Source organism: Daucus carota, chromosome 2 (genome assembly GCF_001625215.2).
Source record: "Daucus carota subsp. sativus chromosome 2, DH1 v3.0, whole genome shotgun sequence".
In the NCBI taxonomy this organism is placed as follows: Eukaryota; Viridiplantae; Streptophyta; class Magnoliopsida; order Apiales; family Apiaceae; genus Daucus; species Daucus carota.
The window spans coordinates 43,916,515-44,196,937 of NC_030382.2; the positions used below are offsets into that span (position 1 = coordinate 43,916,515).

At 34.1% G+C, this 280,423-nt stretch overlaps 34 protein-coding genes, 2 long non-coding RNA genes, 1 other non-coding gene and 1 pseudogene across 73 annotated transcripts; 22 read left to right on the forward strand and 16 right to left on the reverse strand.

Moving 5' to 3' along the window:
- Positions 1–7,479: 7,479 nt before the first annotated feature.
- LOC108205947 (uncharacterized) lies at positions 7,480–10,703 on the forward strand. The gene is made up of 6 exons (XM_017376082.2): positions 7,480–8,127; positions 8,561–8,811; positions 8,937–9,312; positions 9,391–9,522; positions 9,726–9,901; positions 10,378–10,703. Exons 1-6 carry the CDS (start codon positions 7,582–7,584, stop codon positions 10,499–10,501), a joined length of 1,605 nt encoding a protein of 534 aa, XP_017231571.1. The 5' UTR covers positions 7,480–7,581; the 3' UTR covers positions 10,502–10,703.
- A 657-nt stretch (positions 10,704–11,360) lies between these two features.
- TRNAV-CAC (transfer RNA valine (anticodon CAC)) lies at positions 11,361–11,434 on the forward strand. The gene has a single exon. It is a non-coding gene; the product is annotated as a tRNA-Val (tRNA).
- Positions 11,435–11,925: 491 nt separating this feature from the next.
- Positions 11,926–17,285, forward strand: LOC108210265 (uncharacterized). 5 transcript variants are annotated; one of them, XR_010288949.1, is made up of 9 exons: positions 11,926–12,161; positions 13,072–14,385; positions 14,495–14,613; positions 14,829–14,927; positions 15,538–15,637; positions 15,767–15,844; positions 16,052–16,135; positions 16,314–16,399; positions 16,818–17,285. XR_010288949.1 is itself a non-coding variant. In XM_017381577.2 (9 exons), the coding sequence occupies exons 2-8, from the start codon at positions 13,137–13,139 to the stop codon at positions 16,384–16,386; spliced, it is 1,815 nt and encodes a 604-aa protein (XP_017237066.1). In that variant the 5' UTR covers positions 11,927–12,161; positions 13,072–13,136; the 3' UTR covers positions 16,387–16,399; positions 16,818–16,957. The 5 variants fall into 5 exon arrangements, 4 of the variants coding, with proteins under 4 accessions (XP_017237066.1, XP_017237065.1, XP_063943781.1 ...); XM_017381577.2 differs by having other exon boundaries at positions 11,927–12,161; positions 14,829–14,953; positions 16,052–16,122; positions 16,818–16,957; XM_017381576.2 differs by having other exon boundaries at positions 11,931–12,161; positions 14,829–14,953.
- A 667-nt stretch (positions 17,286–17,952) lies between these two features.
- LOC108208932 (heat stress transcription factor C-1-like) lies at positions 17,953–22,843 on the reverse strand. 4 transcript variants are annotated; one of them, XR_010288951.1, is made up of 6 exons: positions 22,503–22,842; positions 21,577–22,280; positions 21,202–21,336; positions 20,763–21,029; positions 18,584–20,362; positions 17,953–18,501 (listed from the first exon to the last, which is right to left on the reverse strand). XR_010288951.1 is itself a non-coding variant. In XM_017379570.2 (2 exons), exons 1-2 carry the CDS (start codon positions 22,704–22,706, stop codon positions 21,576–21,578), a joined length of 909 nt encoding a protein of 302 aa, XP_017235059.1. In that variant the 5' UTR covers positions 22,707–22,843; the 3' UTR covers positions 21,474–21,575. The 4 variants fall into 4 exon arrangements, 1 of the variants encoding a protein (XP_017235059.1); XR_010288952.1 differs by having other exon boundaries at positions 20,771–21,336; XR_010288950.1 differs by having other exon boundaries at positions 20,763–21,336.
- A 1,033-nt stretch (positions 22,844–23,876) lies between these two features.
- On the reverse strand, positions 23,877–27,969 carry LOC108208930 (uncharacterized). Of its 3 annotated transcripts, XM_017379563.2 has the most exons (4): positions 27,837–27,911; positions 27,609–27,727; positions 24,852–26,768; positions 23,877–24,671 (listed from the first exon to the last, which is right to left on the reverse strand). In XM_017379563.2, exons 3-4 carry the CDS (start codon positions 26,742–26,744, stop codon positions 24,366–24,368), a joined length of 2,199 nt encoding a protein of 732 aa, XP_017235052.1. In that variant the 5' UTR covers positions 26,745–26,768; positions 27,609–27,727; positions 27,837–27,911; the 3' UTR covers positions 23,877–24,365. The 3 variants fall into 3 exon arrangements, with proteins under 3 accessions (XP_017235052.1, XP_017235051.1, XP_017235053.1); XM_017379562.2 differs by having other exon boundaries at positions 27,609–27,969; XM_017379564.2 differs by lacking the exons at positions 27,609–27,727; positions 27,837–27,911 and adding an exon at positions 27,077–27,382.
- A 24,069-nt stretch (positions 27,970–52,038) lies between these two features.
- On the forward strand, positions 52,039–54,231 carry LOC108209244 (tubulin beta chain-like). The gene is made up of 3 exons (XM_017380047.2): positions 52,039–52,546; positions 52,634–52,903; positions 53,401–54,231. The coding sequence occupies exons 1-3, from the start codon at positions 52,153–52,155 to the stop codon at positions 54,072–54,074; spliced, it is 1,338 nt and encodes a 445-aa protein (XP_017235536.1). The 5' UTR covers positions 52,039–52,152; the 3' UTR covers positions 54,075–54,231.
- Positions 54,232–58,627: 4,396 nt separating this feature from the next.
- On the reverse strand, positions 58,628–60,790 carry LOC108207615 (uncharacterized). Its single transcript, XM_064086903.1, has one exon. The coding sequence runs from the start codon at positions 60,743–60,745 to the stop codon at positions 58,628–58,630; it is 2,118 nt and encodes a 705-aa protein (XP_063942973.1). The 5' UTR covers positions 60,746–60,790.
- Positions 60,791–66,156: 5,366 nt separating this feature from the next.
- LOC108208906 (lysine-specific demethylase JMJ17) lies at positions 66,157–89,554 on the forward strand. 3 transcript variants are annotated; one of them, XM_017379504.2, is made up of 34 exons: positions 66,157–66,295; positions 66,389–67,716; positions 67,890–67,947; positions 68,978–69,100; positions 70,667–70,724; positions 70,838–70,974; positions 71,399–71,557; positions 71,658–71,744; positions 71,928–72,113; positions 73,154–73,306; positions 73,397–73,588; positions 73,708–73,779; positions 73,953–74,048; positions 74,590–74,676; positions 74,763–74,879; positions 74,972–75,179; positions 75,289–75,353; positions 82,872–82,930; positions 83,046–83,177; positions 83,266–83,425; positions 83,500–83,832; positions 84,204–84,383; positions 84,539–84,600; positions 84,831–84,909; positions 85,096–85,242; positions 85,340–85,470; positions 85,847–85,970; positions 86,071–86,144; positions 87,100–87,244; positions 88,023–88,172; positions 88,334–88,429; positions 88,512–88,607; positions 88,684–88,883; positions 89,263–89,554. In XM_017379504.2, the coding sequence occupies exons 2-34, from the start codon at positions 66,395–66,397 to the stop codon at positions 89,507–89,509; spliced, it is 5,535 nt and encodes a 1,844-aa protein (XP_017234993.1). In that variant the 5' UTR covers positions 66,157–66,295; positions 66,389–66,394; the 3' UTR covers positions 89,510–89,554. The 3 variants fall into 3 exon arrangements, with proteins under 3 accessions (XP_017234993.1, XP_017234994.1, XP_063943782.1); XM_017379505.2 differs by having other exon boundaries at positions 66,185–66,304; XM_064087712.1 differs by lacking the exons at positions 66,157–66,295; positions 67,890–67,947 and having other exon boundaries at positions 67,584–67,716.
- A 753-nt stretch (positions 89,555–90,307) lies between these two features.
- LOC108210006 (AT-hook motif nuclear-localized protein 5) lies at positions 90,308–94,127 on the forward strand. Its single transcript, XM_017381236.2, has 5 exons — positions 90,308–91,231; positions 91,536–91,603; positions 92,006–92,137; positions 93,436–93,597; positions 93,709–94,127. The coding sequence occupies exons 1-5, from the start codon at positions 90,781–90,783 to the stop codon at positions 93,937–93,939; spliced, it is 1,044 nt and encodes a 347-aa protein (XP_017236725.1). The 5' UTR covers positions 90,308–90,780; the 3' UTR covers positions 93,940–94,127.
- A 332-nt stretch (positions 94,128–94,459) lies between these two features.
- LOC108210007 (probable phospholipid hydroperoxide glutathione peroxidase 6, mitochondrial) lies at positions 94,460–96,776 on the reverse strand. The gene is made up of 6 exons (XM_017381237.2): positions 96,466–96,776; positions 95,960–96,036; positions 95,620–95,681; positions 95,349–95,467; positions 94,807–94,974; positions 94,460–94,713 (listed from the first exon to the last, which is right to left on the reverse strand). Exons 1-6 carry the CDS (start codon positions 96,514–96,516, stop codon positions 94,681–94,683), a joined length of 510 nt encoding a protein of 169 aa, XP_017236726.1. The 5' UTR covers positions 96,517–96,776; the 3' UTR covers positions 94,460–94,680.
- A 3,470-nt stretch (positions 96,777–100,246) lies between these two features.
- On the forward strand, positions 100,247–101,529 carry LOC108208220 (protein LURP-one-related 11). The gene is made up of 3 exons (XM_017378729.2): positions 100,247–100,680; positions 100,775–101,020; positions 101,124–101,529. The coding sequence occupies exons 1-3, from the start codon at positions 100,435–100,437 to the stop codon at positions 101,262–101,264; spliced, it is 633 nt and encodes a 210-aa protein (XP_017234218.1). The 5' UTR covers positions 100,247–100,434; the 3' UTR covers positions 101,265–101,529.
- Positions 101,530–102,950: 1,421 nt separating this feature from the next.
- Positions 102,951–105,494, forward strand: LOC108206693 (fumarate hydratase 1, mitochondrial-like; annotated as a pseudogene).
- Positions 105,495–106,851: 1,357 nt separating this feature from the next.
- Positions 106,852–112,780, reverse strand: LOC108209400 (uncharacterized). 2 transcript variants are annotated; one of them, XM_017380276.2, is made up of 9 exons: positions 112,259–112,780; positions 111,567–111,767; positions 111,347–111,469; positions 111,138–111,175; positions 110,943–111,051; positions 108,453–110,846; positions 108,074–108,229; positions 107,537–107,664; positions 106,852–107,385 (listed from the first exon to the last, which is right to left on the reverse strand). In XM_017380276.2, the coding sequence occupies exons 1-9, from the start codon at positions 112,334–112,336 to the stop codon at positions 107,133–107,135; spliced, it is 3,480 nt and encodes a 1,159-aa protein (XP_017235765.1). In that variant the 5' UTR covers positions 112,337–112,780; the 3' UTR covers positions 106,852–107,132. The 2 variants fall into 2 exon arrangements, with proteins under 2 accessions (XP_017235765.1, XP_063943784.1); XM_064087714.1 differs by having other exon boundaries at positions 111,558–111,767; positions 112,259–112,486.
- An 8,026-nt stretch (positions 112,781–120,806) lies between these two features.
- LOC108208586 (remorin-like) lies at positions 120,807–122,561 on the forward strand. 2 transcript variants are annotated; one of them, XM_017379116.2, is made up of 5 exons: positions 120,807–121,095; positions 121,672–121,740; positions 121,834–121,921; positions 121,994–122,075; positions 122,215–122,561. In XM_017379116.2, the coding sequence occupies exons 1-5, from the start codon at positions 121,014–121,016 to the stop codon at positions 122,395–122,397; spliced, it is 504 nt and encodes a 167-aa protein (XP_017234605.1). In that variant the 5' UTR covers positions 120,807–121,013; the 3' UTR covers positions 122,398–122,561. The 2 variants fall into 2 exon arrangements, with proteins under 2 accessions (XP_017234605.1, XP_017234606.1); XM_017379117.2 differs by having other exon boundaries at positions 120,808–121,095; positions 121,690–121,740.
- Positions 122,562–122,570: 9 nt separating this feature from the next.
- On the reverse strand, positions 122,571–125,275 carry LOC108207616 ((+)-neomenthol dehydrogenase). Of its 2 annotated transcripts, XM_064087715.1 has the most exons (6): positions 124,318–125,275; positions 124,055–124,112; positions 123,720–123,963; positions 123,559–123,630; positions 123,162–123,350; positions 122,571–123,089 (listed from the first exon to the last, which is right to left on the reverse strand). In XM_064087715.1, the coding sequence occupies exons 2-6, from the start codon at positions 124,066–124,068 to the stop codon at positions 122,709–122,711; spliced, it is 900 nt and encodes a 299-aa protein (XP_063943785.1). In that variant the 5' UTR covers positions 124,069–124,112; positions 124,318–125,275; the 3' UTR covers positions 122,571–122,708. The 2 variants fall into 2 exon arrangements, with proteins under 2 accessions (XP_063943785.1, XP_017233541.1); XM_017378052.2 differs by lacking the exon at positions 124,318–125,275 and having other exon boundaries at positions 124,055–124,311.
- Positions 125,276–126,491: 1,216 nt separating this feature from the next.
- LOC108207617 (uncharacterized) lies at positions 126,492–128,069 on the reverse strand. Of its 3 annotated transcripts, none has more exons than XM_064086345.1 (5): positions 127,851–128,069; positions 127,472–127,534; positions 127,195–127,381; positions 126,924–127,102; positions 126,492–126,805 (listed from the first exon to the last, which is right to left on the reverse strand). In XM_064086345.1, exons 1-5 carry the CDS (start codon positions 128,000–128,002, stop codon positions 126,790–126,792), a joined length of 597 nt encoding a protein of 198 aa, XP_063942415.1. In that variant the 5' UTR covers positions 128,003–128,069; the 3' UTR covers positions 126,492–126,789. The 3 variants fall into 3 exon arrangements, with proteins under 3 accessions (XP_063942415.1, XP_063942413.1, XP_063942414.1); XM_064086343.1 differs by having other exon boundaries at positions 126,498–126,805; positions 126,892–127,102; positions 127,851–128,063; XM_064086344.1 differs by having other exon boundaries at positions 126,499–126,805; positions 126,892–127,102; positions 127,195–127,378; positions 127,851–128,062.
- A 364-nt stretch (positions 128,070–128,433) lies between these two features.
- On the reverse strand, positions 128,434–131,787 carry LOC108210157 (uncharacterized). The gene is made up of 5 exons (XM_017381435.2): positions 131,602–131,787; positions 130,489–130,737; positions 129,840–129,971; positions 129,531–129,647; positions 128,434–129,134 (listed from the first exon to the last, which is right to left on the reverse strand). The coding sequence occupies exons 2-5, from the start codon at positions 130,735–130,737 to the stop codon at positions 128,799–128,801; spliced, it is 834 nt and encodes a 277-aa protein (XP_017236924.2). The 5' UTR covers positions 131,602–131,787; the 3' UTR covers positions 128,434–128,798.
- Positions 131,788–134,734: 2,947 nt separating this feature from the next.
- LOC108208633 (elicitor-responsive protein 3) lies at positions 134,735–136,222 on the reverse strand. Its single transcript, XM_017379167.1, has 5 exons — positions 136,111–136,222; positions 135,636–135,701; positions 135,304–135,430; positions 135,056–135,170; positions 134,735–134,846 (listed from the first exon to the last, which is right to left on the reverse strand). Exons 1-5 carry the CDS (start codon positions 136,175–136,177, stop codon positions 134,784–134,786), a joined length of 438 nt encoding a protein of 145 aa, XP_017234656.1. The 5' UTR covers positions 136,178–136,222; the 3' UTR covers positions 134,735–134,783.
- A 795-nt stretch (positions 136,223–137,017) lies between these two features.
- On the forward strand, positions 137,018–142,429 carry LOC108209897 (probable NOT transcription complex subunit VIP2). Of its 3 annotated transcripts, none has more exons than XM_017381099.2 (15): positions 137,018–137,155; positions 137,855–137,963; positions 138,238–138,313; positions 138,386–138,564; positions 138,726–138,774; positions 138,893–139,033; positions 139,451–139,648; positions 139,729–139,821; positions 140,374–140,468; positions 140,557–140,700; positions 140,833–141,246; positions 141,369–141,421; positions 141,506–141,547; positions 141,742–141,886; positions 141,973–142,429. In XM_017381099.2, the coding sequence occupies exons 2-15, from the start codon at positions 137,946–137,948 to the stop codon at positions 142,030–142,032; spliced, it is 1,707 nt and encodes a 568-aa protein (XP_017236588.1). In that variant the 5' UTR covers positions 137,018–137,155; positions 137,855–137,945; the 3' UTR covers positions 142,033–142,429. The 3 variants fall into 3 exon arrangements, with proteins under 3 accessions (XP_017236588.1, XP_017236590.1, XP_063943787.1); XM_017381101.2 differs by having other exon boundaries at positions 138,398–138,564; XM_064087717.1 differs by lacking the exon at positions 137,018–137,155 and adding an exon at positions 137,157–137,226.
- Positions 142,430–144,057: 1,628 nt separating this feature from the next.
- Positions 144,058–159,025, forward strand: LOC108206485 (protein HAPLESS 2). Of its 2 annotated transcripts, none has more exons than XM_064087718.1 (18): positions 144,058–144,514; positions 144,615–144,767; positions 145,437–145,525; positions 146,179–146,218; positions 152,479–152,536; positions 152,634–152,694; positions 153,199–153,277; positions 153,497–153,631; positions 153,956–154,150; positions 154,428–154,508; positions 154,648–154,748; positions 155,294–155,411; positions 156,622–156,654; positions 156,747–156,840; positions 156,932–157,020; positions 157,298–157,410; positions 158,205–158,305; positions 158,379–158,534. In XM_064087718.1, the coding sequence occupies exons 1-18, from the start codon at positions 144,332–144,334 to the stop codon at positions 158,393–158,395; spliced, it is 1,740 nt and encodes a 579-aa protein (XP_063943788.1). In that variant the 5' UTR covers positions 144,058–144,331; the 3' UTR covers positions 158,396–158,534. The 2 variants fall into 2 exon arrangements, with proteins under 2 accessions (XP_063943788.1, XP_017232289.1); XM_017376800.2 differs by having other exon boundaries at positions 144,067–144,514; positions 158,384–159,025.
- On the reverse strand, positions 158,645–163,751 carry LOC108206486 (cytochrome P450 87A3). 2 transcript variants are annotated; one of them, XM_064087719.1, is made up of 9 exons: positions 161,775–163,751; positions 161,291–161,612; positions 161,052–161,201; positions 160,649–160,900; positions 160,466–160,555; positions 160,288–160,366; positions 160,071–160,177; positions 159,791–159,918; positions 158,645–158,778 (listed from the first exon to the last, which is right to left on the reverse strand). In XM_064087719.1, the coding sequence occupies exons 1-9, from the start codon at positions 161,972–161,974 to the stop codon at positions 158,742–158,744; spliced, it is 1,365 nt and encodes a 454-aa protein (XP_063943789.1). In that variant the 5' UTR covers positions 161,975–163,751; the 3' UTR covers positions 158,645–158,741. The 2 variants fall into 2 exon arrangements, with proteins under 2 accessions (XP_063943789.1, XP_017232291.1); XM_017376802.2 differs by lacking the exon at positions 158,645–158,778 and adding an exon at positions 159,026–159,437 and having other exon boundaries at positions 161,775–163,749.
- A 1,391-nt stretch (positions 163,752–165,142) lies between these two features.
- On the reverse strand, positions 165,143–168,159 carry LOC108206844 (uncharacterized). 3 transcript variants are annotated; one of them, XR_001804178.2, is made up of 4 exons: positions 167,756–168,159; positions 167,008–167,096; positions 166,068–166,145; positions 165,143–165,990 (listed from the first exon to the last, which is right to left on the reverse strand). It is a non-coding gene; the product is annotated as an uncharacterized LOC108206844 (long non-coding RNA). The 3 variants fall into 3 exon arrangements; XR_001804179.2 differs by having other exon boundaries at positions 165,143–165,984; positions 167,756–168,158; XR_001804177.2 differs by having other exon boundaries at positions 165,143–166,145; positions 167,756–168,155.
- Positions 168,160–169,061: 902 nt separating this feature from the next.
- LOC108209967 (plant UBX domain-containing protein 8) lies at positions 169,062–175,064 on the forward strand. 2 transcript variants are annotated; one of them, XM_017381189.2, is made up of 10 exons: positions 169,062–169,353; positions 170,938–170,999; positions 171,147–171,762; positions 171,836–171,948; positions 172,078–172,288; positions 172,383–172,595; positions 172,694–172,858; positions 173,319–173,462; positions 173,547–173,603; positions 174,821–175,064. In XM_017381189.2, the coding sequence occupies exons 1-10, from the start codon at positions 169,270–169,272 to the stop codon at positions 174,926–174,928; spliced, it is 1,773 nt and encodes a 590-aa protein (XP_017236678.1). In that variant the 5' UTR covers positions 169,062–169,269; the 3' UTR covers positions 174,929–175,064. The 2 variants fall into 2 exon arrangements, with proteins under 2 accessions (XP_017236678.1, XP_017236679.1); XM_017381190.2 differs by lacking the exon at positions 174,821–175,064 and adding an exon at positions 174,476–174,565 and having other exon boundaries at positions 169,079–169,353.
- Positions 175,065–176,730: 1,666 nt separating this feature from the next.
- Positions 176,731–179,394, forward strand: LOC135150742 (uncharacterized). Its single transcript, XM_064087720.1, has one exon. The coding sequence runs from the start codon at positions 177,622–177,624 to the stop codon at positions 179,377–179,379; it is 1,758 nt and encodes a 585-aa protein (XP_063943790.1). The 5' UTR covers positions 176,731–177,621; the 3' UTR covers positions 179,380–179,394.
- Positions 179,395–179,449: 55 nt separating this feature from the next.
- Positions 179,450–180,915, forward strand: LOC135150743 (uncharacterized). The gene is made up of 3 exons (XM_064087721.1): positions 179,450–179,694; positions 179,789–180,261; positions 180,335–180,915. Exons 2-3 carry the CDS (start codon positions 179,875–179,877, stop codon positions 180,689–180,691), a joined length of 744 nt encoding a protein of 247 aa, XP_063943791.1. The 5' UTR covers positions 179,450–179,694; positions 179,789–179,874; the 3' UTR covers positions 180,692–180,915.
- An 8,652-nt stretch (positions 180,916–189,567) lies between these two features.
- Positions 189,568–192,441, forward strand: LOC108209691 (F-box protein PP2-A12). The gene is made up of 3 exons (XM_017380737.2): positions 189,568–190,093; positions 190,561–190,679; positions 191,743–192,441. The coding sequence occupies exons 1-3, from the start codon at positions 189,779–189,781 to the stop codon at positions 192,161–192,163; spliced, it is 855 nt and encodes a 284-aa protein (XP_017236226.1). The 5' UTR covers positions 189,568–189,778; the 3' UTR covers positions 192,164–192,441.
- Positions 192,442–194,777: 2,336 nt separating this feature from the next.
- LOC108209690 (BAG family molecular chaperone regulator 2) lies at positions 194,778–196,614 on the forward strand. The gene is made up of 4 exons (XM_017380736.2): positions 194,778–195,381; positions 195,575–195,831; positions 195,921–196,067; positions 196,154–196,614. Exons 1-4 carry the CDS (start codon positions 195,162–195,164, stop codon positions 196,493–196,495), a joined length of 966 nt encoding a protein of 321 aa, XP_017236225.1. The 5' UTR covers positions 194,778–195,161; the 3' UTR covers positions 196,496–196,614.
- A 3,983-nt stretch (positions 196,615–200,597) lies between these two features.
- LOC108208252 (ethylene-responsive transcription factor ERF027) lies at positions 200,598–201,669 on the reverse strand. The gene has a single exon (XM_017378772.2). It carries the CDS (start codon positions 201,582–201,584, stop codon positions 200,889–200,891), a length of 696 nt encoding a protein of 231 aa, XP_017234261.1. The 5' UTR covers positions 201,585–201,669; the 3' UTR covers positions 200,598–200,888.
- A 3,029-nt stretch (positions 201,670–204,698) lies between these two features.
- On the forward strand, positions 204,699–206,727 carry LOC135150199 (uncharacterized). The gene is made up of 3 exons (XR_010288480.1): positions 204,699–204,941; positions 205,620–206,056; positions 206,152–206,727. It is a non-coding gene; the product is annotated as an uncharacterized LOC135150199 (long non-coding RNA).
- A 3,276-nt stretch (positions 206,728–210,003) lies between these two features.
- On the reverse strand, positions 210,004–214,289 carry LOC108208175 (uncharacterized). Its single transcript, XM_017378678.2, has 3 exons — positions 213,225–214,289; positions 211,118–211,259; positions 210,004–210,737 (listed from the first exon to the last, which is right to left on the reverse strand). Exons 1-3 carry the CDS (start codon positions 213,924–213,926, stop codon positions 210,208–210,210), a joined length of 1,374 nt encoding a protein of 457 aa, XP_017234167.1. The 5' UTR covers positions 213,927–214,289; the 3' UTR covers positions 210,004–210,207.
- Positions 214,290–220,582: 6,293 nt separating this feature from the next.
- Positions 220,583–223,818, forward strand: LOC108206225 (UDP-galactose/UDP-glucose transporter 2). Its single transcript, XM_017376453.2, has 7 exons — positions 220,583–221,125; positions 221,363–221,391; positions 221,469–221,670; positions 221,803–222,045; positions 222,144–222,245; positions 222,927–223,034; positions 223,360–223,818. Exons 1-7 carry the CDS (start codon positions 220,997–220,999, stop codon positions 223,618–223,620), a joined length of 1,074 nt encoding a protein of 357 aa, XP_017231942.1. The 5' UTR covers positions 220,583–220,996; the 3' UTR covers positions 223,621–223,818.
- A 681-nt stretch (positions 223,819–224,499) lies between these two features.
- LOC108205754 (uncharacterized) lies at positions 224,500–230,480 on the forward strand. 4 transcript variants are annotated; one of them, XM_064087723.1, is made up of 9 exons: positions 224,502–224,700; positions 225,048–225,136; positions 225,574–225,661; positions 225,805–226,357; positions 227,490–227,546; positions 228,562–228,659; positions 229,179–229,304; positions 229,762–229,851; positions 230,001–230,480. In XM_064087723.1, exons 1-9 carry the CDS (start codon positions 224,641–224,643, stop codon positions 230,112–230,114), a joined length of 1,275 nt encoding a protein of 424 aa, XP_063943793.1. In that variant the 5' UTR covers positions 224,502–224,640; the 3' UTR covers positions 230,115–230,480. The 4 variants fall into 4 exon arrangements, with proteins under 4 accessions (XP_063943795.1, XP_063943794.1, XP_063943793.1 ...); XM_017375811.2 differs by having other exon boundaries at positions 224,509–224,700; positions 225,037–225,136; XM_064087725.1 differs by lacking the exon at positions 229,762–229,851 and having other exon boundaries at positions 224,500–224,700.
- Positions 230,481–234,865: 4,385 nt separating this feature from the next.
- LOC108209566 (DNA-directed RNA polymerase IV subunit 1) lies at positions 234,866–249,627 on the forward strand. 5 transcript variants are annotated; one of them, XM_017380541.2, is made up of 20 exons: positions 234,866–235,001; positions 235,215–235,272; positions 236,332–236,444; positions 236,974–237,097; positions 237,182–237,300; positions 238,692–238,757; positions 238,840–239,040; positions 239,793–239,933; positions 240,037–240,132; positions 240,222–242,159; positions 242,562–242,725; positions 242,885–242,951; positions 243,052–243,170; positions 243,844–243,977; positions 244,174–244,433; positions 244,611–244,784; positions 244,905–245,042; positions 245,734–245,936; positions 247,752–247,863; positions 249,153–249,627. In XM_017380541.2, exons 3-20 carry the CDS (start codon positions 236,361–236,363, stop codon positions 249,318–249,320), a joined length of 4,308 nt encoding a protein of 1,435 aa, XP_017236030.1. In that variant the 5' UTR covers positions 234,866–235,001; positions 235,215–235,272; positions 236,332–236,360; the 3' UTR covers positions 249,321–249,627. The 5 variants fall into 5 exon arrangements, with proteins under 5 accessions (XP_017236030.1, XP_063943796.1, XP_017236032.1 ...); XM_064087726.1 differs by having other exon boundaries at positions 236,313–236,444; positions 249,153–249,463; XM_017380543.2 differs by lacking the exon at positions 234,866–235,001 and adding an exon at positions 235,028–235,107 and having other exon boundaries at positions 249,153–249,463.
- Positions 249,628–251,970: 2,343 nt separating this feature from the next.
- Positions 251,971–258,471, forward strand: LOC108209781 (SPX domain-containing membrane protein At4g22990). 7 transcript variants are annotated; one of them, XM_017380878.2, is made up of 12 exons: positions 251,971–252,185; positions 252,360–252,419; positions 253,176–253,234; positions 253,540–253,660; positions 254,372–254,683; positions 254,894–254,998; positions 255,108–255,565; positions 255,891–256,192; positions 256,429–256,622; positions 256,925–257,115; positions 257,676–257,809; positions 258,006–258,471. In XM_017380878.2, the coding sequence occupies exons 3-12, from the start codon at positions 253,182–253,184 to the stop codon at positions 258,242–258,244; spliced, it is 2,109 nt and encodes a 702-aa protein (XP_017236367.1). In that variant the 5' UTR covers positions 251,971–252,185; positions 252,360–252,419; positions 253,176–253,181; the 3' UTR covers positions 258,245–258,471. The 7 variants fall into 7 exon arrangements, with proteins under 7 accessions (XP_017236367.1, XP_063943797.1, XP_017236369.1 ...); XM_064087727.1 differs by having other exon boundaries at positions 252,012–252,185; positions 256,435–256,622; XM_017380880.2 differs by having other exon boundaries at positions 252,014–252,280.
- Positions 258,472–259,787: 1,316 nt separating this feature from the next.
- LOC108209548 (uncharacterized) lies at positions 259,788–262,253 on the forward strand. The gene has a single exon (XM_017380508.2). The coding sequence runs from the start codon at positions 260,257–260,259 to the stop codon at positions 262,189–262,191; it is 1,935 nt and encodes a 644-aa protein (XP_017235997.1). The 5' UTR covers positions 259,788–260,256; the 3' UTR covers positions 262,192–262,253.
- An 811-nt stretch (positions 262,254–263,064) lies between these two features.
- On the reverse strand, positions 263,065–264,968 carry LOC108209549 (bifunctional dTDP-4-dehydrorhamnose 3,5-epimerase/dTDP-4-dehydrorhamnose reductase). Its single transcript, XM_017380509.2, has 2 exons — positions 264,412–264,968; positions 263,065–263,691 (listed from the first exon to the last, which is right to left on the reverse strand). Exons 1-2 carry the CDS (start codon positions 264,850–264,852, stop codon positions 263,239–263,241), a joined length of 894 nt encoding a protein of 297 aa, XP_017235998.1. The 5' UTR covers positions 264,853–264,968; the 3' UTR covers positions 263,065–263,238.
- A 1,080-nt stretch (positions 264,969–266,048) lies between these two features.
- LOC108206578 (phospholipase D beta 1) lies at positions 266,049–272,249 on the reverse strand. Its single transcript, XM_064087728.1, has 10 exons — positions 271,017–272,249; positions 269,801–269,917; positions 268,762–268,956; positions 268,257–268,505; positions 268,121–268,189; positions 267,899–268,046; positions 267,510–267,658; positions 267,082–267,252; positions 266,787–266,984; positions 266,049–266,530 (listed from the first exon to the last, which is right to left on the reverse strand). The coding sequence occupies exons 1-10, from the start codon at positions 271,920–271,922 to the stop codon at positions 266,237–266,239; spliced, it is 2,496 nt and encodes an 831-aa protein (XP_063943798.1). The 5' UTR covers positions 271,923–272,249; the 3' UTR covers positions 266,049–266,236.
- Positions 272,250–274,240: 1,991 nt separating this feature from the next.
- LOC108205890 (homeobox protein knotted-1-like 7) lies at positions 274,241–279,445 on the reverse strand. Its single transcript, XM_017376010.2, has 5 exons — positions 278,666–279,445; positions 278,308–278,428; positions 274,946–275,136; positions 274,673–274,804; positions 274,241–274,557 (listed from the first exon to the last, which is right to left on the reverse strand). Exons 1-5 carry the CDS (start codon positions 279,020–279,022, stop codon positions 274,417–274,419), a joined length of 942 nt encoding a protein of 313 aa, XP_017231499.1. The 5' UTR covers positions 279,023–279,445; the 3' UTR covers positions 274,241–274,416.
- Between the last annotated feature and the right edge of the window lie 978 nt (positions 279,446–280,423).

Consider the following 280,423-nt stretch of genomic DNA (forward strand, 5'->3'; position numbering starts at 1 on the left):
TTTATTCCACCACTCAACCAAACACCTGATATCAGAAATGATACTTCAAACCCATATCATTTTAACCTAATTCCTCATTCCAACCCATACCCCCTCTGTAACCAAACGACCCCTTAAGAGTTGTTATCAGCTTTTTTCTTTGGAAAAAATTCCATTTCAATTACACAAAAGAAACTATATTACAATTAAGATGTCCATATAAACTCTTTTTCCATAAGCCTTTTGTGTTTTGTCTATTTGATAGATTTTCTTTTACTTGTTTGTGCAAGTCTTCGTTTTGACATTTTTTCCATAAGATCCGGAAAAATTCAGCTAGCTTGTCCTCCTAGATTCAAAGCAAAACCAAGAAACTGCTGCCACAATGAATCAGGTCCTCGTCGGCCATCCATTGCTATAAAAAAATAATTACTAATCTATAAAAAGATTGTACATAAAATATGTATACACCTTAATTAATTATCATTCAGGATGGGTTCCAATGAGGATCTTATGTGTCCTCTAGGGGTGGTTTCCTCAGATGTTGTGTGTGATCTTCAGTCATTGTGCAGCTGGTCGTTGAGAAAATAGCTGAAAGCTTTACCCATTTGATTAGGGTCTGCTAGGGTTACTCTCAACGAAAGCACAAAATACACCAAATTTTAGATAGAACGGTTTGAGGATTCCATTGATTATCTCTACGACTCTACCTCCTGGTAAAATTGTATAACTAGGGGTATACTCACTAAGCCATATAACCCACCTCAACTATATATGTTTCATATAGGGAAATATAGAATAAGACAATTTAGGTGAATAAACAGTTATATATCTTGCTTCCCATTTTCTCTCAAACCGTCATAAAATCCTTCATCCATGCTGGCTCCTTGATGGTCCTTCGCGACATTCTTCGACCCTTCACTGAAGACAGATCTTCTATCCCAGCATCTTCCATTTCTTTCTCATTCTCGCCTTCATTTTTTGAACAAATCGAGCCATTTTCCTGGCGTTCAGCTTCTAAATCATTATCCACTACAACTATTGCTGAGCCGGCTCTCACATCATTCACTGGCATAATGCAGTTCCTCGAAGATGAATCAGTCTCGTGCTGTGGCCCTGAGGACAGATAGAGGGTTAATATATACGAATACAGGGAGAAAACGAAATGAAAAAACTGAAGAAATTAGTATAATAATTTTGCATATATATTATATATACCTGATTGAGTGCTTCTCTCATTTTGTGCTTGACCTGCAGTCTTAGGCATACGCGCAGCCTTCTTTATTCGCTTCTTGGCAGAATCTTCAGCTGCCAATTCTTTCACTTGTTTTATCATCTGTTCCAACATTTCCTCAGTTTCAAATTTAAATAATTCTAGTTGGTCATCCATGAATTTCTTCAAATCTTCTATTGCAGCTGAAGTAGTACTGCTGCTGCACCCTCTTCTCTTCATGGCTACTCTTTTGAAAGGAATTTGTTTATTCTTTTGTGGAGCACTCTCTGTGAGGTAACTGGAGAGATTTGCAAGAGAATGCGGCGAAAACGTTATAGGCAGCTGCTAAATTTATAGCAAGAGAAATAACGGGCCGGGCCTCTGATTTTACTACTAATAGGAAAAATATTATAATATCACGAAATAGTCAAGTATAGATATTAGGTATATTATATTCTTTTGATAATTACTTTTTATCAATATATAGTAAAAAAATTTTAGTAATATCTTATCTAAAGATTCGATTTTCCTGATTACATCAAAATTTTACAATTTAATAATACAAAAGGCATATATAATATCTTTTAAGAGTTGTTATCAACTTTTTCTTGTAGAATCTGTCAAAAAAATAACTTTTTCCTTTAGAAAAAATTCCATTTCAATTACACAAAAGAAATTATATTACAATTAAGATGTTCTTATAAACTCTTTTTCCTCGAGCCTTTTTTCTATTTGATAGATTTTCTTTACTTGTTTGTTCAAGTCTTCTTTTTGACATTTTTAGGTTATTGTAAGAATATTTAGGCACAAGGCACCGTTTGTGGTTGATTTTGCTGAAAAATAAATGAAACCAGTTTTTCCAAATAAAAGCTGAAAAGCTGATTTTAGAACAAAGCAGGTCCTTTAACGATTTTGGAAAAAGCTGCTTTCCAGCTTTTTTAAGAATATGTCACAAATTTCACTATCAAACTTCACCAAAAACATTATTTTTTTATATTATAACTCAAAATAAACTCATCTATACTATACTATTAAACCGAAACATTAAAAATTTGATCGGTCGGTACTTGGGCCAAAGTACGGGCCTATCAATATAACCCATTATTTTTTCTAGATTATACTATTAAAGCCGAAACATTAAAAGTTTGTCGGTACTTGGGCCAAAGTACGGGCCTATTGATATAACCAATTATTTTTTTAATTGAAATATATTACCCTTTTTATATTTTTAATTAAAAAAATTCAATCTTTTAAAATAACATTAAGAAAAATGGTAATTACCTTTTTACTCCCTCCGTCCCTTTGATTTCTATACACTTTCCTTTTCGGGATGTCCCATTCAATTCTATACATTTCAAAACTTTCCCAAAATAGTAAACTTTTATAATATAAAAATCCCACCCACCCACTACTTCAATTTACTTTTTCAAATCTATCAATTAAATATGCATTGGTCCCACCACTTTACCTAATTTTTTTCTCTTTCTCATTACTTTACACTACTTTATACACTTTTCTTAGTCTCCGTGTCCATTCCAAACGTATACATCCCAGAGGGACGGAGGTAGTAACTAAATATATTATCTTTTCATAAATTTTCTAACTAAAAAATCGATGTTTTACAATTAATACGTACACGGGCGACACATCTATAAAAAAAATAATATTATTATATTGGTCGGGCGGTCTGTACTTGGGCCGAAGTACGGGCCTATCTTTATAATCAATTATTATTTTAACTAAAATATATTATCTTTTATATATTTTTAGCTAAAAAACTCAATCTTTTAAAATAACATCGAATAAGATAGTAATTACCTTTTTAACCACAACACATTATCTTTTTAGATTTTCTAACTAAAAAAACCGAGATTTTACAATTAACACGGGCGACATATATATAAAAATATAATAATATTATATATAATTATTAATAAATAACATGTGATTTATTCAACAAAAATACATTAATAACATTATTTTTAAATACTCTAATGATCTTGCATTAAAAGTAATATTACAAATCTATAATATATTATATATTACACTATTAAAGCCGAAATATAAAAAGTTAAGTTGGTTGGTTGGTTAGTTGAGTTTAGTGAACCGGTTGGTATTCGACCCATGGATCTCTTGAATTTATAACATATTATAGTATATCTTTTTATTATGTATTAAACCAAAATATTAAATTTAGGTTGTATGATGGGTCGGTATTTGGTTTCATGCGTCTCTTTAAGTTATAATATATTTTGTACCATATTAATTATTAATGACGAAATATTAAAAACTTGATTGGTTAGTTTATATCTGAGTTTATAAGTCTCCTTAAATAGGTAAAAAACTATAATTTAACATTATCATTAAAATATATATGTTCGACTTCATTTTTAACTTCCTATTTGACGGACTTAACTATGAAAAATTTATCCAACCGTTAAATAAAACATTTATTTAAACACATTATACTATCACAATTTCATTTTGACAATAAAATTAATTAAATTTAAAATATATACGATAAATAACAAATATGCTAACCACCCGTGCATTGCACGGGTTTTAAGATAGTATCAATAAATACCAAACAGTTATTTGATTTTTACAACACTTTTTTTACTAGGCACAACAAATTCTAACTTTTATTTTAAGCAGGACACACATAATATACATATTGAAAATACAAATAGTGATTAGTAATAATAACAAATCAATATATATATATATATATAAATATATATATATATATATATATATATATATATATATATATATATATAAAGGAAGATGCGGACGTCTCTAGAATTGCTCGATTCAGTCTTCTGATTTTTCTTAAATTTCGGAGAGAAAATCATATAATTATAATATAATTCAAAAAAATCAGATTCAAGAATTCTAAAAATAATACAAGTGTTTTATTTATCCTATTCTAAAGATAATACCCTACCAAAGAATCATAAAGGTGATACAATTCTTATTTTTAACTACATATTAATATAATATTGTACAAGTAACGACATTAATTAATGAGACATCCAAGATACAGCAATAGAAGTACAAGTATATTCCTGAAGCAGGATAAAAAAAGACCAAGCTGGTCACAGCTTCAAATCTAAAATACTATTCACCATCATTTTTATATGTCCGGCTCTTCTGTATTTTTACAGCGAGGTAAATAAAGCCTTCACTTTTCCCCGAATTTGCTTGCTTAGATCTTCCTGTATATTGAGTCAAAGTAGTTGTTTATTTTTGCAGTTGGTTTTTGTCTCGAGTTTGTTTCCTTTTGTCTGAGTCCCTGTTTGTTAGGGTTTTGTAGTTTGAATATTTTTTCCTCAATCAATATCTAGGTGAGCAAAATCAAGTGTCGACTTCAATGTATTTGTGTAATTGTCTAGGTTAAAACTACCTAAAGGAATTAGTTGCTAAGTAACAGAGCATAAAAACTACAGTCTTCTAATTTTTCTTGAATTTCGGATTTAAAAAAAATGAAGCTTAATATAGTTCTAAAGATAATATAATTCTTTTTTTTATTAGATTTTAAAGATAATAGTCTCCGATCTAGAAAAGTCTAATAGATTTTGCATGGATGCTAATAACTTGCAACTTCTTTTTCGATTTTATTGCGGCCAACTTGTAACAATTAGCATAAACATTTACATGGCTCTCGGTTTTTGTTATGATATTTTTATGTTACTGTATAAATTGGAAAATTAATATACATTCTTTATGTTGTGTTCTTCAAATTTAGAGCTTGGGCCATCGGTTTAAATTCATTGTTGATTTTAAGTCAAAAAATAATTGTTTGTATGATAAATTAGTTTCTAGAATTGTTTAAGTTTGAATATTTTTTTTTCTCAATCAATGTCTAGACGAGCGAAATCAAGTGTCGGATTTCAATGTATTTGTGTAATTGTCTAGCCTAGCAATATAGTGTCGACTTCAACCATTTTAGAAAACCAATCATCAAACTGAACATTGAAAGATTTCTGGCAGGAAAAAAACTTAAACAACCAATAGCAAAATATCCAAGAGTTTTTGTTTCGCGCAACCCATTGTATCTAGAATTATTCGATTCAGTCTTATAATTTTTTTAAATTTCGGATGGAAAATAAAATTATAATCTAAAAACCAGGTTCAAGTATTGTATCAATTAAAGGATTGTAAAAACCAGATTTAAGTATAAGGATTGCAAAGACAGTACAATTCTTTTACTTATTTTGGAATCATAAAAGAGTAGGATTCTATTTATTTAAAATAATAATTATCGAACAAATATAATTAAAAAATACAATTTTTATTTTCAAAAGTTATAAAAAATTTCTTTCAAAACAAGGTTAAAAAATTTATAATCTTATTTTATTAATTTTTTCCAAATTATATATCTAAAAAATAAAAACCAGATTCCAGAATCTCAAATTGTCTAAACAGGTCCGTAGCGCTAAACTCACGTCGTTCCATAATTATCAAGAAGAAAATAACATCTCTATTATGAAAACATCTTTGACATCTTCGTAACCTCATTGAAATAATATGCATGGACTTACGACCAATCTTAACAATAGTTCGATTCAGTCTTATAATTTTCTTCAATTTCGAATAAAAAATAAAATTATAATTAAAAAAATCAAATTCAAAGATCTTCTTATTTAGGAAATTTAAAGAAATAGGATTATATTTATTTAAACTAACAATCATAGATAAAATACAATTTATATTTAAGATTTGTAAACTAATACGTACAATTCTTACTTTCGATTTAATTTTATAATTTTCTTAAATTTCGAGTAGAAAATTAAGGATTGTAAAGATAATAATCATTAAAAAAAACTAATAGCACAAAAATTAGAATCATAAAAGAATAATATTTTTTAACTAATAAATAGGAGTCATTAAATAAAAATATTTAATAAAATAAATAGAATATATAAAATAGGAATCATATATTGATTTTATGATAATGTAATTTTTTTTTGATTAGTATTGTGTTTGACGGGCAGGAGGCGGCCCAAACTAATTTTTATTTAAATGATAATAATTTTTCTATTAGTATTATGTTTGACAGGAAAGTGGCTAAAATTATTTTTTTTATCTATGTTATAATATTTTTTTTGTTAAAACAGGACCACGGTTCAAAATAATTTTTATTCAATTATAATTTTAATTTTATCATGATTAGAATAATTTTTATATTCATTTAAACTAACAATCGTAGATAAAATACAATTTATATTAAAGATTTGTAAGGTAATAGTACAATTTTTATTTTCAACTGAGTCTTATAATTTTCTTAAATTTCGAATAAAAAATAAAGGATTGTAAAGATAATAATCATTAAAATAACTAATAGCAAAAAAAAATTAGAACCATAAAATAATAATTTTAACTAATAAATGTGGACCATAAAATGAAAATAATTAATAAAATAAAATAGAATATATAAAATAGGAATCATATATTGATTTTATGATAATGTAAATGATTCTTGATTAGTATTGTGTTTGACGGGCACGGGAGGCGGCCCAAACTAATTTTTATCTAAATAATAATAATTTTTTTATTAATATTATGTTTGACGAGAAAGTAGCTAAAATAATTTTTTATCTATGTTATAATATAATTATTTTAAAACGGGACTACGGTTCAAAATAAATTTAATCCACTAATTTTGATCTAAATCACAATACTTAATTTTATCATAAAAATAATAATTTTGGATTAATATTGTCTTTGACGGGAGGGCCGTTCGAACTAATTTTATTATTAGTATTGTGTTTGAAAGGATGACCACTCAAACAAATTTTTATACTAATTATAATTTTTTTTATTAGTGATATGTTTAACTGGAAAATGACTCAAAATAATTTTTATGCTATTATAATATTAATTTATATCAAAATTTACACAAAATTTATAACGCTGCCGCGAAGCGCGGCTTTATTCACTAATTTTCATGATAAAATTGTTATCTTCCATTCCGACAATTTATTTATATTTTCTAAATGTTCTTTCCAATTTTATATTTCATAACTAATTAAGAATAATAAAATTTATAATATAAATTTAACTAAACTTAATACTTTCCGAATATTTTAAACATATCAATCACACTATTTTCTCATACTTTCTCTCTTATAATTTTATTACTCTCCATTACAACATATCCTTAGAATAAATAGAAAAGACCGAGTAGTCGGCAAAAAGAAATTAAAGACAAATATAAATTCAAATATCGAAAAAAAAACAAACAAAGTAATGGTAATGAAATACAGCCGTGCGATGCAATACAGAGATCAGATAACAGTGGGCCCTGCTTCCCGCCAACCCCAAAACCCTAATCTCCATATTCGTTATACTCCTAAACCCCCTTTTCTGAGCTGCTCAATACCCCATCTATGGAAGCTCAGGCCGTCAAATCAAACCTAGTTTTAATTCTAGATTTTGGTTCCCAGTATACTCACTTAATCACTCGCCGCATTCGTAGCTTATCTGTCTTCTCTCTTTGCATTTCCGGCACTTCCTCTCTCAAATCCATCACCGACTTGAACCCATCTGTAATCATCCTTTCTGGTGGCCCCCACTCGGTCCACGCGCCGAACGCGCCGTCGTTTCCCGATGGGTTCGTTGAGTATGTTGAGAGTAGTGGTGTGTTTGTGTTGGGGATATGTTATGGGTTGCAATTGCTTGTGGAGAAGCTTGGTGGGGAAGTGAGAGTTGGGGAGAAGCAAGAGTATGGGAGGATGGAGATTGAGGTTTTGAAGGATAGTGGGTTGTTTGATTGTAGGAAGACTGGGGGTAAGCAGGTTGTTTGGATGAGTCATGGCGATGAGGCGGTGAGGTTGCCTAATGGGTTTCAAGTGGTGGCTAGGAGTCAGCAAGGGGCTGTGGCCGCGGTGGAGAACCCGGAAAGGAGGTTTTATGGGCTGCAATATCATCCAGAGGTATAATTGTTTATTGGATTGTGTTAATTGTACAAGGATAAGTGTGATTCTTTGATACTCTGTTATATGGATTGGTGCTTTTGCATTGTTCTTGTTAATGATATGCCTTGCTTAGAAATAAGCGGGTATGACTTGCGTAGAAATGAAGTTTGTTTTTGCTATAAATGTTAATGGTGTATGCTGATGTTATGAAAATAGTAAAAGCCTTATTTCGATAACCAAACTACGTGAATGTGATGCATATCGAATTTGTATCCTGTAGCTCAACTAGCATATTTAAAGAATCTCGAATAATGCTCAAGGTCAGTGTGTTCCGGTCTGGTTATTTAACTTAATAACCAACTTTGTAACTGTACACTTGTTATAGGCTTTCTGGATTTAATTTCTAAAAAACAGACAATGTCGTTTTCTAACCGTGGGAAGCTATATGAAGGTGACACATTCACCAGAAGGAATGGAAACATTGAGACAATTTCTCTTCAATGTTTGTGGAGTCACTGCTGGATGGACAATGACTGATGTTATGGAAGAAGAAATAAAGGTTATTAAAGAAATGGTTGGGGCTGAAGATCATGTCATTTGTGCCTTATCTGGTGGTGTTGATTCCACTGTTGCAGCTACTCTTGTACACAAAGCGATAGGAGACAGGCTTCACTGTGTTTTCGTTGATAATGGCTTACTAAGGTGTGTTTTGAGTGAATTCTTGGAATAAAAAACTTACAAAAAGGATGTTTATTCATTATATATATCAATGATAATTAACAATATCCTCAGAAACTAATTAATATTTTTGGTATTTATATTTGTAGATTCAAGGAGAGAGAGCGGGTAATGGAAACATTCGAGAAGGATCTTCATTTACCTGTTACTTGTGTTGATGCTGTTGAGCAATTTCTTAGCAAGCTAAAGGGCGTGGTAGATCCTGAAGCAAAGAGAAAAATTATTGGAAAGGAGTTTATCTGCATTTTTGATGCATTTGCTCATGATATGGAGCAGAAAACTGGAAAAAAACCAGCATACTTGGTCCAAGGAACATTATATCCTGATGTGATTGAATCTTGTCCACCGCCTGGTAGTGGCAGGACCCACTCACACACAATCAAGAGTCATCATAATGTTGGAGGGCTTCCAAAGGACATGAAACTAAAGCTCATTGAACCCCTCAAGCTTTTATTTAAGGATGAGGTTCACTTCTCTAATTTTAAATCTTTACACATTCTTAGTTTTGCTTGGTCTTTTCTCTTAGATGCTCATTTGATTCAGGTTCGTGAATTGGGAAGAATATTGAATGTTCCTGTGCCATTTTTAAAGCGCCATCCTTTCCCCGGACCTGGCCTTGCTGTACGAGTCTTGGGTGATGTGACTGAAGGAAATGCCTTGGATATCCTCCGCCAGGTACTTGAAATCTGGTTGAAAGTGTAGCTTCTGTGGTCCTTTTAAAAGTTAAAGGTTATATACGTGGTCTAAGTGGAATAATATCTAATAGACACAACCTTTTTGTCATAGTTGTCTTTCCTAAATTATTTGCATATTTACTTTTCTATATTTTGGTGACTAATAATTGAATTTAAATATGAATTGGTTCATATTTACTTCAGGTAGATGAAATTTTCATTCAGTCGATCAAAGATGCTGGCCTATATGATTCCATTTGGCAAGCTTTCGCTGTGTTTCTACCTATAAGATCAGTTGGAGTTCAAGGAGATCAAAGAACACATTCACATGTTGTTGCACTGAGAGCTGTAACAAGTCAAGATGGGATGACAGCAGACTGGTGAGCGAAGTCATCTCTTGTCCATATCTTTACATATTTCTTTATATATTAGAGTTGTATCTTCATATCTTAACGAGCATAGGAGGCTTCATAATTCTTCAGCTTAGCAATATGACTTTGTAGCCTTTTGTTTTAGAGCACCAGTTAAGTGATGGTCAAAGGTTGGTGATATCAATTTGTATAACTGACATGAACATGACATAAATAAAGAAAATTATATCCTGTTTATCCAACACGTACAACAGTCAAACAAATTTTTGACATATTTGAGGATATTATAAGATACAACATGCTCGAGTCTCCTTGATGAAGTAGAATGGTTTGACGCCCCAGTCTCCTTGCAGAAAAGGTGAACACAAGGTGGTGGTAACCATTGAGGCTCCTTCAAATTTGTCTTGTCTTAACTAGTTATGTAATTTGTGATTTGCTTCTTTAAGTTAGAGTTATGCATTTTTCTCCTTGTTTGTAAATTTCAGGTACAATTTTGAACACAAGTTCCTTGATGATGTGGCAAGAAAGATCTGCAACAGTGTTAGAGGTGTGAATCGAGTTGTGCAAGATATTACATCCAAGCCGCCATCAACTATCGAGTGGGAATGATTATTTGTAAGTGCATATCGGGTGCGCGAGGATTTCTACGGTGTTATACATTGTTCGGGTTTTATCTAAAGCGTCATAGTGAATTTGGCACAATGATCTAGATCCTAGGATGCCATTATTCTAAATGTAGTTTATCTGCATTTGTGATTCTTTGTATGAGAAGTGCATTTATTTATATAAGAAATCATCCAATTCTGTCTTATCTCATCAAGAATATGTTTGAATATTAAAACCATACTCCCTAATCACTATTTCATTCTTCTCAGCCAAGTTCTCCTCTGTTTACTACTGTAGTTTAATTGGCAACTGCTAAATTGTGTTCCTCTCAGAAATAAGAGCTCAAAAAGCCCCGAACTTCGGAGTAATAACCAAACATACTCAATGTTCTACTTCGGAGTATATGAGTATCCTGCTTGTCTACTTGGAAGCAGGATCTCATAGAAATTCAGGAGCTCCGACTGGGATCTGGGAAGGAGAGTCATAATAATCTCTTTTAATAGCCCGGAAGATTAGAAATTGTCTTTGTTACATACAACAAAAGGCACAAAATGGGATTAATAATAACAGAGTACCCACAACATGAAAGGACACTTGATTCAGATAAACAAAAATAAGTAAAGCCTACCAGCAGCTCAAAGAGTACTTCAAACTTTGATAGCTGGACAGGTTTAACTTTTGCTAACACTATGGTATAGTATCCTATTACACGCAGTATCAAATTTCAAGCCAGAAAAAAAAAAAAAAAAAAACTTATAACCCTATGATGACAAAAAGGATGCTACTGCTCTGCAAGAAGGCCCATGGGATTCGTTTCCATGAAAATAACTAGGACTGTGTTCTTGTAGGATACCAACACATCGTCTGGGTGGTGTAGTTGGTTATCACGTTAGTCTCACACACTAAAGGTCCCCGGTTCGAACCCGGGCTCAGACAACTGTTTTTCTAAATGGTATTTTGAACTAGTATATTTTACTGTATCTACATGTATTCCCTACGATTTTATTGTTTTGGTGCTGCAAATGACAAATCAACGCCTTTTCTTCCTCAGCCCCCATCTCTCTCTCTCTTTCTCGCTAAAATTTCAAACTTACGGGGGTGTATTCGATTGGGATTTTAATGCATTGTTTTTAGTATATGGATTTTAATGGATTGTATGGGATTTTGATTTTTTGCGGATTCTTGATGAAATGTCGCAGAGTTGATAGGATTTAGGTACAATGCTTCAAAATCCCATTGAATTTGGTGGGATTTCAAAAAACTTAAAATACACTGAAGAATGTCACAAAATCCATCATTTTATGAAATGAAAAAAAATCCATCAGCATTTGAATACCATCAGATTTTAATGGATTTTAAACAATCCCAATTGAATACCATCGGATTTTAAAGTATAATTTAAAATCCCAATTGAATACCACTAGATTTTGTAGCATAGTTTAAAATCCCAATTGAATACCTCAAGATTTTAATGGATTTCAAACAATCCCAATCGAATACCCTCGGATTTCATGAATGCAAAAAAATGCTTTAAAATCCCAATCCAATACACCCCTCTTAGTCAGCATAAGAGTTGTGGGAACAGGGGGTACTTACGTGGAGCCAACAATCAACATAATCCGGGTTTTTGTTCTTTAACAATTCTCATCTCCAGCAAGTGTCTGTACGTATTAATTCTATCACTCCTTCATCCTGTTTATTGAATGTTTTATTTTACTAAAGCAACATTTTTTTCACATAAAGTTTGAAAATTGTGTTTATATATCTTAATTTTCTGCTTAAATCAACCGCATTCATGTTTAATTTTGTTTGCTGCTTGTGGGGTTTTATGTTTGATTCATATGTATGCAGCAGCTTGTTATATCTCTGGAGACTAGTGGTCGATTCGTGTGTTTTATACACATGGCCACCACTTGATTGGTGTGTGGACTTTGTTCAATAGATGTGTGTGTACTGTGTAGTTATTAGCTTATGCTCTATCGTGGGCTTTGATTGTACCGAAAAGAAAATAACCTAAATCGAAGTTCTTTTTCACTAGGTAATTCTTTTTGGTTTTTACTCGTTAGCTGCACTGAATTGATGAGCTTGTATGTTATTGGATCATCTTCTTTCAAACTAAGGTTTGAATTGATGAAATGGGAAGGTATATAGTGGAATGGGAATATGGGATGAAACCTGGTAGTACCATTTACGCTGTTTGGAAGAGAGTTTTTATTGGAGGGGGCGGTAATAGAATGTTATGGTTTACTTCTACTTACCTCCGGTTCGGATGTTAGGGGAAGTAACTGAAATTTATCTGCACACCTGTATCTATAAAATTCACATTTAGGACAGTAAAAGGAAAGGAGTGAATTTTTCAATTTTTATATATTTTTGTTCCTTTGCATTATGTTAATTAGCCAAACAAGTTAAGTGAGTTAAAGGCTCTTTACTTCCATTTACATTACATTCCATAATTAAAAGAAACCTTGTATCCAACCAGACCAATGACTACAATACATCATTAATGTGTTAGAGATGAATCATTAGGTTCTTGAGCTACTAGTTGATTGGTGCTGGTTTTTGTATTGCAGTTGGTTCTGCTATCTATGATCTTCTTTCTTGACACTTGACAGTGTCTTAGACAACAAATCAGGAAATGGCCGGTAGTGGTCAATTACCTGAAAGCCAAAAACCTTCAATTACATACAAGCACAATCAAACTGGCGGGGCATTCTTTAAGCTCGTGGAATCTAATCACGAGGATTGTACCCCCAGCTCTTCTGCTATTAATCAGCACAATGGTAACAGGATCGAATCCAAGTCAGCTGAAATAGTAAGAACTTCTGATCTCATTGCAGCAATTAGTCATCTATGGGATCGTGCCATTCTTCCTCCTGCATTAAAAGCGGATTCAGATCATGACGCAAAGAACCTTAAGAAAGCAAATACATTCTGCTATTCGGCTGAGGAAGGCCATATTGATGCATCAACTTCTGCAGAGGGTCAAGATTTCTCAGTTAATGTAGTACCTGATTACTCCTCACCCTTAGTGCAGGCAACCATAGAATGCCTAAAGGTGACCCAGAAAATCTCCTTCTTTGAACCTGGTACTATTAGTGGTAGCAGTGGTTATGCAAATTCTCTTATTTGGGGACTTATAAAAAGTGGTTCCAGCAATCCAATGGAGTCCTTCAAGGATACAGGGCATGCAAGAGGAAACTTACATAACGCAAAGGATGCACAGCAGTTGTTGAGTGAAACTACGATCTCTAGATCGATGCATCTTGTCAACTCTAATGTTTCGGACAAAGTGAAGAATCAAGATTGTTGCAATACTGGACAAAGAAACTCAACTTGCATTAATTCTTGTGATAATGCCAGTAATTCAACCAAGAACACAAGTACTGTTAACACTGATTGCCTCCCAGAAACGGCTGAAACAATAGATATATTGTCAGGTCCAAGCCCGATCATGGATAAACACCTATCTGTTACCTCTCTATTCACAGATCACCTTCTTCAGGCCGTTGAAGACACAAATGAAAACATTAGTTTGACCTCAATTTCGCGACTTCATGTGGAACACAGTGCCAATCCTTTAGCTACCGATACAGGTGCTCACAGTGAAAGCGAGAGCAATCCCAAAGAGAGTCATCTGCTTGAAGGTGAGAGTTTTCAGCAACAAGTTTGTTTCACTGAGAGCAAGTCCAATTTAAAAATCAGCTCATCAAATCATGATAAACCGGGTTTTGCACGGCAGGAGCATGCTTTTGCTGGAGCATTTGCTGGTATCTTTGTAAGCCTTTGTCTACATCCTGTGGATACAATTAAGACCGTGACTCAGTCATGTCGCAGTGACCCAAAGAGTCTTCTTGATATAAGCCGATCTATTATTGCTGACAGAGGTTTGTTGTTTAAGTTAATTAGTGACTTCACTGAAGTATATCTAATTTTCCTTATTCTTCTTAAAGCTCATTTTGATGCCGTTTGGAAATTGTTCTGGACTCTGGTCAGGTCTAATCGGACTCTACCGTGGAATTGCTAGCAATATTGCTACTTCAGCACCAATTTCTGCTGTCTATACTTTCACTTATGAATCAGTTAAAGGGGCCTTGCTTCCTTATTTTTCTAAGGTGATATTCCTACCATGCTTTGTTTCTTTCCCATTTAATTCAATGGATTGTGTAAAACCCCTTGTTCTTGTTGGAGGTAAAGCAAAAATCAAATTGGTCCAAAGCAGATCATTACATAATTCCCAAGTCTAAACTGTGTCAAATGCAAATTCGTTACCACGAGGATGCGGTCTTCTCTGGCTTAAATTTAAATGTGCTTGCATAATTTCTTGCAGGAGTGTCATTCTTTGGCGCATTGTGTAGCAGGAGGTTCTGCGAGTATTGCAACTTCTGTTATTTTCACTCCAAGTGAACGTATAAAGCAGCAGATGCAAGTCAGTTCTCACTATAAAAGCAGTTGGTAAACCTTTAGGATCCTTTGTTTTGATCTTATTCAATCTCACAAATCAGATTCCCTGCTCTTTATAATGCATTTCACTTTATCTTGTCATTCCCTACTGATACCAAGGGCTCAGATTTGCCTCACTTGTATATGTAGTCTATGCTAGTACTTCTGCACTGTTTTTGTGCATAAGATTTTTGTAATTTTAATTTGATTTATTTTAGGAACTTTTCAAATTATTGGCTTGATAAGCATTTTAATACTAGAGGGTTACAAAATGCGTGCTTCTGCTCAAATGAAATTTAGTTGTTCAGTACAAAGATATGGAGAGAACTTCTGATAAGAGATCAGGCTAGTGGAGGATTATACGAAACTTTAATATTTAGTTGAAACGTGTTTCATTGATAGTTTTAGACGAATGTATCGCTTTAAAGTTGAGAAACTGAACTTTCAAGAGTTGTCTTATAGTGAAATAGAAACTTGTGTTTACTCTATACCTTGCCCATTAAATTTGCTCGTCCTTTGTGCAAAGATGCACCAGTTTATAATCAGTATGGTTGTCCAGTCCATTGTGCTTCGTATATAAATGTATATTGCTACAGGAATGCGTTACTTGGAATTGTCGGAAAGGGTGGTTTGTCTTCATTATATGCTGGGTGGGGAGCTGTACTGTGCAGAAATGTTCCGCACTCAATCATCAAGGTTAGATAATGGTTTTATATGGCAAATTTGTATATTGGATTAGTAGTATATTTTGTTTTTTGTTTTTACCTGTCTACCATCAAACAATAGCAAGTAGTAGATTATAAGTATCTCTTGATGTATTCACAGTTCTACACCTATGAAAGGCTAAAGAAGTTAATGTCATCCTCACTTCAACCAAATGGACAAAGAGAAATGCTGCGAACGGTTTGTGATTTCATCAGTTCATTAACCCATTATTACTTGTATATACTTTTGTATTTGTAATATAAGTAAAGATATAGCTATTCTCAAACATTGGTTTATGTTCATCATCATCATCGTGAAAAGGGCTTAGAATCACATATCCGCATCATACATCCTGTATACAAACTAGTTTGACGTGATTAATATAATACTAGTTCCTCCTTACAGCTCATCTGTGGAGGATTAGCTGGATCTACTGCTGCTCTTTTTACAACTCCTTTTGATGTGGTGAAGACAAGGTTGCAGACTCAGGTTTCCATTTGTTTGATAATACTGTTTTCTCCTTCTGACATGCCATGGAATTGTTTGTTGGTTAATTTCATCTTTTTCATGAATGATATGTTACAGCTACTACATCTCTGTGTTGTCTTGTAGGTTCACTCATTTATTACTCATTCTCTTACACTTCGATGTGGTGATTGGTTTACAGATTCCTGGTTCAAGAAATCAATTTGATGGTGTGTTTAATACCCTGGTGGAGACAGCTAAGCATGAAGGTTTGAAGGGTCTCTATAGGTTAGAAATTTCAAACATGCTTTAACTTATTATTTTTCCAGCCAAGTAATTTCAGTGGCTTCTGTTAGTTTCGTTGGTCCTGCCAATAGGTGGAACCTATGCTACTCGGACTCCGTTGCAAGGGTCCGAGATGGATACATGTCCAAATATCAGACTCGGCAACATGCATTAATGTTTTTGGCCTATAATAAGTGTCCAAGTCCGAGTGTCTAGTGTCCGACACCGGTACTCGAAGGTAAAATGAAGAGCCTGAGTAACACAGGATGGAACTAATGGCACTGGTTGTGCCATCTGATCCAGTTCTCCAGAATCGGATTCAACTTTATGTAGTGTTTTTGATTCATGTTGTCAAGTTGTGTGATAGTTTTTAGCCTTGGTAAGTATGATCAAACTTTTCTTTATCTTGTTTGGTATTTAGGGGCTTGACTCCAAGGTTAGTCATGTATATGACACAAGGAGCACTGTTCTTTGCATCATATGAATCTTTCAAGAGATTGTTATCTTTGGAGGCAGTACACGATAGTGCTCAACATCTGATATGAATCAAGACTGAAAAAGGATTCAAACTCTCTGCCTGAAAGCTGCATAATTGCAATCACTACAAGTCCAGTAAGTGTTGAAATTTTCCTACTGGGTCGCCAAAGGGAACTGATACACGGAAGCTCGATAAATTGTAATTCTTGTCTCTCTGAAGCTTCCCTTGATAGAATAGAAACTAGGTATATCTGAGTAACCATGGACGGCAGATATAGAAAAATGTTATTCATTTGTCTGTTGTTAGAACAATGCAGGCCAATTTTTTGTAAGTAGGGTGATTACAGATAAGTTGAAAATTGAAACACCTTGTACAGACTACTTAAAATATATTAAAGTTCAGAGTTCAATATATCGTGGGGCCGTTTGGGTTAGCTTAAAAGAAGTGACTTCTTGATTAAATTAAAGAAGTGGAGTAGAAGCGAAAAGTAAAAGAGTTAATAAAGTGTTTGGAAAAGAAATAGAAGCTCTGAGAGAGAAGCTAGCATTCTCAGTTTCTTAAAAGTGCTTCTACTTATTTACACAAACGAGTCAAGAAAAAAAGAAACCAGAAGTAGAAGCCACTTCCGCTGCACAAACAGGCCCGTATATATCTTTGCATGACTCGTGAGACAATGAGTTACGGTTACTCTTTATCGCTTTCTTACAGCTTTCAACTTCATTTTTGTTTTAACAGTAAAACACAAGATAAGGGATCAATTTTCTCGCGAGTGTGGCCAGAATTTCAAATCTATAGATCGGTGATCATACATTGTTTTTATGTTTCAAACAAATAGATAACTGCCATTTTTCAACCAAAAAAATGGATAAATAAAAACAATATATAGGTCATTATTACAAATTTGATATTCTGTCGACCAACATGAAAATAGAAAAATGGATACTCATGCACTGCTCACTGCTCACTAATTAGGGGCCGTTTGAGGAAGCTTAAAAAAAGTGACTTCTTGCTTAAACTAGAGAAGTGAAGCAGAAGTGAGATGTAAATAAGTTAATAAAATGTTTGGAAAAGAAAGATAAGTTGTGAGAGAGAAGCTATTATTCTCAGATTTTTAAAAGTGCTTCTACTTTTTTACACAAACGGGTCAAGAGAAACAGAAGCCAGAAGCAGCTTCTGTCGAACAAAGGCTATGTACTTATGATTACAACTCCTTAGCTAATGATTATATGCAAAGTATGGTGCCTTCTATATATTTCTATATATATACTACTATAAAAAATGCCCAGACGTCATTGCTTCATCACGAAGAGCCTATGCTGAGACTATACTCAAGAAATCAGAGAAAAAGGTGGATCGAGTACGAATGATACCGGAGCTTTCTTTTTTCTGTCTTGGACATTTTCAAATTTATGTTTACCATCGTCATCTAAAAGCCCGCTCTGAGAATCACATTGTAGTAACTTGTCATCTCTCGACCCCTTAACTGCATCAGTAGCCTCTGTTCTACACAGGATAAAGAACCAGATTGAGAAAGCCTGTAATGTACTTGATTGTGCATGAAAATCAACTTCATACTCTCCCTCCTTAGTTACTGGCATTTTTAATGCTGGTGATTTCTCTTTCCTCCCTGTTTACAGTAGTAAATGAATATCAGAAGACAAAAAACTTATTGCAAGCCACTGCCGTTTGTCAAATGTTGGCAATCTTACCTGTATATAAAGTTTCCAAGGCTGCCGGTTGCTTATGGGGGAATGGTCTTCAGGACATCGGTTGAATTTGTCAAAAGTAACAAGGGGGCAGCCCATATCCCAGCCGCCACAGTCACAGCCTCCGCCAAATTTCCATCTATCTAGTAGTCGTCAAGGGCCAGGACATTCTGCAGTTGGCAAACCATGATTTCCGGAAGAGGTTACAACATTCACCTTTGTCTGGGACAAGCAGTTTGTTCTCTGATCCATTCCTTGAAATCATGCCAGTTGATGTTCAAGCTTTCCCACTTCTCTAGTGGAACTTGAATAAAGATTACCGCAATTTCATGGTTTGAATGTAAATCTGCTGGCTCCCACAGAGAGTGACCACCATTAAAGACATTTTTTGGTCGATCACAAAATTTTCTCAGATCAGAAGTCTCGTGCAACTTGCATGTTTCCTCAGCTGAGTTTGCAGCTATATCTTTTCTAGCCTGCTTAATATCATAGTCACCATGGAGTTCTCTAAAGCTCCAGCATCTTTGAGATCTGAACGCAATAAACAAGATACTTGCATCTGTCCCCATACCCGATTCTTTATTGCTCTCATTTATCCCTCAACCAGTAGATTTAGCGCTACTTTTCATTTGACTGGTGTGAAAGGTGTATAGCCAGTTCAAAGCATTTCCAACTTTCCATGTCTTGACTATAATTTTTTCTTCTGGACTCTTTACCAAAAACTCAAAATATGGCATCCCATGTTTAATTTTAAACTTGGGATGGCCATGTAAATGAGCTGGTCAACAAGGCAGTGGAGGCTTACTGTTTTCCTTGACAATTTGAGACTCGCATGTGTTCCCGATGTTTTCAAAAAATCAAGCAAGAGCGATCTCTGTAATCTCTTGTTTCTTTTGATGCCAACTTTTGCACCAGGAATATGCTCATGAACAGAGCCCAAAGTACTTCTCTGTGATTTAGACTCAAGAAGTGGTTCGGACATCCCTCTCGTGGGGCTTAAGCCAGAAAATAGAGTGCTTGGTGTGGAGCAACTGCTTTGCAATCAAGGATGCGAATAGGAAAGGACTGGTTGAGCAGAACATGATTTCTGCATGACAGAACCAGTATCCTTCTTTTCAAGTCCACTGTCATCTCTTGGAAGACTAAAAGTTGAATTGTTACTGCACATGGATGCCCTAACTTGTTTTCTCTCTGCAGATTTAGGTGATTGATTTTTTCCGTCCTCTGATTTCAAGGAAATCTGTAATAACGATACCTCTCTCTTTCAAAATAGGTCGCCGGGAGCTACTGAAAACCTCCTCAGAGGTACATGGTTTGCAAATTACTGATTTGCTTGATTCTGAGTTGAGAGACATCGCTGATGATCTAAACTATACTGATGAGCTATCTTCATCTGAATCACACAGCGAATCTACTACCCCAATTGATAAGGCATTCACACTGCCTTGTGGAAATTCATTTTTTCTCCCATCACCTAAATCCTTCATTGTTACTTATTGAGAACTCTGATATACAGAACTTCTTTTTAGAACTTTATTTCCTTCCAGGACAGTAATCCTAGATTGAGATCGTTTACAGGATGCCCTACGATAATGATGAAACCTTATATCTGAAAACCCTTGTTTTTGGCTCAACGCATCATGAGGTTTTACCATTGGTCTTTTCCCTTTCAACTCTGGAACATTGCCGCGGACAAGGAAGGACAGTATTAGGACTTCCATCTACTACAGAGATCTTCTCGAATTCCAAGTCCATTATCAAGCCATTTTATAGAATGCAAATCTACAAGAAAGAAGGGAACACGGAGCATATGTTAATCACCTTCTGATATTACAGAATCAAAAAAATAAAGGACCGATAAGAATGAAGAATAACTAGGCTCTTAAACTTTTTACATTCACCAAAGATTCATTACGTCAATTCACAACCAACTCAATCTGAATGAATTTAAAACATCACATAGATTACTGGAAACAAATTAATCAAACAAAACAATGACAAACATTCATGTGAACAGATCAATCACCTCCAATCTATTCAAAGGAAGAACAAATCAGTTCTGCAAATAGTCATTTTGCAAAATGTATTCTACAAGATTCAAAATAATAGGAGAAACAAACAAGATATCATATTAAACCAAACCAGAAATAATACAGCAGCTAAAAGCAAGTTTGTAGCTAACCTTACTACCTTAGATTGCTGTCAAGTCTCTTCCTTTCCTTATTTCTTTCACATGAGAGATAATTGAGAGACAAACAGCTGCAAGATTTCTGAGCATGCCCACTTAAAAAAATCACTATATGTTTCTGGGCCTGCTTTGTTTTTGCATATAAAATATGATCCAACAACAATCGATTATAAGCACCATATGTTCATCGGAAAAAAATAGCTAGATGTTAAAAACTCTAGAATGAGTGATTTTTCCGCTCAAAGATACAGTAGTAGTCTCCTGCATTTTCATCAAAAATCTAGATTAATGCCATCCACCGGGAAAAAACCGCTTATAATATGCTGCATCATACATATGTCAAGTACCCGAACCCAAAAAAATATATAATACAATAGTTCCATTATCATAAATCGTCAAGCCTTCTTGTTCTATTCCATGTTTGCAACTTTACCTTTCAGTGTGTTGAGAAAGGGTATTGGTCCAGGACAATCGATTATTGATAATATATGTCCAGTGAAAAAAAATATGTTGGATGACAGAATTCCTAAATTGGATCATTTTTCCGCTCGGTGACACTGTCGCACACCTGTAAATGCATAAAAATAAGATTAATCCATCCAGCCTTTTCTGTATTCCCTTATCAACAATCTAATTTATTTTTTTATATTCTATCAACTTGTCAACTTGTAGACAGGTACAAACGAAAGCAGTTGGCACAACTAATGCTTGTAGTGTTTCTAAAATATTTGCAGAGCACTAAAATTCAAAATTCATCAGAGAATCTAGTAATTAAAAGACAGAGACAGTAAAAAAAACATATACATACTAAAATTCACCCCCCAACAGTGAGAAAGGATAGGGCAGTGGACTCGAATTTCCGGCAAAGAAACTCATATCATCACCGCCGCCACCGCCATCAACATGCGGACATACCACGGAGTATCCTCCTCCGTCATATCCGCCTTGCGCAACCACAGCCTGCGTTTCCATCACTCGTCCTGTTTGACTCATCAACCAAGCCGGTACCTTTGTTTCGGATGATGAACAATGACCGTCAAAGTTCCCTTCCGAAGAGAGTGACCCCACCGTAACCTCCTCTTCACTCTTGAACGAAGTAGTTGCCATCATTTCCAACGAAGAATGCGAAGAATTCGAAGACGAAGAAACCGTCATCAGCCTTCTTTTCTTCTCTCCAATTCTTCGCGTACGATCTTTATCGAGCATCATTCGTGAAATTATTTCGGGATCTTCAACGACTTTATACAAAAACGCCATCATTTGCTGCGGCCTCCTCTCGGTAGCTTCTAATCTCTTCGTCATTCCTTCGACTTCAAGGTCTAGTTCTTTTTGCTCAAGCTTTAATCTCGCAATCTCCGTTACCAAATCCTCGTCTTCCTCATCATCATCGTCCTTATTTAATCCGCTTTTACCGTGTCGTTTCCGTGCTATGTTCTTCAATATTTGCGTTTGCCCCCGTAGAAACCACTCGTTCGCAAATTCCCACCGATCCGGATCCACCTTCTTAAAACCCTAAAAATCAAAATAAAAAAAATTATAAAACAGTGACAGAAAGTCAGCGAAGCTAAAACGAGAAAATTATTGAGCACGATTGGATAGCCCGTGGTCAAGGGCTTATCCTCTGTTGGCCAGGTCCTGGGTTCGACTCTGGCTCATCTCGAGAATATCTTAGAACAGATATTCAAATTGTAAAGCTATAAGGCATATTAGTCAAGAAACGAGAAAATTATTTACATATGTGTTGAGTTGACGGATGAAGCTAGAGAAGTTGTTGTGCTTGAAGAAAACAGGCAAGATTCGTTGCGAGAATTCGAGAGGGTTAACAACGATGAAGCTATTGTTCGCTCGGCCCCACGTGATGAGATCATCGGTGGTCGGATCATTAACCATCTGATAAGTCTTGACAACGAACGGCGCGATTACGTTGCAGTCATCCATTCAATCCGGTGTGTCTCACCGTAGCTGACCTGAGCTGCTCTGATTGCAAGACTGAGACGAGAAATGTTTGTTGTGATAATTTAGGCATAGGATAGGATTATTTTACTGATATTACTGTAAATGACAGAGCATCTGTGACAAATGTTATTTTAATATAGGTTGATACGTGGTGGTTATAGAGCAGGGATTAGTGGTCACGCAGGGGACCACTTCTCGCCTCCTCATCTGCTGCAAGAGTTCCTCCTTCCCAAAATACACTGCTGACTTTTTTTCACGTAATTTCAGATGTAAAAATAATATATTTTTATATATTATTTTTAAAAAAATTTTTTTTAATAAAAAATTAACATTTATATTTTTATTCCAAAAAAATGTTAAAATATAATATGTAGAATTATATTAATTTTATATCTCAAATTACGTGAAAAAAGTATATATATTTTGGGACGGAGGGAGTATTAAATTTTTCGATTTTATAAAAGAATTAAGATATAATCATATTTGTCACATTGAAAAAAAAATAGTGATACTTAATTCATCTAAAAGACATAAATTAGAAATATATATCACTGATCTGAGATTGTACATGAGGGATGGTAATCAGTTGGTATGATTTGATTTTCCCAAATAATCTATATTTTTCTAAACCAAACCTAAACCAAATTCAAACTTGAAGTTTATAAACCAAATCCGAATCGAACTGAATTGAAAAACTAGTTCCCTCCTCACAGCTCATCTGTGGACGATTAGCTGGATACTCGACTCCTTTTGATGTGGTGAAGACAAGGCTGCAGACACAGTAGGTTTCAATTTCTTTTAAACATGCTTAAATTTTACAGCCAAGTAATGACTACATTTCGGTAGGCTCTGTTAGTTTCGTTAGTCCTACGAATAAGTGGAACTGAAGGTTGTGCCATCTGATCCAGTTGTCCAGAATGGATTCAACTATTTATGCAGTGGCTTTGGATTCACATTGTCAGTTGCGTGATAGTTTTACGCATTGGCAAGTATGATCTAACTTTCTTCATCTTTTTTTTTTTTTTAAACTAACTTTCTTCATCTTGTTTGTATGTTAGAACAATGCAGGTCATTTTTTGTAAGCAGGGTGATTGCCGATACTGGTTTGATCTATCGTCAAAATTATAAATAGACAAAAAAACAATCGAACAGTTCGAGGAATAAAATACATATATAAATCTATCTAACATGCACATTTTTACACTTTTAATAAATGAATAAGCTCAAGACTCATGAGACCCTTTTCTAACTGCAACCAACTTCATTTTCTTTTACTACTCACTACTGACTAATTATATGTACTTAAATGATTACACCTCTTTAGCTAATGATTATATGCAAAGTATGGTGCCTTCTATATATTTCTATGGATATAAGACTATAAGAAATGCTGGAAGTGCTAGATCAGTGAGAACAGCTTGTAACCTGCAAGAAATGGATAATGGCCACCCGAACATGTTATCAACAATACTCCACTTTTCCGCAATACAAGACTGTGAGGCTTGAATTAATTGATCAGAGTAAATTTGGTAGAAATAGTCCAGCCCCGGCATGAGATGCTCAAACGTCATTAGAAATAGTCCAACCCCGGCATGAGATGCTCAAATGTCATTGCTTCATCGCGAAGAGTATATGCTGAGACTATACTCGAGCAATGGGAGAAAAGGGTGGATTGAGTACAAAAGATGCTGGAGCTTTCTTTTTCTCATCTTGCACATTTTCAAATATATATTTAATATCCTCATCTAAAAGCCCACTCAGAGAATCACATTGTTGAAACTTGTCATCTCTCGACTGCTTAGCTGCATCGGTAGCCTCTGTACTATGCAAGATAGAGACGCAGATTGAGAAAGCCTGTAATGTACTTAATTGTGCATGAAAATCAACTTCATACTCTCCCTCCTTGGTTCCTGTCATTCTGAATGCTGGTGATTTCTCTTTTCCTCCCTGTTCAAGAAAGTAGATGGAAATCAGAAGATGTCAGGCTGGGTGGGGGGATGTGAGTTACTCTTAGAAGTTAGACATGCCCGAGAAGCCTTATGGGTAAAGTTAAATGAGAAAAACTTATTTCAAGCTACTTCTTTGGAAAGCATGTCACTGCCATTTGTGAAATGTTAAGAATCTTACCTGTATATAAAGTTTCCAAGGCTGCTGGTTGTTTATGGGGGAATGGTCCTCAGGACATCGGTTGGAATTGTCAAAAGTAACAAGGGGGCAGCCCATATCCCAGCCTCCACAGTCACAGCCTCCGCCAGATTTCCATCTATCTAGTAGTCGTGAAGGGCCAGGACATTCTGCAGTTGGCAAACCATGATTTCCAGAAGAGGTTACAACATTCACCTTTGTCTGGGACAAGCAGTTTGTTCTCTGATCCAATCCTTCAAAATCATGCAAGTTGATGTATGATTGGTTACTCTTCTGATTCCTTCTTTTTTCCTTCAAGCTTTCCCTCTTCTCTAGTGGAACTTGAATAACGATTGCCGCAATTTCATTGTTTGGATGTAAATCTGCTGGCTCCCACGGAGAGTGACCACCATTAAAGACATTTTTTGGTTGATCACTATATTTTCTCAGATCAGAAGTCTCGTGCAACTTGCATGTTCCCCCGGCTAAGTTTGTTTTAACACTTGTAAGAGGTTTAGCAGCTTCAAGTGAAGAGAAAGAGTCCTTTTTAGCGGCTATATCTTTTCTTGCCTGCTTGATATCATATAACACAAATTCTGTCACTGTGGAGTTTTCTAAAGCTCCAGCATCATTGAGATCTGAACGCAATAAACAAGATACTTGCATCTGTCCCACCATAGCGGATTCTTTATTGCTCTCTTTTATCCCCCAATTAGGAGATATAGCTCTACTTTTGTTTTGACTGGTGTGGAAGGTGTATAGCCAATTCAAAGCATTTCCAACTTTCCATGTCTTGGCTATAATTTTGTCTTCTGGACTCTTCACTAAGAACTCAAAATACGGCATCCCATGTCTATTTTTAAACTTGAGATGGCCATGTAAATGAGCTGGTGAACAAGGCAGTGGAGGCTTACTGTATTCCTTGACAATTTGAGACTCACATGTATTCCATGATGTTTTTGAAAAATCAGGCAAGAGCGATCTATGTAATCTCTTGTTCCTTTTGATGCTAACTTTTGCAATGGGAATATGCTCATCAACAGAGCCCAGAGGACTTCTCTGTGATTTCAGCTCGGGAAGCGGTTCAGATGTCTCTCTCGTGGGGCTTAAGCCAGAAAATAGAGTGCCTGGTGTGGAGCAATTGCTTTCCAATCGAGGATGCGTATAGGGCAGGACTGGTCTAGCAGATAATGATTTTTGCATGACAGAACCAGTATCCCTCTTTTTAAGCCCGCTGTCATCTCTTGGAAGACTAAAAGTTGGATCGTTATTGCACATGGATGCCTCAACTTCTTTTCTCTCTGCATATTTAGCTGACTGATTTTTTCCGTCCTCGGATTTCAAGGAAATCTTTAAGAAGCTATTTAACGATACCTCTCTTTTCAAAATAGGTTGCCGGGAGCTACTGAAAAACTCCTTAGAGGTACATGGTTTGCTAGTTACTGATGTGCTAGTTACTGATGTGCTTGATTCCGAGTTGAGAGACATCGCTGATGATCTATGCTCTACTGATGAGCTATCTTCATCTGAGTCACACAGCGAATTTACTACCCCAATTGATAAGGCATTGACACTGCCTTGTGGAAATTCAATTTTTCTCCTATCCCCAACATCACCTAAATCCTTCATTGTTACTTCTTGAGAACTCTGATATACAGAACCTCTTTTTAGAACTTTATTTCCTTCCGGGACAGTACTCTTAGATTGAGATCGTTTACAGGATGCTCTACTATAGCGACGAAACCTTATATCTGAAAACCCTTGTTTTGGGCTCAATGCATCATGAGGTTTATTGGTCTTTTCCCTTTCAACTTTGTAGAATTGTCGTGGACAAAGAAGGACAGTATTAGGACTTCCATCTACTACACAGATCTTCTCAAATTCCAAGTCCATCATCAAGCCAATTTATAGAATGCAAATCTACAAGAAAGAAGGGGACAGAGAGCATATGTTAATCACCTTCTGATATTACAGAATCTAAAAAATAAAGGACTGATAAGAATTAAAAAAAGCTAGGCTCTTAAACTTTTACATTCATCAAGAATCATTACTTCAATTCACATCAACTCCATCTGAATGAATTTAAAGCATCACATAGCTTATTGCAAACGAATTAAGCAAACAAAACAATGACAAACATTCATGTAAACAGCTCAATCACCTGCAATCTATTCAATAGAAACTGGTACTATAGATTCAGAATTGTAAGAAATCATAAACTTCCTTACCCATTTGCCGAATTTAGAAAGGAGAAAACTTTATCAGATTACAAAATCATTTGATATCTCAAAAATCTTATAATCAGTGAGCAAACATTGCTAACAAAATGCAGATCTACCCTACTCATTATACCAAAAAATCTCCAGAACACAACCATCTACAAACACAGAATCTTGATCCCACCAAACTCAACCCTACAGCATAAGCAGATTATCAAACTTGAATCTGAAGAGTGATAATATATATAAATAAAAAAAGTAATCATCAGAAATCTTTAAGTACACTTGCATTCCAAGCTAATCAAAGCAAAGAAAATGGCCAGGCCATACCCCACACTGGATCTCACACAAGTAAATTTAAAGGAAGAGCAAGTTAGTTCAGCAAATAGTCATCTTGCAAAATGTATTCTACAAGATACAAAACCTTTGATTCATAATACAAAAAAGATCAATATAAAAAATTTAAAGGAGAAACAAACAAGAAATCACAACAAACCAAACCAACAATAATACAGCAGCTAAAAGCAAGTTTGTAGCCAACCTTAGATTGCTGTCAAGTCTCTTTCTCTCCAAATTCTCTCTCACATGAGCAAGATGATTGAGAGACAAAGAGCTGCAAGATTTCTGACCATGCCCACTTTAAAAAATTGCATCTTTTTGCTAATCAACAGCAAAAAGAATCATCATCCTTAAGTCATCATAACCTACCATGCTATGTGTTTCTGGGTCTGCTTTGTCTGTTAATATAAAATATACATACAATACTTACATGCCATTATGCATCAATCCTCATGCCTTCTCTTTCTATTCCAAGTTTGCAACTTTACCTTTTAAGCTACTACTAGTATCTACTCCTCAAAAAGCAAGAAAGATGACTAAAATATGAAATAAAGAAATAAATTATTATCTTGAAATACAATTGTGCCCTTCAAAGTTGTGGCTAGTTGAGTTCAAGTGAGGGGTGTTTTGGGATTTTGAAGCTTAAAGCAATAAGGAAACATCTGGATTTTTGATTGACAGAGACAACCACTGACACAAGTTATTTTCATATTTTGTTATTGAGTAAACAGGACTCCTGTGGGTGCTACAATTGCTACTCCCTCTGTCCCTCTCATTTCTTTACGGTTACTATTTTGGGATGTCCCTCTCATTTCTTTACGTTACTATAAATATTAAGTTTTTCTCATCATTACACTCACTATCTTCCTCCACTATCTCATATTTAACAATAAAAACTATTATTACACCCACTACTTTCATCCACTATCTCAAATCTACTATTAAATATTGGTAGGTCCCACAACTTTACCCACTTTTCATCTAACTTTACTCATTTTTCATACATTGTCTTGGTCTCCGTGTCCCCCTCCAATGTAAACAATTGAGGGGGACGGAGGGAGTATATATTATAATGCTTCCAAATTGCAAAGGATTATATCGATTAATGTTGTCCCTTTATACACGAAATCCAAATATAATTTTTAATTTTTTATGACGTTTTATGATCCAATTTGCTACTACATACGGAGTATGAGTATATATTATCCACTTATATTATGCGAAAACCGATCCATTGGACAGTATTTATCCTGATATATTTTATCATATAAACCTTTCTGTATAATTATGTGTAACAAATTCGAGGGTTGCATTATCATAACTTCCGATGCGATCATATCCTTCCGACCATGAAAATTGTAGTATAAATTGTAGTATGAAAAACTGTAATACAACCCCTCCCCCTCCGCTTAAGCAACTGATTTACTGGTCCATTTAGAAGGGGGTCCAAATCCAAATCCAATAGTATCGAAACGACAAAATAATGGTCAATCTTTGTTGTGCATGTTGCAAGGACTCTCCCAAACAACAGTTACATTATAATATCATAGTAACTCATAAGGGTCGCTTAGATTTTATATTAAATAACTCTCCATTCTTGTTGGAAATAACTGGCCTTTTTGGCCCGTGCTACGCACACGGGTATTGATTCTTTGATTTTTTTATCAACTTAATCTATATTTTCTGTCGTGAATAACCCTAAATCTGACGGGTAATAGGCGCAGTCAAACTACTTATTTATGAGTTTTAAGTTATAAAATTTAACGTGTTTATTAGCATTTTGGCCCGTGCTACGCACACGGATATGATTTTTTGTTTTTTTTATCTAATTAACCTATACATTTTTTATTAACAAACAGTATGATATGAGATATAAGTTATGAAAGGCACGTATGTAAGAGTTAAAATACTTGAGTTATGTTATTGGCGATCAGTACGTTGTAGATGTTAAAGATAATATATATGAATGTCGATTAAAAAAAAACACGAAAAAATGTTTATAACGACATGGACTATATAAATCTTTGTATTTGGAAAGATGACTTAACTTGATTATCCAGATTATAAATTTTCCATCCATTCCTTATTTATTAAATTAAGGTGAATATGTTGATGATAGAGTTTCCACCCGTCCTTAATAAAAATTGATAAATAGGTTAAGAAATAATTAACCTTAAACATCAATAAAGGAATACATATGTAGTCATAATTCAGTTACATTACTATAATTATATGCTACAATTATTGTCTATACCGAAGATTGATAGTAAGAAGATATACGTGATAAATATCTATATAATAGATACTGTATTGATTTTATAACAGAATAGATTTTTCATTAGTATCATTGATATAACCAAATATTTAATATAATAATAATATTTCAAGTTCAGAATAAAAATTTATAAGTTTATGGATCAATAATCAAATCATTGTTTGTATATTTAATATAATAAAAAAATAGGTAATTGTTTCTAAAATATTTAAAAAATTCATGAAAATAGTAATGACTATATAATTAAGATTTCTCGGGGTCGCCGCTCGTATCTTAAATAAAATAACGAAAAATTATAATAAACTATATGCAACAAATTTTATTGTTAAGTTATTTAAATGAAAATATGCTCATTTATCAAATTTTTATTTATAGAAAAATATGCTCATAGCATTTTGGCCCGTGCTACGCACACGGGTATGATTTGTTTTTATCTAGTTAACCTATAAATTTTTTATTAACAAACAAAATGATATGAGATATAAGTTATGAAAGGCAACATATGTAATAGTCAAAATACTCGAGTTATGTTATTGACGATCAGTACGTTGTAGATGTTAAAGATAAAAATAAAATCACGCAACAGAAATTATGACGACGCGGACTATATAAATCTTTGTATTTAGAAACATAAATAATTCTTAATTTAACCTGATTATACAGATTATAAAGCTTCCATTCATTCCTTAATTATAAAATTAAGGTGAATATGCTGACGCTAGAGTCTCCTCCTTCCTTAATTAATATTAAAAAATTGATTGAGAAATAATTAACCTTAAACGAATACATCAATAAAGAAATACATAGTAGTCATAATTCAGTTACATTACTAAAATTATATGCTACAATTGTTGACTATATTTAAAATTGATAATAAGCAGATATACGTGATAAATATTTTTAATAAAACAGTTTCCGTATTGTTTTTATAACGGAATAGATTTTCATTGGTATCATTAATATAACCAAATATTTAATATAATGATAATTTATAATGTTTTGAATAAAAGTTTATAAGTTTATAGATCTATTATTAAATCATTATTTGTATAGATAAAATAATAAAAAAATATTAAGTAATTTTTTCTAAAATATTTATAAAAGACATGAAAATAGTAATGAGTATATAATTAAAATTTCTCGGGGTTCGCCTAACGGCGACCCCTCGTATCTTAAATAAAATAACAAATAATTATAATTAACTGTATGTAAAAAAAAATTATTATTAAGTTATTTAAATGAAAATTTGCTCATAGCATTTTGGCCCGTGCTAAGTACATGGGTATGATTTTTTGTTTTTTTATCTAGGTAAGCTATACATTTTTTATTAACAAACAATATGATATGAGATATAAGTTATGAAAGGCAACGCATATAAGAGTCAAAATAATCGTGTTATGTTATTGGCGATCAGTACGCTGTAAAAGTTAAAGATAATATATATGATTCGATTGAAAAACAATAAAATCACGCAACAGGAATTATAAAGATGCAGACTATATTAATCTATGTATTTAGAAACAGAAATACTTTTAAACTTAACCCTATTATGCAGATTATAAACCTTCCATCCATTCCTTAATTATAAAATTAAGGTGAATATGCTGATAAAAGAGTTTCCTACCTTCCTTAAAAAAATTGATAAATAAGTTAAGGAATAACTAACCTTGCAGGAATACATCAATAAAGGAATACCATGCTACAATTATTGCCTATATTTAAAATTTATATATAATAAGAAGATATACGTGATAAATATTTATAATGAAATAGATTCTGTATTGTTTTTATAACGGAATATACTTTGCATTAGAATCATTAATATAAACAAATAATTAATATAATAATAAATTTTTGATGTTTGGAATAGAAATTTATAAGTTTATAGATCTATTATTAAATTATTATTTATATAGTTAAAATAATTAAAAATATTTGGTAATTTTTACTAAAATATTTATAAAAGACATGGAAAATAGTAATGACTGTATAATTAAAATTTCTCGAGGTCGCCTAACGGTGACCCCTCGTATCTTAAATAAAATAACAAAACATTATAATTAATTGTATGTAAAAAATTTATTGTTAAGTTATTTAAATGAAAATATCTTCATAGCATTTTGGCCCGTGCTACGCAAATATGTATGATTTTTTGTTTTTTTTTATAGTTAAGCTATACTTTTTTTCATTAACAAACAATATGATATGAGATATAAGTTATGAAAGGCAACGTATGTAAGAGTCAAAATAATCGTTTTATATTATTGACGATCAGTACGCTGTAAACGTGAAAGATAATATACATGATTCGATTAAAATAAAATAAAATCACGCAACAGAAATTATAACGACGCAGACTATATAAATTTTTGTATTTAGAAACAGAAATATTTTTAAACTAAACCTGATTATGCAGATTATAAAGCTTCCATCCATTCCTTAATTATAAAATTAAGGTGAATATGCTGATAAAAGAGTTTCCTCCCTTCCTTGATAAAATTTGATAAATAAGTTAATGATTAACTAACCTTGAAGGACATCAATAAAGGAATACATATGTGATTATAATTCAGCTATATTACTGAAATTATATGCTACAATTATTGTCTATATTTAAATTTTATAATAAGAAGATAAACGTGATAAATATTTATAATGGAATAGATTCTGTATTGTCTTTATAACGGAATATACTTTTCATTAGTATCATTAATATAACCAAATATTTAATATAATAATAATTTTTTATGTTTGGAATAAAAATTTATAAGTTTATAGATTTATTATTAAATCAATATTTGTATAGTTAAAAATATATAAGTTTATAAATCTATTATTAAATAATAATTTGTATAATTTACTGTATGTAAAATTTTTTATTGTTAAGTTATTTAAACTTCTAATATGCTCATTTATCAGATTTTTATATAAATAAATATATACTCATAGCATTTTGGCCCGTGCTACGCACACGAGTATGATTTTTGTTTTTTTATCTAATATATAAAAACTTCCTAATTAAAAGTTAAAATAAAATAAAATCACGCAACAGAAATTATAACGACGCAGACTATATAAATCTTTGTATTTAGAAATAGAAATAATTTTAAACTTAACCTGATTATGCAGATTATAAAGATTTCATCCATTACTTAATTATAAAAGTAAGGTGAATATGCTGATAACAGAGTTTCCTCCCGTCCTTAATAAAAATTGATTGATAAGTTAATGAATAACTAACCTTGAAGGAATACATCAATAAAGGAATACACATGTGATCATAATTCAGTTACATTACTCAAATTATATGCTACAATTATTGTCTATATTTAAAATTTATAATAAGAAGATATACGTGATAATTATTTATAATGGAATAGATTCTGTATTGTTTTTATAACGGAATATACTTTTCATTAGTATCATTAATATAACCAAATATTTAATATAATAATAATTTTTTATGTTTGGAATAAAAATTTATAAGTTTATAGATTTATTATTAAATCAATATTTGTATAGTTAAAAATTTATAAGTTTTTAGATCTATTATTAAATAATAATTTGTATAATTTACTGTATGTAAAAATTTTTATTGTTAAGTTATTTAAACTTCTAATATGCTCATTTATCAGATTTTTATATAAATAAATATATACTCATAGCATTTTGGCCGTGCTACGCACACGAGTATGATTTTTGTTTTTTTTTATCTAATATATAAAAACTTCCTAATTAAAAGTTAAAATTGTTGAATGAAAAAAAAAAATTATTATTCGAAAACCATAACTGAAAGTCTTAATTTGAAAATTGAATGTGGTGAAATGGAAACTGCACAAATTATACGAAAACCATTGTAGTAATATATGCTAAAATTAGTGAAAATTAAATTAAGTTTGATTACGTTTTCTTATTTGCATATGAATTATAGCTTGCTAGATCCATATATTTGGAAATTTTAAAAATCTAATATATAAACACTTCATCATCAAGAACTAAAATTGTGGAGTTAAAAAGTGTTGCATTGATATGAAATTATATAAAAAAAATCTAGATTTGAAAATTGAATGTGGTGAATATGGAAACCAGTACATATATTAGAAAAAAGGATTGTAATAATAAATGTCAAAATCAGCGAAAAGCAAATAAACATTGACTGCCTTTCTTTATTTACATATGAGTTATAGCAGGCTTGACCTATTTATCCGAAAATTTAAAAAGTCAAATATATAAAAACTTACTTATCGAGAGCTAAATTTGTGGAGTGAAAAGATACTCTATTGATAATGCAATTATAACAAAAAAATCTTGATTTTAAAATTGAATAGAATGAACATGGACACCGCATAAATTAAACAAAAACGATTCGTAATAATAAATGTCATATCAGTGGAAATCAAATGAAGTTTGACTTCTCTATTCGCATATAAGCTATAGCAATCCAGATCCATGTATCGAAAGTTTGAAAAATCTTGTATATGAAAACTTCCTTATCAAGAGCTAAAATTATGGAGTGAGAAAAGACTCAATTAATTTGAAATTATAACAAAAAGTATTGATTTGCTTATTGAATTGTTAATGTATATGGAAGCCACTATATTTTATACAAAAATGGATTGTAATAATAAATGCCAAAATCATTGAAAATCGAATAAATTTTGATTATGTTTCCTTATTTACATACAAGTTATAGCAGGCTAGACTCCTGTATCTGAAAATTTAAAAAGTCTAATATATAGAAACTTCCTTATCAAGAGTTAAATTTGTGGAGTGAAGAAATACTTCGTTAATCGGAAATTATAACGAAAAGTCGATTTGAAAATTGAATATAGTGAAAATAGAAACCGCACAAATTATACGAAAAAATATTGTAGTAATAAATGCTAAAATAAGTGGAAATCAAATTATATTTGACTATGTTTTCTTTATGAGTTATAGTAGTGTATACGTATGTATCGGAAAATATAAAAAAAAATTAATACATAAAAAATTTATTATCAAGAGCTAAAATTGTGGTGTTAAAAAGTGTTCCATTGATTAGGAATTATAACTAAAAGTATTGATTTGGAAATTGGATGTATTGAATATGGAAACCAGTATATATTATACAAAAAAGGAGTGTAATAATAACGGCCAAAATCAGTTAAATCAGATATACTTTAACTATTTTTCCTTATTTAAATATGGGTTATAGCAGGCTAGACCCATGCATCCAAACATTAAAAATTTGAATATATAAAAACTTCCTTATCAAGAGCTAAAATTATGGAATTAAAAAAATACTCTATTAATTTGATTTATGACAAAAAGTCTTGATTTGAAAATTGAATATAATGAACATGGAAACCGCAAAAATTAAATGAAAAAGCTTTTTAGCAATTAATGTCAAAATCAGTGGAAATCAAATAAAGCTTGACTTCCCTGTTTGCACATGAGCTATAACAATCTAGATCCATATATCCGAATATTTAAAAATCCAATATATAAATACTTCGTTATTAAGAGCTAAAATTGTGGAGTGAAAAAAGACTCCATTAATTCGAAATTATAACAAAAAGTCAAGATTTGAAAATTGAATATACTGCATATCGAAACCACTACATATTATACAAAAAAGGATTGTAATAATAAATGCCAAAATCATTAAAAATCAAATATATTTTGACTACTTTTCCCTATTTACATATGAGTTGTAGCAGGCTAGATTCATGTATCTGGATGGAAATTGCGTCATATTCATTCTCTGTGTCTCTTGTCAAAAAACAATGGCACACGATAAAAAGTTAACAAAAAGTCTAGATCATTAAAGCAGATGTTGAGGAAAAGTGAATACAAATCTTCACACGATGAGCATCCGATGGTGGCCAGGACGAATCATCTCTGTTCAACAGTTGTAAGGAAAACTCAATAACAAAAGGAGGCTCAATAAATACAGTGGAGGACATATATGCATCATCATAATCACTATCAATACGAAAGGAAATTATGCAAAAATATTAAAAATATTAATTACAAATTATCATGTAATCTATACAAAATCAAAATAAATTGATTCCAGAAGAATTAAAAAACAAAACACTAAGATTACTTTTTGCACAACACAAATCCCAACACGAAGAGTTAAAAATGATGTTCAAAAAATATTCCCAATTTCTATATCACAAAACAAATCTTTCATTTGCACTAAAGTGTTCGAACCTTTTCTCAAATTCTTGGAACATGAAATCAATAGATTTCGTGAGGACGGATCTCTCAGCTTTTCTCTGTAGCAAATTATCAAACACGTTAAATATAAAATCATGTACTGATTATGGTACCTGCAGCGTTCAAACAACAAACTTCAGAACCCGTTCAAAAATAATAGAATGAACAAATATACACAATGTAGCAAATATTGTAAATTAAGATGGAAATAGCGCAGACTTATTTCACGGCCAATGATGTTATTCTCTTTTTGACTTCGAAACATCATCCTTTGTCGAAGCATCGTCGCAAGAGGACTTTGACGGATACTACCTGATGCATACACGGATCAACGCGATTTGTGCAAGATAAGTACAATTTGATTATACAATATAGTAAATAAGCGCAAAGCAAAATCCGTGGATAGAGAAATTAATGTGTAAAGAAAGCCAATATCAGTAGTACTACACCAAAATCCGACCGAGAACACAAATCAGTTCGAAAGCCATGCAAGAAAACATACTCGTAGCGATTACAGGCGTGGAAAGAAAGAATGATTCCGAATGTGAAATCCAACTTATCTGCTTTGATCTAATAAGAATAATATGCAAATAAGTAGCAAAGCTTAAATCTAAACTGACGTCATGATTAGTGGCACGATTCAAGGATGTGTGATTAATGCTATTTTTAAATTCTGATCTTAATATGATGATCCTGATATGATTTGAATGAGCTCGTAATGAGTGGCTTGATCGGAGGGATTGCATTCAATGCTGCGCTACTGATATGGTAGGAACATGGTGCATATCCAGTATTATCCGGGTCGGGTCACATAAAGATCCGAAATATCTTTTCATAGTGTTAATTTGAATGAGTAAAATGCCGGGTCGATCCAGAGCTTAATGGGTTGATCCAAAAGCATGTGAATTTACCATATCAGCCTTAAAAAATGACTCATGCTTTAAGAAGTATATAGATAAGCTTGCTATAGATAATTCATACATAATTACATGCAGGAAAAAAGAATTAGGATACAAATTAAACCAATTCCGATGCATAGTCAATCTTATTTAGATGCACCCGAAGCTGTGACAAGAAATTCATATTCACAAATTATTTTCAGCTAAATTTTTGAATAAGAGTTTTTCTTTTTTTGTAGCATAAAAATTTGAATATGAATAGTGTGTTTATAATCAGATTATTGGAAATGGATACTTCTGTGAGAGCTTTATTAAGAACTCAAACTATGGATAGATGAGTTACATTAATTATCGACAGTTCCTATCTTAATAATGAAACATTAATTAATAATGAAATATACTCTATTTAATATATATATATAATATTATTTTTTAAAATTATATACAAATATTAAAAATTATGATCTAAATTGGAAAATTTAATTATAAAAACTAAAATTGGACTGCTAATTCGAGAAGAGTTTAATATGACATGTTCGCTGACCAATGATTTAAAGGTAGCAAAGAGTACTCATCTTTTGGACCTTGTGTAAATTTAATTTGCGATATATGTAGATATGTGAAAATGTTCACGTGATTATATTAAAGTTGGCTGGAAAATTTGCCAAAGTATAATCCGTGTAGCTTTCCTATCTTGTTTCGTTTATATGCTTAGCAATTGTGACCAGTTGATTCTACCTCCGGTGTCTGACACTTTTTGATGATACAGGCCTCTAGTATCTGAACTTAGGCATCTTACAAACCTCTGGGATGTTCATCAAGGTGAGTTTTTATGAATAAAACTTATCCGATTTGCACAAAGATTGCAGCCCTCGCATAATTCATAGGGATGTGAAGTCTTCAAACATTTTTTTGATCAAGGACTATGAGGCTCACCTAACAGACTTGGGTATTGCAAAGTTCTTATGCACATGAAAATCTCACACATCTACTTATGTTATGGGCATCATTGGTTATATAGATCCAGAGTATATATGTGTTAGAAAATGGAGTTATTAAGTTCATAATTTTATTATGTTCTTGTTGTTAATTCCATAATTTAATGATTGGAAGTTGGTTCTAGATATCGGGACTTAAACTTTCATGTATGGGTTTAAGAATTTTCTTAATGAAATCCATAAGAGAAATGAAGTTGAAGTTAGTAGCTTGGAAAAGCTTGTTTTGAGAATGTGTTTGTCCCACATAGAAAGAAATAAAAGGGGTGTTGGCTTTATATAGTATAACACACATGGGTAGTGCATAACTACTAAGGTGTGTTATGGTGCGTGGTGTTCTCACGAGCCCGCGCGCGCGCCGCCGCCGCCCCGCCCCGGCACGCCACGGCACGGGTCGGGTCGGGTCGAAGGGCGATTTGGGCGAATGTCTCGGCGTCTCAATTCCGTATCGATTTAATATAATATTTCAATTAGAATTTATTTATCAGTTGGGCTGGGTTGTGTCTGTTGGGCTCAATTGGACTGGGTCGGATTGCATAATTGGGCTAAGTCAGATACAATGAACCTGGACTTGTAACTGACTGATGATATATATTCAGAAATTAAAGTATATATATATATATAAAAAGGATGGTTTAATGTGTGGATTAATATATATCAGCTGTTACATTATAATAAATCAGCTGTTACGATTTATTTTAAATGTGCAGTTTAAATTCATATATTAAATTTGGGGTGGTCAGTTACACTTAGCCTCTAGTATAAATAGAGGACTAAGCTGCTGAGTTTCATACACCACACCCTACATTCTCTTCTCTTCTTCCTCTCTGCTCTCTCTCCCAAACACAAGTCAGTCAGTAGTTGGTTTTTCCGGCGAGTGAGGAGCTAGTCGTGGTTGAGCTTCGAAGGTGCTGTAATTCAAAGCTCTGAGCTGTTTTATCCTGGAGGAGGTGTTGCAAGCATCCCCAGTGCAGCAGGTGGGGGCAATAATCTCTTCAAGAGCAGTCAGGTCTTCGTATAAGGCCTGACGACTCAGCTGTTCTTGTGATTTTCTTGTTGTACATGTTCTTGCCTCAAGCTATGGCTACTGGTACAACTTCTTTCCTTCCTCTAGTCTTACAGTCACTGACATGCATGTATTTTACCTTCACGTTTTGTTTCAACTTGCTTGGCCTTGGCTTGTTTAATATGATATATAACTGCCTCTATGTTGCTATAATAATCAGTATTTCCAACATTCTTGAAGAGATTATCTGTTATATAATATTTAGCATAATGTCGAGTGAAACTGAGGTTCCCGTTGTTGGTGCTGGTAGTAGTTCTGGTGCATCTGCTGTGGCCATTGATTGGACCACTTACAGTTTTCCACAAGCCGTTGAATTAACTGGCTTGCCAGAGAAGTTCAATGGTGGTGTAGGCTTTTCTCGCTGGCAGAAAAGAATGAAATTGTGGTTGACTGTAAAGGGTCTATGGCCTGTTGTGGAGTATGAGAAACCAGTGGTGGATCAAGAGAAGACTGAAACTGTTAAGGGTTTTGCGAAGTGGGCTGAGAAGGATGGTGTGGCCAGGGCGGCCATTCTGGCTGCTCTCACTAACACATTGTTTGATGTGTATTCTTCTGATGCCTACTCTGCAAAACTCTTATGGGAGAAGCTGGACCAGACACATAATACTGACTCTCAGGGTCTTGAGAAGTATTCTGTGGCTAAGTTCCTTGAATTCAAGCTGGTGGACAACAAGTCCATGACTGAGCAAGTGCATGAATTCGAGATGATAGTGCATGCTTTGAAGGAGTCCGGAATGGACCTCCCTGAAAAGTTCAAGGTTATGAGTGTGATTGAAAAGCTTCCGAAGTCTTGGGAGGAGTTCTCTCTCTCCCTGAAAAGACAGAAAGGAGAGATCACCTGGACCAACCTTATGCTGGACATCTCGGTTCAAGAACAACACAAGTCCAAACAAGGACATGTGATGCCAACTGAGGCCGGGAGCTCGAAGGTAAATGTAGCCACTGTAGGACAGAAAAGGAAGGGTGTGGCTAAGAAAGTTAGCACTAATAAACCTAAGAGTGACAAGGACAAGGCCAAGAAACCCAAGGCAAACAAACCGTGTTGGTCTTGTGGGCAGGTTGGGCACTGGAGTAAGGACTGCCCTACAAAGAAGGCGAAGAAGGCTGAGGTGGTAGCACAAGCGAATGCTGTGCTTACAACTACAAGTGGGCCCGTAGTGAACATGGTTGTTGGTGAGCCACGGCTTCTGAAACCAACGCAGACCGGTATGTTTCCTACAACCCTGTATTATTTTCTACCTATCTGTCAAATGAATGGTTGATAGATACTGGAGCTAATGTGCATATTTGTGCTGATATTAGTCTATTTGTATCTTATCAACAGAGTCATAGCTTGACAGTGACGATGTGGAATGCTAGTGATGCTCAAGTACATGGAATAGGAAACGTAGACCTGAAGTTCCCTTCTGGACGTATTCTATCCCTAACTAGAGTGCATTATGTTCCCGATATGCGTAGAAATATAATAAGTGGAAGCTGTTTAGTTTCCAATGGCTTTGAAATTTCCTTCAAATGTAATAAAGTAGTTCTTATTCACACTGGTACATTTTTTGGCAAGGGTTACTTGTCAAATGGTTTATTTGTAATTAATGCTGAACCCGTTTTGGGTACATTAAATAATGTTATTCTTCCTTCTGTGAATTGTGTTGAATCCTCAAGTTTATGGCATGCTAGACTAGGTCACTTAAACTTTGGTGCTCCTAAGAATATGATGAACTTAGAGTTGATTCCAAAACATACCATAGAAAAGAATTCTAAATGTCAAGTATGTGTGTCAGCTAAACAAATAAGGAAACCTTTTCATAACATTGTTAGGGATTCAGACTTGTTAGATTTAGTACACACTGATATTTGTGAATTTGGTGGTGTGTTGACTAAGGACCAGTTTAGATACTTCATTACCTTTATAGATGATAGTAGTAGATATTGTTATGTTTATTTACTTAAACATAAGGATGAAGCACTTAGTAAATTCATTATATATAAAACTGAAGTAGAAAAACAAACTAGTAAGGTACTTAAACGTTTGAGATCTGACAGAGGTGGTGAGTATACAAGTAACTCCTTTAATGAATTTTGTGAAAACAATGGTATAGTTCATGAAGTTACTCCACCATACACACCTGAGTCTAATGGGGTCGCTGAGCGAAAGAACAGAACATTTAAAGATATGATTAATATTATGCTTATTAACTCTGGGTTGCCTAAATACATGTGGGGAGAGGCTCTAAATACGGCTTGCCATATTTTGAATAGAGTTCCTCTGAAACACATGGATAAGACACCTTTAGAGTTATGGAAAGGCATGATGACTAGTCTTAAGTATCTTCGTGTGTGGGGGTGCCTTGCTAAGGTGCTTGTCCCTGAACACAAGAGAAAGAAACTAGGTCCAAAGACTGTTGATTGTATCTTTCTGGGCTATCTTGAGACCACTACAGCTATGAGATTTTTAGTAATAAAATCTGACATAGATGGTATAGTGGTTAATACGATAGTTGAATTTCGTGATGCTACATTCTTTGAGGATGTCTACCCTATGAAGACTGGTATACCTCAAGAGACCAATGATCCTACTCACACATCAAGTTCTATTCCCGATTATGTGGAAAAGATGACAAATGTGGGGGCGGAACCTGGTAGTAGCTCTACTCCTAATGAAGTAGAGGAACCAAGGAGCAGTAAGCGTGCAAAGGTAGTTAAGGATTTTGGAAGTGATTTTATCACTTACAATGTCGAGGACGAACCTTTAACTTTCCGACAGGCTATGGACTCTTCGGAGTCTAGGCATTGGAAGGGTGCTGTAAAGAGTGAAATTGACTCTATTGTTTCTAATGGAACATGGGAGTTGGTTGATCTCCCTCCTGGGTGCTCTACTATTGGGTGCAAGTGGGTCTTCAAGAGGAAGTTGACCTGACGGCTCAATAGATAAGTACAAAGCTAGACTGGTGGCAAAGGGGTTTAAGCAAAAAGAAGGAATTGATTACTTTGACACATACTCTCCGGTTGCTAGGATGGTAACAATCCGTATGCTTATAGCATTGGCTTCGGTCCATGGTCTTATCATCCATCAGATGGATGTAAAGACGGCTTTTCTTCATGGTGATCTTGAAGAGGAGATTTATATGGATTAGCCTGAGGGATTTGTTGCATCTGGAAATGAAAGGAAAGTATGTAAGTTAATTAAGTCCATCTATGGCTTGAAACAAGCTCCTAGGGATTGGCATAAAAAGTTTGATGATACTGTATTGCCATTCAGTTTTAAAGTTAATGAAAGCGATAAGTGTGTCTACATCAAAGTTAAAGGCAGTGAGTATGTCATCTTATGCCTATATGTGGATGACATCTTATTGTTTGGAACCAATATTGAGATTATTAACGAGACAAAAGCATTCTTAAAAAGGCACTTTGAAATGAAGGATATGGGGGAGGCTAGTGTGATTCTTGGAATCAAACTGATTCAGTCAACTGAAGGAATAACCTTGACTCAATCTCATTATATAGAGAAATCTATACTTGAGAAATATGGTTATTCACAGTGTAGAATCGCTAGTACACCCTATGATTCTAAAGTTGCCCTTGTCAAGAATACTTCTGGAGTTCCTGTGTCTCAGTTAAGGTATTCTCAGATTATTGGGAGCTTGCAGTATCTTGCTAACTGTACTAGACCAGATATCTCATATTCTGTGTCTAAGTTGGCTAGATATACAAGCTGTCCAAACAGAACTCATTGGGATGCTCTTGATAGAGTACTTAGATATCTGAAAGGCACAATGTACCTTAGTTTACACTACAGGAGGTTTCCTGGTGTACTTGAAGGGTACAGTGATGCAAGTTGGATAGCTAAGAAGTCTGGTTCCAATGGAGTGACTGGATATGTGTTTACCCTTGCGGGTGGAGCAGTATCCTGGAAGTCGACTAGACAGACTATTGTGACTCGGTCGACATTTGAGGCTGAGCTGTGTGCACTTGATGCCACTGGGACGGAGGCTGAATGGCTACATGGGCTTATGTCCACGTTACCTGTAGTAAGCAGACCGCTTCCTGCGATTGCTATTCATTGTGATAGTCGAACAACTATTGACAAGATTAGCAGTAAAAAGCATAATGCTAAAACAAAGAGACACATCCAAGTTAGACTTAAGTCTATAAGGGGGTTAGTGTCTGACAGGATTATAGCTATAGAGTTCATAGGAACTCAGAATAATATAGCTGATCCTTTGACTAAAGGACTGGAACCTGCAGTAGTCCTTAAGTCAAGGTTGGGGATGGGACTGTCAACCCATCATAATTCATCAACAGTGGGAACCCAATACACATGAGAGGAGATCCCTCGAAGTGTATTCAATGTGGTAAAAACAAGCTGTAAGGGTGAATTGGTAGTACCTTTGCTACATAGATGATACTCATGTATCTGAGTCTATCCCCTGTAAACCTAGAAGGTACTGTGACTGCTAAGAAAGTAAGAGTGTTACAACTCTGAATGGGATCAAGTCGTTAGACGAGATATTAGCAGTATATCTCTGGAGATGCCCAGCTAAGCGAATGTAATTGTGTGGTCGCAATTAGAGGAAAGGGTTATTCCTTGAAGCATTCGACGAACAGGATCGAGACATGACCATTAATGTCTCAAAGCCGTAGATTGGCTCCATAGCCGTTGATTTGTTGTTGTCTATGGAAAGTGGTTACACCCAACGGATTAAGATTCAAGGTGCAATATTCCATCTGAATCCGGTAGCCATTGAAGTAGAGAACTTAGGAGGGTTCAAACCCGGAAGGGTACCGACTCTGAAAAACAAGTCATGATGAGAAACCTGAAACGCATTTCTGTATGGATTTGTGGGGGATTGTTAGAAAATGGAGTTATTAAGTTCATAATTTTATTATGTTCTTGTTGTTAATTCCATAATTTAATGATTGGAAGTTGGTTCTAGATATCGGGACTTAAACTTTCATGTATGGGTTTAAGAATTTTCTTAATGAAATCCATAAGAGAAATGAAGTTGAAGTTAGTAGCTTGGAAAAGCTTGTTTTGAGAATGTGTTTGTCCCACATAGAAAGAAATAAAAGGGGTGTTGGCTTTATATAGTATAACACACATGGGTAGTGCATAACTACTAAGGTGTGTTATGGTGCGTGGTGTTCTCACGAGCCCACGCGCGCGCCGCCGCCGCCCCGCCACGCCACGCCTCGCCTCGTCACGTCACGTCACGTCACGTCACGTCACGGGTCGGGTCGGGTCGAAGGGCGATTTGGGGGAATGTCTCGGCGTCTCGCGTACGCGAGGCGACCTGGGCGGGGAATTTTATTTCGTATCGATTTAATATAATATTTTAATTAGAATTTATTTATCAGTTGGGCTGGGTTGTGTCTGTTGGGCTCAATTGGACTGGGTCGGATTGCATAATTGGGCTAAGTCAGATACAATGAACCTGGACTTGTAACTGACTGATGATATATATTCAGAAATTAAAGTATATATATATATATAAAAAGGATGGTTTAATGTGTGGATTAATATATATCAGCTGTTACATTATAATAAATCAGCTGTTACGATTTATTTTAAATGTGCAGTTTAAATTCATATATTAAATTTGGGGTGGTCAGTTACACTTAGCCTCTAGTATAAATAGAGGACTAAGCTGCTGAGTTTCATACACCACACCCTACATTCTCTTCTCTTCTTCCTCTCTGCTCTCTCTCCCAAACACAAGTCAGTCAGTAGTTGGTTTTTCCGGCGAGTGAGGAGCTAGTCGTGGTTGAGCTTCGAAGGTGCTGTAATTCAAAGCTCTGAGCTGTTTTATCCTGGAGGAGGTGTTGCAAGCATCCCCAGTGCAGCAGGTGGGGGCAATAATCTCTTCAAGAGCAATCAGGTCTTCGTATAAGGCCTGACGACTCAGCTGTTCTTGTGATTTTCTTGTTGTACATGTTCTTGCCTCAAGCTATGGCTACTGGTACAACTTCTTTCCTTCCTCTAGTCTTACAGTCACTGACATGCATGTATTTTACCTTCACGTTTTGTTTCAACTTGCTTGGCCTTGGCTTGTTTAATATGATATATAACTGCCTCTATGTTGCTATAATAATCAGTATTTACAACATTATGCTCGTACTTCTCGGCTAACCCAGAAACTGACGTCTTATATGGATCAAATGATGAACGATTTTCCTGACCTTCATCTTCTCGACCTTCTTAACCTCCCTAACTATGTCCCTTTTAGTAGTCGAGCCCGAGGATTTCACCAAGACTTTTGCTCGGAAGGTTTCAGCATTATCATCATGGAGGCTTGAAATGTGATATAGTAGTTATTACGCTCTGTCATTACCTTGAGCACCTTCTTGAACAAATAATTTGTACCCTGCATACATTATCGCAACATCACTCCAGTAATATTTTTCTCCAGTAATATTTTTCTCCATCAATATAACAATGAATTATATCATCAAGATTCGGGGAGTAACTAATTAACCTCTCTTTTATTATAATGATCAATCGCAAACTGCGTAAAATCATCCAGCCATTTCAGGTCATGTGGATTAATAGTCTTGGCTAGTGGATGGTAATATGTCTTAATCATGCCTGCATATCTCTTACATTATACAACTCAAATTCGAATTGGTACTAAATGACAAAATTGTAATAGAGGTTGTTAGAACATATTGGCTATAAGTAGGACAGCTCTATAATTCTACCATTATCTAGTTTTATTCTTCTTTTCGATTTTTAATGTAGATCTTGAACTTTTTCCGCATCTTTTACATATCTTTACTCATTTTTTTTTCAGGATCTACATACTCATAAATGAGTTGTATCATAGATACAATAGCCGCATCAAGAATTACTTTCATCCGATAAAGTTTATCATCTAACCGAAAGATTCGCAAGAAAATCTCCGGACGTTTAGATAATAAGACATTAAAATCTGATAAGAAAACCCGTAAGCTAGGTCTCGTTCTATGATCCTGAAAATCAAAGCAAACAAAAAGAAACATAAGAATGATAGATTAAGAAAAAAAAGTATATTAGGGGAAATTAAAGCCAGTTATGACATAATTCCTGACAAAAATATAATAATATAACATCTTATTCAAAATAAGAATATTAGAACGTATAAAAATATGACACAATTATATAAAGTTATAATGTCTAACCAAATCAAGAACTTTGGTTAGACACACAAAACAAAAAAATTGTTAGGAAAAGAATTAATACTTCTCTTTAAGAATTTTTTATTAAAAAATTAAATAATATTTATATCACAATCAACCTTAGTTTATTTTTAAAATTCCAATTAATCAACAAAGAGTTATTTTAGCATCACAAAGTATAAGAATTAATAAATTCTAATTATTAATCCAAGAACAAAATTTTTCGTAAAAATTCTTCTAGGACAATAATCATACAAACCCATAATGGTCCAAAATACATGCCACCAATTATGGCCACCAAAAAATGGTACAATTTCCTTGAACAAAATCAAGACGTAATAAAACCATCAATTATGACACACAATAAATTCTCATTAACAATTAATAAATCAACAAATTTAATATGCCAATTAAGTCGAATAAAAGCACATAAAAACTTACCAAACACACATTTCAAGAACATGAATACGATCAATTAAACGCCTAATATGTATGCATTTAAATATAAAATCGCAATTACACAAATATTTAAATCTTTTTGATGTATAACCGAAGAATTTAATTCCTTCCTATCTATAATTATTGCACACTAACAAATATACATGTATAATATATAAAATTATATCATAAATAAAATCAATCGAAATTCAAAACATAACAAAACAAATCTATTTGTACATGCAACCAAAAACAATTTAAAAAATTTTTAAAGTAGAAGATCAAACACACACTAAACACATCCACCAATCGAGCGCAAAAGTCGCTGGGTAAGAAGGCGCCGTCGCTGCGGTGGAGAGAGAACAGAGAAGACGAGGACGACGTGAAACACAGCAGTTAGCTGCGACGTGAAGCTCGTATGATCAACTAGGATTTGGCATAATTGGTAAATGCTAGTCACAAGCACATGACGGACTCCTTGCCCCTGAGAGATATTACGACCTGGTGCAACGGTCTCCAAACGCTCCCAAAACGGGTGAAAATTGTTGTCATTCTCAAAAATAATCACGTTTGATGGTGAAAACCTCAACGAATGTACGGCACCTAAACAATTTTTGTTGAAGAAATGAAACATCTCAAATGTTGGCTAAAGCTTCACCTCAATAAAATCTTTAAGTTTAAAGACCCTTGCATCATTTTCTTTTGGTCATTCCAACAATTTTGTTGAGAATGAAGGGCTAAGACCCACAAAGATTCAATAATTAATATATCGATTATACATATCTTTAACATCAATATTCTTTTGCTTATCAGCCCCCTTTCTTCTTAAATCTTACTGCAACATCTCCAAAACTACCCACATAGAGAATGAAAATTTTAAATTCAGATTATGTAATTATTTATCATTCATAACATTTCTTTACCGTTGCATAATATACTAGTAGGGTTATGTTTGTCCTCAAATCTAGTACCCTATGTTACTTTGAAAACTATTACAAGACTAGTTTTCATACGAATATCGGTTTTTTTGGATTTTTTTGACAGCCCTCGGTTTAGTGCATTAAGATGGATGTAATATTGAAAATCACTTCTAAAATTGTGAGAAAAAACACTCAATTACCTAAACATCCAGCACAAACTCCCGGTCAATACCGTTCACAAGCACATGACGGACTCCTTGCTCCTGAGAGGTAGTATGACGTGTTGCAATTGTCTCTAAATGCTCCCAAAATCGGTGAAAATTATTGCTAATCCCAAATCCAACCACTGCTACAGAGTGTTTTATCAGCTTTACAATATCAGGTGAAGTGATGATAGTGTATATGATATGATGGCCATCACATAAGTAAATGTCTTGGACCCCGATGCGTAAATGATCACGTTTGAGGGTGAAAACCTCAACGAATATACCACACTTAAACAATTTCTGTTGAAGAAATGAAACACCTCCGATGTTGGCTAAGGCTTCACCTCCGTAAAATCATTTTCTTTGGCCCTTGCATCATTGTCTTTTGGTCCCCGCAAAGATTTAATAATTAATATTTCGATTATACATATCTTTAACATCAATATCCTTTTGCTCATCAGCCCTCCCTTTCCCTTCTTCTTAAATCTCACAACTTACAAAACATACTAATACTGTTATGTTTTTTCCTCAAATCTAGCACACTATTTTACTTATAAAACTATTGCAAAACTAATTTTCATTACTATTATTTTACTTAGAATACTAATGCAACAGTACTTATTTTTTGCCTCCGCAAAAAAAAAAAGAAGTTGAATTAAATATATGCATTATATAAGTATATATAAATTATGGACAAAATTTAAGGGGGTTGACTGACGGCTGACCTCTTTTCCTCCTATTAGGATCCACCTCTGTGGATTGTAGCATATTTTTATTTGCATTTTACTTGTCTCGATTTCATTCTTTATACTGGCATGCTTTCAACCTGTTTTGACTAGTTCAATTGCCTATTACAAGTCAAAAATATGTCATTAATAATAATCCACTCATGAATGATCCAAAATTAGCTGTTAGATTCAAGCGGGAGCCATAGACTCACACTTAGATCACTCAGATCTATATTTGCAATTACAAGGGGATGTTCTTATCTCTGGGAGCCAACCCATTTCTCTATTAGTTCGTCTTTATTTATAGCCCTTAGTCACACATTTACCGTGTCTGTTTGATCGGCGTTCGGCGGTTGATCTTAGGCCTCTCCTTAGGCTTATCGATAATGGGTTTCTGGCACCTTGTGGCCCAATATTAGCCATCAATAAAGGCACAATTACCATACTAACTAATAAAATGACAATCAAGACATTTTCAAAAAAATTCATATAATTTCTATTTATACAAAAGAATCAACTATAATGTGATAAAGGAAATTCTAATATAATAATTATTAAAAGGTTAATATCAATGTTTTCAAAAAATAAATGGTTAATATCAAAATTTAAAATATTAAACAAATGAGTCAATCACTATTTAAGAAAACATTGCACGATACAATTTGCCACTATTTCAACCAAAATAGTTAAAGAAATTAAATGCAGACAATTAAAAAATTGAATAATTAAAAACAACTATACAAAACTAAAATCATGAATTGTGCCAAAATTTTAGTCAAAAATATTATAACGGCAAAACCACCACCATCTAACCGATATCTAATATCTGGTAAACACAGCATGTTAACGCTAAATTGCTGGTTTGAACATATTCTGGAGAATTATCGTGAGAAAGCGGCGCTAATTAGTATGGTTTGCTGGGGGATTTGGAAAGCGAGAAATGAGCTAGTTTGGAATGATAAGTCAATCAGAGCAGGGATAGTGGTGCACATCGCGACCGCGTATCTTACACAATGGGAGAGAGTTCAAGGAATGGGGATCAACCCTTCAGGCCTGGCACATTCAGCCGGGAGTCTTGAACATTGGACTAAACCACATGAGAATAGTGTTAAGATCAACTGTGATGCCTCCATATTTACAAACCCCGACAGAGTTGGATTAGGCTGGCTAGTTAGAGACTCCACCGGCGAAATCTTGGCTGCTGGTAGACGGTGCATGAAAGGGAACCCGGGAAGCTACTGGGCAGAAGCAATCAGCATATTGGAAGCTCTTAGTTGGGTCAAAGGAGAAGATGAAAGAAGGAGACTATTAAGGGGAAACCAGCAGGTAAGTTACACGGTAGAATCAGATTGTCAAGTCGTAGTGAAGGCTATTCAAAACAATGAATTGATCTACTCGCCTTTCGGCACTATTATTGATGATTGCAGGTCGATTCTAAATTCCACAAACAATGTTGATATTGTTTTTGTTAAACGGTCTGAGAACAGAGCAGCTGATTGGTTAGCTCGCTCTTCTAGTTCTAATCCAGATTGTAACTTCAGAGGGGGTTCTGTCCCACCTGAGCTGCTTAGCATTTTAGCTGACGATCTTTTATAATGAGAAGATTACATTTACTTCAAAAAAAAAAAAAAAAATTAGATATGAAAATAGTGCATATGTAATCATAGTTTTTTATTAAAAAATTAGGAAAATAATAATTTTTTTTATATATCCTATTTTATGTGTAAAATATATTATATAATATTTTAATTATTCCATCAACGTCTGAATTTGTCAATCACCATATTAATTTGTTAACGAATGATTTTTTTGATTCTTCAAATGGAAATCGGGAATGCCACTTTATCATCTTCATCTTCTAGTTGCCTCCTGTATATAATTTAAAATATTAAATTCCTGGTAAGTTAATATAAAATTAAGAGTGCCAACTCCAACAATACTCTTTATATTTGTTTTTAAATTATATTTTATTCATATTTTGGATTCAAACATTTGTTATGTAGTAGAGTCTAATATAAGAATTGAAGGAAATGATTTTTTCTCTATCCCCTTATATTTTAATTTAAGAACTAGTTTAACTAGTTTAAGAGTATTTTGGATATGCTCTCACCAACATGGCTCATTAAAAATAATTTTGGATAATTGCCAAGACAGGGTGTCAATTTACTTTAAGTTTATATAATTCTCTAGGCCAGGTTACAATTAAATTTACCTTCACAATTTACTGGGGAAAAATAAAATTAATATTTCACATAAAATTATTATTCAAATCAATTACTCATCTTGTTCGACAGTTGTCGGCAAGTGAGCTGGGATCATCTGTAATTCTGTATAGTTAACTCATCATGCACCTATCAACTGACCCTTCATGCATCATCTGGTGAAACTGTAACAGTAATTAATCCCAAACATATTTGCTTGAGAATGTGCTGTTTTGTAAAAACTCCTAATCATCCGAGCATCTATTAATATAGTTTTGTGTGTGTAGATAAAATTAGCAAATCTACAGAATGCGATGGCATCTGGTGTGGTCTTTGTCTTTAAGCAGTATAGTTGATATTTTAGTTTATGGCATCTTCATATTCCACTCAATAATATTAGCCATGTGAGCCAGCCAGCTTGTTCCATACTTCTGTGTGACCATGTTACACATGTCGTATCATTACACAAAACCACTACTCAATTGGCATCCACACCTGCACACTGCAGCTAAAAACACACACAAGTCGGAACTTGAATTGCAAATCGGGTTTAAACATATATTATCTCTTCTCTCTCGATAACAAGATGTAAGAAAGCTTAAAATTCAACAAAAAGATTAGGCCAGTGTACAATAATCATGTGTCTATTGGTGCAGGGAAGAGTGTTGCACAAAAGAACATGATAACTTTGAATTCTACAGGACACACCGTCACACCGACAGTTTAACTATTAATCTTCGCTTATTATATTGACGAAACTCAAAAGCAGGCAATCCTCCTATTATCACCGAATATATACGAGGCCACACTGTTTGTAACAACACAATTACAAAACTTATTCATTAATTTATCTTGATCGCATCTTTAAATTAATTGATTGCTCTACAACAACAAACAATAACATCAATAATGACATTATGATATAATAATTCCTGCATATAATAATAAATGGAAAATGATGATGACATTGGATCCTCGCACCTAACAAGGGAGCTTGAGCTGGACGAAAGCCGAGTGGGACTTAATACTTGCAGAGACGAGACACTGAAATGGACGCTACTCTATTTTATACAATTATTTTTATTTTTGCAATTTATTATTATATTTTCCCACCGCTTTAGACATATATCTATATTTTTTTTTAATTTGATGGTATATATAAGGAGTATATATATAAGAAGACACTGAATGTGAAAATTCTCTACTATATACAAAATTTACAACCGAAAATTCATATTATAATATAAAATGCCAAATATATTTTTGAAATATATAAAAATTTATTGTTATAAAAATGACTAGAATTATATAATTCTCCATATATTCACACATGATTTGATTAATAAAGAAATAATTAAAAAAATAAATACAGTTGCAGGGGTGTCATGGTAATTATAAGACGGGTGCGTACAAATTAGTCATCAAGCACCTTGCTGTCTCCCTTGATGTCCAGCTCAGCTCACTACTCCAAGTGGGCTTGATATGGGCCCACCATGAACAAATCCACATGGAATTATTAATTTATCTCTCTCCCATAGTATTATTTAGTGAAGAACAAATATCAGTGTCACACTCAGATCCTATCCCCGTAGAAACACTAGAAAAACACATCTTCCCTCCCCTGTACATCAAAGCAGAAAAATCAACATTTATTTGCAATAAAAAATGAGAGAAATTCTTCACATTCAAGCTGGCCAATGCGGTAACCAAATCGGAGGAAAATTCTGGGAAGTAGTCTGCGAAGAGCATGGCATCGACGCCACCGGAAACTACAAGGGAGACTCTCATGTTCAGCTGGAGAGGATCAATGTGTACTACAATGAGGCTAGTGGTGGGAGGTATGTGCCAAGAGCTGTCCTGGTGGATCTGGAGCCTGGAACTATGGATAGTTTGAGAACAGGGCCTTATGGCAACATTTTTAGGCCTGATAACTTTATTTTCGGACAAAATGGTGCTGGAAACAACTGGGCCAAGGGTCATTACACTGAAGGAGCTGAACTTGTTGATTCTGTTCTTGATGTTGTCCGAAAAGAGGCAGAGAATTGTGATTGCTTGCAGGGTAAGTCTTAAGTATACATCGCGCAAAATGTTACTACTGTTTTAAATTTTGTATTATGCAAGCTAATGTTGAATGTGTAACGCGCAGGTTTTCAAGTCTGTCACTCATTGGGAGGAGGTACTGGATCGGGGATGGGAACGCTATTGATATCAAAGATCAGGGAAGAGTATCCGGATCGGATGATGTTGACATTTTCAGTCTTTCCATCGCCCAAAGTGTCTGATACTGTGGTGGAACCTTACAATGCCACCCTCTCTGTCCACCAACTGGTTGAAAATGCTGATGAGTGTATGGTGCTTGATAATGAAGCTCTCTATGATATCTGTTTCCGGACACTCAAACTCACTAATCCCAGCTGTAAGTTCTCACCCTTTTTATGATTTCACTAGCTTGTGAGATGAATATATTGTTTGGACAAATTAATATGATTTATGAGCTAGTTGTAGACCAGTCATACTCATATCTTAACAACACTGCTATGTACTATTACTTGTTTAGGAAAAAAGGATAAAAAATGAAGACCGGAAGAATTACTTTTATGGCCTGTTTGGGAAACTGGATTTGATTTGAAATTCTGGATTTCGTCAAATAACATGTTTGAGAATTTGGATTTGGATTTCATCTAAAATCCACACATTCAAATACTAGTATAAATCTGAGAATTTGAAATAACAACTCAAATCCTGTCATTTGAAATCCATCATTTGAAATGAAATGTAAGTTTCCAAAAGGCCTCTTAGTTCAATTATCTCTGAAAAACTTAAAATTTCCTTATGAGTTTGTCTATCAATTGTATAGTTTTATATTGGTCAAACAGAGTGCTAATGTGACTCTGATACAAATTGTAAATGCAGTTGGTGATTTGAACCACTTGATCTCCACAACGATGAGTGGTGTGACATGCTGCCTCCGTTTCCCCGGCCAACTCAACTCGGATCTCCGAAAACTTGCTGTAAATTTAATCCCTTTCCCTCGTCTTCACTTTTTCATGGTTGGTTTTGCGCCTCTAACTTCCCGTGGATCTCAACAATACCGCTCCCTCACCATCCCTGAACTCACTCAACAAATGTGGGACTCTAAAAACATGATGTGCGCTGCTGATCCTCGTCACGGACGTTACCTCACTGCTTCTGCTATGTTTCGAGGCAAGATGAGTACCAAAGAAGTTGATGAACAAATGATCAATGTACAGAACAAGAACTCCTCATACTTTGTTGAGTGGATTCCTAACAATGTGAAGTCAAGTGTTTGTGACATTCCTCCAACAGGGTTGGCTATGTCTTCCACGTTTATGGGGAATTCGACGTCGATTCAAGAGATGTTTAGGCGTGTTTCGGAGCAGTTCACTGTTATGTTTAGGAGAAAGGCGTTTTTGCATTGGTATACTGGAGAAGGAATGGATGAAATGGAATTTACCGAGGCTGAAAGTAACATGAATGACTTGGTTTCGGAGTATCAGCAGTATCAAGAGGCTGTCTCTAATGAAGATCAAGACGAAGATTATGACGAAGAGGGGATGGAGAATTGAGATTGAAGGATCTGAGGTGGGAAATAAGACAACACCTATATGGTGTTGTAATATGGCTGTTCTCTTTGTATGTTCAGTGAAGCATCTGTTCCTCTTCCATTTTGCTTTTAAATTGTTATTGTTATTATTTTATAAAATTGTCAATTCTCTTTTTGTTCATGTTGAGTAAAAAACTGTGATAAGTAGTATAATATGCCTTGGTAAAGCCGTAAAGGATGGATGCAATGTAATTAAGTCAGCCTACAACATTGTTGTAGACTCCAATTAAGCCCCCTTTATCAAATCCTGGATCCGCCACCGCGTTTATATCCGTCACTGCTTGGAAGTAATATACCGGCAAATGTTATCATGTGCCTACCTTTATATTTGCATGAACACGCAATATTTACATTAATTTTTCAAGGCTGTACATCTGTCTAATGTGCCACAGCTGACCAACTCCAGAACCTATATAACGGCTAATCCGCTATGGTCACAAGAGAGTTCTTCAAGAAAACAAAATAATAATCTGATACTCAGTCCCAACCATTTTTTTACCTTTTTCTTTCTTTTTGGGGTGTCCCATCCAATTCTTTATATTTCAAAACTTACAAAAAATAGTCAATTAATCATACCACTTCTCCACTTTTCTTCCCTTTTCACACTACTTTTACTTCACTATCTTCTTTCTATACAATAGAGCATCTCCAAGAGCCTCTTAGAGCATCTCCAATGATACCCTTAACTCCTTCTTTAAAAAATAATATAATATGCGACTCCTAGTAAGTTAATACATTGAATATCGTGACAACAATCACACTCTTTATATTTACTCTTTACTCATATTTTATTATTATTTGAGAGAAAAGTTGGAGGGGGAATTAGAGATAAGTGAATAGAAATAAAAGAAAGTGATTATTTTATTTAATAAATATAAGTTGGGAGCAGCTAGATGCTCTTTAAAATAAAGGAGAGAGAGAAAACTCTTAAATTTTTAAAAAGCTACTAGGAGCCCGTTGGAGCTCCAATTTTTCATATCTTCCTAAAATTTAGATTTAAGAGCTTGTTTGAGGAGCACATCGAAGTTGCTCTTAGTTGGCTCCTAAACATGATATAAATAATGTAATTCTTAGCAATTTAGTACAAAGTTAAGAGGGTAAGCTCCAACAGTACTGTCTTTATCTCTTCTCTATTCCATATTTTATTTATATTGGGCTCCACTATAAAACAAAAAGAGAGAGAAATGTGGAGGTGAATGGGAGGGAAGAAATTTTTTATTGTCAAAAATAAGTTAAGAGTTATGTGGTGGATCTTAACTTTGAGAGGAAAGGAGAGAAAAATAAGAGGCTCTTGGTGATTTAAACAACCATTAAGAGTCTCCTGGAGTAATTTTTTTACTCGTGCCCCTCAAATCTCAAGTGCTCTTAAAAATTAATGGGTCCCACAACATTACGAAGGGAGTATATGCTGCTAACTGATACTCCCCCGTCCCAGCCATTTGTATACAAATGGTTGGGACACGGAGACCAAAAAATTGTGTAAGAAATGAGTAAAGTTAGATGAAAAGTGGGTATAATGGTGGGACCTATTTATATTTAATAATAGATTTGAGATAGTGGAGGAAAGTAGTGGGTGTAATAGTGTTTATATTATTATATAATGAAGATAGTGGAAGAAAGTATTTGGTGTAATGATGTTTTATATTATAAAAATTTACTACTTTTGAAACGTATACAATTGATGGGACGTCCCGGAAACTGTATACAATTCATTGGGAAGGAGGGGGTATTAGTTTATAGAGTTAAGTTCAATGGAGACCACATTTTTTCTGGAGACCTGAAGACCACATATGTTCTGCAAGTAAAATATTTCATAAAACCATTGCAAAACGTATAGTTTTACAAATCATGTTCTACGAAATCATTATTTCATTTAAAATCTTGAATATCATATAAGATTTACATGTGGAACATTACAAAATGTTTTGTTCTATGAAATATGTTTAGTTTGCAGAACATTTGTTCAACTTGCAGAACATACATTATCTACTTATTAAATAGAGATGATCTTCAACAATTTTAATGAATACATGATATTTGTAGAACATATTTTACAAAATAATGTATTTTATAGTGTTTTGATTGCAGAACATAAGTGGTCTCCGAGGTCTCCGATGAAACAGCGGTCTCCATAGAACTTTCCTCTTAGTTTATAAGCCTAATTATTAATTTTGCAGTGGTTTGACTCATGGGCTTGAACTGCGTGAAATCGTTAAGAAACATTAACAGCAGAAGGGAGGTGATTATAAAAAAAATATAATCATATCTGTTCTAATATATTTGACATCGTCAATATATATTTTAAAATGATTGATATATAATCTAATATATTTGATACCGTCAATATACATTTTAAAAAATATATTTGTCATCGTCAATATTTTTAATAATAATTATATCTCTTAGCTAAAATGTAAAAACTCACTAAAAGTCTTCGATATGATTATAATTATAATTTTTAACGTGAAATCAACAATTATGTAAAAAAATGTTAAAATTATTATTAAAAAGAGGAACATATAATGTTTTTTTGATAATTTAGAAGTATAATTAACTTTGATATTAAGTACTTTGGGATTTTGACTTAACTTAAGAAAAGTGACTTTAATTCAAAGTAAAAAAGAGGATTATAACTTATAAGTGATAAGTGAACTCGACTTATAAGTTATTAAAAGTGTTTGGATAACTTTATTTTATAAACCAATTGAGTGTTTGATAATTACATTTATAAATTCTAAAAAATGCAGATTATTAAATTACAAGCAATTTTATTAATATACAAAATTATTATATTTTAAAATTTTAAAAATTTCATAATATAATGCAAATCACTAAACAAGTCCAACGGAGGTGATAGGTGATGAGTGGTGGTGAGCGGAGCGGCAGTGATGAGTGGAGCGGTGGTGAGCGAGCTGAGTGGTGGTCGCAACGTACGGGAGAGATGAAAGAGGCAGCTGGTCGAGAGAGTGGTCGAGAGAGAGATGAGAGCTGGTCGGGAGAGAGTGATTGTGTCTGTAGAAATGTTTTAGTTTTTAGTTATTAGTTTAGAATTTAGATTTTATTTTTATGTTAATGTGTCTAAAGAGGAGGAGGAGGGAAGCATATTTTGTTCTAAAGCGGGGAATATTTGGTAATAAGCGGGGTTTTTTTGACTAAGGGGGTGAAAGAGGGATGGCTGCGTGTTTTGAAAAATTTTAATGATATTTTAGACATCGGTTCAAATTTCTTTGATGTCTTAAAATGCTAAAGACATCACCTTTAGAAGCGGTGATGTTAAAAATATTTTTTAACATCGGTGGCAAATTTGACCGATGTCTGACCTATGATGTCTATTAACAGTTTTCTTGTAGTGAAAAGTTAACATTTTTGACTTTCCGTGTGCATATATATATATATATATATATATATATATATATATATATATATATATATATATATATATATATATATATATATATATATGATTGTTTAGGTATGTTATATAGAGATTTGTACATGGGAAAGAAGAAGGAACATGAGAGTGAGAAATAGAAGTTATTAGCCTTTAGTATTGCAATAAATGGAGTAATATTACGTACAAACGATGAACTTTTATCTTGGAAAAATAGATGATATATTAAGATGCTTCCTTTTCAATATGAGATACTTCAGATTACAATTTGTTGATTTAGTTTTGTTTGGCATTAAGCGCTTTGATCTTCTTGTCAAGCGCATCATATCATGTTTATAGATTGTGTTTCTTTTACTTTTCAAAAAAAAGAATGAAGGAAGCAATTGTGCTACATGATTGTTTCCCATAATTTTATCTTGTCAAATTATAGGAGAGATTGAATTCTATAAGTATAGCGGTAGGAGTTTAATGTTAGTGTAGTTTCATAAGGGCTTCTCATCACCCACTTAAAACAAAATCTAGAAATTTCAAACACATTTTATAAAATGTTCTTAATTTTTGCAAATTTTTTTCCTACTTCTTATTCTAAGGAGATATCATAGTAGCAATTAATCAATTTTTAATTTGGACACATGCGACGCCCGTATTATAGACATTGTTATGCTAAGCGTACGAACTCTGTTTCATCGTTCTCTTAAAATTAAAAGCTTTCATACTCGATTTTATATGGGGAAATTTCATATATGTTTTATTTTGCTAATATAATGATGAACTCAACTTTCTTATAGAATTCCTTTGTATTATCAGCAAAATATTTTCATGAGTTTCAAAAGAGAAAAATATTTGTCAATTTCTTGGACACATAGATTCATATAAATGGTGTCTCTTCAAGAAACGTTTAAATAGTAAACATGTAGAGTTTACTGAAAATAAGATTTATAGTAACAAGGTTCGATAGGCGACTTCTTAGTAACTAAATTGGTACCATATACACTAGCCTCTACAAACGATTTAGTAGTTTATTTACATAAGAAAATTGATAAAATTTCATGTATACAAAATAAACCTAATAGAATTATTAAAAATTCAAGTTAGCCACCAATCAACCAGCTTGATCATCAAACCTAAGGATTTGATGCGGCATGCACAGATCCGGATCCGGATCCGGATCCCGAAAATTGGCCACCAAAGTTACCACCAAAAGAACCTCTTAGAGAACCAGAACCAAATAAATTTCCGCCACCACCTCCTTTAGCAGATGCATCACCGCTTGCACCCCCGTTACCGCCACCACTTGCGCTACCACTTGCACCACCTTTTGCACCCCAGTTACCACTTGCACCACCGCTTGCACCCCAGCTACCACTTGCACCACCGCTTCCACCACCACTTGCACCACCGCTTGCACCCCCACTACCGCCACCGCTTGCACCACCGCTTGCCCCACCGCTTGCCCCACCGCTTGCCCCACCGCTTGCCCCACCGCTTGCACCTCCGCTTGCACCACCACTTGCACCTCCGCTACCGCCACCACTTGCACCACCGCTTGCCCCACCACTTGCACCACCGCTTGCCCCACCACTTGCACCACCGCTTGCCGCGACGCTTCCGCCTGCACCTCCGCTTGCGCTGCCGCTTCCGCCTGCACCTCCGCTTGCGCCGCCGCTTCCGCCTGCACCTCCGCTTGCGCCGCCGCTTCCGCCTGCACCTCCGCTTGCGCCGCCGCTTCCGCCTGCACCTCCACTTGCCCCGCCGCTTCCACTCACGCTTCCGCTTGCCCCACCGCTTGCCCCACCGCTTGCCCCACCGCTTGCCCCACCGCTTGCGCCACCACTTGCTCCCCCACTTGCGCCACCACTTGCGCTACCACTTGCTCCCCCGCTTGCGCCACCACTTGCTCCACCGCCCCCACCGGCCGATGCACTACCTTTTGCACCACCTCCCCCACCAATTGATGCACTACCTTTGGCACCACCACCTCCACCGCCTGATGCGTCACCTTTTGCATCACCGCTTGCGCTACCTCCTCCACCGACTGATGCGTCACCTTTTGCATCACCGCTTGCGCTACCTCCCCCACTTGCTGATGCGTCACCTTTTGCACTACCACCCCCACTAGCTGATGCGCCACCTTTTGCACTACCGCCTCCGCTGATTGATGCATCACCTTTTACCCCACCGCTTGCACTACCGCCTCCACTGGCAGATGCACCACCTTTTATACTACCACTTGCACTACCACTTCCGCCACCACTTGCACCACCACCTCCGCTAGAGGATCCACCACCACTTGCGCCGCCGCCTCCGCTAGCGGATGCACCACCACTTGCGCCGCCGCCTCCGCTAGCGGATGCACCACCACTTGCGCCGCCAGCTCCTTGAATAGATCCAGCACCACTTAAACCACCACTAGCACTGCCTCCTCCACTAGATGATGCACCAGCACCCCCGCCTAAACTTCCACCTCCGCTAGCTGATGCATCTGCACTACCGTCTAAACTACCTCCTCCATTAGCTGATGCGTCCGCACCGCCGCTTGCACTCCCGCCTCCATGGGCACCACCACCAAGTGCTCCACCTATACCACCGGAAAATGAACCACCACCGCTTATACTTGCACTCACATTACCGGCCAATTCTTTTGAATAGTCAAGACTAGGGTTTATGATAAAAGTAGAAAAACAATGATAGATGCCCAAGGCATTTTGGATCAATTTGGAACAATCAATATTTTTTGCAGCTACTTGTAAAACCTTGTTGGTGACTTTGATGCCACTGCCATCACATTTTGCTACGCAACCGACCGCCTGGTTAAGGAAATCGGGAACTTGAGGTGTATTAACTTTTTGTTGCAAACATGTAGTTGCTTTTGTCATAACTTCGATAGCTGTCTTATATTCATTTGCACAAGTTGTGAGACTCTGTTTTATAGCTGGATCCGCAATAATTTGAGACTTCATATTTAATGACATGTTGATTATATCAAATGTGGCCTTAGCTGTTTTCATAGCTGCTTGAACAGCAAAGGTAGTAACATCACAAGGATTCATAAACGGATTGCTTGCTATCATCTTTAAAGTGGCGGCACAAAGTGGTGGTGCAGGAGTTTTGGCGCATCCCAATCTAATAAGATGGGCAGTTGTAACTTTTGGGGCCGGACCAAATGTCGCCACAGCGATGTACAGCTGCGTTACGAGACATACTACAAGTAGGCAAAATGTTAATCTCATGAATCTTGTCATATTAAAATTCAATCCTAAATTAGTTTTTGAAACAAAAATTATGAGAAGAAGGTAATTCTAATATTGATCCGATCGCTGGGAGAAATTCCTTTTATAAAAGAAGTTGAAGCAATGGAAGGAAAAGAGAAGATTGCGCTAGTACACTATACATGTAGTTTATGGTTGTAATGCATTTTCCAAAGAAAGAATGGTGGTTAGTCTCTTATTATTTCAGATCCCTTGGACTAGTTTAGTTGCGTTTGTGGGGAGATTTTATTCAACTTGTCACAAACATGTCCAATCAGTGCTACCATTCATTGGAGACTTAGAGTGTGATCCATCAAAAATAAGCATAACTCGCCAATATTGTTAGTTTTTAACCTGCACGGGCTAACATTAAAATTAATACACACACACATATATATATGTATGTATGTATATTATACACGTCTAAATGCATGTTTAGAAATAGTTGACGTCAGATTTCCTTTTAGAGCTGTAGTGTGGGTGGAGGAAATGTTGGTAAGAGTCGGAGACGGTTCAACTTATTAATTAAAAGATTAATTGTAAACAATGGCTGTCTCATTATAGTATCACTATTCAATAAATTAAATTTATATTTTATAAGAAGAAATATTCATATGTTTAGAATTATATCTATTGAAAGAAATATTTATTTGATTAGAATTAGTTTGTGTAAAAAATCATTTTTTTTACAGATTTTAGTGTGATGTAGAGTGGACTTTACGGTCGTTAAGAACAATTAAACTAATTAATTAATAAATATCAGAAACTTATTTTATTTAAATAAATATTTGTATATTTAAAAATATATAAAATTAGTAGATTAAAAAGAAGGGCTTTTTTTCTTAAATAAACAAGTTTAAAAGAATTTTTGCAAAAATACTGTCACTTTTTAAAATAAATTATAAAAATACTATATTTAAAAAATATTTACAAAAATACGGTGGTTGCATATGCAACCATATCTGCAACTGCTAGCAACCACATATCCAACCACAAATGTAGTGTTGTCGAAATCTGTTGAAAATTACATTTGATTGCAAACTAAGTTAGAAGTGGTTGCAAATATCGAAAAATATGAGGCCATGTGAGGCTAATACTAATATCACAAAAGTAACCACCATAAACTCCAGTGATTACCTCATTACAATTTCATCAAACAACATCCTGTTTCAACCCCACGCCACCAGACTCGCGACCTCCGATCGAGACTGTCAGCATCAACACATCTAATTCAACACCCAAACCTAAAGTCAGAAGAGATATAAAGATAGGTTATAATTTGAGAGAGAGATAGATATAAAGAGAAAAATCGAAGAGAGAGTATACAGATCGAGATAAAGCGAGAAGGGCGGAGCAAAGGTGTACTATGCAAGTTTTCAATTTGCTTTTAAAAGAAAACGTAAATATGCAATTTGTTTTTTTTTTTTGCCAGAAAAGGTCGATATTCATTAATAACGCAAATCACTCGACAATACATTATTAAACTCGGTGTGTTAGAAACAAAGCCACTTAACTTAAAAAAAATGCAATTTGTTTTTAGAAAAGACGTAAGTATGCAACAAGCGCAGGAGGACCGTATTACTGCAATTATTATGCTAAAACATAGTATGAGTGATAAATACCCCAAACACAATTGTCTTATAGTGGAAATTTGAATTGTAGCGAGCGTTTATAACTATCAAGGTAAGATATTTGTATGTTTAAGAATATATTTTATTATTAAAAATATATTTGTATGCTCAAAATTAATTATGGTAAGAAATAGTTCCAGAGTTGGAGGGTGAGTTTAATAGAATGTTTATAACGATTAAGAACAGTTTAACTAATTAAATTAATATAAATAGTGTTTGATTTTTTATGGACGTTGGTGTAAGAAATCGTTTTAAAAATAAAGTGTTCATATAATTAATTAATTATAAATAATATTTGATTTATAATGAAAACTTTACTAATTAATGCTATACCAACCAATTATATCTTATTATGTTTATCATTATGTAATATAGATGTCAAACACAACTAATTGATTGGTTCTTTTATATTTTAAATATGTGAAAATAGTTTTATATATATATATATATATAGAGAGAGAGAGAGAGTCATATTCAACTACAAACCACCTAAATCTAAAAACTAAAAACCTGGGACCAACCCACTTTTCTGATTAGCCCAGCCCACTTCTCTTACTACAGTTGCTTAGCGCTTCTCTGTAATTCATAGGAAAATGATATACACAGCATATACATACAAAACTACGCATAGTATATACATACAAAATGATTATCAATTAACACAAACTCATCCTCTCTGGTCTTCATCTTCTTCGATGTCTAATTCTATGTTTGGGAAGTAACATAATAGATAATCTGAGATGCCGTCATGTGAGAAGACATGAAAATCACTAAGCTTAACAGCACAAATCACTATTTTCCAAACTAATATCACTGATTTATAAAGCGGTTATCACTAATTTATAAAACGAATATCACTAATATGTATAGCAGAAATCATTAATTTCCATAACTATATCAAAGCTTTAACAACACCAAAATCCATGTCTGAGCTTTAATCATTCAAGACATTAAGAGAGAGGTCGTCGAAAAAGATTGGGGGAGGGAAGGAAAAGATGGAGAAAGTGATGACGGAGAATGGACAGATCTGGTGATAGCGGGGAAAGAAAGGTGATCTGATGATGGGGAAGATGAAGGGTGGAGCTGGTGACGATGATGGTGAAATCAAGGTCAGAGATGGATGGATAATGGTGGAGGATCGCACGTGGCAGGGGGTTGTTGGTCGGAGGCTAATTTGGGTGGATGGGGTGGGTGGGTGCTGGGTTTTACTAATTCCAAGTGTGGGGATTAGTTTCAGCAGAGTGTCTTTAGTAATTACAAGAGTTTTAATAGTGATTTTTAGTTTTTATTTCAAGATTGGTTTGTATTTGATCAAATGCCTATATATATATATATATATATATATATATATATATATATATATATATATATATATATATATATGAGAGGTCATTTGACTAATATTATTCTTCAGAAATAAGTCTTAGTTGTGGCAAAAAATATATAAAATTGTATTTTTTGAAATAAATCCTTAATTTTTTGTTAAATAACGAATATGAAACACCCCTTTAACATTTATATTTGAAAATGTTTATAAAAAGATAAATTTTCTTAAAAATAAGAATGTTTTTTTTTATAATAAGTTAGTAGCGAAACACCCCATAATATTCTAACACTCTTTGCTTCCACCCACCGGGCCTCACAAGTTAATTACAAGAGTGCATTTAAATTTCGATAAATGAATACATTAACACATGAGAAATATATTCTTTTTTCAAATTAAATATTATATTTTTGGAGAATTATTTTGTATACTGTTTTTTCAATCTTTTTTTCAAAAATACTACATTCTCCAATCTTATTTTCAAAAGTACTATCTTCTCTAAAATATTTTCAAAAATACTATCTTTTTGAAAATATTTTTCAAAAATACGATGGTTGCATATGCAACCATATATGCAACCACAATTCCTGATTTCAAGTTTCAGTTTTCAAATGTCATTTTCGACCTCATTTTTGGAGTCGATATATATATGGTTGCATATGGTTGTATTCAGTTGCATGCAACCTCATATGCAACTAAATGCAACTGAAAACTGTAAGTTGCAACTGATGTATGGTGCTCCTGGCGGGGCCATTAGATTACAATAGAATCAACTGAATACAACCTCATATGCAACCATATATGTAACCACAAATCCTGATTTCAAGTTTCAGTTTTCAAATGTCATTTTCGACCTCATTTTTGGACTCGATATATATATATATATATATATATATATATATATATATATATATATATATATATATATATATATATATATATATATATATATATATATATATATATATATATATAAAGTCATTCTCTAAAGTATTTTTGAAATTTTTTTAGAGAAGGTAGTATTTTTGAAAATAAGATCGGAGAATGTAATATTTTTGAAAATAAGATTGAAAACGTGGTTATGAATAATAAAAGCCCATATTATCTGTGTTATGTCAGTATTAGAATAATTATTCGTTCATAGTATTACTAAATAAGGAAACAAATATATAATGCATCAATTCAACAAAATCTGGTAAATCAAACTCTTCAATACTAATATTTGTGCGTTCCTTTTTATTTAGAGCAACTTAGAGATGTTTTATATAATTTTCGAAATTATAATTTAGGATATTTGATAAAACAAAGTTATCTAGCAATGTTCAAATGATGTCTTAAATCACTTCGAAAGAATATTTGTTCAATTTTCAAGACATTTCTATTCTTGGTTTAACTTATATTTTATAATAAATTATTATATATACTCTCATTCTCTCCATTTATATTGTCCAAAAATAATTTTGAAAAATAAATTATTAAATATACAGTAAATATAAGACATATTTATTGGAGTTATTTGTTAAAATTGAAGTTCATTAAATATATTTTCAATTATATATAATTGAATTACCAGATATTCGTGGAAGCATCCGATTTGTATAAAAAAACAAGCAGATTTGTGATTAAACACCTCCCGAAATTCAAACATGGAGTATCATATGATCAACTCCTATTAGGATTAAAAATGGGGTGGGCAAAATGGAGAACCCGCCCCGCTAATATGGGGAATGAGGTAGTGACGGAAATAATTTTCTGCCCCGTCAAAATTTGCGGCAAGTATGGTATATGTTAAGTCCCCCGTGGGGTTCCCCACCCCGCATATATCTAATATAAATAAATAATAATATTTGTTATATTTAATATTATTATTTTACAATACACAAAACTATAACTTTACACCTAGTAGACAGTATATCAACTTGTACTACAATTATGTATAACATGTATATTTGATTTCAATTCTATTTATGACTTATTTTAGTTTTCTTTTTTAATATACTTATATTGTATATTTTTATTAAATTTTGAAAAAAATGACTAAATTATTAATTAATTATTTAAAAATGAGATGGGGATTAAAAATATATCCCCGAGGAAAAAGGAGTGAGGACGGGGCATGAAAAATTTATATGGGCCCGAACACGCCTCATTTTTAACCCTAACTCCTATTATGGCCCATCATGTACTTTGTTGATTAAACTGGAGTAGCACGCTCATGTACATGATACCCAAAGTCCAGCTACCCCAACTTGGGCCTTTGGTCCAAACTCAAAAGTACCGAACACCTTCTCCCCCCACTCATATTCCCCACGCGTGAAAACCTGACATCATCTCAACCATTCAATCATCCACGTGTCGAAATCTAAATCATACACGTAAACACCCCATTGACGTCAACAGACAAAGCCCCTAAATCCACGTACTCTAGTGGCACAACTCGTAATTAAACCCGTCTTCAAACCCACTTTCATATCCGAAATTTCCGCAAATCTATAACGATCAAGTAAGTCTCTTCGGTGACTAACCTATACATACAACCTATACACACAGAAAAGTCTTGCTGAATTCAACTCCACCGTCTTCTCCAAGGTACTCTCTGTAAGTTCCTGCTTAATTAATATCGAAATTAATAAATATATATGTATTTGTTGAATTTGTATATATTTATGTGTATTGTGATAGTGTAAAATGGGGAAAGGAAGACCTAGGTCAGTAGAGAAAGGTGGATTAGGGCAAAATTCAAGTCTAGGGTTAGTTAATTCGATATGTATACCATCTGCGCCTGTGTATTATCCAACTGAAGATGAATTTAAGGATCCTCTAGAGTTTATTTACAAGATTAGGCCTGAGGCCGAGAGGTTTGGGATTTGTAAAATCGTTCCGCCCGAGAGCTGGAAGCCTCCGTTTGCTCTTGATTTGGAAAAGTTTATGTTTCCGACTAAGACGCAGGCCATTCATAGGTTGCAAGTTAGGGCTGCGTCCTGTGACTCGAAGACGTTTGAGTTGGAGTATAGTAGGTTTTTGGAGGGGAGTGGGGGGAAGAAGGCGAAGAAGAGGGTTGTGTTTGAGGGGGAGGATTTGGATTTGTGTAAGTTGTTTAATGCGGTGAAGAGGTTTGGGGGGTATGATAGGGTTGTCAAGGAGAAGAAGTGGGGGGAGGTTTCAAAGTTTGTGAGGTCGGTGAGGAAGGTTTCGGAGTGTGCTAAGCATGTGTTGTGTCAGTTGTATAGGGAGCATTTGTATGATTATGAGGTTTATTATAGTGAGTTGAATCGTGTGGCGGAGAAGAGTGGTGTGCGTGATGAGAGGAAATGTGAGCCAGAGGTGGATATGTTGAGTTCGAAAAGGAAAGGGAAGAATCAAGGGGACGGGGGAGTTGAGTTGGTTAAAGTGGAGGAGGGAGAGCTTGATCAAATATGTGAGCAATGTAGAAGCGGGCTGCATGGTGAAGTAATGCTGTTGTGCGACAGGTGTAATAAGGGTTGGCATATATATTGTTTGTCACCTCCTTTGAAACAGATTCCAGCTGGGAATTGGTACTGTTTAGATTGCTTAAATTCTGAGAAAGAATGTTTTGGATTTGTACCTGGTAGGCATATTTCACTAGAAGCTTTTAGGCGTGTAGCTGACAGAGCGAAGAAAAGATGGTTTGGTTCGGGACCTACCTCAAGAGTCCAACTGGAGAAGAAGTTTTGGGAAATTGTAGAGGGTTCAGCTGGTCCGGTTGAAGTTAAGTACGGTAGTGACTTGGATACGTCCGTGTATGGGAGTGGGTTTCCTCGGGTTAGCGACCAAAAACCAGAAGCTCTAGGAGAAGACGTTTGGGATGAATATCGTGCAAGTCCATGGAATCTCAATAACTTGCCCAAGCTACAAGGATCAATGCTTCGAACGGTTCATCATAGTATTGCTGGTGTTATGGTACCTTGGCTTTATATTGGAATGCTGTTTTCATCTTTCTGTTGGCATTTTGAAGATCATTGTTTTTACTCGATGAATTATCATCACTGGTATGCACCTCTTTTTTAGCCATCCGGTTGGGACAAGATTTTTGAATCTTAATTTGTCTTATTCTGAGGGTTTCCTATCTAAAGATGCGTGCTATAGTTCATTCTCGAAAATATTATTGAATTTATTCTTTTTTGTTAAAAAATATGTGCTCTGTGCTGCTTGTATGATTTAGGGGAGAACCAAAATGTTGGTACAGTGTCCCTGGCAGTGAAGCAAGTGCTTTCGAGAAGGTACTCTGTGTTTATGGTGCATTAAAATCTTTCTTTGTCCCCCCTCTTACTCCCCAAAAATGTGCTGTACAGACTTATAGTTTGTAATTTCATATTAATTGGTGTTATGAAAAAATTCCTCATCATTTTAACAGATATTTGTTAAGCATATTAATCCATTGCAGTTGTGTCAGTTAGCCCCATTTAATTTATTAGGTTCACTTCGGATTAATGATTAAAACAAGGTCAAGGAATGCAAAAGTAGATTCTTGTTTTTTTATTTAATTTGACTCCTGTGTCAGAACCTTACTATATTTTTTTTGCACAACAGTGGAAGTATGTACAATAGTGACCAAAAGGATCTGGTTAGTTAGGATGGAGGGTATTTTTTTCTTCCCCACGGAACAGAAATTCATAGAGACCATTGCAGGTTTCACCAACCCCCATTAAAGATTTTATTTAGCAGGAAACCAAAATGTGTAGCAAGTTCCCCTAAATTAAAAATTTGGATCCATACGGTTATCTAGATATATGAATTATCTTGCACAGTTAGGGCATACCTTTCTAACTGTCAGTAAGCAAATCTGTCCTTAGACACATTTTTTGCTTGGTGTCTCATACTTGGAACTGTTCTTGCTTCCAGCATCTATTTATTTCGCTACAAGAGTTCTTGTATTAGGTACGAAAATTGGAGGACCCATTTTGTTGTATGTTGCTATTTTTGATTGCAACTAGTTGTTGGGATACCTCTTCGCTACCTGTTTCAAAAAATATGTTCTTATTAGCCTCTATTAGTAAAAATATGTTGCCTGCCGCTTCATTTTTTGAAGGCATAAGGTTTTCTTCTAGCAATTATTCAATCAGTAGTGTATCTTTGGTAGCGACTGCTGTATGCTTCTTAGTCGGTGCTTAATTTGAACTTGGCAATATTATGCTTCTCCTCTGTTAAAGGAAAGAACTTTTGACAACTTTAATTGTAACTTGTTCAGATGGTTTGATTGGTTTTCTTCATGGTCAAAGAATTCTTGTGACTTTGAAGTTCCCTTTGCAGGTGATGAGAAATTCCCTTCCCGATCTATTCGATGCTCAACCAGATTTGCTTTTTCAGCTTGTCACCATGTTAAATCCATCTGTCCTGCAAAACAGTAATGTTCCGGTTTACAGTGTACTGCAGGTTTGATGCTTCAGTACATACATGTGCTTCACTAACACACACAAAAACACATACATACATACATATATATAGAGAGGGAGACACTCTATGGAAAACCACCTTATATAGAGTCTAGTAGAGAACATCCATATATACGCACAAAATACATGTATTAATCTCATTATTCATCAAATATATAATTAGTAAGTCAAAAAAATAAATATTCATCATTTTTCCTCCAAAAAAATGATCAAAATTAATCATAATATCCAGACTGGTTCTATAGTAGAATTATATTCATCCAAAGTGATTCTACAGTAGAATCAAATTTAACATTCAAATTTTTTACTTAAGATGTATGTGTTAGATTGTTTGTGCATGTTGATGTATGATTAGTATGCTACATTAGAATCAGATTTTATGCATAAGTATGATTAATTTTAAAGTTATTAATGAAATATTAGAGTAGAATCAAATGGTTCTCTACGGAATTCTATATAAGATAGTCCTCTATGCAACAATGGCGTGTGTGTGTGTGTGTGTGTGTATATATATATATATATAATGAGGCTTGAAGAGCAGAACTGTTTAGAGAATAGTATCGATGCAATAGTTTTGGTATTTGCCCTTTTTTGTGGCCCACTTTGGAGATTGTTCAAAATCTTTTATGCTGTTTGTTTTACACTATCAATTCCTTGTCACTTAGTGACACTGAAATATTGCCATGCTTCTACTGCAAGAAACAGATGCATATAACTTTTCCAGAGAGTTAGTTTTTTTTTCTTCTGATCAGAAGTTGAATGAATTTTGGTGTATACTCAAAATTATAAGTTGATATTCTAAATTTTCATGAGCTGTTTGTCTTTTTGTATTATGTTCAATCATGCTATGATCAATCCCACCAGGTGGTGGTTGAGTCTAGACAACGTTCAGTATTTTTTACAATGTTGTCAGACTTGGAGATGGGCTCAAGAGTTGTTAGTTGCAAGCAAAGTAGGCTAATAAATAGTTGTTACAAGTTGATTAAAAAGTAGTTGTTAGTTGATTAAATGGCAAAATGTGATTCTAGCATCTATGTCATAATAATAGTCAAAGTATGCCGTGATGTGAGGGGATATTATGAATTTCCGCTCTATTAACTTCTCACACCGTCTCTAAAGCCAGCATGATACAATCAAAATATATAAGATATATTATAGGCAAGCCTTTATTACCCGTTTCTCTATATCCAAGGGATGATTATTCTTGGAACCTTTTACCTGCTGAAACTCTTACCTCCTAGATGTCTAGGAGTAGGAGTACATTTGTATTGATTTTGATGCTCTCTTTTTTGTTACTTGGTTCAAGATTACAATAAATATAAATATAATAAACTATGAAGGTGATTTTACTATATTGTTATCTCCCTTCTGAAATGGTAATCATGTTTTTTACATATTGCTCAAGTAGGTGGTTCTTCTGTACTAGTCGACACTGTGACTTACAAAGATGTTCGTGAACCGAATTTTTTGGGTTTACATATTTTGAGAGTGTATGTATGAATGATATCACTGATTGTAATTTAGTTGTGTGCATGTTCTTTGTCAGGAGCCAGGAAACTTTGTCATCACCTTCCCCAGATCATATCATGGAGGTTTCAACTGTGGTAAGCTAAAGTGTTGCTAAATGTCTATGATGATAATTAAGAGAATTGATATTATGCTATGACCCCCAATCTTTTGGATGTCAGTTTGGGTCTTTGACCTTTTTACTTTGCAGGCTTAAATTGTGCAGAAGCAGTCAACTTTGCTCCTGCTGATTGGCTACCTCATGGAGGTTCCGGTGCGGATCTTTATAAACTTTATCGTAAATCTCCTGTTTTATCTCACGAGGAGCTTATCTGTGTTGTGGCCAAGGTCTTTCCTCACTTTTTATGTTTTCTTTTTAGTTTATAGAGATAATTGTGAGACCTTCACTTCTCATTTTCTTGAAAATTCCATATTTTAGTCATTTTATAACAAATGATGAGTGTTTACTGCAAGAATTACTATAGAGTAGTAAGAAATGATTTATACTTTGTGCCTTTGAAATTTGGCTGCCTTGTTTAGATAATTATGGTTGGATCATAGACTTTAGTTACCAGGACCAGTGCTTCTTTTGTACAAGGCTTAGTAGTATCTGTGTCTAACTGAAAAAACCCGATTGAAATCAGAGTAGAAGACTTTCTAATATCAGACAAGTATACAACCAAGAGACCTAGCCATCTCCTGAAAGAATGGAGGCCCAATATATAATTCTGTGGTTAATGCATCTGTTTGACCAATTTTATCTTGCTTGCAGACTGAATTTGATAGCAAAGTAACACCTTACCTAATGAAGGAATTGCTCCGTATTTACAACAAAGAGAAAAGCTGGAGAGCTAGACTTTGGAGAAATGGCATTGTGCGGTCTTCCTTAATGTCGCCTCGGGAGCAGCCTCAGTATGTGGGTGTCGAAGAGGTATATTTGAAATTACTCGCCTACCATTGGGTTTAAATTTTCAACAGAGCATCTAAAGTGACCAAAGTTATACTGATTGCGAATGTTGGTGGTATCAAAGGATCCTACGTGCATCATATGCCAACAATATTTGTATCTATCTGCTGTTGCTTGCCGTTGTAGGCCGTCTACTTTTGTGTGTCTTGAGGTCAGAGGCTTATTAATATTTGAATAGTAATATTAATCTGTAGATATCGTTATGATAAGTCATACTTCTTATTTTTTTCTCGTAAAACATTTGGTCCTTTTTTCCAATTTATGAAATACTATTTCTTTCAGGGTGATATTACTTGTCTAAAACTAATAATATATAACTGTATCTATTATGCAGCACTGGAAGCACCTTTGTGAATGCAAAGCAAATAAACATCGCCTCCTTTACCGTCATTCACTAGCAGAGTTAAATAATCTAATTCTGAATGTTGCTGGGAGGGGTGACTACACAGAGGCTACCCAAGATAAAAATTTACAAAAGCAGCAACTCTATTCGCTTGATATTGGTACATTGTCAAAAAAGGTAACAATAAGTTCAAATACACTCCCATTTACTTGCATTTTTAGCTTCATCGTGCTCTTTGATTCATCATAATTGGCCAGCCTCTTTTACAATATACAGTATATATATATATATATATATATATATATATATATATATATATATATATATATATATGTTACATGTAGTTTAACTGTTATTTTGTTTTAAAAGTTTCATTGGCCTATTTGAAGTTGCTATATATAAACTGTGAACATGTAATTGGAGACTTGTACATTTTTTAATGTTTCTAGAGGACAATGTATAATACCCATATTCGAAGAGAATCTTAACTCCTGTCGTGCAAATTGTTGTAATCCAACTCGAGCTGCTTGCGAATAAACCCAGCTCAGCTCAATGAGTAGAGTTTGTGCTCATCTAACTTTTACGAGCAGCTCAACTCACTTAAAAATACCCGGACTCCAATTCGGCTCAAATTACAGCTTTTCATAGGAACTATTATCTGGTTGTGACACAGAGAATTAATATTCTTGAATAATATAAGATTATTTTAAGCCCTTCCTCTGACACGTTAAAGTTGTAGATGGACTGGGTACTTAACATGGTATTTGAGCTTAATTTGGGCAGTGCCATCATATTGCAGAGAATTTTGGAGAACTTGTCATATCTGGACATGCTATTGACTTAGTGTAGAAGGATCAGTTACTCTGATTCATGTGGGAAGGGATTTAGTGGGGCATCTATGAGTCTATGACATCCTTTATTTGATAATTGTAAGGAAGTCATGTTTTTAGGCCAGCACTTATTATCTGCTCCGCTATGCTTGTAAACTTGTCACTGAGATATAGGTTAAACTACTTAATTTTGAAACAAGCATGTGAAGATTATACCAATTAGCCTTCGGGGAGTGCAGAGCTACTAATGGCATTATAATGGTTAATGATAGACGAAATAAAGAGTTCATGGTAGAGGTTAAAATTTGTGTCGCCAGTAACAAAATTCCATAATTTATACCAGCAGGATTTTGTAGATCATGCAAGTTGACTTTATAATGTTTGCAGGTAGGAAGTGTCCACGTCAACCTTGTGCAACTTGCTGAAGAGTGGCTTTCAAGATCTTGTAAGCTTCTTCAGATGCCATACTCCATTGTTGCTTTTGCAAATGCACTAAAGGAAGCTGAACAGTTTCTTTGGGGTGGTTCTGAAATGGACTCGGTTAGCTTTATCTCTTTATTTAATTTTCAAGATGTCCATACATTGTTATCCTGTAGTGTTATATGTATCCTTTTCTTCCTGGAACTAAAGGTGCGGGAAGCAACAAAGAACTTGATTGAAGCTCAGAATTGGGTAGAAGGTGTAAAAGATTGTGTAGACAAAGTGGAATTGCGGTTATGCCATGGCAACAATGACATGGACAGAGTACATATGAAACATGTTCGTGGGTTGCTGAATATCGATTCTGTGCCTTGCAATGAGCCTGAATTTCTCAAACTGAAGGTGTAGTATATTTTCACGTGGCAGCTGTTTGATGAGTGTGCATTCCTTTCTATTATAACTTTGGTCTCTTTTTTTTTTTTTTTTTTTTTTTTTTTTTTTTTTTTTTTTTTTTTATGTAGGAATATGCAGAAGAAGCTGAAGTATTAATTCAGGACATTGAGTCTGCTCTTTCTATGTGCCCCCAAGTCTCCGTAAAAAAGCTTGTCCCCTATATATGCTATTATTTATATATCTGTTTATGAATTAGATTGCTCCATTTTTTTTTTACTTTCAAAGTAAGATCTCCTCCAATTTTTTCCTGTCTACGATGACTGCTTTTAATTTATAGATGTGTTCGATCATTTATTGATATTGTGATGTTCAGATTGTTGATTGGGAGATTTTGCATAGCAGAGCGTTTGCCTTGGGGATCTTTGTCGAAGAAAGTGAAAAATTATCTAATAAGCTTTCTTTTGTGAAGGTACATTTTTTTTTGTATTATGGATAAAATCTGGCCTCCCATGCAGGCCGATATCTAAAACTGCCACCTATGGAACTACAAGCAAATTAGAAGAAAGAACATCAAACATACCAACTATATTCCAAATTCTTTTAACAAATAACATATGTCGAAACAAGCCCATCATAAAACCCAGCAACTGAACACAAACTCTACAAAACAGAACACCAAAATGTGCAATTTCCCTCGGCTCCCCACACAGAAACTTAAAGCCAGTCATCCACAATATCCTTAACAATCTACCACCATGAACGAACCATAAAACCTAAAATTAGGCACAGTACAAAACTACATTCAATGATCGCTATGCCAAAGCACTACTAATGAGATTTAGACAGACCTGAACATTCCATAAATACCTGACAAAAAAGCAATATTATTATTAACCCTATTAAAAGTTAAAAGAATTTATGGTGACTAGCTCTATTTTGAATGTAATTATGATTTTTTTTTTTTTTTTTGCAATATGATTTTTTGACACTAACTTACTTCGATTCTGTAGATCTGGGTCGAAGGTGTAAGAAAATGCATTATGGAAAAATCTCCAGCAGCGATTGAGGTAGACAGCTTGGACAAGTTGAAGTCTGAGGTATGTTCTGGATGTCGATCCAGATATTATATTGTAGTACACATGTATTCTCTATATGTTTATTCTCTGTTATATGATACCTGCAGGTCTCAGAACTCCAAATTCAACTCCCTGAAATCGAAATGCTTGGGGATTTAATGAGGCGAGTGGAATCATGTCAATCTCGGTGTAACAAGATATTGGATGGTTCTGTGAACCTAAAGGTTATGCTGCCAAGTAAATATTATTTGGTCTCAAATTGTTTATATATATTCAGATGTTCTTATATTGACGCTCAATTTTTTTTTTTTTGCAGCAACTTGAATTGTTTCTCCAGGAAATGGATGGTTTCACTGTCAATGTGCCCGAGTTGAAACTTTTGAGGCAATATCAGAAGGATGCTGTCTTATGGATCTCCCGCTTTCAAATTGCTGTGCAAAATTCTGAACAATGTAATGATCTGGAGAATGTTGTTACTGAGTTGACACGCATCATAAAAGATGGGACTCTTCTGAAAATTCAAGGTCTATTTAATACCTTATGATTTTTCTTAATTATCTAATATTTTGGGTAAATTTTGTTGAAATACATTATGCATGGTTGTCATGATCAGTTCTTTTTTCTTTTGTATAGTTGATGAGCTGTCACATGCTGAGATTGAGCTAAAAAAGGCGGAGTGCAGGCTGAATGGACTTGAGGTAAACTAGACCTTTGTATTAATTTATATATAGTATATTAGTGCAGCTGTGCTAATTTGTGGATATAAGGTGGGTTTGATTGAGTATGAAAAGGTCTGAAGAGGCTATCACATTTGCAACCCAATTTTAGTTAGAGGTAATTGCAATTCGGACCCCCTATCTTTCGTTCAAAAAAGATATTGTACCCATACTTTTGAAAACTCAAATCGGACCCCATAACTTTACATTCCAAGAACGATATGCACCCCCTCCGTTAACTGCCGTTAACTTCTTACAACTGCTGTTAAAATACTCTTTCCGTCCCTTTTTAGTTGTCACATTGGTTTTGTGCTTGTCAAACTGACCAAAGTTTGACTGAAATTTATTGATATTTTATCACATGATTAATAAATATGAATTATTCTATTTTAAAAAGAAAATATATATCACATTAAACATTAATAAATATGAATAAGATTAATTTAGAAAATGAGAATTAGATGAATCAAATGATTTTAAAAAACTGAAAATTACATCTTAAAGTAGATTAAAAGTTATTTCCGGTGATATATTTTTTTTATTTTATCAATTGATAAAATATCAATAAATTTCAGTCAAACTTTGGTCAATTTGACCGGCACAAAACCAAATGTGACAACTAAAAAGGGACGGAGGGAGTAATTTTAACGGCAGTTGTAAGAAGTTAGCGGCAATTAACGGAGGGGGTGCATATCGTTCTTGGAATGTAAAGTTATGTCCGATTTGAGTTTTCAAAAGTATGGGTACAATATCATTTTTGAACAAAAAATAAGGGGTCCGAATTGCAATTACTTCTTTTAATTATGTTTGAGCACTCATAGTTAGAGAACAGGTGACAGTTAGGAGCGTCTCCAGGATTGTGTGTGTGTTTATATATAGGTCATTGTTCCGTAGAGAACCATCTTATATAGAATCCCGTGGAGAACCATTTGGTTTTACTTTAAAATATTATTAATAATTTTAAAATTGATGATACTTGTGCATAAATTTTGATTCTAAAGAAAAATACTAATCATTATATAACATGCACAAACAATTTAACACTTACGACTTAGTAAAAAATTTGATTTTTAAATTTGGTTCCACTGCAAAAACAACCATTTTGGAGTGGAACCAATTTGGATATCATGATTAATTTCCAATGATTTTTTGGAGGAATGCGAAAAACTTTTTTTGATTTACTTATTAAATATTTGATGAATGATGAGATCGATACATTTATTTGTGGGTATACAGGTGTTCTCAACTAGATTCTATTTAAGGTGTTTCTTCATGGAGTGCGACTCATCTATATATATATATATATATAGGGTAGTACTCCATAGCATACCCTCTTATATGGAGTTACGTAGCACGCCATTATAAATATATACATAATATATATTCTATTATATTTTTTATGAAATATAATTGCAAATTTTGATTATTAAACAAGAAAATGAAGTTATACAATTTTTTTATTCCAAAGATCATCTAAAATTATGCAATATCTCAACATGATTCTATTACAGAATAATAATCATCCAGAATATTCTGTTGTAGAATCAATTTTGAAAATATACTTTTTTTAATCAAATTTTAAGTGTTAAATTACTTAAAATATATTTATTTTATAGTATTCTATATTAGAATCACGTTTTATATGTATTCTATAACAGAATTTATAATAAAATTGATGATTTATAGTGGCGCACTATGTAACTTCATATAAGGAGTCCCTTCCTGGAATGTTGGCCTACATATATATATATATATATATATATATATATATATATATATATATATATATATATAGAGTAAGGTTCGAGGGAGAACCTCACTATCAAGGGAACCGAGAGAACTCCCTTAGATGCCGTTCATTCATTAGATATAATATATTTATTACCATTTTTAAATTCAATCAGAATATGTCCAAATCTAATATTAACAAGGGCAATTTCGGACAAAATCTGTTTGTCAATATTTTCATATCTTCTAAGTTTGGTATTTTCCACATCTCAAGCTGTAAAGTAAATAACGCAAATTATTACAGAATCTGGAATCCAAATCTTGTATTTTTAAAATAATTTCTATTTTTGGTATTTCAGCCAACTCAACCTATTCATCATTAACTTAAATCAATTCACATATTTTTGTTTGTGTAAATCTAGTCCAAATTTCCAGATAACCTTAAGATATTCTAAATTATTTTAAATCAAATCCTACCTTATTTAAAAAGAACACATAACAAAATCGTATATTATATGTTAATAATTAAAGAAAGATCTAATAAAATTTTTTGTAGAATCTTGTATCTATTAAATAAACTTAATCAAATATTTGATTTATCTTACCCTTAAAATTTTTAGTAGAATCTTAAAGTATTTATTAAAAACTTAATCATATAGTTAAAAAAGTTATATTAAATTATATATATTGTTAATGGAACCTTTATTACAATATCAATAAAATTACTAAAAAAACTCTAATACACATAAAATATATTTAATATTAAAATAGTAGAATTATAGTGAAACACTTAATAGTATCTTAATATTATCAATGTGACACTGAGCAGAGAAGAGTATCAATAAATTTTTTACTAGAATCTTAATTTACTAGAATCAAATACACATTAGAAATATATCATAAATCTTGATTATCAAAATAGAAAGTTTAATACATTAGTAAGTAGAATCTTCATTAATGTATCTCTAAATGATTTTAATTTAAATTAAATTTTATTTGAGAAGATCACATAACAAAACTATATAATATATATGACCAAATAATGAAACACCTAATAAATTTTTTAAATAGAATCTTAATGTACTTATTAAAATACATATAAATTATATTCAATTAAATTTTATATTGATGTACCACCTAATAAATTTAATAATGAAACACCTAATAATTTTTTTAGTAGAATCTTCGTTGATGTACCACTAAATTATATTCAAATAAATTCTATTTTATTTGAAAAGAACACATAACAAATTTATATGTTGAATATGATCAACTAACGAGACACTTAATAAATTTTTAGTGGAATCTCAATGCACTTATTACTTACACTTGATCACGTTATTTACAGAATTATATTAACTTTTATATTGTTGGTAGAACACTTATTATAATTTTAATAATATAATATTAAAAATGTCTCACACACAATAATATTATATTAAAAAAATCTTGCTAGGTGTTCTAATATGTTAAATCAGATAATAAAAAAAATCTATTAACTATGTTCGAAAGTGTTTAAATGCCTTTTACCAATATTAATTAAGTATTCTATAATAAAGAAAAAGTATTTTTAATGCATCAATTAGTAGAATCGTATATAAAACATTTAATGCATCAATTAGTAGAATCGTAATTAATGTATCATTAAAATTAGTTTTATAAAATTAAATTTTACTTCAAAGAACACATAATAAAATCATAGTATATTATATATAACCAGCTAAATGAAACACCTAATAAAATATATTTATTATGGATAAAAAACTTAAGAGAATCTTAGTAAAATAATAAATGATGAAAATGTTTTACAAAGTATCTTTGAATATTTTGTACAAAGTCTTCTAATATTTTAAATCTTCTAGGGATTCTGGAATTAGTAAATAATGAAAATATTTTACTAAGATTCCGTTAAGTGTTTTTTTATATTTCAATTAAGAGAAGGATATATATGGAGCATTATCTATAAATTTTATGTTTTAATTGAGAAAAAATACAGAAGATACAGAAGCATTAAATCAAAGATAAGGAAAATATGAAAGCATTAAATATGAATCTCAATAAATACGGATAAAATACCTAAAAGAATCTTAGTAAAATAATAAAAAATGAAAATAGTAAAATATTTTAAATCTTTTACGTAATCTAGAATTAGTAAAGAATGAAAATATTTTACCAATGGATATTTTACTAAGATTCTGTGAAGTGTTTTCCATATTTCATTTAAGAGAAGAATATGAAAAACACATAGAAAGATATAGAAGCATTAAATTAAAGATAGGGAAGATATGAAAGCATTATATAAGAATCTCAATATATATGGTAATAAATTGTCATTGATTTCTTGTTTTTCAATGGTACAGAAATACCCCCAACATCACTAGATTTGATTGATTTTGTAAAGATATTATTTCAGAATATAATTATAGTAAGATTCTTAATCAACGGCAGATGTATGAGTTCTCTCGGTTCTCTTGATAGTATGAGTTCTCCCAGGATCTTACTCCTATATGAGTAAGGTTCGAGGGAGAACCTCACTATCAAGGGAACCGAGAGAACTCCCTTAGATGCCGTTCATTCATTAGATATAATATATTTATTACCATTTTTAAATTCAATCAGAATATGTCCAAATCTAATATTAACAAGGGCAATTTCGGACAAAATCTGTTTGTCAATATTTTCATATCTTCTAAGTTTGGTATTTTCCACATCTCAAGCTGTAAAGTAAATAACGCAAATTATTACAGAATCTGGAATCCAAATCTTGTATTTTTAAAATAATTTCTATTTTTGGTATTTCAGCCAACTCAACCTATTCATCATTAACTTAAATCAATTCACATATTTTTGTTTGTGTAAATCTAGTCCAAATTTCCAGATAACCTTAAGATATTCTAAATTATTTTAAATCAAATCCTACCTTATTTAAAAAGAACACATAACAAAATCGTATATTATATGTTAATAATTAAAGAAAGATCTAATAAAATTTTTTGTAGAATCTTGTATCTATTAAATAAACTTAATCAAATATTTGATTTATCTTACCCTTAAAATTTTTAGTAGAATCTTAAAGTATTTATTAAAAACTTAATCATATAGTTAAAAAAGTTATATTAAATTATATATATATTGTTAATGGAACCTTTATTACAATATCAATAAAATTACTAAAAAAACTCTAATACACATAAAATATATTTAATATTAAAATAGTAGAATTATAGTGAAACACTTAATAGTATCTTAATATTATCAATGTGACACTGAGCAGAGAAGAGTATCAATAAATTTTTTACTAGAATCTTAATTTACTAGAATCAAATACACATTAGAAATATATCATAAATCTTGATTATCAAAATAGAAAGTTTAATACATTAGTAAGTAGAATCTTCATTAATGTATCTCTAAATGATTTTAATTTAAATTAAATTTTATTTGAGAAGATCACATAACAAAACTATATAATATATATGACCAAATAATGAAACACCTAATAAATTTTTTAAATAGAATCTTAATGTACTTATTAAAATACATATAAATTATATTCAATTAAATTTTATATTGATGTACCACCTAATAAATTTAATAATGAAACACCTAATAATTTTTTTAGTAGAATCTTCGTTGATGTACCACTAAATTATATTCAAATAAATTCTATTTTATTTGAAAAGAACACATAACAAATTTATATGTTGAATATGATCAACTAACGAGACACTTAATAAATTTTTAGTGGAATCTCAATGCACTTATTACTTACACTTGATCACGTTATTTACAGAATTATATTAACTTTTATATTGTTGGTAGAACACTTATTATAATTTTAATAATATAATATTAAAAATGTCTCACACACAATAATATTATATTAAAAAAATCTTGCTAGGTGTTCTAATATGTTAAATCAGATAATAAAAAAAATCTATTAACTATGTTCGAAAGTGTTTAAATGCCTTTTACCAATATTAATTAAGTATTCTATAATAAAGAAAAAGTATTTTTAATGCATCAATTAGTAGAATCGTATATAAAACATTTAATGCATCAATTAGTAGAATCGTAATTAATGTATCATTAAAATTAGTTTTATAAAATTAAATTTTACTTCAAAGAACACATAATAAAATCATAGTATATTATATATAACCAGCTAAATGAAACACCTAATAAAATATATTTATTATGGATAAAAAACTTAAGAGAATCTTAGTAAAATAATAAATGATGAAAATGTTTTACAAAGTATCTTTGAATATTTTGTACAAAGTCTTCTAATATTTTAAATCTTCTAGGGATTCTGGAATTAGTAAATAATGAAAATATTTTACTAAGATTCCGTTAAGTGTTTTTTTATATTTCAATTAAGAGAAGGATATATATGGAGCATTATCTATAAATTTTATGTTTTAATTGAGAAAAAATACAGAAGATACAGAAGCATTAAATCAAAGATAAGGAAAATATGAAAGCATTAAATATGAATCTCAATAAATACGGATAAAATACCTAAAAGAATCTTAGTAAAATAATAAAAAATGAAAATAGTAAAATATTTTAAATCTTTTACGTAATCTAGAATTAGTAAAGAATGAAAATATTTTACCAATGGATATTTTACTAAGATTCTGTGAAGTGTTTTCCATATTTCATTTAAGAGAAGAATATGAAAAACACATAGAAAGATATAGAAGCATTAAATTAAAGATAGGGAAGATATGAAAGCATTATATAAGAATCTCAATATATATGGTAATAAATTGTCATTGATTTCTTGTTTTTCAATGGTACAGAAATACCCCCAACATCACTAGATTTGATTGATTTTGTAAAGATATTATTTCAGAATATAATTATAGTAAGATTCTTAATCAACGGCAGATGTATGAGTTCTCTCGGTTCTCTTGATAGTATGAGTTCTCCCAGGATCTTACTCCTATATATATATATATATATATAGAGAGAGAGAGAGAGAGAGAGAGAGAGAGGGAGAGAAAAGCTATAAGGAGCCCACATTTATAGTGGAGTTTTGGAGTCCCCTATTCATAAGATATAATCTGATAGTTTCAATTTTAATTTTTTTTGTTCTACAATTTTTTTAACATCGAACAACCTGAAGATATGTTCTACAGCGTAATCAACAAGTATTACAATAACATTTATAAATCACAGGAAACTATGTTCTACAGTATAACTAACAAGCAGAACAATCATCTTAATGACTATTAAAGTTGTAGGATATTAACGATTAATTAGATAATGATGTTTAAGATTACTTATAAATGATAACTTTTATATAAATTTTGATAATCAAAGATATCATCTATGATTAAATTAAAAAAGTATGACTGGTACCCCAAAACTTTAACTTGAATGTGGACTCCATAGAACCTAACTCTAGAATGTTGAAACTAATTTAAGGCGTTAAATCAATTTAATCTAATGGCCCCTAAAGAGGCACCACACACAATTAAAATACACTCTATCATACATAATCCCACATAATCCCCCTTGTTTTTAATCTGATTTTTCTTGTCAATCGGTGAGTTTTTTTTTATATCTGATTTCACTGTATTTTTCTCCATCTCCCAACGAATAATTTGCATAACATATGTGTTATAGTTTGACGCGATTTAGGATTTTTTTATTTATTTTAGTTTCTAGTTTTTATTTAAGGAGGTTTTTAATGGATGTGTTCGAAAGCAATAATACTTGAATATCTGTATATGTGCTAATTAAATTTAATGTACATCTTTATAGGCTCTTCGACGTAAAGTGCCTTTAGAAACTTTCAAAGAAGTACTGGGTGAGGCAAGCAGGTATAATCTGCAGCCCATATGATGCTCAAACTTTCTGCTTCATATCTTTTTTTTTCTTTGTACTTCTTATGTAAATGACAGCTAATTAAATTTTGAAGCACAATATTACTCTCAGACTGCAGATTGGTGATGAGAAACTGTTTATCAATATTTTTGAAGTACTTACTGCTGCTTTGTCTTGGGAGGAGAGAGCAAATCATATACTTTCAAGTGACGCTCAAATATCTGATTTTGAGGATCTTATAAGGTTTGTTGTACAGTTTTCGGTATTTTGTAATTTGTTGCCTTGTTTCTTAATCTGTGCTTATCTGATGCCTCTAGTTTGTGACATTCAGGACATCTGAGGGCATTTCAGTGTTTTTACCTTCTCTGGAAAATGTCAAGGAAGCAGTATCAACAGCTAGGTCATGGCTGAATGAATCCAAACCTTTTTTGTATCCGTGTATCCCTGTTACACCAGACTCAGATGGTTTGCTGAAATCGGAGGCCCTGAAGGTTGTACTTTTTTTTCTGTATGCTGTCTTCTCCAGGATCTAAGATGCATTTAACTGACCCATTTCATTTTGCAGGAGTTGGTTGCACAGTCAGAGAAACTGAAAATACGTTTGATAGAAATATCTATGCTTCAGAAAATATTAGATAATTGCATTCAGTGGGAGGTACAGGCATACTCTGTACTTGATTATACAGAGAGCCTACTAAAAATCAATTTAGAGGATGGTAGTGCCATTGGCTTAACAGCAAAAATTGAACTTCAAATTCATTCATTGGAATCCGTTCTCAAAATGGGTTCTTGTCTTCCTATTGACTTTGCTGTGACTCAGAGACTTGATGATGCTTCTGCTGTTCTTCGTTGTTGCTTAAAGTCTCTCTCCTTTCGTGATACAACTCCAGTAATTGAGGTGAAGAACTGTGCTTGTCTAAGATAGTCCGCAGATGTGGGCAATTAGCATTTACTCTCTCTATGTATAAAGACAGAAGGAGCAGATAAATGTTTATATTTCAAGAACTTTTAACTTTATATAACTTAACATGCATGTATTACCCTGTACTCGTACCATTTCTTGTATTCTTTCAAGGTTTCTAACGGTCATAATCATTAAATAGAAAAGTAAATATGCGACGTTGATATATATTTGGTAAACATAGAAGTTATGTTGCCAATTCAAGTTATACTGTGCAGGATATTGTCAGTAACTTAAAGTTTACCATCGTTCTTTATATTTAGTGTGTGTTTATGTACTAAAAGGCCATATCTCATTTTCTAAACTAGGAAGTTATGATGTTACTGGAGGTTGCCAGCCACCTCCCCACTACTTATGCATCCTGTGAATTATGGAGTTCCCTGGTTGGTGGGATGAGCTGGCTTAAGAATGCATTGGAAATATTCTTGCCTTGTAATCGTAGGAAATTCAAGTTGAGTTATGTTGAAGAAGTTTTTCGGCAATCACAGGTACCAGTTTTAATCTTTTTGCCTATTGCACCCTTACTCGTTAGAGCTTTATATACTTACTCTTGAACTTTACGCACTAACTCGAGCTCAGTGTAGGAGTTTTCTCATCATATTAGTATTATGAGTGATGCATCTTTGACTTTTTCAAATTGCAGATTTTAAATGTATCTTTCCCAGCGATAGTAGATCAACTTAAAAACGCTATCAAGAAGCACAAGTGAGTTATTGGATTTCTCTTGTGAATATCTCGTTAGTCCGATCTTGTGCTTGGTCTTGAATAACAATATCTTTGAATTTGTGACTAGCTACTTTGAGATGAATGTTGATTAAGACACGGGGAGCATTGTTTTAATTTTTAAACATAATCCTGACTAGAGGCTCAATAGTTTTTACTGTCTTGTTTCTACATGAATTCACTCTTGTGATTTATTGTATGTAAAATTGCAGTTTGTGGCTTGAGCAAGTCCAACAATATGCCAGTGTGAAGTCTGGTGACCGGTCATCGTTTTTGCTGTTCCAGATTAAGGTACAAACTTCATTTCCTCAACTTGTCTTTCTACTTGTATATATACAATCTGTAAATTTAGTTTAGCCTTGAGATGTTGTTGTTACCTATCACAGTAATGGTTTTAACTTTGCATTGATGTTCTTCTTTTACTAGATTCAGGGCATGATAATATCTTTCCTATAATGGTAATTGATGAATGTCCAGGAACTTGGCAGCACTGATGCCTTTAATTGTTTGGAACTGGAAATGGTCTTTTCTGATGTGGAACGGGTTGAGCAATGGAGGCACAACTGTGAAAATATTGCTGGGTTGGTTGGAAATGTTAAGTCACTACCAGATGCTTTGGCTGAGGTCTAAAAAGAAATTATGTCTTCCTGTCATTGTAAAGTTGCTTAGTAATGATGCTATATTGCTTCTTTCTTCTTACCGCTACTTCGATGTTGTGCAGATAAGCGGTACCCTTGATAGGTCCCTGCATATATATAATTGTAAGGGACGCAAACTAGAACAATTATGCATACACTGCTTCTGTGGGTCAAAGGATCAGAAGCTCTTGACTTGTTCTATCTGCAATGACTGGTAAGGTATCATGGCCAGAGCTATAATGTTAGTAATCTTACAATTTTGTGTCAGTCTTTCATATAGAAAGATGTTACAAAGTGTCCTTTCAATTATCATTGTTGAGCTCATTACTAAGTGAACTGGCTTCTGCTTACTGATTGGTATAGCAGTTTGATCCATAATGTTCTGTCATAATCTTTTTGTTTTTTTAGTCTGTCATTGTTATATATGACAATTTTGATATAGAAATCTCTTCATACATTTTCTGTGGCGGTGGTCCCAAAAGCCAATCGGCCTGAAATTCTTGTGTTGCTATTGTAAAGTTGAGCCCTGTACAGGTGCAATAGTCTTTTTTTATTTATTTATATTATTGCTGATGTTTTCTTGTGAACAGCTACCATTTCAGGTGCATTGAGCCGATAGGACACGGTGATCCAAATAATTGTTTAAAATGTATATGCCCGTATTGTAACTTTATAAGAAGTGGGAACATAGCTAGAAGTGGAGGGGGCTATTTGGTATGCACTACATATCCATCCTCAGAGTCTCTTTTTTTAATATAATATAAAGTTCTTCATGCTATTTCTCTTCCTCTATTTTACACATCTTTATTGGCAGACAAAGAGAAAGCAGTTACCTAGCCTGACTAAGCTCACTCGAATTTTATCTGAAGCGAAGCTTCTGTGTGTGTGGTGAGGATCCGTGTACCTCTTGGCTTTCTTTCTTACAAATGAATTGCAAAACGTCCTCAATCTGAATGTTTACACTGTATTATGTTTGGATTTAGCATCTTTTTGTTATGTTTTGTAATGCAAAGTTATTTGGGTGGAGCCATGGAAGTCCTATATATATAGGTCATTCTTCCATTGAGAACGATTGTATATAGAGTCAAGTAGAGAACTATTTGGTTCTACTCTGATAAAATCTCATAAATAATTTAAAATTAATCATACTTATGCATATAATTTGATTCTAATGTAGAATGCTAATCAGATATAACATGCACAAACAATTTAACACTTTTAATTTAAGAAAAAAATTTGATCATTAAATTTGGTTCTACTACAGAACCACTTTGGACGAATCTGATTCTACTATATAACCAGTTTGAATATTATGATTAATATTCAACGATTTTCTGGAGGAAAATGATGAAACTTTATATTTTGATTTACTAATTAAATATTTGATGGATAATAAGATTAATACATTTTTGTGTGTATATATAGATGTTGTCTATTAGACTCTATATAAGGTGGTTCTCCATAGAGCGTGACTCATATATGTATGGAAGAAATCCAAGATACAAAGACTTTATTTTTATTTCCCAAACTTTTAACAACAGCAAAACCACAGGTCAGAAAGTATAAGTAGCACGTGTGTAGCACAAACGTCTGGAGATTTAGAGATTTTTCCTATCCAAAAGAGTTGAGGTGTTTCTTAGGACTTTTACTTCAAATTTGTTAGACTACAGTTCTAATATCAAGCCAATCCGAAAGACCAGTATAAAAGGAAACTCTCACCATTTCCTGCCTGATTTATTACTGCTTAGATTTAAGTACTGCATTGACTCTGGTGGTTTCTGATGCATCTTTTATACCTGTTTATTTTATATTAGATGTGGTAGCTAATAAGATGGTTTTCCAGGATCAAGGAGAGGGATATACTTCTCCAAATTGTTGAAAAAGCTGAATTGTGCAGAACACGCTTAACAGAAGTAGCTGATAGAGTCTTGGCGCATGTTGACAAGGATCTCGATATAGTGGCTGAAAAGCTTTCCACAGCATTAAAGGTATTAATTAATGATTTTTCATGCATAATCTGCAGCTGATATGCCTTGTGCCTATGCGATTTTGACAGTATTGTCATAGCTCCTGAGCACCATGTTCTCCAACTTAAATCTCTTTTATTCCCGCCAAATCTTTTTACCCTCTTCGATATATGTTTTGACCATAACCATTAAAGGTTTATAAAAATACTAAGCGCTTTTACAAATGTAGTTATGTAGTTCATAAATAAATAGTGTGTGTGTGTGTGTGTGTGTGTGTGTGTATTATATAAAAGATATTTTTGTAACTTAAAAATCCTATATTTTCATTGTCATTCTACTTATAATCTTAATTTGATGAATTCTTTATTTTCGTCGTCATTCTACTTGTAATCTTAATTTGGACTGTCATATAATCTGCATCACTATTTAGAACATACGTGATACAACTATATAACATTTATGATTACATGGTCTCACAAATGGAAATGATATTGTTATGTAGGATTTGAGAATCTTTTAGTAGCAGCCGGGTATGTCGGATCTGAAATTTATTGCTCACACGTGTAACTATACATTACATTATGAACATGTATGTATGTTTGAGAATATATATGGAGAACTGCGAACGTCCTATCACTTCATGGATGCCTGCTACCCCTTTCCATCATTGTGGGGTCCAGCAATAATAGATGATAATACACATAAAGTTTTAATATTAGTTGTTGGGTTCATCTATATGGTTTCTTGTCCATTCTGCGAGTCTGTTGAGGCTTGTGTATCTACTGTCTTCTGTACGCAGGCAGTTGAAGCTGCAGGAGTGTATGACCATGATAGCAACTGCAAATTTGAGATGGCATTAGCAAGGAATTCATGGAGGGTTAGAGCCCAGAAACTGTTAGAATCTTCGCTCAAGCCTACAGTTCAACAGATTCAACGTCATTTAAAAGAGGTACTACACTTGCTCCTTAGTCCTTACTCATATAAGAGAAGTACACCATCATTATGGTGTATTTAAATCATCCCCCCCCCCCCCCCCCACCCCAAACACACACACACACACACACACACTCACAGGTAAAAAAAGGGTATCAAACTAAGTATATGTTTCAGGGTTCTGCCATCAGCATACCGGTGGGAGATTACTTCAGGGAGAAACTTATTGAAGTGAAGCATCGCTGCGTGCAATGGGTCGATACGGCGAAGAAGGTTGAAGTTGGTGGTCATTAATCGAACATATTTGATTTTCTTATTACTTATATCTTACGACACTTTGTTTGCATGTGAACAGGTTTCGGTGGATTCTGGGGAACTTGAGTTGGATAAAGTTTATGACCTAATAATAGAGGGGAATGATTTGCTTGTTGACGTTGAAAAAGAACTCAAGGTAATGAACCTAAATAGTGTCTGATGGGTTGGTGCCATTTGTTTTATACTTGACAAATAATTTGGTGTGACTGCAGCTTTTGCAAGATAGAAGTATGCTCTACTGCATATGTCGAAAGCCCTATGATCAGAGAGCAATGATTGCTTGTGATAAATGTGATGAATGGTATCATTTTGATTGCATCAAGTTAACTTCACCACCAAAGGTTTACACTTGCCCTGCATGTAAGCTGGACAATGAATATTTGTCTTCGTCACTATCATCATCACAGGAGAGGTAAATCTATATTAAGTATTATATTTCTTGGATGAGATTGCTATTGTTGGAGATTTTTCTTCAGTAACTGCTTTGATATTTGTTATTTTGCTGTTGATATTTGTTCTCTTGAATCTGCCTCGTCACACTATATATGTATGCCTCTTGATACAGTGGAAGTCCAATATTTTGTCAATTCTTTTGTCTTAACACTTTTATGCATCTCCTGATCTGTGATTAGGAAATCTTGAATGCATTAATAATTAAATATTACAGTAAGATTATATTTCAATACTTTGGCAATTGATAATGAAGATGACCAACGGTGTTTGGATATTCCAATTGATTTGTAATCCTCTGTTCACATCGTATATGTCCTCTGATCAAAACGTCTGAACAGGTCTACCAACAAATGTGAAGAGCCCCAGACACCTTCTCCAGGAAGACCAGGTTCAAGGAGGAGAACAAAACAGACGGATTCTCTCTGTAGAAAGAGAGACAAACCAGACAGCACTGAAAATAATATTATCTCAAGGCTTCCAACTGGTTTTGGAAATTTGTTGTGGAGAAATAGGAAGCCTTTTAGAAGAGTAGCCAGAAAACGTGAAGAGTTTAACATTCTGTCCCTTTATCATTTACAACAATGACTTTTATTTACTCTTAACATTTAATTTATTCAATTAATTCATATATCCGAGTATCTGGCACAATTTTCTTTTATGATTCCTACACTATATTTGCAACTTGTATGGAGCATCTCTATCGCTGTAACATTCAATGCTAAAGAATATCTACCACTATGTATAAAACTCTAACACAATAAAACCTTGGCTAAAAATCTGAATAACATGTTAAAAATAAAATTTGTAGCGATAATATAAAAAGTCCATAACATTTTTTTTTATTTTATCAATAGTTATTGATAGTTATATAATGTATTACTATACTATTTTTAAATGATATATATATTACGAGACAATAATGTGATAAATTAAAAGTTAAATTCGATGATATAGTTAGAATTAATTAAATTCTAATAATATTTAAAGATGATAAATTATTCTAATAATAGATTTTGTGGAATTATTCATGACATTTCATATTTTCAATTTTTTATTTTCCAAATTTTTGATTAGAAATATTTTATTGATTATACTCTAATTATTAATATTAAAATTCTGTACGCAATTAAATTATCCAATTACAATCATTCATTTATTTATCAAGTCTCAATAAAAATCGATTTATGCGATTGCACAGGTGAGTTAATTCATCATTGTACTTGACAGTCTGTTCAGTCTTTGATGTACTTTGATCACCCAACCCTTCGAATTAAAAGCTCCTAGTCAGAAACTTGAAGCCAGCTAGCCTCTCTACCTACACCTCTTTGACTGTATACTAGAATCCATTCACTTTTAACTCCATTAAATTACTAGTGCTTTGCTACTCAAACACACTCCTTTCATTCATTTTTACTTGGTTTAAGTTTCAAAGCAAAAGAAAGGCCACCTTCACTTTAATTTAAAAGATTCAATCCTATTTCATCTCCCTTTTGTCTTTACTCTTTACCCTCCCTGTCCTTCCTCTTTACCATTGTTCTCTCTTTCTTTTCTTGATTTCAAATCTAGGGTTTTTGTTTGTTTCACTTCAGTAGCTTTATCTTGGTTGAGCTTTTATTAAAGCTTCAAACTTCACACATTTTTGGAATAACAAACATTCTTTTGCTGCTTACTGGGGAATCTCTCTCTCTCTCAGAGAAACCCGCTAAAACTCTTGTTCAAGATTCTGTTTTTCTTCTTAATTAATTTTATTGGGGGTGTTGGGTTTCAGTTTCATCAGCTAAAATAAACTGCATTATATATAGATCATTTTTTGATAAAGATAGAAACTTTTGGTTGAGTGTTAACCTAGTAAATGCATGGATGGAAGGGAAGGAATAGCACTATCTGGCTCACCTCCTTACTACTTCAACACAGGGGTTAGTGAGTCAGGTCCCAATTCTGGTTCAATTTATGGTCCCAGTGAACAAGCTGAATTATCTCACCCAACTGCTTTTCAGAGCCTTGCAAGCCCTAATCTTTCAATTCAGACCAATGCTGGAGGCTCAGCTTACCAAGCTGGAGACCCATCACTTGATTTTAGTCAAGGCATTAATATGGGTGTTGCATCCAGTGTGTCATTGAGTGATTCTGGTAAGAAAAAGAGGGGAAGGCCCAGGAAGTATGGTCCTGATGGGGCCAATATGTCTTTGGCATTGTCTCCCTTGCCATCGAATCCCTCAGCAGGGGATGTAATGCAGGGGGAGATGGAGAAAAAGAATAGGGGAAGGCCTCGTGGGAGCGGAAGGAAGCAACGATTAGCATCTCTAGGCAAGTTTGTTGATGCTTTTTTAGCTGTTTAGTACAATATTGGCTCTGTTTTAATTGCATTTTACTTGCTTAGGTTGAATGTAGCATATACATGATATGGTTGAATAATGTCAATATATGCTTGTGTGGATTATTATTAATTGGGAGTACATTTTTTACATAGAAATTACAGCTTAGACCATTCACTCGGATTCTTTAAATATGTTCTTGCTTTTAGGCTACACTTTTTTTTGGTCCCAACTCTTGTTCACTTACCTTTACGGGGAAATCGATGTTGTCTGATAAATGTCGTTCACTATAACAGGTGAATGGATGAATAGTTCGGCAGGAATGGCTTTTACTCCGCATGTCATCCATATTGCTCAAGGAGAGGTATTATTCATATCATATGATACCTGCCCCACAGAGCAAGTGTGTGTTTCTACGACCATGGGTAAAACCCATTACCCCCATGAGCTTTAACCGAGTGTCCATTCCATGTAATAAAAAGAAGTTGTTAAAATGCATATTACTTTGTTGCATAAATACAGGGAAAGACGTCCTTACCTAAATCAAATACACAAATAAGATTAGTTGTTTCTGAGACAGGATTTTGAAAGGTTCTTCACATGTAATTTAATGAAGGGTTGATGATGAGCGGTCAGGATCGCTGATGGTGTGTATGCGTTTGAGTGCATGCGCACGCTCACATCTGAGAATTTAGTTGCTAAACTGATGGGTAAATGTTCTCGAGGTCACTTTTAAGAAGTGTGTGCATTGTTCCTTATTCTGCAGGATATCGCATCAAAATTATTGGCATTTGCTCAACAGAGGCCACGAGCTCTATGTGTCATGTCTGCAACTGGTTCTATCTCTGCAGTGACACTGCGTCAACCTCTGTCCTCTGACAGCACATTAACATACGAGGTTCAACTAAAATCCCTCTTACTTTTTTAAAGTTTTTTTCTAAGAGCTCTCTTCTTATTACATGCAATATTATTTTTCATTTGACTATCATCCAATTTTGACATGATGCATTGAACATTAAAAAATGTCTCCAATACTTCAGTCTTTCATATCCCACACAAGTCTAAAATTAAACGGAGTCATACTTGGTTTAAAGGTCATGTTCTACAAAGATTTAAAACTCTATCTCACTAACGTTGTTAATATTCGTGACTTTGTGTATATACGTAGCTTTACTGTTAGATGAAGACATGGTGATTCATGGTAGGTCAGTTGTTTACTGACCTTCTTCTATCCATTAAAAAGTAATAGATTATGTTGTTTACGAATTGATTAGAATATGAGACAAATTTCAGGTGCCAACAATTCCTGATATTTGAAATTATTGTAATAAGATCTGACTAAGGCAGTCAAAGCTTGAATGCGTCTATTTTAAAAAACAATAAAAGAGATAAGAGGAAAAAAAAGAAGAGAAAAGGAATGCCGTCATCCATTCTGGAAGAAAAGGATGTTGCTGTTTGCGACTGTATGATATATATCTAGCTTATCATGATATTGTCTGTTATTCTTGTTGGAAAGTGGTTCTTTCTTAATAGTACAAAGTACAAACTTCACAAATTCTTATAATAGTAGAACTGGAAATGGACGTTGACCTGCTACTTCAGAAATTATTAGTTGTAGAGAGTGTTTCTTCATTAATGAATAATGCAAGTTGGGGGGAATATGCTACATTTTTTTGAGTAATGCTAATATTTCAAAGTTTGGCTTTGGCCTTTAGGGTTGCACCCCTGATCATAATTTATGTAAGCATCTGCCTCTACGCTTTGTTCAGCAGCTACTTTCCACTTACTTTTGTTCATTGTGGCACATGTGTATTTTTATTTTCAATGAATGGCTGTACACTTTATGCTAGAGCAAAAGAAGTGTGTTATACAATTTCCTGGATCAAAATGATCAATTGTAAGGCCTGGTACATCTGCTGTTGCCTGTTGGTGTATTGCTAGCTTTGATTTCTTGAAAATATGCACAAGCCAAATATTTTCGTCCTCCAGTAGTTTTCGGTTGTATTCAGTCCCTGGTATTTAAAATTTAACAAGTGTTTTGGTTTTCTAATCTCTGGCATTGTCATAGTGACGTCTTTTCCTCATCGTCTAAATTGCTGCTTATATTACTTATATACTAAAAATGCAATAGCTAATTATAATAACTACTCGTTTCTTTCTACTGATGAGATATGCCTGCTCCGTACTCTTGTGTAGGGCCATTTTGAGATATTGTGCTTGTCGGGTTCTTATCTGGTTTCTGATGAAGGTGGGCCCACCAATCGGACAGGTGGTTTAAGTATTTCTGTCTGCACTCCTGATGGCCTTGTGATAGGAGGTGCAATAGGTGGTAGACTTGTCGCCGCAAGCTTGGTTCAAGTATGTTTATAATGTCCTGTTTTCCCTTCAAAATTGTTGTGTGTTCTTCTAACAAATGTATGTTATGATGCGAACACTACTCAACTAGGCAACAAATGTCATTTCTTGCAGGCAATTGTATGCAGTTTTGTTTATGATGGTCCCAAATCAAAAACCAAAACAGAAGTTAATGCAATAGGGGAGCAGGCTTCTGCGGTTCCTCCCAATGAAAGCTCATCTCCACCCCCACCATCGGATGCTACTCAAAATATGGATCCAATTCCTGAAGTGTCTCGTTGGCCTCCAAGTTCACCGCCAGATGCTAGAGATGTAAACACAGAAATTGACCTGGCTCAAGGATAATGCATTAGCTGTAGCCTGTACAAGAGTTGGATGACATTTCTTTGTAGAGTAGTTGTAAATGGAGCATTCGAAAGCTAGATCAGAAGCTGTATCCTAGTTGTTTCTGTTACCCGACATTTTTATCTAACAAATTCGATTAAGTGTAGTACTCTTGGAATATTACATAGTTGGATGACCTTTCTTGCCTTTGGGTTGTAGTTCAGTATCTCTTCTCTAACGAGTAGTAAATCAACCTGCAAGTCGGCAATGGGCTCAGAATCTTTGCAACTTCTGCTACAGCTGAATATTTGTAAACCAAAATTCTCTTGCAGCTAATTGGTTTTCATTCTGGAATCACTTCTCAAGGGGAAAAATTGGTGTGTTGGCATCTTTGGTTTGCAGACAAGTTTCAATTGCAGTAAAAAGTAAAAATTTGATACGAGGTGCTTGAATAATATTTCGATAATTGGGTGGCGAAGGGTATAGCTATTTATGTAGCATAGTCACACTACCATACTCCCTTATATTATTAGAATATAAATTGAAGAAAGAACAAATTTATTATATATATAGGACAATCAATACTTGGATTCAAGCATTTTAATATCAAAAGGAACCTTATGAATACAACTGAGAATGCTCAAAAGCTCTCTGAACTTGAGCATTTTCATGCACAACTCTATAAGTACATAACTGATAAAACATAAAACATTCTTCCACAATAGCTAGATAAAGACTTGATATGCGTTTGTGAAGGTAAGCTTAAGCAATTCCCAACAGTTTCTTCACATCCTTCTGCAAAGTAGAAAGTACAAATAATTATCAGCTACCTGTATAATGATCTTAATAGATCACGCTAATTATTTTAGCATGTTTTTAAAGTCTTACCTCAATGCTGAGAGGAGAGGTTGTGGGTGCATAGCGATCGACAACTTTCCCATCCTTATCAACCAAAAACTTGGAAAAATTCCATTTAATACCGTCACCAAAGAGTCCACCTTTGCTAGACTTGAGGTACTTGTACACTGGTGCAGCATTGGATCCATTGACATCGACCTGAAAGATCATATAGCAATTTTTAAGTATTCTACAGTCGCATGATACCAACTTAAATAAGAAATACCTGTATCTTCTGTTTGTTTTTTTTGTATGCATGCAATTACATCAAATCTAAAGTAGCCTCCAGATGTTACAGTTAATAACTTTTTTTTAACTGATTATGTGAATAAATATTATTTTTATAAACGAGATTACTTGTTTTAACCATTTGGTTCACGATTCTCATCATAACAAATATGCATACCTCGCATAGCTCCACTTATCTTACATCCTTATTCTTGCACTCACACCACCCCGATGTTACCAATGTGGATGCAACCTTATTATCTTGCTGAACTTACAAACTAAAAGTTTCATATATAGTTCTGTACCTTGTCAAATATGGGGTACTCTGCTTTGAAGCGAGTGCAAGCAAACTCTACAATCTCCTCATTGGTCCCAGGCTCCTGAGCCCCAAATTGGTTGCAAGGGAAAGCAAGAATTTCTAGACCTGTGTAAATGACCAAAAAGAAGGCATTAATTTTGGATAGCAGATATCTGTCGAATGATATCTGAGTCTTGGGTACCAAAAGATATTGAAAGGTATTCAAGACGAGAGAGCCATTTTCTTTAACAAAAGAATGCCGGTTGATAATTACTAACCTTGATTCTTGTACTTCTCGTATAACTGGGCCAACTCTGTGTAGTTTGAATTGGTGAGGCCACTGCAATTGATTATCAAGAGAAGGATCTGAAGTTAGAAACTATATTTTCCAAATCGACTAATTTAACAAAAAGACAGCTTGGTCAATCGACATTCAACATAGTTTATATACAAATTGTCTTAATCTGGAGACTTTGCAATATTTCTCAAAAGAAAGACCAGAAGCATCTCAAGAATTTACAGTTGCAATTTATATTTAATTCCTGTCAATGTTTGTCTAGAATTTCAACTAATCGGAAAACAGAAATTTTTTAACTTGTCAAAAGATGTGAAGCATACCATTGGGATGCAACATTAACAATAATCAGAACTTTTCCCTTGTACTTGCTAAGCTCCACATCATTACCCTTGGCATCCTGAAAATCAAGTTCATCCAACACATAAGACAATACATCGTTACACAGCGAATCAACGACAGCAGAAACCAATCAATACAAGGGGACACAAGGCATTGTAATTGTATCCACTATAACAGTGAGCTAAGATCTGGTGAATAGATAAAATAGGCAACTAATCCAATAGTACCCAACTGCCTAAAATAAATCTTCCATTGATAAAGCACTAAACACATATATAATGCTAAATTTCTGCATATTCTACTTAACATCTACATGAATTGATGAATCAAACACAAACACACACATTTATTGGTTAAAAACCGAAGCTTATAATTCCAATTAAAAACCAAGTAAAAAAAACATCAACCCTTGTATATATACAGGCTTAACTAGTAACCCAACTAATCAGAATCAGAAATTAAAACATAAAACTAAAAATGATAATACCTTGACAGTGAAGTCATGAATGGATTGGGGATTGCTGGACTGACTGGCCATTGACTGATCCGATCTGATACTTAAAAGCAGAAGCTTTGAGTTGAATTAATTGAAGAAGAAATGAAATATAACAAGGCTTGTTTGCAGAAAATATTAAAGCTGAAAGACAGATATGAAATAAGGGAGATGAACAAGGGTATATATAGGGATGGAGAGAGATACGCGTAGATATAAAATTATGTGAGGCGTGACGCAGGGATAAGTTTTCTGTTTGCTCGCCGCATCGTATGAATGTAACGGATATAATTCTAGAAACCCACATTGCAATAGAAGATGCTTTTCACAATTCACACATGCGTGCGTACACACAGGAAATATAGTTCGGTTACATATTTAACAAAATAATTGTTTTGTGCTAAAAGATAAAAATGACAGGAACAAGTACATCTTTACCTGTTTAGTTAATAAATTTCACTAAATTTTGAAACATATTTCTAGTAAAACTGGTTATATTGATGATTCGGTTTTATTTATATATGTGATTTGGATGAATGAATTTGTTTCAAAATTTGGTGTCGGACTAATATATTTTATTTTATTTTGACGAACAAATAATTTTATTAAGATGAAACACTTAACAAGAAAGATACTAAAGCTCAGCAGGTACAAATTCTCGAACTGTTAACTACAATTTAATTGTGAAATAAAGAACAAACTAAATACAGAGTCGATTTGTTTTCATATCGCTTTACACATAAAATATTCTTATTTTTTGATTTACAAAATATTAAAATAATATTTCAAGCAATTCAACCTACATCAACACCAAGGCTCGAGAGCACAAACGGAAACGGAGCTCTTCATTGAATTTTTATCTATTTATATTTGATTGATGATGATTTAATGTTTTTATATTTGATGATAGAATTCAATAAATCGATTTTCATATTTTAGGAATTTGGCCCTAAAAGGTTTACATCAATTAAGGCCCATTGGGGTCTGGTCCGATTGTCCGAGTGATTATAGCAGGTCTCAGTCCATTTACTCAATTTCGGGAGGTCTGGTCCAATTACTTTGATGTAAATTTGGTTTTTTAATTCTCAATAGTAAATACAGTATAGATTTTTTTTTTTAATTGAGAAACTACTTCCCAAAAATTTTAAAAAACACACATATTTTTTTTAGTGAAAATGACCATGTAGACAGGACTTCACTATATTAATAAAAGAATAATCAATAACAACTTCACATGTCTTTTTTTTAAATTTTTTGAACTTTTTTTCGGTACTGTCTTATAAAATGAGAAATATAAATTAGTACCATCCCAAGAACAATAAGTTCTTACAAAAAAATTTTATCTCGACTTATTTTAAATAAATTAAGTAATAATATATTTTCAATCTGAAATAGAATAAATGTTCAGAATATTTTATTTAGGATCTTTTCAAAATCCGTCAGTATGTAGAAGAAAAACTATAGTAAAAAACAGTATATAGACTTTTTTTACAATCTTTAGAAGAATGAAAACTAAAAATATGGTTGCTTTTAAATTTAATTTCCTAAAACTTATAAATTAGAATTGTTTTTACTAGTTTGCTTTTGCTCAATAGTTCTTTGCTCCATTAACCATGGAGACGTCACTGGTTCAGAACTGGAAGATGTTATTGGTTAATGGAACAAACAACATTATTCATCCAAAGTTTTTTTTTTTAAGAAGAGGAAATAAATCAATAAATAATAGTCATACGGCATCTACAAGACTCGATTCTTCATACCCAAGATGAGACAAATAAGCAATGTTGAAATTGACGATGGTACATGTATAGATTCTTGCTCTGTGTTCACCATTTTTTTCAAAAACTCCGTTTGAGCTATCAACCACAAATGTAATTCCCGAAAAGTTTTATCGATGAATCCAAACCACTCTCACAAAAGAAGGAGAGAAAAATCACACACTCTCATCAGGGAGAGAAATCAAATTGTAATCAAAACAAACTAAAACAATTAGATCTGCACCACGACGCTCGGGAGATAATCGATCCACCCACAAATCCAAAAGGGCCTCTGGAATAAGAACGAAAATCGAAAGTTTCGGTGATATAGATCTAATAAAACTTTCTCCGAAGAAGGAGATTTATTAAGAAAATCAATAAAAAAAGTAAGAACAATCAAAGAACTAACAATTAAAAGGAAAGATTTGGGGCTTTCCACCGGAAACCGATGGAAGCCCCGTCGGAGATGAAAAGAGGAAGACGAATAGAAAGAAGAGAGAAAAAGAAAACTATTCATCCAAAGTTATTTACCCAAAATTTATTTTCAATTTATTTTCGTGACATCCAGGCTGCATAAAATTATATATTTCAAAATAACCTATGCGGTACTTATTTTAGATTATCAGCACCTAAATCTAACTCCGTATATTAGTTACCAAATTAATAGCAATACCTTTAATAACACATTTGTTTGTTTTTTTTGACAAATAAAGAAATTTTCATTAGCCTGAACATAAAACAGCGAGAACAAACTCCCAACTGCAAGTACAATCAGGTTGAAAAACAAATAACATGCTAAAAACAATTAGCTGATTTATTTCCTGATCGTGTAACACATAGAATTTAAAAATTCTTGAAATTGAAGACGAGATCAAAGACATCTTAAGCAATCCAAACAGCACCAGCATCCTTGACAACAGCAGCATCACAATTGACCGTATCACATAAATACTATTGGTAGCTCGGTGTTCAGAAACCTCGGTTACATAAACTGAGGTCGGAGCGACAATACCCCAGCTATCTACTTGCCGGATAACAGCTATAGACATGCCGAAAGTGAAAACTCCATAAGGATGAACAATTTTTAATTGTGAAAGGTGAGCTCTTGCAACAATCACCATCGCCTTGGTTTCAATGTAGACTTTCCAGATTCCAAAAGATATCAATAGAATAATTCTCATAAGAACCAACACCGAACAAATCCAAATACAATTAAGCAATGATATAACTAAACACTCCAAAAAGAGAGACAGATGAACACTCCAAAAAGAGAGACACATAAACACCCAAAAGATTGGGTTCTTATTAAACAGAATTCAGTGAAAACGAGAGAAAAACAAGTATTTGGGGCTTTCCACTAGAAAAATCCGTCCAGTGGAAGCCCCTGGACTATCTTTGAGAGAAAACAAGAGGACGAAGGCTAGGGTTAATAACACATTTGTTAAGTACACATCAAATGGATTATGTAGGTGCATTTCCACCTAATAAAGCACCAGGCTGATCAGCTAAGTACTAGTTTATACAAGTGATTTACAACTCAGTTTGGATTACGAATCAAAAAGACTGTATAATTGTGTATAGATACGTGTGAATGAAAAAGGTTGAGCTCATTCTTACACATGCATTCTTTCTCTAAATAGAAGCTGCTTCGAAATTCTCCAATGAGATCATCACAAACCGTACTGGTTGGTTAGCACATCGTTTTAAGATTACCAGCTAATTAAGTATATATTAATTAGATTACACCCATTTCTGAATCAATAGGATTGCTAAGAATCAATATATAACATATAATAATCGGATAGGCAATTGCACTTCTTGTTTCTTATGACATGCATACCTATTGTCTTAACATTTTTCCACTAATTACACCCTAATTGTTTAATTAGGACAAGGACTGAAATGGACCGAAAGTCAATAAAGTATAAGAAAACAAATTATTTGTCCTAAAAGGTTTACTTTTAAATAGATAAATGTTGATCATCCAATTAACTAATTAATTGCGTAGGGGAATAATGTAGAGTTGCCATTTTCAATAAATTAACTTTACAGAAGATTCTACTGGTTTTTTAAGTATAAATTTGAACTTTTTATCACAAATATTCTCAGTCAAGTAGCAGAATAATTATCTTGTACTAGTATATATATGGCATTCATTGCTTTTGCAGATTAATTAAAAAGTTTTTAGTAGAAAACTAATCTTGTTATGTGTTCAATGTTGAAAGTTTCTCCTGAGATTAATCTCTTGTCACCTTTGAGTTGTGCAGAGACAGCAAGAGGCCACTCATATACTATATGGATGAAATCTCTGTTATTTAATGGATGTGGCTGCACTGTATTTGATTCAAATGGTGAAATTGTTTATCGTATTGACAACTATAGTATGAAATGTAGAAGCCAAGTGCACCTCATGAACCTCCAAGGAAAAGTTCTGGTCTCGTTGCGTCGTAAGGTGGGAATTATTAATTTCTGTTTTTGTTAATGATTATTGATTGTTAGTAGCATATGGCGTGATTTTGATCTTGAAAATGGGTATGTTGCTGCAGAAATTGCAGATTTTCGAACAGTGGGAAGGTTTTAGATGGACTGGTAGCGGAGACAGGACGAGGGAAAAAGAAAAGCCATGGTTTCAAGTAAGAAGAGACTGCAGGATTCTGAGAAGAAGTGTGAGTAGTTGTCATGTTACTTTTGGATGTGATTATAAAGCTAAGAAAAAATACTACAGGATAATAGGGTTCCCAGAAAGATCAGAGTTCAAGATAGTACTAGGGGAGAACCAACTTGTTGCTGAGGTAACTCTGAACAATTTTTCGTCTTGTTACTTTGATCAAAGATTGTTATAATGAAATTGCGGTGATTTCAGAGAAATAAGAATATAGGTTGTATAATGTGCAGGTGAAAAGAAAGCAATCTTGTGGTGGAGTTGTGCTAGGAAAAGATGTATTGAGTTTGAAAGTGGAAGCCTTGGCTCAGATTGATCATTTGCTTATCATGGCTCTTGTGATTGTCTATGGATTAATGAATGACAAACTCTAATGTTTTGGCAAGCACAGAATGTGAACTCTGATGGCTCCAGTAAATTGCATGTCGAGAAATATATTCATGATCGTGATGATCGAGAAAGAATTGCTGCATCTGATGTGATCACATGAGTTCAAAATCAGACAGAGAAGACTGTGTTATTCCATGCTACATGTATTCTGTTTGAAATTATATACTGCGTATACACATTACGATTCTTTGTTGTAGATTAGGCTTTTCCCTGAGAACATATATAAAACTCTTATCTTTATAACTGCAATTGATTCTGTTTTGTGGTACATGAATTAATTAGTAAGAGTTACGGTATTGAACAATCGATTACTAGCAACATACTATCTGCGGGAAAAAAATCATTGGATAATAAAAATCCTAACGATTTTTTTTCTGAAAGACGTGAATACAGGGAATATGTGTTTACAACCCTTTTTTTACTCCGTTTCAAGTTAGATGTTAGACTTTTAAAAAATCACATAATTTTCGAATTAGATGTCACTCTAAAAAAAACACATAGTTTAAGAAAAATGAATGTTCACAAATAAATTATATTAAATGAACTATATGTGGAACGAGGTTTATTTAGAAAATATAAATAGAGATATGTGAAGTAGATTTGACTTTGGAAATATAATTTTGTATTAAAAATTAAAGTAGACAATTAATTTGAAATAAATTTTTTCTTTAAAATGGACATGTAAATTGAAACAGAGCGAGTACATAGGAAAGGGAACAACGATGTGTTGCTCTAACATTTAAGAGCATCTGCAACGCGTTGAGCTAAATTGGACATGTAAAATATTATGTAAAATTTATTGAATCTGTGAAACATTGTGATTCAATGGTATTGGTTATATTGGTTGGCTATAATATAAAAATAATATGTTGTTAATATTTAGATTGTTATAAATTTAATATATCAGTTTAATAAGAAAATAAATGATGTGTAATGTTCCTGCATAATTTTTACAGATTTGTAGAGCTCTGACAAAATGATCATTTATAGAAGGATGAGTGCCGTTTTCTAAAAGCGTTGATTATAATTTTTATTTTTACTAAATCAATTAAGTTTTTAGCTAAGGATTTCTTAGCTTTCTCATCAGGAATGGTCTGATTCTCTGATGTCAATAGTATCATTTGCCAAGTCAACATTAAACACACTATATATATTACTCCCTCCGTCTCAATTTATAGGTCTAGTTTGGAAAAAAAATTTGTCTCAAAATACTTGTCCCTCTTTCCTTTCAATACAAATTTAGGGTCGCGCTCAAGAGAGAACCAGTCCTTAAAATAGAACCATAGAACCACTAAGGTTCTGCTGCGGAACCCTAAATTTTAAATAGATTTTTAGGATCTAAATCTAAATACATGTTTTTTTCATATTTTTTCATCGTTTTGTGTGTTCAAAAATAATTTTAAAATCAAATGCATAGATATTGACATTTTTTGCATGTGAAGTTCTGCTGCAGAACCCTAACTCATACCTAAGTTCTGCTGCAGAACCCTGCCTTATAAGGTAAGGGTTCTATGGTTCTCTCTCTAATGGTTCTCTCTAGAACATGACCCTACAAATTTATCTACATATTAATTGTGATTTTTTTGAAACTCAACATTATTCTCATTTCTCAATGCACTAAATCTTTACATTTATTGTGATTTTTTTGAAACTCAACAATATTCTCACTTATCAATGCACTAATTAATGATACATGAGATAAGATTCCATCTAACCAACTTTTTTCTTAATATGTGTGTTTATTCTAAAATGGACCTATAAATTGAGACGGAGGGAGTATATCATTTGATTGGTATTGAGAAATAAAAATATGAGTATAATTTAGTCTTTGTAATCGAGTAGTATTGAGTTATATATAAAACTTCGCTTCGTTGATTCCAGGCTACATGTGAAACATTCTGCTGGTTTATATTGTTGTACCCTCCAATGCTGGGGTTGAATGGGCTTACAGGGCCTAACAATTAATATACCTCATCGTCGGAGCTTTTGAGTGTGATTTTTTTTAGGCGGTGATGACAACTGGTTATTTAATTAGATATATCCTGCTGCTGGTGGTTGTAAATCCTAGTCTTAAGTGAAGAAGACGTAGTGTTGGTTGTAGAGAAGGAGAAACCTAGTAATAATACTGTGAGCTCTGTGCTAACACATGAGGTGTTTGATAAAATTCCTAAGAGAAACAAATTTTTCATTTGGTTATTTATTTGCTCTAATCGGTGTGGCAGTTGTTTTTTTTGAAATACATGGACTTGTTTACAATCTTTATTGCTGGGAAAGGGTTTGTCGTTTTGAGGCCAATCTTCTAAGCCTTCTCTGACTCCTGAGGAAATAAGAGAAAAGCGCCAGAGAAAAAATTCTACAAAAGTGCTAGAGAATTGAGGAAGTCGATTTCTGTAGTGTATCGGATTAACTAGCTGCGAATCCATGCCGTCTCGCCTTGCAAACGCCAATCCTCTCAGATTTTTCTCTTCTTTTCGAGAGGAACGAGATACTTTTGGTCCCATTCAAGTTCCTTCTGACAAGTTATGGGGTGCCCAAACCCAACGATCATTGCAAAATTTTAAAATTGGTGGTGAGCATGAAAGAATGCCCGAACCCATTGTTCGTGCTTCTAACATGGAGTATGGGCTTGACCCATCCATACGTAAAGCAATAATGCAAACTACTCAGGAAGTGGCTGAAGGGAAATTGAATGATCACTTCTTCCTAGTGATATGGCAGACTGGCAGTGGAACTCAAAGTAACATGAACGCCAATGAGCTGCAATGGAAATCAATTTATGATTTATACCGAAGTTGAAACAGTTGCATACTACCCTAAACTTGAAGTCGGTTGAGTTTAAAGATATTGTTAAGACTGGACGAACTCACACACAAGATATAACACCTTTGGCACAAGGGCAAGAGTTTAGTGGTTATACAACCGCAAGTGAAGTATGGAATTGATAGAGTTATGTTCACTCTCCCTCGCATGTATCAGCTTGCACTGGTGGCACTGCTGTGAGAACTGGATTGAATACAAAGAAAGGGTTTGATGTTAAAAGTGCTGCAGCAGTAGCTGAGGATACTAAGCTACCATTCATAACAGCAGGAAGCCCTGTAACTTGTAAGCCCATTCAACCCCAGCATTAGAGGGTGCAATAATAGCACCAGCAGAATGTTTCAAATGTAGCCTGGAATCAACCAAGTAAGGTTTTATATATAGCCCAATACCTACTCAATTACAAAGACTAAACTACCCTTACGTTTTTATTCGTCAATAATCTCTGTTGTCTCGGGAGACCCGGGTTCGACTCTGGCTCATCCGAAAAGTGTTAGAACAGGTACTAATTTGTAAGGCATATAAGCCTGCATTGTCAAAAAAAACAATTACAACAAAACGAAAGCTAATGACAATCTAACAACCTTAACGCTATATATTAGTTTTACAGTTCCAGTTTTCTTTTTTAAAGAAAAACGTTTGTTAATGTAGATGGCTGCTTTACTGGGGAACCTGATTTCTGACTCATGACTGGATTTAATACATTGACATTTAGTGTTACTAATTAATAATAGACATTAAAATGTTATTATTTTTATTTATAAATAGATACATATTACTTAATTAATTGATGAACTTTCTCATGTTTTGACCATTATCAGCGATCCTGCATAAAGAACATATAAAATTCTAATGCAAGAACCTCTGGGGTAAGACTATAATTATGTGAGCCGTGACGCAGAGACTATAATTCTAATGTTATAATGAAATTGTGGTACATATAATGTGCAGGTGAAAAGAAAGCAATCTTGTGGTGGAGTTGTGCTATGAAAAGATGTATTAAGTTTGAAAGTGGAAGCCTTGGCTCGGATTGATCATTTGCTTATCATGGCTCTTGTGATTGTCTATGGGTTAATGAATGACAAACTCTGATATTTTGGCAAGCACTGAATATAAACTCTGGTGGCTCCAGTTCATTGCATTTGCATGTCAAGAAATAGATTCATGATTGTGATGATCGAGAAAGAAGCTTCATCTGATGTGATCACATGAGTTTGAAATCAGACAGAGAAGACTGTTGTATTCCATGCTACATGTATTCTGTTTGAAATTATAAACTGCGTATACACATTATGATTCTTTGTTGTAGATTAGGCTTCTCCTTGAGAACATATATAAAACTCTTTTCTTTATATCTGCAATTGATTTTGTTTTGTGGTAAAAGAATTAATTAGTAAGAGTAATGGTCTTCAACAATAATTAGCAACATACTCTCAGCGGGGAAAAAGAAAATCGTTCGAATGATAAAAATTCTAGTGATTTTTTCGCTGAAAAACATTAATATAACAGAGAATATGAGTTTACATGTCGAAAGTAGAATAGTATACAGGACATGCAACCTTTTGTGTACATAGGAAAGGGAACATTGCTCAATTGCTTTAAAGCTAATGCCAATATTGCCATTCCACGTTAGACACACTGTTGGTCATTTGATTAGTTATTACCATTTGAAATTAAGTAACAACGAAACGAAAGCTAATGACAATCTAACAAGCTTAACACTTTAAATTAGATTTACAGTTCCAGTTTTCTTTCTTAAAGAAAAACGTTTGTTAAAGAAGATGGCTGCTTTACTGGAGAACCTGATTTCTGACTCCTGACTGGATTTAATACTTTGACATGTAGTCTTGATTAAGAATAGACATAAGAATTTTATTATTTTTATTAATAAGCAGATACATACTACTTAATCAGTTAATTAATTGTGAACTTTGTCATGTTTTGACCGTTATCGCAGCTAGAAGCATAAATTACGTATAAACACACAGGTCAAAAGCGCATGAAGCATAAACACTTATAATGTTGCACATATTGGACAATGCAATAATAACCTTCCTTTCTCACATGTGAACATTGATATACTGCATTTTTTGACCGCTCCAAAATGGTATATTGTTGAAAGGATGAATCTCATGCTATTCAACAATATTATCCGTACAAGTTAAGGTTAATCGGATTTTTGTCTAAGATGAAAAATGCATATCACGTTAAATTACTTATTATGAGTATCTTTGTTGGTCAAGCTCTCCTTACATTAACGTGTTTTTACACTCAGTTTTTTCCATCTTAAGGATCATAATATGAACTCTTCAACAATAAGGCCAAGAAGCATCCTTGCAAGCTCTCCTCCTCAGCATATGGATGAAATCACTTGTAGCCATTAATGGATCTTCACGGCAATGTCCCATTTTCCATGTTTCAAAAGGTTTCAGAATTGTTTTCAATACTTGATATCATAAAGGGATGGAATCACGTCGCCAACCCTGCTTGCCTTTGAAAAAACACTGACAGAAAGCTCCTTTGTGCAGAAATCATATGGATTTGGGCAATGGAATGGTTACAATGCAGATGATAATGCAAAGAATGAGAAGCCGTGCTTCGAAGTTAAAAACTGCAGCAACTTTTGGAACAGAAGACATGCAGAATATCATGTAAATATGGGATTTGATAGTACTAGCTTCTATACGATTAGAAGGTTGGCAGGAAAATCTGAATTTACCATAACTGACAAGCAAGGAAGAGTTGTTGTAGATGTCGAACAGAACATTAGGTTTATTGCACTATATCCAAAAAATGAAAAGAATAGACTGATCAAGTGTTCTCCAGAGTTGCAGTTCTCACAATTCTAAAACAATTACAGTACAGAAACTAAATTTCAGATACTTAAGCACACTACCTACACCGTAAGAACTACTTCGTACTATTTTCAAACAAGAACTGTATCATCGGAGGAAAAGAGAACATATGTGGCAATATACAATGTATTATTTTCTGAGACGGCCATCAAAAGTGTAATATCTAGATTCTCCACACACTCAAGATGAGCTCTTTTTCGAATTTTTTATGCTGCGCAATTTCATTACAAGCTTTTGTCTTTCACCCTCTACCTCGGCGAATTTGAGACTTATAGCTGAATATCTCTCTTGCATATCCTTCAATTCACCTTCCATTGATCGATTTCTGGCCTTCAGTAATGTCATTTCATGGGATGATTCACTGAGATTTCCATGATCTCTGGAATGGCTTGCAGAGTCTTCAAGTCCATCCTCTAATGAAGTGTCATTGTTGCTGCATATTTAAACAAAAGAATTATAAGATTCTTACCCCTGATTGGGATCTTCTGCTATAGGTTATTTTTGAATAAATCCTGATAAACAGACCAACAAGAACCCAAACCAATTGCATGTTGTGACCTTAAAGAGTACACATTGAACAATACCTATCTTTAAATGACGTCAGGCATCCATTCACAGTTGTGCTTTCTGTTGAACTTATATCTCCGGCAGCAATTACTGATTCTTCTGCTACTCCAATATTCAGAGTGAATCCCTCTGCATTGCCAGCTTCCTGCAATTATGGCCAGTTAACCTTTATTAGTTTTGGATTATGTTTTTTTTTTTTAATTTGCATACTCGAAACTGATCCCAAAGCTAGATTGACTTGATTATTAATATAATATCTACCAACGTTCATGAGTGGAAAAATTAGCAACAAGTCATGCAGACCATGCAGTGACCATCAATATTTTTCCATTCTTTTTATTTGCAGTAAGAGAGCAGGGTCTGGCTGATCCTGTTCCCTGATACTCACACACACATGCCACCCTCCACTGCCGCTCAGAATCATATACACATGTAAATCCTTACATTCTGGAAATTTTCTAGGGATGCGGACAGTACTTATTGCTGAACAATTAGTTGAAAAAATAAATCATGCATGCTCTTTTCTAAATCATTATATACATGTAAATCCTTACATTCTGGATCTTGTTTAGGTGGAAACTTTCAGCATTTTGATGAAGCATATCCAAACTTTTTTCCAACTCTTCAATCTTGATTTGGAGATCTTTCTCCTTGGCCAGAAATGCAGTTGATGAAGTTTCCAGAGAAATTTCCTTAAGCTTTATTTGATCCTGTTAAACATTTAAATTGTCAGTACAGCAGACATCTGCATCATTTTTTAGGGTGATGATTGTGACTGTAAAGCAAACACATAAAAGATTTCAAGGAATCCACATTTAATGATCCTATGTACTAGAGAATAAAGACAAGGGAAAGTCGATATTTTGTACCTAGGAACATTTGGGATCTACAATTTGTGGAAAATGTATAAAAAGCATTACATGGATTTTTTACCTCGAGCAATCTTATGTTCTCGACCAGATTTGCATATTCCATGGAATCACAGGCAGGGAGTGATTCAGCTCTTCTTGCTTCGTCAACCTTGAAGACTGGCGCTTGACTGTATTCATCTATTATCTTCTTCTCAACAATGCTTAACATATCTTCCCTTGATTTTATATCATCTGTAAGTTGAATTACCTGCTTTCTGAGTACTTGTTTCTCAAACTCATCTTCTAAGACGTAATGTTTCAATTCATTATATTTAGTCTTGAGGGTCTTGACCTCCGACTGAAGATTTTCAGCCATTAATTCTGTTTCGTTCTTGACACTCCTCATAGTGATTAATTCTTTTTGTAACTTCTCCAGTTCCACCTTGAGCAATGCGCCTGTAAGTTCTAATTCATCACCTTCAGCAATGCCTCTTAATACCTGGATCTCAGTCTCCTCAATAGATTCCTTCATATGATCTAGCTCCGCTCTCAAAGTTTCAATCTGCTCTTGCTGCTCAGAGAAAGCACTATTTTCTTGCCTAAGTCTTTCAATTTGAGACTGCAGTGAAATGATTTGTTCTGAGAGATCGTTAGTTGACAACTTCAATTGATTTAGCTCAGCTCTTAAATTATCATTCTGCCTTTCCTGCTCGGAGAAGACACTGTTTTCTCTTGTAAGTCTTTCAATTTCAGACTGCAGGATTAAGATTTCTTTTGAAAGGAGTCTGTGAGTTTCTTCAGCAAGCTTTCTTTGAGTTTCTGCCTTGGTGGACTTATATTCACTCTCTGATTGTACCTGCTCCATCTGTTTTGTCTTGGAATGTATTTGGTTTAAAAGTTCTAGCAATTTTGCTTCATAAAGGCCCTTAACTGACTCAACCTCTTCCTTGGCTTGATGGAGCATTTCCTCTAGATAGTTTTTCTCTAGACGAAATTCATTTGCTTCAGTTAGTGCTTTTGTAGCTAGCTTATCATTCACATCTAAAGTGGATGAGATTTTCAAATAAATCCCCCTGAATTCCTTTTGTAACCTCTCTGCTGTATTTACATTCTGCCGTTGTGCTTTCCTCAGGGTTTCCTCTGCTTTTATAGCTCTCTTTTCCTGCTCAACTTTAGCACTTATAAGTACTTCCAGATCAGCTTCAAAACCTTGTGCCTGCTTATCGAGCTCTTCATGTAAGATATTTATATGATTTTCAAGCTCACTTATGGTAATCAAAGATCCTGAAAATTCTTCTGACTGCTTCTTAAGCTCATTTTCCAAACTCTCAATCTGTGCTTCAAGATCATTTAAAGTGGCATAAGAAGTTGAACATTCATACTGCATCTTCAGTTGTTCTTGCACTTGACTCTGCTCCAGTTTATATGAGATGTCATGGTTTTCCTGCTTTAAAATTTCGTAATCAAGCGAAAGCTGCTCCATTTGCACTTCCAGATCATCTCTGTCCCTCCTACAACTTTCTAGTTCACCATAAAGGTCCGTGATCTTTTCCTCTAACTCGACAGCATCCTTAACATTACTGTGATCCCTAACAAGCTCTTCTAGTGCTATTTGGTCTTCATCAATATCAGCATCACATTTGGGATTACTTACATGTGAGCTATATGCAGTCTCACTTTTTGCTGATTTGTTTGATAGGTCTACTATCTCACTATTCTTTGCTTCTAGCATTTCATCTAGGTCACGCACAGCTAAAAGTAACTCAGAGTTCGATTCTTGTGTCTTTTGAAGTTGTATACGCAGATTTGCATTTAATTCCTTCTCATGGTTCAATTCTTGCCGGAGTTCTTCAAGAAAAGCCCGAGGATCCCCTCCATCAACTTGCAACTTGTTTCGAACTTTAGCAGCCTCAGCACGCTTTTGCAAGTCTTTGAGTTTTTCACACTCACATCTGAAAGCATCTCTCTCCTCTTTAACACTGGCTAGTTCTCTGGAAAGGTCCTGACCCCTTTTGCTTTCCTTTACAATATTCTTACGCAGAGTCTGTAACTCTAGTTCTGAAACCTCAGACTGTCTAGCTAAAACAGCAAGTTCAGTTTTAAGTTTGTCAATCAAGATAGCAGAGGTGTCAGACCTTTCTCTTGGCAGTGTCTCACTGGGGCTGTTTGATGAGTCATCTGTACTTACATCAGGAGCGGAACCTCCAGACCATTCTGATTGTAACCTCTGCTGTTCCTCATGGACTGCTGTTGAGGCATCAGGTGTTGGCTTCTGAAGTAACGAGACATGACCCTGTGATGATATCAAGTTAGTATGATCTTCATTAATATTGTTCTCCTTTGTGCCATATTCTTGAAATGTATCAAGACCAGAAACACTATCTGAACTTGATATAGTAACATCAGATGCAACAGAAGACCTGCGGTTTCCTTTTAACTCAGCAACATGGGTCACAACTTTATCTAAAGATCCATCCTGGTAAACAATAAAAAAGTAGCCCACGATATAAAAACAATATTGATAATTTCACATTAATCGAATCAATATCTTTGTGAACAACTACGGCCTTACTTGGGACAATTCGGTTTTTATGTTTACATCTATATCGCTACTGCTTAAATGTGCTTTTAAGCTCTCATCCTGCGAACCTTGTTTAAAGTTTTCACCCTCGCCAACTTCTCTACAACAACTCAGAAAACACAGTTAAAGTTAGATAATGCAAACAATGATCAGGGAATTATATCTTGACAATTTTACAGTACATACCTATGATCAACAGTATCCTGTATCCTTTCTATTGAAACCTGTTCCAATAACGACACATATAAGAAACAACTACAAACTATAATAACATGGACTGCCGTTACAGATTTTAATGAAAATTCCGGTTTTGACATCAAATAAATTAAGTAGGACAAGCAGTGTAATACATGGTTGCGAGAAGAAAGATTGGGAAAGATAGAGGAGTGACTAACATGCAACACAGCCTCAAATTTGGCGGTTTTAAGTGGCAGAGACAAGGAAGTAAGCTTTTTGGCCCCTGCATAATTTGCAAAATCAAACGAAACCTCGCCAAGTATACCAAATTTTGACGAATCCTACAAGTTATCAAGAAGCCATTAGTCGAAATTCCTTGAATTCCACTCTTGTTAGAGACACAAAGACTTAGAAATCACAGGTTCAAACATTTCTTACGGTTGCTATGATAAAGTGATATAGTCTCTCATTTATCTTCCCAGTTTTAGGATCATGAATGAACTTCACAGTCTCGTAAATAGGCTTTTCCCAGTAACACCCTGCATTATTAACTTTCACTTTCTCCAACTTTGCTGTTGGCTTTCCAACATCAGCAGGAATCACTGATATCATCAAAGAATCCCCTCCTGTAAGTGATACCTATATCACACACCATTGATAATCAATGTCAGTATAACACAAAAACCTAGTTTAAATCTTCTTTATAATCAATAAAAGCTTAAATTCCCTAACCATAGCAACAATAAAACACCTAGAGCAAAAGATAACTGATTTTCTGCAATGCCTTGTGAATCACATTTAATTCAGTAAGTAATGTAACACATTTTGACACACTAAACTAGATCAAAACTTTACACATGTAGAAAGACAAATACAGGGCATAATTAACATATTTGCCGGATTCGTTGATAGCCTAGTATCAAGACCACTCTTCATATACTAAAAAATCTAATAATGCACTGAAAATTACTAGACATTCCCAAAAAAACCTTGAATTTCCATAATAGCACAAAATATTTAAAACTTTTGAAACACCTACTAATCCACACTAAAATCACACACACATTTACATCCAATATAGTAATTTCTCGAATTAACAGAATGTAAAATTTGGGTTCTTATATTTTGACCTGAGTAGCATGAAACTGTAATCTGAAAACAGCTTTGATCTTGTTCTTGTCGCTCCTCCATCTCGCCGCCTTAAACATATTTCCCTTCTGATTTTCAGTTCAACTCACCGGAGCTCCGGCGAAACTGCCGGACTTCACCATTTCAGCTCAGGGATCACGAATATCGGTATTTCTAAAAATACCCGGTTCAAATTTTGAACAACAAATGTCAAATACGTGACTGGAACTAAAAGGTTGGAACACAGAAAGAAAGAGTGATGGGACTTGACAAGAGTGAGTTAACTCAATGTGAGTCCAACCGAGTTCAAAGATTCAATCTTTTCTTTACAAGATGTATGTTGGAAGTTTTTAAACTGAGCAAGAACTTGAGACACAAAGTTTAGCAGATCTTTGAAAGAATCTCTCTCTCTCTCTCGTGCATATACACACACACACTGTAATCACTCTGCTCTGTACTTATGTGTGTGAAACCAGAAATGTAACAGCCTATCTCGAAATATATGGATAAATCAGAGGAGGGGCATGTTGATTTACTCAAATTTTAAATAAATACGAGTACGTTATAGAGAAGTAATATTCTTAACTTTTTTCGTTTCGCTCAATTTTTTATAATTTTTTTACTTGTTTCATATTTTAACTATAATTTTGTTTCGTAAATTATTTTAAAATATTTTAAATAAATATTTAAGTCAAAAACTTAAAAATAAGTTGTTGTACTATATTTTATAAAAATACTGAAATGTGTGTTAAGCGGTTAAAAAAACGTATATAATTAAATGGGACAGGAAGAATATTATGTATAAATATTAAATTAGCGCACCTCGATTAACATTAAGAGAGTGGTATATAGGAATATTATGTTCGCCTAATTATATTTTTTCAGTAAACAATAAATTCTGTATTTCAAAGATAAAACAACCTTGGTAAGATATGGTCAATAATAAAAACATAAAATATAAACGTAAAAAGTTAAATAAGCTTCCACTAATTTATGTACTTCACACTTTTCAAGAAGTAGGTGAGGCAGTAATTAAAATTGAAGCGGAAGGTTCTCTGGATTTATAAATATAAAATGAAAATGCAGATGGTCTGACATGAATGTCCTTATTCTTTAATCTTTACTTTAGGAATTCTAGGATAGTAGCTAGGATATTGATATGTGTAATTTATTTAATTTAGACAAACTTGAATAATCATTGTTCCAAAAACTTGAATAAAAATCAATTTACAATTACATAAAAAAAAACAAAACTTGACAACACGATTTGATTTATTCCCTGTGTAAGAGCTGGGACTTGAGAGCCTAATGGTTTCTAAAAATAGAATTGCCTCGTATGTTTAGCTGCTTAATATTATAGGCAAGCATCTAAAATAACTCTGCAAGGTAAGTATGTCAAGTAAAAAAAAAAAAGAATGCTATTTAAATATGAAACGAAAATGAGAGGTGAGAAGCTGAGAGAGCTTTTGACTAGAAATAAGAATGAAGCTAATTCCATCAAGGCAAGTGCATAAATGGATGTGTCCGTGTTGTCATTCAGTGGATAGTGGTTAGGCTGCTTGGGTCACTTTCTATGCACCCTTGACCCTCCCCGCGTCGTATAAACAACATCTAATAAACAGATATATTTATATATTTTTTGGGCAAAATAATTGTGATCGAAAAAAGAGATAAAATTATTGTAACCACTGATTAAAAAATACTACTAGCAAAAACACAACACACAAATGCTGCATGAGTCAAACATACATATGCTTAAAGGTTGTGGCGGTAAGACAATAAAGACAAAAGATAGAGTAGTAACATAGTCTAATATATTAGTATTAAATCTGAGTTTCGTCGTCGGTGGCATAAAAATACAATCGTACAAGTGTACGCAGCTGTACAGCGAAAATAATCAACCATAACATGCGTTTTGCGTAGCTCAGTGACTCGGTCCATCTGCTATCTCATTGCCGGACTAAACAGCAACTTATAATTTACTTGCAACTTTACAAATTACTGCAAGTGAGAGCATTCAATATGTATGCTTTGTTATTGAATTCTAAATTTTGAAAATTTAGTTACAATGTTCATCAATCATCGCTACTATGACTTTTGTTGTAATTGTAGATTTTGTTTTAGTTATAATTTTTTTAATATTGTAATCTAAATATTATCACTTCAGCTTTATTTAATTTTAATTTATATTGAAGGATTTAATTGCTAAATTTGTTTATCAACATATATAATATGAACATATGAATCAAGTTCCTATTGCATCCATTTATCTGTTAAGAATTATTAAAGTTATAATTATAACATAATATATCTTCAATATAAAATAAAATAAAATAAAAGTTATATATTGCAATATAAATAATAAAAGAAAAAGGCAAACACTGAGAAAATCTATTCAAAAAGTGACACAATAAAATATTTATAAAAAATTATTAGCTATATACTTCTGGACAAACTCCGTCCTTATTTCAAAAGTAGCTCTCAAAGACTCATTCTCATTCTACTTTAAAATTCTACATTTTAAATTACAAAATATACATGAAAGGTGATTTATGACCTGCAGAGGTATACCAGTGTGAGTTGTGATTTTGGGATGAAATTTTTATTTGAGCAAGATATTATGTATATAATTATGTTTTATATTTCGATTAGCGTGAGCAATGGCAAAAATGAGCTGCATGCTTAACTACATTGCCCCTTGTGATAGTCTAGAAAATTGATTTCAAAAAATCCAAGGACAAGTCTCGATCAGCAGTTCAATGGTCAATAAAATTATGTTCAATCTTATAAATTTGGGATCTTTCAGTCCTAATTACAACTCAGCTTTCAAGTAAAATTCCTCAACAAGAATAAAACGACACGAAGTCCCGGTCTCCACCAAAATAACTGCTCTCTGGAAATGGGTTCACTCGAGAAAGCAGCTGGTCCATGGTGACGTGCATGTCTGTCTATATATATGTTGCTGACTCTATATTATGTTTTTTATCTGTCATAACTCATATATAGGCTGTATGATTAACAAGGGCAGATGAAAAAATATCACGTGGCTGGACCACCCCGGGTCGGGTTTAGGATTTGTACAATAAAAGAAGTATTGTTGACAAGTGCCCATGTTTACATGTTTTTTCTACTCATATCAATAAATTAACGGCTCTGTCTGGACTTGTCTTGCCTGGGACATTTTTTAGCTTTTTGACGTCCTTAAAACTTGTCCGCCAGAAGCTTTTGCCGTGTAACTTTTTGTATCTACTGTTGTTTCTTTCGAGGGAAATAATTTTCATTATGATATTTTCTAATAATTGTATTGATATTCCTAATATTTACAAACATAAACATATATATCTACTGAGTCTCAGTCCCTCTCCTTTTTTATAATTTTTTTCATTGACACGTATTTTAAGTTGTATATAAAATATATTCATAAAGTTTTTATTAAAATTTTCTTTTTTACAATTATTTAAATATTAAATTATTATTCAAATTTTTTGAAAAATTTATGTATAAAATTGTTTTATACAATCATAAAAGTGCCAACCTGGTCCGCTGAGTAACTTCCAACAATTTCAAAGTGAAGGGTGAATTATAGATCGAAGTAAGTTCTAATTATAGAGGGGTAACTAATAATTAACCTCTCCATTTGGGAAAAAGCAATTCACGAAAAGAAAGTAGAAATTGTTACATTGTGTCCGTTCTAGCTTACTTTACTATACGTATGAGTAAATTAGAAGAAAGATAATTGCTTTAGACAGATGGCCACAACTTTTCTTTCTTGTACTCACATGCAGATACGAAATCTAGTGGAGTTTTGATACACAAAAAGTCTATTTGCATATCATCAGTTGCCTAAACGGGCCATTTTAATTGGAAGATCACTGGTTAAGAATAATAAAAGAACATAGGCATATCTCCAGTTGATATTGAATATTATGCGCTGCCCCACATGCAGATCCACTTGAATAAGTGATGATCATGGTGCGAATATAATCATATATACATATAAATATTACTTTAATTCATTATGAAATAAAGTCTTGCTTTTTATTCAGGTTCACCAATTTATTTGTAAATTATATACACAAATAATTGTTTACGGGGAATAAATGGAGTATATACAAAGTCTGCACTGTGTAAAGGTTGTTAGTTGGAGACAAGGGAGATGCTGTGGTCGACCCCATGCACACACACTAATTTCCAGTGAGCTAGAGTGTGAGAGGGGGAGAAAGAATAATGAAACTTCAGTTTTCGAAGAAAGGAACACCACCACCTTATTATCTGTCTATTGCCTGCTTAGTTGTCCCCGTATTAATAAATGATTACTCCCCATCTATATACGCATCATTATTATATACAAACTCGAATAGAGTCTACTGTATTATTTTTATGGCGTTCAACTGTTGACTCCTTGAAATGTTCATTAAAATGTTCGTACTTACTACTACTAGTCGATAAACCGCGCGTTGCGGCGGCCTATAAAAAATATATTGATAATTTAAAATTAATATTTGTAGAATGAAAAAGAAAATATCGGAGACTAATCTGTGATTAATCCGAATACTAATCATGTGTTGCATGAATAATATTTTTATGTATACAAAGTGAACCATATAAAAATTAACAACAACAAACATGTTCGATAAAAAAAAACAAATATTATAAAAAAATAACCAATAAACATGTATCAATAACAGTTAATTTATTGACTTTTTCATACATCAATATCATATACAGACTATATGGTTCTCCGGTGTTTCGATTTGTCGACTCCCACATCCGACAAATTCTTAATTTTGTTAACCAATCATCTCTATCGTCATTCAAAACATCAAGCATAGTAACATAGTGTAACTCATTATTGTATTAGACGGAGAAGACAAATAAGCTAAAAAAAATTTGTGTGTAAAATTTTATGATGTCTAACCTGAATTTATAGGGGTTGATTTGAGAAAAAGACCGGTTTATCAAAAATTCTTTTGGTTTTTGATATACACTTTTTCCAAAAATATGATAATAGTTTCAAATTTTGATTTGATTTTGATATTTGGAAAAGGTAGTTTTGAAACCTTTTCCAAATATATCCGAAACTAAAAAAGGTAATTTTTATTTTTGATATTTTTTCATCTAAAAATTTTAGAAAATTAGAAAAATAGAACTGAGCTCTCTGAGAGACGCCACCTAACCGCCCCATGCTTCTCCTTTATATAAGTATATTGATTGACTAAAATTCATCCAAAAGTATAAAAACGCTCCTATTAAAAGTAAAATTGGTATTTTTTTTTCAAGTATAAGTCATTTGACCTTAAAAAAACAATAAAAAATATAACCAGTTTGATTGTTTGACACAGTTCTAAGTCTTTTGACCGCATACTTAAAATCATTAATTTTAAAAATTTTATTTTTTGAATAAAAATATAAAATTAATATTATAATTTTAAAAGATTAAAACGATACTCTCTCTGTTTTTTAATATATGACGTTTGACTTGTTGGCACACACTTTTAAGTGCTTTGACCGGGTAGTTGAAATTATCATTTTTAAAATTTTCTTTTTCTAAATAAAAATATGTAATCAAAATTTCAATTCACAAAAAAAATAATTAAAAATAATAATTTTTACTATCTGGTCAACTTACCTAAAAATACGTGCCCAAGTCAAAAATAACATATTAAAAAACAGTAAGAATTTTTTTTTTTTGAATAACAGTAAGAATTTTTAGTATGCAATCAAAAATATTTAGAAGTATTTCGGCTTATTTCTGACTCAGGACCCATGCCATACTTCAGAACTTGAGTCTTGAGGTAGGTGTAGCCGTGTAGGGTGTAAGGTATGGCTTGCACTGGGCAGTAGTGCAGTTACGGACTAGGCAGGGGGACTCATTAGTAATGGTTTAGGGCCCAAGATTTAATATATTGTACTACTTGAACGCTAGAAACATAGCTCAAGCAATACCTATCTGGCCCACGAGGCAGGCCCATTTTTCTTGCTGGCTTCAAACTGATTTATATGTCTCATTTTAGGTCTTTATGTATGCCCCACAACAAAATGCAGAGATTTGTTTGACCGTCAATAATGCATGTAATCCATGAGGACGAAAGTAATGGCACGGCCATCGGCTCAGTTCGACTCGAGGACAGTGCTGTCCCAGCCCACGTTCCAAATGTAATACTTAACCCGTCCAATCCTAAATGAGAATTCGTTTATTATAATTAATCTGTGAAGTAATTTGTTATCTTCATTGACAGAAATTATAATGTCAGTGTTTAACTGTTAAGAGCAAGTCCAATAGGTGTGCTAAATCAAGTCTTAAATCCAAAATAGGGAATATGGGATAAAATTGCACTTCAACACTATGCTAGTGATGTGCTAAATCACTAGCACAAGTCTCCCCTTCCCTATTTTTAGAATATGCTAGCCATTTCTAAACTATTTTTATCCTCCACATCATTTCCCTCTCTTAAATTGATGGTAGTTGTTTAAATTTAATATTATTATAATAATAGAGAATGGATATAGGGAGTACTATTGGAGCTCATGTGCTAAATCTTGTGCAAAATCACTAAGACATATTATTTTATAATATTTTTAGAGAACCTCCTAACTGCTAGTGTTGGACTTGCTCTAATAATCATAAAGTCCTTTACTGTGAGGCCATAATCATATCAACTGTTTTTAGGACACAAATAGGCCCAAGTCCAGAACAACAGACTCCTAAAGAAGATGATATGTATGTACAAATTATAGGCCCAGGTATATATAATACGATTACCTGAGAAAACAGTGACACTTAATAAGAAAGATCGAGGAAGCTGATGAATGAATTTCATCAGCTGCTTCATGAAAATTTGTATATGAATCATCATTTCACCCAACCTAATATATATCGAAACAATCAATGAAAAGTTTTTTATTTATTTAAATCCCGGTATATACTAATATATAAAAATTGTAACATCAAAATTTGCTGAAGCACTTTACACAAAACTAAGCCGAGAGACAGGTAAAAACAACACTAGTATGATCAGCATTGGAATCCGACTTCATGGTTCCTCCAGAATTATTATGTTCATTCTTCTTCTTCTTATTTCGATCGTCAGATGTATTCCATGCAGCCGTCTTGCTGGTTTTTGATCCTGCTCCGTTGGCTTCAGCTGCTGCCTTCTTTTCCATTCTTCTCTTCATCACATACTCTTCTGAAATATAAACATCCATCAGGTAATATTTAAACACTCCCTACTCTCTTCCTTATGCCTAGTAGTGCATGAATATGAGTATCATGAATAGGACGAGGTTATATATATACAAACGAGAAATGTGTTTGTTATGTATGTGCATGCAAAGTGTTGCATATGAATCATGACTGAATATTCTATGGGCTTGGGTACCATGTTTTCTGCTTAAACAATCAACAAGTTGTCGGGTTATATATCATTACCAAGGGCGCTTTTGTAATCGATTTCCGCTAAAGTTTTCAGATCTCCTCTTTAGCTTGCTTTTTCATTTCATGACTTAGTAGGGCTCTGGCAAAACCTATTTTTAGATTATAAATATTTATTTTTAAGAAGATATATACCCCTGTTGTCCCTAAATAGTGTGACTTTCGCTTTTTTTTCATCTAATTTGAGATGCAGAATAAATATATTTTTATAAATCATTTTTTAAAATTGTGTTTTTAAATAAAAATTTAATATCCATATTTCATTCTGAAAAACTATATTAAACATGTTTTTTTTCATCTCAAATTATGTGTAAAAAATCAGAAACACATTTATTTTAGGACAAAAAAAGTATTTTATTTACACTTTATTTCAGAAATAAATTATTATTTGCAAAATGAGATAAATCAAATATCCGTAGAGTCACCGATGAACCAAGTCGAATCGGGAATTTTTACGAAATGGAGTCAAATTCGGTAAATTTATTGAATAAAATCCTTTATCCGAACTACAATTTTTTAATGACGAGTACAAATCGAGTGAATATAATCATTCATTCTTGTTAATATTTTAAGTTTTAAAAATATATTCAAATCAAATAAAATTGCACGAGGTTAAAAAAATATCAAATCGTCCTAAATCAGTTACTAGTTTAATGTCTTATATATTTTATTATATATACATAATCCGAATTTGATTATAAATTATAATTAGTTTCTTATTTTGAATAATAAATATATTCTTTTAAAATTAAAAAAAAAGGCATGGCCAGGGAAGGGAAGAGAAAGTTGTAGCTGGACCATCTTCTCATGTGCAGGAAAATGTTCCTTTTCAAACTATCCATTAGTCTTCAGGTACTTTGAAACTCTCTATTTTTTTGTCAAACTTTTAGAAAGGGTAATTCGAAAGGAGGGGGGGCTTTATACCTTTGTCCAACTTCAGAAACATGCAAGCCGTGAGAGGTGTCACAAGTAAACAAAATTCTAATGTTAATGTTCTATAATGATATTGAAATAAGTGCAAAAATAAGTGCCTCTAAAAAAATTATATTCGTCTGTAAAAAATGGTTTTATTTGATACCCCATGGCATAAAGATAAAATGACTTGGTCTCTGTCCGCCGGCGCAGGATGCAGTTTCTGTCACCATCTTGAGTGACCACAAAATACATCAACTTCAAAGACTAAACGCATTGCATTTCGGAAATTTTATCTCTTTATGATCTATGTTTTTACTTGACCTTTTCCTTACAAGCTTGCATCTTTTATCTCCGTAGAAGATATTCTTCCTTCAATTTTGATAATCTACTTCATTCTAGAGAACAGACCTATGGGAAGGGAAGGAAAAGAGATAGTTGTAGCTGAATCATCTTCTCAAGTGCACCAAAACGCTTCCCTTCTTGATCACCAAGGTACTATTCTCTTTCTCTGTTACTCCATCCGTCGTCTCATTTCTTATGGAATTTTTGCATTACACATTTACACGTATTTTAACATGTATATAAAATATAATTTCAAAATATTCCTTTTCAATATAAATATTTAAATATTAAATTTTATTCATAAATAAAAAATAAAATAATTTATCAAATTATATTTATAAAAATCATAAAATGTGTGTCAAGCTCCGGCTTCAAGCTAACTTCTTAGCTAAACAATCTAGAGAGACGTGAGGGACAGACAGAATAATTTTAACTGTTATGCTTATGCAAGGATTCTGCACCAAGATTACGAGCAAGGCACGAATTGTCAATATTTCACATAATGATACGTTGAAATTGATAATTAAGATACGGATTTATCTATGTTGCCAAGAGATTCAAATGGCAAATGTAATAGAAAATAATACTACATGTCCTATTTAGAGATTGTTTAATTATTTGGACGTGACTATATAATTTCTCTAAAAAATACTGATATTTGATACGTGGTCAAAGCTTCTAAAATTACGTGTAAAAAGTCAAATTATGAGAGTATATTCCAAACAGATTGTGGATTTGTGGCAGAATCTGCAGCTAATGATTGCGAAAGAGCAGGAGGGAATTCAGTTGACAGAGGTGAGTTGAAGTGTACTTATTTATGATGCACTCTTTTCATGATGTTGAAGATGAAATGATGTGTGCCAAAACAAGGTTTCTTGTTGATTCCAGATGCAGCACTTGCACAGATTGCAATGGAGAAGAAATTTGCTTATATAAAAGCGTGGGAAGACAGTGAAAAATCAAAGGCAGACAATAAGTATAGAACTATTTCTTTATAAATTGATAGTACAAATTCTATAAAAGCAGGGGATTGATTATTAATTGACAGGGCATGCAAAAAGTTGTATGCAGTTGAAGCATGGGAGAACATAAGAAGAGCATGTATCGAAGTCGAATTGAAGCAGATTGAGGTAACACGAAATACATTTTACGAATAAAGATAAGACTGCATACATCAGAACCTTTCCGAGCCTTTTTTGACACGGGAGGGTATTTAGAGGTGTATTTACTGTGGAAAAGGTGAGCTGATAAATGTCCAAATGTGAACAGGAGCATTTTGAGAAAAAGAGAGCAGCCTATGAAGAAATAATGAAGAACAAGATGGCTGATATTCACAGGTCTGCAGAAGAAAAGAGAGCTGCTGTTGTTGCTAAGAAAGAAGAAGATAAACTCAGGCTAGAAGCAGCTGCCGAGAAGTTCCGGGTAACTGGGAATGCACCCAAAGTTACTTGATTACTTTGCTGTTAAATGCCCTAAATTTAGGTGAAAACTTCAATGTGGATAAAAGTACATTCATGCTATTGAATTCATGTTAACTTGTAAGTGTAGGAGTTGTTTATATTTGCTTCATTATGAATATTTTTCCTCGCAACTTATATATTATGTTGCTTTCTTGAGATCTTACCCGAGAGATATGATAGTCCAGTGAAAATTATGTCAAGTAAAGCTGAATACTACATTTGATTATTAAATACACTGAATTAGTACAAACTCTGTGTAAGATAACAACGCATCAGGATTTTACAATTGTGAAGTTGCATGATTTAGAACGTCGTAGATTCTTGCATCTCATAGAAGTAGCGGCCTGAAGGACCATCGTCAGGCAACATAGCCACCATCACAGGAGCTCTAGCACCCTCTTCGGGAGTTAAGGGTCCTGTCCTGTAAGACATGTCTGTTCTAACATATCCCGGGTGCACACAATTGATCAGGATATTCGGGTATTTCTTGCCCATGATTCTTGTGTAAGCAATAATAGCAGCTTTAGAAACTTTGTAGGCAGCTACTGTTAGTGGCCAACCGTTAGCCTTAAGCTTATCTTCTTCAAAGTCTTTCAAAAACCACTGCAGTATTCCATCTATCTTCTCTTCTGACAGGTTTTCGACATCACTCATCTCTGCTTTAAACTTTTTATTGTAGAAAAACTGCAAATGAAAGGTGAAATGAATAAATGCATGTTAATTATGTAAAATATTCTTACATATGTTGATACTTGCCTGTAGTTGTCCGAAAAAAGATGTGACATTCACTACTCTTGCGGATTTGGAGAGCTGAAGAAGAGGAAGCAGTGCTTCTGTCACTCTTTTGGTTCCGTAGTAATTTGTTCTGAGACACTGTACTGCCATCTCATATGTCTCTGTTGAAACTTCTTTCACCTTGTCAACATTCTCATCGAATACCTGTAGCTGTTCCACAACTGAGACATATTACTACTATGTAGTGCGACGACCTAGTGAGTTCCTTAATCTACCATGAGATTCTTAGAAAAGTTTGATATTCATGCCTTATAGTTCTGAAGTCTGAAACTTAAGCCTGTTCTTGAGGTCCAGTTAAATGAACAAGTAGCTAGGTCACAGTTTCGAACCCTGAGATTAAGAAGATACATATACTTACCATCCCGCCATTAATAATGCTTGGGAGTGCTTCTAAGTTTACTGCATTTCCATTTTCCCCTGCATTATTGATCTGCACAAATACATGAAATGCTTTTAGCTGTTCTATTTCTGTACAGCTAGATGCAGAGCAATAGGCATTAGATCTATTCCACTACTCACAAGAATATCAAGTTTCTTGTAGTTGGTCTCTACGAATTTAGCCATCGAAGCAATACTTGCTGGCTCTTTGACATCTAGAGGATGGAAAACCACATCCGAAAGGCCTGATGCTTTAAGCTTTTCAACAGCTACAGAACCATTTTTCTCGTTTCTTGCAGTTAATATAACTGTGATATCATTAGCTGCCAGTTTCCGACATGTCTCAAATCCAATTCCTTTGTTTGCCCCAGTAACAAGTGCAACCCTACATAGTACAGAGCCCGTTTTCGTTTTACAAAACCTCTCCTTGTTGTTTTACAGAAACTACCAATTAAACGCAGCTTAAAGAGTCTTACCTTTTGTCCGCCATCTCTTCTGAATTGTCTATAAGTTTTGTTGCCGCTTAGTGATACACTGGAGAATGTAAGATAAGAAGGTGGTGTATAAATTTTGCTAAGCATTTGTATATTATAGAAGATAAATGTGATATGTGACAACTAAGGCGATTATTACCACCAAGGCGGCTAGTAGGATATGCTCACTTGAATAGAAACCTTCATCTAAGGATTTATTATAATCATATGCTAGTTCAGAACAGCATTTTCTTTTATGTACAAACCTTTTCATTGTCGAGGTTTTGTGAGTCGTATCCTTGTTACCTTGCAGATTATGCAGGTGTCCGACGTGCTAGTTTGCACTGAAGAGTCTGCACAAACTGTTATAATCAACCATTTATCATCGTCCGTTAATCATCTCTATGCATTATAATGTCACTAGAGCATCGCAGGAATCAGGTCTTTAAAGATTTGCAGCTAAATTATTTTATAAGAACCTCTTCTGATATTGATTCCTCATCATTTGTACTGTCATAGATTGGTTCCTATATATATTGAAGAATAAGAAGACCATCAATTACCACTATACAGTATACAGACAAATAATAATCCAGTAGAAACATTAATACAACAGAAAAGGATACAGAGACATAGTAATGCAGAAACAGAAATGTCATGAAACCACAAGAGGTTTCAAAAGTTCTGGTCATAAAATAAAACTCATAAAATCAATACAAGCTCATCTGAAGCAGTGTTTTTTAAACAAATTTTGAACTTAAGGGCTAGTAGTGGATGGCGGTGGAGTGAAGAAAGGAATGGATGGGAATGTTGTAGGGATGTTAATGTTTGGGAAAGAAGGCAGCGTCGTTGGAATGGTTGGCAATGATGCTGGCAGAGGAGGTAATACCATCTTGGGAACTGTAGTAGGCATTGTGGGAAGTGTTGGAATAGTTGGTAGCGTAGGCAGAGGAGTCGTTGGCAATGGCGGTAATGCTACTTTTGGAAGCGTTGGCACTGCAGGCATTGGGGGCAACGAAACCTTAGGCAAGGCTGGAATAGTTGGCAGTGCTGGTGCTGAAGTTTGCAGCAAGTGGCGAGCTCCAGAACTCACATCTATGACTGAAAGTGATAGTGCTGCAACCAAGGACAGGATGAAGCAATGCCTGTAAGTAGCCATTTTTTTGTAAGAGGAAAAGGTAAGATGTTTTGGACTTAGAAATCTGTAGTTTGAGATGGAAACATGGTTTTTGTAGTGGCTAATATATAGAGAAAAATTGATATTGGTTGATGAAATGTAGGTGAGAATATTATGAAGTCTTTGTTAGTTCACCTTCTCAACTCTATGTCATCTGAAAGTTGAACAAATAAAACCTATTTCTACAATTCAATAGCTGCCTGGCTTGCTTATTACAATTCACACAGGGAAACAGGGATAAGAGACCTGCTCTTATCATGCATGTTGGGCCAGCGAGCGCCGAGCCTAACTCCATAATAGTACAATATTGTCCGCTTTGGGCCTAACTCGCACGGCTTTGTTTTTGGGCACCTCCCAAGAGGCCTCATACTATTGGAGTTGTTCTGCCTGCTTATATTATAGGTTTATGCCTCTCCCACAACCGATGTGGGACAACTCCTAACAATGCACTGGGAAGTAAATCTTGCGACTCTATTGAGATTGAGAACAGAAGGGCAGTCTAGACATTTCATGGTGCCTAATATTCACTATAACAAGCTCTGAATGGACCCAGATTACCAAACCAAATTAAACACTTTACAGCTTTCATTAGAGCAAACACAAAATTTAGTTGCTTCATCTGCATAATTTTCGTTTTTCAGCTACTTTGCATCATATAACAACTATGGAGTATCAGTATGCTAGGGCCTTCTGTATACTTATCATGATTATACTCGCCTTTACTCAACTCTCTAACTGCCGTGATATCCACACAAGTAGAACCGAAAGAGCAGAGATCGAAACGAAGCATTCATCATTCTCCTTCCCTTTTCATGCAAAAGCTCCAGCAGCAGCTATCGACAGTCATAAACACTGACAATATTTACGGCATGTCAAAGCGGACGGTACCAGGCGGACCAAACCCGCTCCACAACTAATTTAGCTACTTTCAAGTGTACAAAGGCTTTTGCAGTTCACAGGCGCAATTTTGGTGATGTTCTAACATTAAATTTTGTTTCATGATATGTATATTACAATTAATATCTAACAGATTGGCCACAAACTAGTTTAGAAACAAGTAAAACAGATCATTCATTTATAAATTCTGCAGTTGTATGAGATGTGTTAATTTGTATCAGAGAAGTTTTGCCTTCCTCTGTCTCAATCCAGATAATCATTATTAAAGAGCAACACTCTATCACTTTCTTCAGATGACATATTCTTTTTTATATTAAAGTAACGATCAACAAGAAGAGTATAGGATATTAAGATCTGGCGAAAAGCGTGAATTTTACTTATAAGTCCTCACCCTTCTCCTCACAGACTTATAAACCAAGTGCATTGGAAGAAATGTGGAACATGCCATCAAAAAGAGAGATAGACATATAGCTTAACTTTTAAATCACAAAAGTTAACTTGTATTAACAAAAGAAATAATACAAGTAAACACCAATCCAAGGAGGAGAGGGAGACTATCTAGTTTGATAAATAAAAAGATCAGAACAATCACTCGGAGTCGGAATCACAAAATAATGTTGGCGAATGGTATTCTTCTCCAGGAGGAAGCCAAAATTCAACAAGGTCAAAAGCTTTGGCAACTGCAGGAAAGAAGAAAAGATAAACATAAGTCAATTTTTCAAAGAAATGTACATGTAATAGTAGTTACATGTGCACATAATTCTACCTGGAGAAGGACGAGGTTTCAAGATACAGCACCTGATAACTTCATTAGCTGAATCACCACATGCCACCAACTCGGCAAAAAAGAGGTCGGGAGAGGAATCACTGTATTTAGGCTTAGCGAAGAAATTGACATAAGCATGCCAACCATGCACCGATTCCCAAAGATAGATGGGACAACTTACTAAAGGGGCAACAAGCTCGTAATCGGCACCCTAGATTAGATAATCAAACTCAACTGGATTAGTACAAACAATATACCTAGGAATAAATATACCAGACAGAAGAATGAAATTTAAGAGAGTACATGATTTTCATTGTAACTTGTCACTGCAAAATGAGCCCAGCAAAGAGTTTGCCTATAGTGCATCTTCATACCATTAGAGAGATCATCTGGAGGAAACAAAGAAATAATGTGATAGAAACGAAAGCGTCCATCCCTATCAAAGACTTGTGACCATTCTTCACGACTAGAGTTGTTTGAACTTTGGCTGCTAATGACAGTGCAAGACAACAACATCAGATAATACAATTTGCAGGAAACAGAAAAGAAGCAAACCTATACTAGAATATAAAAACATTACCCCTCGGATAAAGCAGAGTTAGAATCATAGCCAACACTGAAGAGAGTTGCCAAATGTTTTGGCCTGCAATAAAATCAAATTGAAAGAAAGCAAAAAAAAATGAAACAAAAAATGAAAGAAAAGGAAGAAGGGTACGGAATGCAACAAAAGGAAACACTATAAATACCCACAGATGGGCCAGAGAAAGGTAAGTGTAAGAAAAAGCTGTACTATACACCATACTAATTTAAGAGTCAGAAGCTCTCTGATAAACCTCGTTATTTATGCACCTAGCACTACTCACATCAAAAACAAGTATAAAAACGGAAACCAGGGCATCATTAATAATCATTAAAATAATCAAATAAATGTAGAAATCGAAAGTAGAACTGATACAAACATAAAAATTTCCGGAACACGGAGACCCTCCAATTGTTCAACTTTGAGTACACGGAAATGTTTGAAGAATCGCCTGGATGCACGAAAATCAATCGCCTTCTCTATCTTTTCAAGCAACTCGTTCGTCTCTCTCTCGCTCAGCCATCCCACCATCTTTTCGCTCTCGCTCGATCTCTTGAGGTTCCAATAGATTATAATTATACTTCGATGAAGTTTTTGTATTTTTTCCAAACAAAAATTTAAATGTAAGATTTTAAGCAAAAATTTTTGAACACCACACGTACTTTAATGTTTATGTAAAGTATAATTTTACAACTTGTTATTAAGATATTTTTTTTCTGAATACAAATTTATTATTCAAAATTTTATTCAAAAAATAAAATTTTAAAAATAAATTACACAACAATATTTGATACGAACTTTAAAATATGTGTCAAAAGTACCGAAATAACAATGGGAAGTAGGAATAGCCATGAGTGTTTACACCAAGCTTGCCCTTTTACGTCAAAGAAGGCATAGTTCACTTCATGGTCAGGTTTTTTGGCAACCACACACGCGCGGCTAATAGTTTCACAGACTTGTGATGAATCGAAACATTTTATAGTACATAACATTCAATAAACATGAATTCCAGTTTCACAAACTTGTGATAAATCGAAACACATTATAGTACATAGTATTCAATAAATATGGATTCCCAATTCAATCAGAACAGGGCCACTATAGATTTACCCTGTTTAGTATTTGAGGGCATACTCAAAATGGTTACTTGTCTTTCACGATACATAATGTAGGCCAGTAAAAATTGAACTTTAAAGACTTATGCAGTATTAAAGTCTAGCTGAATCAAGGATATCTGGTAACCACAGTCCACATATCTGGATCTAAAAGGAACTCCCCGTCATCAGGAACTTGAGGCAGGCTGGATTGACAGCTTGATAGACCATTATCAGCTGAGATTTTTGAACAACTCAGGAAGATGAGAATTAGTCAGCTTTGTCCTCTTGCTGATTTCATGTTTCTTCTTCTTTTGCTTGGGCTTGTTGGAGATGCCGTGAACCTGCGCTTGGGCTCTCCTCTTCGCAGTGTTTGTTGCAGGTTTCATGCCATTCTTCTGAAGATCCTTTTCGATGTCAATCATATCTCTTGGTAGTTCAATTCCCCTGAATAGTTGTTTCAGATCATCATCAACCTTTATAGGTACCCTAGGATCATTTGGGTATGCTATGTCTTCCTGTGAATCGAAGTTTGATAGGAGCCAGATTTCACCAGCAGCTTTCAGAGCCTAAGGGTAACACAATGAGAAAGGTATACAGCTACTTAAAATCATTATTTTTAAAGGAGAAAAAGAATAGTAATCTGAAACTATATACGGAGTGATATGCATAACATGGCAAATTAAGGTAAGCCAAAAAATTAACAAGTTACGGAGACTCAATACAACTTTCTAAAACAATCCCAAGTAGCATGCAATAATTAACGAACTGATGACAAAAATCCATTAGATTCAATACCAAAAAAACAATGTAGCCCAAGAATATTCTTTTCGTTATCACCATGTTACTCAACTCCATATATCCAAAAAATATGCTTTGAAAGTACCGCTTCCAAATTATAACTTGGACTACTTTATTAGAGTTTACATCAAATCAAATTAATCTTCAACTAGACTTAGATATACCTGTAAATCATCCATTACTGAAGGGTATGCATCCTTGAGATCAATAACAGCTATACCCTCGGGGAATTTCCGTATCAACTTAAGAAGCTGACCCTTATCTTTCAGATCATGCTTGGACTGTAAGCGCATCGGTCATGTAGTTAGTACATAGATATATACCCACAAAAAGGAAGCCCCAACAGGTAACAGTTTTTTCTAATCACAATAATGCTGATATTAAAATACATATTTCCTTTTCTCAATGCAAAATAATTAAGAAATAATAAAGACCCAAAGCTCAACATAAAAAACTTGTCAAGATAATATTACCTTGTACGAGAAGCGCCTTCCATCATAATAAACTTTTAAATTGTTACTCAAACTGTCAAATACAGCCTTGTTGGCCTTCACATCAACATAACATGCTTCGTTTATTTGCTCCGCTGTAAAGGCTTGCCTTGTCTGGAGATATGAACAAAATTCATGAACTGGAAAATGTACATAAACAAATTCCTGACAAGAATAAAATTGTACATAGTCCAGTTCCCAGCAAATTCTGGCATATCCTTGAAATATGTACACCACTACAACTGCAGAAATTCTAAAAAGGGAACCAAGTCAAGAAAAACATTCTAAACTTTGAGTCAAAGAAGGCAAATTTTAATAGATCACATACAATCAAGTTGCTTTGTTGTTCAAAACATTTTTCCATAATCCTGCATATTCGCAAAAGACTTTCTCTATGTAATATAATTAGAAAATGTAAATAATATTCAATTACTGCACTTAATCTTCATTTATTTTAATACAGTTCATATCACAACTTGCGTACTTATAAGCCCTAGAATCACTTTCAAATCAGAAATAATAACGAACTTCATTTTCTCACTATTCCACAATGCCAGAAATATTTAGGGGGGAATTTACATATATAATAGATCAAGAAAACCAGTAAAGCAGGTATGAAATAACTATGTACCTCGAGTAGCAAGTTTATAACACGCTTTATTTGAGCCCCCACAGGAGCTTTCCTTATGCTGTTAATGTGTTGGAGTCTTTCTGTATCACTTGAGAATTTTACTGCAGGGGCGGAAGACTTAGCATTTGCAGGGGTGCTATAAGGCGTGACTCTCGGAGTTGACTTTGAACCTGCTTTTATGCTGGAAAGGGTAGTCTGGCACATCTCTTGCTGCTTTTTGAACTTGTCTAAGCTCTCTTTTAATGCCATCTGATTAATTTGACAAAATAAATGATAAATTGTTAGCACAAAAAAAAACCAGAATAAAACAGATCAGTGCCTATTTCTAGAGCCTAAAACCGATATCAAATATCTTGCATCAACATGAGAATTTGGGATACAAACTGCTTCAAACACATGAAAGTAGCCAAAACTTAGATTGCAAATCCATCTGGCAGGTCTGCATATTTTCAAACAAGGAACTTATACTCATCTGAAGCAGCTTGTAAATGCGTGACAATGTGCGGTCATTCAATCTACTTATTTACATAGCTAGGAAGGGACCGAATATGCAAACAAAAGGACCTTAGCATTAAGCTGAAGCAAAGACTAATACAAAAGCATTCAAGTTGTACAACATCAACCCCAATCTGTGGTAGATCAGACTAAAATGATTAAATAATAAACTAAACCACATAATTGCAGAATGCATATGATTTGACATTCAATTTCTTTATCAAATCTAAATTCCAAACTTACTGTATTAACACATAAACTGAAAACCCTGATAGCCACTTCCAGATAAAACTAATGTGACTTTCACCATAAAACCAATTTCAAGCATCAAATTACACCTATTGTAGTCTCATATTCTACAACGAGTTGCAGATACGAAAACAATTGCAGAGGAATAACAAATAAGAAAATTCAAACTCCTACTTTGATCAAACACCTAACATATTAAGGATTAATCTTGAAATCCATCAAGGGCAGCTCTCAAATTTAGCAAAGAAGCAAAATCATGGGCAATCATCGATTTCAAAACCTCGTCATAACCTAACCGAAAATCACCGAACAAGTGACATCCATAAATCAAATCAAGATCGATAAGCACGGAAAACATGAAAGCAATACCCTTCGTCGCCTGAACTGAGCTGCACACGAATCAAATGAAAAGCTCGATCAGACACAAGGGAACGATTTGGGATCCTCGGATAGCGACCTAGGAGTCTTGCACAAAAGATATGGGTGTTCTTCCAAACAGACTCCCCACAACAATATGTCTGGACAACACCGTACGTAAATAAAATTGTCGGGCCGGGCTTACCAGTTACTCCCTGTGTGCCAGTAAATTGTATAAGTTTCTCGTTGACTTAATTATCGAAAAAACTATTAAATTTTTATGATTTTTTCACTTTAACCATAAAACTAATTTTGTTGCAGAAAAATGCAACTAACTAATGGAAAATGTATTTGAGTGAACCCAATTTAAATAATTTCTAACCATGGTTAAATGGATGTCTTATGCAACATTACTAAAATATCATTAATTTTTTATAATTTTAAATAATTTCTAACCAATATACACACGCCAAACAATCGTATTTTTCTTGAATTCCTATGGTTCATCATAATATAATTTTAAATTATTGTCGGATAAATAATTAATTTGATTTAATTTACATTTTATTTTGATTAGTAAGAATTTACTCTTATTTGAAAAATTACATATATTAATATTAATATCGTTGAAGAATTATATTTATTATCGAAAATTATAACATATAAATTGTTTGTTTAATTAGATGAATACTTGTTTAATAAAATTTTATTATTCAAACAGTTACTAACAAAATACATAAAAGAAAAATTATTATATTTATTAAAAATCATGTAAAAATCATGCAGAAATCTCAAAATATCAATGTATATTATATGTCCTTGTGTAGGTTGTATCCGAACAAAACACATTTATCATATCCATACTGCATTAATATTCATAGAGCGATCAAGAGTTCAAATAAATTTATAAATTCTATATATTATAAAAATTACATGAAAAATTATCGAAACCTAGTACCTGCAAACATAAATTATAATTCGCTCTATATGTGTATAAATATGAATTAGGATTTTGACCTTTTAATTGGATAGAAATTTTTTAATAAAATTCATATACTAATTAATTTAATAAATTGACGATATACAAAGCATACATCTCAAATTTAACTTAACCATGGTTATGGATTATTAGATTGGGTTTTTCTAAATATAATTTTTTAAAGTTACTTGCATTATCCTGTAACAAATATACTATTATGGTTTAATTGAAAAAAACATGATAGTTGTATAGTTTTTTTGGTAATTAAGTCTTTCTCGTTCACTGCTCGACACCCAGTAAACATTATACTTTCTTTTTCACTGCTAGACACGCATTTTAAGACTCTTATAAAACATATTTTTATGATTTATTTTTAATTTTTTTTTCTGTATAAAAATATAAATGTTGTATTTTTATTAAAAAAAAAATCTTAAAAATAAGTGTGGAACTATGTTTTATTAAAGTACTAAAGTCCGTGCCGCGCCCCCGTCCCCAATGTATAATATTGACTGGGACGGAGGGAGTACCTTATAATATTCGGTTTGAAACTGTATGCATTTTTTCGATAAAGAAATTCGATTTAAATACTTTTAAATGAGAATAATGGGTCCGACGTATTTCACGGAGTTCCCTAAAATATGAAGATTTTTTAATAAAATTTTACGGAGAATGAATTTGAAGATATTATTAGCGGAGGAGTATGAATGTGTAAATGTATATATTTGTTACCTTATTAAATAGTCATGTTTATTCTGACATATATATATATATATATATATATATATATATATATATATATATATATATATAAATTTCAAAAGAATACTGATTCTAAAATATTTTGATTATATATTAGACTTTATAATCGAAGTAAAAAATCTATGAAAACTTCTCTATTCTAGAATGCCAAGTGACTTTTGGAATCTTTGATTAGAGAACCCCATCAACCTCACAAGATACCCGATTCATTTTCCAACAGTCATGTGGGCACTTTTAAGTTTGGGTGATTCCAGTATTAGACAACGTCTTTGAGTAGATACAATATAAAATAAATTTTAGATATATTTTTGAGTGATTACTTTATAATGTTTATTTCAAATTATATATGGCTGATAAAATATATTCAACCGATTGTAAAACAAAGTATATGAATCTCTTGATTCATGAAATGTAACGGAGAAAATTACAAACAAAGATCTTTTTGTTAGAATTTTCAAAATGATGTGTTTTCTTTATCAACTAAATCGTTTTTTTTTTTGCTAGCAAGTTTGAGGGGTTGTCTATTAATTAAATTCGTTTTAATGATATAATATTTGAGCTTTTATGATTTCGTTAATAATACATGATTTTTCACGCATACAGCTGAAACTTTAAATTTTTGTTGTTATGTCTTCCAAAATCTTAATTTTGGAATGCCATCATGTTTTCGCACTTACATTCCGATAATTTATAATAATTTTTGCTTTTAGTTCTTCAAAGTCAAAGGTTTCCGTTCAGTTTTGACCCGAGACTTCTAATCATCTTTTTATAATAATAATAATAATAATATATCATTTTATTCGTCATTTCCATGATACATGATAAAGACCTTTCTAATGTATATATGTCACAGTGAAGTCTTAATTGATTAAGGGATGCTTAAATATATACGTGGGCAATAAACTTTTCAATTTGCTAATCATAAGAAGCAACTGCTTTTCTGTTTTGGTTTCAATTATCATTTTAATTAAAATGATAATTTGATCATGTCAGTATAATAAAGTGACTTCTACTTGTTTTCAGCTCGATCGATGGTTAGTATAAATTAAATTGTCTTATTACTAATAGATTAATTAGGTTTAGCAAAGTTGTTAATTAATGAAATTAATGTCGTCAGATACTTACTAAATCGCCTACTCTTACAAATAGTCAAGTGTTTAGTTGTTCTACAGATTTATGCAGAATTTTCCTTATAACATGTGTACACAAATTATAAGTGAAAAAATTTAGAATAGAAAATATTGGATACTAATGGAGAAATGTACAAAAACATAGCTTAATAAGATAGTTGAAGTTGCGTTCAGCATAACACTCACAGATACAATGTCCATAATTTCATTCAACTGAAAAGTACCAAGATTACAAATGAATACTTAAATTTCAATAATAAACCAGTTTCGCTTCTAATGTGCCTTACCTATGAGATTCTAATTTAAGAAAAAAGTCATTATCATTCTTAGTAAGTAGACTGTTTCCACCCTCCGTAGCTTTCCTCTTCTACACCACGATCGTTTACTTCCTGAATAAGAAAAAAAAAATTTAGAGAAGATCAACATATTACTTTGATTTTATGAAACACTTGCGCTCATACATGCAATTTAATTTCTTCAACCTATGATCAGCGGAGACTGGCATTGCATATACAAACTAGTAATTCTTCTAAGATCAAGAAAATAATGTAATGTATTTTTGATAAAGTTGAAAAATAATGTAGGAACTGTTACTTGCCTCTGGAGTGAACGTGAGGCCTACTCTAATATGCCCATAAAATTTTTCATCTTTCACCACATTATATGCTGTTGGAGGGATCTTCCTTTCCTCAAACACAGCTTCAAGTGGAATTCTGTAATACATGCATATTTTAATTAAACAACGATCATTTGTAAAAAAAAAAAAAAAAAGTCTCAACAATTAAGTTTAATTTCAGCAATAGCAAATACTATTATCCGAAAGATTGTATTTTATAAATCACTTACTTTGCCTGGCCTACAAAATCATCTGCGTTACCCATATCACTATCTAATATTTTAATCGATAATTCTGTAACATCACCAGACACATTGAACACAAAAGTCTCGTTCCATTCCGGCTCTGTTCCCATTCCTGGGCCAAAAACACCATACAGTTGGTTTTCACATTACAAATTTCATATTATACATAATTAACCATTTAACTCAACTAAAAATATATCAAAAATTGATCAAAGAGACAACTTTAGCTTTTCCTTAAGCAATCTTAATTTACACAAAAAATCAATATTGTATATAATCTCACTCTATTATATGAAGAAGTGTTTACGGGTTTCAACCTGATGCAACACTGCTTTTCTTCTCTTGAGTTCGGCAAGTAATGATGACATATGGATCCATGTTATCTATACAAAACAAAAATTATTAATCATACATTTAGCCAAACTTCACACGATTCAACAACTTATCATGAAACACGCATACACATTGACAATATGAATTCTCATTCACATTTTTTGTAATACAATATATAAAACTTTTGTAAATATATCAATGCTTATAAATATATTCAAAAAATGGTTAGTTTGATAAGTTATTAAACAAAGACATGGTATTAAAATCAAGAAAATAGATATTAAATAGAGCAGAAAATAGATATGTGTTCAAAGTTTTGTAGATCAAAAAATGCACGAGAAAGAGATGATGATGGATCTTTCATACATAAATTTGTATGTATGATATAAACACATATACAGATGTTTTAATGATAAAACACATTGCATACACATATATATATATATGAGATTAACATACTCAGGAAATCAGAATTCTCAAGCCCTTTAGCACCAATGAGGAGTACTTCAAGAGACCCATGTCTCATCTTCTCTTAAAAATTCAAGATTTGTAGAGAACTCAGGATCTTAAGGAGAAAGAGTGATCAAGAAAAACAGAAAAGGCAATGCTTTACGAGTATTCTTATTTGCTTTCTATTAATATATTGTCAATTGACATGTAATGGACATAAAATTTCGGAGTTTGGTCCGGAATTATAGACATAACCTGTGGGTTATGATTTACAAAACCTTGGTAGTTTGATTTTAAATGTATTTAATTTTTAAAATAACATTTCTACTAATTATACATCAATAAAATCTTCATAAAACATATATATTAAAGTATGTATGGAATTAAGAGATAGATTTTGATAAAAATATTTTAATATATTTAAAATATAATAAAAAGATCAATACATGATATGTTATTTATTATCAAGACCAGCAAATTCAAATATCGATTAAATTATCATGTTTTTAATATTTTAATTTTAATAATATAATGTAGTTTTATATTTTACCAAAAGTTAATAATTTTATAAAATGTAATATGTAATATTTATTAACAGAAATTGGATATTTTGAAAATCAAACATAATACTCCCTCCGTCCCTTTTTACATGTCTCTTTTGAAAAAAAAATTTGTCCCAAATTACTTGTCCACTTCTCTTTTCAAAACAATTTTTTGTATGTTTTTTCAAAATGTAACAATTTCCAATGTTTGACTAGCATATATATACACACAACTCTATCTAATTCATTACATTTATTAGGGATATGTATGAAAACAAGATATCCACCTAACATTTTCTTAAGATGCGTTATTTTTTCAAAAGGGACAAGTAAAAAGGGACGGAGGGAGTATTATTTTAACAAACATTTATGACGTCGTTGATTGGTAAATAAAACAATTTCGTCAAAATAGAGTCGAAGAAGAGAGCATTCATTTGGTTTGCTGATCCTTCACTATAAGCATCGACTCAAGATCTACGGAGCTTCGCCTCGATTCTCCCACCGATTCATAAGTACTCCACCACAAATCGATTCATCACTTAATATATACACACACATATATATATAATCTGTACGTACGTATGTATGTGTGTATAATCCATCCACTTTTTATTCGATCAATTATATTGTTAATTGAATCCTCACTATTTTATATTGTTTTTGAATTGATCCCCGTTTTGCTATACGTGCGTATATGTATTTGCTTTGATTTGAGTACAGTGATCAGATTGTATTGGGGAGGTTAATCATAGTTTCTGGATTAGTTGTTACTTAATTGATTACTGATAGATGATAGTGTTTTTCTCTGGCTAAATTTTAGGCGATTCGGTTATTTTGTGCTAAGCAACTTATTTCGATGGGTTCTGTTTGATTTTTGATTGATATATAGCTTAGGTTGGATAGCTTTATTTGATTTAATCCGTGACATGTTTTATGCTGGAAGCTACTTGAATGTAACAAACTTTCACGATTTCTGTACGCAACTGATGATATCGGATATATTACTTATGCCTTGTAGTTATGAGCCGAATGAAAAAATTAATTTGCATTCATTGTTTTACTAATTGATTGTTTATAATAATCTTATGTGGTGTCAACTGTTAAATGTGATGAGCCAATATTTGAATTGTTAAGCAGGATTCTTGTTTGATTGGAAACTTCTTACAGTTATGCTAATGCTAACTGTATTTTTATTTTTCCTTTTCGTACAGAAACATATCGTAAAATTGGGAAAAATCTGCCAAATAGGAATAAGGACCATGGTTGTACAATGAATTTGTGCTGTTAAAGTTCTGTTCTGCGATGTCGGGGCTTCTCAATGTATCTCTCTTTCTTAGTTCATTTCTTGAGCTTCTGCTATGCTCCAGCTATAATATTATGATGCAAAAGTTCTCCAAACTTCTCCGAGATTTGATTTATATTACTCTTCCTTATACACAAAGTGATGTCGCTCATACTATTATTTATATGTCATAATGAAGAATTCTAGTTTTCAAGTGGGTGGTGTAAAATGAAACCTATTGTGTAATTGATGTCCGCCTACAGTCTATAAGTTCTTGCACTCAGATATTCCATATGAATTGTTTGCTTGCAGTCAGGTCTGAATGCCTCCTCTAATCTTCCAGATTCTGGTGAAAGAGCTTACTCAACAGCTTATTCTGCTCAATCAGGTTAGAAATACTCTCTGGTTGTCTTTTATGTTTCCTTTTCTTGCTAATAAATTAACTGTCTCCAACCATTAGGTAATCTTTTAGGGCTACATAGCACCCACGGAAGCTACAACATACCCAATATGTCAGGTACATATGCCTCAAGAAATGCTGCAGCTAATGGTGGTCCTTCAAGTGGAGTTCAGCAAACTGCAGGAAGTATAGGAAACGGCCGATTTTCTATGAACAATCTCCCTGCTGCCCTTTCTCAGGTATTTTTTATTTTTCCTAATGCAAACAAGTTGACAAAACATGCAATTAAAAGTAGACATTACCCAGTCATAAGCCATGTTATGATGACAGAAGCACATCACACAAACATTACATTATAATTTGAGTCGTCATGGACCATGGTATTTTGTTATAATCGCAGCCATCTCCTGGAAGCTCACATGCACTCTCAGGCATAACTAATAATGGAGGTATGTGTTGCACAAGTTTAATAGATGAATATTTATGCTTTTATGTTACATGAGTTTTATGTGTGTGTGTGTGTGTGTGTGTATCTACTCAAATTTAATACTACAATTGCATGATCAGGCTTATCGCCAAATTTAGGAAATGGAGGAAGACTTATTAACTCAATGGGTAACCTTGTTAGTGGCGCAAATGTTGGAAGGAATTTGAGTTCTGCTGCTGGGTTAAATATACCTGGTGCTGGTTCGCGCCTAAATTTAACAGGTACTAATGATGTGACTGTCATGATTGGAACACTAGTTGCACCTTGGAATTACAAAGGAAAAACCGTATTCATGTAATTCAGCAAATAGCTAAAATTATATATATTATCTGTGTGTACTTGCTTTCATGCGAACACCATCTTATAATCATTGTGTATTGGTTCTTTATGATATTATGCATTTAAAACTTTGAACGTTATTTCTTTCAAATCTCTTAGCTGGGTAGTCTGTCTTCATGACATTTATTCTGTAGCTTGTGATATTGTGGGTGTGCTTGTTTTTAATAAGTGCACTACATGACATCACCACTTAGCATCTGGGTTTAAATGCATAATTCCGCTGCCATGGCATGTGCTATCTGAATTCTATGCATGCATAGTCTATTAGGCTTCTAGGAAAGTGACACTTGATACTGCAGCTCCACAGATGGTGTCTCTGCTAGGAAATTCTTATTCTGCTGGTGGAGGTCAACTGTCTCAAAATCACTTCCAAACAGGCAATAATCATCTCGCATTATTAAACGAGCTAAGCCGTGACCATGCAAGCTTCGATATAAATGATTTTCCTCAGTTAACTGGGCAACCTAATTCTGCTTCTGGTTCACAAGGGCAATTAGGTAAGTTCATAAAGTTTTCTTTTGCGCCGTTACCTTTATTATGCAATGTTCAGCTACAAAATGTGTTGTCTGATGTGCAGGATTGACTCGCAAACAAGGTGTTGGATTTCTCCAACAGAACCAAGAGTTCAGCATGCAAAATGAAGACTTTCCTGCTTTACCCGGATATAAAGGTGTGTATCCTTACTTTTTGATGTGGAACCTTGTCTGTGGTCTCCCACTTCCCTATCATTTGAGGACCGTTTCTTTCATAGAATCTATCGAGTTAATCTATACTCCTTTTTTTTTTACCAATATATCCTTCCTCTTTTGTTGTGAAACCTTGTCTGTTATTATACCATAATTGTACTACTTCCCTATCATATAAGGACCACTTTTTTCGTGTACATGGTTTTATTGAGTTTATCTATATTCATTTTGTACTGAAACTCTATCACATCAGTTTGTTTTTACCAATATCCAGCTCTGACGTCATGTGGTTTACACTGGATCACGGGATAAGCAAATTTTAGTTAGCTGAATAAGATGGACCCTTCAGCTGTGTTTAACTGAATACAGTAGTCCAAATATCACATATTAGAGTATTAGTGCTTGTCTTGTTAGTAAAATGTCCACAATGCATATATTTTAGTATCGCATCCTGCCACATTTCAGTAACCTAGCTATCCAAAATTTAGTTGTAGAGTGTGTTAGCTAATCCTGGATTAGATTTGTCCCTGAAGCAGGTGGTGGTGGTGGTAGTGAGTTTCAATCTAATATGCACCAGAAGGAACAGCTGCATGAAAGTGTGATGTCAATGATGCAATCACGCCACTTGCCTGTAAGCTCTATATTAATACACACATCTATGCTTATCGAATCGGAACCAGAGGATGTCCTCATGTGCTCCTACACTTTTTATCTTACAGGTGGGAAGGTCTTCTGGTTTCAACATAGGAGGTTCGTTTCCATCTCATCATCAGCAACAGCAGCAACATGCTCAATCAGTAACAGGTGGCGGACTCTCCTTTTTACCAGGAAACAACCAGGATATTCAATTCAACAGTTCTGAGGTATTGTCACTTTCCTGAGACAAGCTTAAAAAATCAATATACATTATCTGCTATTCTGCTTGTAGGATCAGAAATTTTATTACTATTATCCTTTGGTTAATTTGTTTGATGTTCGGCCTTATTTTCCTTCAGGTCAGAAGTGCTGGCTTACCTGCAAGTGGTTCAAGGCCTTCAAATTTGTCGAATGCCATATCAGGTGTCGGATCCTATGACCAACTAATTCAGCAGTATGAACACTTCCAGAAACAATCCCAATACCGATCTGGCAGTACATTTAGAGATCAGGAGTCGAAGTCTGGTCCGGCATTGCAAGGCGCTGCTGATAGATTTGGTTTGCTTGGTTTGTTGAGTGTCATTAGGATGAGTAATCCTGACTTGACCTCCCTTGCTTTGGGAATTGATCTAATGACACTAGGTCTAAATTTAAACTCTTCAGAGACTCTTAACAAAAAATTTGCTTCGCCATGGTCTGAAGAACCTGCCAAGGGAGAGCCACATTTTAGTGTTCCAGACTGTTTTAATTCCAAGCAACTGCCTCTGCTATCTGTGAGCTCTTCTTAGATGAATTACTGTTTCTCTTCTTCCTCGTATATAGAAATAAAAGCTTGCAACAGGTGTTTCCTGTCTCATGGGTTCTGATGTAATATTATGATATAATGTTATTGCAGCAAGCATTCTTTTCAAGATTTCGGCAAGAAACACTTTTTTATATATTTTACAGGTAAATATTCCTGTCCTACTAATTTGCATATTACCCTTTCTTCTGCTACTAACTGACAAAATGTGAAAATTTGATCCTCTGCAGCATGCCAAAAGAAGAGGCCCAGCTTTATGCTGCTAATGAACTGTATGTCTTTTTTAATTTTTAGCAATTTTTTTCCCTTTGGTAAAGTTACTTTAGTATATATAACAATATTAGCTTGAGGGAGACAGAACTGTTTAGCATAGTTCTATGATATAATGGATCGGATTGGGTAGAGAGGATTAGAATCTCTACTTGTGCAAACCCCGAACTAATTTTTTATTGTTAAATTCTTGTAGTTATACTAGAGGATGGTTTTATCACAGAGAATTTCGTTTGTGGTTCATACGGGTCCCCAAAATGGAACCCCTTGTTAAGACGAACACTTATGAAAGAGGTTGCTACTTTTGCTTTGATCCAAATTCTTGGGAGACAACTAGAAAGGTTAGCAGTAGCACACTCTTGTCTTGCCGCATCATTGTCGTCGTGTATCTGTAGCTGCTAACATATTTGCTCTGCTTGATTTTCAGGATAATTTTGTTGTTCAGTATGAAATGGTTGAGAAAAGACCTGTCCTCCCCCGCCAGTAGCCTTTGCTTTATTTTTGATGTGGTCACAATTCTAGGCGCTAAAGAATATATTCTGGAAGTGAACTCATTTCATGTTTTGGTAGTTTTTAGTCTTAGAAAATTCGCCAGTAGCTCTTGCTTTATTTTGGATGTGGTCATACATGATACATCTAGGCGATAAAGGATCTTTCTAAAATGGAACTCATTGCATGTTTTGGTAGTTTCTAGTTCTTACAGTATACTGAATACTTAGACTCGCATTGTGGGATGGTCCTGCCCTCTGAAGGCACATTCTCCAGCAACGCCAAGTAATATTTACAATTAGACTATTCATAGCATTGTAAATTGTTTGGTAGTTTGTTTTATGGAATCTGTAACAGTAGCCCAGAGCAATATATAAAGCAGCGGTTCAATTGCATCAAGTGCTATGCAAGCTATTATTTGCTTTACTGATGTTTTATTTTAATTTGTTGGAGGTTAGTATATTATTTGATTGAATTATAATGGATGAACATATTAAATTTGGGTCCTGTTCCCTGACAATTGATTGTCAGGGAACGTTTTGACAACACACTGTGTCTCAGCCATTGGATCGTCGTCGATTCAACGGCTGGGACAAAAGGAAAATTTTTTAAGTATCCGCAGTAAAAAACCGCGGACACCAAGTCTTTTTGTGTGTTTAACGCGGACAAAGAGGGGTATCCGCTGAAAATAACAGCGGACAACACATAAGTAGGATAAACTTTATTTTATATACAATATTAACTTTATTTTATATACAATATATAATATTAATTTTATTTTATATTCTAAACTTCATTTTATATACAATATACAATATTAACTTTATTTTATATTCTAAACTTTATATAAAATAAAGTTTAGATATATAAAGTATATAAAGTTTAGAATATAAAATAAAGTTTATAATATTGTATATAAAAGTTTAAAATAAAATTAATATTGTATATTGTATATAAAATAAAGTTTAAAATATACAATATATTAACTTTATTTTCTAAATAAAGTTTAGAATATACAATATATTCTAAAATAAAGTTTAGAATATTATTTTAAACTTTTATATACAATATATAAAAGTTTAAAATAATATTCTAAATTTTATTTTATATTTTATATTTTATTTTAGAATATATTGTATATTCTAAACTTTATTTAGAAAATAAAGTTAATATATTGTATATTCTAAACTTTATTTTATATACAATATACAATATTAACTTTATTTTAAACTTTTATATACAATATTGTATATAAAAGTTTAAAATAATATTCTAAACTTTATATATCTAAACTTTATTTTATATAAAGTTTGGAATATAAAATAAAGTTAATATTGAATATTGTATATAAAATAAAATTTAGAATATAATATAAAGTTAATATTGTATATTGTATATAAAAGTCTTCATGGCTGGTACTAGTCTGTCTTTATCCTTCCTCTGTTCGCTGTTATTTTCGGCGGATACCTCTCTGTGACCTAGTGTCAACGGTTTTTTACTGCGGATACTTAAAAAATTTTCCTTTTGTCCCGGCCGTTGGATCGTCGATACAACGGCTGAGACACAATGTGTTGTGTAAACGTTCCCTGACAATCAATTGTCAGGGAACAGGACCCATTAAATTTATACTACACTATTTTTAAAATATACACCCCCTCCAATAGTACCTCCATATTAGGATAATAGTTTTATTTGGAAAGGTATTTGAGAGAAAAATAAATATTATAATTTTATTCTTGTATAATTTGTAGAAAGATTTATTTCAATAGTAAGAACTGCTCCGCTTTCATTTTTCTTTTAATAGAAAAACTGAATTACGATAGTAACTGGCTTGAAATTATTTCCGTCCTTTCCAATTTCTCAAGGTCTTCTATTTTATGAATCAAAATATTATAATGTGTTCAATATTAATTTTTTATATAAAAGATGACCATGTAAAATTCAAGATTATTAGGAACTAATATCTAGTTAGTTTAGTGTCTATATAATGGTAAATATTTTTCTTGAGAAACAGAATTTCATAATTCCCTTCCATGGTCAATACAAAATATTTCTTCATCAAATTTATATATTGTTACAATTTTAATTTTAATTTCCAGATTCGGTTACCTGGCAAATATAATATTTCAAACAGAAAAGGAAAAAAAAAAGAGAAAATAAGTTTGAAGGTGACGTGAGCGTATTGTAATGAGAATTGAGGAGCAGTTACGCCCCGCCAAAAGCTCTCCCCATGACTCCCAACAAATACATAAACATTTCCCACACTGCAACTCAAAAAAAAACGAAGCAGTTCCAAAATGAGATCATCAGCCTCCATTTTAATCCTCTCACTACTTTCTCTCTCACTCATTCACTTCACCTCCGGCGTTCAAATCCTCTCCAAATCAAAACTCCAGAAGTGCGAAAAAGTCTCCGACGACTCAACTAACTTGAACTGCACTTCCAAGATCGTCATCAATCTCGCCGTGCCTAGTCAATCAGTAGCCTCTCGTCTCCGATTCTCGTTTTTTTTTTTTATTTTTTAAATTCAAGTATTGTGTGTTTATATTTACTGATTTTGGTTAATTGTGTTGTGTTTAGAGTGGTAGAGAGGCTTCAATCGTGGCGGAACTGCAGGAGGTGGAAGGGGAGGGGAATTCGAGTAATGCTAATATGCGAACGCTTCGGGTTCCGCCAGTTATTACTGTTAACAAGTCTGCTGCTTATGCGTCTTATGATTTGACTTACATTAGAGTATGCGTATCTTTTTATGCCTCATTTGGTAATTGTGTGCTCGTATGTTCTTTGCCTACTAGTAATCGCGTGATTAATGAGAATGCGAAAATGCAAGTGATATTTGTTAGAGAATTGTGTGCTCATGTTATTTGATTTTTAACCTATTAAAGTATTACTCCCTCTGTCCCCATACCTTGGAGACGGGACTTGGCACACATTTTAAAACTCTTTTAAAATGTAGCTTCAAAAATTATTTTAGACTTTCTTTTCTTCTGAATAAAAATTTATTGTTTAAATATTTATACAAAAAATGGAAAATTTAAAAATAAGTTATGAAACTATATTTTTATATGCACCTTAAAATGTGTGCCAAGTAATGCAAAAAAAAAACTGTAAAGAAATGAGAGGGATGGAGGGAATATTTGTTATGCATTACTATTTTGGTTTCAGTTGCTTGAAATATTGGTTTGGAAGATATAACTGTTGTCATTCTAATTAATTAGCAAATTTATGTTGCGATTTTGACATTATTCTTGCTGTTAAGGATATATACTGTGAACTCGCTCAAGAGCACAATATCTCTATGTTGATTATCTTGTATCTAAATTACCTACTTAGCAGCTTCTTTGTCATCTACACTTACTTTGGTGTCCGGCTTATATTGATGTTTTTGTTTTTTTGGGGCAGGATGTTTCTTACAAACCTGAAGAACTTTATGTTAAGACACGCAAATGTGAGCCGGACGCTGGTGCAGATGTCGTGAAACAGTGTGAAAGGCAAGTGATGTACTACAATTTTTTCTGCACTCTTTTCAATAGCAGCATGTTGTTAATCAAAGTGTAGTTCTTGTCAGTGCGATAATTTCTAGCTTTAGTTATATTAAAAATTGTGAGAACTGATCAATGCCCGTTATAGATTCCACGCACTAAACTAGCAGTATTTTTTTTGAACCTTAGTCAAGTTTCCTGATCAGTTACCAAGTCAACATTCAAAATTGCAATCATTCGTAACTGATAGATTGATTACAACTCAATTAGCAAAAATTAAATAAGTTCATTATCAGCTTTTATATATCTCATATAATTTGATATTCCAACTTATTGTATGTTTGAGCATGGAATTGTCTGTTGATGATAGTCATTGACTATGAGATGAGAACCTACAATGGTTGAGGGTTACTTTTTGCTATTGTCAAAAATGGTGTTTTGAAGTTAATGACCTTAAAGCTTTATAAAAAAAAAAGAAGTAAATCAGAGGTAAAAAGTAAGTTGCTAATTTTATAATTCTCTATTCAAATTTTCTTGCTTATTAATTGTTATTCAGTAAACATATTGATTTTTTCACTATTAATCTTACTTTTTATCTTGTATAAATCCTATCTTGTGTTTTATACACTTTACAATAACCTTTCACCACACTTCTTCCTCAGGTTGCGAGATGATCAAGGTCATATCATTGAGCACACTCAGGTAAGCTTTTATAGTAGGATACTAGCCTCCTCAATTGTAATTCTTCTGTTACTAAAAACAATTAATAAGATTACCATACATAGCTTCTTAGAGTATGAAGTTGAAAATTGTTTTGGGTATGCAGAAGATAAAATTAAAAATGATACAAACATGTAACATGTGACATGATGATTTAGGTTGAATGACATAGTCAGAAACTATCCAAAGAAAACCAAAAATCAGAAACAAGAGTCTTTAAACTAAATTTGTCTCCATACAGTTAACTTGGGTGCATAGTTCATAAGGCCATGCACTATCCTACAATCAATTCTTCGAGCATAAACTTATTAGTAAAAGGTATCACTGGGGATATCACTCTACACTTCTAATTTTCATTCATTATATATGGTTCACAGTGCACCATATCGTGTAAGTAAAATTGAGTTTTGACTTTAAACATTTCCGAAAGCTTAAAGTAGGGTCCCTTGATCTGGATCAGTAAATCGTATTATTAAGGATAGTGGTCCTGCATACTGCTGCATTGGTCCCATTTTGTTGCTGTCTCTCTGAGTCCTTGTTTGTCCTTGTCTGTTAGGCTGTTATTTGTTTCCTCTACTCGTGTCCTGCGCGACCGTTACTTTTGTTTCCTAGTATCTCTACCTAAATAGCAAGCTGTATCATAGCTGTGCTAGGCTATATATAACCCTTGTATGCAGCACTCTTTATGAGCAAGAAAGGAATATAATTTCCAACTTAACTTTTGTGCTCTCAGCCTTTTCTCTTCTGCATCTCAGCTTCTATATCAGTCTTTTAGAGCTTAATTTATAAAGCTCATCATGGTATCAGAGCCAGGTTCCTAAAGAACTGATTTGCAGTTGATTCACATCTCATTCCTTTCTTCACTGATTATATACACCAGATCCTAAAAACCTTTTTCTCCTTTTCAAACATTCATTCCAAGATCCACTTCCAACAATGGCAAATGGAAATGGAAGAATATCTTTCCAAGACATGTTAAACCCACTTTTTTTACACCCATCTGACAATGCTGCATCAATCCAAGTTGACAAACTACAAGGATCGGCAGATTACAGGACATGGAAAAGAACCATGGAAATTAACCTGGCTTCAAAGCGTAAGCTGGGGTTTGTTACTGGTACTGTCCCAGTTCCAGATGATGATGAACAGAAGGCAGAGCTCTGGGAGACCTGCAATAACATGGTAATAGCATGGATTACCTTTAATCTATCTCCAACTATTCGTAGATCTGTTATGTATATGACTACAGCCCATGAAATTTGGCTTAATCTTGAAAAGCGTTTTTCTGTCACTAACGGATCTAGAAAATACAAGTTGAATAGAGAACTCTATGAAATTAAACAAAATCATATGAGTGTCAATGATTATTACACTATGATGAAATCTTTGTGGGAAGAACTTGATTCCATAAATATATTGCCTGCTGTTAACTCACCTAGTGCAGAAGTTACCAAGCTTCTCACTACTATTGATGCTCAAAGAGAAGAGTGCAAACTATTCCAGTTTTTGAATGGGGTTGATGAAAGCTATAACCCACAGAGGAGCCACTTGTTGATGCTCACTCCTCTGCCCACCGTTGAAATTGCGTGTGCTGCGTTGATGCAAGAAGAAGCACAACGTGATGTTCTTCAATCATCAGTCAAGGTCGAGGACCCTGTGTCTGCTTTGTATGGAAAGGCAACTCCTAGACCTTCAAACCCGGATAGACCTGTGCCTAACTGCACTGCGTGTGGGGGTCGAGGGCACACTGCTGAAAGATGTTGGACAGTTGTGGGATACCCACCTTGGCACTCGAGACATGACCCAAACAAACCCTCACCAAAACCAAAATCCAGACCACCAAACAAATGGAACTCTACCCCTCAACCACATCGAATGGCAGCCACCTCCCAAGTAGTAGAAACACCTCAACTTCCTGCAATTTTTTCACCTCAACAACTCGAACAACTAGCCAAACTTCTCCCTCAAATACAACTAAACACAACCCAGCTGCCCGACACAGATGACGAATTAGAACACTTCTCAGGAATGATTACCTCCCTCAACTCATCCACTACACCTCAAGAATGGATAATTGATAGTGGAGCCTCTGACCATATGACCCCTTGCATAAACCAACTTCACTCTGTCCAAACTATTACCACACCAGTTCACACTAACTTACCCAACGGTACTCAAGCCCAAATAACCCACATGGGTACTGTTAAACTTGACACTGGCTTGCTCCTCCAGAAAGTTCTCTATGTTCCAAACTTCAAACACAGCCTCCTGTCTGTTCAGAAAATGGTCAAAGACTCGAAATGCCTTTTTCAGTTCTATCCAACTCACTGCTTGATTGTTGATTCCGTTTCTGGAAATGTGCTTGGGGTTGGCGAAGCCAGAAACGGGTTGTATTACTTGATAAACCACAAGACCCGACAACTACCATCGACTTGGTTTGCTGCTACAAATATGCCATCGAGTCTCAATGCTGCCTCAACTGTGTCGTTAGAAGTCTGGCACCACAGATTGGGCCATGCTCCTGTACCCAACATCAAGCATATCCCACAATTGTCAAATCTTAAATCTCCAGATAAGGTATGCATTTCGTGTCCTCTGGCTAAGTTCACTCATTTACCATACAACCTCAGTGACTCTCATGCTGTGTCTCGATTTGATCTTATCCACATTGATATATGGGGGCCCTATAAAGTGTTTACTAAGGGCAAATTCAAATTTTTTCTAACGATTGTTGATGACAATACTCGATACACTTGGGTATACTTGTTGCAACACAAATCTGATGCTTTACAGACTCTGGAAATATTCTTTCTATATGTGAAGAACCACTTTGAGGCTGACATTAAGGTTCTTCGCTCGGACAATGCTCTGGAATTTGACACAACACACTGTCAACAATTCTTCAACAAACATGGTGTTCTCCATGAGACTTCTTGTGTCTATCGCCCACAGCAAAATGCCCGAGTTGAAAGGAAGCATCGCCATATACTGGAAGTGGCTCGTTCCTTAAGATTTCAAGCCAATTTGCCGTTAGAATTCTGGGGTGACTGTGTCTTAACGGCTGTCTACTTAATCAACCGCCTTCCGTCAACTGTCTTGCAGCAAAAAACCCCATATGAAGCACTTTACAGATCTCCCCCGGACTATGACGAATTACGAGTGTTCGGTTGTCTTGCCTTTGCCTCCAACCCAACAATTTCAGGGGACAAATTCTCAAAAAGGGGAGTCCCATGTGCTTTTATGGGATACCCTCCACTCAAGAAGGGATACAAGCTTCTTAACCTCTCCACTATGCAGCCATTCATCTCTCGAGATGTCAAATTTGTGGAATCAGTCTTCCCATTCCACCCTAATTCCACCTCTTCATATATGCAGCCTCTACCACCTCAAACCATTCCTACTCCACCTCCTGTTATCTTAGATGATGAATACATCCTCACACCTACATCACAGAACACTCCACCCTCATCATCATCTCCTACAAACACCCCCACACCCCCATCCGAACCACTCAACCTTTCTCCTGTTATTCGCAGAAGCAACCGCCCTCATAACCCCCCTGCTTGGCAAAAAGACTTTGTCACTCAAACCTCCCATATCTCCAATTTGGCTGATACAGAAGTTGCCCCAACCTTTAACAGCTTCATGACCAGTCTCACTGCTGTGGCAGACCCTGTTCATTTTAAACACGCTGTCCATTCTCCACACTGGATTCAAGCTATGAACTCTGAATTAGACGCCCTCGAACGAAATGACACCTGGATACTCACTACCCTTCCACCAAACAAAACTGCTATTACCTGCAAATGGATTTTCAAAACCAAACTTCATCCTGATGGCACATTAGAGCGTTATAAGGCTCGACTCGTTATTATGGGCTGCAAACAGAAGCCCGGGGAAGACTATGATCAGACTTTCGCCCCAGTGGCAAAACTCACCACTGTGCGCACTTTACTTGCTGTTGCAGCCACACAAGATTGGATAGCCATTCAGATGGATGTCTCGAACGCATTCTTACACGGTGATCTGTTGGAAGACATTTACATGAAACTCCCCCCAGGGTATACTCATTATGGTTGTCGAATGGACTCAACTTATGCCACTGCCATCCCCACGCCAACCACCACCCTTGTCTGTAAGCTGAAGAAAACACTATATGGGTTAAAACAGTCACCTAGGCTGTGGTTCCACAAACTTACTTCTACTCTCCTGCAAGACGGCTTCCTTCAATCCAAAGCGGATTACAGCCTCTTCACAAAGACAAGTGACACCACTATCACGAACATTCTCATCTATGTGGATGATCTCATGATATGTGGAAACAGTGCTACTGAAATTGACAAGCTGAAATCCATGCTCTCCTCTCACTTTCATATGAAGGACCTGGGCACCCTTCGCTACTTCCTTGGAATAGAAATTGACAGATCACCATCAGGTTTCTTCATCTCCCAAGCCAAATACACACTCGATTTACTAAAGGAATATGGTCTGTTAAATGCCAAACCCCTGAAACTTCCAATGGATTCCCATCTCAAACTCACACATGACAAAGGTGATATCTTACCTGATCCTTCACCTTACCAACGCCTAGTAGGGAAGCTGATTTACCTCACAATTACTCGTCCAGACATATCCTTCACTATACAACTTCTAAGTCAATTTATGCACCAACCTACAACTGTTCATATGCAGGCTGGTAAAAGACTTCTGCGATATCTATGTGGCTCTCCCCATCAGGGCATTCTCCTGGCATCATCTTCAGCAGCTGAATTAACAGCATTTTGCGATAGCGATTGGGCCGGATGTCCAATCACCAGAAAATCTACCACTGGGTATTGTGTCTTTTTCGGATCATCGCCCATTTCATGGAAGTCTAAGAAGCAATCTGTCACTGCTCGTTCCTCTGCCGAAGCCGAATACCGTGCAATGGCACTAACCACCTGTGAAGTTACATGGCTTGCTGCTCTACTTAAAGACTTGGGTGTCAAAAAGCTTCCGCCAACCATCCTCAACTGTGACAATCAGGCTGCCCTAGCAATAGCAGCCAACCCTGTTTTACACGAAAAAACCAAACATATTGAGATTGACTGCCACTATGTGCGCGACAAAATCAAAGATGGCACCATAACAACTGCTCATGTTCCGTCCAAAGACCAAGTTGCTGATATTCTCACCAAGATTCTCCCAGTTCAACAGCATCAGCAGATTCTCAGCAAACTTGGAGCTACTCTCTGTTCTCGCTCCTCAGTTTGAAGGGGAGTATTAAGGATAGTGGTCCTGCATACTGCTGCATTGGTCCCATTTTGTTGCTGTCTCTCTGAGTCCTTGTTTGTCCTTGTCTGTTAGGCTGTTATTTGTTTCCTCTACTCGTGTCCTGCGCGACCGTTACTTTTGTTTCCTAGTATCTCTACCTAAATAGCAAGCTGTATCATAGCTGTGCTAGGCTATATATAACCCTTGTATGCAGCACTCTTTATGAGCAAGAAAGGAATATAATTTCCAACTTAACTTTTGTGCTCTCAGCCTTTTCTCTTCTGCATCTCAGCTTCTATATCAGTCTTTTAGAGCTTAATTTATAAAGCTCATCACGTATCTATCATAAAACTTAACCGATATACATTTCTTGCTAATATCAATAACTAATATTCAAAAAAATTACGTTTTACTCATATTCTTACTATTAACGTTTTGGAAAGAATCTTTCCCTGTGTTCAAAGAATACTATGTTAATCCTCGTTTAACTCTTTGTTAATTGACTATCTGTCCCAAAAACCACAGGTGTAGGGAGAAGTTACACATATCGTCCATAGGAGTAAATTACCATATTAAATCCACCTAGGGGCAGAAGCTCACCTAGATACCATACAAATGTGTCCTTGTTAAATCTGCAAAATACTGGGGGTAGCAGGGTTCGAACAGAAAACCACTGCTAATATGGTACCAACTAAGCCGACAAGAAAAGGTAGAATAATTCTATATGATATGTCCCAGACTCCCGTTACATAAGATTATATAAAGTCCTTTCAAGGAACACAAATATAAACTATTTCTAATAAAGGTGGTAATACCAAATTAATGAATAACTCCTAAGATCACAGTAATCACACTAGACTGATCGTACAGTTTACAAATCAAGAATGTTGCATAATTTACAATGATTAAAGGAATCCTGTAACCTTTTCTTTCGATGAATTATCTGTCAACACTTTTTTTATGAGTAATTTGTGAACAATTTTGCATAGCCTACCTGTTGTCCTTGTGGGAACGAGCGAAGAGTGCCTTCATCATGTGGAAATTTCTGTAAGTGCCTTGCTATCAGGTCTGGAAGTAGCATAGAACACGTAGATATAATTACACACTACTCATCTTAGAAGTTGATCCTTTTCTTTTTAATTAGTTGACAAGTTGGTGAAAGGGAAGGCCAATACTGCACATTGTCTTCGGTTTCCAGGTGATTGGTATGCCCTTGTTTACTCTAAATTACATATTATATATATAGTGCACACACATAGATGTATGTGTTTGTGCGCATGTGTGAAGATTGATGGATATAGGTGTAGTTTGTAAATGGTAATCACTCTTTAGAATTTGCAAGATATAAATGTCTCATATACTGTGTATTACCTAAGGTTAATTCAATCTGTATCTAAGGTTCATGCAAGCTGTTTACTTTATTTCTGCAATACCCTTATAGTTAAGAAGTTAGTGATTAATGGAGATAAGATCATTGAATCTGCGCAACATGATATATAGATAACTAGGATCATATCATATATTTTTGAATCTGTATGAAATATGTGGGTTGAAAATAATGAAAATTATGTCATGATTTAAAATGTTGGGATATTAACTCCATTCACATTTATTGATGCTTTTCTTCTAAATTCTTGGTACTTTGTTTATCCCCCCTTCTAATTTTTGACCCTAGTACTAATGCATAAATAATTGTTTTGGCTACGAAGGTTCCATGTATTTGGTATCGGGCAGCGGTCACTTGGATTTAGTGTTCGAATAGAAGTGAAGACAGGATCTACAATATCTGTACGTTGTTTATTGAACATCCATGTATAGTTGTAATCTCTATATTATTTAATAATAATCTTTCATATCTAGAGGATCCGAATTAAAATTCACACATTTGGAAAGTTGTAATACAGGACATACATGGTATTACTGGCTAGCATAACACGCAACCCACATCATCTTGACACTATTATGTATTTTTGAATTGATTACGAGAATCACAAAATTTTCTGGCAGGAAGTGACTGTGGGTCCCAGTAATAGAACAGCAATCTCAAATGATAAATTTCTAAGGGCGAATCTTATTGGGGATTATGTTGGATACACAAATATCCCATCATTTGATGATTACTATCTTGTTATACCAAGGCAGGTATGCTTTGTTGCCTTATAAATTTTAATGAAGTTTTTCAACCTGCTGTTGATGATCTTAACTGACATTCTTGTTTTTAACAAGGTACAAATGTCCACAAGCTAGTGAATAGGTGCGATTAATATAAAATAGGACGCTTTAACGGATATTCTTTTCTATCTAGTTCGAGATGAGCTCGGATTTGTGATCTATTTGTCTAAGTTTTGACTCATAAAGATAAAGTTATCCAAAGTCCATTAGAAGTGCAGGATTTATTTGTTTGAAAATTTTTGTGCAGAACTTCCCCATTGTTATATTTCTACTGAATTTTTGTATCTGTTGAAGGGTGGCCCAGGTCAACCAGAAAGTTTGGGAACAAATTTCACTATGTGGATGTTGCTGGAACGAGTCAGGTTTACCTTAGATGGACTTGAATGTAACAAAATTGGGGTCAGCTATGAGGCTTATAATGGGCAGCCGGGTTTTTGCTCTTCACCATTATGGAGTTGCTTGCATAACCAACTGTGGAACTTCTGGGATGTTAGTAAGCCAAGTCCTCTATCTTGTGTTATTTTTAAACAGAAATTTTGAATTTTTTTTATTAATACCTTCTTTGGCATTATGAAATTCCGCATCTTTATTGTATTGTAGCTTTTATTAAAATCAGAACTTGTCAAGCAATCATCCCCATCTTAGTGCAATAGTATTTGTCAAATGAATCATGTAATGATAGTATACTGAAACTTTAGTTCTTAAATACTAAACTGTTATCAAAATTAATGGTAGGTGTTACTAAGACAAAATCTTTGTGAAACAGGCTGACCAGAATCGAATTAGTAGGAAGCAGGTGCCACTATATTGCATCGAAGGAAGGTTTGAACGGATAAATCAGCATCCAGTTATGTTTCAGTAATATAGAATCCGATAGTCCGAAATCAAGCAAAATTGTGTATACATAAGTGTATATATGTTACAGAATCCTATTTTGACGATTTTCAGTATTCTGGATTTTAGTCAATCACAATTGTCTTTTGCAGAATGCAGGGAGTCGTTCGTTCTCCATTGGAATCACAGAAGTTCTTAATACAAATCTACTGATAGAACTAACCGCTGATGACATAGAGTATGTGTATCAAAGGTCAGAGAAATTCCTTTGTATTGATAAGATTAATCGACCTTTCTATGAAATGCTTAAGTTGATAATTAATATGTAATCTTGTAGATTACAGAACTGGCATTTCTTTGTTGAATAATCAAAAACCCTATATCTGATCTTCTCTGAATATTATTCAGTTCAAATTATTGAAGTTCAGATGCGCATTAAATGCCAGTCTTGACATATCCACTCTGACTTCTGATCAGTCAAAAGAGTTGGAACTTCCTTTCCTCATTATCTTTTTACAAACCAGCTTAAGCAACTACCGAAATTTCCCACAAGGACAACCTCAAATACTTCAATGATTCATGCGTTCTTATTTTGTATTTGTAATTGCTTCCTCTCTTATAGCTTAAAATCGTATCCAGGAATATTCCATCTTCAAGTTCTGTTCTTGATCAATTATTACGAGTTTTGTTCTTATCAGAAGCCTTAGTATCTGTGCTTTTTATCAACACAGCGCTTCTTAAATACTGCTTATTTTATGCTATTATGGAAAACTGAGCTGCATTTTCAAATTTGTATAGGAGTCCTGGAAAAATTGTAAGCATAACTGTTCCAACTTTTGAAGCTCTAACTCAGTTTGGAGCTGCTACAATTACAACTAAAAATATTGGTGAAGTTGAAGCATCATACAGCTTAACGGTACCCTACTCGCCTGAGTTGGCAGCTCCTTGTACTATCGCTTTAATCCTTAAGAGCAAGTCCAATGGTTATGCTAAAATAGATGGAGCTATTGCTATAATTTAGAACAAAAAATTATTTTTGATGCTAAACCAACAACATGTCTCCAATGGCTGGTGCTATATTTTGTTTCAAGTTTAACTTATTCTCCAAGTACCCCAATCTTTTATCTATAAATTTAATTTTTCAAGCTAACTCTACATCATGGACCCCACTATATTTACTATTTGGTTAACTTTTCAAGCTAGCTTTATACCAAGGACCCCACTATATTCACTTTTTGGTGTGGTGGAAATTATAGCTACATCTATTTTTTGTTCTATATTTAGAACAAATTATAACATTGTTCTATTTTAGCACAAGATACTGAACACCATTAGTATGGTGATTTTTACTTTTTGATCTATAATATAGCTATAGAACAAGATATTGCACACCATTGGACTTGCTCTAATATGCCTTTTGTTTCCTATAACTTTTTCAAGTCATGGTGCTAATTATGTGAATTGTTTCCTGTGACAATTTTCAAGCATTCAACTAAGTTAATTATTAACGGAATACAATGTTGTTAGCTGGTTAAGTTGTAGAGTCTATCTATCATGTTGTTCGAGTTTTTAGTGATTAAGCAAATAGACATCCTCATATGGTGAAAATATTTGGCATGTTGAAAGCACTTTTAGCATTTAACTTCAATTGTAAAAGGATGAAGGCTGCTATAATAGTTAATTAAATGAAATTAAAAGAAAAAACCGAAAGCAAAGAATTGAATTGGCAGCTACTTAAGGTTGATACTAAAACCTAATTGCTAGGAAGTAGTGGATAAAAAGGATCATTACCTAGTAGGTAAACTTATTCTTAGAACACATAAGATTTTGATATTATAATTAATTCCCTAATGACCCCCAGAAGAGCTTATGTGTGAAGGAATGGGTGTGACATTTTTTGTTTATCTCTGAGATACATTAAAGAAATTTGACCCACTAGGATAGAATGCCATAACCTCTTAACTCATCATTTTCCATTTTTCTTTATGATATTTTGTCATGTGCCGTATAAGAGTAAGCAGGTGTCTTTTTTTTATCTTTGTGTAATTACTAAATGGTGCTGCCATACATAGATTTGCAATTGCAGAAACTGTTCAAAAGCTTATCATGCTTAGTTTTCCTTGCAGTTTGATTGTTCTGCAGGTGTAAGCCAAATTGAGGTAGAGTTATATCTTCTTCATAGTGTGGTGTAAAACTTGTGATCAATTCATGATTGTGATTCAAGACAAACAAATCTGTGAATTTTTTGAAGGAACAATTTTATATAATGAAGCCAAAAGAAATGCTCACTCGATCATTTAAAATATACCCCACTTCCGATCAAGCAAGTAAATATGTGTGTGCAGGTATTCTAGTCAATGATTTTCTTTTTTGCTATCCTTTTGTGATGGTATGACAACAAACAGCTGTCCTTAATATATGTTGTATTGGATGCAGCTATACTAAAAGATTCCGATTTTAGTGAAGTTGACAGAGCAGAGTGCCAATTTACTACCACAAGCACAATTATCGATAATGGAACACAGGTTTCCATAGTAGACTCTAACTCTATAATTCCTCTTAGACTATGAATCATGGGAGTCTATCTTGAGAAGTATTTTCTCCACTTAATAAAAGTCTGTTTGACACTAATACCTGCCCGGTATGCTTGGATGACATATTCCCCATAAAGCTTCCAACGAATTGCTCGTTACTTATATTCTACGCCTATCAACAAAATTCTTGATCACTGAGAAGGTTTTTGTTTTTGGGATTACAGACTTGCTTGATGATGAAACCATGTTTTTTTTCCTTTAATTTCAGATTGCTTTTCAACCACCAAAGAGCGGCATAAAAGGCTTTTTTGAGTCTATTGAAATCTTTTGGAAAAGTTTGTGGGATGGTATGGCAGATTTCATTACAGGAAAAACTTGCAGGTATATCTTTAAAGAAATCTTAGCAGTTTTCTGTTGCCTTGGAAACACAGTGGGATGTAAATTTTTATGTTTATAGTATTTGGTGATCAGGAATATAATTTCAGTCCAATAATTTCCAGCATTTTAATTTTTATAATATCAAACTTTTCTTAGTTGCAAGTAATTGTGCTAATTTGTTAATCGGTTGGTTGTAATTAGATGCCGTTAGTTGTTTTGACCAAGCAGTATGCAGACATTCTTTCCTATTGTTTTAAAATTGAATTCCTTTAGATTTTTTAGGGACATGGCATTCATTTCAAATGACATAAATTGAGTTGTCAATTGAAATTCCTTAATTTATACTTGAATTTGAATGATTTGGATTTGATCAAATTCAAATGATTATATCCAAACCTGTCATTTGTTCAAATTCAAAATTTTAAATGAAATTTAAGTTCACGCCATTAGGTTAATCTATCGGGGATTTCAGGGTTGTGAGAACAACCCTCAAAATTTGGTTTAAAATTTTAGAGTACTTGCTTCCAATTATGCCTGCATATAGGAATATCAATTAGTTTCAGCTGCCTATATTAGTAATTTATTATGCAATCAGCGGTTGTCAAATCAATCTAAAGCTGAGATTCCACATACTTTTCTAATAATAATTTCTGATGATCATAGTGTGAATCCCCTCTAAAATCCATGAGATAGGAAGTACTGAAACATTCCTTTGACAGATATTGATTATCCATAATCAGAAAATTTTCTGCATTTAACTCTTCACCTGATGATTTATCCATGGTTTTTTTGAACAGACAAAAGTGCTCTGGTTTTTTTGACTTCAGCTGCCATATACAATACATCTGCATTAATTGGTTATTGATGTTTGGTCTATTTCTGGCAATTTTTCCTACAGGTAATCTCACATACTAATATATATATATATAACCTACAGCAAGGATCTGAAAGATTTTAATATCTGGTTTAAGTGCAGTGCTTTTGCTAGTGTGGCTTCTACATCAAAAGGGACTATTTGATCCTTTGTATGACTGGTGGGAAGATCACTTTTTGGCTGCTGAAGATATTCGTCCCTATAGAGGGGATGCCTACCCATCTCATGTTCATGTTAGGAAACATCATAAGCATGATATAAGGCATCATGAGGTGGATATGAAAAGAAAACATAAAAGCATCCATGGTGAACATAAAAACAAACCTTTAGAACATACTACTGATCATCACCATCATCTTCACCATGGTCACAAGGACAAACACAAACATTATAGAACAAGGAATTCCAGTCTCATAAAGCAAACTCCCTTGGACAGAAGGCATGACGACATAGTGGGCCATCAAAGACACAGAAAGGAAGGAGAATCTGTAGAACGACTATACAATATTTCAAGGCATGCTGATGAAAGTCAAGAGGAATTCCATAAGCACAAACATATGATGGATAACACACGGCATAAACTACACACTAAGAGGAACTATTAGTGGCAATTTATTATGTATCTTCTGTTGTTTGCTGTTCAAGTTAAAGCAGCCTAATTATATTTAAAACCACTTTTTTGGAGGGGATGAGGTATTGAGGTTGTTTTATCATAATCTTAGTAAACACATTTTAGTAGAGTCATTCAGGAACTAATAGTTGTTTACATGACTGACAATATCACAGAAGTCTCCCAATTTTACTACTGAATACGTATGATATTTACATGTTGATGTTTCTACATACATCAGTTTGATTTTCCTATTTCCAATCAAAGGCCAAATCTTGTTCAAGGGCAAAAATATACAGTCAATTCATAACAATATCCGTGGAGCATAGTTCCTTTTTTCTTCTAAGTTTCTATGCTGAGTCAGAGCTATTTGGTGTAGCTTAATGTTTGGAAATACAATGGATTTTCTGGTTCATTTCTGGGCTTGATGATGAATTGTATTAGCTCCGGCTTGTGATTCATCTGTCCGATACTTTAATATGAAGGCCATTGGGAAATTGTAAACCAGGAGTACGGACAGTGTCTCCTCCTTTGACTAGTATGAACCTGATGACGTCAAACATGACAGGTTAGTGATCCTTTACAATACTCAAGTCAGTGGTGGTCACTAATTATATTACGCTTGGATTATGTTTATTTATTACAGGATTTTAATCCCCGGACTATTACCTTGTCTATCTTAAATTTAAAGGACCATTATCTTCTAGAACTACCTTCCAATCATATTTTCAGTTCAATTTGTATATAATTATAAAGGAGAGGTTTACTATCTCATAAAAATGTGCCAAAAAGATGATTAAAATCTACTTCTATGGATATTAGTCCTTCAAATTTAGAATCATTGATGTAACAGTCCCGGGATTATAATCTCTAGAAAAAAGCATGGCCTTAAAGCTTACCTGTACTTGGTGACCAAGCAGTGGAGGAATATAGCCATCTGAACTTTAGTGAAGTCTGTTCCAACACAAAATCTCATTCCACCTCCGAATGCCATGAAATTTTTTGATGCGCCTTTTTGTTCCATATCCTGCATGATTGAATATACAGTACATGAAAGAGTTTAGAATAAACATTTCCTGGCTTCATGGCAGCTAATATATATTGTTTTAAATTTCAGACTGCTTGCAGGTGCATAAGTGTATAGATTTAGCACGGTATGCTTTGAGATTCTAGACTTACCTCCCATCTCCATGGGTTGAACACAAGAGGATCTTTGTATACTGATGGGTTCAAATGCACAGCTGGAGGACAGACCATAACTGCCCAACCAGCTGGAATGGTATGCCCTGCATTAGTGCCAATGCTTTATTATTGAGTTGTGTGTTTTGGCCTAATTATTATTGAGCTATGATTGCTTATACAAATATTGAAAAGCCACTGAAAATATTTAGGTTACCTTTAAACTTAATATCCTTGAGGGCTTTTCTGAATACTCCTGGAACTATATTTGCCAATCTGGCGGTTTCATTGATGAACTAGAGATAAGAATAAAGATTGAGCAAGACAAGATTACTCGTGAATGTATCTCTAAAATTCTAAAGAATTATACACAAGTGATTTTATATTTTGCTAACCTGAAATGTAAACTTCATTGATTTGTATTCTTTCCATGTGAGTTCTTCATCCAAGTTTTGCCTTTTGCATAGTATTGCATCATGTTCATCCTGTACATTTTGTGTGAAACATCTCAATGTGTTTCTTGTGATGATTTTAATTTACAACTGTTATCATTGCTTAGACAAATTATCATTACTTACTACTAGTTCTTTCAGGATATGTGGATGGTCCACTAGAATTTTGATCGCATAAGTTATAGCCAGGGAGGTTGTTTCGAAGCTAGCAAACAGTAGCACAAACATCAAGTCCAAAGCAATTGCTTCTGTAAGGACTGTATTCTTTCTTTGTAGTTCTTCAAGTACGTAATCATAAAAATCTTTTTGGAGCTTATTAGGTGTCACTTGTCTCTCTTCGAGCATCTGCTTCAACATTTTCATCGCCTTCTTTCGTCCCTGTACAATAATAATTATAATAATAATAACTAATAATAATAATAATAATAATAATAATAATAATAATGTTTAAAGTTGGATGTTAGCTTTAATCGATGTGATAGCATAGAATTACAGGAACAATATGGGTGATAGAATGACATCTAGGTACCTGTAAACACTTGTGATAAGCTGTTCCAGGAATGTTGACTGGAAAAGAGATCAACCCCTTTATGAAATCTACAAAGTTCTCCCTTAGGTTCTCTGATGATTTCTCTGGATCATGACTGATCAGTTTCTTAGCCGTCAGATCAAATATCATCTGCAGAACCAATGTGAAGCTGAAATAATGAATAACACAAGTTTTACTCACTAAAAGCATATGAAACATAGAAGTTGGTCTATACTTACGGATGCACTTCTATCCTTCAGTTCTACACTGTCCTGTTCCGACCATAATTTTAAGTGTCTTTTCGCTGCACATTCAACTTCAGGAAGCATCTTTTTTAAGCTTTCAGGACCAAACAGATTCAGTACCATTCCCTTAAGGTATTTGTAGAGGAACCCATGCAATGAACCTACATTCTGTTTCCCAAATATCTGTGTGAAGGTATCAGGATACCAGCTTTGAAACAGTTCGCCCTCTTGTTGGAAAACATAATGACTAAGATCAGGGTCCGTTGTTACAATAAGTGACCTTCCCACTAAACTGGTTCGGAAAGTTGGCCCATATCTGAATGTGGCAAGAATCAATATCAACAGGGCTTCCTATTTTAGGGTAGACTCTATTTAATAACTAACATGATAGCAATTTAAAATATAAACCAGAAAACATGCAATGCAAATGTAATACGTATTGTATGGAATAACTAAGAAATGTTATAGTAGCTGTTACCTTTTCATTCTCTCTTTAACGAAGGGATGGATGTCAGATGATGAGCTGGGGGCGAAAAACTGAAGTGTTTCGCCAAGTAGGGGCAAGCCCATTGAACCAGGGGGTAATTCTCGATTGCATACTGGATTCCTCCATTTGTAAATCCACCGCACAATGCTCATAGCTAGGAAAGCTGTAATGGTGAAGGCAACTGACCACATGTTTAAGTTATATATCTTATATCTTGAGGTAAGAACTAACAGTTGTTAATCTGATGTGTTTCTGAGAAGTTAAGGAAATGTAGAAGAGACACGGGGAGAGATGGATATGCTGGCATGTGTCTAGTATCTTGAGGTGATCGACTTATATAGGCTGGCTAGATTTAGCAACAAGGTAATGTTCATAATAATCTGAATTTTATTTATTTTCAAAAAGCTGTATAAGTAGCTGAGTCAAGAATATAGCTAGAATAGTCATATATTAGTTTAGGAAAAACAGTCTATCTAGCTTAGCTATGAAGCTTACAAGACGTTTCCGTAACCCCTTTATCTTGGATTATTGTTTTTATTTAAATTAAGTACTGCTGCTGCAGAATAGAAGGCATTCTCTCTAGATATGAAAACAAAATGGTTAGGTGTAACAATCTCTGTGACAAACTCATTCAGCAAAAAGGAAAAAAAAGAAAAAGAAAAAAGAAGAGAATCTCAGATGGATTAGAAGAAGATATATGATAGTTTTGGTAGAATTTCATGCTGTTCACTTTATATGTAGATTTATATGATCTAATCATAGATTTTCTCTTACCTGTAACCATATCCTATGCCGTTTACTAAATCTCTCTGTTGCATCACCACTATAAATTTTTCTAGATATGCAGAGGTACTAATATTCTTTAGAACATATACAGTCTTCTGACTAAGTGACTTGTACAGTATCTGTAACCAAAAAACAGAAAATCGAGTTTTATTTTTCTATTAGCAATCTGGTGCACGCATGAACACAATGTGAAACCTTTTTATTGAATTATATGCTCCCTGGTTCCTTCTACACTGTCGGCAGATGTAACGATTATATCCTTAAAGATTATCCAATTCTACGGAAACAGTTCCTCACTGTGCTAGACTCAGTTTTTTAACTCGATATATCGAATATGTTTGGCTCGGACTTCATTCATTGTGCTAGACTCTGTTTTTTAACTCAATATATCGAATATGTTTGGCTCGGACTTCACGTAAATATCTTCGTGCAGAATACATCAATCTTATTTACAGGTGGAGTGTGAAGTCAGCTGTAATGTAAAATTTATTCACAGCTTCGGTGTAACATAATGCAGGATGATTAACCTATTTTGACTAGAAAATGTAATTATTTGATTTGATAGAAAAATGAACATTTGGTACCTGAGAAGATTAACAGGTCATTCTACTTGGGTCTACTAGAGAAGATTCATGGGTAATACCTGGCTGTATTAGTGCAACAACTTTCATTCTTACAAGTCAGATTCTTCTAATCGCTAAATCCAATCACCGCCTTAGCTTCATGTGACGTGTGCTAATCATCTTACAAAAGCAAGATTTAATAAATAATTACAATATTATAATAATTATATAGCAATGCATGAATATAGTTTGTAACACATTGATCTGAAGTAAGGCATATGATTTTTGATTACTCCCTCCGTCCCCCTTATTTATATACATTGGGGGACGGGGACGCGGCATGGACTTTAATGCTCTCGTAAAGTATAGTTCTATAACTTATTTTTAAGATTTTTCTTCTCTGTATAAAAGTTTGAATGTTATATTTTTTTATTCAAAAAAGAAAATTTTAAAAATAAATTATAAAACTATGTTTTATAAGAGCATTGAAGTGCGTGTCGAGCAGTGAAAAAGAAACGTATAGAATTAAATGGGACAGAGGGAGCAGAACTTATGAGTTTGATGAGTCGGATGGGGTATGGCATTGCAGCAATAATGTTATATTATTGTGCATTTCATTAAATTAAAATCGATTAATTATACAAATTCAATTTGTGTTTGTTTAAGGATAAACGGTGAACAAGTGCTAAAAATATAAGGCATCCTTGCATGATGAATGGAAAGCTCAACTGACTTGGGTTGAGTTGGGAGAGGTCACCTAATGGAGTAGTACAGGGCTGTAACAGCTAAATTAAGACTTAATTTTCAAGTATTTATTAATAAATCTCAATTTGAGATGTTCTCTAAAGTCAATTACGTGGATACAATAAAGGGTTCAATTTAATAATATATGGTGGTGTTAACTTAATATCCTGTGGTGTGACATAATTTTTTTATACTTTTTTCTTTCTTGACAATATATTTTTGATTTTGTAGTTTGTATGTACGTCTTTGCTCATCTAACGGTACGGAACTCGCTTTCCAACGATTGCCTTCTGCATTCTTTACATCCAGACTAACAAGGCCAGGATATACAATTGTAAAAATCGGAAATAAAAATTAATTAATTAAAATATTGATAAGATTATTAAAATTAATTAGAAGGATTAATCAAATAAAAATTGGATATTCTATAATATTGCCATAATATCTAATATATTAGTTTAATTACTCTATAAGATATACTCCCTCCGTCCCCCTGAGTTGTATACATTGGGGGACGGGGACGCGGCACGGACTTTAATGCTCCTGCAAAGTGTAGTTGTGCAATTTATTTTTAAAATTTTTCTTTTCTGAATTAAAGTTTAGATGTTATATTTTTATACTGAAAAAGAAAATCTCAAAAATAAGTTACGGAACTATATTTTATAAGAGCATTGAAATGCGTGTCGAACAGTTAAAAAGAAACGTATAGAATTAAATGGGACAGAGGGAGTATCATTTAAGAAAATTCATAATGATTAATTGGATTTTAAAAATTGAATTCAGAGAGATATTTTGTAAGATGTTAATAGAAGATTAATCAACGGAATTTTAAATATCATGCATATACATCATAATCATAAATAAATGAATGAATAAAGTTGTACAAAATATATCAAAATATACATGCAAGTGCAATAATTCCAACAATTTTGGATCTCAATTATACCTTCAACTAAGATGACTTGACGATGAGTTTGCAACTTTTTCAATTCAAAATCCATACTTTCTTAGCGTAAGTTGGCATTTTGTTAGCTTAATATATTCTATATTATATCATAATTAAATTGGAATTACTTGGCACAAGTACTGAACACAAATAATTAAGGTATTGGAAACGATCATAAAGCGTACATGCCGCCACACTGGCCTGCTGAATGAATGAAAGTCAGAATTTCTCTGTACTAATAAAACAATTTCAGTGTGCACAGCACATAGATATCGAGTCTGGTCTTCAGTCGGCAGCCTAATTATGAACGCAACCTGAACTTTTGAACGTAAATATTCCAGGCAGAAAGCAAATTATATAATTGGTGGTTTGACCAATTAAATTAAAATCACACGCCTTAAAGATTCATTATAAACAAAAAAAATGAGTCTTCGAATAATAGTACTCTTTTTATCTTGCAGGTTTTCTATATTTGATGGGTTAATAATGACATGAATTCATCACTCGGCCCATCAAATTTTAAACTGCTGATGCACTAGCCCACTACCTGAAAACAAAACTTCTATCAAGCTGCAAGAGAAACAGCCAGAAGGGTTAGAGTCAAAATATAAGGTACACTAATTGGAAATAGTGAACAGATCCCTGCCAGGAAGATATATCAACTAGACCAAGACTTGATGTGTAGGACAACCATTAAGAAGAACAAGAGGGACTTTGCCAGGTTGTGATGCCAGTGAGTATCTGTGCATTGCAAGGAAAGGCTAAATTCACAAACTTGCTGCTAAGATAATCTGCAACGGCTCCTGTTAAGCATTATCTGCCTTCTTATATATATATCTTTTTGTCACAATTAGGAACTGTGTTTACGCTTTCAACCACCTGAACCATCTTCATAGGAAATATCAGTAAAGCATCAGAAGCTAATGGACGATATCATGGTTTTCCTCTGAAGGGAGGTCTATAATACTTTAGAAATTTTTTGGATTCCTACAGACTGAAAATGAACTTGTGCAATGCAACATAAAAGCACTTATAATAGCACATTTCCTTTTTAAGCATTTTCTAGGGGTTAATTAAGTTTAGCAACCCAACAACAATTGACAAACCTGAAGCAAGCATCAGCCATTGCAGTAGCCAAGTAGAAGTTTGCACTGCCAGTACCCTGTAACTATTAAAACTTAAGATCCATTAGATAATTCTTAATCTGTATAACCAAAAATATCTATGTGATCGTCAAATACATACTCTCCATATCCATAACTTGTGCATTATAGGGCTAATGAAAAGAACACCATGTACCAAGGAAAGTGGAAAACTGCATACCTGCAAGAAACCAACTAGATAGTAAGACAGTGGACGAATGAAAAACCAAACAGGATTTTCTAGGAATTACTGTACCATTTATTTCATTCACAACAAGCTTAACAAACCCGGGTAGAGTGCCAGATTTTCTACATTTTTAGCACATAAAAATAGAGATGCAAGTGAGCATATGATGAGCATCTTTTAGAACACCACTACAGTCTTTCTGAATCACAGTTCTTCATATTTTATATTAAAGTAATATTTACATTGACACAAGATTGTATCAAATAGCTGTCAGATAAATTGAAAAAGGGGTGAGAAATAGCAGTTTTCATAAATAAGGCCGGTAGTTGTATGATTAAAAGCTTTTTGAATAGAATATTGACATGGAAAACTATTAAAAAGAATTTTTTAAAGAAAATAAAATATTTTGCAAAAGATTTGCATGAGAAACTGATTAGGGAAAATTACATCTTAGACCAAATGACTCCAATATCGGGGAATAAAAGAAGAGAATCAATAATAATTAATTCAAAAGTGGAGATACTGACACAAAGAATAATAAGGTATTCTTTTCACAACCTCTAAAATAATTAAGTAAAGAAAATATAAATTTATAACTATGTTCCTTGCCATTAATGTTTGTTTCAATGTTTATGATTTATGAGTATTGACACCTAGTAGAGACCAAGTGAGTATGCAAGTAAATCTACCATACTAAAGAGAAGAATGATTTCAAGTTATGCATAACAAATTAGCTACTTGTGTTTCTAATTAGACAAATTGTTCAATACCAAGCATCTTAGTCAAACCATATTATATGAAGTGAGATTAACTGATTCTAAGGGGGAACCAAATGTAACAAAACAAAAATTTGTACCTGCTATTTTAATGCAGTTCATATATTTTGTATGAGGAGGAGAATTTAACCTCGAGGCGGCCTCTACCTCTCATTAGACATTAACATACCTGGATTAGGGTATGACAATTGCACGAATAAGATTGTGGCCAATCTCTCAAATAAGCATAGCGGTAGCAAAATCCACAATTACACAAACCAAATTGTATGAAAATGTATTGATATTTAGTTTGCATCTACAAAACCTCGTTGGATACAACTTGAATACTTAAAAATGAAGAAATTCTAAGCTCTGTAGAATCAAAAGTCACCACTTAGCTATTACTTATTAGTATCAATACATCTTTATTTAAATCATGTGAAAAAAACATCACAGAATCATAATCCTTGTTCTTGGATCCTCCAAGACTCGGCTCGCGCCAAGTTATCTCCCTCTTAATCTTGTAAGCAGGTGCCACACACTATCCATTACATATTATATTAATGATGTATGATTAGCCTAATTAAATCTCAAATAGACTTGCTACCACTAGAAAATGACCGTCAGTTCTCTTAAAACTTACGTTAGAAGGAGGATTTACCTGGATCATATAATATATTCTAACAATAACCATGTTCGTTGCTACAAACATACATTTACTTAAGACGATAATCACAAGCACGTTATAAAACAAGGCAAACCCACATAAATATAAAATTGACACCGGCAAATAGTTAACTAAAGAAACTAATATACCAATAGATAAAAACTTTACTGTAAAAAACTTACTTTACAACAGTCAGTGGACCAAGAAGTGAGTAAATCAGAAGATCCCTGGTAAATAGAATCTGATCAGAAGATCCATGGTAAATAGAAACTTACTTTACTTACGCATTTTATATATGTAGTTATTATTGTTTATTGTAGATGGATAAAATTTTGGTTGAATTAGGGTTTCGCTGTGAAAGAAGGTACAGAGGGTTACGACGACGTATTGTTTGGACACGTTTATCCCTCGTCCAACTCCCTGGAGCAGAGGTGGCAAGGTGTACACGGGTCGGCACCCGGCTAATCTGGTCCGGTCCAAACCACAACCTACACTCTCTTTCAATAACACAACCCTACTCCCTTCTGATGCCATTTTTATGCAACGACATCGTAACCCGTTTTATCCTGAGAAGTTATCGTTCTACGCATACGGTGAGGGGGCGAACACGTTTTATAAACAATTTTTATTTGCCTATTTATCTTCTCCATCTAATACAATAATGAGTTACACTATGATAAATATTTTGAATGGCGATAGATATGATTGATTGACAAGATTAAGAGTTTGTCGGATGTGGGAGTAGACTGCTATCTCATGAATTTAAACTGATGTTTTTGCGGACAGTCAATCCAAAGAAATTGGAGGAAGGAATCACTAATATACACCTGCATGGATTGCAATTCATACGTCCCGACATGATTAATGTTCGTATAACTAAAACATAATGTTTATCTCTATTAAAACTGGGATGGTTTCGGAGTTGCATCTCAATATCCTTTAGATTTTTACACACTTATGTTCTTGCAAATTTACTGTCTGTTTTATTGGTCTATTCTATTGGTCAATCAATGTATATGACTAGATGTCATCAATCAGTCCTGTTAAAGAGCCGTACTTTTTACATGTAGGGTATGGACGGTGTATATGTCTAAGAAGCAATATTTGGAAATTAATGACAAAGTTAGTGAAAAACATGATTACTTTTAAGAAAACACAACTAAAATTAAGATTCGTCATGCTTTAAACCGTTAATTATATGTAGAAATTTATTTTTATTGTTTTTCACTCATGAATTATAGTCCAATTTTTAATTCTATATATTAATATTGGTATTGCATCGAGATATTTGTAATATAAAATTTATTTTATTATATAAATATTAATTTTGAATGATTAATATAATTTTTATAGACTGCCACAAATTTATTTTATCTTACCAATACTAATTTTGAATTATTAATATAATTTTTATAGGCCGTCGCAACGCGCGGCATCTCAACTAGTGTCGTATAATTATGCTCACGCCTAGAGATATATGATAATAATACAATAAGATGAAAATTGGAGAGGAAGCAAGCAGTGTAAATAAAAAGACCAAACTAGGCATTCCTTTCCTCTCGAATTCTATGATCCTCTCTATTCCTTTCTTATAACAATTACAATCTCTCAATTTCACGCAAACTCTCTCTGTATCTAAAACACCCACCTTATAAATACTCGTATCTATCTTACTACACATATTGCTTTGCAGAAGATGGCGAGACCTGATCAAGAAGCAATCGATATGTTCATGAGCATCACAGGCGCATCTGAGCCTATTGCTGTTCAAAAACTAGTGGTACAAAACCCATCTTCTTGATGACCCAATTTAGTTTTCTATTTGATTATTTGATTTTTTTAATCGTTATTGATGTAGATTATGATTTCTTGAATGCCCACTAATTGATTTTTTGTTTTTAGCCCTCGGATGTTGTGTACTGTACAATTAGTAAGTTTTTTGTAAGCTTTAGTTGATTCAAATTGACTATGAATTTGTGGATTTGCTGATTGGCTAATGGTTGGGAAAGTTAAGCCCAAATGAATATTAAGCGTAAATTTACTAGAAAATTGTATATATAGCCAAGTTTTAGTCATTGCATTACTTTTTGTGTCAAAGCCAAAAACCCAAGTTGTTTTTTTTATCAGTTTTATAATTCTTATTTTTTTTCCATAATTTTATTTGGGTGAGAAGTTACATGGTACTCGTATTTTAAATCGATACACAATTCAAATGTTGACTTTATGTAGTACTCCATATGATTATATTAGTGCAGTTACACAATAAAAATGTTGACACTGGATTTCAATGATAAGATATACATGAATTTTGTGCTGCTTGTTATGCTGGTGAAATTCAAAAGTAAATTTTAAGCATGTACCATCAGTCTGATGATGTGGCTGTTGCTTGTGGTTGCATTTGTTTTTCCCAATATGTATTAGTACTGCTCAGATGAAACTCAAATGAATTGTTATGGATTCATTTCTGTTCAATTAGTTATTTAGAATCACAAATAATTAGTATTATATTTTTAAAAAAAATTCTGAAAGAAGCTAATATTCTTAGGAGGCTAATTTAAGTTTTTGAGTCTTGTATCTGCACTTTTCTGTTGGTCTTCCAGTGTTGATGTGGTTATTCTGGGTTTGTCCCACAAAATATTTTTTCTGTCAGCACCTTATGTTGCACTACACATATTTTGGAATGAAGCAATCTAATACGTTCAATACTGACTTATGTGATTAGCCGACACATGTTTCAGCATATATTGTAGTATATGAAGCATATCTTGGATTAGAGCAATCTGATACATTGTCACTTGTAGGCTAGTGTAATAAATTGACAAATGCCTCAGCATATATTGTGGTGCTTTTCTACATAACTGATGATTTCGGAGTTTTCTTCATTACCCTTAAAGGCTTCTGGGCCCAATTTATTTTTGAGCACGTCTTCATCTGACACATACACATTAATAACAATACTAACATTCTCTCTGCTCTATGTCATAACTCAATGTTAAGGATCAGTTTGGCTTGTATACTAGGAGTGTAAGACTAGTTAAAACATCTGCTCTCTGATGGATGTTATATACAAGTATTCAAGTCAAAATGGGACTGATGTCAAGATGGTACTGTACACAGAAACTTGTTAAACTGAAAGGTCAAAGATGTATTAAGTAGAGTCTGTTTAAGAAGAAAAAAAGAGATTCGTTGATGCATTTAGCTATGCATTTCTGTATATCAACCCTCTATTTGCAATATTAATATGGTTAATAAGTGGAATATGGTTCGAAAGTTAATCTGTGTGCTTATTAGGTGATCAGTTTCACTTTTCCTGTATCCTGCTGATATACCGCTTTCTTAAATATCACAATTTCTCTGTAACTAGGAAAATGCTGGAAATCTCAATGAAGCTGTTAATGCACATTTCAGTGAAGGGGATAGAAACAGGTAAGTGTTTGTTCTTCTCATTTTTCTATGTATGCGTATCTTTTATTCACTTCTTATGTATTATTTCAATGGTGGATTACTGTATTCTACTCTTATTTCAAAATTAAAAAACTCTTTCATTATTGTAAATTGTTTTCTTTTCTTCAGCACCCAAACAACAGCTATTGCTGAAGCTCAAGACGATTTAATGGACATCGATGAACCAATTAGAGAAGAATTTGGCAGACCTTTTCCAGCATTACCTTCTGGAATTATCAATCCCTTTTCACTCCTCGATTCTGACCTCAGTAGAACTTCATTTGATGGTGTTAGCGATTTGTCAAGCAGTGCCCACCTTGTTTCGCGTCGTAGAGAAGCAAGGCAGATACCAGTTGTGGTGAAGGATGGCACTGAGGAATCAAGTCATTCAGGCCTTCCTCCTACAGGAGGGGACTCCACTGGAAATGCAAATATACAAGGCTCGGAGATTCATAATACTGTGACAATTGATGACGAAGACGATGAAGACATTCTACCAGCTCCTGTTACAGGAATTGCTCCTACCTATGCGCAGGTTGCTGCTTCTGGACCAAGTGCTCCTACAATTGATGACTTGCCCGACTACAGAAATGATATAGAAGAGGAGATGGTTCGAGCTGCAATTGAGGCATCCAAGCGGGATTCTGAAATCAGTTACTCAGATCAAAATACTTCCATGTCGGCAATAAGACAATCTGATGTAGAGGATCCAGAACTAGCACATGCAGTTTCTCTGTCATTGAAGGTTTTTTGATCTATTATCTCCTAAAATGTTTATTATATTATCCTGGATCTTATCTCACCCGGTTTGAATTTAGGCAGCAGAGCAAGAAAAAGCAGTTAACAATTCAGGGGAGAGAGTTGGACCCTCAGAATCGGAAAATCTGAAGTCATCTGAGATGGAAGATCTAGGGAAATTAGCAAATGGGAGGTATATAACTATATGTGATTCAAAATGTGGCATTTGTCACATAGGTTGTGTTAAAGTCTGTGTATGTTTACTCGTATATCTGTTATCAAACACTTTTGGCTCTTTTGATGATATATGTTAACAAAAAAGGTTGGAGGTGGGAGGTTCATCGACCCACGATGAAGTTGAAGACATTGAAGATCATCCATTGGTGAGGCACAGGAGTAGACGAATGTCTTCTGGTTCTGTTGACTCTGGCACAGAAATTCGAGACAATGAAGGTAGCCCGCCAACAAATCCACAACACGATACTGGTACCGATCATCCTCAGCACCATGAAACTGACATCGGTTTGGAGGAGGTAAATTTTAAGTTTCCTTTATACTGAAGGAATTTGAAGATTATACTTGCATCATAATTTCGATCTTTATGCTTGCAATTTATCTTTATGAAAGTGGGGAGGAATCTCTTCTTTGGAACATGATGAAGCTGTAATGCTTGAGGCTGCTATTTTTGGTGGAATTCCAGAAGGGAGTTCGTATCATGTACCATATGCACCACATCAGTACATGCAGAATGGTTTCGATGGATCTGGAACTTATGCTAGGCCGGCGCCTCGTCCACCTTCGCCTTCTCTAACTGCTCAGCGCTTGATACGAGAACAGCAGGTTTGCTTTTTTTTTTTTTTTTTTGAATCAGTGACAGAGACTAAAGACATTGATTTTGATTAATCATAATTTTCTTCTATTCTATGCTATGCTTGCAGGATGATGAATATCTTGCGTCACTGCAAGCTGATCGAGAAAAAGAGTTAAAGGCCAGGGAAGAAGCTGAGGTACGTCTCATTGAGGAGCAAGCAGCCAGAGAAGCTGCACTTGTGGTGGAAAGACAACAGGCGGAAGAATTGCAGAGAAAATTGCAGGAAGAACAGGTAAAGCTCATAAATATTTTAGGCTTGGCTCAAGCAACAAGTGGTAGTAGTTAGAAGTTGTTTATTGTTGAATGAAAAATATGTGTAGATACTGTCAACTGTGTACATTATCTTAGTGTTCTGTGTAATTAATTTAGCATAAAAACCTATATCTACATGCGCAAGGATGTGTGTGCTTTGGTCTTTAAATTGTGCAGATAATGTAATGAATTAGATTTGCGAGTACTCTGTATTACTTACCTCTGTTATTTTTTAACTACTTGTTCGTAATTTAGCCAAGTTGCTCCCTTACCGTGGGGAACATCGCTGAAGTTCTGAAAGTATCTTTATCTGCGACAAGCTTGTCAAGGAGACTTAATTGCTTCTTTGTGAATGTTATTCTAGAGTCACATTCATGCTTATATTTTCTCAAGTCTTTTTTCCTCTTTATTTTATTTTATTTTTAATTTCTTATTTACAGGAAATGGAAAGACAATTGGCAGCAAAAGAAGCTTGTCTTCCTGATGAACCATCTCCAGATGATGAAAATGTTATAACCTTTCTTGTTCGAATGCCTGATGGCAGCCGCAGAGGTCGCAGATTTCTCAAGTCCCACAGACTGCAGGTACATATCATATGCTTCAAGTGGCTGGCAGTTATCCACTCATCGTGATTTAACTCATTAACTGAGTTGTGGTTTTATTTGCAGTATCTTTTCGACTATATTGATGTTGGTCGACAGGTCAAGCCTGGCACTTACAGATTGGTATTCTCGATCTGCCCTCTCTACATCTCTCTCTCTCTCTCTCTCTCTCTCTCTGAAATGCTTATTAGATTTTCTATTATTTTGAGTAGTAAAAATAAAAGGAGTCTTTTATATTTGTTAATAAATAGTTGAATCATGTTTAATGTTTGGGAATTAGTGTATTCATTTATTTAGTTTATCTGGGACTAATAGATTATTAAATAAATAGTTTATTTATAAGAAAGCCTAATTGTTATGGGACTTAGTCCGTTAGGTTATTTATTAGGATTTATATTCCCTGTATAAGCAATGTAGTCCCCCACATATTATAGTAAACTTGATTTTTGAAATATTGATCGAATATTAAATTAGGGCTCTCTGATGGATTGTGACCATAGAATGGACTCTTCTCCATTCTGCGGTTGGGAAACCTTCAGGGTAGGGGGTGTAGTGCGGACGCGGTTCATCCACCCAAGTTTATTATGTCCTGCATCAGTTTTCAATTAGGTACTTGGGACTTGATACATATAATAAGTTATAATAGTCACCACATAAAACCACGTAAAATTTAAATTTTGTTTAAAGGAGAAAGCGTAAAGGAAAAAAATCAAAAGCAGCGTCTGAAATTGAAGACAGGAAAAGATGCACTATTGATATGTATGGTACATTTCTAGTTATGTAGAAGGAATCACTTATTTTATTCAGCAAGCATATAAAACACCTAGTTAACATTCAATTTTGGCCAAATTATCAATTTTTGCCGCATCATTCATACTTCGTAGTCATGTCTTTTTCTTTTTATTTATATCAGTTTATATTGTGACCCGGAACGATTCACTTTAATTATTCCTTAACCTTAAAATGATAAATTTTGAAATCAATATTTGATGTAGCCTAGGTTCTTATCCGACAAAATATTTGACGTCATTCCTTCATATTATAAATGAAAATCATGAACCCAGAAGTGGAAAGAATTCTACAGGTCTGTACCAAGACTTTGATGTTTTCTTAAAATATATGATAATAATGTGTGTGTGTGTGTGTGTGTGTGTGTCTTTATATATATATATATATATAAGCTCTAAAAGGTTATTATTAATGTCTTGCACAAACTTATTTTATGGAGGAATAATTAATCTTTGTGTGTGTCAGTTAAGTATGAGTATGTGTTATCATTTTTTTACGATAAGCTTTTATGGTTGAGGACTGAATTTAAAGGTATCTTCTCTCTTGGGCAGGTAAGGCCATACCCTAGGCGGGCTTATGGTGATGGAGAGTGCGGTGTCACTTTTAATGAACTTGGGTTGACAAGCAGGCAAGAGGCCTTGTTTCTGGAATTGATTTAGCATTGTCTTTCTGTAATGTTATTTTGCATTTCACATTGTTGGGCTACACGAATTTACACAGCATTGCTTCTTCGAATTGGCCTGCTCTGATAGATTATATATGAAAGTGTAGGGCATATCATGCCAAGTTATTATATATGTGGAGTTGATGGCTGCTTTTTTTTCTTCTTTTTTTGGAAGGGGCTGCTAGCAGCTAGTTATGCAGTAACTAGTCAATTATCTGCATATTTAAACTGCATTAAATGGTTTAGTCTGTAAACTTTCATGAAAATACGCGTATTGGTGATCTGGTTTACACCAGCTCTTGTGATTTCTAAAAGTATGGTGTGTTTTTCACTACCTCTTGTGATTTAGAAAAGTATGGTAAGCAAGTGGATGACTTGTGCATCATTACTTAGCGGGTGAAGTACAAGTTATATGATATTTTGAAACATAAATGAAACAGAATTGTGACATTTTGGAGTTGATTAGTTATAAAGAAGGAATCAGGCTTGGTCGAGGATAATTGAGATTGATTAATCAAAATCAATTTAGTACTATTATTTTATAAATAATGTACAGTTATTTTATTTATATGGTAAATTCGTCTTATAAAATCAAATAGTACAAAATAATAACAAACTGTCATTAATTTGTACCACTACGTATTCAGATAACTTATTTTCAGCATTTTTTTTATAGTTAAATTATGCTGACAATCAAACAAACTAATAGATATTTTTAATTAACACAATATAGAAGCCGATACTCGCCGAGTCCGATAATGAGCGTTCTCTCCGTTTTCTGAATAATTAGTAACGTTTTCTGAATAAATACTAATTAAAATATTATAGATACTAATATTCCGTTCTCCAAATACTATAGAGTTCGATAATCATGTTACAAGCTGCCTTTCCATTCTCCAGATACTATAGAGTTCGATAATCAGGTTATAAGCTGCTTTTCCGTTCTCCAGTCTCGACAAAATAAGTAAATGATGGAATCACTACATAAGATCATCTCCAACCCTCACAAGCCCTTAGCTAAAAGTGCATGTGGCTTTCCAAAATTAAATTTTATAGCCAATGTTCACAAAAAATAGGATTTCAACTACACTAACCCCTTGTGCATAATTATAGTCATCCCCCTATGGATGACTATATTTGTCGATCCGCTACAGATCTGTAGCGAATTCCACGTCATCTCCCGCAATTTATTTTCCTCCTTCCCACTGATTACATATTATTTATTACCATATTAAACTGATATATTCTATTTATAACAATCTAAATATTAATAACATACTATTTTTAATTATAACCAACCAATATAGCCAATATCATTGAAGCACAATAATGTCTTACAGCTTCGGCAAATTTTACATAATGTCTTACAGATCCAATTTAGTCAACGCCATTGGAGATGCTCTAAAAGAAGTACTTTCACTTCATTTTTACATTACTTAGACACGTTCCATGAAAAAAAAATATATTATTTATTTTCAACAAATTCTGTTCCTGAGTTTAAGTATTAAAATTTTATAATGAAGAGTAAGAATTTTAAAATAATATATAAAATTATATTTTATATAATATATAAAAGTATTAGATTACATGTTAAACCGTCTCTCCCGAAAAAAATACCGATGACCGGGACATGGGAATTATAATATTATAATAGAGGTGTGATATTGAGTTTCACAGAAAATTACAGTGGAGTGCTTCTTGATTGAATGATGCCCGAGTCTAGTCCAATTTAGTTCATCAACAAATGCTGCAAGCCTGCCAATCTTAAATTGGAAATAGACTTGGACACGCAATATTTGAAATAATTTGTAGAGTAAAGTGCATTATGTGTACCTGCACTTTGGGCGAGACACCACTTGTAATACCGTAGTTCTAAAAGCTCCAGTTGAGATACTGTACTTAAGTTTTTGTTAAACTTTGTTGCCTTCCGTCTATTTAAGCTAACGCCGTTACATATTCCTAATACCCTTTTAGAACTACTGTTTATTGGCGGGGTTTTGGTAGCGCCCTTTTACAACCTCACTTTACATCAAGCACCACATCTGAAGCATCCAAACAACGATTGTCGAGTTGAATAGCAAAAGAGATGAGTTGGGTTCGTCGACCACGGGCAGATCGCAACATCTACGCACCAAATGAGTGCCCTTCTTATACTAGCTGTAAGTAAAACTAGGGTTAGAAATGTCGTGCTACTGCTATTGCTTGTTTGTAATACATGTAGTATGTTGTGCTGTTGCTCGGTTTAAGTTTGAATTGTTTATTGAAGCATTGTTGTTGTTTAGTTTATTCAGTGAATTAGGGTTCAGTTAAATATGATTGATTTTGCTGAAGTTGGGTTTTTTAATCTGTTATGGTCCCATATGTGTGTGTAAAGTTGTGTTCACTGTTATTTGTATATTCTGTCAAACGTGTTGCCCACTTGTGTTTGTTTTCTTGTTCCCAGCACCTGAGTTATTTACCATTAAATTGCATCATGGTGGGGTATTGAGAGAAGACCCAAAGGAATACATTGGTGGGGACTTCGATTATTTTGACTGCTGTGATTTTGACACGATGAGTTTGATAGAGCTGGGTAGTATGTTGAAAGAATGTGGAGTATTTGGTGCGTATATCTACTACTACAAATTACCTAAAGCTGATTTGGCTAGAGGTTTATAGCCATTAGAGACTGATGAGGAATTGTTGTTTATGGCTGAGATTATCCCCCCATCTAGGCTTATTTATGTTTATGTGGTAACCCTGAAACCCTTTTTTGGTGACCCCCCTGTTGACTTGGAGAGTCAAGTTTTAAACCCCTCACAGGTTCCACTGTTAGAGTACCACACTGGTGATAAAGATGATGCAGGAAATGAAAGAGTAGGTGGTGAGCATGCAGTAGAAGATGAGAGAAATGATGAAGGAGTTAGAGACCAGGCTGGAGAAGGTGAAATGAGTGAGGAAGGATGTGGACAAGGAGAAAGAAATGAGGATGGAAGTGTTGATATGTGGTGGAGTACAAGTGACTCTGAAGATGAGGATTATAAGGCAAGTACAGAGAGTGGTAGCTCATTCCATTCTGATTCTTCAAACATGGATAGCACCGATGAGGATTTTGCTAACCATAAGCAACAGAGGACAATTAATAAAGCTTCTAAGGCAAGTGCTAGTGCTAAGAAAGGTGGGAGAGAAAAGCATCTTGCAAAGAAGGGTTCTAATGTGGTTGACAAGGATAACGCAAGTGAAGCTGCATCTAAATCCAAAGGGAAGGAAAAAATTGGTGCAGCAGTTGACAATGAGGTACATACAGATGAAAATTCAAGTGACTCAACAAAGTATGCAGACTCTGAGGAGGAGAGGATGGCTCCTAACTCAACAGATGATGAGGAAATAACCTACTCAGTTTTTGATGAGAAAAGTGAGATGGATAATCCAAAGTTTGAACTTGGCCAAATGTTCCCTTCTGCCAAAGTCTTTAGAGATGCAGTCAAGAAGCAGGCTATTGTAGAGAGGAGGCCTATAATCCAATGCAGGAACTATGGTTCCAGAGTGAAGTTTATTTGTGAGGGTACTTGTGAGTGGTCTATATATGCTTCTAAGATGCAAAGGAGTGACACTTACCAGATCAAGGTTTATGAACCAAATCACACATGTACTCAGACATTCAATCAGAAGCAAATTAATTCCAAGTGGATAGCTGAGTATTATGAGGATGACATAAGAATGAACCCTACTTGGCCATTAAGTGCCTTTTTGAAGAAAGTTGTAAATGATTGGGGATGCCATGTCAGCATCTATGCTATTGCAAGGGCAAAGAGGAAGGCCTTGGAGAAAATAAATGGAAGACATGTGGAGCAGTATTCCAGGGTTTGGGATTATGCTCAAGAGTTACTTAAAGCCATGCCTGACAGCACTGTCTTGGTGACTACTGAGAATGCTGAGGAGCCAGAAAAGAAAAGATTCCAGAGATTCTATACCTGTTTTGGGCCCATTAAGAAGGGGTTTAGTAGTGGTTGCAGACCACTAATTGGACTAGATGGGTGCCACTTGAAGGGCCCTTATGGAGGCCAGTTGCTATCTGCCATTGGAACAGATGCCAATGATGGGATGTATCCCTTGGCATGGGCAGTTGTGGAGGCTGAGAATAGTGATAGTTGGTCATGGTTTCTAGCAAATGTAGTGTCAGACCTGAAAATTACAAATGATGGGAGCTGGACCTTTATTTCAGACAGGCAAAAGGGGCTCATTAATGCTTTGGAAAGTATTGTACCTAATGCTGAGCATAGGTTTTGTGTGATGCACTTGTATAGAAACATGTGGAAGGAGCACAAGGGAATTGGAGTTAGGCCGTGCCTGTGGAAGGCAGCAAGGGCCACCACAGAGTACACATATGTCAAATGCATGGATGAAATGAAAAAGGTACATACCACACTATTCTATTTTCACTTTAACTTTTGTCTTGTTCTGTAACTTTAATAACATGTGCTTTTTGTGGTCCATAATTGAAGTTGTCCAAGAAATGTCATGATTGGTTGGTTGAGAAACCAAGATCACAATGGACAAGGAGCCAATTTAGATTGACTCCAAAGTCTGATACTTTTGTCAATAATCAATGTGAAGTGTTCAACAGCACTATAAGGAAAAATATAGGGACCTACCAATTATCTGTATGCTTCAAGCAATTCACATTGACATAATGACTAGGATCCAGGAGAGGAGGGATAAAATGCTCAGTACTTTAGCAGCAAGCCCAATTTGCCCAAATGCCATCAAGAGATTGAATAAGTAAGTTTGACTGCATAATGTATATTCTTTCAACATATTTTTCTATAGCTGCATTAAATATGCTTTTTCCAATTATTGCTTTTCTGTTATGTAGGGCAGTTGCACAGATAAAAGGATGTCATGTAGTATGGTCAGGGGGGCCCCAAATATTTGGTACAGACGACAGCTGGGGGGTATCAAATGGTTGTAGATTTGGAGGCCAAAAGGTGTGCTTGCAATAAGTGGGAGTTGTCTGGAATTCCATGCTACCATGCATGTGCTGCTATTGCATGGTCTAAAAAATCATATGAAGACTTCATACATAGCTGCTATTCAAAAACAACCTTCATTGCATGCTATCAACATACATTGGAGCCTATTTCAGGTGAAGAACAGTGGCAAGAAACAGACTACCCAAGGCCATTGCCTCCAGTGAAGAAAGTGCAGACAGGAAGGCCTAAGAAAGTAAGGTCCAAGAAAACTGACACAACCCCTGCAGGTGCAACCAGATTAAAGAGACAAAACACTAAAGTCAGGTGCAGCTATTGCACAGAATATTCACATAATTTGAGGACATGTCCAGCAAAGGTAATATCTATATATTTGTGTATTAATCTGTCTTCATATAATTTGATTATTAATTTGAATTAACTCATCACAGGCCCATGACAAAGCTAATGGATGTGAAAGGAAGGTGAAGAGAAGAACAAAAAAACCAAAGAAAGATGACATAGATGATGGATCAACTGCAGATGATGGAGCAACTGCAGATGATGAAGCCAAGGCAGATGGAGGCACAGATGATGCCCAAACACATACACCAGCTGAGGGGAGTCAAGGAAGGGTTTTCAACATGCAGCAGCTAGGGGGTTCAACTGCAAGACCATCACCACTGGGTATTTATCCCTTGCAGTTCAAAACAAGAGGTAATGCAACTGTGACATCACTGAGGAACCTGGAACTTGCTAGGAGGAAAAGAGAAGCAAGATCAAAGCTCAAGCCTGTTTGGAAGCACTGATATGTTGGTCCTTAAATGACCTAGAATTCTACTTTTGTCTCCTTTATTATGTCACTACATTTGAATGGTTATTATTTAGCTTTTGTAAGTTTGGGAAGAATGACTTTGTTTGGTACTTTGGTAACAATGACACAGTTTGGTAGTTTGGTAACAATGACATTATTATGTATCTTTGCTTGAATGGTTCAATGGTTAAAACTTTGGTCATTTCTGGCCTATTTTCTTCAGTCAATTTGCAGTGTTCTTGTGGCATACTTTGTTTAGAAAGGGTGCTTGATTTTGTAAGGTCATTTTGTGGTCATATTTGTTGTCTTTTAGTAGCCATTCTTTCAGCAGCAACTTAGGTACATTTCATTGCACAAAAACATCATTACATAGATACTGAATATTTAAGCAAGAGCCTTACAGACGGCTCCATAACATCCAACAAACTTCAACAAAAGATACCATCATAACAACTTAAAACCTAGACATTACATAACCTATAATACGAAGCCACAACACAGGCCCTTAGTCGGAATCTTCTGACTCCTGGTACACGGGATCTGCGTCACCTGGGAGCTGGGTTTCAAGGGTCATGCCCTTGATCACATCACAGAGAAGATCCAGACCAACAAAAGTGTTGGTATGCTTCTCCTTCTCAGCAGCAAGCCTAGCTTCATACCAAGCCACAAGACGGTCCCTGCGACGACTAGCATGATCGAGATGCTTCCCATCGCGTTCCAGCAACTCCTTGATTATCTCCAGTGTGCGAGGAGATGGTTCTTCATCAACCCATTTGTGAAAGCCACACTCTTCCTCAGCACACTCGCGGAACCTCCGGCCTGCGTTCGGCCCGTACCACCTGGTCCTTACAACGCTCATGGCGTTACAATCACAAGCGAGGTCGAGGATTGCATCGCATTCTTCAAGTGTGCGGCTCATCTTTTGCTTTTGGAGTACTGTTTCTGTGAGAAATTAGGGTTAAAGATACTGATTTGGGGCTGTATCTTGCTTAAATAGCTGAAAAAGAAGGGAAATAGCCGTTGTATGTGTGAAAGTACTGAAATGCCCTTACCTCTGTTAACGGCGTCATGGATTTTTTGACGGCAGCACACAAACTGTGACGGGTTATAATGTACAGTATCTCAACTAGGGCTTTTAGAACTACGGTATTGCAAGTGGTGTCTCGCCCAAAGTGCAGGTACACATAATGCACTTTACTCTAATTTGTATAATAAATTACCATAGATGTTGAGAAGTAAAGAAGCATGGCCTGAGTAGGGATCCAAAAATAAATTAAAGTTGAGTGAAAACCTGGGAAAGAATGTTTTAAAAATATTTTTAATATAGTACTTGGTTTGCCTTAACTTGTCTAGTAGAATAATACTATACTTAACCTTCCGAGTCAGAACAACTTAATAAATGTTGCGTAATTTTCGAAAGCACCCCACACTGTGTAAAGAACATTGTTTGATGTTTAGTATGAAAGAAACGTCATTTGAAGTATTCAAAGAAATCGGTTCCTTTCATGGACAGGTAAACTACATTCAAAACAAACGTTTCCATCAACACTTTTCTGTACAGGAGGAGTCAATTTTTGAAACCATTTTAAAAAGTAAAGGTGAAAAATGGATCCATCTCGTTTTGGCTTTTCATTATACGTGTAACAGGGAGTATTACATAAATATGTATGTTTAGCTTGAAAATAAATGTCACTGCTCTGTATTATTGCTGCTGCAACAAGACATTCAAATACAGATATTTTGAAAAATACAAGGCAGGTTGCATGTTTCGAGGTTTAAATTTGAAAATTATGATATTTTCTTGAATCTCGACTTATACTTATAATATTGTATAAAAAAAATATTTTTCCAGTTTTGGGTGACGTTAAAAAATATGAATAAATAAATTCTATTCCATGTTTTTTCGGAATTTAATTCCATCAGTATACAAGTATATGGGCCTCTTTGGGCGAATTTTCTTTTCACATTCAAGAGCTTTTTTTTTATTAAAAGAATAAGGGTATAATTTGAATATAAAATATCTTCTTGACATTTACATCCAGAAAAATTATAAAATATGTAATTTTAAAAAAAAATTAACCCTTTCATTTATGGGCTTTTTATGTCTCCAAACAAAATTCATATTTAACATTTCTTTCATAAATGACCCCTTTTAGTGAAGGGCCACTGTACACCATATTTCTCTCTTTACGTGATTCCAGATCTGTTCACGGCTTCACGCTGACCGTAAAAGCCTGACGAGAATAATAACCTAAAATGCAAAGATCGGCGGTGAGAACCAAAATATTAAACCGGTTGTATGAGTTTGACCAAAATTTTATTCTCCTAGAACTATACTAGTTTATACTTTATAGTGGTTAAATCTGGTCCAGGATTTGTAAGATTCTTGTATGCATTATGAGATTATTATATCAGTTTCTGGAATCAAAACATTCTCCGTGAAGCATTTTGGAGAATGTTAATCAACTTATAATTTCCGGATATATATGCAAGGACAATTGTTTTCTATTACACTTTACAATCAACAATATTCTCTTCCTTTCTGATAATCCATTTAAGAAATATTTCTTAGTTACTTCTCTATAATAAAATTATAAGAATGTGTGCACACAATAATCCCTGCTTTTTACATGGATATTAGTTTTTTGTTGATAAAAAATTCTGTGCATATACGAAAGTCATCATTAATAATTAAATTAAAATTGATAAAAATTTATTTATATCTAAAAAGCAATTATTAGTTTATATGATCGTCCCACTAAAAAATTGAAATCATAATACGGACCAGGTGGGCATTTGCTGGGGAGAGTACTATGAAATACTTTTTTTTTATTATTATGAAACGATTAATGCTAGTATTCCTTAGCAATAATGTTGCGTAGCAGATAAAGACGGCTATATTAAAGCTTCTAGTTAATTAGCTAATCTAGGATTAAACTATTGTTTTACACAATAATCTCTATTCTTTTGACACGCATTTTAAAATTTATAGAGTATAGTTTATAGTTGATTTTTAAAGATTATTAAAATTTTAAAATTTCAATGTCATCTTTCTTTCTATTCAAAAAATTTAATAATATGTTACAAAAATATATGATCATCACACTTCAACTCGATTATCCTATTTCACCTCTCATTCTCTCAATACGTATAGAAATAACTTGAGACAGAGTACATTTTAATAAGTTAATAACTGCGTTCCGTTTATGTAAGACGACTACCATTTGATCCCTAAGATTAAAGCAATTTATGATATGCATTGAGGAGCATGCTTTCAGCGTAATTAAGCGACGTCGTTTGTGACACAAAATGTGTTTGCTTACTCATACACACGTTGAGTTAGTTGTCAAAAATAATTTTTTTTTGAAAAAGAAAATAGTCCCGGAAAAGAAAGTCACAGCCTAAGCACTCAGGTTTGTCATGTTAAAACTGAACAAAGAAGAGACAACCTAGCTGACTCATGTTTTTTTATTTAAAGTGGCATCCACAATATTGCACATGACATGACACGGCCGAGTATCTTCGAACAAAACATCTTTATTTATAAACGCTGGCATTACAAATAAAACATTTATTGCGCTTTCGATGCCGAGAAAATGATCAAGAGAGTCATGGGTACTTCAGAATTTTGGTATTCTCATGAAATCATTATTGAAATTTCAAATATGACCTACCTATAATCAAAAAATTTCATTTTTGTATGTCAAGATTTTGTATGAATGCGAATAATTACAACCTTTTCGATAAATGTTTATTCTTATATTAAAATAGCAAATATTAGCAAAATAGTTGATATTATGAACATTTGATTTTTTTAGTTACTATACATGTACTCTGAGACTCACGTTTAGGTTACGAGTTATACATACACATATATGTGTGATGTCCTATTGCAACCGGTGTTCTAAAAATAGGTCTAGGTGGCCGCCTAGGAGCTAGGCGGCCCTGAAACGTCCCGATTCGGTCCTAAACGGTGAATTAAGTGTTTTTTTTACAAAAATCGGTCCTAGGCGGTCAACATCCTGCCTAGGCGGTCCAGGCGGCCAATAACAATAAAAAATAATATTTTTAATAAATAAAATCTAAAATTATGATTATATTATAAAAAAAATTAAGTATTCACTTGTACTTAACTTAATATCTTATAAAAATGACTAATATTTTTTTTTAATATTTCTTTCATTATTTATAAAAGACTGATTGGTACATATTTATTTAATCAACGATTTTATATTACATGTATCAAGTATTAATTTTATATATGATATTATATTGTTTACCTGTTTGACTCTACTAGTAGTGAAAAGTAGATAAAATTATTAAATTACATTTAATTATAATAATTTAAAAATAATATATGTCCGATTAATGCTCTGATTAATCTTTTTAATTAATCCCCGATTTCCCGATTAATCGCTAGAAGGTACCCTGACCGTCCTGGGACGCCTGGCGATTTCTGGAACACTAATAAACCCTCAAAACATAAACTAAATACAAACTAGTGTGATAAAATAAAATGCAAAAGAAAGATTTTGAGGACAAGAAATGATTCCGAGACAAGGGACTTATTAAAATTGATACATAACATTGAAAGGAAAAGTTAATTTGATATATAGCATGCTCATGAATACCGAGTCAAAAAATATGATTAGTATTTAGTAGTGTTCTAAAAATCGGTCTAGGCGTCCGTCCAGGCGTTGTCTAGACGCTAGGCGGCTCCGAAAAGCCCCGATTCGGTCCTAGGCGGTGAATTAAGCGTTTTTTACAAAAGTCGGTCCTAGGCGGTCAACATCCCGCCTAGACGGTCCAAATCCCGCCTAGGCGGTTCAGGCGGCCAATAACAAAAAAAAATATTTTTAATAAAAAAATTCTAAAATTATGATTATATTATAAGAAATTAAATATTCACTTGTTCTTAACTTAATATCTTATAAAAAAAGTAAAATGACTAATATTTTTATTTAATATTTCTTACATTATTTATAAGAGACTGATTGGTATATATTTATTTAATCAACGATTTTGTATTACATGTATCAAGTATTTATTTTATATATGATATTATGTTGTTTACCGGTTTGACTCTACTAGTAGTGAAAAGTAGATAAAATTATTAAATTACATTTAATTATAATAATTTAAAAATAATATATGTCCGATTAATGCTCCGATTACTCTTTCCGATTAATCCCCGATTTACCGATTAATCGCTAGAAGGTACCCCGACCGCCCTGGGACGCCTGGCGATTTCTGGAACACTGGTATTTACTCCTAACTCCTAAAGTCCTAAATATTCAGACATGTCCGATAATTTTAGCAAAAAGTTATTGGGTGTGTTTGTGTGTATTTATTTTAATAATTTAAAATTTTATTTTAAAAATTATATTTATATAAACTTAAGATCATTTTTAATTATCATTTAATATTTCTCATTTGTAGAAATTATTATATATTCTTAATTAAAATTATATTTCTCCAGAAAAATAAGATAAAACAGATAATTTAATTTTTTTTTGTAAGTTTTGAGGGTGAGACAAATAAAAATCACATAAAGTAAGAATAAATATATTTTAAGAAAATCAACAATGGGTAAAACTGGTAATAAAGTCCAAAATACTCGGCGGTTTTCCCTTCTCATGGAAAAAGATTCTTTTATGATAGAAAGAGACTGCATATATTCTTTAACCATTGCGTTGTTGTCAATCCTTGTGGCCACTGTTTTTCTTTTGTTTAATACTCTCTTTTAAAAATGGTCGAAGCACGGAAAGCACCCAGAGAAAAGTTGTGTAAAAAGAGTGTAATAAGTGTGACTCAACATTTTCACAAATATATAATGAAGTCTTAGATTAAAGTAACCAAAACCAAGTGCGTTCATCTCTTTTGTCATTTGTCTTTTGTTTTCTTCACCCAAATTACCCAAATTTAATACCTCGCTCATAATGATTTGTCAAGAATCGAGCTTGGTAATGCTTGGTCCCTCAATTTTAGTCGAAATAAGAAATTTATTTTATAATGATTTTATTTGAAATGTAAAGTTTTATATTCTTCCATCTAAAAAGACATTTTACTCGGGTTTGGTATTTTTGTTTTTATGAATATAAATACGTCATATGAAAGTACATATAAAACGATATGTATTAATAAAAACTAATATTTTTTCATCAAAAATAACATAGTTAATCAAGACCGAGTCACATCCTGTATCAGTTCCATTAGTTAAGGCGGGAGTCTGACGATCTAATTAGGAGGATTTGATCGTTTACGTTAGAGCAATCTCAAATATAAAAAATTTTAAATAAAATTTTAATTGACAATCAGATCAAATTTTCATCGTTAGTAGTATCTAATATGTTCAAAGTAAATCTGAATTATAAGAAATATATTTTTATGTAAATTTTATTATGTAATATATATATAATTTTATGTTCTATTCTATGTATGATTTAGTAAGACTGTATGATATTTTTTCTTTCACACAAAATAAAAGCAATTTCATTAACAAGAATATAATACAGTCGGGACAAACCCCCAACTGACCCTACAATCAGGTTGGAAAACAATTAGATGATTTGTTTCCTGATCGTTTGACACATAGAATTTAAAAATTCTTAAAACTAAAAATGAAATCAAAGATATTCCCAGCAATCCAAATTGCACCATCACAGAAAGCAGCAACATCACAATTGACATTATCACATAAAAGCCGTTGTTAGAACAGTGTTCAGAAATCCTAATTTCATTAACTGAGATGGGAGAAGCGGCACCCCAACTATCTATATGCTGGATACCATATCTACATGCTGGATATCAATTATATATATGGCGAAAGTGTAAATCACAAACAGATGAACAATCATTGATTGTGAAAGGCGAGCTCTTGTCATAATTATCATCGTCTGATATTTAACGCGGATTTTCCAGATCCCAGAAGACATTAATGAAATCATTAACATAACTAACACACTCCAAAAGCAGAGACTACCAAACACACTCCAAAAGCAGAGACCCGCAAACATCCAAAAACCCTTTCCACCGGAGAAGAAACCAGTGGAAGCCCCACAACTAGCTTGTAAGAAGACGACCGCTTTTCAAACCCTAATTTTTGAAAGAGAGGGATAATATCAATAATTTAATTTCAATAATTTGCATGATATTAGATGTTTATGGTAAATTTAATTATTATAGATATATAATAATAATCATAACAACTCAATTATTATGAAAAATAAGGTGTTCTGGTAGTATTTCGTGTATTTTTATAAAAGAATTATTTTGAAATGTTTATATATATATATTGAGTTTTACTCCAATAGAAACCTCCTTATTCTAGAAACTAGAAACTATCACTAAATTTCTAAGAGAATATCACTAAATTCTCAAACAACCCCACTTTCTCCTTCTTCTTCTCCAACCCTCCACCCCACTTCCGGCAGCTTCACCTCGCCACCCCCGCCAAGTCTCTGCTACTCTCTCCACCTCCATGCCGCCCGACCCTCCATAGCCACCACCTCCATGTCGGCCTCCATTATTTATATCACCACCAAATCCAACCCCCCTCCGGCCTCCACCGCCCCTTCCATTCCACCCCCACCTCCACCTCCATCTCCACCTGCACCTTCGTCCCCACCTCCACCTCGGTCTTCCTCACCTACAGTACCGTATATCTAGCTTAATATCGATTTAAATTCCAGATCTTTGCCAAAAATCTGCCGGACAAAGCTAAAGGCTCCTTTCATGTCCACCACCTCCATCTCCACCTTCACCTCCATTATCTCCACCACCGCAACCACCACCTGAATCGGCAACTAGAACAGATTCAGAAATTCTGGGCAGTTTCCGCAAGTTTTCACTAATTCTTACAACACATATCACTAAATCCTAAAGAGAATATCACTAAATTGTATTGAGGATATCACTAACTTGTATTGGTTTCTAGTTTTTATTTTAAGAGTGGTTTCTATTTGATCATGAGCCTATATATATATATATATATATATATATATATATATATATATAGGGTTACTCTAGTGAGAACTTCTTAAAATGAGAACCGTGAGAACTTCCTTAATTTATCATATTTTGACTAATCTAAACATCAAACTAGTGGGTACCCAATATAAAAAGTGTATATAAAACTAGTCTCTCCCTAACTAGTCAAAAAAAAAATTCAAAAAAAAAGTCCACTGCCACGTCATCAGTGATTTTTTTTTTTCCCGGCTAGCTAGGTGGAGACCTTAATTATATACATTTTTTGTGAAGGTGCCTCTGGCGGGGCCCTTCAAATGAATGAGATATTGATAAATTAGAAAAGTTCTCACGATTCTCATTTTAAGAAAGTTCTCATTTGAGTAAGTGCCTATATATATATATATATATATATATATATATATATATATATATATATTGTATCATAATTTCAGTTTATATTTATTATATATTTTTGTATACTCTCGTTTGTATTTGAATATTTGAATATAGATAATACGTTATTATCGTAAACATATGGATAAGGCAATACTAGATTACCAAGAGTGTGTTTGATTTCATTCCAAGTGGAGGAGAGTTTGATTAAATATTTCGGTGCTGTAGGTAACTTCCCAATCCAAGCTTCCACCAAGTACCCAATTTAGTAGGTGCTACATAATATATTCTCATATTTAACCCTCTAAGCTTACCACAATTTTCTCTCAAAAAAGTTGTTTACTCCAATTTAAGCTGCCATGTCATCAAAACCACTCACTAACCTCCAATAATGAAATGATAAGAAGGGCAAATTAGTCCTCAAAAGTTCCATTCATCCAAACTTTAACCGCAAGATTAGAGATTAGAAAACTGTTTTAAAGAGAAAAAAGAAGATTATCCGTGTAAGTTGTAACAAATGTATCATATATAAATGCAAAATGTAATCCACAGTATCCAAATAATTCTCTATTGTACGCGGGGGTTTTGATGACAAATCTCACACGCCAATCCTCTCTTCTTCCTCTCGCTCTGCACTTTTCCTCACTTTCTCTCTCTACCCATCTCCATTTCCTCTTCAAAACCCCCCACTAAAATCTTCGTCTTTCGTTTTTTTTTCTTGATGGGCTCTATTTTTTCTTCAATTCTTGCAGACCCAGATGCGTGTTTGTCGCCGGAGACGAATCTCGGGGACTTGCCGGAGAGTTGTGTGGCCTCTGTTCTTGAGTACATGGACCCACAAGAGATCTGTAAAGTGGCTGTTCTTAATAGGGCTTTTCGGGGAGCTTCTTATGCTGATTTTGTTTGGGAATCTAAGCTTCCTTTGAATTATGAGTCTCTTATTCAGAAATTGTTTGATAAGTTTCCTGAGAATTTGTGTAAAAAGGATATTTATGCCTGTCTTTGTAGGCCTAATTCTTTTGATGGAGGCACTAAGGTTCGATCTTTATCTCAATTTTAGTTACCCTTTGTTGAATTTAGTATATATTGATCTGGGTTTTTGCTTGATTTGAGATTCCTAAAAATTGGAGCTTTACATGTTTGATTATTGTTTTTGACTCTTTATGCATACATGGACTGGTTTGATCTTTATATATTGAGAAGTACGCTTTGTTGAATTTAACATATTTTGATCTTGGTTCTTTATTTTGCGAATACTATAGGACTTTAGCAAAAAAAAGGAAAAGAAAAAAAGGAATACTATAGGCTGAATCTTTATGTGTGTGTGGGTAAATCAGATTTGCCAGAAGCATACTTTATTAGTTTTTGGTGTCTTATTACATACCAGCCTGCTGTTGATATATGGAAACTAATATGTATTTTGAAGCTAAATTTAGAAAATATATTTGTATAATTATCCACTTTCGATAATGTACTGATGACGGTGATTTGGGTCTTGTGCAGAAAGCTTGGTTAGATAAGAGGTCAGGAAAGATTTGTTTGATGATATCTTCATATGGGTTGGCGATCACTGGGATCGATGATAGGAGATATTGGAATCGAATACCTACCACAGAGTCTAGGTGAGGACAGTGGAGATGATTATCTTGCTATTCTTTCTAATTAAGTGGAAGATAGTCTGTGCATGTTATTTACTTGTTATGTTTTAGATTCTGCTGATCGAATCCCAGTGTTCGAGACATTTAATGCTCCAAATCAAGTAAAAACAGGTTCTTTGCTTTCCAGATTGTTTACATTCGAGTCATTTGACTGATAAGTGGCTTTGTATGGATGAGTATAGCCAAGTCGTTATTGCATATGAATTTATGCGATTTAGTGCCATATAGATACAGTTCTACGTGTTTGTCTTATCAGTGAGATTGTTTATATAGGCTACGTAACCAAAGTGCCTGAATTTTATGAAGATTTTTTTATATATGACGTGTTATCTATTTGTTTAGATTTGAGTCCCTGCATTTATGTGTGTGAAGGGGGCGGCGGCGGGAAGTTTTTAGTGATTGGAAACTTGGGTCATTTATTATTTATTATTATTTGCATTATGGTCAATTACAAGAATATAAGCTCTCTCTCAAACACACATGCCTTCTCCTGGACTTAAACCCTGAACATCTTATTACTGAGAGGAGAGTGGTATTCACTAGGCTAAATCACTGTCTCTCTTCTGCTCAGTGTTTGTTTTAGTTCTCTCCTTAAATGTCCAGAGTTTGGAGATTGATAATTTTTTATATTTTGATCTAGTTTTGTTTTCACTACCAGAGCCTTGTTTTTTAATTGGAATTTGGAAGCTGTGTTTGCATGGCCGATTTTGCAGTTTCATGTTTTTTTGTCATTTGATAATCTTATGGAACATCTTCTTCAGCAGTTTATTGGTGTATAGGGATACAGACTTCTAGCACCCCCAGCTCATTTTGAGAAAGTCTCTCAAACTAAAATCAGTTTAAAATACTATAATTATGAATGTTTCTGACCAAGTGTCAACTGTTATGTGCTAAATGTGCTCATGTATAATTTTTAATTTTTTATAATGTTGTGCAGAATTTTTCCAATTATTATTACATCAATATGTCTTTTTCATTTTACAATAAAGTATTTTATATTGATCTGGAGCTCTTCACTTGCATGTAGATTTCGCTCAATTGCCTATCTGCAGCAAACCTGGTGGTTCGAGGTTAACGGAGAAGTCGAGTTCCCTTTCCCAGTAGGAAGTTATAGTCTGTTCTTCAGGTTGCATCTAGGGAAGTCTACTAAAAGATTCTGTCGACAAGTTTGCAACTCTGAGCATGTCCACGGCTGGGATATCAAACCTGTAAAGTTCCAACTGGCAACATCAGATGGTCAGCATGCTACATCTCAGTGCTATCTGCGGGATCCTGGCTGTTGGATTTTGTACCACGGGGGAGATTTTGTCGTAGAAAATCCCACTGTACCAACAAAGGTCAAGTTTTCGATGACCCAGATTGATTGCACACACACCAAAGGCGGTCTTTGTGTAGATTCTGTGTTAATATACCCAAGTGAGTTGAAGAAAAGTTTAAAGCGCTTTTAATAGCTTTTTAACCTTTCTAGGTTTAGGCAGCTATATTAATAGTGAGCTAGGAAATCTTCTAAAGTTTTGAAACATATATTAGTTGTTTCAAGGCTTGCTTTTTATTTTTCTTCCTTAAAAGATGTATAATAGGAATGAGAATGTACAATACAATGGATGTTGTCTGGTTTGTGTTTTTTGAGTTAATCTGTTAAGTGTTAAGTATCCTGTGACCGAACCAAGACATTTGTTTACTATGGGTCTCTTGATTCCGCGGCAATGTATTATAGTTTTGGACAGATGACTCAACATTGAGGGAAAAAATATTGCGAAATTTTTAGTGTTTGTAAATGCCTTGCAGTATGTTCTACCAGACAACTTCATGCTTCATCCATGTTACTCCCTTACTAGAGATTTGGTAAATTTATACATATATCAATCTAGTACTACATATTTTCTGTTACAAAGGATCGGAGCTCTCTTTGGTACTACTACTACTACTACTACTAGATAAGAAGTCAGAAGACTCGAACTGTACATACATGATACAACTCTCAAAGCTCTGCCATCAGCGTAGTTTATAAAATACCTCATATATGAATCAAGGTATCGAGCTATCCAGATAAACATACTCATAATTAATCAAATCATTCCTTCTGATAGCAGAAGCAGATAAGCAAATTAATCCTTCTATCCACTGGATTCTGCTACAATGGGAATCAGTCCTAGTGTATGGTCATTGCTTTGAGGTTTCGCTGCAGTGGACATTGTCACTTGAAATGTGTCAGCACTCAGCAGCAGGTTCTGTAGTGGTTATTCGTTGGTAATATTATAAGTCTGCGGCTTTTGAGGAAGTGAAGTTCTTGCCTCTTCAAAAGAGTAAAGTAAGATATATCCCCTTTCTATTTCATAGGTCCTTACAATTTATGAATTTAAGTGTGACATCTGTTTAGAATAAGATAGTTTGAGCCCATTATAGATACAAGTTAATAAATACTGCATACTAATTTGCTATCACTTTTGGACCGACTTGTGGTGGGTTATTAAGTTCCGTAATGCATACCGTTGTGTGCTTGGAATGTCATAGGAAGCACTAAAGAAAATCTGAGCATTGATTGGCGTAGTTCGGTAGCTATCAACACCCCTCCTTGAAAGTATTGCCAGTCATCAACATTTTTATGGCCCGGTTTTGGGGTACAGGTTCCATTTTTTGTTCAGCCACCTGATTGTGAGCAATGAATAAATAATTGAAGAATTTTGAGTAAAGATCGACCAAGTTGTCAAAGAAGCTTTGACTTTCCAGGTAAGCGTATCCCTCGTGCATTCTAACATGTGTTCGCACCATCATAATCTTATTTGCTTCGCAGAAGAAATTGCTAGCTCTTTATATTGATAAAGCTTTTCCTTGTCGAACAAGTAGAGTTGCAGGGATAGTGTTTGGAACTTGATCAATAGCGTCTGGATACTTTGTTTTCTTCATCCTTTTCTGCAGTTCCTGTCAACAAAAGAAGCCATTTTTGTTGGTAGATAAAATTACATCTCTTCTTGAACCTATGAAATGTTTTCATCAATAATAATAAGTTAAATCTACTTATGTTTCCTAGATAGTTACACGTCAAGAAATTGCTGCATATTTTTCTACAGAATTTTGATTTGAAGAAAAATAAAAATGTAGTTTTGGAAAAATATTGAGCCACCTTGTTGCAGGAAAATTGTCGTCTAAAATAATAAAGAACAATTTAACAACCACATCATAATATGAACCACCTATTCAAGAATTGTTTATACAGTAGTTGTAATCTGTAATCAGTATTGCATCTTATATTGCAGATGACAAAAAAAAAGAACTGAAACTTCTTAGGGATGATCGATGGCCTCTGGCATTGTTCTATTTTCCAGAGGTCAATTGGTTCGGTTATTGACAAGGTTGGCGTGTGCTCGTGTCTAATTATAAGAAAAAACAGAAAAAATCTTAGGCACGGCCATCTAAAGTTTTAGTTAAAAATTAAGATTTGAAAAATGATAATTTACAGAATTTCGGTATCCATTAGCCTATCTAACCCCCTGTTCCATCAATGCTGATGAGTAGCAGCAACTGCTAATTTTGTAGCCAAAATGTAATAGCATGTATGTATCCAAATTAGTTCAACTTTATTATCATCATCTGCATACAAGAACAGAGTAAACACATCATTCACAAAGGATGATCTTCTCACTTGTGTGAAAAGCTGCAAAACATTATTCTCTTGTTCTGATAAAGTGAAAAGTAGAAGAAACAGTTAAAATGAATCAGATTCTACTATGTAATGAAGAGTGTGTGGTGTAGAGTTGTAGTAGATGTAGGCAGGATGACAAATCATATTACAGTAGTTGAACATGAACAATCTTTGAGTGACAACTGACTTACCACCTAACTGCATGCATGTCTTGTCTTGCTCTTTTCACTCACGGATTATAGCCACTAGCCCTACTATTTTTACACAATCAACCACACCAAAATTGTTCTCCTCAATCAATTTCTTCTTGTCCTCTTATGTAAAGATTTGAGGGCAATATCGTGAAATAAAGTGTAAAGAATTAGTTGGGACGGAGAAGTATCTAATTTAAACGGAGACTAATGTGAGGAAGAATTTAATAATTTATGTAGCTTGCATACACAACTAGGCAAGCATATTCTTTTCTATCCACCCTTCCTTTGCTGGCCATTCATTCTTTTCTTTCTCTCTGCGTGCATATCCATCTGTTTCTGTAAATGTCAGGACATGATCACAAATTCACAATCATATATCAAAATCCATTGACCTTTGATTTTGTACATACAATTATGATGAATTGTTTTTATCTTAACCTTCATAAACAGAGAATATGAAACTTACATTTCTCCAATAAATGTAGCTTGTCTCTCCACTCAACTTCAAAGATCTCTGTACATTGTTTCCTACAGCTCCAAATTCCTATATATATCATCTATCATTTGTGCATTCTCCTTGCCAAGGCTCTGAAACTTTTAGTATATGCGATGACAATGAGGCCAAAGTCCACCGGAATGTTTTTCTCTGGAAAAGCGACTACGGCTGCCGGGCAGCCGGAGGCTTGGGAAGTAAGGCCAGGGGGAATGTTGGTCCAGAAAAGGAACTCAGACTCAGATCATACTTCAATTCCAGTTCCTAACATAAAAATCAAAGTTAAACATGGGTCATCATATCTTGAATTCAATATTAGTTCTCGAGCAAGCTTTGGTAATTTTTTTTAATTTATTTTCGCAATAAAAATTTAAATATTCACACACTAATGTCTGCACCAAAACTCATATATACCATCGACAACTTGTTACCATGAAAATAACAGTAACAATCAGGCTATGATGCTGGCGGTTCAGTTTGTGTTATTTTTCCGGCTAAGTGGTTTGATTTGTGTTTTTTGCCTGTGCAGGGGATTTAAAGAAAATGTTGGCAGGACCAACTAAGGTGCACCATGAAGACCAGAAGTTGATATATAAAGATAAAGAGAGGGATTCAAGATCATTTCTTGATGTTTCTGGTGTCAAAAATGGATCCAAGATTGTTTTAGTTGAGGATCTAGTTAGCAGAGAAAAAAGGTACATTGAATTGAGGAAGAATGCAAAGATTGACAAGGCATCAAAGGAGATAGCAGATATTACTTTAGAAGTGGACAAATTTGCTAAGCAGGTGAATTAATATATTATCATATATTTTTGATTTAAGGGAGTTAAATTATGTTTTCTTGATTGAGGACTTAAAGTTTATTAACTTGGTAGGTTGCCAATCTGGATTCACAAATATTTGGTGGCAAGAGGGTTGTGGAGAAAGTATTGTTGAATTTGATTGAACAACTGATGTCACTATTGATTAAGCTGGATGGAATTGTTGCTGATGGCGATATAAAATCACGCAGGAGATTTCAGGTAGTCCATAATCAAACTTATAAAGGTCGTTGCATCGATGTTTACTGAAACTTGTGTGCTTAATTTGATAAATTCATGTTTTGAAGGTGAAGAGAGTGCAGAAATATATAGAAACACTTGACATGCTGAAGATTAAAAACTCTATGATCAACAATGTTGAGCAAATAATTCCAATGCAGAAGCATCCGAAGATTCAGCAAATGTCAAAAATCCCAATACAAAAACATCAAGAACATCAGAGAAGGCATGTTAGTCCAAAATCTCCTCTGAGAGAAGTTAGAATGCAGCAGCCAGTTGTGGTAACAACAAACTGGGAAACATTTGATTCGGGCTTGTCGACAAGTCCGCAGTTGATTAGCTCTGGAACAGCAGTTGGACCTAATGAAAATAATGGAAGTTCTAAGCAAAGCTGGGAGTATCTATTATGAAAACTTGTTTCTGTTTCCCATGTATGTAAAATATTTTACCATCATTAATAATAAGGTCAAAAACTAAAATAACTAAAACAGTCCTGTTCTTGAAGCAGATGGCTTGTTTCTTTTCACAATTTCAAGATTCAATTACTTTATATTTTAATTTAATTTTTAGGTTTTGGGCAATAGAAGATGTTATAAGAGACAGGGAACAAGATAGGACTTGACAGTTTAGAAACTCATCAGAACAGCAATGATAAAAGAACATATTTGAGCCTGGAGGATATGCATTATTATTTGATGATTATTGGTGCTATATTATTTATAAATTATACTGCATGTTTAAGCATAGCATTGTGCTATTTTAATTATTGTAATCTTAGATAATGCAAGTCTTTGTAATACTACTGCTGACTGCAGACCAGCTAAAATAGAAAATTCTGTCCAGTAACATTAAGGGTTAGAATATCTAACATTCTAGCTCTTTCTTACATTTTGTAGACATTTTGATTATATGTCTAAACATATGACACAAATACAAGGGTGATGCATTACAGACTAATGAGAATCTTTTTCTTTTAGCAGAAGATAATGAATCTTGTTGACCTAGAGCTGGCTACGGTAGCCCAGATCCTTGATGCATGTTATATCATATTATTTCAGTTATATAATCAGCTGTTGTCTTTGAAGTAAAAGGAAAAATTAAACAATTAGGCGACAAAGCCAAGGTTGTAAAATTATCCACCCGGAAATCCTTTTATTTTCAATATATTTAGCGAGTCCGATAATATTTTATTTGAATATAAACGACATTGAGTTCTGGGTTCAAACCGAATCAATAATGTTTTCATTTCCAGCCAGCTAGTTTATGATTAAGAACACCAGATACTGCTCTTAATTATTATTTTTATTTAAACTGCAAAGATGATTATTACAAAAGTGAATGCTTCCTCTGTACTCCTCATTTCTTTACTTTACTTTTTGACACATTTTTCTACACTCATTTAAAGTATACTTCAATAACATATTTTTTAAACACAAAAGTCTGGTGTTTAAATTTTTATTCTAAGAAAAAAAAATTAAAAAAAAGTTATGAAACTATATTTCATAAGAGTTTTAAAATACGTGCAAACAATCTACGTAAACTATAATGGGAAGGGAGGGACTATGATACTATAAAGACATATTTTTTACGAATTACGAAGTTGCAAATAGAATGTAATCGATATATGATGACGGTTAATCCATTATAACACAGGCAAATATTTAAAATTTATAGGAGTAAAAGATATTCGAATGTCACAAAATGAACAAATAATATTTAAATAAATTAATCAAAAATTTCCCTTCTTCAAGACCGCCAACAAATTGGGATACTGTATGCATATATTGGGCCTGAATATTTATTTTTGTCACAATACGGGCCGCGCATTGACGACTGCCTTCTCCCATGAGTCATGACCTGAGCTATTCGAGTAGCCCAATTGAACAGAATAAATTCGGTTCCGTCTTAAATTTAAACAAATCCGGGATATTTAGTTTGGACAGAATGAACAAAAATAAAATTAATCATCTAATAAAAGAAATAATCTGAATAATATTATAAACTGTAATTATAATATAGAAATTATAAATTTAATTATATATATCTTATTTAATTAGATAGTGATTATTGATATTTTTATAAATTATTTTGTTTATATTAATAATAAAACTTCCTTTTCTAAAAACTCAGTTTTTTGGAATTGGAACTAAAATAAATATTATACTGAACTTAAAATAGTTAAATGGCCAAGAGTTTATCTCTGTCATTTAGATCCAGAATTCGACTCTTAGCTCGCTCGAGAATTTTTTAAAATGCTCAATGTAAGTTATATTTGTCGAGGAAAAAACCATTAACCTAGCTAATAGGTGTGTGGCAAACGCTTAAATAACGTGTACATTTTTGCATTTTCGTGCGGGAGATAAAAACATTAAAATATGCACCAGTGGTGTCACTTTGGATAATAATTAAGCATTCCATTCTAGGAAAGGGAACCCACAAGTCCACAACACTGGGTAACTATGAATGAAGTTTGTAATATTGTCGGATGATTATTAAGGGACAACAATATATTATTACAAATGTCATGATCTGACCCTAGCTTATCTTAATTTTTAAATAACTTTTTGCTTTTACAAAATAAAGATCGTCAAACACCTTTTCAAACCAAAAAAAGGTATGCAAATAAAAATAAATTTTCTAAAAAAAAATAATTAATTTTGTACATGAAGTAACACCTAACATCCCATAATTATGTAACAACTTTGTGACTGAAAGTAAAAAGGGGTTACATTTTAATCAGCAGCATAATTGCTGCTCAACTTTAATCAATCTCTAATGTTTTGTGCTTTTAAGCCACAGATAGATTTACAAAAGTGTGTACTATCGCATACTTACCCAGTTCCAGGTGCATCACGATTATCTTCGAAATGTAAAAATCGTAATCGTTGTGCCTTTTGGGCGGCCGCAGAAATTGAAACGATAATAGGTTGGAGCGAGACAAAGCACCCACTGGGAACTGGAATAGTTGAATTGCCAAGCTTGTCGGCCAAATTTCTGGCACGTGCCATTGTTTTTGGACCGGATACTCAGCCCACGACAAACATCTTTTTCCTTTATTTTCAAAGATCTTGTATCGGCTGCCATGGAATTTCGGCGAGTTTGTCTAATTTCTTTCTGATAACATGACAGATTTTATAAGCCGAATTTAATTTGTGTGCGTGTCATATTAGTGGTCGTTTGTAATTCAGATTGTGCGCAACTTCGCTTGTTTAACATTGTGTATATGGCTAGTTTAAATCATTTTTAAGGAAATCTAACTCATTATATCGGCATATATCTCCTGTCGACTTGTCGATACATGCATGTTGTTTTTATGCATAAAATTCATGCGGAAGAAGAAACCTACGAAACTCGTCAGCATCGGATCTAAAAAGACATGCTCGCAAAAGAATGTTGTTATTAGCCTAATGTGATGGTAAAACTTATACAAAATACGGGTAAAAGATTCAGTACTTCTCCCTGAGTCTAGTGTGGCTCCTGGTTACCAAAACTTTTGTTTATCTTTGTTAAGCAATTAAAAGAACTTTTTTCTGGAATAAAATATATCCAAAAAACTGTATTATAATCTCTGACAATACATTTATCATCGGAAACAGTTGGTTCATTGTAAAACTATTGAAGAATATATATATATAATTATATACATATATTACAAACTATTGAAATTATTGAATAATAACATCAAAAAGATTATGGTAAATTCAAGAAGTCAATCTACGGGTGCCATTCTGTTCGCCAGCTGCTTCTGTATTGAAAATGGCCGATCATGTATTCCGCCAGAATTCTGCAATGTATTATATTCGATAGTTTGAAGCGCATGCAAGAAATACAATATTGTTATAGACAGGGGTAATCATGGTGACACGGGGTGTCTAAGTTATGGTTAGAGTAAAATTAATTTCAACTAATTAAATATTGCTGTTAATAGTAATTCCAATAAACAGGGTTTAGCTACTACTTGCACTCGTCATTTCTCCAATTAAATCTTCTTTCTTGCTGATCCCTGATCATTAACGTATCATGTATGATACACTGACACCTGTCAACAGTTATTATCGTTCATGCTCCGAATCAGAACGATTACGTCACTAATTTGAATGACACCTGATAAGAATGCATACTACTAGACTTGATTTGCTTTCAATTTTTCATTGATTTTTAAAGATCAGTCGGACCGACAACACATATAGTTCGGCATAACATCCGACCGTGGTATGAAGCAGAGCTAGGAGTATATATACTCTCCAGTGGCGTAATTAAGCTTCGTAATTATTTGTAATCCAGCCTAATAATTATAGCAAGGCGGCATGCCGCATGCATGCTTTAAGATTTAGCAAAAGAGAGTGGGAGTACTCATCCTCGTCACTTAATACTCTAGCTGCACACAGACAATACATATGTAATTCAGTCTTTTAAACTTACCAAGTTACTCAACAATAGCAGGAAAGTTCAAAACCTTTTAAGAAAAAAGATGAAATCGGCACAAAATCCCCCAGGATAAGATATAATATTTATGTAAAGCTGAATCATAATGAAATACTATTATAAAGACTCAGATATACTATTACACATGCAAGCACACAATATATGTATATGAAAACACTCTTTGGCGTACTAAAACCTTTTTCCAGGTTCCATGCATCCTTCTGTTTTTTTTTCCTAAAATCCATGGTTCAAAAATCTTTACCATCAGTTTTCTTTTATAAAACCACTCTCTTTTAGCAAGAAGGTGCAACCCTGTCAAAAACCCTTGATTAATTATCTTAGTTTTCTCCAAACCATTTCTTTAAATATGCTGTAGTGTTAAAAATGACCCCATAGCGAATCATAATAATCAGGCGGGGAGTTTTGTTGTGGGGGAGAATTGAGTCTCGGTGGAGTCATTAACATTCCCTCTGCCATATCCGCAAGCAAATTAGGGTCAAACAATGCCTCCTCATCAATAAACTCATGATCCCCCATTTCCGTACACACATTACTCGCTCTACTGTACTCAACCTCAGCCGCGGAGACCAAAGACCTCTCGGCACTCTCTGAGCCGATCAAAGCCGCTGCAGCTCCCGCCGCGTTTCGTATCGCGGTGGGGGAGGCAGACCCCGGGACAGGATACCAGTGAACATGATTAGGAAAATTAATAACAGCTTCACTCCCTTTGAGCGCCAACGCGGCCACATCATACGCCGCAGCAGCCATCTCGGGTGTCTGGAAGGTACCGAGCCATATTCGGGTGGTCTTGCGTGGCTCGCGAATCTCCGACACCCACTTGCCGCTTCGGCTTCGGATCCCGCGATAAACAGGGTGTTTCCCGGTCGCCGGACGGCTGGCCGAGCCAGCAGAGGAGCTAGTCGGCATGATGGATTTGGGCTTAGTAGGGGACTTAGTGTCACACGTGGGGGTGGATTGATTTCTAGTACTCAGAATTTGGTCTTGCGGCACAATGTGAATAGGAGGTTGATTTTGGTCAATGTTTTTCGTGGCCGCATTTATAGGGTCAGCCATTGGCTTATAAGTAAAAAATAAAAATACATAAAAAGGAATTATATAAATTATATAAATGTGAGTTTTATTTTTGGTAAGGTAGGCATGTACTAAAAGGAGGGGTGGGATCATGTTGGTTTATATATGTGAAGAGGATAAGTGAAAGCCGTGGGGAATTCGTGGCCAAACTGTCTAAATAGGAAACCTTCAGGTTTTGTAATAGTACAAATTAGTACTAGAACTTTATTAATTTAATATATGGTGTGTGTATGATTTGAGTTTTGAGAGAGGCACACGCTCAAGCTTGCTTGCAATTAGCTGTAATATTAACAAATGTCTCTATTCTGATTTTGGTGTCAGCCACTGAACATCTCAACATCTGTGTATGGCTTTCTTCCATTCCATAGTACTCAAACTGAATATTAGGTTTGGAAATAATTAGGTTAAGGAATCTTCAACGGAGGCTTGTTTTTAGTGGATTCGATGAAATAAGTTGTGAGTTACTGGTGAGACACGGATATCCTTAAACTCCCCAACAGGAGATGGATTGAAGCCATTAAGATGTGCCTGTATGCTACTAGAATAATATCAGAGCAAGAACTAACAGGATCAAATCTGTGATAAACCAACAGCAGATAGTTGGTTTGCATGTACTTCTAAAATTGTAGACAGGTTAATATCCATGTATAGTCAGATTGTTGATAGGTCATAGCTAGAAAGATCGGTAAAATGGGCTATGGTTCGTCACAATTCACGTATAATTAACAGAATCATGTCGTCACTCCTTTTGATTTCTGGGTAATGCCTCGGTTCCGAAATAGTAATCATTTTAATTTTTTATATGTATTTTGAGGTTTGAAAATATATTTTAATATGTTATTTTTTAATTTTTTGAATAAAAAAAATTGATCTTAAATTTTTATTCAGAAAAACTTGAAAATAATATATAAAAATATATTTTTTACATCTCAAATTACATGTAAAAAATAAATAATTATTATTTTGAAATGAAACGAAAATCTTACAGAAAATGTAAAACAAAATCTACTGCATCCATTAAACGAGGATCTAAACTACCAAATCATTCAGTATTCATTCCTGGCCTAACTTGTACTATACTATTGTTAGTGTTGATAATTACAGCTAGACTATCGAAATCGCACCTTTCGGCAACTGGTTTAGGATTTATCAGTTGAATGTCAGGGTCAAACAACTCATATATGAATTTGAACTTTAATCCATTGGTCAATAAAAGAGCCTAAAAACTAAAAACATACTGGAGTCATGGCCGAAATTCAGTGGACCATAAAGTACTATTACATCAATTCTTCTGGGTCATCAAATTAAATTTTTAAAATTTTCTTTGATTTAACTTTTCTCAAATATAAAATATTCAAATTTTATTAAAAAGTATAATATTATTAGTAAAATAATTTATATTTATTTGTCGATAAGTACGTAACTTCGCTAAATAAATATACTTCATAGGGCCAAGTATATTCATTTTTTAAAGATTTACCGATAATTCTATGGTAACTTTATTCTCTCTGTTACATGCAGAGCCGGGCCTGAGGGTGTGCTGGGTATTCAACGGAACAGGATCCTCAAATATTATGGGCACATTTTTTTTTATGTAAGTGTGTATATATATATATGTATAGTCAAAATGAAAAAATTAGCAAAAAAAGTAAATTTTATTTTTTAGATTAACAAATTGTAAATGAAAAAGAATTGAAATATGTTATACACTTCAACAATTTTTAAAATATTATCTTGAATAAGTCATATAAATTTTAAAAAATACTAATATTATAATCATGTTAATAGAAATAAATACTTGCATTAAAAATTGTAACAGTTACCCTACTCTCGAGATAAATTCTAATATAACTGTTAATTTCAATGACTTCATTAAAGTTAATTAATTTAACTACTTATACTATTTTTTTTCTTTCTTGATGACCATATGCAGTATTATATTATTAAAATAATGATTCAATCTTTAGTAGCTAATTTATTTTAAATTGTATTCATTTTTAATTTATACATGTATATATATATATACATACATACATATATATATATATATATACATATATACATATATATATCAAATATGAAACAAGTAATTTAAATATAAAATGACTTGAATAATAAGTTTATATAATTCTAAACAAGTATACATATAATATGAAAAAAAATATTTTATGCACTTTAATTATAATATGATTTTTACATTCTTGTGTCAATTTTTATTATTTCATGTACTTGTGTATTTTAGACTGTGAGGGCACATTTTTCACATTTTGAACGGGGCACTTTAAATTTCAGGCACGGTCCTATTACATGTAACAAATTTTCGGTGAAATTATATATACTATCATAAGCTTCTAATCATAAAAAATTCTCTTGTTGTTACGTTAGCGAGACAAACGTAACAAAAGATAAATTTGTTATTACGTATCTAAAATTTGCTCCCAAATTACCGGAAGAGAAACAATCATACATTATCATTTGGATTTGGAAAAAAAAAAATTAAAAACAGTTGTTGGGGTCCCTAACATTTTCCAAAATGAAATTCATGTGTACCTTAATATTAATGAAGATGTAATAAAAAAATTATCACTAATAAATATATTTATCTATTTTAGTATATACTTTTCAAGATAAAAAAAAAATTAGTCACTATTCAATCAATTTAAGTACCAAAAAGGCAAAAAATATATATAAAAAAATTGTAACTGAGGAAATATATATTATAAATTGGGCCTAATATTAAGAAATGGGTCTATCGTCTCTTCAAATTATCGCGCTGGACATTCCATTCAACAGGCCAGGAGCAGTAGTACAGGCCTTCCAAAGAGAAGTTGATGCCATGGTTTCATACAGCCCACTGCCCAGTCCGTAGTTCAACAGGACAACAGGTATACGTTCGATTTGTATATTTCTTTGGCGGTATTCAGTCTGGAGTTTTACGAATTTTTTTCTATTTATAAATTAGAGTTGGGCTCTTTGGAGTCTTTTTTAATTAGAGTACTTGGAGACCTAGTCTACAACCATTAGATTAAAACTGAAACAGACGGTAGATCTGGGAGACACCTGTCACTTTATATTTGAATGAGAAACTACAGGATATATACTTCTTCGATACAAGACCGTATAGACCATATATACGTCTCCCAAATCGTAGGCCCGTGTTAATCGGCATTCCAGTGACAGATAACTGCCGATTGTTCCCCTAAATTCACTCCCCCAAATCAAAATTGCCGATTTGATATGATAGACACGGCCGAGAAGCAAGCGCGAGGAGGACAACGATATCCTTTTGATAAGTGTCTACAAAGCAAAGATTGTTTCGAAGACGAGAAATGAGTTCAGGTCAGTGTATTTTTAATTATAGACAATGGTATGGTCGAATTGATTGTGGGTAATGTTTGATTAGTTTGAATTGCTTGTCAAACTCAGCAGACTATATGAAAACGTGATCGTTGGTTACTTGTTTATTGTCTCTTTGTTAATTGTTCCCTTGCTTGATATGGTAGGCGGAGTAATTGGAGTAGTCTACGATGATGGTGTTAATTCAAGTAACAGATTTCACACTTGCATGCCATTGTACAGTGTGGTCTTTGTGATAATTGTCTAATAGTGGACAATGGTATGGTCTATTTGTTAGTGGGTAATGTTTGTTTTGTTTGAATTGCTTGTCAAACTCAGCATACTATATGAAATCGTACTCGTTGTTTACTTGTTTATTGTATCTTTGTTAATTGATCCTTGGTTGATATGGTAGACGGAGTACTTGGAGTAGTCTATGACAATGGTGTTAATTCAAGAAACAGATTCCACAATTGTTAACTATGTGTTTGGAATTAGAAAATGGCTGTATTAATGCACTATATTACCACTTAATTTGATGATTGGGGTTTATTAGGTAATTAGTGAGGAACCACGTGTTTTGGTAAATATATGATTTGTGTTGTTTGCGGGTTATGTTTATTTAGTTTGAATATAATGCCAATCTCATCAGGACTATCTGAAAAAGTGCTCTTTGTTTAGCTGTTTGTATATGGTTGCAGAAAGAAGAAGGAGCGCCAGACTCATTGAGAATCCTTGGGTGTACAACTGACGAAACAAGCCCCAGTTTATTAATTTTATTAATTTTGATGAAAAGGTTGGGAACTGGATTTAGGAAGCAACCAATAAAGTAAGCAAGTCACCACAAGTTCAAGCAAACAAAATGAAAGCTGACAGAGAACTACAAGTGCAACTGATTTTGTTGTAAAGAACTGAACTTTAGATATAAGATCAGAATGGGTGCCGGGGAACGTGAGCCAAGCTGCGGAACATAGTGACGAAGATGATGACTTTGTTACTCCAGAGAGCAATTTGGGAAAACTAAGCTTGCATATAAAAGGTTTAATGTGAAAGATGGAGAAAGTAGAATTGGGAAACGAGATATTACAACAACAAAAAAAAGGAATAGAGAAACGGAGGTAATAGAAGTTGTAAACTTTTTTTGTTTCTATGACTTGTGCTCTTGCATGTTATTTTCAGTTGCGAATTGATCTAAACTCCTTTAATTTTGCAGAAGACTAAGATTTCTAATTTGGATGCTGCAAACGGTGAGCGAGGTCGTAGAGATGCATTAATTGGAGGCAGAGTTAAAAAAGGGAAGAAAATTGAAACAACTGGTGAAGGATATCCTGCAGTAACGAGATATTTTAAAATGACGGAGATTGGAAGAGCGATCTCACCTAATAAAGATGACAAAATTAAAAAGGTGAGATCGTATAAGGATATATTCAAAAAAAATTCTCCCCGTCCATCATGACAGACATCTTTAGGAACTTGGGTGACGAACAAATCAGTGGGGTAAAGAAAACAAGCTTTGGGAAATTACTAAATTTCCAGATCGTTTGCTATGCTCACAAGATAGGGTATAATATAGTGGAAGCTTTCGATGGTGAAGCCTGTGCGCTAGTTTTGGAATGTGGGATGATAGAAATCAGTGATATTGTTGTGAAACATGTGATTGGATTGCTCATTTGGAGTGTGCTGCTTACAAAAAGTGAAAATGATCATATTGTTCCTTATGGGGACGTGAAGACTATGTTGCGTAAATTATGTTTAAAATTTGAAAGTAGACCAGTTTATTTATTTTATTGATTCTCTGCTCATTTGGTGTGTTGTTTTTATTTAGTAAAATGTATTTCACTGGTATAGTTTTGCAAAAAAAATTTTAGAGCAAAAAATTGAGTTAAACAAACTAGATATCAGTGGTATATTTGGAAGGTCTGCTCAATTGTAATGCACATACCTTGGAGGTGGGAAAATGGGCACATGACTGAATTATAAAGCAGATAAAGTGATATTTATCAAATGAGCAACATTCGTGACATAAGTGAAAATTATAATACTGAACCATAGAGAGCTAAAATAAGCAGCTGATGAAAACTACTTGAAAACATGGACATTAGACTCTATGATTATAAACTGCAGAAACATAGAAAATCATGACATGAAATGCGTAAAACACAATTAAGTGAAATGTAATGTCCCACTCACTGATTATTACTTGTTATAAGCTCAAAATCCCCAAACAAACAGTAGAAAACTACAAGGAAATATCTACAAATATAATTTACATATAAATATAGTTGTCCACAATTGCCGCACTTCCTTTTTTTCCGATCTTGTTGAGATAGTTCTCTACTGCTTTTTATTCGGCTACCACATCCTTTGTTCCGACTAATGTCAGGATTCTGAACCATTACCTCATCGCATTAATCTGTAATCAAGCAGAAAGATGCATATGAATACATGAACACAACCTTGCAAATAGTACCACTAAAAACCACATAACACGCTAAAGGAAAAATTTATAACTAAAAACTAAGAACAGAACCATGTCAAGAAACAAGAACACATGTTTATAAATACACAACTCAGATACATATGCCCTGTTTCCAACAAAACACAATTGCAAAATACAAAACTGAATGCACATAAAAAAAAAGAGGAATATGAAAATTAACCACAAAGAAAAAACATTAAATTATCGACTTGCAATTGTACATGAAAATGAGTAATAACTTCTAATTTGAAATTGAAGAACACTAGAACACTGTTGTTCTCATCATAGTTGTTCTTCACTGGTTAAAGCTACCACACCTCTTAACCCAACTAATTAGGACTCCAACTAAAGTGTTTTCCAATTAGCAACAATTAATTAGAAAAAAATAAAACTAAAAACTAATAACAGAGCCATGTCAAGAAACAATAACACATTTTTATAAATGGCAAAGGTAAATACATTTATTTGTATTAGAATTTTTAGCATGAATAAAAGTTTAACAAAAACACAATTTTACAGGGAGGTGAAAGAAAATACACAACTCAAATACATATGCCTTTTTTCCAACAAAACACAATTACAAAATACAAAACTGATTGCACTGAAAAAAAGAGGAACATGAAAATTAAAGGCAAAGAAAAAAGATTAAATCACAGACTATTGTACATGAAAACGAGTGAGAAATTCTATTTTGAAATTGAGGAACACTAGAAAACTGTTGTTCTCATCATTGTTATTCTTCACTGGTTAAAGCTACACCTCTTAACCCAATACAATTAAGATTCCAATTAAAATTTATTCTATGTAAACAATCAATGAGGAAAAAGACCATTATCTGATAAGATAAACAACTATCTAGCAACGACTGTAAGTACTAATCCACATACCTCGTTGTTCATCTCCTAGTGCCATTTGCAGAACAAGGAGAAGATAAAAACTTGATAAATATGAGTGTTGAAAACAGCTGGCAATGGACAGAGCAAGAACTTAGAGTAGCAAAACAAGGGAACATATCGTGGATATACATCTATGTAGCCCCCTCTACCTCCATATATGCGCACTAGTATCCAGACCTTTTATTGCAGAACCATGTTGGTTGATTTAAACATAACACGGACTCTATTCTCGAGAGCTAATTGTTTTGTGTATAGCTTGTTGCCTTTTTTTTATTTAAAGAATGTGTTGTTCCTAAATTTGTAATTGTACTTTGTTTTAGGAAACGAGTGGTTTATTTTACTAGCGTAGTACAGATTGAGTTGTTGTTTTGTGCCTAATTGACTTCTAAGCATGTTTAGTTTATAATTATCTGTAGCACGAAGAAGGAGTTCAACTCATTAAGACTCCTTGGGTATACAACTGGCCTAAAAGAGCACCAGTCCATATCAATTTAGACAAAGAAGGGGGAACTCTGCTGAGGAACAACTGAAATTGATTAGCAAAGTACAAGTCACAAGAAATGCAATGCATTATAACAGGGGAATTACTCATAACTTTTCATATAAGTTGAATAAAAACTATCAACAAGGAATTACCATTTAATCAAAGAAAGTAATAAGATAAAAAATAGAGTCAAATCACTGGATAATCAGAATAAACAATCTTCTACAACATTTAATCTTGGTATGATCCAGCCTCTAATAGTAGATGAAAAGACAGAGTGGACCGAAAAAAATGTACAACTGAAAAACAAAATAAAATAAACTATAAGGATTGTATCAGAAGCTTCTCCACATCACAAAATTAATATAGGTCTACAAACACCAGTTCTCTTAGCTTAAAGTACTCAGAAGCATTTCCTGTGAACAATTGATGGCTCAGATTTCCTTAATCTTCATGTTACTTGGCGCCAATGCCGTGATTTCCTTGCTCATTTTGTCAAGAATTCCAGGGAACATGGTCGTTCCACCGCTGAGAACGATAGGACAACCAACCAACGATTACATATACATAACAACTGCAAGGAATAATAGCCATACCTGGATGTTCTTCACGGAGAACCATTTGCGGAACAATCACCGGAAAAAAGCTTGAAGAGGTAACAATTGAGAAACCAGTCAATTATACACCACAGAACAATAAGCCGAACAAACCAGCGGATAGTAAACAACGGAACATTTATCGGAGGAAGAGGGGAACACTTAGTGGATAATTTAATTGATAATAAGGGAAGCAACGCCATCCGTGAAAGGCGCGACCTCTATAACTGTCGACAATTATGAATGTTATTGATACTATACATATACTATACGTATCCCTTTATACTATACGGAAGTATGGTTGAGTGTTTTTTAAATTAATAAATATATTTTTAAGAACCGTTGGATTAGACTTAGATTAAGGGTGAGGATGGAGGTCTCCAAATCTCCAATAATTTTGAGTCTCCATTGAACTTAAACCTTATAAATTAAACACCTTTTCATTTTACATAAATTTACTGCAGTAGGTAGATGATATGAAATTTCCAAGCACAAGAATGAAAATCAAATTGTGTATGGATCAGCAATGTGAGTAAATTGCTAGCCTACCAGTTCAAACCTCCATAGAACTGATGGACCAAGGTACCAAGCTTTTACGAATTACAAATCAAACTTTTATTTAAAATGGCAAATATCTGAGATTCATCCTATACAAGATCAAACACTTTTTAAGCAGCCGATATTATTTGATTTTGTAACAAAAAAAAAAATGTACCCCACGCAACTTCTTCGAATCCCTGCCTGCTGAGTCCTTCGGCAACACAAACCTTAGTTGTTGTGATGTTGTCCATTATCAACATCGAACTAAAATTCATCAAAAACTAACAATAAGATCATTCACCAAAGAAGTGAAAATCTCAGCCTCCAACTCTAAAGCCACTTCTTGTCTATCTTGATCTAATTTACCCCACATGCCTCCTTTTTCCATTTCTCTGATGTACACTTCCCTGTTCTTCTGCACTTCCCATCCCAGTAACACCTCTTGCGGTCCTCCATTCATCCAATCTTTCGCCATATCCAGCAGCTCACAGTCAGACACGTTGTTATCTTCACATGTTGCCTCGATAAAGAAGTCCAAGAAAAGATTGTCGTCTGAGTTGAGTCTCAGACTCATTGATGGTGTTCTTGCCTTCATTTGTTCAAGTAGTTCCTCTGACTTTTTACCTGAATTTGTGTAATCTTCGTCATTGTCTGAGACGAGGTTTTCGTGGATGGACAACAAGGGAGATCCAACGGATTCGTTCTCACAGTCGGCTAGTGCAATGCGCTTCTCTAAAGCGACAGGCTCGAGTTTAGATAAGCTCTCCAGACGCCGAGGAGTCTTCTTGAGCTTGTGTTTTGATCCTGGTGATCAGGTGTACATAATTTATCAAACAATGGGCTTTGATAAAAGACATAACACCAACGAGATCAATGTGGAAATTTCTTAAGGAACTTGAAACTCTTTGACAAAATCACTAAAGCTAATAAAGCAGTACTATGTACACTTGCAATCATCTTTAGAAATTCAAGTACTAAAATTTTGACATTTTAGGGACTTAACGTGGATCACAACAGATAGTTTTGAGATAAAGGACCCCTCGAAGTAAGAATTATAGTAACTAGTTTTGCAGCAAATGGATATATTGAGCACAATTACTGAAACATTCTGACATATTTTTTAGATAGTTTTAACACTCTTGATTCTTGAATCACAACTAGAAAAATGAAGTATGATACAATACCTTCCACAGGAGGGGCCCTCTTGTGCTTAAAAGCAGAAGAAACCTCATCTTCTTCCTCCGCAGCATCATCATTGTCGAACGGACAATCAAGCACTGATACCGGACTGAATTGCTCCTTGTTCTCCTCACTAGGCCATGGTTTCTGTTAAAAAAATTTGGAAAATCAAGAAAATCACTATTAGCTCCAACAACTATCTTAATATTATTATTACTATTATTGTTGTATTAAAAAATTATTAGTAAGGAAATCATGTAAAAGACGTGGGAAATAGTGTGAAAAATATGAAAAATGAATATCTAATCATCAAAAATAAAATGAGAAATGACTAACCATTACCTACATAGGATCGAAAGGAAGACCCTAACCTTTTAGGAAATTATTAGGACTATCATCAAATGATGTTATGATAGTTCTATATCATAATCCTCAAAGTTATACAAAATTATAGATATGGTACTGTATTATTTAATCGATATGTTGGAGATGCTCTTAGCAGATAAATTTGAATTTTCTATTATATAATTTTATTACTATTTGTGTTGAGCAGTTCAATTTAATGTGACATATAGATATGCATGGATATTCAAATTTCAAAATAAAAATGAAATAAAGCATTGTAGAAGCATTCTTGAGAGGAAAGCTGGAGTATCGGTTAAGTATCGGCTAGGATTCCTTGTGAGCTAAATAGCTTTGTTAATTTATTGTCTCCTCCATTGATGTTGTTGGAAACCCTACTGGATGATAATATTCGTCAAGTTAATGGAATTTTCCTTTATTCAAAAAAAATGAAATAATAGAAAACAAGAACATTAAAGGCTAACAAGAATAAACAACACAGCAGTAGCAGTCACACAGGTCTGTACTGTGAGCCACATGAATGACTTGGATATAAACTCTGCTCAACTCAAACATGACATTTCAATCATACGTGCTTAACATTAACTTTCTTTAACGGTTCCCAATTAATGCTATATGGAACCGTTGCATGCATTCATTAGCCCACGAGGGGCTTTTTAGTAAATGCACAGTATGAACACAGTAGCCAGAATCTGTTATTTTGTCTATTCTGAAACTACTCGCGAGAATCAACGCCGTAGATACCGCCAATGAAGCGCACGTGGCAGAATGGACGGCTGTGCTGTAGCCTCCCGAAATTCTCCCCCGTTTCACAAGATATACACCACACGTGGATACATTAAGATCCCCGCGTCTCCAGCTGTTACTCTCCTTCTTTCACGCAGTAAATTTCAAATTTTGTCGACATTTTCCTAAAATACCCCTCTCAATTTTGAATTTATCATCACTGGTACGGTCTTAATCGAGCTTACGTTTGAATCCTCCCATTAGATTTGATCATGTGGAGTCGAAGTGTTTATATGAATATACAAACAGATGTTGATACATTCAGTTTAATGATTGTACAACTAGATGCATAAATAAATACATCTGCTATACATTATTTTCGTTTATGACTGTCCACTTCACATACTATATGCAATTCAATTTAAATATTAAATTAAATATTGCACAGCCCAACTATATGTATACCCATTTTATACGATCAATCAATAGTATATCTTCGATATTAATGAATCTCAACCCACATGTGGACACCATACAGCAAAGACGTTAACACACTGATTTGAATTGTTATGTACAAATTATTTATTACAGTAATGTTATTTAATATTTTGTACTTATTACTAATATTTGAACTAACAAAATTCTTTCTTCAATTTGGCCTATTTTTAGGTTTATATTTTATCATGCCCAAGTATATATTGTCTACAGACTACAATATATAAATAGGCTACTTACAAAGAGTATTTACTAAATTGTAAATATAATTCATCTGATTCAGCCCCAATAATATCTTCAGAAATAGTATCATTTTTTGGTTAATCACTATGCAAATATATCTGATCATGCATCATATATATCTTAGTGAACAATGCAACTGAAAGATACGTTTGCTTGGAAACGTGCATTCGAAATATAAAACGACAATAACGAACGATCAGAAGCTTCAATTTTAAACTACAGACAAGAGCAACAGGGGACTCTATTATAATTATTATAAAAATAATAAAATATAATCTCACATACCTTAGGGCTATCCACAGCACAGTTGGCATCAGAAGTAGTCATTGCTTCACCGACAATAACGTCTACTCTCTTGCCGATATTTACCCCTTGCTCCGAATTTTTCACCCCATCATTCTCTGATGAATTTACCGTCCCGGAATTACCGCTGGAACACGAGCTACTACTGTTGAACTCACTCTCTGTCCAGCTAACAGTGCTGCTGCTGTAACTTTTAACTTTTTTACTGTTTGTGATCACCGTGTTTGTCTGAACAGGAGAGTAAATTGGTGGCTCTGATTTAGTATCCACCACAGTGTGAAACGTGTTCCACCGTTGGATCTCCTTGCGATCAGATTTCTTCCAGAAGCTCCGCTTGAACAACTTTCGAGAAATACTTCTCGGTAAAATGGCTCGTCTAGGTTTTACGGATGATGCGAAGGGGAGTTTTTTCACGGCTTTATAGACCGCGGTGGAAGCTCTTTGAAGCATTGTTTTAGCAGGAGAATTTGATGGTTTTTGAGTCGGGGGAATTTGGTGAAGTTTGTGATTTTTTTTTGCGAGATCGAGATCGAGCAAGAATCGGACCGTGGTGGTGCAACATTGTCGTCTAGGGAACGAACGGAAGCCGTTGGATGAACATGAACTAAAATCATCTAGTAGAAAATCTTTTAGTAAATTAGGTTTTCTTAATTTTGGATCAGAATACGGAACTAGCAAAGCCATTACTGAATTATATCAATGATCACTGAGGAAATGATCAATGTATATGATCAGAAAGAAGAGAAAGAGATCATGAGAACTTGAATGAAGTGTTAGGGTTTATATTGAGTGAGATTTGAAAGTGAGGGGCAGCTTCTGAATTGAGGTGAAGATCTCAAGGTGATTAAATTAATATTTTTTGATAAAATTAATCTAGTGAAATTTTCAGAAGAATCAGAACTGAAGGAGGAGAAGCATTGGCAATGGAGATATTTATATGGAAAGAGAAGGCAAGGAATGACACAAAAGGTAGCTAGAATAAGCTAGGATGCTTCTTGTGGTAGTTATTTGAAATTTAAGCTATCACTAGTTTATGATTGTTTGAAATGTGTTCGTTACATGGACATTTACAAACACACACGTACAGTTGCAGATTAATTTCCTTTTCCAGTTTTCTTTATTATAGGGTGCGTGTCGTTTTCAATTCAGTTACAAAATAAATATATGTAATTTAATATGTGGTGTACTGGTGTTAAGTTGCACACTCTTGATGACTTACGTGAATATAGGGAGTTTCCGGAAATCGAACTCAAGTATTGTGCATGTATATCTAAACATACCATGCCAAGTTATTATTTGACGTAAAATTTTGATGTTAGAAATAGTACTTATTCCTACCAAGTTACTGTATATTCTAATACACCACTGTTTATTGTGATTTCTACCGAATCAATAATAAAAATGATGATACGTATGAAATATTTATAGACAAACATATAATTTCTGATTAATAAATAATGACGCGGTTTGGCTAAGTTTATTTTCCGTTTGGCTAAGTTTAAAATAAATACTTCTTGTTTAAAATAAAGAAATGAAGTAGAAATGAGAACCAAGTTAAGATTTATAGGTGATTTAAGTGTTTGGAAATGAAATAGAAGTCGTGAAATAAAAACTAGCATTCCTAACTTTTTATAAGTGTTTTTTGACTTTAATATAAACAGTATAAATAATATTTTAACTTATAAATCCAAAAGTCGAGCTTTTAAGTTCAGCCAAACACCTCCGATAATTGCGGGGTCCGAATAACATGCAGGCCTACACCAAGCTACTCCTGTTAATTATTGATCGAAATTAGAAGCAGGTTTTAACGGTAAACACTGAACCCCAATCGGCAAATCCTACAGATCTTGATAGGAGTAGTAAAAAGTAAAATCTACCGATACTAGTTGATTTTTTTCCCCTTATATGATCGCACCTTCCGAATCATTAAACAAACTATCTATTTTTTCACTCTGGCTCTTATTTCTTTCTGTCAAAAGGTAGGAAATATAAACTTATGCATAAAAAAATTATTATTTTACTACTCCTTCCGTCTATTATTACTTTCCACATTTGCCTTGGACACATTTGTCAACGCACACTTTATATCGTTAATATCTTTTATTTCATATTAATATTAAATATAAAAACTTTATCGTATTAAAATACTCATAAATATGAATCCAACACATGACTATATTTGGTCTTAAAGATATGACGTAAATTAATCATTTGTATCATGTTATGAACAGTTCCGATATTTCAAACGAGAGAAGTTCAAAGAAACGGGGAGTATGATATACTATCAACGTATGTCGCCTGAATGGCAGATTTTGGTCATTTTTATTAACCTTTTGCATTGGAGACAAAGGAAAGACAGAAAAGGTAGAAGAAGCTTGGATGCTTCTTGCGGTAGTAATTTGAATCTTAAGTTTGATTATTTTATAATTGTTTGAAATGTGTGTGTTAAGTGATTGCTAAACACACGGACTGTATAGATTTCGTAATTGTTTGTTGTATTCAAAGTATAAGCTGTTAGACTTGGTACTGACCAGGGTTGACCTTGTTGTGGAGTAAACTAATAGGGCATCTGTTGCGGCAAGAATCCCCAGGAGCTTTGGGGACAAATAATAAGAGATATTCTACAAATTTTGAAATAAATTCTTTTTATATTGCATGGTTCTGAGGGTGAATTTAATGTTATACTGTGATTTTAGGAGTCAAACACCACTTCTGAGGGTGCTGATCAGGACGGAGCCTGAAACTAGGAGTGGAGTGCGGCAGATGAACTCTTTTAGATTTAGTTCACATAAAAATATTCAGTTCAAATTTTGAATTTATTTTTATTTATTCTGATGAAAGGGTCAGTGCGGTTAACAATATATTATTTGCATTGATAAAAAAAAACAATATATTATTTGCATTGGACTTAGATTAAAGAATGACACCCTGACTTCATCATCAATTTTGGTTTAAAATTACCCAGAATTTGATAAAAAAAAATTTTTTGAAACGAGAATTTAATAAATATTAATATATGTTATATAATTAGAAAACTAATAAACTGTATTACTGAAAATTATATTAATATATAATTTTCAATTTTTAAAAATAAAAGTGTGAATAAAACTTAATATTTGATCAAAAATAAAAAATCAATCGTCAGGACTCAGGAGGAACCATCACAAAATGTGTAGCTGGTATCGGGGCTCTTTCTCTGTTTCTCATATCATCCAGAAGGGCAATACATATATTGGTGAATCCCGTATCCAGACCAAAGCATTATACAGCCCAATTTAAAGTCGTACCCAGCCCAAAGCATCTAACATATTTAAGCGAAACCTGTATGATAACTTGAGAAAAGAGCTTGTTCATATTCCGTCCCAGCCGGCCCACCATGGCACCACCACTCAAATGAGTACTCTATTTGAAAGCTACGTGTATTATCATGACGATGACGTCTTGCTTTATTGACACGTCTCTTCTCTCATGCACATCGGTCTTTTCACTGTTTCCAAGCTTTTGTCCCGACAACAAAAAAGGGAAAACGTGGATAATACATGTAGTTTTGTTTACTTATATTAGAGAGATAATTTATTTATTGTTGAATGAATTATTATATATATATATATATTCAAAGATAATTTTAATTACAAAATTTTAAACGCTTTCAAAATATTTTATTCTAAAAATTGGTATATAAATATGATTTTTTTTTTTAAAAAAACAAGTCTTTATCACTAAAATAAGTGGAGGCAAACGCCATCATATTTTGTAACTTATTTTAAATAATATTCAAGCAAATTGAGGAATAGGAAATACTTTTTGGGCTTTTTTCAGAAAATACAACTGAAAAATTATAAAAAATTACAAAGACACTTGATCAAGGTGATCTGGTTCACCTTAATAAGTGGTTTTAATATCGCGGACTATGGCCTTGTTCGAAAGTTAGAGGTTTGGGTCAAAATTAGAGATTTGGGGTGGTTTAGAGGTTTGACCATTAGAATCCGTTAATATAAGTGTTTGGTAGTTAGCGGATTAAAATAGAAGTTTGGATCCAAAAAGCTAATTTTGAAAAAACTACTTTGAGGAGTTTTTTGGGCTAGAGGTTTTGGTTTGTATCAGAAAAAACTAATCAATCAGCTATTAACCAAATAGTTTTACGAGAAACAACTAATTCAATCCGCTAGTCAAAATATCTAATTCAATCCGCTAATCAAAATATCTAATTCAATCCGCTAACCGCTAATCCAAAAAGGCCTATACCTTTTTGGGTTCATTAGTCTAGAAAACCAACTCATATATGAAAGAACTTCTCTTCATGTAGAATTTTACTTGAAGTGGTTTATATCAAAAAAAATCTGCAAGTCCTAATGTAGTTTGAAGCTTGTTAGCATGTTGTATTAGCACTATTATTAGAAAGAGAAAATATAAAACAAAAAATAGTCAACGAATTGTTGGTTAATTATGCCTTACATAACCTGTCTGGAGCCGGCTTGTTTGACGTCTGTAGTGGGGATAGAAAGTGAGTTTTATGTGTAACAGTGTTAGGCTGTTAGCAAAAAAATTGGTTAAACTGGAGCTCTAAATTTTGAAAAATAACTTAGCTCAAAAAATCGAAGAAAAACATCAGAGAGAATAAATATATAACCATAGTTAAAAAATAGGGGAATTATCTTGTATATTGTTTTTTCAATCTTATTTTCAAAAATACTACCTTATCCAATCTTATTTTCAAATCTCTAAAATATTTTCAAAAATACTACCTTTTTGAAAATATTTTCCAAAAATACGGTGGTTGCATATGCAACCATATATGCAACTACAAATCCTGATTTTCAGTTTCAGTTTTGAAATGTCATTTTCGACCTCATATTTGGAGTCGATATATATATATATATATATATGAGGTCGAAAATGACATTTCAAAACTGGAACTCGAAATCAGGAATTCAGTTGCATATATAGTTGCATATGGTTGTATTCAGTTGCATATGGTTGCATTCAGTTGATTCTATTGCAATCTAATGGCCCCGCCAGGGGCACACCATACATCCGTTGCAACTTACAGTTTTCAGTTGCATTTAGTTGCATATGAGGTTGCATATGAGGTTGCATTCAGTTGATTCTATTGCAATCTAATGGCCCCGCCAGGGGCACCCATACTTCAGTTGGAACTTACAGTTTTCAGTTGCATTTAGTTGCATATGAGGTTGCATTTAGTTGCATATGAGGTTGCATTCAGTTGATTCTATTGCAATCTAATGGCCCCGCCAGGGGCACCCATACTTCAGTTGGAACTTACAGTTTTCAGTTGCATTTAGTTGCATATGAGGTTGCATGTTGCATATGAGGTTGCATATGAGGTTGCGTGCAACCTCATATGCAACGGAAAACTGTAAGTTGCAACTGATGTATGGGTGCCCCTGGCGGGGCCATTAGATTACAATAGAATCAACTGAATACAACCCATATGCAACCATATATGCAACTGAATTCCTGATTTCAAGTTCCAGATTTCAAATGTCATTTTCGACCTCATCGTTGGAATCGATATATATATATATATATATATATATATATATATATATATATATATATATATATATATATATATATATATATATATATGGTTGCATATGCAACCACAGTATTTTTGAAAATATTTTAGAGAAGGTAGTATTTTTGAAAATAAGATTGGATAAGGTAGTATTTTTGGAAATAAGATTAAAAACGTGATTATTAATAAAAAAAGCCCTAAAAAATAAAATTCAGAAAAGTGACGTTAGTTTCATCCAAGACTATAAGAGTATTTCCGATATATTTTTTAAGAGGATGCTTTTCTTTGCTAAATATGTGACCAACTATATAATACTAGCGTATAACTCGTGTATTGGTCTTTTTAATCATTTTATAAATTTTTATATTTAATATGATTAAAAACATTTGTAGGTTAGTATTATTAGAAGAATTAATTTTAATTTTAAATTTTGTTAAAGATTTGCCAACTTCTATTATAACGTTAGGGTATTATTAATGTCTTTTTATTATAAATTTTTTTGTTGATATGTATTTGTATATATGTGATGCCAATTTTTATTAAATTATTAGATCATATATATGTAGTTAGAACTGTGATATGTAATTATGATTTATTTTTCTTAAGTCAAGAATTTGTAATTTAATTTTTTTTTTGATATGTTCTCTCAAATATTTTGATAAAGATGATTGTGTGACGTTATGTATGTAGGGTCGCATTCTGAAGATAGTTGATGTTTAAAATACAACCATGGAACCGCTAAGGTTCTGTTGGAGAACTCTATTTTTATTATAAATTTTCATGATTTAAATCTAAATACATGTTTTTTTCATCATTGTGCGTGATCAAAATTAAATTCAAAATATAACACATAAATAAGAAATTTTTTTTCATGTGCAGCTCTGCTGCAGAATCCTAACTAATAAATAAGCTAATGGTTCTAATGATTTCTATGTGGAACATGACTCTATGATAGTAAACACCCTTTTTTTTATACATATTTTTAAGTTTTTGATAAATATAATATTATAAATTTATTGAACATTTTAATAAGATGAACGGCTTATTGAAGTGAATTCCTTTTGCATATTCTCTTTATTATGATTTTTTTAATCAATTTTTCAATTGAAAATTTCAAGTGAATGCTCTTACATGCATATAATATAACCACACTATGTATGTGTATAGAGTCATGTTCCACGTAGAATCACTGGACATAAAATTGTTAGAATATTAGCTTATTTCTTGTATTAGTGAGGGTTCTGCAGCAGAGCTGCACATGAAAAAAAAATTCTTATTTATGTATTATATTTTGAATTTACTTTTAAACACACACAATGATATAAAAAATATATGTATTTGGATTTAGATTCTGAAAATTTATGTAATAAATATGGTTCTGCAGTATAACATTAGTGGTTCTATGATTCTATTTTAAGCATCGGTTCTTTTTTGAGCGCGACCCTACTATCATAATAATAATACTGAAATAATATGCATTTTATTTATGATTATCTATAATATTAATTTAATAATATTTTTAAAATATGTTCGAACCATGATACTTAAGAGCATAAAACCAGAATTTATGAGTTTATATTATTTTAATTATATTAATTCTATCTAGGGTCAAATCGACCGTCCTTGGTTCGATTTTTCCATGTCTATGGACTCCTATGTTTTAGAAAATATCTACATATAAAGTCAAAAATATATTTTAAACACATAAATATCATATACAATTAAATAAAATTAAATTAATAATACGGGTTTATTTCAAAAAAAAATAATTAATAATACGGGTTGAAACTTGAAAGTCTTGTGAGAGAGAGACGGGGCAGGCAAACCAAGTTTTGTCCATCTCCTAAAACCCTCCCTCCAGCTTTACGAACAGCACATGAAGTCTGCGTTTTCTCACTTGAATCAAGCCAAAATCTTCTCCCCTTTCTACCTCTCTCTTCACCATATTAATACCAATCTCACTCATCTATTTTATATGTATACACGCACTCTCTCTCTTTGTCTATGTATACATAAATGATGGGGGAATAAAGAGAGATTGTCGCAGAAGTATACTCAATTCTTTTCTTGTGCATGTTATTAAACACCCCTCTTTCTCTCTCTTGAACATCTCCCTGTCTTTGTCAATTAATTGAAGAGCCCGTTTGACTCACGGGTCAGTTGTATATTGATTGAATTGAAGCGATCAGGGTTTTGATATTATAAGAGTTCGGGGATGAAGGGTGGTGAAGATCAAGCGAGGTCTTTGTTTGGGATTTCACTTTCTGATCGACCCAAGTGGCAGCAATTTCTTATTTGCTCTTCTGGCTTCTTCTTTGGTTATCTTGTTAATGGCATTTGCGAGGTCTCCTCTCTCTCTCTCTCCCTCTCTCCCCCCCCCCCCCCCTTTCTCTCTGTGCGGGACTAGTCCCCTTTTATGTTGCTTGTATTTGTAATTGTTTAAAGAACTATTCTTTTTGCAAATTTATGTGCTTAATTTACAGTTTGGCCTTTTGGGTTTTACTAGTATGTTTTGTTTGAGTGTTTCGTGTATGTACAGTGTCTGATGATGTTGCCCTTTTCTTTTCTTTTTGTTCTGCAGGAATATGTATACAATAGACTCCACTTCAGGTGTGTTGATTTTACTGTTTATTGTATGAAGGATTTTTATCTGTGTTGTCATTAACAATTGCATATTTGGGTTTCAGCTATGGGTGGTATTTTACTTTTATACAAGGCTTTGTATACTTGGCCCTGCTATACTTGCAGGGGTTCACCACCAAGCAAATGGTGAACCCATGGAAAACATATGTGAAACTCTCTGCTGTTTTGATGGGGTCTCATGGTTTAACAAAAGGGTCTTTAGCTTTTCTTAATTATCCAGCACAGATCATGTTCAAATCCACAAAGGTACGTATGTATACATCAACTGCGTATTGCTCCTAATATATCTTACTTTGGTGATGATATTTGACTTTAATTCTTGGCATGACAATGTATAATTGTAGAATAGGAATTACTAATCCATTGGGTCTAGTACAGGTACTTCCTGTAATGGTGATGGGTGCTTTTATTCCTGGATTGAGAAGAAAATACCCGCCCCATGAATATCTCTCTGCTCTCCTTCTAGTTGTTGGTTTAATCCTCTTCACCTTAGCAGATGCCAATACATCTCCTAACTTCAGCGTCATTGGTGTTGTCATGGTATCTGGTGCTCTAGTCATGGATGCATTCCTGGGTAATTTGCAGGAAGCAATTTTTACCATGAATCCTGAGACCACGCAGGTAATAGTTGTTGTATATCTTGTAGTAATTAGTGTAGATGTGACGCATTTGCTGGTTTAGGCTCTTTTGTTCTGACTTTGTTGTTATAAATCTCGCAGATGGAGATGTTATTCTGTTCAACTGTAGTTGGGCTACCCTTCCTAATTCCGCCCATGATTCTAACTGGGGAGTTGTTCACGGCATGGAAGTCCTGTGCCCAGGTAAAGATTTGGTGATCACGCCAATTCAGTTTTCTTTCCCTTGTGGGAAAAATGTGTTTTGTGCTTTGAGTGAGATGATGTTGGTAGTTATTACTTATAATGTTTTCACAATATATGCACCTAAAATAGAGTCCTATGGTAAATTCATGATATGATAGTTGACCACCTAATTTATTAATTCTACCAGTCCACTACATGTATCGTGTAGGACGGTTCTGTTGCTTAAGTTGTGTTTGGAATTAAAAAATTGTAAGTAGCATTAAATTATTCATAAAGAAATTTAAAAGTGAGTACATGGCCAGCCAGCACCCTACATTAACTTCCATGCTTGCTTTACCTCTTCGTATCTCTCTTTACCAGGATTAGGTAAGTGTATACAGGATACTTGTTAACTGCATTATTTTTTTCACAATGAGTGAACTTGGTCAAACATTTTTTATTTTTTTTGGGAGGGGATGCATTGAAAGGGAAGTCAGTATTCGAGCTCATGACTTTTAGTCACTGAAAATGAGCCTTGCAGCTACTGTTTCAATGAATGCTTGTTTGGAATTGTTTTACTTATATTATGTCAAAGAAGACCATTCTAAATCTTTGCTTTTAGTTAGGTGTTCCAAGTTGGTACTTAAGAGCTTGCACGGTCATATAAGTTAATAACTGCCTCTTTGCAATTACTTTATACAGCATCCATATGTGTACGGGGTGTTGGTCTTTGAAGCCATGGCCACATTCATCGGACAAGTCTCTGTTTTGTCATTGATTGCTATATTTGGGGCTGCCACCACTGCGATGGTAATGATATCCTCTTTCTTTTGCTTTTCGCCACTTTGAAAATCCTTTTTCTGTATGTGGAATTGTATATTGTACAAGCACAACAGAGGAGCATGAGGCATTCAAGATTCTGGTTAAATTTTTGCTCACCACTTTGAACTGTTATGCAAGCCTAGCCTGCTCACATCTTACCAAACTATCAAAACAGACTCTGTTTCCCTCATAGATTTATGCAAATTCTGTACTGTTTAAAAATTCTATACTTGACGTATTCATTAATATTTGGTGGTAATGTTTATGTATGATCTTTGTACTAACTCTGAGGTTGTATCAAACGGGAATGCAGATAACCACTGCGAGAAAGGCGGTAACTTTGTTGCTATCATACTTAATCTTTACAAAGCCGCTGACTGAACAACACGGGTCAGGCCTGCTGCTTATCTCCATGGGAATCATCCTAAAGATGTTACCAGAGAACAAGGCTCCTACCCGGATTCCGATGTCAAATGTCAAGAACAAGCACGAAACATCATACACAAGGGAGGAGAAAAAAGCAGTACAAATTAGAGAAGATGTTGATCATGAAGAGGAGAGACCACTTGTTTGATAATGGGGGCAACTAAGCAAATATGGTCAGACAAGTTATTAGTTTTAACATCTTGCTCTTTTTTTCTTTTTTATTGTTAGTAAAATTTTCTGTCTCTTGTAGCCTCCGAGAGAAGTTGGGTTGTTTATTTGTAGAGAAGTTTTATCATGATAGGTTTTGCTATTTACTGGATTAATAAAGGGTAGTGGTTTTGATTTATGATTTAGTCAAGTAATTGTTCCAATATATTTACATAACAAATACCGATTTACATATATCGTTTTTTCCCAAGCCACATTTGTAAACAAAAGCGAGCAGATTGAAGAGGAAATGAACTGGTTATCATACCGCCTTCATACTCTTATCCTTTTCCTTGGTTGCACTTCTTTTAAGCAAGAAAAAATGTCAGAAAATATTGTAATTTCGTTTAATGCAGAGATTATCATACCACGAAATGGACCAACAACTTGTGAACCAAGGATCAATATGATGCGTGAGAATATATTAGATGCGTAAAGAAAAACCAAAATATTGGACGCATGCAACTGAACAATCACCGGACGAAGTATTTCTCTGTAAATCCAGTTATTGACGTTTAAAACGAAGAGCTCGACATAAATTTTAAAACTTATACAAAATATAATTTCATAACTTACTTTTAAAATTTTAATTTTTTAATATATAAAAATAATTTAGACATCTTTGGTCTTTTGGGCCAGCACCCCTCATAGCCCACAAAACATACTTATACAAAACTCAGGACACGAACAAAAACATACTAATCAACACGGGGCCCATACAATAAGTTAGCTGCCTTAAATCCATGGCGACCCATAAATTTAATCCAACGGCTCTTATCAAAATCAGAAAACCCCTAATTAAATCTAACGGGTAGGGCACAACTTACGCATTATATCCATTTGAACCCAAGCCCAAAGTCCGAAATTTATTCGATTGAGCTCAAATAACAAAGGGAGAAAAATAAAGAAACCCTAATTACCCCAAATTGACATCAATTCAATCGAAGGTGAAAATAATATCATGAAAGGAACAAAACGATTAGGTGCATTTGACTCGAACCCCGAGAGCAACGATTCTTTTGTAAGTTTTGTATCTGTAATCTCTATTTTATATCAATTGTGTTATTGTATATGTATGTATGTATAAGCATTTACTGTAATGTTGTCTAATTTTAATTTATGTTTGTTGGGGTTATTTTAATTGGTATGATATTTATTGGGTATATTTTTGTTTTTGAGATTGTTGGATTCTGACTTGAAAGCTAGAATTGTAATTACAGTTAAGTAATATGATAAGTGTGTGTATTGCTTGTATGGGTGTTAATTTGCTATTCTAAGACATTGTATGTGCATTATATGAAACAATCTTGGAGTAGAAATTTTTTAGTGGGAAGTGAGTTTGATATTCATTAAGCAGAATCTTCGCAGAAACAATCGAAGGAGGCACCATCACTTGACATGAGGAGAGCTGAGCTATCTAGACAGCATGTCAGAGCTCTCAATACTCAGTTTGCGAGGTCTGTTTTTTTTTTTTCTTTCTATTGCAGCATACCTACCTTGTGTTCAAGTCAGTGGTAGGCTGCATTAAACATTTAAATTAGTTTGTTTAGGAATTTTTTTGCAGTTGTAGCAATGCATATTTCCTTTAATATGTGATCTATATTACTTATTCAGTATGAGGCAAGTCATGGTAGTACTGAGCCTCCTTTGTTAGGTATGTGGCATGTAATATTTTTTCCTCAAATGTATAGATTTTGTTCTTCTAATTTCTTCAATATTATTGAAGATTGAATTAAGATGGGTTCTCGAATTGATCGTGATTGCACTATTGAGCTAAACTGGCGGATCTTAGTTCCTCAATTTTTTACTAGCATACTCAGTTTTTCGTTTCCGTGAATTTGTATTATCTATTTTGTCATCTGTCATCCATGTTTACCTATGTGTCCTTATACAGCTGGGTCCAAACACAGTTACAAAATCACCCGGATGAGCTTTGGGAAGATGGAATCCAAGACTATATTAATCATGCCTCAAGCATAATGGTAGGTATTGAAATTCTAGTGTCTTGTCAAAGTCTATGCTGTCCAAACTCCAAGTGCTTGTAAAGTGCAGTTATGTTTCTTAACCATTATTAACTCGCTTCAATGTTCTATATCTGTAATATTTTCACTCTTTCCTGTTGCAGGTAAAGTTTAGTGATGTTGTTGACTGGCTTAAGGCGAAGTCTGCACCGGACACCCAAACTGCTCCAAATAAGCTTCTTAAAGACAACAATAAGAATTCGTTCTTTGGGATTCCTCCGGCTAGTACAACTGCAAGCTTTGCTATGTCATGGAGCACTCCCAGTCAAAAAAATATCGTTTCAGAGAGTAAGGATAATAACGAGATAAAGAAAATTCCAGAGAAACCTGGATTTGCTTCTTCTGGGGCTAGTGCAGGCTTCCCTGTGTCCTGGGGAAATCCGGTTCAGAACAAACTCTTTCCTGAAATTAAGGATACAACCCAGAGGGAATCATCAGAAAACACTGGGAGTAGCCCTGCTGCTGTCAGTTCAGCCTTTGGGATAACATGGGGGGCTCCTGTTTCAAATAAGCCTGCTTCCGAAGATATTAACGGTAATGGGGTGAAACCGTTCCTCGAGAAACCAGGAATCATTGCATCCAGTGGTACAACTCCAAGTTTTGGAACTTCATGGAGCTCTGCACCTATCTTTGGTAGTCAGACTTCATTTTCATTTGGTATGTCTTGCCTAGTAAATTTTCTAATACAGTTCAGTTATCACTAGCTCATTGATTTGAGAAGTGAATACTGTTTATTCATCATTTTATACAAACTTCAACAACAAAAATTTATAATTCATTATATACCAATTGTATTTCCTCTGTGCTCATAGAAGATGCATGTTAGGGACGAGGCTACATAGGGGCCAAAGGTGCCCATGCCCCCCCCCCCCCCCCCCCACCACCACCACCACCACTGGGCGTTGTCACTATATTGGTATATGTCTATAATAATTTAAAATAAATAAATAAATAAATTTTAGTCTTTATATTTATATACATATAAATCATGGCCCCTGTAAAAAATTACAACTTGATTTTATTTTATGAGTCTTATCTGCTTGATTAAAGACTTCTTAGAACTATTGTGTGTGATTGACATGTTTGGCTAAAGTTCTGTTACTATTATTGTTAATTTGTTGCTTGTTAGTTACTTAGTTTTTTTGTAGTTATTATATGTTAATGTACTGTATTTGTTTACACTATTGGCTAAGCAAGTCAAAATTGATTCTATATTCAATTGTATGCTTATTTATATTGATAGAGAAATATCAAAAAGTTTTAGTATTGACTCTATTATAGACGGGTTTCGTGATTTGAAGGAACATAGAGCTTTATTATAAATTTTGTACTAGTGTTTTTGTGTATTTGCTACATTGAATATTTAAAAGTGTTGATGGGAAAAAAAATTTGGCCCCCTCTATATACATTTGCTGGCTTTGTCCCTGATGCATGTTATACACTCAGAGCTCATTTTTTGTGGTTAATAGTATCCGTGAGCTAATTTTCTAGAGGATATTTTTATCCAATAAACATTTATGCTTTTCAAACTGTTCTTGATATTATTGTTTATAGTCATATGTCATGTGTATTCATCAATTTAATAATAAAGGTCTTTTTCCCTTTAGAAGTAAAAAAAGCTATGTGAACCAATTAGTCATCTGAATATAAATATTTAATACATTACTAGCCATTGTTGCAACCTGCAACAACATATAGGGCAGCGAACATGTGCAGTCCAGCTTTATTAAGATCAATGTTGTTGACCTAATTGTTTTTAATTATGTTTTTCTTACATTCTTTTTATCAGGAAATCAAAACCCAGCTCCTGTCAACCATAATATTTCGAATGACACTGAGGGCGGCGGTGAGATATAAATCCTTTCTAATAGCACTTTTTCGTATTTATATCAGTGTATCAATGTTGAGTTTATTAATTGTAAGCATGTTGCATTTTCTATTTGTTCACAAGCCCTATCCGTGTAAAGTTATATTACAATGTTTATACACATTGCACAGCACGAGAGTCAGTTCAGAGTTTGGGTAGTTTCAGATGTATCATGTATGTGACCTACTTCTTCCCAAGAGGTCGCTTCAATAATCTGAGTCTATGAGTGGCTGATATCAATCTGGGTTCTTTTAGAGGCCCCTTTTCCTCCTGGGCAGTTTTTAAGAAGTCCCCTCCTGATCTGGGGGTTGCTGATGCCTTTGACGTATAACTAAGCTTCTACAAGTAAATGTGTATGGCTGCAGATAAAGTAAAAAGTAAAAACCTAATTTACTGAAATAGTGAAGCACTTTGCCTGTTTAATGGACTTTTGATTGAACAAACACCATGATAATGACTATTAATATCCTCAAGTTATTAAAACTTTTTAGTTGGGAGGCCAGTATATAGCAATATTACTACTTAAGCTTGTACTATGTCTTGAGTTGTCTAGCAACTAGTCATTGGTTTACTAATATCACGTGTGTATTACATAAAATTCAGTAGAAGACATGAAACACACAAGATATGGTACTTTTGAATTAGTTTTACTTTCTTTGTTCTCAATTTTATTGTACAAACTCACAATGTTACTCATAGATCCGAGTCTCTGGCTTCTCTGCGGACCTTTTTTGCGGGTCCAATATATCGTATCTAACCATACACACTTATAGTTGTTAACATGTATATGTACTGAATACGGTAGTCATCTTATACGTGGTTTCAGTTTTCCCATGCTATACTTCATGTGAGCTAATCCGAGAACGAATAAGAAGGCAATGTGATATTTGTTCGGAATCTGTTGTTTTTATTTTGATATAAAATTCCTTTTTCACCGGATCATTTGATGTTTTACATTATCATGGGCTTTATAATATGAAATATCACTTTGCAGATGATGAAGTTGAGCAGCCAAGCAGCCCATCGGTGAAAAAAAGCGAAGAGAAGGGTGTTACTGTGGTACATGAAATGAAATGCAAGCTTTATGTGAAGGTATCTACCCAATTGTTCTCTGAAATACCATACATACCTAATAGGGTCCTAATGCTATGTTAATTGAGGGAAAGAAAATAAAATCTTGAAATAGAACATAATATTTGTTACTTACTATCATGGTTCTTGTTCGTATATGCCACCTGTGTGATTGATTGAATCTGAACAGCTAAGATCAACTTTTTGTGATGGTACCATTGAGTAGTTTCTTTAACGTCAGCATTGTACCTGCATTGATGCTTCAAATTGAATAGCTGAGGTTAGGTTTCTAAGCTCGTCTATTTGAACAGTGTCATTGACAGAGTTAGCATCCTTGATGAACAGGACTATATGATTCACAAAAGCTAAATAATAAATATGCATGATAGTGTTCATAGTTGGCTGATAAAACAATTCCTCATGTCTCTAAGTTATTTTTTTATTTGATTTCATTATTGTATATGTGTGGCACTATCAGTTGAAGCATCCTGCTTAATATATTATTTAGCGCCTTAATTTTCATGCCAATTGCCTATTCAGTCAACTGATCCAGCAGATAAAGATGCATGGAAAGATAAAGGCGCTGGCCAATTATCTATAAAGTGCAAAGAAGGTTTTAGCAAGGGATCCAAAGAATCCAAACCAACAATTGTTGTCCGAAATGATGTGAGTTTTCTTTTTGAATTATTTTCTTTACACTATCTTTTTGAAAAACTTTTATTTGCCAAGAATTGTATTGAAAACTTGCATGTCCTTTTACTTTAAGCATGTTTAATTGTCAACATTCAGCATCAGTTAGTACAAGCTTCAAAATCTATTGACATTGGAGTAGATAGGTTTAAGTATTCAAATTAATTCGTTAGTTGTGAAGTATGCCTACAAATCTGTAATGCTTCCATGTTGAGGATCCCATTCCATTCTGCCTAATTATATTCAGATGTGAAGTATGATGTGAAGTATGCCTCCAAATCTATTCTGCTTGCATTTTGAGAAGCCCTTTATTCCTGCGTACTTATCTTCATATTTGTATTACTTTTATGACATTCCGATAAGTTGGTAGTCATCAAAGATGTAAATTTGTAGGCGTTTCTCGGTAGTGATTTAGAAATTGTTCTAATTGCAGGTAGGGAAGATATCACTTAATGCATTGCTGTACCCAGGAATCAAGACAAATATGCAGAAAAATTCAATAGTAGCAATTTTTCATACTTCGGTAATGCATCAATCCACACTTCAGTTTACTTTTTATCCATGAATCTACTTTATATGAATTTAACTAAAATGCTGATAAGGATGACTCTCCGGGTCATTTACTGCTGTAACATAAGGAAGCTTTAACATAATTTATTTATTCTATTGTAGGAGGATGAAAATAATGTCAATGTGGTAGCAAGGACATTTCTGATAAGAGCAAAGACAGAAGATGATCGAAATAAGTTAGCATCGGTGATCCAAGAATATGCACCAACAGCATAAAGACGATACCAACTCTGTTGTATTTTGCAATCTTACTTCTTACGATTGTACTGCTTCAACACTTTGCAGTTTGCCCTGACCCCTGGTGCAGTTTTCTTAGAAATTCAGTTTTATATGAGCACATTATATTTTGAAGGGGTCTAACGTTGGGGATGTATGTATTCATATGTCGAGATGACTAATACATCATATTCAAGAACTGGCAGTTAAATCACAGAGAGGAAAGAAAGTAATTTCCCGGGGTCTGAAATGTGTCATATGTATTGCAGATTTTTTTGATGGATATGATGTATTCCGTTCCGATATTTACATATAGTCAGTGAATTTTAATAGATTAAGTGAATTATATTCTCGTTCGGAGTTGCAGATTGGATTTAAGTAGAATTTCTTAAAATGTTGTAAATTTAGGATAGACTTTTCAAAAATATAAAATTATCAGCAAATTTACCTACAGTGTGCATTCAGTGAACTGAATATTGAAGTCAAATTCATTTTGATTTTAAATCTAACTGAAATATGGAATTCAGCTATAACTTATAACAGAAATCGTAAAATCGAAATTCAATAGCGGTGCTTGATAATTCAGAAGTAAAATTTGATTTACTCTAACCCAATTTTTTCAATGAAATGGCAAACCGTTTGCGAACCTCTACCCGAATCCGTTATTTTGTATTATATATATAATGAACTATATGTAAAAATAAATTAAAGTCCTTATCGGATATCCCAAAATTTAAAAATTTTATAATCTTGACTGAATGTTTCAGATATTTAAGAATGATTTATGATCGTGATTAAATATTCTAAAATTTTAAAAATTATTGTTAATACTGGTGGTATATCACATGATTTTCATGAAAAAATCAAATTTCAAATAAGTATACATAAAGCTCAACTATTCCAAAAAATATTATAGAAGCAGGGTCGCATACACTTCCACGTCGTCCTGAATTTCTGATTGTGCATGATGATAAATAAATGGCAGAAAGAAAAAGTCTGTACACATTTGAAGACGTGAATCCATAATCTTGCAGGAAAAATCTGCAAAATTCTGAAGACGTGTGAATTGTGATTCGTTTGAATCAATAATAATTTCGCTTTTTATAACACCTTATATGTATGAAAAAATAAAAAAAGGCAGTAACAAGTTACAAGAACAATACAGCACTGTGATGATGTAGGGAATGTCCCATTATTTCGATATTTGAGTACTCGAACTCACTTTTTGAAAGAACAAAACTTAAAATTTAGAGCTAAAAGGTTGCACAGAAATATTTAATGTATTAAAATGAAAAGAGTTGGATGCTTTTCCAGTAAAAATATACTCATTGAGCCGCACGCTAAACGGCAGAAATTTTTTCGCGACTTTTGCTGTTTTGTACGCAACAATCTCTTTATCTGTATAAAGTATGTATATTCTTTTTATCATTATATTAATAAAAAAGCAGAGGGTGTATATATATTCTCCATGATCATCAAGTAGTGTAGTATATTCTTTGTTACTGTTTATATTCTTTATATAACTGAGTTGGTCTAGAATGGAATTATATTCGGTATAAAGATATTTACATTTGTAAATAATATATTGAAATTAGGCTTGAATAAAAGTATATTTTTGTCATGAATTATATTTTTATATATTACTTGTATTAAGTATAATCTATGAAAAATGATTTTTGTATTTAAAATTTTTATCGTCTACACACAAATACCCAATTTTTTCTCAATCTTTTATATTTTCCCTGGAGAGTATTTATAGTAAAAAGATAGTTACAGTGCAACTTGGGGCAACTTTTGTTACAGGACTGAAGTGACAATAATTAAGAAATAATTAGTTCATGTCATATGCAGGTACTAGCACTATAAATGTACAGTATGCAAGCAGCCAAATGAAATCCAAGTCACTGAAATCAGTAGAGCTGTCAGGTCTGTAGCAAAAGGGGTCATTTTTCAGGATGATGTACAGAACGCACGTGAAATCAGTAGACATGAGAAACTTTTGTTTGGTTGGAGTTAATGATTCCGGAAGGAATGGAATGAAAAATGAACTATCTTATGGATGATTTTAAGAAATTTTATTCCTTCCACCATTCCATTCCCTACACATATGCTAGATATCATCCCTTCCATTTGAGATGGAATGCTCCATTCTCTCTCATCCTCAATTTCTTCTCAAATCTCATCAGAGCAATTTTGCACTTCTTCAAATTTTTTCAAACTTTCTTCCTATCTCTAATAATTTCAAGTATTTTTTACTCATTTCATTCCATTCCATTCCATTCTTCCCAACCAAACACAACATAAAAGATGCACAAAAGTGTGAGCGATCAAGAATCCGGCACTCACCTATTAACGTGATCAATAATCACGTTAATGGATAAGTATTCGTCAATTTATATAGTTATAAAAATCTTATCTTATGCATTTACGGTATATAAAATTCATACAAATAATTATGTTTATAGACAACATAATCCTACATTATTGCAAATCATATTTATGATATTATCATCTTTTTCTATCTCGGATAAAAATTCATGTGATTAATATTTATACCAACAACAAAATTATCTTAATTATCATAAATAAGACATTTCTTCAAATTAGATTCTTAACTTATTAATGGATTAACAAAATTGATGGCAACAGTTTTGGACATATCTGCGAATATGCAATTACATTTTTTTTTAACCATTTGTGGATGAACAAAAACTCTAATGGACTCACCATGGACTTCTTGTACAACAACAAGAAATGAAAGAAGAAATTCTTGTAAGTTCACTTGAAACAGAAGTGAACGGATAATTGTTCATAAGCTGTCTGATGCATAACAAAAATAAGTTATAAATAACTTTAATCACATAAGAGTATAAAAAGATTATTAGGTGTTAGATTTGATCGATAAGAAAAGCAAACCGAATCTTTTCCATTTTGAATTAGTAAACTATAATCAAAAGATATTCTTTTGTCTTAAAATAAAATTTTCATTCAAACTCCCAAATCATCCAACATTACATAGTGAAAATCGGGATGGACATCTCTCATCATCTAATTACGATCAACAATTAAACAGTTGTACCTTGCTATATAGCGAGCTACTCTATTCACGGATTTTTTAAACTTGCCACTAATGCACTAGTGTTATGCATTCTTCAACCAATCTCCTAAATAAGATAGTCTAGTAAAATACCTACAAATGGTTTAAAAAATTTGCAAGCAATCTGTCTCAATCTCTGCACCTCCTTGTGCTTTATTTTTGACTAACTCAATGCCTCAGTAGTGCCAATAACTTTGGTTAAATATGGTGAAATTTGACCATATGAGCATTTTGATATTGCTTATACAAACTCACCATTACACATAAGGATTACAAGGACATAGCTATAAATTTTGGATTCTTTAAAGATGGTCGCATCAGTGTTTATCATATCTCTATCAAACATACATCGGAGCTTGTCACTATTCATGACCATCATCTTTAGTCATATAACCTATGAATCTTGAACACTCTATCATTAATTAAGAACAAAATATGATGATTCCATCACTTCGATTGTTTCCAAACTGTATTATTTCCATACCAAGTCATTACGAGTTTTCCACGACATCCAGCACACCATAGCTATTAAATGAATAGGCAGGGAAAATGTATATGAATAATTCAGCATGAATAGTTTATATGAACTCTAATTTGTTGAGATGACTTAAACCGAACTGATAAAAACCGAACTAAGGTTTTTTAAACCGAAACCGATGGTTCAGTTGCGGTGGCGGTTTTTGACTTTAAAAATCGAAGATACGTGATTTCGATTTCGTTTTTATCTAAAAACCGAGTCGAATCAGTCCACGCTCTACCCTACGCCCGTAGTTAACTCACCCCGGGTCAATTTGAGTTTCGCCAAGATTTCGGACATTCGTCGGACAAACTCGAGACTTTTTTAAAAGCCAACACTAATTCGATTATGATCTTACACCGACTCTACTGGCCCATCCCACCTAAACTATTTCATAGTTCATCCCCGGCCTCAAAAATTTTCGCATTCAACTTGGTTTGTATTATAATTGTTTATATTATGGGCCTGTTTGTTTTTAAGAAGCAGAATCTGCTTCTGACTGCTGCTTTTCTTGACCCGTTTGTATAAATAAGTAGAAGCACTTTTAAGAAGCTGAGAATGCTAGCTTCTTTATCAGAGCTTCTACTTTTTTTCCAAACACTTTATTAACTTATTTACTTCTTACTTCTAATCCACTTTTTTACTTTAAGCGAGAAATCGTTTTTTTTGTTAAACTTGTCCAAACGACCCATATTATGTATGGCATTGGTCGCGTTATTTTTAATTTTAAAACTCATTTCTCACGCTTCTCAATTTAAAAAAGATTTTGAGTTTTAATATCTAGAATAAGACGTATTTGAGATAATAATTTTCATCCCCATTCAAAGATGAGTTTTAATATCTAAAATAAGGTGAATTTGAGATAATAATTTTCATATTGACATTACATCTTTATATATGAAGAAAAAATATATAAAATCTTTGATACTATTATCTTAAATTAAAGTTGTTTAAGAATTTTTTTCATAATATAAAAATTAATAGAAAAAAGGATGGGCCTTATATAACTAAAAAAGGAAGTTGTTGCGATACAAATCTAAAAAAATTTATATTTTCTAGGTCTAAAAATATGAAACTACATAAACATGTGTTGAAAGCCAAGTGTACAGACAGCAGTCCTATATAAATTAGTGCAATGTGATCACATGAACATTATAGGAAAAGGCGATTTTGCAAAACCGAGGGTTTAAGCCGCATTCTCCACCTCCGACAAAAAGCGTCCTTTTTATATATAAATCTTTGTCGACCGCCATAAATTCACATAAATCGACAGGTTAATTTCTGTAACTCATGTTTCGAAATCCATAATCATTACTTTTATTATATGTCTGTACTGTTGTATAGCATCATCTTATTATTTACAACCTGTCTGCTTTAAAGTTCGTACTTTCTCTTGGGACTAAACCCCACTTTTTCTTCTTGAAAGTTTGTGTTTGGTTTCCTGTTGCTTCTGTTCTAAACAGGGTTTGTTTGTTCTTGTTAAAAGGGCACTGATTCAGCTGATTTCTGGGGAGGTTTATGTGAAAGCTGAACTCTTTTGTGAGGTATGTCAAGTGGGGATTTAGTGGTTTTGTTTGTGGATTAAAATGTTTGGTTTGATGCTTGTGATATGTTTGATTGTTGGTTTTCTGTTTAATGAATGTTGGGGGAGGGAGTGTTGATGATCATTGTGGATTTTCTTGATGTGGGTTGGTTTTGATTTTGATAATGTGTGGTTTTTGTTTGATGGAGTGATGCTAATTTGTATATCTTGGTGATTTTGCTTAAGGGTTTTTTGAAGGGTTGGAATTAGAGGGTTTGCGCAATGTGGCCAGTGAGTCTGCTGGCATTTGTGATTATGATACTGGGGTTTGGTGCATGGAAATTTTAGAGAAATGCGAATCCAGTGTTCTTAGTTCATTTAAAGTTCATTCAATTGATAGTCTGTTTATGTCAGTGAATCCAGTGTGTTTGCAAGCGGGTAGATTGGGGCGGTCCTAAATTTATCAAAATTTGATAAAAATTAATATTGAAGTTGAAAAGATCAACAATTTAAGAAACTAGTCATTTCACGTCTTTTTCGGGCCAAACCATGTTAGTGTGATATTCGGATTTTGTCACTCTAAACTGTGTCATGAATCGGATCATTTTGAGTCACGTTTTAAATGTATCAAATATCACTGCCTCTAGCTGTGTGGAAGTTTAATTTTTTACTAATGTTTTGCTACATGGTGACACTAAGGAAAATTAGTTTCATTAAGATTGCAGACTTGTCAGTGGATGGTAAAATTTTGTAGGAGTGTGAGCCTTCTGCTGGATACATTGCATAAAGTGAAAAATCCATCGATCTTAAATTTATCATATTCTGGTTAACATATTAATATGTCAAGAATTGTAGGTTCTGGTGTTGGTATTGCTCATGAGATTATATTGTAGCAAAAGCATTGTTTCTGTTTGGGAATTCCCATAAGCCAAAAGCTTGTTTATAAAGTATCTAGCTGTCAATTCATCTCTGGGGCACCGGCAGATGTGATTTGAAAGTTCTTTACAATATTACTATCATATTTATTGTTTGTTATAATAATATATGAATTCCCTTGTTTAGAAGTTTTTGGTTATTATAGTTTCCAAGGGATCTTGACTCCAAATTTCAATGGATTATGATTGTGTGGAGCAAGGAGTTACATCAGGGTTCTTGAGCAGCATTAATTTTGGTATTGTGACGGATGAAGATGTGGTGAGTAATTATTTATATAATATGTTGGAATTTTTTTATTATTTCGAGAATGTTTCTCCTGGCAACTGGCAAGTAACTTATATGTTAAAAATTACTTATACATCTACTGTTTGACAATTTGTGTGATAAGTGAAAGTGATGTACAAGTGGTTACCTAAAGGTTCACTATATGACTATTTGTGTGATAAGTACTAATAAGTTGAATTTTTGTAAGTACAAAATGTCTACTTATTTAGATTTTTGCTATATGTCTCCACATAAACGGCTTCAGTTTTCTTTCTATATGGTAACTTTAAGTAATTCATTGTTTTCTTATCAATTTTTATACACTGTTCTATAAATTACTAATAAATTTAATTTAACTGATACTAACCTATAGATCAAAGGTTACTTTTTATTAGCAGGAAATTGATTGATTTTAAGTGAAAAGTAAGTTTGTTTTAAATGACCCTTTAAAGGTATTTTTACATATCTGATGATTATTTCTTCACTGTTTGCCTCCTAAAATTTTAAATTAATTAATATGCAGGAGAAGGTATCTGTTAAAGAAATTGAAGTTCCTAATGATGTAATACATCCAATGCTTGGAATTCCTACTCCAATGTCTTCTCAGTGCCTAACATGTGATGCAAAAAATGTGAAAACCTGTGAAGGTACAATGAAGTTACATTTTTCTCACGTCACCGCTGTTCACCTTTTTAACGGATTTCGTTTGTGTCCCATTTATACATATGCAGGTCACTTTGGGTTCATCAAATTTCCATACCCAGTTCTCCACCCTTACTTCATATCAGATGTGGTAAAGATTTTGAATAGAATCTGTGTAAAATGTAAATCTGAACGGATTAGGACCAAGGTCAGCTACTCCACCCTTTTGTGGTCACTGTAATAGAACTGTTATTGCTGTGTCTTTGTGCTGCAGTACAACACTCATTGTTGGAATGAGTAATGTTATTGATAAACTGGTCGCCTATCTTTACTTCTGGCTTTATAGTAGTAATAATGATAATTAAATTTCACACCCACTATGTGCTGCAGCTATCAACCCAAAAACATTATTTTAAATAATAATCTCACACAATAAATATGACATGGATTATGTGTTAAGTTGGTTATCTTCGTGCATGTATGCTCTATTACTCTGAAGTTACCTTTCATATTAAGTACTTTCTGTTCTGCTTCGTAGTGGATGTATAACTTTTAAATTACCATCGCCTTGAAAAGAGATTCATGAATATAGATTGGGCCATAGCCGCATAGGGCGGTGATTGCAAACTGCGGTTATCAGAGCTGACCGGGTGTATAAAATCGAACTAAGCCCCTGTTTGTTTACCAGAAGCAGCTTCTGCTTCTAGGCTTCTGCTTTTCTTGACCCGTTTGTGTAAATAAGTAGAAGCACTCTTAAGAAGTTAAGAATGCTAGCTTCCCTCTCAGAGCTTCTACTTCTTTTCCAAACACTTTGTTAACTTATTCACTTCTCACTTCTAATCCACTTCTTAACTTTAAGCAAGAAGTCACTTTTCTTAAGTTTGCCCAAACGGCCCCCAAGACTCCGGATGGTTTGCAACTATAATTATTTGCATGTGAAGGTTACAAATTGTTACTCGTGACGATTTTTTTTGCCAGGTTTGAATCATTTCTAAACCAATCTTAACAGCTATTTGAAATATGATGGGGAGGTGTCATGAATTTATAATTAATTTTAAGACGCACTGAGTTTATTCATATGAAATATAACTATATTGTCTTCTTTTAGATTAGAGATTAAGATGATCTCAAACAGACACTCACATATATATAGATGAAAAAGTACTATTAGCTATGTAATTATATAAAAGTTCGTGTTTAAATGCAAGGACCACTTGTAGACTAATTAGATTCATAGATTATGGCCATACAATGTTCATGAAATATGAAGTGGGGAAGCGTCCGGTGAATAGGGTGAATTGTCTGGCTGAAAGTGGTGAATTATGTTCATCACTGGCTCACTGCCACCACATTTTTAATAATTAACTATTAGAATTTAACTGGGATTAGTTTCTAGGATAAAATTAGTGTGTAGTGGAACATAGTTCATTATCTCATTTTCTAAAAAATTTATATATACAAATCAAGACATTCCAATCTATTCATTATAGAATGTTATATTAAGCATTCATATATTATATTCATTTAGCCATCATTTTCTCACCGCATATTATATTAGTATTGCTAATGCCATTGTTCTTCTCCTAATTGTCTTACCAGAGTGCTAGTTCACCATCAACTAAAAGGAAGCCTAAAAGGAAGCGTGGGTGTTGCAAATATTGTGATGTAAGTTGTAGGTATTATTTTTGCACTATTCCATGTATTGGCATCTCATATAATTGAATGCTTTATCCAAATCCAATGACAGGGGCGTTCAAAAGATGAATATCCAAGAACAATATTTAAAGTATCGGGCAAAGAAATGTTTGAAAGTACAGTGATATTGGCAAGAATAAATGAACGCTCGAGAACTCCACGCGTAGCCTCTGATTATTGGGATTTCCTTCAAAATGATCCACAAGAAGGAAATACATTAAAACCTCATGAAAGAATTTTAACATATACTCAGGTTTCTTCCTCATTTATTATTTCAACAGTATAAATGCATTTTCCCACATCTATCCCACAGTGTTTAGTCATATTCATCCAAACCAGTACAGAATTATATATTTCACATATTTGGAGTGTTACTGGTGTACTTATAGACAAATAGAGTTGTTAGTGCATGTGATTGGTGGATGAAGTTTTTGGTCAATCTTAAATCATGCGGTCTTATCAATTGATGATACTTGTAATCTTGCTTAAGCACCCTGAAAATTTAAGTTTAAAGCGGTGTGTATGTAGTTAATTAGGTGGATGTTATGGTATAATAGTAGATAATGTACAAAGACAAAGTTTGTAAGATCGGTAAAGTTGTTTCCCCAGGAAATAAAAATGTCTTAGTATTATCATAAACTAGAAATGTTCCCCGATTGCATTATAGATGTTTATATGACTGTAAAGTGAAGCTTACAAGCTTCGTATCCCCTTCCAGTTGAAATCAAACACGCTTTTACTATAGAGTAAAGCTGATTAAGCCTGAAACCGGTATGTTTGTTGAATGAGGTGAGGTTATTATGAGATATTGTGATGTTAGGTTACCATTTGGTATTTAAAGCTTGCCCTGAAATTGTATTTGCAACTGAAACCATACATTTATCCTTGTTCAGTTACCACTTAAGCTTCTACCTCTCCATAATTCTATGACTATTGTTGTTTTTTCTTGAAAGAACTATTAACCTCTCTGTCTTTTTTTCTAATTTTCTGTCATATCATACATAGGTGCAAGAATTGCTGAAAGGAATCGATCTCAGATTCATGAAAGATTTTGTTAAAGACGAAAAGAACTTGCTCTCGATGAACAATTTTCCTGTAACTCCCAACTCCCATCGCGTGAATGAATGCGGACAACAAATGAGATTTGTGAGTGAATTGTATATATATTAGTTAATTATGTGTATATGAATATAGCTTTTTTTCTTACTTTCTTTTGCACACTCTGCTTTTGACTGTTCAATCATATCAGGATGAACGGACAAGGTTTTACAGGAAGCTGGTCGATTTTAAAGGTCCAGCTAATGAGCTGAGTGCTCGTGTTCTGGACTGTCTTAAAATGGCTAAGGTGAGTAATGAATCATGCTTTCCTTTTCACCTTTTTTATCAATCATAACTTGTATACCTATCATCTCTTATGGAAAAATTATCTTCCAGCTAAAACCAGAGAAGGTGTCGGTGACAGCTAATGGCCCTCAAATGTTTCATAATTTTGAAGATGCTGCTCCAAAGATGTCTGGTCTAAAGTTCATTAAAGAGCTTATTCTGGGAAAACGATCTGATCATACTTTCCGTATGGTTGTAGTGGGTGATCCTAGTATAAAAATTGATGAAATTGGCGTGCCTTGTCATATTGCGCAGGCAATGCAAATTTCTGAACAGCTGAATTCACAGAACTGGGAAAATCTGGGTTTAAGGATTTTGACAAGAGGGGAAACCTATGTTCGCAGGGATGGGGGACTAGTTCGTGTCACAATGAAGAATGATAAATTGCGGATGGGGGACACTATACACAGACCTCTCCGTGATGGAGATATGGTTTTGATCAATAGGCCACCATCTATTCACCCTCATTCACTAATTGCTCTATCTGTCAAAATTCTTCCAACAAATTCCATTCTTTCTCTCAATCCATTAATCTGCTCCCCTTTTCGCGGGGATTTTGATGGTGACTGTTACCATGGTTATGTTCCACAATCCATGGATTCCAAAGTAGAGCTCCACGAACTGGTTGCTTTGGACAAGCAGTTAATAAATATTCAAAGTGGTCAAAATCTTCTCTCACTTACCCATGACAGTTTAACAGCCGCTCATTTAGTAATAGAGGATGAAGTGCTTCTCAACCGTCCCCAAATGCAGCAACTGCAGATGTTTTGTCCACAACATCGTTCACTACAATTGCCAGCCATTTTCAAGGCATCTTCTACTTCACCAGATACCCACTGGTGGACAGGCAAACAACTATTCAGCCTGCTCCTACCTCCAGATTTTAGTTATAATTGTCCGTCAAGAGCTGTTCAAGTAAGTGAAGGGGAAGTCATATGTTTTCAAAGTGCATCTTCTTGGCTGCGAGATACGAAGGGGAACCTTCTGTATAAACTACTAAGTCACTGCCAAGGGGAATTTCTTGACTTCCTACATGCTGCTCAGAGAGTTCTCGGTGAGTGGTTGTCTACGCGGGGACTAAGTGTTTCACTTGCTGATATGTACCTATCTTCAGACCCACACTCCCAAAAAAATATGATCGAAGAAGTTCGTTATGGTCTTCAGGAGGCTCAGTACGTATCTCATGTAAAACTATTAATGGTGGATTCCAATCTGGATTTCCTTAGTGGAAACCATGAAGAAACCGAGTCTACTAGAGCCTTTTCAGTTGACCACTCGTTTTGTGACCAACAAAAGTCTGCTGCTCTCAGTCAAGTCTCTGTCGGTGCATTCAAGCAGGTTTTTAAGAATATTCAGAACCTATTTTACCAATATGCAAGTGAAGACAATTCTTTTTTAGCCATGTTAAAGGCGGGAAGCAAGAAATGTAACTTGACTCGAGCTGTCCAGCATGGACTTTGCCTTGGCTTGCAGCATTCTTTGGTGCCATTGTCATTTAAGATACCCCAGCAACTTTCTTGTCTCACATGGAATTATCAAAAGGAACTAGAATCACTCGATTCATCTGCTGATCCTCCAGAATTCTCTAGTTCATACATCCCTTATGCAGTGATCCAAAGTTCTTTTCTTTCAGGATTGAACCCACTAGAGTCTTTTGTTCACTCATTGACAAGCAGAGACGGTTCTTTTGGTGGTCACGCAGATATATCTGGTACGTTGACTCGAAGGATAATGTTTTTCATGCGGGACTTGTGCATGGCGTACGATGGAACGGTGAGAAGTGCCTTTGGAAACCAAGTTGTTCAATTTTTTTATGGTATCAGCACCACTGCTCCAGAAAACAGTGACGAGACACTTACTGATGGTGCTTGCACAATGGGTGGCCAACCAGTTGGTTCATGGGCTGCTTGCGCAATTTCTGAAGCAGCCTATAGTGCTCTGGATCAACCAATTAGTGCATTTGAACCCTCTCCTCTCCTAAATTTGAAGGTCCTCTCTCTCTCCCTCCATTTCGCTCTTCCATCTTCTCTCTCTCTCTCTCTCCCCCTCCCTCCCTCCATCTTCGCTCTTCCATCCTCTCTCTCTCTCCCCCTCCCTCTCCCCCTCCCCCTCTCTCGCTCTCCCCTCCCCCTCCCTCATTTCACCGCTTTTTCTTTGTTCTCTCTCTCTCTCTCCCCCCCCCCCCTCGCTCCCTCCCTCATTTCACCGCTTTTTCTTTGTTGCACCATACTCCAGTATACTTTCACAATATTGCTCATTTCATCTAGGCTGCAATGTCACAGTTCTCTGAGCAATTAAAAAAAGTGCTTAAGATGTGGTGAGCAACATTGCAGTTATCCTTTATTTCCGACCACCTTACTAATTAAATGAAAATTATATCTGCTTTTGTAGGAAATACTAGAGTGTGGCGGCAATAAGGTGAACTGTACAGCCTCTTTATTTTTTTCCAAAAAGCTTGCAAGGTGGACCTATGGGTTTGAATATGCAGCTTTGGAGGTTAAAAATCGTTTGGAAAGAGTACAATTCTCAGACATTGTTTCTACAGTCATGATAATGTAAAAGCACATTCTGATAATCTCCCCCCCCCCCCCCCCCCCACGCAAACAAAAAACCCTGATTTTGTATTTGTATTTGATATTGTTTTTATGCAGGTATACTTTTTTTTCTTTTTTAATTCGTTATTCAATTGAAAAAAATCTGTATATGTCTATCAGGTTCTCCGCCGAGACTTGTGGACAGTCCCGTGATAGTCCATGGGTTTGCCATTTTCACATAAACAAGGTGAAAGACAACATAATTGTGAAAAATTCGCGAGCATTTTAAATAAATGATATTCTTTCCTTTATATTACAGTGCTTGCCATAACTTTGTGCTGTTGCAGGTCATGGCAACGAGAAAACAAATTAAAGTCCAATCTGTCATTGATGCACTTAAGATGAAGTGGAATTCTACTCGAGTGAAATCGAATGCCCATCTTCCAGACTTGAAGTTTACAAGCAAGTAGGCATCTCTTTGTCAAGACTCTTTTCTAGCTTAAGCTGTTCTTATATTGTAATATAGTTAGAGACTATAGGAAAATGCATGTGTTAAGATGCTGTGGATATAAATTTCTTGCAGTTTTAGTCGCTGAACAAAAACATATCTTTAATGAGCAGCGAAGACCTGCTTCATGCTTCTAGCTAATAATTATTTTATCGTAATTAGTAGAAAGCATGTGTAGAAGATGATGAGGTATTATGAATCTGAGAGAAGCTGGTTTAGTTATGTATCTCTTAAATATTTTGATAAATAGTTATACTTTGGACTCCTATACAACTGATTGAATTTGCACTTGTAAATTTTCATTCTGCTATATTAAATATTTGTATATGCATGAGGCCTTTATCACATTGTGGTAGATTAGAACTTCCAAGATAATTGTAGTACAACTGTATAAGAAGTTGTATTATCCTTCTCGCACATGAAGTCTCCTCCTTTGAGAACACTAAGACTTTGCTTGTCTGACAACTTGCAATATATCATCCATGTAACATGGTGTTTCTCAAAATGAATCTGCTTTTGTTTTTGGCAACCAACATTTGTCAAAAAATGCATGTTGGGTCTTTGAAACAGTACATAAGCTTATTATTCTTGCGTGAAACTTTGACGCCTTCTAATTTTACTCCATTATTAGCAGTGAGTGCTCCGAGAATATTACCTCGGTTTGTATCAATGTTAGAATTGTCGGGAGCAACAGGAACTCCGGTCCCCAGCTGGAAACCCTCGAGGAAACGGTGATACCATTACTTCTCAAAAGTGTCATAAAAGGTTATGATAGTTTCTTTATGATTTGAATACCACTCCACTGTTAACACTCTGGTATTAATGTTCTAATCCTCCGTTTTGTTTTATGTTACTGTGTCATTACTTAGTTCGAAGTATCAACATCTCCTTTGATCTTCAATGCATATAGTTTGTTTTTGTTAATCTGATTATTTTCTTAATGACACGTGATTATGTTTAGGATCCTCAAATGTGCATAAGGTGGATATCTTATGGAAAGATATCTCAAATAAATCAACTTCTCAAATGGGTGTATCTGGTGAGCTTTATGTACGAGTTTTCATGTCAGAGACCTGCGACAGATCGAGATTTTGGGCTGTCCTTATGGGTGATTGCCTCCAACTAATGGATTTGATTGATTGGAAGCGCAGTTATCCTGAAGATATTCATGCTGCAGCCTCGGCCTTTGGAATTGATTTTGCGAAAACACAGTTTTTAAGTGTAAGTTCATTGCATGTTAGATTAGGCTGCATATGTATGCGAAGTTTATTGATATATTTGAAAGAAAATTCTCATCTCTTTAGGCAAGTGTCCTTCTTTACCTCTTGTTGCAATGGGATAGTCTTTACTTAATAAAGAAAGATGTAAAAGTAAACTTTGTGTGCTATTTAATTGCAGAAATTGGCATCTGCTTTATCTGATACCGGAAAGGCTGTACTGCCTGAACATTCAATCCTTATTGCTGATTGTCTTTCATTAACGGGAGAATTCGTTGCTCTGAGTGCAAGCGGGCTTGCACGACAAAGAAAACAGACAGCAGTTTCTTCACCATTTACGCAAGCATGCTTTTCTGTTAGTTCATTTTAATCAATACTTTGTTTTTTTTTGCTAAATTCTATTTCATACACCCCCTTAATTTTCAGATTACATTTCTATAGCTATTGATCTGTTTGCATGTTGAATGTGTAACAGAGTCCTTCTGATTGCTTCATAAATGCTGGGAAGATGGGTTCCATGGATAAACTTCAGGGTAGTATAGATGCATTGGCTTGGGGAAACTCTCCTTCTCTAGGGACTGGTGCGCAATTTGATATCTTATACTCTGGCAAGGTTTGTCATGGTTCTTTTTTGTTAAAGGCAGTAAATAAGTGCATGAATTACATGACTGGTTTCTACAGCTGAAGTTTGCATGTGTAAGAAAGAAATTTAATTACTTAATATGCAATCATGCACATGCACCGATGTTGTACCCTTATTCTCAAGATTGTTCAATTCAGTGATTTCAAATTCTGAAGTCTCTTAGCATGTAGTCAACGCACATATGTTAAAAGCTCGAGATATATAGAATGAGAAAAAATGTTGTGGATAGTTTTTTCTGGTATAATTTGCTATGTTATCTATTTGAGTTTGAGTGGAATGGAAGGAATTAATTTTAAAAACTTGAATTCCCCCGGGGGTAGATCGTAGATATTATCTGGCTTCTTTGCCAAGTGCAAGCCCTATAATCATCTATTTATATAAGCTGCGAGGAAGCTCATGATGCCTATATGAGGTCCATCCGACTTTAGCTGTGAATACGAGTTCAAAGTTTTTTTTTTTTTTTTATGGCAGTTCGACTTCAAAATAATTTAAAATTCCTGTAATGTCGTGAAATTGCTATTTACTGTTATTGCATATAATTTTTCATATTTTCATCTCTGCTTCTCACACACTTTGGAGAAATAAATTAATATATTAGTGTTGTTTATGATTTAGTTAGCACATTTCTGATCTGGGGTGATCTTGTTTATCATCTTACCAGGGTCATGAAGTGGATAAACCTTCAGATATCTATAATCTGCTGGGTAGCGGAGTCGGTACTCAAGAGCAGAAAGTGAAGGTACCTCGTGAGTTCAGCAATATATCCATCAAATCTCTTGCCAAAAAAAGTGATTTCCTGAGGAAGAATTTTAAAGCAACACACTTTCTGTGGATGTCTAAAGAGTTGAGGCATATATTACACAAGTAAGTCGTTCTCTGTGGCTATGCTTTTATGGTCATATATTTATATTGCATGATATTAGATAATCCTCAAGGCCCTAAATATATTATATTAATGTGATTAAGCTATACCTTTTGACTAATTGCTAACTTTCGGTGGCTGTCCATAATATGTGGACCTGTGACCGTGGGCGCACCTGAAAATTAAGTTACATATATCCACTATAGGCAACAAGGAGTGCAACTTCAAAATTTTGCTAATCTCTTTTTACACTACAGGTTCCGCTGGAAATTCGAATGAATTAGTTCTAATTTTTTGGCCAATTGAAAAAAAGTTAATAATGAATCTATAAGATTTCCAAAAAATCAAAAGTTAAAATGTTTTGTGGTCAAACTTACCAGAAAAAGTTAGCACATGGCAGTTAAGGTGATACAGGCAGTGATGTGGTTTTACAAGAGTTTTTAATACAGATAAAAGAGAAAAATTATTTCTTTTTATCCAACTCACTAACATGAGGCAAAAATATAAATAATAATTGTAGGTTTGTGCATTTAACTCAATTCTAGTATCATCAAATTTAGCTCTAAAAAAATCATCATTCCAAAATCTTTATTTTATCATTTATCTTATATTTCACAATTCCCATCACCGAGGTTCATTATTTATGGTAAACTTTCTTACCTGTTTCATTCTGACCATCACCTGAATATAATTGATAAGCCCAAACCGAAAGGCACCCAAGGAGATCATGATTCTCAACTCCTCTAACTACACAGCTGACTAACCCAAGATTCAATCAATGTAGTGGCCATGTCATGACTGTTGGAGCGGTTGTCATTTCATTGGGGTTGGATCCAATTTGGGTCTGAAGCTGTGAGAAGTATGTACTATAAGTGTGTGGTGGGTGCCCCAATTGGTCACTGAATCTTATTACCTGGACTATAGCCCGGGTCAAGAACTCAAACATTTTTGAGTGGTCTGTCTACTGCTGATTCTCAGATATTTTGCTGAAGGTTGTGGATCGTCCAATGATTACCATCACGGGCTAGCATTTTAATAATGTGACTTATTTTTGCTATCAAACCCATGTCACGAGCTAAGTTACTTCTTGTTACTCTAGGTGTTGGTCTTCATCATGTTTTACCATAGATTTTTGGATTTAACTGTGTGCCTTAATTGACACTTGTCATTTTGAGAGCGATTTCACTTGAGTGACCCGCTTCCCTGAGTAAATATTACTGAATTATAAATGTATCTCACTTTTTCCTAATATTGGTACCATTTAAGGACTTAATAAGTGATGGATATACTTTCTCGCCAATCTTTTGTGTGTGTGCTGTTCCTGTTCAAAGCTTTTGTATGTGCGCTGTCCTTGTTCAAAGCTTAACATTTTGCATTTGGTTCATAATTTTCAATTTTTGTCAATCATCTTGTAGCTTCTAAATGTGTGTTTGGTTACCAATTTCTGTTATAATGTAATAAGTTGTACAGGAGAGTGGAACTAGTGGAAAAGGATTAGGCAGTGAACTATAGTTTCTTAAAATATTATGAAGTTTTTAGAAAGATGATAGTAAAGTAGAATAGGCATACAAATCTGGCAATTGGAGTTGAAATGCAGCAGATTAAGCAACCTAATAAGTTGCATTTAGTCACCATTTCTGTTGGACAGAACGGATATCTTTTTTTTCTTTTAAGGAACAAAAAGTACGAGTTATCCTACTTGCACGCCAACTTTAGGGCATATAATGATTGCTTTAGTGATTGAATATAAGAGCATTTGATTACGGACTTTGATCCTGGTGAAAAACTATAAATGAATGGTTATTGTTTCGTTTCAGGTATAAAGTTAATCAACAGTTAATTGAGTTGGACGAGGCCATTGCAGCAGCGGCTCTTTTCTTTCACCCTAGATCATCTGAAAAGATTGGATGCGGACTTCAAGGAATTAAGGTAAGTAATGCAAAAGCCTAAACAGTTGAGAGAGGAGTTTCTTTTAATCAGGTTACTCAGTAATTTATGAAAGCATAGTCAGAAGTCATAACTGTATTATGATAGTTATGCAGACATATTAGAATTTTTTCTTGTTTTAGATAGTCGGACATAGGAATTAGTAAGTGCTAAAAGGCGACTTTCAATGAAATACATTAAGTTAGGCTTCTTCCTGTATTTAATCGGTCGCTTCCCAGACTTCAGTTTCCATACTAACAACTTGGTATAGAATGGCTCTGACCTCGTAGATTTTTTCCGTCTCTCTTTGTGCTATATCATCAAAGAATCCTGTGCATGCCTAGTTTTTATATCTCAAATATATACACACACACATACAAGGTGGTCAGGCTGTTTAGAAGCTCAAATGAATACTACTATGGTCTTGATATATGACATGTTGAATCCTTTAATGTGCAAAATATACTTATATTGTGTTCTGGTATTCTGGAAATGCTGCAAGCCTGCAACCAATAGAAATGTCACATTAATTGCTGAGGTAAATGTACTTGGCAAGAATGGCGTTCAGTGACCCACTTGCACAGTATATAGCCATACTCCATATTAGAATGGCCTATTGGGGATTATTACATTAATGAAGTAAAGAGATCTGATATACTGAATATTAGTGGATATAATTTAAGGTCTATTATTAAGTCTGCATAAGTATGCCCCTGTTTCCCCTCCCCACCCCCTAACCCCCAACATAGATAGGGGATGGTACTTGTGATGTTATACATAGCCTGAATATTTATGTTGCTCATAAGCTTCTGGTCTGAGTTCGAATATGAGAAGGGATTAATTGCTCCAGATTTTTATGATCAGCAACTCTGTGTTTTTATTTATGAATTATGGATCATGGATGTATACTGTTCATTACTTTTAAAAGTGGACAATTTTCGCCACAACAATTTTAATAGTTGTAAGAACAGTTTTCCACAAGATTTACTTGTTCTGCAGGGTTCTTCTTATGTGAACAGTGCATGGCCTCCCTTGCATGTTTTAAAGCCTTAGTACTCATTCTTCTTTGAGTGTCTGTCTTTGTCTGTAGAGGATACTCTGTAGAATAGAGGATCTAGATCGATAATGTACATTTTCATGATCTTTCTGGAAAGTGTAACTGAAGTACCAGTACCCTTTTTGCGCCTGAAGTAATTTGTATTTGAATAACATGTCTGCTTGCTAATTAGATGTTGCAACAAGTCATAATGATTCATTCTCTTTCACTGTCAACTCACACACACCTCTTACAGATTGGTTTAAGCTTAAAGGGTGAAACCAGCCAGTGCTTTCAGCTGATAAGAACTGATGGCACCATCGAGGAATTTTCATATCACAAGTGCATACTTAACGCTCTGAAGCAAACTGCTCCCAGAAGTGCAGAAACATACGAATCGAAGTGGTTGGGTGAGAGACTCTAGTCCAGGTACCATCATGTTCGATAGCAAGGAAAAGGTTGTAGTGTAAGAATAAAAGTTGTTTAGCGAACACTGCAGTTTGACAAAACCTTCGGTGTAAACTACATTTCATTTAGCAGGACCGTAATAATTGTAGGTATGTTCTTAAGCCTCTTTTTGCTGCTTCCACTAAAAGTTGTTTGCCTAAAGTAGAAGGCAGATAAAATTTAGTGGAAGTAGCAACGAGATGCTTTTAAGAGCATATCTTTGTTATTCATCTTGTAATCTTGTAATCCGTCTTCTAGCAATCCAAGAACAACCTTTGGATACACGTTCAAAGTTTTAATATATTATATATAAGCACATGCATGATAGTATGAAATACATACAAGTTCAAAACTTTTATTAAAAGTATATAATATGATGTATATTTGAAAAAGAAAAAAAAAAGGATTCATAAATAATTTATATGTGGTGCATGGATGTACTATTCAAAATTATATCTTGCAAGTCATATAAATATTATTGATACCGTCTACAATTGATAAACAGAAAGTCTTTTTCTGACAGAATAAATAGATCTCAATTCTTTTAATCTACAATTAATATAGAGCGTCGTATTTCTATTCCTATAGTTTTATTGTTTTTACCTACATTGTATGCTTTTATTTTTACATTTCCAATCTTTAACCCGATTATTTGCTGGATATATTTTGTTTTAGAAAGTACAATATATTAGAACTTAATTTTTTAATCGATTTATGGGTTTATAATACTGATCTGTAGTTAATTTTAAGAATATGGGTGGGAGTAATTTTGATATACGAGAAAGTATAATTGGGTTGAAATGGAAGGAGGATGGAAGGTTTTGAGCATGTGGTGCAAAAATGAACGCCACCCTTGTCGTTAATTCATTATCATTGAGGCTCACATAGCAGCAAGTAGAGTCGTGGGGGTGGCTTGCTTAGTTGCTTGATAAGTCTCTTTCTCTCGCTTTCAACATTAGTATATTTTTGTAGCATTGTAGGAGTATCTGTCAGGAGAAAGCCACTCATTGTTGCAATGTTGAATCCATGGCTGTTAATAATAATAAATTGATATATCATTTATTAAGTGTTGAAAATAATTTTTATTATAAAAATTATAGGAATAAAATAATAAAAAAAAAATACATGTTGCACAATAGTCTTGAATCAATAATTGAACACATTTCTTATTGAAATTGAAGATGTTTTATGACTATGACAACAATATATCAATAAGTTAATTAATTGTTCTAGTAACAGGATTACATCGTTGACACGCCACCTTGAATCTCAGATTCATAAGCAGCATAATAAATCATCTGCCAATCTTAATTTCAATTTGACTTTATCTGTTAATTATAATTAATCTTGTATTAGCTTGAATTATTATAAATTTTCATTTAATTTCTAAGAAAAATATTAAATACCCCAAATTTCTTCCAAACTTTTTTCATAAATTATATATATATATGATAATTTTTTTAATAATAATAATAATATAAGATCCCGCGTGCACATCAATACAAGGACATATGACATATCTATATTTATACATGGCTAGTATGCACGTGTCTGGATCCTTAGATGTGTATCTAAATTCTAGACCATAAAACCGCAAGGGCCTTTATTAATGTAATAGTGGTTCCAGCCTTTTTTTATCTCAAAGTATTTAATTGGTATATTATATTATGTAGATTTGATTTTTCAAATTTAATTAAAAATTTCAAATAATTATAACATATTTTTAAAATAATGTTATTATATCATAATAATATTAATCAGTTCGATTAATTTTCAATTATACGATCAATTATTAAACAGTAACTCCATCGATTAGTTTTGATTTTCACAATTTTAAATTAACAATAATTCTATCATCAAAGTTATTACCCTCGCGCTTTTTTATTTGCTTAAAGATTTCATAAAACATTGATGTATGTTTTAATCTAATTTATTTCACTACCATTTGAATATTGTACATATAAGATGTATTATAGGTTAATAGTATGAAAGAAATTTAAAAAATGTAAAATAAAATAACCACATAATGATTTATATTTACGGGATGAGATACTCAGTTACTATTTTAGTACACGCACCACGTCGCTGGATAGATGGATTTGTCATTTTTTTACTATTCTTACGTTCATGCACGTATTTGAAACTTATGTAAAGTATAATTTCATAACATTTTCTTTATTTTTGTAATAAGAGTTTAAATGTTAAATTTTTATTTAAGAAGAATATTATGAAACTATATTTACATAAATGTGTGACAAAAAAATAACATAAACACCTGGAATTTTATTAAAAAAAATGTTATTCACTTATTCGGAGGCTCCTTCTCTGTTATACTCTCTTCTGTCCCCAGAATTGTATAGGCAGTGGAGCTACATACGCTTTAATATTTTTTTAATATAGAGTTTCATAATTTATTTTTAAAATAATTTTTTTCTGAATAAAAGTTTATTACTTTTTATTCAAAAACAGAAAATTGTAAAAATAAGTTATATAACCATATTTTATGAAACATTAAAATCCGTGTTAAAATGTATAAAATTAAACGAGAGGAACGGAGTAACATACCGTGACAAAAATGAAAGGATTGGTGGTTAAAAAGGCAGAGGATGATACCTAGAATATGCTTAAAGGAATGTGGTTGATTAGATTTGTCTAATAGTGTCCACACATATGTACACTCTTGTCCATTTCTTTTACAGCTTTACTCGAACACAAACACACCCGTACTTCAAGTCTTAAACACACACATTACACCCGCACTTAAGCCCATATATACGCGCACGCAGTAGTGTGTGTAAATAGCTTGATTACAGCTTCTCATTAAACAAATACCAACGAGCTGGTAAATTATCAATTCATCTAATCTCTGAAACTCAGATTTTCCCTTATTATTTTATTCATACTCATATTTATTAATGCCATGCTCTGCTTTGGCAGGTAGTTTTTATAGTTTGATGCTTAGTATTATTTTTATGAATTGTCAGTCTTGAATCTAAATTATCCTCTTAGCTTGCAGTTGTGGAGGCTTGTGTACTAGTGAAACAATCACTGTTTGTTGATGCTCATCTAACTACAGGCAAGTATGCTTGTGTATCTGTATGATTTCTTGTTCTCATATTAAACTTTTTACTTCTGCAAATTCTATGTATACTGTATCTATGTGGGTGTGTGTGATTTAAAGGTAAGGTCTTGAGAGGACAATGAAATAGTTGTGTTTATGTGGAAAGTAAAATGAATTGTTGGAAATTTACTCTTTTTTGCATCCACAAAAAAAGTGAGATTAACTTTAGTGTGTACAGTGATTGAGATAATGATTGGGAAGTAAGTGGTACCCTTTTTGCTGTTTGCTTTAGTAAGTCTACTTGGGTGCTAGGAGAATGGACGTTTCATTGTTTTTTTGTATAAACTGGCATGATCAGAGTATATGCTGCATCTCAATCATAATTCTTGTAATTGCCAAGTTTAGTTCGTGGTGTTTCATCCGTGTTTATGGGAATCTGAATTTTATTCTCATGTGTTGGTGTGTTCCGAGTTATTCGTGTTCCCGTTCCTTGTGTCCTTTTTCATTGACAATTCTTGATACGTATGAGAATTAGTTGATTCTTTTGATTATTCTGCTGCTAGTGGATAATTTGACGCTTTAACTGAATCGACTGAAAGTTGAAAGATGTGAATAGTAACCACCCTTAGCTGACATATGTTCCACCAGAGCCGCATTAAGTTTTCTTTGTAAAAATAGGCCTTCTACTTCCCTTTTTATTTAAGGTAAAAATCGTTGTGCACTCCTTTTGGAGGAAATATATTTGCCTTATTGTTCATGTTTTTGTTGCAGTGAAAGATGGTCGCTTTTGGAAAAAAGTTGAAGGATAGACAAATACAAGAATGGCAAGGGTATGTTTTAATGTATATTCACCTGTATGAGGTTTGGATTCTGCTTGAGACTGATTTTCGTGTTGCATTACGAAAAGAAGGCTGTCAATAATATATTTTGGTATAGAGGTTTCTGTTTGATGGTCATATAGTTGCTGTATCTGGGGAAAGAGAAACAAAACCTATTCAGTAGATATATACTATCTACTTGTTCTATTTTAGCTTCAAATTGCAGTCAGAAACATGCTTTGTATATATACCAAACGATTATAACATACTTGTTATACATCTTAAGCTGAATTTGTGACAAAGTCAGTACCTTTCAGATACTACATCAACTACAAATTGATGAAGAAAAAAGTAAAACAATATGCCCGCCAAATTGAAGTCGCAGCACTTGAACGTAGACATGTGCTCAAGGATTTCTCGAGGATGCTAGATGAAGAGGTAAGATATAGTGATTAGTTTCTTCCTAGTCCGGGCAACATATTGTGACTGATCCAGTAAGTTCTCATATATAGATTCCATAATGGGGAGCCTTATTAATTATTTTGCCAAAACCATAGGAAGTCTTATAGGGAGACAAATATCAAGGACATTGAGCAAGCATATTGTAGCCGGCTATTATTCAGATTTATGTTTTAGAGCAATTTTTTTGGTAATACTTGACATTTTTCAAAAAGTAGTACTCCCTCCGTCCCGGTGAGAAGTATACGTTCACTGTTTGCACACATTTTGAGGCTCCTATAAAGTATAGTTCTACAGTGTTTTTTTTAATTTTTTCTCTTATGAATAAAAGTTTAAACATCAAAATTTTTATTCAAACAAAAAAAATTTAAAAAATATTCTGAAACTATACTTTAAAGGAGTCTTAAAATGCGTGCCAAAAAGTAACGTATACAATTGAATGGGACAGAGGGAGTATTATTATGGGTCAATGATGGTTTTTGTTTATACACAAAGCTCTAACAAAAAAGTCGTTATTGGCTACATTCAAGCTTTCTGTCCTTGTAAAAGTTTGTTTATGATACAAAGACTTGGTGCATATTATCATGTGAACTGATCTATAAGCCCCAATTATAATTATTTACAGTTTTCCGCCAGTGCTTGTATTGTGCATAAGACTAAATTAATTATTCTGTGGTTATATCACTGTAGATTGAGAAAATCGTACTTTTCCTACTGGAGCAACAAGGGCTACTTGCAAGTCGGATCGCTGCACTAGGGGAACAGCAGGAAGCTCTTCGAGAGCAACCTGATATATCCAAGATATGTGAACTACGAGAAGCTTACAGGGATGTGGGGAGGGATCTGTTAAAGCTTTTATTTTTTATTGAGATAAATGCTATTGGTCTGCGTAAGATCCTCAAGAAGTTTGACAAACGTTTCGGCTATAAATTCACCAATTATTATGTCAAAACTCGTGCAAATCATCCTTATTCGCAGCTTCAGCAAGTGTTCAAGCATGTGGTAATCAACTCAATCAACGTGCTCTTGGTTCTTTATTGTAGACTTATTTTGTCACACATCTCTGTCTGTATAATCTGGACATACTAATTTTCTTATTATACTCTCTGCATGAATGAAATATATTGAGGGCTAGATAAGATAACCATTTGCTGCGGCTTCCTGAAAATACCATAACTAAGAGTGAACTCTTAAAGTCAGTAAAATTTGCAGGGGTTAGGTGCAGTTGTAGGAGCCATATCTCGCAATCTTTCAGATCTGCAGGATCGTCAAGGGAGCTACCTATCTATATACGACGAGCCCACTCTTCCCCTCCAGGTTTTTTTTGAGTGAACCTCTGTCTTTTGTCATATCACCCATATTTGTTTCTTATATGAACAGGAAGCAAGTGACCATATTATCTACTAACAAGAAAGTTAATCTGCAGGATTCTGTGATTGACTCTATAACAGTGGCAGCAGACCGTTTGAACCACTCAACCAATTTTCTAGATTTCTTGGGTCAACATGCACTTATTATGCAACAAGAGGAGTTGCCCACTCCTTCTGAAGAACAAATTGATGATGATAGATACCATTTTATGTCTCTTCTGCTGAACCTGGCCAACACATTTCTGTACATGGTCAATACATATATTATTGTCCCAACAGCAGATGACTACTCAATGAGCTTGGGTGCTGCAGCAACAGTCTGTGGTATTGTGATTGGTGCAATGGCTGTGGCACAAGTCTTTTCATCAGTTTATTTCAGTGCATGGTCAAACAAATCTTACTTCAAACCCCTTGTGTTCAGCAGCATTGTTCTTTTTGTGGGAAATGCTATGTATGCAGTTGCTTATGACTTCAACTCAATAGCAATTCTTATACTTGGTCGTCTATTTTGTGGGTAATTAATAACTATCTCTCTCTCTATATATATATGTGTGTGTGTGTGTGTGTGTCTAATTGTCTCTCTATATATATGTCTAGTTGTGTTGTAATATGCTGACCTATATCTAAAGTAGATGCGACTGTGTTAGGTTATTAGTTACTTAACCAGACAGAACAATTAGGAGGTTATTAGTTTTCGGTCAACAGAGAAGCTACAGAAACTTTAAAGAGTGTTACTCTTCTTATATCCTTTTATTTATGTTACAGATAAGTCGTTGCATTGCACCTAGTTGAAACTAATAACTCAATGTTATCTTATTCTCTTACCCCCTTTATTGCAGGTTAGGGTCTGCTAGAGCTGTTAATCGTCGCTATATTAGTGATTGTGTACCACTTAAAATCCGAATGCAGGCTTCAGCAGGATTTGTTAGTGCCAGTGCTCTTGGAATGGCATGTGGCCCTGCACTTGCTGGTTTACTTCAAACTAATTTCAAAATTTACAAGCTCACCATCAATCAAAATACGCTGCCTGGCTGGGTTATGTCTGTGGCGTGGTTGTTTTATTTGGTATGGTTGTGGATTTCATTTAGAGAACCTGCTCTCCCGAGTGAGGAGAATGATATGCCACAAGAAGCTAATGCTGGTTCGTTTACAGTTTTATTTTGCTACCTGGTTTAATTTTTTTTCAAGTGCCACATGCATATTATCTTTCTAGAAAAAACTGAAGATTTACCTTTGACTTGATATTTTGGTGAGTAATAGTGTGATACCAAATATTCCGCTGCATATATTGAAGGTCCCAATACCTCTAGTATTACCCTCCTGATTTTATGCTTTTATTAAGTTGCAAATTATCTGAACAAGGGATTTGCGCAATAGATACAGGTCCAACGGAGAATGAAGAGCTTGAAAAGGGTCTTGTCCAACCATTGCTCTTGACTTCTACTGACAATCAGCAAGATGATAATGATGGAGATCAAGAATATGATGCAAGTGAAGAAGCTCCCGAGGACTCTCGTAGGCCAGCCAATTCTATGAGATCAGCATATAGATTACTTACTCCTTCAGTAAAGGTAGGTGCCTGTTCTTGGTCCTTGCTGCTATTTCTGGATTTGATAAAGATATGCACTTGTGTGTGAGAGAGGGAGAGGGGGGGGGGGGGGGGGGGGGGGGGGGGGGGGGATGATAATTTAATCTGCATGTGTGTGAGTCTGAGACTCTGAGTCTTTAAGTAACTACAGCTTAGCTTCTTCAGCGAAATTAAGGTTGTGATGGCAATCACTCATCACTGTATTATCTTATGTTATGGTTACTGTGGTACTGCTAACTTTGTATGGTTTTCAAGTTATAACACAATATACAATTGTCTTTGTAGGTTCAATTACTGATATACTTCATGCTTAAGTATGCGATGGAGATTTTACTTTCCGAATCCAGTGTCATCACCACATACTATTTTAGCTGGTCTACCAGCAAAGTTGCAATATTTCTTGCATGCATTGGACTCACTGTTCTTCCAGTTAATATTGTTGTTGGGAGCTACATAAGCAATATGTTTGAAGACAGGTAGTTTTCTGAACAATGCAGGCATTATATATATTCCATGAAATTTTGTTAAATTGTTAATGTTTAAAGTCATGCTTGTTTATTTGATATAAAACAGTATGGAAATTGGTTATGTTTTTAAGTATTTGTTGTCTGCACTTTCACCAACCTTAATACTCTCCTCATGTGGCGCACTAGCAATTCAGAGCTTGAGCATGCATTATAGTTACCGAAATCAGATGCAGTACAAAATAAGAAACATGTTAGTATGTTTGTGCAATGACCTTGTTGATTATTGGCATTGTAAGAGTCATTCCATTCTCCAAGGTAACCAAGAAAATTTAAAGGTTGTGGCTACCCATATCTCTGACCTCTGTAATTTAGGGAGCCAGGAAACAATGGGTTAGTTTTTTTTTATTTTTAACATCAACTTATATACCAACAATGTATAAACATTACATAAAATATACTCCTACTTACTATTAATATCAAAAAAGTGTAAACTATACAATTTTGTAAGAGCAGTCTAATTGCTCTTGAGTAGGTTTGAGATGAAGAATTAACTGATCATCTGCATGCAGGCAAATTTTATTGGCATCTGAGATTATGGTTTGCGTTGGTATACTCCTAAGCTTCCAAGTCTTTGTGGCATATTCCGTGCCGCAATATGTCCTGTCAGGACTCATAATGTTTGTCTCTGCAGAAGTTTTGGAAGGTAAGATCTTTTTATTTTAGTATTAATTATCTATCATTTAGATCGCTGTTTTGGTATATCTACTACACAAATATGGGTTGAAATGCTCACTTTTTTGTTAGATGAATGAAATAAAAAATGCCTAAAACCATTTTTCTGATTAATTAAATGCATATGTATTACATATTGTTACTGCTAAATATCGCTTCAAACCCAGGTGTCAACTTGTCACTTCTCTCTCGGGTCATGTCATCGAGACTTGCTCGTGGTACATACAATGGCGGGCTGCTGTCGACTGAAGCAGGGACAATTGCTCGAGTGATTGCAGATGCAACAATAACCCTGGCAGGGTACTTGGGAGAGAGCAAGCTTCTCAATGTCACTCTAATCCCTTCTCTTGTCATCTGTGTATCGTCAATCGTCGCCACATGCTATACCTACAACTCACTATATTGAAGCTGCATTTTATACTACATGTTCTCTGGTCCCAACCTGGACTCCTCCAGCCCATAAATGATTTCTTAAATCTGCCTTTCTGGTTTTGATCTTCATGTAATAATAAATAAAAATGTGTACATTCTTGAAGTTAAATAGTTCATAGCTCTTTTTTCTTTTTCCTGTATGTATAGAACTATACCAGTAGAAAACATGGATTAATTTTATAATCAGGTGATTTGAGTCCATACTAGGGCTGTTAACGAAACGAATATTTAATGAAATATTCGGTATTCGAATTCGTTTAACATTATTCGTATTCGTTTGTTAGCAAATACAAATACGAATTCAAATCTTAAAAAATATTCGGTCTGTTAACGAATACAAATTCGAATAGATAAATATTCGTATTCGCTATTCGCTTAATTATTCGGAAATTAAATTATATATATATATATATTATTTTATATTATATAGAAAAATATTATATTTTTATTTAATAAGATTATGTACAGGTAAGGGGAGCTCTTCTAGTTATAGCCACAGACCGACAAATCAGAAACAAAATGTCACACCTTCTGGTTTATACCTTCTGGTTTGTTCAATCAGTAATTTGAATTTTTTTATATTATTTGAGTTGGATGACTGTAGTCTGTATTATTAGTACTTTTTATAGTTTGCTTGAATTGGTGAAGTATGGGAGTTTATAACTTTTGTCACGTGTCAGCAGTTTATTTATTTTTTTCATTTTCTTTTAAATGAGTGCCTTAAACGAATATGAATAGTTCGTGAACTTAACCGAATACGAATACGAATACAAATAACTATTCGGATAATAAACAAATACAAATCCGAATATGTATATTTAAACCGAATACAAATACAAAAACTATAGTATTCGTTTCGAATTCGTTTCGTTAACACCCCTAGTCCATACTACTGGACTACAGGATTCAAAGTCAATACCTTTGAACATTGAAGACAGCAAGTGGCTGGAAATGTTTAGTCACACTGCAAAATTCAACTTGTGGAAACTTAGGATTCATTAATTCATATCATGCCGTAGTAGCAGGGACTTTGGAGCCTTAAAACGACAGTGCCCTAAACTTGAAGCTAATTTATTTGGCTCCAACAGTTTCAGTCCTAGTCAATTGTCATCATCTAAAATACTCCACAAGGTCTCCTTTAAGTCTTCTAACCACCTTACCAGTCATTATTAAATCCATCAGTCTCATTGAAGTATAGCACAAAGTATATACTAAAATTAAACTGATCAAGATATTATATTGAATGTGCAAGTTCTTATATGATTAAATTCAAAACTTACCAGAACACTAGCTGTTAAACTTAACCCTACAGATGTGCAGCAACCCTACAAAATGCAAATGACTTGCTGATTAGCTTTTCTTGGTGGGGGACAAACATAATAATCTGCATGTGATGTTACACGATTATACGTGAGAACCAGGAGCCCTGTAGCAGAGGTCGAGATCAGATTCTGCCTGTCGTGGCCCCTGCGCACTACAAAAAGTTGGTCTGGCATTTTTCCAGGTTTCCAAATTTGCAAAAACATCAAATCCATCTCTAACTTGACAGCATATCAGTAATCGAGTTTTCCTTATTTAGTGAGAATTTTTGTAAAATTAAGATGCATCGTCGAAGAATCTGTTGAATCGTCTAATGAGGAGACTCAGACGACCTGGTCATAAGGATACATGAGATTGGTCAACTGCAGGATCTTCAAAGGGAGAAGGCAAATAGAACTTTGTTAACTAAAAGCAAGCAGAAAATCATTAAGAGCATATTATCATTACTAAACAGTATTGCATTAAGTACAACGAGTAGAGTCATGGACCCTTTAGTAAAACGCTCAGACAACGGATTGGTCTCAGAACCCGTTAACTAAGTTCCTTTTCCGTAGCTTATAAGTCAAAATTCATTGAGCTTAGTCAAGCAGGTTGCGCATAGGTGAACAGAAGAAAGCAAATCTAGCAAAGAAGTGGGGGAAAAGGGATACCCTTAAAAAAAAAAAGATGCATTCACCTTGCATCAGAGAAGCCACAACCTGCTTTCATGGCTTCTGCACAAATCCGTCTTTTGACAGACTAGACTCCCAGAGTTCTACCACAAGAAGTACAGCAACTACACAACATGACTTTGCAAATTCCACAAATTCTTCTCTTTCTCCAAACTCTCGATTCACAAACCATGAGAGTCTCCCTTCAGTGGCGGAGTTATTTTCCAATTTCACCAAAGCTTACCCGCAATACTTGAAAACTTATCAAGCTGATCAAATCCGAGTGCAAGAATACTATCATCTCTCAAATCACGTATGCCTTGATTACAATGGCCATGGACTCTTCTCTTATGACCAGCAACCAAGCCATCGCTCTTCATCTTTAATCGCCTCTACATCAACTTCTGCCCCTTCAACACAGTATTCTGTTGGTTCTGACGTACCCTTCTTTCAAATTTCCAACAAGTCAGCCAATTTGTACTCTAAGATACACTATGGTGGACAAGAATCAGAATTTGAGTCTATTATACGAAAGAGAATCACACGCTTTATGAACATTTCTGAAGATGAGTATTCCATGGTGTTCACTGCCAGCCAGTCATCTGCTTTCAAGCTTTTAGCGGAAAGTTATCCTTTCTGGTCTAACAGAGAGCTTCTGACTGTCTATGATTTTCAGAATGAGGCTGTGGAGATAATGATTGATTGCTCCAAGCAGAAAGGAGCCAAAGTAATGTCAGCTAAATTCTCATGGCCCAAAATGAGTATCCACTCCAAGAACTTGAAGAAAATGGTAGTAAGTAAAAGCAAGAACAGAAAGAGGGGCTTATTTGTTTTCCCTCTTCAATCGAAAATGACTGGAGCTCGGTATTCATATCAATGGTTAAGCATAGCACAGGAAAATGGGTGGCATGTCTTGCTTGATGCTACTGCATCAGGAGCTAAAGACATGGAGACTTTAGGCCTCTCCTTCTTCAGGCCAGATTTCCTATTTTGCTCCTTTTACAAGATTTTTGGGGATGACCCGTCGGGTTTCGGTTGCCTGTTCGTGAAAAAATCTAGTGCTTCAGTGTTTAAGAGTTCCAAAACTAAGAGTATAGGTATTGTTAGTCTTTTGCCAGCAACAACAAATGGTCAGTATTTCGACAAATCATCTAGCTTTGACATTGATACCGAACAGCAACCATCACCAGATGATCAACCACCTAAAGTTGAATTGGCTTTCGCAAGTTCACCCTCTAGTCCAGTGTCAGTTCAGCAGAATGAAGAAATCATTGAGCTGCAAGCACTACAAAAAGGCAATGAAAAACAAGAGCAAGAATCAGATTTTCAAATTATAGAACAAGAACAGCCCCAGGTCATAAACCAATTTGGAGACAGAGATGCAACCAGTAGCAGATACTCAGATATTGAATTTAGAGGCTTGAATCACGCAGATTCATTAGGCTTGATACTTATCCGTAACAGATCAAGGTACCTAATCAACTGGCTGATAAATGCATTGATGAGCCTCCAACACCCACATTCAGATTTCGGTCTTCCCTTGGTCTCTATATACGGACCTAAAGTAAGATTCGACAGAGGACCATCCCTGGCATTTAACATATTCGACTGGAGAGGAGAAAAAGTTGATCCTGCACTTGTGCAGAAGCTAGCTGATAGGAACAACATTTCACTTGGTTTTGGCTTCTTGAAAAATATTTGGCTCTCGGATAGGCACGAGGAAGGAAATACTTTGCTACATACAAGAACTCCAGAGCACAGAAAACTCCTAAAAAATAAGGAGAAACTCAATGTAAGTATATCTGTTGTAACAGCTTCACTGGGGATATTGACAAACTTCGACGACACTTACAAGCTCTGGGCGTTTGCGTCTAAGTTCCTTGATGCAGATTTCGTCGAGAAAGAGAGATGGAGGTACACTGCTCTCAATCAAAGGACCATTGAGCTGTAAGCTGACAATTGTTATTGTACGTCTAATCTTCATTCTTTCACATACTAGAAATTTTTCTTTTCTTTTTTGGTTTCGAGATGAGCTTAAATCGGCCAACGTATGACCTTCAAATTGCTGGGTACTTATGCTATGTGCTAAAATTTTCGCATCATATGCTAAATTCTACAGAAATGATACAAAAAGATGAGAAGAATAGCCATCAATAGGTTGTGTTTTCAATATGGCTAAACTGCATGACAAGTAAAAAGAGAAGAGACTCGCTGCTTTCGTCAAAAACCCTAGAATGAGTGGTTTTTCAACTGAAAGATACAGTAATCCCTGCATTTTCATCAAAAATCTGGATTAATATCATCCTAACGCAAAAAAATTGTTCATAGTATGCTGCATTATACTTTGCCAAGGACCCGGACCCTAACATACCTCAGCCATCAATAAAGTTTGTGTTTTCAGTATGGCTAAACTGCATGACAAATAATAAGAGAAAGAACTTGTTTTTTTCCTGTCAAGTTACCTCAGGCAAGGGAATGGGTTGAATCATATATTATTTTCGACACATAATCATGTCCGGCAACATTTTCTATTAGACGTTTTCTGAAATATTTGTCGAGATCCAGAAGCTTAGCATATATACGATGCAAAGGATTGAGTGAGGATACAAAGGATTGAGTGAGGATCGAGGACTGTAGATCATCTGTTTCACCGTGATGTTGTAAAGATTAGTCCAAAGGGTGATTATATAATTGGATTGTACATGCGAAATAACAAGTCAATTTTGTTTCTCAACTACTCAAGAAACTACCTGGTTTTATAGAGGCTTTGCTAAACAGAGTACAGACGGTCATAAAGAAAGACAACATAGCCCAAGCTCCAAACACTGTATAATTCACCTGCTCATTCTTATTGATAACCAAGTTGAAATACAAACACATACAATGATACAAACATTTAACACTATAAAGAAACCATACATGTCGCAGGGGAACTGTGATGTTACCAACTTCCCGCAAACCAATATTAAACAACATACAACAAAACTTTGAACCTGTCTCAAGCCGCAGAGGTCTTTTGATTGGGCTTGAACACATATTTTATGAGGGACTCTTTGATAGATAAGAGTTCTGGAAATTCCTTCTTCAGTTTGGAGGCGTCAAGTTCATTGTTGCTCCTAGGTGCAATGATAACTTTAGCCTGCTCCTCAAGGTTAAAATTTTTCCAAGTAAATTTTGGGTCAATGTAATCCCTGTACATCTCTAAAATCTCATTGTGGCTGACCACTCCAGGGTTGGTAAAGTTCCAAATTCCAGTAAGATTCCGCTTTGCCATCTCGATAGAAATGGGGAGGAGTTCGTCCAAGATAGTCATCGAGTTTGGTATATCGACCACTTTATCATATCGCGTGATCTTTGTGATAAAGTTGCGGGGATTGGATAAATCAGATGTGATTGGCATCCTGACACGTAGAGTGCATACATTTTCATAGTTTCCAAGCAAATCTTCCACCTTCAACAATACAGAAATCAATATACATATTAGGCACAGCAACATCACTAATCAGATGCCTATATAGTAGATCAGAGATGATACCTTAATCAGGTGCAAATTCAATACTACTCTCTTTGTTCTTTAAAGTTGATAACTTATTAATCTATAAAGTTGTATCTCGATTTCAGATCAATGTATTTACTTTAGAGACTCGTATAGTTCAAACTACAGATTTCCATTCAAATACAGCCTAAACAGAAAATCCATGTAGAGATTGAAGAACAAAGAAACACACACAAATTCCGGTTGACTAGTACATCAAAACTTAAATAAATTCCAGATCCCAGCACATAAAGCAGAAGCTTGCACATAAAAGCAGCAATATGTAGATCACTGCACAAAATTAATCAAATCCATACATAAATCACAGGCATATTAACTTCAAAAACACTATGAGTGTTCCTGAAGACTTCAACAGTCCAAAATATTCTTGTAAGAACACATATAACAAACTAGCACTCATAATTCATGTATTAACCACAACCAACTACACAGAGAGGGAGAGAGAGAGGGAGAGAGAGAAAGGGAGAGGGAGAGTCAGAGAGAGAGAGAGGGAGGGGGAGAGAGAGAGTCTGAGAGAGAGAGTGGGAGAGAGAGGAAGGGAGGGGGGGAGAGAGAGTGGGAGGGAGGGGGGAGTTGAAAAAAGCTGCAAAATTTAAGAATCAAGAAGCAGCATACCATAGCCTTAGTCTTGGAGTAGTAAGATCCAATAAAATTAGGAGTATCCTCCTCCTTAAACCCAAGACCCGACCCGAGAGGATGAGCATCATCATACTCAAAAATGCACCCAGTTGCAAAATTAATCACAACCAACCCCTTCTCCCTGCACACATCAGCAAGAGTCAAAGTGCCGACCACATTAGCCCTTATGGTCTCCACCTTGTGTGACTCACACCAATCAACATTGGGGCGGCCAGTGACGCCGGCGGCGTTGAAAACATGGGTGGGCTTGACAGTGGCAATGTCATTCTCGATGGAGGCCCGGTTTTCAAGACGCCCAGAAGCGTAGGAGTAGGTGATGCCTTGGGCCTGACAGAGCTTGCCCAGAAGGCCACCAATCCAGCCGGTGCGCCCGTATATCAAGAAGTTTAGTGGGCTCTCATCGGCTGGAAAACCCATTGACGAGATGAGATGTGGAGAGTAGATAGATACAACTATACAAGGGTGGGGAGATGTGTGTATGTATAGGTCAAGTGGAGTGAGATTGGATCTGAGTTATGTGAGTGAGTTACGAACGATTACGTCATGTTGTCAGATTGTAGACAAATCTTAAACCTTTTCTTCTCTTGTTTCGTTGTAAAATTAGATATTGAATTTTTATTCAAGAAAAATCTTAAAAATAAATTGTCAAATTATATTTTACATAAACACTAGATTATGAAACAAAAGTAGCAACTTTTTTTCTCTTCTGATTTAGCTTTAAAGAACTAAAGAAATAGTAATAACATCCAAGTCCCCTCAATTCCTTACTATACTTTTTGACACATTTTTAAAAACTTATTTAAAATATAATTTCATGATATATTTTTAAATTTTTTTTTCCCTATTTGATATTTAAACTTGTATTGAAAAAGAAATTTTTAAAAATGATTGTGGAACTATATTTACATAAGCCTCAAAATGCGTAAACAAGACTCGGGGAGTATTATATTCGTTTCCCGAGCAAAACTTATGAAGGCATATGGTAATAGACTTTACAGTGTTGAATTTTCATTCATTTTCGCTAATGCCAGTGCCAGTGTAATTGAATTTAACCTGAAAAGCTCAAACTATAACTGTGAAACTGCTTTGACATGTAAGTAGTAGATTGTCACTGTCCAGTGTCCAGCCAGGCTACCAGAGCCCACAATATTGACATAACATCAGTGTTATATCTTCATTATTCGAGTTTGTTTTTACCAAGCTTCAAGTAACAAGAGTGCTCTCCCCCGGCTATTATTGAGCCCGAGTGTAAATGGACACCAGGCTCTCAACGTGTCAGAAAATTCCTTTATGAGAACGTGCTATGTTAATGGAGGAATCAAATGAAATCTACAAGATCCGGATCAAGCATCTCATTCTCATTTTGTTCCCTTGTTTGTAATTCTTAAATCAGCTCCAATAAAACAAACTTATCTCAGTGCTATCCTTTTAACTAGTTAACTCACCCTACCCAAGTTTTCATCACTTTTGAGAAGCTATATCTATTCTGCTTAGTGAAAGAACGTATTCCGTCTATGTGAAATTGCTTTACAATTTTGGATGAGTAATTTAAGTTGGAGATCAAAGCGATGTTCTTGGACCCGTTTAATCTGCAAACATTAGTAAACTGGACGAAAGCGTGAAGAGTGTAATGCATAAATATCATTTTGTACTTGTAAACTGACTACTAGTGCTCAAGACATCAAGATCCACGGGTTCTGTACAATTAACATGTTCATCCTATAAACAACCAGAAAGCCTATCAGCCTAAAGAAAATGGAAACCCTATTGGTGACCAAGACATTCAGATTGGAGTGTGTGTTCAAATGGTAAGGTTTTCTTGAATTGCAACAAATGCTCCCACAATAGCCCCGCCAACATCTGGGAATGATTCACACCCAGGAATAGGTTTAACTTTACCTGTCCGATCAACAACAACTGGATACTTGAGAAGGTGACCTTTCATAGTGGTTGCTTCCTCGGCTGCAAACTGTTGCCAGTTTTTTTCGCTCAACAATCTAATATTTCTCACACATTCAAGACTTTCTGGCCGCTCAAAATATTCTTCGATACCACCTATGTGTTCTGCCCATAGTGACATTCTATATCCATAGACCTGTAAAAAAATGCAGATCATGTTAAATTTATGCTCAAATGAAGAACATGTAGAAAAGATCTATCGACTGTATATCATATCAGCAGCATAAGGAAGACTTAAGACACAAGCCACCTTCTTGTGTTATTATTTTTTCACACACTTGATCTAATTCATTTATACTTCTTGTAATTATTTTTTTCATGCCTCAGTGAATGTTTAAGTTCACCCAAGACCAAGTTGACAGAAACAAGAGCCTAACAGTCTATGAAAATACCTGTCCGCGTGGACCAGAATTTTTGCTTGCCCAAGAATAATGAGGCTGGTATGCACCCATTGCAATCTCAGTGTCTCTGGTCCCTTCAAGAGAACGCTGATTAATATTTGCAGACCCCAGTATAACAAACTCGTCATCCACTATCATTCCTTTTGAATGGACATATATCATAAAGCGTCGATTTTTATGTGCAAGTGCCTACAAATAGTACAGTATCAAGGTTGAGAACATTGAGGAGCGGAGATGACTTTAATAACAAGCACCAGGAAATACAATAACGATTAAAGAGATTTACTTGAGGACTGCAAGCTGGTTGGTTTCCAGCTTCTGGAAATCCTTCAACATCTGCCTCACGGTTGCCAAGACAGAAGAAGTTTAAATAGTCTTGAGGTTCATATTCATTCTCAAGCCCCGCCTCTACTAAAGCTTTGTATATTATGTCATACATCATCTGCATTGTATTATTCTGCGAAATACACAATATATTTAGTCTTCAAGAGTTTAAGGTATTCAATGACTTAATTTCTATATACTAATGGGATTAATGATGAAACTTTGTCAACACATATGGACTAGAATGTTATTACAACAATGAATTTTGTAAATTACCTGCAAATTAAGTACAGAATGAATACAGAATTTTCAAGAATCACATCTAATTAGGAGTGACTTTTTAATTGTACCTCCTAAATAATATGCTCTATGATAAGGAACAGTGGTCACCTGCCAAAAAAGAATCCTTTGGGTAGGACTGCTTGTAGGTACACCCTCAGGCCACATTGGAATGACGATATATGCACAGAACCTCTCGTTTGCTCTAATTTTGCTCGCTATTTTAAGAGCAACTTCAATTGGTATCAAGTTGTTCGCCCCTGAAGATATAAACAAAATTGTTTTAGCTGTTTGTTTTCCTTTGTCTCTGGTGCCCTACAAGCAGTCAGTATAGTTGCACGAGAGTGGGCAGCCATAATGTTGGTTGAGCAAGTTTGAGCTTGTAATGCATTACGACCATAACAAATAGCAAGAGAGTAACTTGTGATGGTCAAAGTAATATACCATACCGGCATTTAGTATTTTAGTTTTCATGGACCTAGAAGATGGAGATTTCTCACCTAAACTTCTGTAATGAGCCCAGTTGTATGACGAACCAATAAAATACTGATTTTCGATATATATGAAATGTTGGGCTGCACGGATTGCTTTTACATAAGCTGCATGTATACTCATGTCTATCAAAACGTTTTTCCCGCATACAAGGTTCTGCCATAAGAAGGGATTAGAAAATGCATCACTGATATAACAGGACAGAAACAAAGAGGCAGTAGTTCCCTCACCCTGCCTGTTGTAGTTTTTGGATCTTTCGGAAAGCCTTTAACCGAGCTAGAATCAATTGAACGGAAAACCTGCAGTTCACTAAAAAGTTTAATGTTCAAAATTTGACAACAATTCTCACCAGAGCATGTTCTTTACCTGCACATGCCAAGCCTCAGTATCCTCTCCACTCGAATCAGGAGCATCTTCCTGATTAATAATGTTAGGAATTCTTCCGATCTTCAGCAATGAATCATCGTATTGTTTTTTTATTTTATTAACGCCGCGTGGTTTTGATGCCTTTCTCCAGCGCTCCTCAAAATTCGTGAGTACGTCACGAGCTGCTGGCCCATCGATCAGAGAATGTAAATCATGCCATGGTTCTCGTGGACAACCAGCAGTACACCCCTATTTCAGTAAGAACAGAAATTACGAAAGAAAGCAGGGAGGGATGTGAGGATAAATTTGACACTTCTGTTCATTTATTTAAGCAATGAGCTCTTTCAGAATAAAAACTTCTGTTCATTTGGATTGTCCAACCCCATGTTACACTATATTGGTGTTCTTTGTCCATATTAAGCCCCAAGTAAGAATAGATTTGAGAAACCAAATGCAATTAAATACATTATAACACCAATAAAAAAATGCAGCCAGAGTTGGTTACCAGAAATGTAGGATTATGATAGTCATCTTTGTGCAACGTTCTCAATGACCTAAATAGAGGATGCTCTGGATTATCATATCGTCCGGTGCATAAATCAAGACCTCCAACAAACGCAATAATCTTTCTTTTACCATCACCGGCATCAGCATCCAGAATAACAGTTTTCTGATGATGAGTGTAGATTGTTCCAACTTCCTGGTGAAATAAAATTAGAACTACTGACTCAATGTAAACTCTTAATCTGAATGTACACTGCTGCAAGTATACACTACCAAAGTACAGATAATAACTTTTCTATTATTAAAGATTCATATTTCATAGAGATAGTAATTTAACACTTTTTTATAAGATGCAATGCTAATTTTGGCAAGCAGGAAAAGAAAGTGAAAGCTGCACTATGCAAGCACTTAAAAAGTAGTCTCAATGTTACTTCATCATGCAGTTTCAAGCTTGCCAAGAAAAGGTTAAGTTGATGCAGAGTAAATTACATTGCTGATGCATAGTTCCAGGTAAAATGACATTGAGAGTAAACTACACCGGAATAGGAACTAATGATGAACTGATGTCCGTCCGGATTGCTGATACACCAGGAAGTATGATGAAAATTTACCTAGGACTGATATATATTATTTAAACTGGTACATGCAACAGTAGATGTCTAGATGCCATGTTAACAAAAAAAGAAATAATGTGGACTAATATGGACACTGGTGATTAGTAGATCAGTAATATATTATTCTTCGTCCTCATATATCAATATGAGGTTATATAGAAGCATTACAGCATTTGAGTGCGCCAGAAGTGTTCAGAATAATCCATGTCGGAGTATCAAACATTCAATATATAGAAAAATATCCTGCAATTATACTAAACCTTCCCTCTACTTTCACTTTTATAGTGTCGTTCCTGAAAAGTCAAATCCCCAAACACTGAATTTTCTTCCAGTCCCAAAATAATTTAATCAACAAAATCCCATCATCAGAAAAATCACTATCAAGCAATTTCGTCTATACAGATTCTTAACTAATTACAGAAATACCTTTTTCTGGGCCCAACTATGGCCCTTTCCAGCCATTCTGGGGCACAGTAACACTTTAACTGAAGAACCCTTGAAAAAACGCCGAGTTTGCTCATCATTGGTATCCATGATCCCGTCCTACATTGGAGAGCTTAAATGCTTTAAAAGAATTATAACTTTTATGTTTGAATGATAAACACAAATTGCCATCGAAATGGATTTTAATAGCAGTGGTTAACAAAACAAGACTATAATTTTTAAGGAACTGATACAGGAACACAAAGGGTTACAGTCACCCACGAACTAAGTAGATGTGTTTGAGTACAGACGTATAGAACTATTCTTAGACTCAAGGACTTGAAACTATTGTACTGCAACTATCAGTGTTGTACCTGAAGTTGGGGTGAATCAAACTGGGATAGAATGGAAACTGTACTATTTTAAGGGTGAATGTTTAATATTTTCATTCCTTCTTCCACTACATTCCTATCAATCTACACTGGGCCTCAAGCCCACCAATTTGAGAAGAAACGCAACATTTTTCCTTCTCACGCAGTATTCTTTTGAAATTAATTTTATAAAGTCTGCACTCTCACATTTTTGTACAGTCTTCCCCTCTTACATCTTTCCTTGTTCTTAAACTTTGTTACACAATTTTTCATTCCGTTTCTTGCCCATTCCCTTCTCTTTAACCACTAAACACAATGTCAGAGCTTGGATCATAAAAATTTTAGTTCCTACGCCAGATGACAGATATCAGACCTGCAGAATTTTTGAAGCCATAGGATAGAAGATAACAATTGTTATCATATAAATATGATGCCATTAGTTTCCTTTGTTATTGATTTGCATAGAAACATCTTCTATGAAATTAAATATTACCACACATACATTGTAATATGCAAGCTCCTACTGAAGCGGCAAGAACAAATAGTATTTGTTTGTGTATGCATTTGTGTTTACTAAGCAAAGCTATGTTGTATAGGCTTAATTCTGCTGTGGTATTTTACTCGCTCATATGAATATAAAATCCACACACAAACTCACTTGTCTAAAACATCAACATGATCTTCAAGGCATATTGTATTTACCAGCAAAAAGGCAACATCCTTAAACTAATCCATTTCTAAATAATGTGATAAACATAGCAAAATGGGGATTATATGATTATTCTGTGTGTAACTGTTTATGCCTGAACATACTTGTGTCTGTGAGTGTGCACAATGATAATTTTTACCTTTCTGACTCCCATAATGCTGGTGGATGTAGGATCATCCCATACAAGGAGCAACACTCTGACACCTTCTTGTGACTTGATTTTAAGAAGTTCACCCAAACTGCTTCCTGTTATACTATCATCATCACGAACAAGTCTAACTCTGTGGACCACAGACCAACCTGTAATGTAAATCAAACGAGTAGCGTTCCCTATAGCAGAAAATATATCTCGCCAGCACTTTCCATGCACATAGTCTATATCATTGTCAAGCTTCACGGTTGGTAGTAAAGAATCAGGAACATGAGCATCTTGATAAAGACTAACCTTTCCACCTTTTCTAAGAGGAAAGTAAGTACCTGGTACACCAGGGTAATCCGGACCTAATCCAACATTATCATGATATAGAGGAATTTTATCATTTGAGGTGTATTGAATTGATGCAGTTAAAACAGCTCCTTTTCTACATGGCTTCCCACTTGCATTTAGAATAGGAAATGTACCCTCATATTTTTTCCCCCACCAAATTTGATCCACGGGAATTCCCACAACCCCGATAATCTCAGAACCCACAACGTCACTGTCCTTAATTAGAAAGAACAGTTCTGAAGCATAATGCGCTACAAGAACATTAAACTGCTGCATCCACTTTGGGTTTTCACTGTCCGGAATCACAAAAGTTCTAGCAATTGTAGCCTTGGATATCTTAACGGCAACATAAGGGTCACTCGTATTTTTCTTGCTTCTACCTCCGCATTTGCTATTAAACATGGAACTGATCGCATCCATATTTGGAAGATGCTTAGCCTCTTGGATATATATATCCAAAATCCCATGCAACAACATTACCTTTAAAGGCTCCTTTGTGGTCTTAAATGGCAGATTTTCGATAATTTCATCCTCATCCTCATCATATGTTTCTGACATTTGAACTTTTTACTCCTTGCCCAATACTAAATGGATGTAAAAGTTGATTAATTGGAGGGTGCACACACACAAACACAAAATCTGAAGATAATATAATCTACCCTTTACTTATACATACACACACATCATCCAAATCAGACCTAAGTGAAGAAGCCCTGGGTGATGTTTGATCATAAAGAAAGAAACTTGACAACATATATACAAATGGGTGAGAATTGTACAACAAGAGATTACCAGTGTTGTGCAAAACAAACTTTGGTAAGCCAAGAAAAGAGTTACCCAGTTGAGCAGACACAGGAAAAATAGCCAGGTTTCAGAAAGAAGGTTAATTTTGATTAATCCAAGTGTAATGAGTAAAAAGTCTTCGATGCCAGAAAATGCAGGAGTGAAAAAAGGGGACACTTCTTGGCTTCCTATAGCCATGCCGCCAGAGGTGGAAGATTGATGAAGCCCCTTTGTCTCCATTTTCAAGAATCAAGATTTTAACTAACATCTTCGTATGCATGTTTGATACCCATCATTTATTTATATTTAAAAGTTATTAAAATTTCCCCTAAAAAGAAGTTATTATAAGTAGACCTCGAATTCGGTACACGACACGAAAACACGCCACGAAAAGTTTGGGTTTGGTTTTCAATTTTCGGTACACGAACACGAAAAATACACGTTAATTTAGTGTCGGGTTCGATTTTTAATACAAGTACACGAATGACACGAAAGTACACGAACTAAATAAATAAATAAAAATTAAAAAATATATTTTATTTATTTATTATATATTTTTTTATCAAATTTTAAGTTTATATTTTACACAGCTATACAAATACAAGTAACAAAATAGATCTTATTAAAATAGATCTTATTTTAATTCCTATTTAAATAGGAGTTTGATGCTTTGGATGATGATTTTTGCAATGCTTTGATTGAGAAAACTGAGTTGGATAAATATTTGGAAGAGAAAAGAATTAATAGGAATGTCGAGCTAGATATCTTAGATTATTGGAAAACAAATCAATATTGATATATTAATCTTGCACTTATGGCTCGCGATATCCTTTCAATTTCAATCTCAACTGTTGCCTCGGAGTCGGCCTTTAGTGTCGGAGCAAGAGTGTTAGATCAATACCGTAGTTCTTTGGCGCATATTGTTGTGGAGGGTCTGATTTGCACTCGTGACTGGAAATTTAATGAAGAAGGTAATCCGCTTTTATATTAGAGCTTAAATCTATAGTTTTAATTTTTTGCTCGTGAACACATGCAATTCTGTAGCTTTAATTTTGTTTTCTTTTAATTTTTCAGTTGTTCCAAGTTATACATTGGAAGAACTCACTGAAGATGTTGTTAGTATAGCACTCAATGAAAATTCTCCGGCCCCTGGTTGCGACACTCCAGTCAATTGATCACATCAGGGGATGAAAAATCAAATTCCTGCCACTTTTGTTTAAGTTTTTAAGTTCTAGTTGGTGTTGAACAATTCCTATTTTGTTGTACTTGAACTCCAGTTGATGTTTGAACAATATTATCATCAATTTCATTTCTACTATTTTATGAATTTATTGTATAATTTTTATGTCTAAATTTTCATTTATCTCAAAAAATGTGAAAGTAACAGATTAATTATGTGAAAAACGTGTACTTTCGTGTACGAATGTGTACTACAATATTTCGTGTATATTTCATTCCGGAGTACACGGAAGGTACACGAAAATATTTCGTGTACTTAACGTGTACAGTTCGTGTTGACACGAAAATAAACACCGGAGTACACGGAAGGTACACGAAAATATTTCGTGTACTTAACGTGTACAGTTCGTGTTGACACGAAAATAAACAGTTCGTGTACGTGTCCCAAAATAGGTACACGAAACTCAAACGGTTCGGGTTCGGGTTTAGGGTCACGTACACGAAAACACGAAAGTACACGACACGAACCGTTTGTCAGGTATAATTATAAGTTCTATTTTGAAAAAAAAAAAAAAAAAACTTTTTACTTAAGTCACTTGTATGATTATGCAGGAAACAGATCCAAGCTTAAAGTTTTGAAAGGGTGGGCACTGAAAAGAAAAATGAAGATCTCATAGAAAATAACATCTAATCCAGATTACAAATACAAAAACTAAAGAAAATCACTTTGTTACATATAACCATTGTCCAATCCAGATTACATATATAAAAACTAAAGAAAATCACTTTGTTACATATAACCATTGTTTTAAAAGTCGGTGATTAATGGAGGCATTTGCACAAATCATTTTGTCAGAAGTTAAAATATCTTCCAGTGGAGCTCCACACCCTCTATACTACTATTTGTGACATCATTCTCTAAACTCATACAAATATATATGTTAAACTTCAAACTTGATTTCCACAAGTAGTATATGTTAGGTGTAGTAGTACAACTGCATCTTGGGGATAATAAAACAGCTAGACCAACATCATTAAGTACACTTTCTTGATCAGTCATGCTCTTTTATTGAAGATTAGATTCTTATTTTTATCTTTTACGCTTGGATTTGAGCGATGTCATTGAACTCGAGTTGCTGTGCCAGTTGCGCTTCCTTTGGTTGATGAACCAGTTGTTAATTTGCTTTAGCTGCAGCCCTGTGTCCTCCACAAGCTTTGCCTTGTCATCTTCCTGCATGTACATTGTGATATCAATCTCAGAACAAAACTCTACACCATGAAAATGGATGTTGAAATATAAATTTAGCGAGTTTTGATGAGTTGCAGAGCAAGAGAGAATCACTTACAGTTGGGTAAGGCCACTTGGAGTGTTGCTGCCACCATTCCTTTAGGACTGAAGTTGTGTCACCTGGTAATTTACCTGCCCTTCTTTTCCTCAGAATTTCCTCTCTGACATCTTCAATTTTCGAGCGAAATCCCTGCAAAACCAAACACAGGGCCAGATGAACTTTAACTTCCATGCTTACACAAATTTATGAATGTCACAGATTTGTTAATTGTCAACTTTCCCCCGTACTTTTAATCTCTATATCTAAATGATATAATCAAGGTAAGATCACCTGTTTCAGTTCAATCTTTAGTTCTTGTCGAACTCTTTCCATAAGAGACCTCTCAGATTCTGTTGGAAGAAGTGGACCAAATCCCATCATGTCATGTGCATCGCTGCCTGATTGGTCTAAAGAGAAATCCATTTGCAGTTCCTCATCATCATCTGACATAGTTGCTTCTGTCCCTTCGCCTAACGTTACTCCTAGAGAAAAATAAATATATTATACCGGACTGGTCATGCAAGATTTAAGAACACACCCTGTTTCTTTCTACATCGATCCCCACGCTTAATTGACAGAGCAAAATAATATTTTTAGAACATCATTTTTTTGCTCAAAGAACATGATCAAGGGTAGGAGAAAGCAGTTAGTACTGTAATCATTTTTTCTACTCATCAATTTTCCTTAAAATATTAAGAGTTTCCATGACATGTGGTAACTTGATCACCACAAGTACAAAATAATATTGATCAAGAGAACTGCAAAATAGTATTGACATAAACATCCAAATTAATTAAAGATATGAACGCATATATATATATTGATACATAAATAAACTGAAAACAGTAATCACCCCTACTAAAGATGCCTGAATTGGACATGCATGGTACTAAGAAACTTTAGCAGAGACTCTTCTAAATAAAGGAGAGGAGTAAGTGTTTGTAGTCATTGTAAGCAATGGCATCAGAGTAAACGTCTGGATTTTATGAAAAACACAGAGTTATCAGAGTTTTTTGGTAAAAGTTGATGGGCAAAATCTGGACTAGTCAGAATTTGGCCGATAAGAATTGGAAGGTTTAGACAACAATTAACTGTTTATATACATCCTATTGAAATATATATTCGATGAAGTACTCTCGATTAGCTGCTAGAAATATCTTTGCCGCCTAGACTCCCCTTCGCTGCTGGTGATATTGGTCCTAGGTGGGAACATCCTGCGGGCCAGGCGGTACCAAAACGTCGTCTAGACGGTGAACTATGTGTTTTTTTCCCTTCAAAAATTGGTTAAAATCATTTCTAACCGGTCAACATCCCGTCTAGTTAATAAAAAACTATATTATTAATATAATTCTAAAAAAAAAATAATTAAAAGAAATTAAATATTCACTTCTACTTAACTTAATATTCTATAAAAATTAATAATGATTAATTTTTATTTTTCTCTATATTTTGTGGATATAAGAAGTGTTGGTATATATTTATTTGCTCAATAATCTTGGTTTTTTATGTTTCAAGTATTTGTTTAATATATGATATTATATTGGTTACAAGTCAAATTCATTACTATAAAAATAGAGATGATCATGTTTTTCTTCTTGCTCATCCTCAAATTTCCAAATTTTATTTATATACGGAGTTGATTATTAAATTTTATATAATTATAATAATTTCAAATTAATATGTGTGTGAATAATCTTTCTAGCAAATCCTTAATTTTTGGATTATGTACTCCAACCGTCCTAACAATAGTTAGAACATTGATTGTATTCAAAGTGAAATCTTCAACAAATAGCAACCTGACAATTTCACTGACAGGAATGCTTTAAATATATAGGATTTATTTTGACGCTATTAAGCCCCTAAGTTAAAAGGATGTTTTCTTCTTGTAGCAGCTTAAAATGCTAAAAGAAGCCCGAAAATGTTTGTTTTAATCTAAGCCAAACATCCGAATCGATCATCTTGCCGTTTACGTTTGGGGTGGTTTATTTTTAACTACTAAGAGCAACTCCAACCCAAAACCAAAACACCAAAATGGTGTCACTTTTGGTGTAAAAGGTGCTCCAATGCAACACCAAAATGGTGTTAAAATTACACCAATTGAATTGGTTGACACCAAATTTGGTGTCAAGTGTTCATTTGGTGTAATTTTTACACCAAATTTGGAGTTTTTAAAAATGCCTACTATACCCTCACACTTATGAGACAAAACAAATTTATTCCTTCTATGTCCCATTACACTTATTTTATCTTATGTTTTTTATTTTTCAATCATAATCATTATAAATTTTCTTCCTTTACTATTTAATTCACATTTTTTATTTATTCCAAAATTTCAATAAATTTATATTCTTGTATTAAAAATTAAATAATTAAATTGTTCTCTTAAATTGGTTGATGAATATATAATTATTTGAGATCCTTGTTTAGTTAACTTGTTAAAATTTTATGTTAAGCAATGATATTGATAAATATTGATATAAATAACTTTAAAAAATGAAGAATATTCCATTTTATGTGTAAAAAGATTCTTTTGGTGTAAGATATGATGTTGATGGGTTGGAGTGAAAAATTTGAAATAGTGTAATTTTCACACCAAAATGATGTTAAAATTACACCATTTTGGTGTTATGGGTTGGAGATGGTGTTATATAATGTATCCAAATGAGCAAGTATATGCATAACAATACACAGTACTCCATGTTAAATGTGTTAACATGCACATCACACAGAGATCGATGTTGACCAGTACCTACGACTATACAAGTTGCAACAGAGATTGGAGGCCCAGGACCATACTAGGCATCTAGTTACTAGCTGGTTATGTTAGTAAACAACTACACTGTATACTACATTACTTTAGAACTAGCTAATCATAAACTCAACTAATCAACAATATAGCCAGTACTGCAAGGTTCTCAACCATAGAAACAGTGGGAAGATTAAGATTTAACAGGCGATCTTCTATAAAGTGATACAGCTTACCAGTTAATGCATGCAATAACACAATCTTTTTAGGTCATATCAGATGATTTTACTGTTTCATGTCTCATCATCAGCAACTGTGCACAATTAGCCCATGCAATGTTAAATACCTTAAATCTTACGGAATGATACGTCTCGTTTATCAAAAAATCTCCGATAAATCTAAATAGTAGGTGAACCAATTTACTCCATTTACCTGTTTCTCCAAATAATACTAGTAACATTCTTGGTAACAGTAAACCCTAGCAAACACAACACCGTACAAGGCTGCTGGAAAACGAATACATATAATTTGATGAAACCATATCTGAAAGCAAGCACAAGATCAGTTGGTAATGTTGTTGGTTCATTGTCAATACTAACTGCATAATATTAATACCCTTTTTTTCTTTTTTAATTATTGTTTGCCCAACCAACTCACAAACAGCACCCCTAACCAAACCTATAAACCAAGAATTTATTGGTGGGTCCCATCGCACCCACCTTTTAGCACAATTTCAAGAAACCCAATTTGTCTTCTTTCTCATCTACTTTATCCTCCTACCAAAACCATCATTCACGAATCTTAAAGTATCATCATATTCATACATTAACATAAACTAGTTCAAACTTTAACCATCAATTATCAACAGATAATAAAATAAATAAATGTACACAGCAGTACCACTTACCGGTGAGAGATTGTAAGTTTTGTTCGATTTCTCGGCAAGCCATGACAGCTTCAACAGCATGAACTCTCACATGTTGCTGGAGCTGCTCTTTGAATGAGCATAAAACCATCAAGTACTGTCCCTGTTATTCATTTATTACACTACTTGTTAAAAAAAAAGGAAAAATCCACATAAATTATTACAGTACGAGAAAACGTGAGAAGATCATAAACTATAGCCAACAAGGTGTTGATGCGGTGGTTAAGCTCTGGTACCTCTTGCGGGAGGTCAGGAGTTCAACTCCCGGGCGTGCGCGTCTAATAATTAGGAAAAAAAAGAACATAAACTATAAATAGAAATTTATGATATACAGGCCTACCATGAAGTTGTCGAGCTCTTGTCTTTGATGAGGATGAAGATGATGGTGTTGAGATGCATAAGTACGAAGAATATTATGAGAATTGGCGAGCTGAGCATCAATAAGTGGAAGCTGATCAATAGGAGTCGCCACCCGGAGACACGCTACATGGGCTGCCACCAGCTGCTCGTAAAGTGGGTGCGTGGCTATCTCCGCCTTCATGCGGTGGTTCTGCTCGCCGGAATAATCATGACTACCACTACTACTTCCCATCATGTTCATGTTCTGATCTTGCATCATTTTTAAAAAAAAATCAAAGCCACTCTTTTCTTGAAAATTTGTGTATATATAATGGGATTTGAGAAGAAGAGAGAGCATGTGAAGAAAAGGGTTTTTTCAGTTTTAGGACCACAAAAAAGTAGCTAGAGATGCTTGATCATGTAAATGAGCATATAATATGAATCAAGTGGCAGGGGGATTTCTTGATGTTGGTGTGAAATTGGGATCTGAGACACTCAAACTTTATGCATAAAACTGTGCACCTACAGTTTTTAACATATGCAGAGTTAAAAAAATATGATACTGATGATGCAAACAAAGATTCAGGGTGTGCAGGGCTAGGAGCAGATACTATGAAGATATAGGAAGGGGAGTTTTGCAAGTAAATGGGTAAAAAAGTGGTCTTGTTTTTGGCTGCTTCTGTTTTGTAGCTTTTCAACCTCCTTGAATAGATGCTACTGTTTGATACAGTAATACTAGTTTATTATTTTCAGAGGAGGAGAAGAGCTAAAGAATCATCATTATAAGGAAGAAGAGATTTTATGATTAGGTTAGCTTTTAAGCTACCTAGCTAGCTATACAGCTGTATTCTTTTGTACTAATAAAATACACCCGCTGAAATAAATATGATTTCAAAATAATATCAAAATGCTCTTTTATCATATTATTTAAACGGAGAACAAATACGCTAACAACCACTTTTCGAACAGATGAGGATTTTTATTACTAAACTCTTATTAATAATCAGGCCCTCCAGCATCACAAGATCAATAAAAACCCTCATCTCAACAAAATATAATTGTTGGTGTGTGCCATGAACACATACTAAAAAAACCTATTTCAATATATTTTGTTAAACTTCATAAATATAATTTCGAAATAATACCTAGCTAAAATCTATTATAAAATAATATCAAAAGAGGCCTAAATAATATTTGAATTTCAAATCTATTCTATCACAATAAATGATGATGAATAAGTAAGAGATTAGAGCAACTCCAATGCAATGTTATACTTGGTTCTATTGCAATATTATAGCATCAAAAGTAAAAAAACTCAACTCCAAAGAGGTACTATATTTGGATGCATAGATGCATATCCTTGGTTCTATATTTGAAACTAAGGATGGATCCATCCATGTTGCCACATCATCAATAACTAGAAATTGGAAACTAATTAATGAGTTAATGAGTTAGGTAAAAGTTAATGAGTTTGTTCTATATAGAAGTTAGGTAAAAATTAATGAGTTGGTTAAAGTTGAAACTAGTTATAGAACTTAGCATTGGAGTGCAAGTTTTATTTTAGCACCAAAAAACACTTTTTGGTGCTATATTATAGCAATAGCAATAAATATATAACATCTAGTATTGGACTTGCTCTTATGATGTACTCCCTTCGTCCCCCTCAATTGTTTACACTGTAGGGGGATACGGAGACTAAGACAATACGTATAGTTAGATGAAAAATGGGTAAACTGATGGGACCTATCAATATTTAATA

Bases quoted from the DNA above. Each gene is read 5' to 3' on its own strand.
- LOC108205947 (XM_017376082.2), top strand. From the start codon at position 7,582: ATGGAAGCTCAGGCCGTCAAATCAAACCTAGTTTTAATTCTAGATTTT. The intron at 8,128-8,560 runs GTATAATTGTTT...AGCTATATGAAG, and splicing joins GGCTGCAATATCATCCAGAG to GTGACACATTCACCAGAAGG. The intron at 9,523-9,725 runs GTACTTGAAATC...TATTTACTTCAG, and splicing joins CCTTGGATATCCTCCGCCAG to GTAGATGAAATTTTCATTCA.
- LOC108210265 (XM_017381576.2), top strand. From the start codon at position 13,137: ATGGCCGGTAGTGGTCAATTACCTGAAAGCCAAAAACCTTCAATTACA. The intron at 14,954-15,537 runs GTAAACCTTTAG...ATATTGCTACAG, and splicing joins TCTCACTATAAAAGCAGTTG to GAATGCGTTACTTGGAATTG. The intron at 15,845-16,051 runs GTTTGTGATTTC...TCCTCCTTACAG, and splicing joins AAAGAGAAATGCTGCGAACG to CTCATCTGTGGAGGATTAGC.
- LOC108208932 (XM_017379570.2), bottom strand. From the start codon at position 22,706: ATGGATGACTGCAACGTAATCGCGCCGTTCGTTGTCAAGACTTATCAG. The intron at 22,281-22,502 runs GTAAATAATTTT...TTTGATTTTTAG, and splicing joins TCCGTCAACTCAACACATAT to GGTTTTAAGAAGGTGGATCC.
- LOC108208930 (XM_017379562.2), bottom strand. From the start codon at position 26,744: ATGATGGACTTGGAATTTGAGAAGATCTGTGTAGTAGATGGAAGTCCT. The intron at 24,672-24,851 runs GTAAGATTCTTA...TTTCTTGAACAG, and splicing joins CTTGGAAACTTTATATACAG to GGAGGAAAAGAGAAATCACC.
- LOC108209244 (XM_017380047.2), top strand. From the start codon at position 52,153: ATGAGAGAAATTCTTCACATTCAAGCTGGCCAATGCGGTAACCAAATC. The intron at 52,547-52,633 runs GTAAGTCTTAAG...TGTAACGCGCAG, and splicing joins GAATTGTGATTGCTTGCAGG to GTTTTCAAGTCTGTCACTCA. The intron at 52,904-53,400 runs GTAAGTTCTCAC...TTGTAAATGCAG, and splicing joins CAAACTCACTAATCCCAGCT to TTGGTGATTTGAACCACTTG.
- LOC108207615 (XM_064086903.1), bottom strand. From the start codon at position 60,745: ATGACAAGATTCATGAGATTAACATTTTGCCTACTTGTAGTATGTCTC.
- LOC108208906 (XM_017379504.2), top strand. From the start codon at position 66,395: ATGGGGAAAGGAAGACCTAGGTCAGTAGAGAAAGGTGGATTAGGGCAA. The intron at 83,426-83,499 runs GTTGTACTTTTT...TTCATTTTGCAG, and splicing joins TGAAATCGGAGGCCCTGAAG to GAGTTGGTTGCACAGTCAGA. The intron at 87,245-88,022 runs GTATTAATTAAT...TTCTGTACGCAG, and splicing joins AGCTTTCCACAGCATTAAAG to GCAGTTGAAGCTGCAGGAGT.
- LOC108210006 (XM_017381236.2), top strand. From the start codon at position 90,781: ATGGATGGAAGGGAAGGAATAGCACTATCTGGCTCACCTCCTTACTAC. The intron at 91,604-92,005 runs GTATTATTCATA...CTTATTCTGCAG, and splicing joins TCCATATTGCTCAAGGAGAG to GATATCGCATCAAAATTATT. The intron at 92,138-93,435 runs GTTCAACTAAAA...ACTCTTGTGTAG, and splicing joins ACAGCACATTAACATACGAG to GGCCATTTTGAGATATTGTG.
- LOC108210007 (XM_017381237.2), bottom strand. From the start codon at position 96,516: ATGGCCAGTCAGTCCAGCAATCCCCAATCCATTCATGACTTCACTGTC. The intron at 94,975-95,348 runs GTACAGAACTAT...ATGATCTTTCAG, and splicing joins AGTACCCCATATTTGACAAG to GTCGATGTCAATGGATCCAA. The intron at 94,714-94,806 runs GTAAGACTTTAA...TCTACTTTGCAG, and splicing joins CCTCTCCTCTCAGCATTGAG to AAGGATGTGAAGAAACTGTT.
- LOC108208220 (XM_017378729.2), top strand. From the start codon at position 100,435: ATGTGTTCAATGTTGAAAGTTTCTCCTGAGATTAATCTCTTGTCACCT. The intron at 100,681-100,774 runs GTGGGAATTATT...ATGTTGCTGCAG, and splicing joins TGGTCTCGTTGCGTCGTAAG to AAATTGCAGATTTTCGAACA. The intron at 101,021-101,123 runs GTAACTCTGAAC...TATAATGTGCAG, and splicing joins AGAACCAACTTGTTGCTGAG to GTGAAAAGAAAGCAATCTTG.
- LOC108209400 (XM_064087714.1), bottom strand. From the start codon at position 112,336: ATGTTTAAGGCGGCGAGATGGAGGAGCGACAAGAACAAGATCAAAGCT. The intron at 111,470-111,557 runs GTTTGAACCTGT...GATAACTTGTAG, and splicing joins TCATAGCAACCGTAAGAAAT to GATTCGTCAAAATTTGGTAT. The intron at 110,847-110,942 runs GTAAGGCCGTAG...ATTGTTTACCAG, and splicing joins TAAAAACCGAATTGTCCCAA to GATGGATCTTTAGATAAAGT.
- LOC108208586 (XM_017379116.2), top strand. From the start codon at position 121,014: ATGGGAAGGGAAGGAAAAGAGATAGTTGTAGCTGAATCATCTTCTCAA. The intron at 121,096-121,671 runs GTACTATTCTCT...TATTCCAAACAG, and splicing joins TTCCCTTCTTGATCACCAAG to ATTGTGGATTTGTGGCAGAA. The intron at 121,741-121,833 runs GTGAGTTGAAGT...TGTTGATTCCAG, and splicing joins AGGGAATTCAGTTGACAGAG to ATGCAGCACTTGCACAGATT.
- LOC108207616 (XM_064087715.1), bottom strand. The intron at 123,351-123,558 runs GTAAGTATATGT...GTTGTGGAACAG, and splicing joins GCATTATTAATGGCGGGATG to CTACAGGTATTCGATGAGAA. The intron at 123,090-123,161 runs GCAAGTATCAAC...TTTCATTTGCAG, and splicing joins CTTTTTTCGGACAACTACAG to TTTTTCTACAATAAAAAGTT.
- LOC108207617 (XM_064086343.1), bottom strand. From the start codon at position 128,002: ATGGTGGGATGGCTGAGCGAGAGAGAGACGAACGAGTTGCTTGAAAAG. The intron at 127,103-127,194 runs GTACTCTCTTAA...TATCTAATCTAG, and splicing joins CAAGTTACAATGAAAATCAT to GGTGCCGATTACGAGCTTGT. The intron at 126,806-126,891 runs GTAGAATTATGT...TCTTTCCTGCAG, and splicing joins GAAACCTCGTCCTTCTCCAG to TTGCCAAAGCTTTTGACCTT.
- LOC108210157 (XM_017381435.2), bottom strand. From the start codon at position 130,737: ATGGCATTAAAAGAGAGCTTAGACAAGTTCAAAAAGCAGCAAGAGATG. The intron at 129,972-130,488 runs GTACATAGTTAT...TCATATCTCCAG, and splicing joins TTATAAACTTGCTACTCGAG to ACAAGGCAAGCCTTTACAGC. The intron at 129,135-129,530 runs GTATATCTAAGT...TGTTACCCTTAG, and splicing joins CAGTAATGGATGATTTACAG to GCTCTGAAAGCTGCTGGTGA.
- LOC108208633 (XM_017379167.1), bottom strand. From the start codon at position 136,177: ATGAGACATGGGTCTCTTGAAGTACTCCTCATTGGTGCTAAAGGGCTT. The intron at 135,702-136,110 runs GTATGTTAATCT...TGTTTTGTATAG, and splicing joins TGAGAATTCTGATTTCCTGA to ATAACATGGATCCATATGTC. The intron at 134,847-135,055 runs GCAAGTAACAGT...TTTCTTATTCAG, and splicing joins GCCTCACGTTCACTCCAGAG to GAAGTAAACGATCGTGGTGT.
- LOC108209897 (XM_017381099.2), top strand. The intron at 139,822-140,373 runs GTGTGTATCCTT...TCCCTGAAGCAG, and splicing joins TGCTTTACCCGGATATAAAG to GTGGTGGTGGTGGTAGTGAG. The intron at 140,701-140,832 runs GTATTGTCACTT...ATTTTCCTTCAG, and splicing joins TTCAATTCAACAGTTCTGAG to GTCAGAAGTGCTGGCTTACC.
- LOC108206485 (XM_017376800.2), top strand. From the start codon at position 144,332: ATGAGATCATCAGCCTCCATTTTAATCCTCTCACTACTTTCTCTCTCA. The intron at 152,537-152,633 runs GTAAGTGCCTTG...CTTTTTAATTAG, and splicing joins TTCATCATGTGGAAATTTCT to TTGACAAGTTGGTGAAAGGG. The intron at 156,841-156,931 runs GTATTCTAGTCA...TATTGGATGCAG, and splicing joins AAGTAAATATGTGTGTGCAG to CTATACTAAAAGATTCCGAT.
- LOC108206486 (XM_017376802.2), bottom strand. From the start codon at position 161,974: ATGTGGTCAGTTGCCTTCACCATTACAGCTTTCCTAGCTATGAGCATT. The intron at 161,613-161,774 runs GTAACAGCTACT...TGCCACATTCAG, and splicing joins GTTAAAGAGAGAATGAAAAG to ATATGGGCCAACTTTCCGAA. The intron at 159,919-160,070 runs GTAAGTCTAGAA...TCAATCATGCAG, and splicing joins TCAACCCATGGAGATGGGAG to GATATGGAACAAAAAGGCGC.
- LOC108209967 (XM_017381189.2), top strand. From the start codon at position 169,270: ATGGCGAGACCTGATCAAGAAGCAATCGATATGTTCATGAGCATCACA. The intron at 171,763-171,835 runs GTTTTTTGATCT...GTTTGAATTTAG, and splicing joins CAGTTTCTCTGTCATTGAAG to GCAGCAGAGCAAGAAAAAGC. The intron at 172,596-172,693 runs GTTTGCTTTTTT...CTATGCTTGCAG, and splicing joins GCTTGATACGAGAACAGCAG to GATGATGAATATCTTGCGTC.
- LOC135150742 (XM_064087720.1), top strand. From the start codon at position 177,622: ATGGCTGAGATTATCCCCCCATCTAGGCTTATTTATGTTTATGTGGTA.
- LOC135150743 (XM_064087721.1), top strand. From the start codon at position 179,875: ATGGTTGTAGATTTGGAGGCCAAAAGGTGTGCTTGCAATAAGTGGGAG. The intron at 180,262-180,334 runs GTAATATCTATA...AACTCATCACAG, and splicing joins TGAGGACATGTCCAGCAAAG to GCCCATGACAAAGCTAATGG.
- LOC108209691 (XM_017380737.2), top strand. From the start codon at position 189,779: ATGGGCTCTATTTTTTCTTCAATTCTTGCAGACCCAGATGCGTGTTTG. The intron at 190,094-190,560 runs GTTCGATCTTTA...GGTCTTGTGCAG, and splicing joins CTTTTGATGGAGGCACTAAG to AAAGCTTGGTTAGATAAGAG. The intron at 190,680-191,742 runs GTGAGGACAGTG...ACTTGCATGTAG, and splicing joins ATACCTACCACAGAGTCTAG to ATTTCGCTCAATTGCCTATC.
- LOC108209690 (XM_017380736.2), top strand. From the start codon at position 195,162: ATGACAATGAGGCCAAAGTCCACCGGAATGTTTTTCTCTGGAAAAGCG. The intron at 195,382-195,574 runs GTAATTTTTTTT...TTGCCTGTGCAG, and splicing joins TAGTTCTCGAGCAAGCTTTG to GGGATTTAAAGAAAATGTTG. The intron at 196,068-196,153 runs GTAGTCCATAAT...CATGTTTTGAAG, and splicing joins AATCACGCAGGAGATTTCAG to GTGAAGAGAGTGCAGAAATA.
- LOC108208252 (XM_017378772.2), bottom strand. From the start codon at position 201,584: ATGGCTGACCCTATAAATGCGGCCACGAAAAACATTGACCAAAATCAA.
- LOC108208175 (XM_017378678.2), bottom strand. From the start codon at position 213,926: ATGGCTTTGCTAGTTCCGTATTCTGATCCAAAATTAAGAAAACCTAAT. The intron at 211,260-213,224 runs GTATGTGAGATT...TTTTTTTAACAG, and splicing joins GTGCTGTGGATAGCCCTAAG to AAACCATGGCCTAGTGAGGA. The intron at 210,738-211,117 runs GTATTGTATCAT...CCTGATCACCAG, and splicing joins GAGGGCCCCTCCTGTGGAAG to GATCAAAACACAAGCTCAAG.
- LOC108206225 (XM_017376453.2), top strand. From the start codon at position 220,997: ATGAAGGGTGGTGAAGATCAAGCGAGGTCTTTGTTTGGGATTTCACTT. The intron at 221,392-221,468 runs GTGTGTTGATTT...TTTGGGTTTCAG, and splicing joins TACAATAGACTCCACTTCAG to CTATGGGTGGTATTTTACTT. The intron at 221,671-221,802 runs GTACGTATGTAT...GGTCTAGTACAG, and splicing joins TCATGTTCAAATCCACAAAG to GTACTTCCTGTAATGGTGAT.
- LOC108205754 (XM_064087723.1), top strand. From the start codon at position 224,641: ATGAAAGGAACAAAACGATTAGGTGCATTTGACTCGAACCCCGAGAGC. The intron at 224,701-225,047 runs GTAAGTTTTGTA...GAATCTTCGCAG, and splicing joins CCGAGAGCAACGATTCTTTT to AAACAATCGAAGGAGGCACC. The intron at 228,660-229,178 runs GTATCTACCCAA...TTGCCTATTCAG, and splicing joins AATGCAAGCTTTATGTGAAG to TCAACTGATCCAGCAGATAA.
- LOC108209566 (XM_017380541.2), top strand. From the start codon at position 236,361: ATGGATTATGATTGTGTGGAGCAAGGAGTTACATCAGGGTTCTTGAGC. The intron at 237,301-238,691 runs GTCAGCTACTCC...TTGTCTTACCAG, and splicing joins CTGAACGGATTAGGACCAAG to AGTGCTAGTTCACCATCAAC. The intron at 244,434-244,610 runs GTAAGTTCATTG...ATTTAATTGCAG, and splicing joins CGAAAACACAGTTTTTAAGT to AAATTGGCATCTGCTTTATC.
- LOC108209781 (XM_017380878.2), top strand. From the start codon at position 253,182: ATGGTCGCTTTTGGAAAAAAGTTGAAGGATAGACAAATACAAGAATGG. The intron at 254,684-254,893 runs GTAATCAACTCA...TAAAATTTGCAG, and splicing joins AGCAAGTGTTCAAGCATGTG to GGGTTAGGTGCAGTTGTAGG. The intron at 257,810-258,005 runs GTAAGATCTTTT...CTTCAAACCCAG, and splicing joins CTCTGCAGAAGTTTTGGAAG to GTGTCAACTTGTCACTTCTC.
- LOC108209548 (XM_017380508.2), top strand. From the start codon at position 260,257: ATGCATTCACCTTGCATCAGAGAAGCCACAACCTGCTTTCATGGCTTC.
- LOC108209549 (XM_017380509.2), bottom strand. From the start codon at position 264,852: ATGGGTTTTCCAGCCGATGAGAGCCCACTAAACTTCTTGATATACGGG. The intron at 263,692-264,411 runs GTATGCTGCTTC...GTATTGTTGAAG, and splicing joins ACTCCAAGACTAAGGCTATG to GTGGAAGATTTGCTTGGAAA.
- LOC108206578 (XM_064087728.1), bottom strand. From the start codon at position 271,922: ATGTCAGAAACATATGATGAGGATGAGGATGAAATTATCGAAAATCTG. The intron at 268,957-269,800 runs GTATTTCTGTAA...TTATTTCACCAG, and splicing joins ATAGTTGGGCCCAGAAAAAG to GAAGTTGGAACAATCTACAC. The intron at 266,531-266,786 runs GTATTTTCATAG...ATTTTTTTACAG, and splicing joins ATTCTGGTCCACGCGGACAG to GTCTATGGATATAGAATGTC.
- LOC108205890 (XM_017376010.2), bottom strand. From the start codon at position 279,022: ATGCTCTCTCTTCTTCTCAAATCCCATTATATATACACAAATTTTCAA. The intron at 278,429-278,665 runs GTAGGCCTGTAT...AATGAATAACAG, and splicing joins AAGAGCTCGACAACTTCATG to GGACAGTACTTGATGGTTTT. The intron at 274,805-274,945 runs GTGATCTTACCT...TTGGTTTTGCAG, and splicing joins TAAAGATTGAACTGAAACAG to GGATTTCGCTCGAAAATTGA.